We start from the raw sequence: 279,406 nt of genomic DNA on the forward strand, positions 1-279,406 counted from the left end.
GGTCATGGCACACAGGGCTGAGTCATCCTTTGCCTGCAGGTTTGTTTTTTAATATATAAAATAAAATAAAAAAATTGGCATCAACTGGTCTAGGAGGCTATGAAGCTCTGGGCCGACAGGCCAGAGGGCCCCTGGACGGCCCGGACACCCCCCGGGCATGCGCTCCCAGACCTGCCGTTTCACCCTCTCAGGCGGGCCGTGACCTCCGAGAGGAGGAAACGGAGACGGGTCGCGAGCAGCACCACGGGTGGTGCGGGGCTGTGGGCCACTAACTCGGAATGCGTACCGGCCGGAGGTGACAGCACTGGTGTCCAGGTGGCGAGCGGCACCGCACACGGCAGCTTTCACTCAGTGCCTTTTTATTGCCATTGGGTTTGTGACCGTTGTTGATAGAGCGATCATTTAGGAGCAACGGGTGGACTAAAAACCGTGGCTGGGAGGCTCTTGGAAGAGAGGGGCCGGGAGCTTCAGAACCTGACGAAGGTGGCATCGATCTGCCGCACGGTGGGGAGGGCCAGCATGATCTTCCGCCGGTACTGGGGGTCCTTCTGCAGGGGGTTCCGCTCCAGGTACACCGTCTCCAGGCTCTTGGCGCCCTTGAGCTCGTCCAGGTCACTCCAGCAGTCCAGGAGGTTGTCGTTCATCTGGGGGAACACGCGCACATCGGAGAAGCCTTAGGGTGCTACAGCCCCGCACCGCGCCCCCCTTCAGAAAACGACAGCCCTGCCCCGCCCCCTTCAGGTCACACCAACCCGGCCCCCCAGCCTCCCAACGTGGGCCACGAGGCCCCCACTCAAAAGAGGGGTGACCAGCACCTCACAGGGCCTTCCATCCATCACGGCACATCCTGGCCGGGCCGCGTCCCATATGGGATGAACCTGGACACGGTGCCACGACAGGGGCAAATCCATGTTCAGTTCAGCAGAGGGGAGACGGAGCAATCCTACCCCACCCCACCCCACCCTGTCTCCAGGCAAAGTGCTGCAGCCGGTTCGGCTGTATTTCCTACAAACCATCCTCGGCCATTGTCCCCAAGGCCTGACTATGCGCTCTGATGACAACATGGACAACAGACCAGAGGTCGCTCGCCGGACACTCAGGGCACGAGGGGCCTTGATGGCGTGCACCCCCGGGACACCCACCGCCCGCCTCTGTGGCAGAAATGCTGCACCACGGCTGATCCCGTCCAGGATGCACCACGTCAGGAGGACGGGCTCAGAGCAGGTCAGGAGGCCCCTTCCCGGCTCTGCTGAGGCCCGCGGGGCTGGGGTTGGTGGGTGGGGAGACCTCTCACTTTTCAAACCACCATCAAGGTGAGGGCACGTAGAGCCTCTGGGTTGGAGCACCCGTCACCCAGCTTGGTCCACACCTGTCGCGTGGATGTCGTGGCCCTTCTGCTGGGGCTCCAAGAGACCAGTCTTCAGTTTCCAAAGAATACGGCAGACGGCCAAGTGAACACAAACTAGAGAACTGCCTCTGTGAACGTGAGACGTGTCCTGGATGGCCGGAGTGAAGGGCGAGGGCAGGAGGCTCAGGCGGCACCCGTGGGGACATCACCGTCATGGCTCCCGGCTGTGCTGCGCCAGCAAACGCTCAGTAACCGGCTCCCAGGAAAGCTGAAGAGCCCTGACGTGTCGTGTCTGCCAGCTTCTGTGGCTGACCTCATGCTGACCGTAGCACTGGGAAGAGAGGTGCATGGCAGAGGCTCCAGTGTGTCGCCGCCCGTGAGCTGACAGCTGACAGGGCTGGGTGTGCAGGGTGGGCGGGGAAGCTGCCCTGAGTGCATGCCCCGCACCTGCTGCCCTCACCCCCTGGCTCCGGCCACACCCAGTTCTAGAAATCACGCTTCAAGAGACACCAGGCCCGGGGCCCGCCATGCACATGGTGGTGGGAAGGGCAGACCTGTTCCCTCAGAACCTGCGAGGGCAGAAGCGGGGTGGCCGAGGTCACACGGCAGCAGCCCCACTCAGAGAAGGTATGACATCTGTCCATGTGTGGGAGGTGAAGAAGCCGAGGCCCTTGACCGTCCCATCCACTGCCACTTGGTGGGGACACTGCAGAGGGTTCGAGCACTGACCAGGCACTGGATTAAGTCTCTTGAGAGAAGGGCCCAGTTTTGCCCCAGCACCAGGGTCTCCAGGGAGGGAGAGGATGACGGCCAAGCTGCAGAGCGGCTGTGTGGTGGGGGTCTTCGGGGGGGGAAGGTGAGAGCAGCCTGGAGGTGGGAGTGATGACCAAGAGACCGCAAGCCACCTCCAGGTCCAGGGCTACGTTCACAAACGGTGACTGAAAACCTAGGCTTGGTTTCTTAGGACGACTTCCTTGAATACAGATCACATTTTCCTATTGTACACCTAGTGATTTTGAATTGAACGCTGGACATCGGGGCTAAGACGGTGTAGAGACAGCCACAGGCTCGGTTCCACACTTCTTCAGGGCAGGTCTCCAGGAGGTCAGGCCCCTCTGACCTGGTGGGAAGCAAGCTCCGAGCGCAGCCTCCTCTGGACACACCGCTGCAGCCTGCTTCTAGGCTTTATTAGGGGGGACTGGAGGGCGTCGTAGCTGAGCCTGTGGCACTTACCCCTAAGGCCTGACCCGTTTGGTGTCTAGCTGGATGTCAAGGGTGCTGGTGAGACCCCCACCTGGGCAGGGCTGGAGCTCCATCGTCCCCCAGCTCTGCTCTCCTCCGGCAGAGCTAGTGGGTGAGCTGCGAGAGGGGTGGTCTCGTGCCCAGACTGCCCACCGCTCAGCCACAGCCTGGCAGGCGACCCCCACGTGGGCTTCCGGGGCCCTCCTCTGCACAGCTATGCCTTCTCTCCAACACCTTGTCCTGAAGAGTCCAGCTGCCATGAACTTTGACCTCTGCTTCTTCAGCTCCACAGAACTGCAGTGTTCCGCTTAGGAAGCTGGTCCTAGGCAGAGCAGGGCAGCCCGGGGCTCACTGTGCCATCCCCGTCCTCAGGGCCTGTGGCCTGCTGCTGCCTGCTGTGCGCTGCCCGCACGGAGCAGCCTCGGGCCTTGGGGTCGGTTCATGGTGGGAGGGCTACTCTGGCACCACTCCACTGTCACAGCCAGGCTTGTCTTTAATAACTCACTGCACATTATGAATCTCCCACAGAGATTCTCCTAGATTCTCCCAGAGGGTATACAATGCAGGGCTTCTCAGGCTCGCCTATTTAAGGAACGCTATTTTCACAGAACTTCACGTGGGCCTAGTGTGCCACGTGCTTTGGGAAAGCCAGATTTCCAAAACCCAGAGGCCGGCCTTGTGGAGGGCCCGAAGCCTGCTTCTGAGCCCGGAGTCACGGGGACCCGGAACTCAGAGCAGGACTCAAGGTGCCTCCACCGCAAAGGGAGAAGAGCTGTCCCAGGATAAAGCCTTAAGCAGTACTCTGTTAAGCGTTAGTCTACGACCCTCGTCTTGTACAACATGAGCTGCCCATGTGGCCAACGCAAAGTGTGCAAAATCAGAACCAGAGGGAAGCAATATCCCCCGTGGCAGTGGCTGCAGCTGCTCGGTTACCAGAAAGAGGCCGCTGCAGTGGAGAGTCACAAAAAAGACACGCATGCCTTAAGCACTTTTACCTTGCAACGTGCAAACAGTACATTCATTTAATAAAAGTAGCAATGTTACATCGCTTAGGAGAAGTAAGGTCTTTTTGCAGCAGAATCTACTTAGAAACCGTCTCCCACTCCGCTGGCGGCTGACGCTCCAGCAGGGCCGCCATCTCCTCCTCGTCTTTCTCAACAGAGTCATTTGTGGCTGACACACACTGTGTGCTTCCTGTGTCACACGTCACGGCATTTCCACTGCCACCGTCCTGTTAGTCCCCGGTGGTGCGCTTACTGTCTTTATAAACCCCAGGTCTTATAGTTGAGGGTATTCCACAGTACAGCCAGCCACAGGGCAGTTTCCTCTAGGATTTAGTGAATGTGGACCTGGGAGTTTACTCACCACCAATGGCACATTGTAAAGGATGTCTTTGACACAGGTAACTTTCAGAGATTCTTTTCTTTTTTAAATACATTTATTTATTTTTGGCTGCGTTGGGTCTTCGTTGCTGCGCTGGGGCTTTCTCTAGTTGTGGCGAGCAGGGGCTACTCTTTGTTGTGGTGTGCGGGCTTCTCATTGCGGTGGCTTCTCTTGTTGTGGAGCATGGGCTCTAGGTGCATGGGCTTCAAGTAGTTGTGGCGCGTGGGCTCAGTAGTTGTGGCTCATGGGCTCTAGATCTAGCATAGGCTCAGTAGTTGTGGCGCATGGGCTTAGGTGCTCCGTGGCATGTGGCATCTTCCCGGACCAGGGCTTGAACCCGTGTCCCCTGCATTGGCTGGCAGATTCTTAACCACTGTGCCACTGGGGAAGTCCCCGGAGATTCTTATCTTTGTATTTTTCCAAAATGGAACTCAAAACCATTCACCTGTATTGTCTCCACAGAAATTCCAGGATCTCTGGAAGCCTCATTGAGGGAAAAAAAAAAAAAAGGCCTTTATGTCTCTTTTTTCAAGTTCTGCACAACTGAGATGTAAAGGAGCAAGGTGTGATGTGGAGTGTGACCTTCCAGGTACGCCCATCTTCTTAAAGAGTCTCCCAGAAGGTGCAATTTTTAGTTTTTTCCATCTAGAATGTTTCCCACTTCCTCCTCTCATTTTTTTTCTGTTATATGAAGTCGACCTTTAAAGACACCCAGCTACTTGTCGTGTAGAAGGACCCTTGTTCTGGATTCAGCCGCCTGCTTCCCGTGGTGTCACCTAGCTCGTTCTCCCGGACCCTCTACTTCCTGACAACTGGAAGTTAGGTCTACATGCTTGGTTACATCACACTAAACATTCCTGGTGAGCACACTTCATACATGAAGCACATCGGGGGACACAAGGCATGAGGCTGTCCCACTACCGGGGATAAGTCTGATCCTGTGGACACACTGGTGGTGCCCAGATGACTCTGGGGAACGCGTCTCCCCTCTGCAATCAGCAAACTCTCGGCGGGGCGACACTTGGCACATGTGCGTACACCCTGCTCGCCCACGGTTTTAGAGTCTGGTGATGATCCTGCCTGAATCCCAGACTGGAATTCTGCTACAGAACATCACCCTGGCTGACATTCCCCAGCAGACTATCTCGTGGTTTTCAAGACCCAAACTTCATAGGATGTATGCATTTCCCATCACAATGGTTTTTGGTGGCTAATGTTTATATAGAAAATTTACATTTACTTCCCCTCAAATTCAATAACATTTTAAACAAAACTGAGGTGTGGGAGAATTCCCAAGATACATTTCTCACACAACAGAATCACTTCAACAGAGGGGACGCGTGCCTTGTATGTTGCTGGCATCAAAGAAGGTGTCTGTTACTTCACACAAAGCTGGGGTTCAGGAGAAAGCAAGGGGGAGCCCCTAGGAGACAAGCCAGTCTTTTCATCACCCCGTCACGGGGGTGGAATCCTGTTTTCTGCTGCATTCTGTCGGCTGGAAGTGAGTCACTAAGGTCAACACACACTCACGGGGAGGGGTTACACACGGCGTGAATATCAGCACCTTGCGGGGGGTGGGGGCACACCTAGTGCTGTCTCCCTGCTGGGCGCCCTGGGTGCTGGCCTAGCCCCAGCCTCCATCTCTGGACCCCTCTTCTGGTTGTGCGGTTTCTCTGTGTGGTTCCCTGGCCTCTTCGGAGCCAAATCCCTTCGCTCCAATGCAACCGGCTTACCACTAGCCACACCTGCCTCCGGGGGTGGGCTGTACACCAGACCCCCGGCTCACGGTGGCTCGCTCGGCTCCCCCAGCCTCTCAAAGGCTGGTTCCGGTCTTCCCAGACTTGCTGGCATCACGTGCTGACAACGCCCAAGACTCAGTGCTACCGCTAAGGGGCAAGGGACATGCTCACAGCAGGCCACCTGTACTCTAGGGAAACCGGGACGATCTTTTAAGATGAGGAAAGGAAAGCACACAGGACACAAGCAGGGTCAGTAGGATGGCTAGACAAGGAAGAAGCACGCCTTAGACGCAGCACGAATCTTGGATCAGACTGAGCGCATCCGGACGACGCTCACTTTGCAGACGGCAGTCACCGGGTGGAGCGTGTGGTGGCGCCTGTAGGAGCCACCAGGCAACAAACGTGCTTCGGGAGGACACCCGTGTGGAACCCTGACACTGAGGACTTCAGCTTGGGGGTCATCCTGCCACCCCCTCAGAGGAGTCTCAAGACATCTTATGCCCTGTTTCTCTTCCTCTGGGCTCGGTGGCACTGCTCCCGAGACAACACTGTCACCATGAGGCAAACACAAGGCACATTCTGGGACGACTGACAGCAGAAGCCCATGCGACACCTCCTTCCGCGGTGCCGGTACACCCCTGTGCTGGGTGCACTGGACCCTTGGCTGGGTCTGGAAGCCCTTCAGTCATGTGGCAATCCTCGGGTCTAACCGTACACTGTGCAGGGCTCCTCACACTTTCACGTGAACCGCAATCACCCAGAATCTTCTAAAATGCCCATTTTGGTTTGGTCTACATCTGGGGCGTGGCGGGGCCCGAGATCCCGCGTGGGTGCCAAAGTCCTACAGCCCTGCCCACAGTCCCATTCCACGTCACAGCCTCCAGGGCTGGAGTAAACGGTATTTCACTCGGCAGGACCAGTGCAGCTGAAGTGTCATCAACCCCTTGTGTATTAAACTTACCCAGAATTCCTGCAGCTCTGTTAGATGGCTGATATTTTCAATCTTTTTGATTCTATTTGACGCAATGTCCAACATCGTGAGTTTGTTCTAAAATAAGGAAATAAAATTTTTCCTGGATTACCTCAGATCAACAACGAGCGCGCGACCATGCACACAGCGTTGGGCGCTGAGCTTAGAGCCATGAGGCGAGCTGCCCTCTCAGGACGGGAGTGCGCTAGCAGGGGGACAGCACTGCCCACCTCCTGCAGCCTCCCCGCCCACCCCCAGACCAGGCCGAAGACACAGAATCCTCACGACTGCCTCACTGCGCTCTCACCATTGGGGTCTGGAACTAGTTCCTTCAGATTCCAAGCCCCAGGCTCCCAGATCCTGGCCCACAAGGACCCCAGCGACGCGCCTGGTCCCGGTAAGGGCAGCTAACACGAGGCCGGGGCTCTGAAGAGGGGTAACAGTATCTATTTAGTGCTCAACCCAAGGAAACATGCAATTCCAGCTGATCCTTAGAACAGCGTGTCCTTCTTCTTTTAGGGCTGAGGAACCTGGGGCTTGGCGGGGGTGAAGGGGCCCTCCTTCCAGCACAGGAGGAAGGGCGGAGAGGAACGCCTGGGCACTGAGGGACAGCGGGTGGCCACTGGCCTGGAATTTACAGCTGATGGGAGAGAAGAAAGAGGGGGCTCAGCCCCACTGGGGACAGTGTCCGGGGCTCGTCCACTGCGGGGCAGGCATCGCACTGTCTCGTGGAGACAACGCTGTGCTCGACCCTCTATTCCAGAAATGTCCAGCAGACGCCTACTTCCCAGCACACATCAGCTAAGCCCGAGGAATTTTTTTTTAAAGTTCACAGAGTTTCAAGATTTCACACAATAAGATTGTAGTGAAAACGAAGCCTTTAAAAGCTTGCACTGCTTCCTGAAGTATGTTTAACCACACCAATTGGCAAGTTTTTCTAAAATCAAAAGGGAAACATTACAAGTTGGTTGACAGCCCCCGACAGTACATTCTCTTCCTCTCTGCTCGTTTCTGATTGCGGGTTGCCTTCTTACATTTTCTACTGTGTTCCTGGGATTCTGACTCCAAATACCAAGTTTTAAGGGAAAGTTAAAAAAAAACTCTCAATAAAATAAAAACAAAGCCCACAAACACACACACGAGGGGGCAGCCAGAAGCCCTGCCAACCCAGAAGCGCTCCGGCCCTGGCCTCTGACTCCTTGAGGGCCGGGCACAGTGTCCTGCACTGTCTGGGCACAGACGTGGGTGACGAGCCCTTCCACTGGCTTCTGTTGGGCTCCTGGTGTCCGCTCAGATAGCTGGGTGACTACAGGGGGCTAGGAGGCACCTGCCTGCGGGGCTCGGCGACCTTCAGAGCAAACAGGGACTCAGGAGAACTCTGCAGAAGGGGGCCACCGTGGGCAGCAGGGCGGGGCCAGGGCAGGCCCGCTGCCCCCTGCTCTGCGGTGCTGGGCGGCGTGGGATGTGTCAGCGCAGGAACCGGCCAAGCTAAAGCATGTGCGGCCCGCGGCAGGATGTGACCCTTGTGCAGCCCTAGCACAAGAGCTCAGCACCAGGGGCGCCCGGCTGCCAGAACTGGCCCCAAACGTCCAGCAACAAGGATTCCGTCATGCGCTCAATACTACCTCGTGTTTTCCTGGGGAGCTGGACAGTGTTTTGAAAGCTCATTCAAAAGCAAACCAGTAAGAATTGCTTTAAAAAAAAAAAGGAAGGGGACAGGGTGGGGAGAGCACACACAGGAGAGATTATCCCGCTAGACCCACAGGAAGACGACCCAGCACACAGAGGGGCAAACAGAGGCAGCAGTGGGGGAGGACTCAGCCGTGGTGTCAAGACGGTGGATCTGCCATTTGGGAAAAGGATACTTACTGCCTGATCTCACACCACAAAGGTAAATGTCAGACAAATTAAGAGATAAAGCTTAGAAGAAAGTATAGGTGAACAAAGATCTCAGAGGAAAGCCTGTCTCATTTGATTACAAGAATCTTACAATGATTACCTTTAAAGCCACAACTGCTATTTTTCTGTTTTGTTGCAGAGGCCCCAGAAGGGTGCGGTGCTGACCCCAGACCGAGGCGCAGCGCTCCTACTGGGACAGTCCTAAGCTCTTGCCCCGTCCTGTGCGCCTGGGACCCCGCTGCTCTTTTGGGCCATACCGCTGCCACGCCCTCTCCTGCGTGGACCCTCCGCTGACCGTGGGGACCGGCGGGGGAGGCCAAGGAGCAGAGGGGGCACCGCCCGGCTCCAATCGCACGGCCTCCGCACGGCCGCACCTCTCAGCTTAGCCTCAGGGTCCCATTCTGCACCGGCCGACTGTGCACCCAGTTTACACACCAGCTCTGTAAACTCTCAGCTTGATTGGAAGGCAGGCAAAGGCGACCAGACTCACAGTAGGCAAATTCTAGCTTTTCTAAAATTTTGTACGTAGATGTCGGTGAAATGAAATTCAGAACGTGGATTTCCCCTGAAAACATTACTAATGGTGGCTAGGCCCAGGGGCTGAGGCGCAAAGCCCAAAGGAGACTTGACGAAGATTGAAACGCTGTGTTTACAACAACAGAAGTGACCAATCTGGTTACACTTGCTGGCAAGTCAACAAAACAGGAAAAAAAAACCCAGTAAAATTGAAAGAGTAAAAGTATTTTATTTGTCTTGAATACTGCACTGAGGAAAAGCAGGTTTGCCTGCAGGCAGCTGAGGGGCGCAGGGGCTTCCTGGGGGCTCAGGGCCAGCGCTACCCCTCCCTGCCCAGCGCCCCTAAGGCTGTCCTGCGCTGGGCGGGCAGGGCTGCTGAGGGGCGGGCGGGAGGGAGCGAGACTGTGCAGGATCTGGGCCGGGGGGGCGCTGCTGGCCCCGCAGGCTGGGTAGTGGGGCCCGGAGCGGGAAGAGGGGGTGGCTGCTGCGCCCACTAGCCCTCCGTGGGACAGGGACACCTAGGAGCAGCCGGGGTTTACTTTTTTCTTAACTTTAATTTATTTTTGGCCGTGCCCCGCGGCATGTGGGATCTTAGTTCCCCGAGCAGGGACTGAACCTGTGTCCCCTGCACAGGAAGCGCAGAGTCCTAACCACTGGACGGCCGGGGGAGTCCCTGGGGTTTACTTTTCAAAAATCTTCCCCAACGCCTACAGGGCCATGCAGTGAATCTATCCCCGCGACACACAGCTCAGCTCAGTGCCCGCTCAGGGCTGAGCAGATACCGCCTGCGTCTGTGTTTCCCAGCGTGAGGAGGGATGGAAAGGTCACTAGGACAGACCTCCAGAGGCAGCGAGTCCCCTCGAGAGCCACCCGGAGGCTGGTGTGTGCTGCCTGCCCGTCGGGCACCCCATGACCCCACTGCCCCACAGGCGGCCGGCGGGCTTACGTTGTTGTCCAGGCCCTCGATGACCTCGATGCCGTTGTGGCTGAGATAGAGCTCCCGTAGGTTCACCAGGCTCTGCAGGCCCTCGATCTTGGTCAGCCGGTTGCCCTGCAAGAGGGAGAGTCAGAGCAGCAAGGACGCGCGAAGCTGCGTGGCTTGTGGGAAGTGGGGTTGCTTACCGTGGGTGCCTGATGGCGGGGCATCCGGATACAGCTGCAAGAATGGGACTCACACACACAGAAAAGGAAGACCGAAATCTTGGGTCTGCTGTACTGGGCTAAAGCTCACACGCGGGGTTAAAGGCTTGTATGCAAAGCACTCACTTTTCATCTACTTGGGGAAGGTCTACCTCAATTAATTTAGTAATTCAAAAATGTCAGAATCACAGAATATTTTAAAATAAAATCAGTTCTCATTTCTTTCAGCATCTACTATAACTCAAATTAAAGCCTAACGCCCTCTTCTTAAAGAAGTCTGTGGAACGTCTGCTTTCCAAAAGGCACCTGTGGTTTTAGGGGACCTGCCACGCTGAGGTCCTGTCCTCAGAGCACCCCGCCACATCCTGCCTCAAGGGCCTGGTGCCACTTGCCTGCTTCTGACAAAAAGGAACAGGAGCTGAGGCGCAGCCACGTGCTTCCCAACCCCCGAGCCAGGCCGCATGCCCTCCGCATGGACGCGGGAGGGCCGCTCCCACCGTGGAGCCCAGCACTGTAGGTTTTGGAACGAGCTCCACCTTCTGAAGAGACCCTCTGGCTAAAAACCAGCTCGAAATTTTACTAGGAAAAGGAGCGTGATGCTTAGAGAATGAAACTGTGGTCCAGCATGCGTCACGCACGACTAAGGTCAGTGAAGTATAATGTCTCAGTCGCTCCCTGCCAGTGAAACAGAGAGCCCATCAATGCCCGGGCCCTGGGCCTGCAGGACGGGGGCGGCAGGGGCGGGGGGGTAGGGCGGTCAGTACCTGCATGCTGAGGACTGTCAGGTTGGTGAGTGCGTCCAGGTTCTGAAGCTTAGTGATCTTGTTTTTCCCCAAAAACAAACTCTCCAGGCTGGTTAACGTGTCAATATTTTCAATTGCCTGTGAAAATCAGGACAGGGCAGCGCTTAGCTACCCGGGGAAGAGAAAGGTCTCTGGGCAAGGAGAGAGAGCCTCCCGGGGCGTCGGGCAGGTGCTTCTCCACTCTGGAAAATTTCCCATACAACCTCACGTGAAAGTGCAACATGAGAACACAGAAAAGGTGGGGGTGGGAGCGAGGCGTCAAGCCCCCCTTACTTGGGCTCACTCCCAGACCTCGAGTTTCCACAGAGCCCTGGAGCTCTCGGGACTTCTCAGGTCCCTCCAGTCCTAAAATTCCGAGTTGCCACATTATTACGTGACTCTATGTAGGATTTGTTAAAATGCATTCCACAAGAGACAGAAGCTGGGAGCTCTGGCCTTGGGATGCCCTACGGGATTCCTAGAGCAGGTGCCCCCATTCCCTGACTCTCTGCCCCTCTTCCTGTTTCTGCCACCTGCTTCCTTGCTTCTCCTTGCTCCATGCCGGTGCTCCGCCATTCAGCTGGAGATGGATCTCCCGCAGCGCCTCGGGTAGCAGCCGGTTTAATCAACGCCCACTGACCAGGCCTCAGGCCGCCGCCTCCTCTGAGTTCACTGCTCTCCCAGAACAGGTTAGCTACTGGCTTCTTCAGCACTAAATGACCAGACTATGTGCACGGGAACACAGTGGGGCCTCAAGCGAGTGCAGACTGAGCATCTTGTCTGGCCCTTCACAGCAAGATGTGGCTGGGGGCAGTCTACGAGGATGAGGATTCAGAGGGAAGGCATCCTTAACTGCTATGGCCTGCATCAATTTGTGACGAGCCACCTTTCTCTTGGAAGATTCCATAGAGAAATACTCGATAAAATGCTGACATCTGGGCCACTGTCTAGTTTTAAGTGTGCTGCTTTGCTATTTTCAGCCGTATCACCACCATCATCATGAGAGGCCCTTTGCCAGAACCACTCTCTTTGCTTTGCATCCTGTCCAGCTCATGAGGGCCAACCTGGGATGACCGTGTGCTACGAGCTTCCAAAAGTTGGACAGAGGGTCACTTGCGACACGGAGGGAGGGGAAGAAGTGCTCCGAAATCCCTGCCCCCAGCCGCTCAGCAGGGGAGGACAGGCCAGCCGAGTACCAGGCTGCGTGCTCCTTCCTACGGCCCTGGTGTGGGGCGAGGCACCGGCAAGCCAGCCCTCTGCTGCCTTGGGACACTTTCACTCTGCAGTACATTCAAAAGCAAAGTGTTTGGGGCTGATCAGTTCACCTCGGGCAGAACCTAATGGAATGGTTTGGTAAGAATTATGTCATGGTTTGAACGGGGAGCAAGTGAACTCTACGTGCAGAAGAAAGGCTAGACCGCTGCACCTGGGCACACACTCTTATTAATACTGACCTCCAGTCAGCACCTTTTCTTATGAAACATACAGCCGACCGCACACCCTGCACCCACACCGTCCAGGCCACGCAGCCGCCACGCTCGCACCTACCCGGATGCGGTTGGACCCCAGCTCCAGCATCTGCAGTTGACGTAAGCTGCTTATGTTCTCGATTTTATTGATTTTATTGTTGACCAAGAAGAGCTTTTTCAGTCGTGTCAACTTATCAATTCCTTCAATGTTTCTCAGTAGATTAAAAGAAATATCTAGAATCCTGGGAACAGGCAAAACATTTATTTTTTAACGAGCGTAGGTCACACAGAACTCAGAATGTAATTAACTTAGAGGCAGCATCCCGACCTGGGGGACCGTGCCTCACCCGGGGGCGGGCACAGAATCTGTGGCTGCCCAAGAAGGCCCGGGAGAGCTGGGAGGCAGCCTACAGGTTCCCGATGCCTCTGGGCTCACAGGATGGTGTTGAGGGCAGAGACCATGTCCTCCCTGAAGAGACCAGCCAAAAGGCTCCACAGGTTTAATTTGCAGGCTGGGACTGTGGGCAAGCCAACGCACCCCTGGAGCCAGGTGCAGGGCAGGACCCTGGGGCAGAAGTGGCCTCCCTGGGCCTGAGAGCTGGGGCCCAGGGCTGGTTCTGGGGAGGCTGGACGGGCCCCTCCGTTGTCTCCCTGGGTCTCACGACTCACTCCAGCTCTGTCAGTCCCTCCAGGTTCTCAATCTTCTTGATTTGGTTGTCGTAAAGATCCAGCTCTCGAAGACTCTGTAGCTCCTCTAGATTCTCAATGCACTTAATTAAATTTTGACGGAGGCAGAGAGTCTAGGGGACAGAAAGAGGGCAGCTGACGTAGGCAACAGGGAGGCCAGGAGAAAGTGCCTGCTGTTACAGGACAGGTCTTCCGGGTGGGAGGATGTGGTTTTCCTTCCCGTTTTCTAGAAAGCTGCTGACCTTGGAAAGGATGGGCAGACACCCAAGGGAGGCTGGAGGCAAGCCCCATACCGAGCAGACCTACTTAGTGAGGGAGGCAGCGGGCAGCGGGGGTGCTGTGTCCCAGCAGAGGGAACCCTCAGTGGCTCAATTCTGAAAAACAGATTGGACTGAAGCGAGTTAAGGACTGCACAGGCTGGGGTGTGTGTGGCTGCAGGCGGGCTTCGACCTGAGGCACTGCAGGCGGCCACATGCCCGAGCCACCGCTTGAACCTGGGGCGAGCCACCCAGCCTGCCGTCTGCCCTAGCAACCCTGCCAGGCTCAGGAGGAAAGGTGCCCAACGGCAGCTCCTGGTGCGGCCTGGCACCTTTGCAAGGACTGTCACTTGCACAGAACTGACTCTGTTCTGGGTTTATCTATGTCCTTCGGGCGGGACAGACTCTGGAGTGTCACCTCCCCTGCAAGGACGGAATTCCTCACCTTCACTTTCTTCAGCACCTCGAAGCCTTGGATTTTTCCAATGCGGTAATGATTCAAATCAACGTCCTGAAACAAGACAAGACCTCGCTCAGCTGCAGGCAAGCGCCTGAAGACATGCTTCCGGGAATCGAAGCCACGAGGAGGCCGGGCAGTGGGTGGATGCGAGGGTGAGGGGAGAATGGGAGAAGCGCTACACGGAGTCTGCGCAGACAGGGGGCGGGGACTCAGAGGCGAGCTGCAAAACGCTCCTCGGTTCAGCTACCACGGGTAGCGGCTTGATGTAAAACTGACCCTCCAAGCGGGTGGGATGCGAAACCTACTCTCACCCCTTTGCCCCCTTAGCACAGATCACAAGCCCATGCTTTGAGTCCCGTGTCCCCACCGAAGGCCGGCTGTGGGCTCAGGGGAGGCCCCACGGGCCGCCTAGACACAGCGGCTGGCTCCGCCCCTCCCAGGTCATTAATGCGCGGTGCTTCTCAGAGGCTGGGGATGGCAGGACCCCACCACATACAATGTAATCACCTGACCCATATAATCTGAGCCAAAGGCGTTTCATTTGGTTAAACAGAAATGGCAGGTCCATCACTGGTATTAAAAACAGTAAGAACACAGGGTCTCTGAGCCGACGGAGACAGGCTCAGACAACTCCTTCCAGGGAAATCACTCGCTAAGCTGGCACGCTCGTAAGATACCCTGACGGTCAGAGCGCTCTGTCACCGTGCCCCCCGAGGTTGGGTTGAGCAGGCAGCATTACCTCTGCATTTCTGTCCAGGTTAATGGTTTCCATATCCACAGGCAGCTCTTGTCCTTCTGAAACAACAAGAAGAAGAAAAGCCCATTCAGAGACCCCCGTCTCCAGGAGGGCGCAGACCCGGCGTCCGCGGAGAGCTGGGTCGGGCTGCCTGGGGCACAGAGCCAACTCGAAAGCAGAGGAGAAACCAGCAGGCAACACCCAGAGGGCATGGATGACGCAGCAGAGCTAACATCTGTCTGACAATGGTCACCCTTCAAGATCCTCAGTTTCCTGAACTCAGCAAACGCCTCCAAACTTCCATCTGTGCCGCACAACTTCCCAGGGAGGGAAATGCAGTCTGACGCTGTTGTCAGAAAAGCCGGGGGAGGGGGAACGGTGACCAAGCCTCAAGTGACCCCAGCCAGGGGCCAGGAAGCTGCCCACCGCCACCTCCTGGTGATGCCCGAAGCTGCGTAGCTGGTGGCAGCCTGCCTCCCGGTCTTTCCCTTCTTGTCTGTGACAAGAAAGCAGGTCATTTGAATATAGATCACGCTGTGGGCACATCAGATGTTCTAGGATGTGCCTTCTACTGCTTTGGAAAGTGGCCCAGCATCTACAAACACGTCTGTCTGCAAAGAGCGAAACAAAACGCTCAGCTCAACAGACAAGATTGAAGAGCCTCGCTGAGCAATTTCCATGCCCCTCTTGCCGGGCAGGACGAGGAGCCAGTCCACCCTGGAGAGCGGGCCTCCCGTCCGGGGGCCTGAGGAGGGCGGCTACGGCTCCCGCGCTGGGCTCTGGGCCTACTGCAGCACATCGTCTAAAAGGGTTAAATGCTCTCCCCAGCCTGCACGCATTAGGATCTGAATGAGGCCACACACTGTAACTAGAGGGCATTTCTATAAAGTCCCCGTTTGTTCTTGCAATTTGTTGTTGAAGAAACTGGGCCACCTGCCTTGGAGAGGCTCCTCCTCGGTGGCAGTGGCTCCTCCACGGTGACTGCTATCTGGCCTGTGCCCCCAGGGACCGCTGGTCACCACTACCGTTCAGCCTGCTTCCTTCAGCTGCCTCTCCCCGATGGCAACACTGCATATGCTCCTGCGGCTGAGCAGGCTCACAGCCCCAGCCTCATGCCCCCAGCGCCCCCCAGCACGGGGCAGCTCGCAGGCTGGACTGGAGGCCTCGGAGAGGCACGCCCGATGCAGGCCCAGCCTGACAAAGACGTCCTGGCGCCACACTGGCTGAATTCACCGCGCCGCCTTTTCCATAACCACCGACAATGGCTAGTTAAAAAAACATGTCGGGCTTCCCTGGTGGCGCAGTGGTTGAGAGCCTGCCTGCCGATGCAGGGGACACGGGTTCGTGCCCCGGTCCGGGAGGATCCCACATGCCGCGGAGCGGCTGGGCCCGTGAGCCATGGCCGTTGAGCCTGCACGTCCGGAGCCTGTGCTCCACAACAGGAGAGGCCACAACAGTGAGAGGCCCGCTTACCGCAAAAAAACAAACAAAAAAACATGTCATTTACTCTAGTTCAGCCATAGCTTTACAAGATGTCAACCAACCCAAAAATTAAATAAAAGGAGCTGGGCAAAACCAAGAGATATGCCCAAACGATCCCCCTACAAAAGACAGCACAGCCAACGGCCTGAATTCAGGAAGCTGCAACGAAAGACGCGCGCGACAACAAAGGCAGGGTGTCCAGGACACATGGTCACAAGGCTTAAAGGGTTCTGTTTGTAATACATCCAGCACAGGGCAGTGCTCAAAATGGCAGCTTAACCTTTGAAACAAAGTTACCAGCCATCTTTCCAAACCTATCCTGTATGTTTTAAGTTTTAAAACAACTTATAGAAAATAAGTGAATGGTACCAGTTGTCACGTTTGAATTTGTTTTACTTGAACTTAAGATCTAAGTAAGTACAGGTAGGAGCAAGTCCTGGTTTCTCTAAGGACCTATAAAAATGCACCTTCCTAGAGGACTTCTAACCAGCTAGTAGCCTGGAAGAAAGAACACCAGATCTAGACAAGTCGGGGTCCAGTCCAGGGGCTCCACTTTGTAGCCATGTACCCTTGGGCGAGTCACAGTGAGCCTGTGCTCACGAGCCAGGGGAGAGCCCATGACAGGGCTCTGTCAACATGTCAGGCATTCAGATGTGAGGGCAGGTGACACTCCCACCGCTTGGCCTTCCTGTGACTGAGTCAGCAACGAGAGCTTTCACCCATCACTCCCGTGTACGTATTCCACCCACATCACTTCCAGAATATCGACTCTGAAGTTCCAAAGTAATGTGACTGGTACTTTTGTGGTAATCTCCTTTTGCCTTAAAATTAGGTTGCCATAGTTACCAACCATCTTCACTGGCACAGAGCATGATGTTATTTTAAAAATTCGTTTTGTTTTAATTACCATAACGGTAATGCATGACTATTAAAACTTTAAATACCCATACACTGTGTATAAATCTAGAAAATGCAGAAGGTACAAGACCCTCTCAAACCTGCTGTTTAGAAAGACTGCCCCCCGGCCCCCCCGGGCCAAAAACAGTTTGACGTGTTTTCTCTCTTAAGTAAAACTACATACTATTATTCTATTATTATCATTTTAAAAATAAAGATAGGATTTTAACACGCATCCCATTTGTAAAGAATTTGCTCTTTTCACCTAATAATATATCTTGGACATCTTTATGTCTGTTTCTATGGTTTCTCTCACTCCTCTGAATGTAAACTGATTTTCTAAGCAAGCAAAGAAAACAAACAAAAAAGGCTCAGCTCATAGTTCGGGAGGGTGAAAACCCACCATCACAGGCGGAGCACTTACTTTCTCACCTCTAAATTCATTTCGTTGTTGTTAATCACTAAACCGACTTAGAAGTTGATCCTCAGGCCTAGAAGTTTGGTGGACAGAACTCAAAAATGACTAAGAGAGAATCAGTTTATGTCCACGGTAGGAAAAGAGAGCACGCTCGTTAGCCGAACTGTTTATTTCAAATCGTACTTTCTGCACAGGTGGTTAATAAAACAATCTTCTGGTTCTGTTTCAGATGACACATTAGTATCAATATCATTAGTATTTGCCTTCAATGGAATTAGGAAAAAGTTCATCCTGCCTGCAAGTGCCGTAAGTGTGTAGCTGGCTCAGGGAGCACCTCAGAGGGCGCCCTACTCCCAGCGCCTACTCCCACCGCCCCTGGCCACCCACCGAGGGCCTCCAGAGTCAGCCAGACAAACACCCGGGCGCCACCCGGGGGCCCATCGCATGCCACAGAGCCCCATCCTCCTCCCGCTTAATGAGTTTAAGGTTCTTAACTCGGCCTGGTACCTTCTGGGTCCTCTTCCCCCCGCTCCTCTCCATCCTTCAGGCTGTGCGCACTGAGCTCGGCCACCATTCCGCTGCTCTGCTTCTTCCCTTCTTCATCGCCCGACTCTTCCGATTCCACCCGCCTGTCAACTGAACCCACACACATCCATAAGAACTCACACCCATGTTAGGGGGCCCTTTGAGGAACATATAACAGATTGACATCCAGTTGGAAGTCAAAAAGACTTCAATCAAAAATGTTTGTTGAACTCAGTTCAACAAACATTTGAGTGTTTTCCATGGATGTCCTGGGTACCACCTGAGGCATCCAGTGGAAGGGGGAACTGTGGCAGATGGGAATGGGGCACAGCAGGGAGGCCACAGGGGTACAAAGGTGAGTGACATACTATTCCTGCCCTCAAGGAACTCATGAAGAATTACCAGGTGTTCTGGAAGGCCTGCGTGGTTTGTGATTAAACGCCCTAGCGGTAACACACAGAGAAGCACCTCCTGTCTGGCTCCCTTTTGGCCTGGATGTCCACGTAGAGGGGACCATGTGACCCTCCCGCCACATACCTTCATCCATGCTCCACTATCCATTTGGCCAAGAAAACCAGCCCAGTTCACAGGCCCACGTTCTGAAAGAAATCAAGACTAACTCAAATCAGACTGTGGGCAGCGGGGAGCTCTAGAAAAAGGAGAAGACAGCCAGTAGTGCTAAATGCCCCACAAAGTCACTGATGCTGAATGTCAGGGCACCGTGACACCAGCGCAGTTTTGAAAGGCTGGTAAATAAATATTTTTTGAATTAGCAAATCAGGCAGTGATTAAATGTGGCAGACTGGTAAAAATTCTTTGGCAAGACTGTCAAATAATTTCCCTTTTTCCTAACTTTTTTTGCAACCTCTTTTGGAAATCTGTGGAAGACCTGGAGCACTGATGGATTACTTGGAATCATCAACCACACTGAAAGCATTCTCTTTTCTCCCACTACAGCTTATTTACAAAGGGGTATGCTCTTTGAGGGGAAGGCAGCTACTTCACCTTTGTATCTCCTGCTGGGCTTAGCAAAGCCGCACCCAGGAAAGGACTGCTGGATAAGTCCTGATGAAATCCACCTCTAAAACCTCCAAACCCATTCCTTCTTCCCTGCCCTGGCAACTGCCTTGGATCAGCTACTCATTACCTGTGGCCTCGGCTCCTGCCTGGCCTAACTGGTCTCTCGGTGGCTTGTCTGGCTGTTTAATCTATTCTCCATTGCTAGAGAATCTGATCTTATTCTAAAATCCAAATCTGATCTTTGACTCCAAAAATTTCTGGAATGCCATTGACTCTTCCTGAGTTTGCATCCTGTCTCTACAGACGCAGCTTTGGCATGTGATTTTCTTTTCTAAGCCTCAGTCTCCTCACCTGTAGAAGGAGCTAGTATAGTACCTGCACCTCAGAGTTGCTGTCAGGCACAAAAACATGTGCATGACATGTACGCAGACATGTAATAAATCAGTTGTTACCAGGCACAGGTGGTCAAGGCTAAGGGACAGCAAGTTCTACTGGGCAATGGTCTGGTGCAGCGGAGCCCAGGGTGGGAGGGGCTTAGCTAATGAAGGGCAGCCAAAGTGAAACAGGGGCATGGGACAGCAGATCAGCACATAAGGTGACTATGTGGCACCGGGGACTATGGACTGGCTCAAGGTATCAGCAGTGGGCATGGGAGAGGTATCAAAGATTTGGAGATATTAAGGAAGCAGGGGCAGCAGAGCTTGTTGATTCATTGGATGGGTGGGAGCCGGAGAGAAGGAATTGCCTGGGTTTCCTACTTGCCATTTACCAAGACACAGAAACAGCTAAAGAGGAAGTGGGAATAGGTGGGAGGGTGGGAAGAAGGGGGATAAGAAGAGGCGTTTCCCTGCGTAAAAAGACCTAATGGTCTGAAAGTCCAAGACCCTTCATGTGCTTCTCCCCCCCACCAAGGCCCTCCACGACCTTCCCTGCCAGCCTCACCGGCACTCTCCCTCGTTCGGTACGACTGCACCACTCTTGGCTTAACTCTCCTCCAAAGGTCACATTCCTTCACACCCCCCTGCCTTCGTGTGGCTTCCTTCACCTGAAACGACCTCAGCCCATCTCCAACCCGGCTGATTTATAGTTGTCTTGCACGATTCAGCTCAGAGCTGGCTTTGGTTGCGCAGCCATCACTCACAAACATGCCTGCTCTTCTTTCGCCTCCCCCGCTTCCCTAGCACTTGACACTGGAGACTGTGGCTGCTCTTCCGGAGCGCTCATGAGGCCAGCGGATCGAACAGTACAGGAGCACTCGAAGACAGGACTGGCTCTCCGATTGCGGTAAGCGTGTGTATGTAACTATATGCACACGTAACATGCATATACTTCTTTTCAACAAAGCGGAAGAGTTTGATTTAGTCTTTTTGGAACTATGATCGCTTTGAAAACAGGAAACCGTCGATTTTGTAACTCAGCTCTTGGCTCCTGGTCACCCCTTCCCCACGACCCATTCACTTTCGGGAGGACCCTTCTCCACCCCCGCCACGTTCACCAATGACCCGACTCGGGCGAGTCCCAGGGAGCCCCGCGCCTTGCTTCCTCGTCAGCTGCCCCGGGACTGGGGACTCGCGAGGCTGGCTGAGGAACTCGGTGCGAGGCTCCCACCAGCTGGCGGACGCCAGGGCTGTGGGACCACCGCGCCCTCAGTCCCCACCCACGCGCCCGGCTCGCCCCGCCGCTGGCCCTGACCCTAGGTTTGGCATCTCCCGGGCCGCCCGCGCCTTCCCGGCCGCTACCGCCTCAGCACGGGGTCCCGGGTCCAGGGCCACCCCCGCCCTGCCGGCTGGCAGATGTCAGGGGGTGCGCGCGGCGGGGTCCGAGCCGCGGCCGCAGGCGGGCGGCCCCGTTTCTCCCGGGCAAGGCCGGTACGGGTCGCCGCCCCCCGCCCGCTGGGCCCTTCGGTCGCCACCCCGCGGGGCCGCTCACCCTCCATCATCTCCTGCGACTGTTGCTGTCCCGCGCCGCGCTCCTCCGCCATGTTGGCTACTCTTCCCCTTTCCGGTATCTATCGCCTCAGGCCCCTCAGCCAATGAGGGTTCCCAGCTCAGAGCTTTCCCAGCCAATGGAATCACATACGCTTGCGCGGCCCCAGAGCCTCATGGGAGTTGTAGTCCTTCCGCGAGGCCGAGCCCGCCCTCAGCCCCCGCGCCGCCAGCCACAACACCCGGCGGACAGGTAATTAGCGCACGGGAGGCTTTGAAGGCGAGGAGCGGGTTGAGGGCAGGGATAGTCGGGGCCGCACGCACGGAGCCGAGCCTGCAGGAGAGCGGAGAGGAGTCTGGGAGCCGCTCTGGGCTCGTGGGCTGGTAGCCAGACACGGCGGGGCGGGTCCCTGCGTGGGGCTGCAAAGTGCGGGCCAATCGAGCGCATCCCCGGCCCCTCCGGGCCTCAGCGTCTGCGTCTGCACAATGTGCCGACATTGTTCCGGCGTCGCCGCGCGGACTGAGCCCGTGTGAAGGGGCCACTTCCAGTCAACGCTTAGCGCAGGGAGCCCGCGCTCGTTTCGGGCCCGGGGCCTGTCCGCTACCGGGTCCGCCCGAAGTGCCGGGAGAGCCGCTCGGGGCCCGGGACGCCGACCCGGCCACTGAGGGCGCCGCAGCCCCCGTTGGCCCCCGGCTCCGCGGGCATCGTGGGCCGTGAGGGAGCAGCCCTGCGCTCCCCGCCTTCAGGTCGAGGTCTCCGAGGGGCGAGCTCCGCGCTGCTCACCCTTCCTGAGACCAGAGAAAACGGCGTCCGCGGACCGTGCTGGTGGAGGCCCTGTCTCTTTTGGCTCCTCCGAGGCGCCTTAGACAGACTCCGGTGCGTCCCTAGCAACCGTTAGCGCGGGCGTCTCCTCCCGGGCTTGCTGCGTCCCCGCCCACAGGCGCTAGCGGTTGGCCCGTGAGTACTGTCAGTCGGCATCGGTCGCTCTGCCATTGGTCGGTGGGGCTAGAGGCGCGGATGGGCTCCCTCCCGGCGGGTGTTGGGAGGTCGGCGCGTGACTCTCTGCGGCCTCAGGTGAGCTACCCGCACAGGGGGAGCCGGACCGCGACCCCGCGCCGCCCGCGTGCCCTCCGTGCGGCGCGGCCGGGTGGTGGTCCGCTTGCCGCCCTGCGGCCGTTTGCCCCCGGCCGCGGCCGCGCCCGTTTCTCTGCGCGCCTCGGGGTCTTGGCCTCGGCCTGGACCCACCTGGCGCTCCGTCCTCGACCCTAGAGCGGCTGTGTGTGCCTTGTCCCCCTACTGGAAGGGGGCCAGGAGGAGGCAGACCGCGTCTCGCTCTCGGCTCACGGTGCCCGGCACGTAGGAGCTTCTCAGTAGACGTTTGTGGGGGGAGCCATGGGCTGTAGCGCCATGTCCATGCTTCCTGACGTCCCCACTACACACCTGGGCTTTATCTTTAACCTCGTCACCAGTGTTTCTTTTCCTAGACAAGGGCCGTGGCCTTGGGATGCGGTTTTGATGACTTTTATCCCCTTACCTTCCACATCTCGCCCAGTAATCCTATATCAATTCTATGTCTAATTTCTCTTGTGGCTTCCCCTCTCCGTCTTTCTGGTGTTGCTTTAAGTTAAGACCTCATAATTTTTTGCCTGACTGTAACTCCCCCCTCCTCCCCCACTGGTCAGGTTACTTACAAGCATAGACCTCTAAATAAGATCCATACTGCTTGGGCCGGCATAGGAGGCCCTGGGAATCCCAACCAGCTTCTCCAGGCCCATCTCCACCGACTCTCCTGTGCGCTGAACTCCTCCCCAAGGGCTCTGTGGGAATCGTTCACTTACTGTGGTTCTGCCTGGGAGGCTTCTTTACTCTACCTTGCTGGGCTCAGCCCTGCTGGTGCCTCCTCCAGGATGCCTTTGAGGACCTTTCAGGTCTGAGAGGTGCCCTTTGCTTACACCCTCCCTCACAGCAGCCATCATCCTGGATACTCTGTAGGATTCCTTGATGCAAGAAACAGAGAGATAGTCTCAAAACGGGTCTGACGGTGAGTGAAGTTATTGGCCCCCAAGCCTAAAGTCCAGAGAAAGGCATGTTTTATGGTAGGTTCATCCAGTGGTTCGAAATGACATCTTGCCATTTTCAGCTCTGCTTGCCACCGTGTTAGCTTCATCCTGAGGCTGGTTCTGCTCTCGGTTGTATAGCAGTGGTGGGAGCATTTGGAGCTATTTGCTTCCTAGCGTTTGTTCTAGTGGGAGAAAGTCGGTGGCCTCCAGAAGTTCACCCATAAGAGCAAGGAGTACTATTCCAGAAGCTCCCTGCAAACCTCTTCTTCTGTTTGGTGGGGGGTGGGGAGTGTCACTTACACCTTCTGGAATCAAAACTAGCAACGGGAGTAGGATTGCTCTGAAGCACCATCAGGTGCTCTCTGGGTCCAGCTTCCCACATCTTCTGCTCAGAGTGGCTACAAAACAAAACAAAATAATATCCTCCCCCCCGAAAAAAAAAGGAAACACACACACACAGCAAAAAAACAACACCTATTCTAAAAACCTAGTCCTGGATTAGGCCTGAGTCAAAACTGAACTTGTAAAAAAGGAAGAGATCTAAGGCTGTGTGAAGCTAGGGTCTGTGCTCTCAGGGGCCAGCCTGGGGCTGTGGCCTGAATGTGCTGTGCAATGCTGAACTAGCTCGGCAGACTGCGAACAGCACAGGAGGCACCAAGGGAAAACGGATTGTCTTTTCTGTGTCCACTTCTTAATTTATCAACTTTAGACACTATTTACTTCCCCCCAGGAAGGACAAAACATTTTGTTCCCTCCTCCTCTCTCCACATTTCCTTCCTTCCTCTCCCTGTTTCTTGTCAGTTTTATTATACAAAGTAAGCTTTTGTAATATTTACAATGTATTCTGAAGAGTTTTATTACTTTCTTTTACAAAGTAAAGTTTTATAGCACTTACTGTGTAGTCTGAAGTCGTAATCAAGTCTTCTGGGCTTTGTCTATAGGCTGGTTATAGAAGTGGAAAACTGAAATATGATCATGTTGTTGTTAGTTATTGCAGAATAATTAGTGCATTGAGATGCTTAAAGAAGGGAATATCAACCTGTGACATTTAAATGTTGCTACTTGAAGGAGAGCAACACATTCTAATAAGTTTATTATTTTGCTTCTTTCTTGCTTCCTACTCACCATTTGGTTCATAGCCAGCTATTGCTTTTTAGGGTCCTGTGCAGGATATAAACATGTACATGTAAAACATCTCAATTTTCCAGTATATACTAGTTGATTCATTTGCAATATTAGCCACAAATCAAAACAGTAAAATGAACGTGTTTAAACTCACCACCCAAATTAGGAACTGGGAGACCCTGTGCCATTGTGCCCTCCCTCATTGCAGCTTGCTGCTGGACCCTCATAGGACATCTCCTGCCTGAAGTTTGGGTTTGTCACGTAACTGTGTACCCCTAAACAATATATTTAGATGAGGGGGGTATGATAGAAAGGGAATCCTATTGCCGATAGTCTTTCATAACTTGGTTTTTTTCACTTACATTGCTAACAGTTATCCTTGTGTGTATAGAATTTGTTTTCACTGCTATAATTCATAGCATGAATATACCAGAATTTTAAATCTATTTTCTAATTGCTAAATGTTTAGGTTTTTTCTTTTCTTTTTTCTTTTGCTGTTATGAACCATACAGCCCTGAACGTTCTTGAGTGTGACTTGCTACCTATGTGTAAGAATATCTATAGAATATAAATCTAAGAGTGGAAAGTACTGTCAGAGGAGAATGTTTGACTTAAATTGTTTTCTAAAGAGATTATATTAATTTGTTAGCCTTCCCATTGATCCACATCTTTATCAACATTTGGTATTAAAATTTTTAGGTTCTTAATTTTTGCTGATTTAGTAGGTGTAAAATTGTCATGATTATGCTAGTAAAGTTAAGCTTCTTATCATAGGTTTATAGGATTTTCTCTTGTGAAATTCTTGTTTCTATCTATTGCCCATTTTTCTTTTTCTTTTCCTTTTTTAAAATTGAAATATAGTTGGCATACAGTATTGGTTTCAGGTGTACAACATAGTGGTTTGACATTTATATACTTTAGGAAATGATCTCCACAATAAGTTTAGTAACCATCTGTCATCATACAAAATTATTACAATACTGTTGACTATATTCCCTACATTACATCCCTGTGACTTACTTATTGTATAACTGGGAGTTTGTACCTCTTAATCTCCCTCACCTATTTCACTAATCCCCCCAGCTACCTCCCTTCTGGCCGCCACCAGGTTTTTTCTCTGTACTTATGAGTCTTTCTGTTTTGTTTCTACATTTGTTTTGTTTTTTGTTTTTTAGAGCCACATATAAGTGAAATCATATGGTATTTGTCTTTCTCTGACTTATTTTGCTTAGCGTAATAACATCTAGATCTTTCCATGTTGTTGCAAATGGCAAGATTTCATTCTTTTTTTGACTGAGTAATATTCGATCATATGTGTATATATATATATATATATGTATGTCTATATAATTTTGTATCCTGTAACCTTACTGAATTCACTTGTTAGTTTTAATAGTTTTTTGGTGGGATCTTTAAGGTTTTTAATATATAGTGTCATGTCATCTGCAAATAGTGACAGTTTTAATTCTTCCGTTCCAGTTTGAATACTTTTTGTTTCTTTTTCTTGTCTGATTGCTTAGGCTTGGACTTCTAATACTATGTTGAATAAAAGTGGTGAGAGTAGGCATCCTTGTCTTCTTCCCAATCTTAGATGAAAAGCTTTCAACTTTTCACCATTGAGTATGACATTAGGTGTGGTTTTGTCATATATGACCTTTATTATGTTGAGGTATATTCCCAGTATACCCACTTTGTTAAAATTTTTTGTCATAAATGGAAATTGGATTTTGTCAAATGTTTTTTCTGCATCTATTAAGATGATTGTAGGATTTTTATCTTTTGTCTTGTTAATGTAGTGTATCATGTTGGTTGATCTGCAGGTACTGAACCACCCTTGCATCTCTGGGATAAATCTCACCTGCTCATGGTGTATGATCCTTTCAATGTATTGTTGAATTCAGTTTGCTGGTATTTTGTTGAGGATTTTTGCATCTGTGTTTGTCAGGGATATTGGCCTGTGGTTGTTTTTGTAGTGTCTTTGTCTGGTTTTGGTATCAGGGTAATGCTGGCCTTGTAGAATGAATTTGGGAGTGATTCTTGCTTTTCAATTTTTTGGAGTAGTTTGAAGAAGATAGGTATTGACTCTTCTTGGTAGAATTCACCTGTGAAGCCATCTGGTCCTGGTGTTTTGTTTGTTGGGAGTGTTCTGATTACTGATGCAGTTTCACTACCAGTAATCAGTCTGTACAGATTTCTATTTCTTCCTGATTCAGTCACTTGGAACATTGTATGTTTCTAGGAATTTATCCCTTTCTTCTAGATTGTCCAATTTGTTGGTGTATAATTTTTTATAGTAATCTCTTATGGTCCCTTTGTATTTCTGTGGTGTCAGTTGTAACTCCTGTTTCATTTCTGAGTTTATTTATCTGTACCCTCTCTTTTTTTTTTCCTTGATGAATCTGGCTAAAGGTTTATAAGTTTTGTTTAATCTTTTGAAAGAACCAGCTCTTAGTTTCATTGATCTTGTTAATTTTTTATCTCTGTTTCCACTCTGATCTTTATTATTTCTTTCCTTCTACTAACTTTGGGCTTTGTTCTTCTTATTCTGTTTCCTTTAGGTGTAATGTTAGATTGTTTATTTAAGATTTTTCTTGTTTGTTGAGGTAAACGTGAATTACTATAATCTTCCCTCTTGGAACTGCTTTTGCTGTGTCCCATAGATTTTGGCTCATTGTGTTTCTGTTTTCATTTGTCTTGAGGTTTTTTTTTTTCCTTTCATTTCCTCTTTGATTCCTTTATTGATCCATCGGTTGTTAAGTAGGCTGTTTAGCCTCCACATGTTTGTGTTTTTCCATTTTTTTTCTTGTAATTCATTTTTCATTTCATGATGTTGTGGTCAGAAAAGATGCTTGATATGATTTCAGTCTTCTTAAATTTACTGAGGTTGTTTGTGGCCTTTCATGTGATCTATCCTGGAGAATGTTCCATGTGCACTTGAAAAGAATGCGTATTGTGCTGTTTTTGGATGAAGTGTTCTCCATATGTCTATTAAGTCAGTCTGATCTAATGTGTCATTTAAGGCCAGAGTTTCCTTACTGATTTTCTGTCTGGATGATCTGTCCATTGATGTGACTGGGGGTGTTAAAGTCCTCTGCTGTTATTATGTTACCGCCTATTTATCTCCCTTTATGTCTGTTAATATTTGCTTTATGTATTTAGGTACTCCTAGGTTGGGTGTATATATATTTACAAGTGTTATATCCTCCTGTTGGATTGAGTCACTTTATCATTTTGTAATGCCCTTCTTTGCCTCTTGTTACAGTCTTTGTTTTAAAGTTTATCTTATCTGATATAAGTATTTCTACCCTAGCTTTCTTTTATTTCCATTTGCATGAAATACCTTTTTCTTGCTCCTTCACTTCTGTCTGTGAGTGTCTTTAGATCTGGAGTGAGTCTCTTGTAGGCAGCATATATATGGATCTTGTTTTTTCATTCATTCAGCCACTTTATGTGTTTTGATTGGAGCATTTGGTCCATTTACATTTAAAATAATTATTCATAGGTATGTACTTATTGCCATTTTGTTAATTGTTTTCTGATTGTTTTTGTAGTGCTTCTCTGTTTCTTTTCTCTTCTCTTGCTCTCTTACCTTGTGATTTTTGTGACTACCTTTAGTGTTACGTTTCAATTTCTTTCTTTCTGTTTATGTATTATAGGGTGTTTTGTTTGTGATTGTCATGAGATTCATATATAACAACCTATGTGTATATGTGATTATTTTAAGTTGATAGTTGCTTAAGTTCAAGTGCATTCTAAAAGCCCTACATTTTATTCCCTCCCCATACCACATTTTATGTTACTGATGTCATATTTCACATCTTTTATTTTGTGTATCCCTTAACTACTTATAGGTATAGGTGATTTTACTACTTCTGTCTTTCAGCCTTTCTACTAGCTTTATAAGTGGTTGATCCACTGCCTTTTCTATGTTTGCCTTTACCACTGGGATTTTTTTTCTTTCACAGTTTAAAAATGTCTAGTTGTGACCTTTTCTCTTCTGTTTAGGGAAGTCCCTGTAACATTTCTGTAAGGCTGGTTTAGTGGTGCTGAACTTGCTTAGCTTTTGCTTGTCTGTAAAACTCCTTATCTCTCCTTCAAATCTGAATGTTAGCCTTGCCAAGTAGAGTATTCTCGGTTGTAGGTTTTTTCCTTTCATCACTTTGAATATATGGTGCTGCTCCCTTCTGGCCTGCAGAATTTCTGCTGAAAAGTCACCTGATGGTCTTCTGGGAATTCCTTTGTATGTAACCAATGGTTTTTCTCTTGCTGCTTTTAAGATTTTCTATTTATCTTTAACTTTTGACATTTTAATTACAGTGTGTCTTTTAATTACAGTGTGTACCTCTTTGTGTTCATCTTTTTTGGGGCTTTCTATGCTTCCTGGACCTGGATGTCTGTTTCCTTCCCCAGGTTGAAGAATTTTTCTGCTATTATTTTTTCAAATAAGTTCTCTGCCCTTTCTCTCTCCCTTCTCTTTCTGGAACCCCTCTAATTTGAATGTTAGTATGCTTGTAGTTGTTCCAGAGGTCCCTGAAACTATTTTCATTTTTATTAATTCTTTTTTATTTTTCTGTTCAGCTTGGGTGATTTCTACTACTCTGTCTTCCAGATTGCTGATCTGTTCCTCTGTCATCTAATCTACTGTTGATTCCTTCTAGTGTATTTTTTCATTTATTGTATTCTTTAGTTCTGATTGGTTCTTCTGTATATTTTCTAACTCTTTGTTGAACCTCTCACTGTGCTCATCCATTCTCCTCCTGAATCCTGTGGGCATCTTTATGATCATTACCTTGGAGTCTTTTATCAGGTGGATTACTCATATCCATTTAGTCCTTTCTCTGAGGTTTTTCATTTGGAATATATTCCTCTGTCTCTTCATTTTGCTAATCTTTATTTCTTTGTTTTAGGTAGGTTGTTTATGTCTCCCAGCCTTGGAGAAGTGGCCTTATGTGAGAGGTGTCCTGTGGGACTCAGCAGCACACTCCCCTCTGGCCACCAGAGCCAGCTGCTTCAGGGGTGCTCCCTGTGTGGGCTGCGTGCGCCCTTCTTTTGTGGTGGGGCCCACTGCTGTGGGTGTGCTGCTGTGTGGAACTGGGCCCCAGCCCAGCTGCTTGTGAGGCCCAGCCACGTGAAGTGGCTGTGGGCACACTGGTGGGATGGACAGAGCACCTGGTGCTACTAGGCTAGAGGGAGGATTCCAAAATTGTACCCACCAGCCCTGGTGTCAGCACTGTGGAACACAATCACAGAAATGGCTGCAGCCAGTGTCCCAGTCCCCAGGGTGAGCCGCAGCTGCCCCTGCCTTTCCAGGAGGCTCTCTAAGATCAACAAGTGGGTTGACCCAGGCTCCTTTGAAACCACTGCCTCTGTGCTGGATTTCAGAGTGTGTGAGAGTCTGTGCACAACCTTTAAGAGCAAAATCTCTGTTTCCTACAACCTTCCAGTTCTACTGAACTTAAGCTCTACTGGTTTTAAAAAAAAATAATTTCTGGGCTTCCCTGGTGGCGCAGTGGTTGGGAGTCCGCCTGCCGATGCAGGGGACACGGGTTCCTGCCCCGGTCCGGGAAGATCCCACATGCCATGGAGCGGCTGGGCCCGTGAGCCATGGCTGCTGGGCCTGCGCGTCCGGAGCCTGTGCTCCGCGACGGGAGAGGCCACAACAGTGAGAGGCCTGCGTACCGCAAAAAAAAAAAAAAAAAAAATTAATTTCTGAAAAGCTGGTTTGATTCTTTCAATATCTTCCTAGTTATTTTGAGAAACTCTTGTTTGCTCACTTTTGTGAGCAAAAGACTCCATCTTTTATATTTTTAAACACATTTGCAGTTATTTCAACCATTTAGTCTTCTTGTGTAAATGACTTTGTTGTTTGATTTTTCTGCAGACTTTCACTCATGGTATTTTGTTTTCTTATCTGTTTAATTGAAAGAGAGCATATTTGGTTAATCTTAATCTTTGGAAAATCTCAGGCCTCTCTTTAGGATGCTTTGTTTCTGAGAGGATTGCTTTTGCCAGGATCTTGGGGGTGCTACTGAATTAGGGCCACACTGCCCCGCTTCAAGGGTCCCTGGCTTCTTTCAGGAGTCTAAGGGTAACTCTCTTGTCTCTTGAGGTGACTCACTCTCCCAGTTCTGGTTTCATCTCATGTGTATTGTTTTTACCTTTTGGAAGTTTCTCCTACTTTCAGGTAGCTCACAGATGCCATGGCAACCATATTCTTGGTGAGACCTAGTTGTTCTAAAATGCAAGGGCCACAAAGAGTTATCCAGTCCACTATATTCTTAGTCTTATTTTTTTTCTAGAACTTTTGTCTTTTGTTCTTTAATTCATCTGGAACTAATTTTTGCACATGGAAAGTCATAGGGATGCAATTTTGCCCCAAACTAATTATTCTAATTCCATTTAAAACTAGCAGATCACAGTTATTAAGCACTTACAGTATGCCAGCCCCAACTTAGGTCTCTGAATCCTCACAAGAGTATTATGAGGTGTGGATTATTGTTAATCACATTTTACACATGAGGAAACTGGCACCGGAAGGTCAGGTGCCTGTCCAGGGCTTCGCCGAGCTGGGGAACATGCTGGCGGTGTCCTACTGCTCTTCACTGTGCGCCAGTGTCCCTTCGGTCTGTTTCTGAAATTGACTTTGTTCTATTGGCTATTTTTGTTCCTCTACCTGCAATGACCTTTGTTTATGTAGCTCTGTGGCGTGTTTTGATGTCATGATCCTTCCACACAGGTCTTAGTGGGACCTCCAGTTTTCCCTCTGTCTAGGGGGCCCCCCATACCACCGAGGTCAGCGTGCAGCCCAGGTGGGCATTGCCAGGCCCTAATGTTAACATCTGAGGGACCTGGGGCATGAGCGTACCAGAGACCCCACATTGCTGTCAGTGTATGCAAAATGATAGATCAGCCCACAAACTGTTCACTGTGAAAGGCACTGCCCTCCTACCCTGACGAATCTTTATGATGACTTTGAAGCCAGGGTGGGATGCGTGGGTTGGGCTTCCTTAGGTTTCTTTGCTGTAATGTGGTGGCATGGGAAGGGACAGCTGCCAGGTCCATCCTGTGTTGGGAGGCCTGCTGTTGAAGCTTGGCCTCCCTCTGCCTTCTTATCGTTGGAGCAGGGCTGCTCCTCGGCCTGTCCTTGGGTCGGTGGGTGCTGTAATATGGGAGGACTGATGAGGGGAAGAGGCCGGTGCAGGTCTGGAGAGTGGGCTCCAGGCCCTCTGGCCGGGAGCTCTGGGTTCCGCATGCCCAGAAGGTAATCCAGAAGTGGGGTGTAGGCTCTAGGGGCACGTCGCCCTGGCCCTGGCCTCCTCCTTCATCAAGGCCCCTGGCCTGGGCCTCCTGGCGGTGGATCTGTACTGTAGTGCAAAGTGTCCTTCACGGCTCCTTCCCGCTCTGTTCTGGTTTTCCCCCCTTTCCTTCTCTCTTTCTCATCCCTTCCTATGCACTTCTCTCCGTCCGACTATCCTTGCTTCGTAGGCTCTGACCCAGGATGGCTCTTGGGCGCCTGTGAGTCTTTTGGGGCTGAGCTGAGCTCAGCCTTGTGAAGAATTAGTTGGCTAAGCTGCCTTTGTTCTTGCCTTGCAGACGCTGATCCGTTCACTTCATTTTCCGGTGGACGATGGTCCCGCTGGCCCACCAGCTCCCGATGGAGGACAGCGGCTCCATGGCCTCAGAAGAGGACCGCCGGGGCCAGGGCGAGAGCCTCTCCCTGGCAGCGCCGCCAGAGAGCCCTGCCGCGCAGACCGCCTCCGAGCCCAGCAAGTCCTGGTCCTTGGCCCACAGACAGCCGAGCAGAAGGAACAGGCTGTCGAAGCTCTGCCAGAGCAGGATGGCGCTGTCCGGTAAGCAGCCCTTCTTATTGCCAGTGGCGTCCGCCTTGCGTGTGAAGGTGGGGGCCACACTTGGCTCCACTCAGAGGCTCTGCTCCTGCAGAGAAAAGGCCTTCGTTTCAGGCGATGCCGGCAGGACCCTCTCCTGCCACGTTTGTTCTGCTGTGATTCTTGTGCAGGAAACTCCTTTTCAGGCGGCGGTTGGAATTGGCCTGTGGTCCAGGGTCGGGGTTTCTCGCTCCGGGGTGTGTGAGACGGCCGGGCTGGGCCGGGTGGGCTGCGCGAGCCAGACTCAGTTTTATTCACTGGGTTTGGCGCATGCTGGCTGACCGCGCCCAGGCTCCTGCTTTCCTCCCGGATGCAGGCAGGTTAGACGGGCTTGCGGGCAGCAGTGCCCGGGGTTGGCCGAGAAGTGGGAGGTGCCACTGCCCCCCCTTCCTTATTTCTCTGCATCAGCTGGTGCCTGCGGGGCCCAGACCCAGCCAGGAGGAAGGCGCTGCTCTGCCTCGGTGGCTTATCGTCGGAGGGTGTACCTGGGCATCGGCAGGTGCTTGTTGGGGGTGGGAGGCCCGGACCGCGGGGAAGCCTGTTAGGACGACGGGGAGGTGGCTGGAGCTGGGGGAAAGGGCTGCAGGGGAAGCGGGGCGTCTGGTCTCCGGGAGAGGGCAGGAGGATCTGGAGGGGCCAGCTGTGCTCAGGAGGTAGATGCTGTGGCGGTGGCCTCGCTGGTCTGTGAGGCGGGCAGGTGCCCCGGGAGTGAGGGCTCCAGCCGGGGGCGCTGGCCGGGGAGGGGTGGGAGGAAGAGGCAGAGCTGGCGCCTCAGTGCTTGTCCTGAGGCCCGAAGGTGTTTGGATTGAGCTTGGCACTGGCTGCCTGGGAAGAGGAGGCCCGGGACAGATGACCATGTAGTTTCTAGCCTCAAAGGATGGTCAGGGTGGGCCCGCTGACTGGGAAAGCCAGGCGTCCTCTCTGAGGGCCCAGAGCGGAGAGCAGGAAAGAGTCCTGTTCGCTTGTTTGCTTTCTGAGCTGCTGGAAGGATGGAGTTGATATTCACTGAGCTGGGAAAGGGGGGAGCCGGCAGCTGGAGCCCAAGGGCCATCAGCACACGTCTATGTGAAGTGTATATAAAGCCACCAGGGATGGTTGGAGGTTCTGAGGCTGAGCCTGGGGTCCTGCAGTGTTGAGAGGTGAGAAGGTGGAGGGCAGAGTGTGCCCTGCTGAGGGCAGGCAGTTTGGGAGGAGGGGAGCGGCCCTCCCGGCCCAGCACTGCTGAGGTGTGGGGAGAGGGGGGTGAGGCCTGGGAGTTGACCGCTGGGACTTGGGAGCCGCTGGCGATGTTGCCGAGAACTGACTTTCTGGAGCTGCGGTGGGGAGTGAGCCTGTGGGTGAAGGAGGAGGGAGACCCAGCACGGGTGGTGAGACAGCAGGGAGCTCTGGGGTCTGGGAGACTCCACAGGGACGGGTGAGGGGTAGCAGCTGGAGGGACTGTGGGTCTTGGACCGATGGACATGGGAGCATGCCCCTGGGAGGGGCGGGTGGGAAGGGACTTCAGAGGGTTGTTTGCACAGTGTTGAGGTCCTTTGTGCTTCTGTGTGGTGGTTGTCTAGGTGGCCCCTGGGGAACGTTCAGATGCACAACCCTGCAGGTCAATTTCATCCTTGGACCCTTTTGCAGGAGCTAGAGGTGGGGACTGTGTGTTTTGTGTGTTTCAGCCACGCAAGGTTTAAAGTGTCCCTTCCTTTGCTTTCCAGAGGACAGATGGAGCTCCTACTGTCTGTCGTCATTGGCTGCCCAAAATATTTGCACAAGCAAATCGCACTGGCTGGCTGCGCCTGTGCAGGCGGACCTGGCAGGGTCCCTGGGCAGCACGTCCTGTTGCTCCCTGCTGCAGGGCTTGTCCTCAGGGTGGTCCACACCTCCACTCCCGGCCCCTGTGTGCAACCCCAGCAAGGCCGTGTTCACCGTGGACGCCAAGACCACAGAGGTATGTGCTTCGGTTTGCGACCCAGCCGTGAGTTTGGGGTCTGTGCCTTCAACCTATAACCTCAAACAGAGGCACTTGAGTGTTTTGGGTGCAATGAGAAAAGGGGCTGGTTCTACCTACATAGTAGCAAAAGAGAGAGGACTTTGGAAACCTACCTCCGTGTTAATCAGTTGAAACATTGAATCCTCTCATCAAGGCAGAGATTCAAGGAAAGGGAAGCAGCACGTTACCTATTCATGCTTTTGCTCAAGCACTGGCTCAACTAAAATAGGCCTGGATATTCAGTGTTTGAATTAAATGCATTTGCATCATGCACGTTTGTGTGCAAAGAACTGAGACTGTCAGGCGGGCAGGCCGTGGGGCGTGCATCCCCGTCTCTCCCGCCTGGTCTTCACGACGTGGTGTGTGCATCTCGGCGGGTGAAGGGTGGGTCGTTTCAGTCTCAGTGCCGTTGCTGCACTGGCCGGTGGTCATTCTTGTTTCCATGCGGTTGAGACGCCGGATGACCCGGGGCGGCTCTGCTGGGAGCTCGACGGCCGCGGGACGTGGCGGGAAGGACAGGTCACTGGGCTGTCCCCGCACCACCTCCTCGCTGCCTTCCCCTCGGCTGTCCGGGAGCCAGAGGAGCTGCTGGTGACGCGGGTGCCCTCCTCTCTGCGACCTCAGATCCTGGTGGCCAGCGACAGAGCCTGCCGGCTCCTGGGGTACAGCAGCCACGACCTGATTGGCCAGAAGCTCACACAGTTCTTCCTGAAGCCGGATTCCGATGTGGCGCGGGCCCTCAGTGAGGAGCACGTGGAGGCCGACGGCCACGCTGCTGTCGTGTTCGGCACGGTGGTGAGTGTGGGCCTCTCGACTGCCGGTGGTCACTGCCGGCGCCGTCCTGCCCTCAACCTTGGCATGGGGAGCACCTGGGGCGGCGGGGGGAGGCCGTGTGGGAACAGAGACGGTACTGCTGCTGGCCTGGCGCGTCCCCGGTACTCCTGCGTCGGGAGGAGCCTTGACCGCCTTGCAAGCCTGCAGGGCCCACACCAAGTTCCCGAGGAGTCGCACGGTTCTGTTGTCTCCCATCCACATCTCCACGCCCTGCTTGTTTGGTGGTCTTGGAGGGGCTGGCATGGCTGCAGGGTTTCCCTGGAGCTTTGAGCCTTCCTGTGTGTGTCCAAGCTGGACATTGATGGGCTGACCTGCATGTTAGATGCTGAGCCCTGAGCCTCAGGCACCAAAACAAGTTAGATAGGACCAACTACATCCAGAAAATTACCCGTCCACGAGATGACTACCTAGAAGAAAATTCAGACGTTCAGCATGTATTGGTGTCTGTTCTTTAAGAAATTATAGACACCGCTCTTTCCCCTGCTTTGTTACCATGAGGCTGAGGATGGAAAAAACCTACTCTTCGATAGATCATTCATTCACTCAGAGACTGTAAGGTTAGGTGTCAGAAGCCTTGTTTGTACTTTAGTTTATTTCCAAAACGTGAGGCAGGTGAGCAGCGGCCAGGAACGCCCACGTGCCAGGTTCTGGCCGGGTCTGAGCCCCTCTGCCCCCAGGTGGACATCGTGAGCCGCAGTGGGGAGCAGATCCCGGTGTCCGTGTGGATGCAGAGGGTGAAGCAGGAGCACAGCCTCTGCTGCGTGGTCGTGCTGGAGCCCGTGGAGAGGGTCTCGGCCTGGGTGGCTTTCCAGAGCAACGTGAGTCTGTTTCTCAGCTGCGTGTCGCCTCCCCACCGGGGCCTTCGGGCAGAAAGAGGACATGGGGTTCTGGGGGGTTGGCCCCCGGTAGCCCCCTGACAACCTGTGTGGAACCCAGTCTCCCTGTGGCCCCGTCCCCTCACCTGTAAAATTGGGATATAATCCTGACACTCACAGGATTGTTCCAGCACTTCAATAAAGCGATAACACGTACATCTGTCGAGTGGTGGCTGAGGTGCAGACGGCCCTCAGGGGCGAGCGTGGGTGTGGTTGCAGTATGGGCTTCTGCGGGTGCCTGGAGAGATGCGTGTTTCGGTCCGCCCGGCAGAAGGAGGAAGACGGCGTTCTTTGTGCCGCTGCGCTTTGTGGGGGTCGGGTTGTGGGGGAGAGGTAGCACCGATAGCCTTGCCTTCAACTTGAAGACACAGAAGTTCGGTGAGGTTTAAAGCTGACGCGCAAGAAACTTTGATTACAGGGTTTAAAATGCTGGCTTTTCCTCCAAGGGAACCGTGACGTCCTGTGATGGTCTCTTTGCCCACCTGCATGGATTCACATCTGGGGAGGAAGTGGTCGGGCAGCGCATCACAGACCTTATCCCTTCTGTGCAGCTCCCTCCACCTGGCGAGCACATCCCCAAGGTAGGACCCCCGACCACCTGCGCTGCCTGGCCGTGGCTGGGGCCCTGTGGCCGCTGGAGTCTCTATCTGATGAGCATCAAGTTCTTAGACCCAAACCCCTGGCCTGCAGATGGAGGCCGGGCTTCCCGAGAGTAGGAGTGGCCCGTGCATGGACACGACGGGACGGGTTCCATTTAGAGGTGTCTGGGCTCTGCAGTCTTGACGCAGGCTCAGAGCCTCCGTGGCTCCCTGACTGACTGCTCCTGCCCCTCGGCCCTCTCCCTGGAGCTCCTGCTGGGGTCTCTTTATTGAGAGGTCTGGGGGCTGAGAGGAGCAGGGGGAATTGGCAGGTGGCAGGTCTCCCCCCAAGGCAGGACTGCAGGTCAGATAGAGGCGGGTCAGTTGGCAGCTTTGGGGGCAGTGGAGCTTTGAGGCTGAAGGTTCTCTTTTCGTCTGGGTCCTCCCAGTTCCAGGTGCTCCGTTTACCAACTAGCACGCAGCCCTCACTCAAGCAATCACGTTGCTGGGAATTCACCTGATGTCACATCCCAGTGACCGGCAGGGTCAGCCGGATGGTCGATTTGGGGCTGAAGTCGGCTCTGCTGCTGCAAGAAATAGCAGATTCTTTCGGGACACCTGTAGGCACTCCCTGGCTGTCCCACTGGCCTTAGGCTAAGAGCTGAGCCCTCTGAAGTGGTGCTTTGCTATTTTTAGGCTTTCCAGCTCAATTGGAAACCTCTCCCCCGTACCTTATTCTCTTTACGTCCTTTATTCTGTTCTAAAGCAGTGGGACCGCTTGGACCCCAAAGCTCTGGAGCATCAGTTGGTGCGACCACTTTCGGGGACTATTTGGCAGCCTCTTATGCTTAACTGAACGTAAGCAAACGTCTGCCCACCCCAGGCACGTGGCCACAAGAGGTGTGTGCCAGGACGGCAAGCGCCCTCCCAGCAGCCCCACACTGGAGCCGCCTGACACCCCCAGCAGCAAGTGGAGACAGACACCCTGCCCCCTCTTTCCTCAGGGCTCCCTGGGGCCTGGGGTCTGGCCTGCACCCTTACCACGGGGAGCCTGGGGTCTTGAGTTCTGCCCCTGGTCAGGGTGCTGTGCTGATGCAGTGGGAGCTCCCCGCCATTCAGGCCTCGGGCCTCTGCAGGTCTTGTGTCTTGCGGGTGGACCCTGAGAAGGGGGCAGGCGGTATGGAGTGAGGGGTAGACATGAGGCCTGGGCCAGCTTGCCGTCTTGGGACCAGGAAGGGAGCTGACTCAGAAAGCCTCTGGTTAGAGGCTGCACCGTCAAGATTGGCTTGGGAGACCGGATACGCCCGAGTATTTGAGCAGAGAAACGTGATGCGAGGACTTGGTTGCGTGGGTGACAGAGGAGCTAAGGAGGCGGAGGGTGGGGGGGTGGGCAAGCCGCCCAGAGGTCAGCAACTACGGGAAGCCACTGCCCCCCAGGCTGGAGGACAGAGGGCGGGGCTGAGGGGCTGAGGCCGCCTACAGAGGTGGGCGCTGGGGGGCACCAGTGGTCCAGGGTGGACAGCAGGGAGGAACTTGCTGGTGTTGCTCCCGCAGGGCTGGCGCCTTGCTTGATGGACCCTGTGTGCTCTGCGCTCGGGGCCCCCGGCCTGGCCGCAGCTCCCGGTCAGGGCTCTGCGTTCCCTGGGGCAGAGAGGGGTGCTGCGGGGAGATAGTGGAAGGAAGAGCAGTGTGGAGAGTTAGGTGTTTGGGGGGCGCCCGCCAATGGGCGTGGGTGGATGTACATCTAAAGCAGCAAAGGCTCAAGGCTCGGGCCATAGGAGGTGCTGTGGTCAGCTCGGTGGTGTGTCTTTCTTTCAGAATCTCAGGATTCAGAGGTCTGTTGGAAGAGCCAAGGATGGCACCACCTTCCCTCTGAGCTTAAAGCTGAACTCTGAACCCGGCAGCGAGGAGGCGGCAGACGGCGAGGCGGCCCCTGACTGGGGCTACTCGGCCTCCATCTGGGTGTTTTCCACCATCAGTGGGCTCGTCACCCTCCTGCCGGGCGGGACCATCTACGGCATCAACCACAGCTTTGCTCTGATGCTGTTTGGTTATGGAAAGGATGAGCTCCTGGGCAAGGTGTTTCTCCCCCGCCCCGCCTTGGGGAAGCCGGCCTTGGCCTGTCCTAGGCCTGTGCTTCTGCATCCTCGAGCCCAGCTCGCCAGCTCTCCCCGCGGGAACTCGGGCCCAGAGAGGGAGGCCTCTGCTCACGGCCCTGTTCCCCCGCCTGCGCCCATTTATCTGGACCCCACAGGGAATACTTGATGACCCCGCCTGGGCTACCCCCAAAGCCTTTGGGTGCCATGTGCCCCCCCAGGAGAGGGAAGGGGCTCTCTCACTCCAAAGCCTGTCCCAAGCAAGATCGGGTCTGAGTTATTGGATGAGGGTGTGTGTCACAGCTGTGCGGATTCGCTCCACACCCACGGGCTGGGGCTTGTCCACACCTCCTCTGACCATCCTGGGGTCCGTTGTGAGTCAGGGTGGGAGGAAGGTGTTTCTAGAACCTTTTTCCTTGGATTGGGCTGGGCTCAGAGGGCAGGCGAGCATCTCAGGCTTCCTCGGAGCGGCTTTCCTTGGCTGGCCTCAGCAGTCCTCCAGGGCTTCTGAGGAGGGGGCGTGGGCCCCCACTCGACTGGGGGGTGGCTCATGGAGGAAGGAGAGGCTGCTGCGTGATGTGTCGCTCTTGACACCTGAATGACACCCCTGCCCCTGGCCACAGGCCCTGCACCTGGCTGGACTGGCTCCTAGACGTGGGTGCAGGCCCGGCGTTCCCCACAGCCTTCCACTGAGCGCCTTGTTCCCCACAGGCAGCCGTCCCCTCTTGTCACTCTTTCTGGAGCCAACCCTGCACCCCGTCCAGCCAGCCAGAGCTTTAACTTCTTTTGAGGCTCCCAAAACAGGTCCCTTTCTGTTTTTTAATAGAAATACTAAGAAGCAAGTAAAATAAATTTTAGTTAAATTAAGTCAAACTTAGTTCAATTGAAGTTAATGAAAACGCAGTTAGAATAACTCTTGGACAAGGGCTCCCCACAGGAACATTGGGGGCGCCAGGTCCTTCCAGGGAGTGTGTGGACGCGGTCTCGTCAGGGTGTGCTAAGAGAAAGGGAAGCAAGTTTTGATTTCCATGTTGAGCGTCCAGGGCTTCGGGTCTGCCAGAAGGAGTTTGACCAGGGTCTCTCCTAACCTTGTCCAGAGACTTGCTGACGCTGTCTTCATCCTCTGCCCAGACGGGACGGGGGGATGGTTCAGTGGGTCAGTGAGGATTCTCGCCAGGTTCTGAAATGTCCTTTTGTTTTCTAGAACATCACTTTCCTAATTCCTGGTTTCTACCACTACATGGACCTTGCCTGTGACAGTTCCTTTCTGCTGCCAGACGTGGCCAACTGCCTGGACGCTGGCAGCCACAGTGGGCCTGGGGAGACCACTAGGGATGCCCAGCACACAGCCGAGGGTGAGAGCTCGCCGCCTCCTCCCAGGTGCACCTGTGGCCACCCAGTCCCCGCCCCTGGCCTCCGTGGGTGATGGGATGGCCGTCATGGGGACCCTGTTTGTGTGGGTTTGATGTTTTTCTCTGTCTCTTGTGGGCCTTCCGTGTTCCCAGGGGATGGGACACTTGTGTGCGGGTCTCACAGATGTGTTAGCGCGAGAGGTCCCCAGGTGAGTCACTGCATGCCTGCGTCCGCAACACCGGCCACTAGTTGGTGGTCTTGTGTGAGTGATGTAGCTTTATGTAAGTGGCTGAAGACCGGATTGATGCAGCATATCAGATGAATCCCTGAGTAAACAGTCCTGGCGGGATTTGTTTATTTCTAGTACTTTCAACATTTAATATGATTCCAACAAGTGGCCCAAGCCCCCCCCACGTGATGTTGCAGGCGCTGTGTGTGAGAGGGCGGCGCGTGGCTCCCGCTCTGGCTTTGGAGCTCCGGGAAGCAGGGGACCAACAGCCTCTGGGGCGCCCGCCTTCCCCAAGCAGGTTCAAGGAGGAGCTGCCCCGGCCCTGCCTCGGGGGCCGTCCCCGCTCCGCACCCGTGGGGCGTTGTCACGTGCGGGCGCGTCCATGGGAGGACGTGGTGTTTGAGTAGACGTGTGAGTGGGTTTCATGTGGCCACCGAGGGGGACGCGGCTGCGTGGCATCCAACTGGGACGTGGACCTTTATTGTCAGACGGTGTCCAGGTTTTAAAAGATGCTTTGTTAGGCTACTGACTCTCTTCGACCACTTTTCTTTTATCTGTCTATTTATTTATTTTTGACTGTGTTGGGTCTTCGTTGCTGCGCGCAGGCTTTCTCTAGTTGCGGCGGGCGGGGGCTACTCTTCGTTGTGGTGCGCGGGCTTCTCATTGCGGTGGCTTCTCTTGTTGCGGAGCATGGGCTCTAGGCATGCGGGCTTCAGTAGTTGTGGCTCACGGGCTCTAGAGCGCAGGCTCAGGAGTTGTGGCACATGGGCTTAGTGGCTTCACGGCATGTGGGATCTTCCCGGGCCAGAGATCGAACCTGCACTGGCAGGCAGATTCTTAACCCCCGTGCCGCCAGGGAAGTCTGTGACCACTTTTCTTAACATGGGGTTTCCTTCATTGTACCCGGGTTTTTGTGTCTGCAAAGACTCCTTTTTTTCAAGTTTTTTTCTGTAGCACTGATGCATTCCCTTTCCTCTTTTTCCAGATTTCCAAATTCTTCCTGGTGTGTGTGTGTGTGTGTAGTTCATCTTCTTTGTAGAAAATGGGGGGTGGGGTCATAGAAACTCTGTCCCCGTCATTGTCTCCAGGATGCACTCGTGGGTGTGTTTCTGGGTGCGTGGGGACGCGGGCTCTTGTTTGTGGTGCCAACCTGCCTGCGCCTGTCAGCCAGGGGCCGGGAGTAAACTTTCTAAGAGCCTCCCCCATGCAGGCTGCTGTGTGGCAAGGACAGTCTCGCTCCTCTGACCCCAGTAACCTGTGATGTCCCGGGCCCTGGTGTAGGCAGAGGCAGGCGGAGGCAGGTGGCACACGAGCCGTAGGAGGTGACCAGCGCTCAAAGGAAAGGCACAGCAGGGGAGGGTGTGCCGTCTTGGGGTCTGTGAGCCGGAATGAGGCAGGGGCGGCCTTCTGGGAAAGTGAGCAGCGCCGGGCGTGATGAGGTGGCCAGAGGGCCAGGCCCCAAGGCCCTGGGGAGGGAAGCAGGGCCCGGCTGCCAGGCCTTTGGTTTTTACCCGGCGTCAGAGCAGAGCCCTCGGGGGCTGTCGGCAGATGAGGGGCAGGTTCGACTCCGGGGTCGGTAGGTGCGGGGCCCAGGGCGGAGCAGGGAGAGCCCAGGGAGGCTATGGGCCTGGACCTGGTGCCCGTGGGGCAGTGAGGGGCGGTCAGATCCGAGACCTGCTGTGGACGTGGGGCTGGCGGTGTGTCTGAGGTCAGGTTAGGCCCCCTTGCCCCCTGCTCACGAGTCACACAGGCCGAGGAGGTGGATTTCAGCAGGATGAGCCAGTGAATGGAAAACACTCTTTTTTTTTTTGCTGTTGCTGCCAGATCTAAGGGTGAACACCGAGACCCCAAAGCCAGTGGAGAGCCAGGCTGCCTCACCCAGGGCCCAGGTTCCTGTGGACGCCGGGGGCCACCTAGCCTTCTCCCTCCCGGCGCTGCCCACTCTGGGGTAAGTCCTCTGGGGGAGGGGCGGGTGCGCGAGGGGCAGGGGGGAGGCACCCTGGGGAAGTGTTCAGTCCTTGGGAATGATGGAGGTGACACCTGCTGCTGCCCCTCGCGATGGCAGTGCTTCTGTGTCACCCAGCCAGGTCCCCGCGGGCTCCGTGAGACAGGCCCCAGTTTATGGATAAGAAGGCGTTCAGGGAGGTTCCGGGGAGCTGATTCCAGCGTAACTTTCTCATTCTGAAAATAATTTGAATCTGTCTGCTATACATTTTTAAATAACAAAGTTATTCTATTTAGAGGAGATGAGGTACGATGTGGAAAATTTAGGAAAGTAGAAAGTAGAAATAGAAAGTAGAAATAGAACATCCACTTGCTCAGTTACCACAGTCCTGTTGTGCATAGCATTTTGGTTTGTTTTCAGTAAGTTTCTCTTTTTAAAACAAGTCTCTTTGAAGCATAGCATAGTCATGCGCCAGCCTCTCTGGACCTTCTCCTCTCACCCTGGGAGGCCCTGCTCCCACGCCACTCGGCGTCCCTCACTGCCCTGGGGTCAGGACGCAGGTCGGAGGTGCCTGTTCTTGAACTTCACCGAATGCACTCCCTTATCTCCGGCATCTTTTGTTCACCATTGTGTGAGATTTATTCACTCACACATACACGCTGTTTTCTAGTCTTCTTGAAATTATGTTTTAAATATATACTACATGAATGTGTATGTTTTTCTAAGTACAGAAGAATAATGGTGAAGAGTAAAAGTCCCCGTGACTCTGTCCCAGGTCCCCCAGAGAGAACCTCTGCCGTCAGTGACCTTGCAGGACCCCTTTCCCCATGTGCTTAGATGGAAGTGTGTGTTACACAGGCACAGGCAGGCTGCCATGCACACATTGTCCTAAATGTGTGCACGTGCCTGGACACGCAGTGTGTGTGTCTCGGAGACCTTTCTCTGCCGCGCTGCCTCAGAGCCGCCACCTCACAGGTGGCACCATGGTTTGTGAACACGGCTCCTGTCATCTGCTTCAACTTCCTGGCCTTTTCCTATTTAACTTTTGGTGGCTGGAGCAGCGTGACTGCGGGCTCTCCTTGCTGTGTGTGTGCGTGTGTGCACGCACACACACACACACGGTGAGGAGGGAGGGTTCTGTGCTGCCTGGGGGCGCGTGGTGGGGCCTGGGCCCAGGGGCACCCGCTGGTGTGGGCGCCAGGTGCCTGGCCCGCGTCAGGGCAGGTGTGTCTTAGCGGTGGCTCACGTGCTGAGCGAACCTCAATGCGGTGCGTGGGCTTGATTTTCTGGGACGCGGGTGGGCAACGAGGAGCTTCAACTAGATGGGCCGTTCCTGCATTTCCTCTTCGCTGGACGTTTCTGGTCTCGCGGTTCTAAGTGTTTGATCTGCATCCTTCACAGGCCAGTTACCGTCTTCCTCCTTCCTTCACTCATCGCCTCACCTGCTGACACCGCAGAGGCCGTGTGGCTCCCCGGAGACGGGCCCAGGGCTGGCCTCTTGGCCCGGGTAGATGGTGGTGGTAGATAGAGGTGGCGTAGCGGCGACGGGTCATTCTTGCCTGGTCTCTGCAGGCCCTCGCCCCCTCAGCTGTCCCTGAGAACTCCACTCACAGCAGCCTCCTCTGTGGGGCCCATCCTTAAGTGACGTCTTTCCTCTCCCCGCCTCTTTATGAGCCCCTGGTGTAACATTTACAGATCGCCACACGCCTCCCCAGCCAGGCCGGGCACTGCCACTTTCTGTTGGCCTTGGTGCCTGCGGCCGACCTTGGGCTGACACGGGGCCGGCGCTCAGCACCGCCGGCCGAGTGGGTGCTGGCGGCGGGGCCGGCAGAGGGGAGCCTGGACGCAGATTGCCAGGTGGGCCGTGGCGGCCTCTTCCTCAGTGGTCCGCCCGTGCTGAGTGCGCTGGGGGCTTTGTGCTCCAGCTCTCAGGACCCTGGGGGCACGGCACTTCCAGCCTGCTGCCCCTCGTGCCCTGCCCTCTCTCAGCTGTGAGATCCGATGGTGTTTGTAGCCGTTGTGGTTTACCGCGTGCAGTGTCCAATGCCTCTCCTTTCTTCCCACACCTCCACCTTGCGGGCAGGAAGAGGCTGGCTGCACGGCTGTCGGGGTCCCACTCACCGCAAAGTGAGATTGCTGACCACAGCCTTGAGCAGAGGGTCCTAGGCACTCAGTGGCATTCTTGGATAAATCATTGCTAAGTGTGGATTTATCTGGAGAATATGTGAGTTGGTTCTTCATTTTTAAATTTAGTTATAAAAGTCTTTTTTTTCTGTCATAAGTTTATGGCGTTAAATGCATGGTGTGGGTCTCTAATCAAGGGGGAGCCCCTGTGATCTCTTTTTTATTGACTCTTCTGTGGCTCCTCAGTGACTATGTCATCCGTATAACAATCCACAGGGTGGACAGCATCCCAGAAGGAAGCCCACCAGCCCATGGCCAACAGCCGTCACCCCAGGACCAGCAAAATATCCCAGAGGGAAGCCCGCCAGCCCAGGAACAGTCACTGCCCGAGGGCCAGCGAAACATGCCAGGGGGATGCCCGTCAGCCCCTGGCCGTCGGTCGTCGCCAGAGGACCAGCAGAGCACTGTCTTAGAGAAAGAGCGGCTGGCAACAGCAGAGAGCCTCAGGCAGGACCTTCTGGGAGGAAACAGGTCTGACCCAGTGGACACAAAACCATGTGCTTCACATGGAGATTCTGAAACACCAGTGCCGAGTACAGATGGGACCAGTGGTGCTGGAAGGGGTGGCCTATATCAGGAGACACAGCTGGGACAGAGGGGCTCGAGTGGTACCAGCGATTCAAACCACGGGGCTGATGCCACCAAGGCCAGGCCGCACGCTGCGGGTCAGCTGGCAGGGCAGGGCCTCCCGGTGCGCGGCCCTGGATTCGAGGGAGAGTGGAGCACTCAGCGGGGAAGCCCGGACTCGGCCCCCAGCCCCTTGGGGACGGTGCAGCCCTTGCTCTCGACGCTTTCTTTGGATGAGCCGTGGCTGGGGACATGCTTGATTAAGGAGCAGCTGTCTGCACCAAGCTTTGCGGGGCCTTGGGGTGTCTCTTGCGCCGAGCTGGTCCCCACAGAGCAGCCCCCGCCCTCCACCCCTGCGTCATTGTGTGACCTGGGAGGCACAGACCCGCACGGCGGCCGCTCGGGCAGCTCCTCGGCCCGCTACACCCTTGCCACTGACCTGCCCGGTACCGTGGAGGCCCGGGAGGCTGGCGAGAATTCGTTTTCCTGGAACCTCAAGGAACTCGTTTTCAGCGAATGGACAGACCGAACTTCTTCGAACTGTTCCTGTGCTACGTCTGAGCTCGGGGGGACCCGCTCCCCTTCGCTGGGGGTCTCTGATGTGGACATGAGTGGTTTACGCAGGCAGAGGTCAGAAGTCCTGGACAGCCGGGAGCTGTTACTGCTGACCGGCGCCTACTTCAATCTGGGTGAAGGCCGGCGGTTCCACGAGAGCTGTCTGGGGCTGGATGGAGCAGAACCATCGCAGACTGGCTTGGTGTCCTCCGAACACTATGACCTGGGTGGCCGAGAGAGCCTGGACCGCGTCCCTCCTGTGTCGGGAGCCGGCCCCATGGATGCGTCCCTGTTAGAGGCACCCAGGCTGAGCCTCCAGGTCACCTCCACGCCTGTGAGAGCAGACGGCTCTGCGCCGCTTGGGGCCGCCGACCTGCAGCACGAGATCCAGGAGGGCACCTATGCGGGGAGCTGTTACCACCGAGACGGCTCACAGCTGAGTACGTGCAGGTGGGGGGCGGGGAGGGCCCTGTCCCCCGTTGCCCTGCTGCCCCGAGAGCATGGTGCAGCGGGGTCAGGGGGGCTTCCTGATCCTGGCCTCTGATGGGGCTTCATCCCCGGAATCGTTTTGGCAGGAATGAGGTGTTATATTAAATAAAGAACCGAGGTTAGAGTTTACCTCTTCAAAGTGAGGATTACAGGTGCGTGTGCCGGGGAGGGGGCAGCCCGGGGGCCCAGGCCCTCCGTGCGGTGCAGCAGGGGGTGGGCTCCCGGGTGCCACACCAGGAGGCAGGTGTGGCTGAGGGGCTGGTGGTGGTTTTCCATGTGCTGTTGGGGTTCAGGCTGCTCTGGTCTCAGAATCTCCATTCTGGGGGTGTGGCCGTCATACCTCTTCACTTGTCCCTTTTTCTTTTCCTAATTTCCTAACGGTGCCATATTTCAGCCAGTTGTTTCCTCATTGCTGATTTCGTAGTGTTGGTTACCAGGGTTTTTTCCCAAACTTAAAAGAGTTACATAAGTAATATGTGTTATTTGCAGAAATATTAGAAAATATAAACAAAAAGAAGAAAATAAAATCACCTGTAAACCTCCCTGATAGCTACCTTTGATTTGCTGTATTCCCAGGAGGCTGTGTCAACGCACACATGTGCCACGGCAGTGTGCACGGTGATGTGTACAGTTAGGCGGCACGTGTGTGTACGTGTGGCTCCCGAGCCAGACTCCTGTGGAGGGTGTTGGGGGCAGGTTTTCCAGGCTCGTCCAAATCGGTGGCTGGTGGCGGGTCTCTCCTGAGTCCCCTGGCCTCCGGCTGCCCCCGAAGACATGCTGGGCTGCTGACGCCGCGCCGGCGGGAGGTGATGCGGCCGCCAGCCTCAGCTTTGCCCTTCTCCGGGCTCGGTGCCCTCCGCCCCTGCCCCAGGCGCTGTCTGTTGGCTTTATCTCGTTCTGGGGGACTTGACACTGCTGTGGTGACAGCAGCGGGGGTGTTTGGTCTCCCCTTCCGTCCTCAGGTGTGCAGTTTGAAGTGAAGCGGGTGGAGCTCCAGGGCTCATCCACCCTGTTCTGCTGCTGGCTGGTGAAGGACCTCCTGCACGGCCACCTGGACTCGGCCCAGCAGACCCGCCTGCTCCTGCCCGGCTCCGCCCACTCCACCTGCGAGCTGTCTGGAGCCAGCCTGGGGGAGGTTGGTGACTGAAGTCATCTCCTGCCTTCCGCCCGCCTCTCCCAATCAGCATCTCTCTCTCTCTCTCTCTCTCTCTCTCTCTCTCTCTCTCTCTCTCTCTGTCCTCTGGGATGGGAAGAGGGTCTGTGTAGGATCTGTCTTCTGACATTCTGTGTATCAAGCCACATGTGGGATTTCAAATCTGTGTGTCTCCATGTGCACAGTGGGGTCCAGGTGTGTGCCAGTCTGGACAGACATGTCGAGGCCCTTGGCATACCCCGTGGAGAGTGGGTCTCGGGCCGGGGACCCCGTGGGCCTGGGAAGAGCGGGGAGGAGCAGCACAGGGCGTGGGTGCCGCTGTCGCCGCTCGGCCTGCCGCTGCCCGGCTCCTTCAGTGCGTTGCGTGTGGTCCCTCGGACGTGCCTTTGCGTTCGCAGGTGCTCGCAAGCAAACCCTGGATTGAGGAGCCCCCCGAGGCTGTGGAGCTGGAGGGGCTGGCGGCCTGCGAGGGCGCGTACTCCCGCAAGTACAGCACGCTCAGCCCCATCGGCAGTGGGGCCTTCGGCTTCGTGTGGACGGCGGTGGACCAGGAAGCCAATAAGGAGGTACTGGGCTCCTGCAGGGCTGGGGTCTGCGTGCTGAGGGGCCGGCTGCCCGGCCGCACACCTCATCCTGTAATGTGCCTTAGAGCCACCGCCCCTCCGTCCCAAGTCCCGTTGTGATTAGATTTGTAGTTGCCTGGGCGTTTCGTGATTCGGGGGAGCTGGCATGGTCGCCGTACTGCCTGTCCCGGCGAACCCCGCAGACTGCCCAGGTGTCCCCGGGCCCGGCCTGCCGATTCCTGGGAGGGCCAGTGTGGGACCCCCTTCACCACGGCGGCTTCTAGTCACTTCTGGAATGTACCAAAGCTCCGTGCTTGGGTTGGTACCTCAAGGATCTGTATCAAAGTCTTGTTGGTTTTAGTGATCTTTCAGTGGATCCTTTGGATTTTCTTCCTCTGCCGGCAATGGCAGTCCTGTCTCTTTCCTCTATTACTTACATCTCATCGCCTCTTTTCCTTCCTGCTGTCACCTTGGCTAGGAGCCGCAGAGCCATGTGGAGTAACAGGTATGCTTCCTGACCTTGGGGTGGTCCTCTGTCAATTCCAATGGCTCCTTTTATTTTTTGATGGATACCTTTTGTTTGAGAATACTTCATTTTATTTTCAGTTCACTAAATTTTTTTTTAAAGAATGAGCGTTGTGTTCTATCAAATGTCTTTTCAGCATCTATTGCGATGATTGTATCTTTGTTTCCTTTATTAATATATAAGTAACAACAGTCAACTTCCATTCGTAGACTCACTCCTCAGTTGTGTTATAACATTCTTTTAATGCGTTGCTGAATTTGGCTTGCTAATATTTTTATTTGGGATTTTTTCACTTACATTCATACGTAAGTGTTTTTTCTTTTTTCTCTGTCAGTTTTGTGGGGCCTGCAGAGCTGGGGACACCAGTGGTCACCAGCACTTGTGACGTCACGTCTGCAGGGGTTTCTGTGGCGAGTCTCGTCCCCTTGGCTGTCCTTGTCTTCACTCTCTTCTCTTTGCTAGACTTGCCAAAGAATTGCCTATTTTCTAATCAAATATTTGCTTTGTTTTCTTTAAATTTCTTTTCTTGTACTTTCTACGAGTTAATTTTGCTATTTTTCTAGCTTATTAGATTGAATGTGTGTTTTTTAAGCTGTTACTTAATAATCAAAGCTTGTGCAGTGTTGAGTTGTCTGAGTGCACCCGGCCACCTTCTAGAGGTTTAAACACGTGCTGCTCTGGGTGTCACGTGTTTCTAAGCAGTCTCGTTCTTCAGTTTCTGTTGTCATCTTTAATTTATTTGGGGCAGATCTTCTCACTCTCGGTTTGGATCAGGAATCCGAAAGGCTCTGCGGGTTTCTTTAGACCTTTATACCTAAGGAAGAAGAAAGGAGCCCCAGAGTTCTTCTCTTGGTTTAAAACGAAGCCACATGCGTAATTTTGCCTTTCAGAAAACAGGGATGTCAATTTAAATGTTATTAGGCCAACACATTATTAAGTAAAAGCGGCCAATCAGAAAGTATACTTTGAAGGGTTTGGGTCCAGTTCTCAGGACAGAGTGCAGATCAATTTGCAGGGTGTTTCCATCTTAACAATATCAATTCTTCTGATCCACAAACATGGGACGTCTGTCCATTTACTCAGATCTTTAATTTCTTTCAACAATGTTTTTTAAATTTTATTTCATTTACTTTATTTTAAAAAAAGTTTTATTTTGTATTGGAGTATAGTTGATTAACAATGTTGTGTTCACTTCTCAACAATGTCTTATAGTTTTCAGTGTACAAGCCTTGTCCTGCTTTTGTTAAACCTCCAGTGTTTTTATATCCAGTTTCTTCTCTTTCCTGTGTTCATGTTTCATTTGCTGAAATATATTTGTTACTAATTTTTCTAGGAAGGATGTATGGCTGTTCCACTCGGAATCCTTACATGTATTAGGGTGTGTTTTTTCCCTCATATTTTAGTGGAGATGTGCCTTTTTCCTCTCAGAACGTTTTAGACACACAATGGTGTCTATTGTCATCTACCATTACTTTGAAGTGAATTTTGCTGCCAGCAACTTGATTTTTATCCTTTCTGTTTTTGTTTTTTTTTTTAATCTTCAGAATTCAGAAAGTTCACGAGGACGTATTTCTGTGTGTGTGTGTATGTGTGTGTGTGTATTGTGTGTGTATTGTGTGTGTATTGTGTGTGTGTGTGTGTGTGTTCTTTATTCTTGCTTGACACTTGGTAAGACTTCAATCTAGATGTTTAGAGCTTTCTTTACCATAAGAGGATTCTCTTCTCTTGTTCCGTTATTCTTCCCCCTGAAGCTCATGTTAGGTGTGTGTGGAGGCCCTGGAGGCCGCCTTCTTTCTTGTCTCCCTGAACCTGCAGCTGGACGGGCAGCAGGCAGCTCCCTGCAAACACGCGAACTCGAGCTCTGCCGTCTGCACCGCTCCGGCCCCGCCTGACTCCATCATCCTTCCCGTGCCCAGTAACCTGGATCCTCGGGCCATCAGCCTTGCTTCCACCCTCATCTTCTTGCTTTCCCTTGCGTCTCTCGTCTGACCTGTTAAATCGTGGTGACCCTCCCCTCGAAGCATCTTCAGAGTTTGTCTACTTGTCACCACGCACGTGCTGGCACCCAAGCCACCACCTTTTTTCTCCAGATTATTGTGGGGTGATTGGATATTGCAGAAGCTCCTAAGTGGTCTCCCTGCTTCTGCCTTGGCCCTGTGTGCCGTCACTGCCCCTCGTGCCGCCTGCTCACCACGCGCAGAACCTTCCCCCATCTTCCCTCTGCCTGCAGTGCCCTCCCCCGGCCCCTCTAGAAGCCGCTGCCTCAGGAAGCCCTCCCCGGCCCCGCCACCCGGCACTTCCCGGTTCAGCTGCCCTCGCTTTTCCTGACCCGCGGCGCATCTTGTGTATCGTCTGCTTCCCGGCAGACACTGATCTCCGTGAGGGCAGGGCTGTCTGTCGTCTGGTTTGGGGTCTCCTGCTGAAGTGCAGAGCAGGCCTGGCCCACGGTCACTGCTCACCACATGCCCAGCCCCCACCTAGGAGCAGGTGTTTTGTTGAGGAGCAGGGATGTCATTCATTGACCTAGAGTGTTGGTTTTTTTTACTAACGGTGTCTTTTTCTTCTATTCCACACTCCAATTGACTATGATTAGTTGACTAACACCGTTTTTTCTGTATTTATCTTGTGTCCATCTGTCTTGCTGAACTCTCTGATTAGTTCTCAGGATCAACATGAATGACAGTTTTTGTTCATTTTTTCTAGTTCTCAGGCCTCTTGTTTCATTTTCTCAGCCAGGACATCCAATACTCGGTTGAGAAATTGGGGTGGCATGCGGTGCTCTGGGGAGCACCTGTCTTTCTGCAGCTCCGCCTGTGGCTCCACCGTCACCCCCGTCCGCCCACTTTCTAGGTCGGGCTGGTCCAGTCAGCACTCGCGCCGGAGGGTTGTTGTTCGGTTTCTTCTTTCACGTCCCTGGGGCTCAGTGGGGGTCGGGGTGGGGATAGGGTGAAGGTAGAGCAGCAGGCTCGACGGGCTGCTAGAGGCATGGCGGGGATGGCTGCAGTCACCTCCTCTCTGTTTTCCTCGCAGGTGGTGGTGAAGTTTATTCAGAAGGAGAAGGTTTTGGAGGATTGTTGGATTGAGGATCCCAAACTTGGGAAAGTCACTTTAGAGATTGCCATCCTGTCCAGGGTGGAGCATGCCAACATCGTCAAGGTAGAGAGCTGTTGTCACATCCGTTCTCGAGTTCGTTGTCTTGAAGGTTCCCCGGCAGGACCACACCCAGCTTGTGTCTCTCCAGGTGCTGGATGTATTTGAAAACCAAGGGTTCTTTCAGCTGGTGATGGAGAAGCACGGCTCCGGCCTGGACCTCTTTGCATTCATCGACCGCCATCCCAGCATCGATGAGCCCCTGGCGAGCTACATCTTCCGACAGGTGAGAGCGGGCCAGAGCCACCCGGGGCGAGTGTGGGCTTAGCTGCCTGGGCCCAGGGCTGCAGGGGTCAGTGATACACACTCCGTTCTCGCTGTGAGCTGGATCTGGCCTTCGGTTTTCGGATTTTACTGAGTAGGATATGTATTTTGAGAAGAGAATTCTATGGATGAAGCAGAGAGAGTAAGGTGGGGAAGGAAGAATGAGGCCAGGTACTATCCTGGAATGACAGCAGACGTGGGTTGATGATTCAGGTTTACTTAGATCCCTACAATATCCGAAGCAATCTCAAAAATGGACCAGCAAAGCTCCCAGACTGGGTTTTGAGATTGTGCATTTGATCTGAATCCTTGTTCACCAATGGGAAATCATTGCTCATTTGTATGTAGAGATCATTCTAGTGCCAGCACCATGAGGCTGTTGGGATTAAATCAGAGAGTGCCTCTAAGGCCCTTGTGCAGCACACACACGAGTCCTGCACATAGGAAGTGCTTAATAAACGTAGCTGTCCAGTTAATTAGTCCACAGAGGTTGCGGTTCTGGCAACCTCATTTTACAGTGAGTATTTGTCTTGATCTCCTTTGTGTCTGTCTGTGTCCTGATGTTAGTCCACTCGTTAGTTTTTGGAACGGAAGCGTGACCAGGGAAGTGGAAAGGTGTCCTATGACAGAGAGAAGTTGGGTGGTAGTGCGGGGAGGGGGAGACCGCAATTCTTGTTTTAGTTTTAATATCGTGGTAGTTCCATTCCAGACGATTCCTAGCTCCCTGGAAAAGATGGAGAGATACCTGGGAGGGGGCTGTGACCAATTCACAGATTTGCTCTTCGTTTCCTGGAGCTGACTTGATTTCTAATGACAGCTTCCATGAATTGACATTTCTTCCTCAAAGCTATAAGCCCCCAGAAGTTACTGGATTTGTGAAATTAAATTTCTGAGGCACCTACTTGTAAGTTTCGGTCATCATCGTTCTGCCCGAATGTCACCTCTCCCCCCTTGATACTTCGGAAGGTTATTTACGCATCTACTTTACTTCATGCCAAAGATTTGTTTCTGAAATCTTCATGGCAAACAGAGCGTCAGTATGACATAACATGAGGAGTCACTTACCAATGGCTGCTACCTAACCGTTGTTAATTTGGGGCTACTGATACAGGTAATTCTAGCGTTCAATACTTTTTAACTTCTGCAAGAAGTATCTATAGCCCCTTTGTAAGTCTATATACATAAGTGTTGTTATATGTAAACATGGATTCACAGCTCTACAGAACTATATTATTACATATAAACGTATGTGTGTACAGCGCCAGGTATTAGCGTGTTCCTTCTCCGCCCCGGATCTGTGGGTCTGCTTGCTGAACTGCTCCCCTGAGCAGCTGGGATGTTGCGGGGGGGCTGCAGGAAGAGCAGCTGCTCCCGTTCAGGTTCTTCACCCCTTTGTAGTTAATAAACCTTGATGAAGCCTTCCATGTTCAGATTAACGTGTGCTTTCTGTTTCCCAACTGGAGCCTGATATGTACACGTGCGTGTGTGTATGTATATGTATGTACATATACATGTAAAAGTGTATGTATATATATATGTGAATGTATAAGTATAGACACGCACGTGTATGTCTGCACACTTGCGTATGTGTGTACATGTGCGCGTGCATGCTTCTTTATATAAATGTGCAGGTATGTATGTGTTTGCATGCATGTGTATGTAAATATACATTCATTCATTTAAAGTTAATTAATTCAGCTTAGTTTGTCTGCCATGAACTATTGCTTCTGACTCAGGATATTCATCTGTAAATATAAAGTTGTCTCTAATGATGTAAACGACTGACTACATCCGTGAAATCACTGTGTTTTTTATTTATTTATTTATTTAAAATTTTTGGCTGCGTTGGGTCTTCGTTGCTGAGCGCAGGCTTCCTCTAGTTGCGGCGAGCGGGGGCTGCTCTTTGTTGCAGTGTGTGGACTTCTCATTGCGGTGGCTTCTCATTGCAGAGCATGGGCTCTAGGCGCGTGGGCTTCAGGAGTTGTGGCACGTGGGCTGAGTAGCTGTGGCGCACGGGCTTAGTTGCTCTGCGGCATGTGGCATCTTCCCGGACCAGGGCTCGAACCCATGTCCCCTGCATTGGCAGGCGGATTCTTAACCATTGCACCACCAGGGAAGTCCCGAAATCACTATGTTGATTGGCACAGTTGGTGTCCAAATTATGAATGGGGTCAGAAATTGTACTAATCTTACTTAAACTTAACTGAGGTGCTACTTTTGTTGATCTCTGTCACCAAATGTGCAGTGCAGGCAGACAGCAGTATATTCTAGTAACTTTACCCTTTCACGGAGGAGACTAATGTACTTGGCTTGTTGGAATGAAGCCCATTTCCTGGGGAGTTACTTTAAATTCGCATGGTTGAGACTTCCACACATGTTGGGGAACATATGGCTGACACTCAGTGCTGCTCTTTGAGGAGCTGCCAGAGCCTTGAAGTAGGAGTTTGGAGACTTGGCTTCTGTCCCCAACTCTGCTCCTGAATTGCCATGTGAACTCTGGGCAGAACACTGTCCCTCACTGTGAACCAAAGGTGGTGGAGTCAGGCCTTCTATAGGGCCACCTCCCATGCAACCAGCCCACACTCATTAAGGTGCCCACCATGTGTCTTTGTAGCTTCTGCCGTGGTCTGTCTGTCTTTCCTCCCAAAATGGTCGTTCTATATCTGCTGAGGAGGTTTCATTGGTAGCACACAGACAGAGAACTTAAAACTCACATATTTATCTGGGGGAGGGAGGAATGGGGGTGTCAGTGAAAGAATACAAAGTTTCAGGTTTGCAGGATGGGTAAGCCCTAGAGGTCTGCTGTACGGCATGGTCCCTATAGCTAACGATGCTGCATGGTATACTTTAAAATTTGCCAAGGGGGTAGACCGTGTCTTAGGTGTCCTTATCACAAAATAATAATAGTAATAAATAATGAAATTAAAGAAAAGAATCCTAGATCTGCGTTGCTGCCTTGTGGGCATGATGTGTGCCAGCCACACTGAGTATGCTGCCTGGAGCTGCTTTTCCTCCACACGGCTCAGCCGTGTGCAATCTGCAGCCTCCAGAGTTTTTCCTGTCACCAGTTTGTGATGAGTTAGAGAACTCTTTTGTTCTTTTTCTTTTCTTTTTTTCTTCTTAATCCTTAATTTAAATTCATGTTCTACTTGAATTGCCTTTTAAAAAGTCCCCTGTGGCCTCCTGATTTCAGCTGGTGTCAGCAGTGGGATACCTGCGCTCCAAGAGCATCATTCATCGGGACATCAAGGACGAGAACATTGTGATCGCTGAGGATTTTACAATCAAGCTCATAGACTTTGGCTCGGCTGCCTACCTGGAGAGGGGCAAGCTGTTCTATACCTTCTGTGGGACAATTGAGTACTGCGCGCCCGAAGTCCTCATGGGAAACCCGTACGTATCATGGGAGCTGCAGCCTGTTGTCACACCTGCCATCAGACCTGCGGTTGGTGGGGTTTTAGGGGGAAAAATGGTTTCAGTTTGTGCCTCTTTGACGAGGGTGTTGAGTGATAAAGTATGTTTGGGAAATAAGCGGGCAGGCAGGCAGGAAAAGTAAGGTGGGTCAGGGAAGCTGGGGGATGGAGACAGAGATTCAGTATATTATTTCCTCAACTTTTATGTTTGGAGTTTCATATAATTAAAAGTTAAGAGAGGGCTTCCCTGGTGGTGCAGTGGTTAGGAATATGCCTGCCAATGCAGGGGACACACGGGTTCAAGCCCTGGTCTGGGAAGATCCCACATGCCACGGAACAACTAAGCATGTGCGCCACAACTACTGAACCTGTGCTCTAGAGCCCACGAGCCACAACTACTGAAGCTCACGTGCCTAGAGCCCGTGCTCTGCAAAAGTGAAGCCACCGCAATGAGAAGCCCATGCACCCCAATGAAGAGTAGCCCCAACTCAATGCAACTAGAGAAAGCCCGCGTGCAGCAATGAAGACCCAATGCAGCCAAAGATAAATAAATAAAAAAAGAAAAGAAAAGAAAAAAAAGTTAAGAGAAAGATAAAAAGAGTCCCAAAACTTGGGACTCTTCAAATTAATGAAGAGGATTTTTTTTTTAGTTGGTTTATTTATTTTGATGACAGAACTAGTAATCTAGTCCAATAATATATTGCTGGGCTGGCCATGTAAGAAATCAAGCAACAGAAAAAGTACTAATGCAGAGGGTCCAGGCTGAAGCTGGGTCCACTCCTGGCCAGAGGTGCTGTCACTGACTGGCCCAGCATGCGTCAGCTCGGGGTGCGCCAAGCCTCCTGTGCTGGCTGAGAGGAGCAGCAGGGGTGCAGGCCGCGTTTACATCTCTGCACCCCAGAAACCTGTGAGCTGGAGGGGCCCGGCCTGGGCAGGGCCTGGTCTCAGGGAACTCGGGAGAGGAAAGGACACCGATGTAGCTCAGGTGCTCGTGGGCTTGCATGGAAACGGTGCTCAGTGTTTCCCCTGCGTATACATGGATTTCTGTCTTGTCCACATGTAAACGAAGTGTGTCTGTACACATGTGAAATGAAATCCAGTCAGATCCGGACCACAGGTATTATCCTGTACCACCTACACGTACTTTGGAGCAGTGTGGTTAGGACATGTCTCTCCAGGAGGGCTTGTGGTTAGAGGGACAGACGCCAGAGCGTCGCAGGGTCCTTCACTGCCCGGTTCTACATCCCGTCCTCAGGGACCCCGCTTCCTCGCTCTTGTTTTCATGTCCTTCTACTCCAGGGGCAGCAGATCCGGCCCCCACCTGTTTTCATAACGACAGTCCTGTCGGCTCACGTAGTGTCTGTGGCTGCTTCTGTGCTGCCCTGGTGGACAGAGGCCACGTGGCCCCAGCCTGAAATACTTGCTGTTTGGCGCTTTATAGCAAAAGTTTGCTGACCCCTTTTCTAGTCTATTGGATTTTTCTCTTTAGCCTCCAAAATTCTTAAAATCTCTTTTTCCAAAACATAAATGGCACAAAACAAAAACTGCCAAATCTGATTTTCTGGCTGTAGCATTGTCTCATCCCCTCACTTCCCTGAGGTCTGTCCTTGTGGCCCCTCCCCTCCTGGCCCCTCTTCTCGCCTGGGGCCCGGCCCCCCGCCCCTACTGCCCACTGGTTTCCCGACTCCTGATGTCCCCAGGCTCTCTGTGGCTCCCTGGAAGGCAGAGGGCTCCGTCCTGGGCCCTCTTCTCACCAGTTCCTCTCAGCCACCTTGTCAACATTCCCGTTCTGCTGCAAAGACGCTGCTGCCCAAGTCTCTTGGGGCCAGACTGTCCCCCCGCCCGAGCTCCAGACCCGAGGGACCAACCGCAGTGGGCAGCATGGGGGCTGGTATGTGGGGGCCATCAGCCTGGCTCCCGTGCCCGCCCAGCAGCGGCCTCACCTCTTCTACGTGGAACCAAGGTGATATGTATTTTGCTGGTTTGCTGTGAGGATGAGGGTTAGACCATGTGTACATGCCTTGCAGAGCACCAGCATCTCACAAGTGCCCAGGAAATGGTGGCTGGGATGAGGGTGTTTGTAACCACAGGCAATAACAAAGAGCACCCCAGGGAGCTGCCTCCCTGAAGCCTGCTCCTCCAGCCGGCCGGCTGCCTGCACTCCCTCTGTCCATGCCCTTCTCACTCTCCTCTATCTGTCCTGCACCGCTGCCTTGCCTCATCCTTAAGGATGCTCACCCGTGCCAGTCTCGCCTCAAGAATCCTTCACATCTTTCTGAAGCTGCCTGTGGCTCCCCAGGGCCCCTAGTGAGCCGAGCTCCTGCGGGCCTGGCACTCTGCCTGCGCTCCCGGGCCTTCTCTCCACCTCCTCCAGGAAGCCCCCGGGGAGGCACTCTGCTCTGCCCCCATGCCACCTCCTGACTGTCTCTCAGCTGCCGAGTGGGGCTTTGCTTTTCCTCTCCCTCCGCAGCATGTGGCCAGCACCCGGCTGGGGGCGGACGTGCCGGCGCTGAGGACGTGGTCGAGGAGTGTGGCGCGTCTCCCTGGAAGCCGCTCTCGGGTGACTTGTGCAGGTGCCAGGCTCACGTGCGGGGCCGGCCCAGCGCCCTGAGTGCTTTCTCTCCTTCCTGCAGTTACAAGGGGCCAGAGCTGGAGATGTGGTCGATGGGCGTCGCACTGTACACGCTGATCTTCGAGGAGAACCCCTTCTGCGAGCTGGAGGAGGCCTTGGAGGCCGCGATAAACCCCCCATACCTGGTGTCGGAAGGTGAGCTCGCGCAGTGGCGGGCGGACGGGCGCCGGCGTTGCACAGGCTTCCCGTCTGCGAGAGCAGCGCACCCGGGTCCGTGCCGATAGCCCAGTTCTCTCTCTAATCTGTTCTTCTCGGACTTTGATCTGAACGTAAGGACGATTTGAATATGACTTTGAAACATCACAACTTTATTTTTAGGAGAGTTTCCCTTTGGACCATAGGGCCCTCTTCTGAAGGATGCGCACACACTAGCTGTCTCTGAGCATGGCCGTGGCAGTGACTGTAAGGTCACCTGTCGGGGAGGGCAGAGGATGGACTTGGCCCCCCGGCCGCTCATGTGGATCCTGGGGGTTTCTGTCCCACCTCGAGCTCCCGTGAGCTGGCTCCCCCAGGGCCATGAGTGGCGGTTTGCGTCTGCAGTGAGGACCTCCGGGCGGTATGCCGGGAGTGGGACCCTCACGGCCCATACCTGGAGGTGCTCCTGGGAGCTGGACCACGGGTTCTGAGGTCTCTCAGACATTAGTGACATAGTGACATTCTGTGGTGCCAGAGTAATCATTCATCGTTACAGGCAGTGAGGAGGTAAGTGTCCTCATGAATCAAGTCTGTGCCTTGGGTTCTTTGCTTAGGTTAGAAGCCTGTGTCTCAGCCCACAGGACACCGCAGACTGGGGGCTTAAAGCACAGACATTTATTTCTCAGCCTGGAGGCTGAGAGCCCGAGATCAAGGTGCTGGCAGATGCGGTTCCTGGTTCCCACCTGTTCCTGGCTTGCAGACGGCTGCCTTTTCCTGTGTCCCCACGTGGCAGAGAGAGGGAGAGAGCCGGCCCTCTCGTGTCTCTCCTGATAAGAGCACTGATGCTGTGCGGGGGCCCCTCCTCATGACCTCGTCTAGCCCTCGTCACCTCCCAAAGGCCCCACCTCCTAATATCACACTGTGAATCTGGGTAGGGGGGTGCACAGTTCAGTCCAGAGCAGCCTAGAAGAAGATCTGTAGAGCTTTGCTAACGCTCTGGATTCTGTGGTACCACGGCTCTTGCAGCTCTGCCTATGGGGGCTGCTCCGCAGGCTCTCTCACTAGGCTCTCAGGATACTCACTTGGGCAGTGAGGCTTGGAGTGGCCCTGGCTGAGGTGACACTAAAAGGAAATGGGACCCAGATCCAGACTCAAGGCTGGGGGCTCTTCTCAGAGCTCGTGCTGCCTTCCTGTGGGGACTGAGCTGGGGCTCTGCTGCTGGCCACCTCCCCCCTCCGTCCTGTCACGTGATCCCTGTGTCCACAGCTCTGCACCCCCAGAGTCCCTCAGATCAGGCCCAGGTTAGGAGCTGCCACACTTGGTGTGGTGAGCAAGGTGGGATCTCGAGCTCCACGCTTTCCTTTCAGAGGCAACAAACATCTCCCACAGCCCCTCCTGAAGCATAGCTGGGACCCCACATTCCAGAACCCCCGGAGTGTTAGTTAGAAGTGGGGATCCAGAGCCACCTCCTGTCCCATCAGACCCAGGACCTGCAGTTGTGAAATGCACTCCACCTGCCCCCAGCCTGGGTCCTCCGTCGGTCTTCTGGCCACACGCCTTTCTGTCCCCAGATCTCATGAACCTCATGTCTGGGCTGCTACAACCTGTCCCCGAGCAGCGCACCACCTTGGAGAAGCTGGTGACAGACCCCTGGGTGACGCAGCCTGTGAACCTGGCTGACTACACCTGGGAAGAGGTGTGTCGACTAAACAAGCCAGGTGAGAGGCGAGGCCCATGCCCCTCGGGGCTGAGGCGGTTCCCAGGCTGCTTCCGGGGTCTTGGGGGAGGGCGAGGTTCCTTCCTCTGTGCTGCCCTGGACATGAACGTCAGGGCCCAGAGCTGGCTTGTCGCCTGTGAAACAGACTCCAGAGGTCCCTGAACACCCCCAGGGGCTTTGGAAGGTGGGTGCGTGCCCACGGGAGCCTCTGACAAGGAGGAACCCGCAGACGGGATTGAGGGCTGCGCCAGAGAGTTTGCGAAGTGTAGCTGGCAGTGGTCTGAGCGGGCCGAAAGGGAGGATAAGGCCCAGACGAGGAGCGCGATGGTTTGGGGGACCCTGGGGGCCCACAGCTGGGAGCGGCAGCCCCGTGTGTCTGGTCCCCGCTGCTCAGAGTGGGCAGACATTGTCTGTGGCTCTGGACGTAGAATCCCCGCGGCACCACAGCAGGGTCCAGGGAGTCTAGAACATTGCCAGTTGGGTTCTGAAGGGTTCCCCTGATGTCTTTTGCTCCTAAGAATTTCTCCAAAGAGAAGCAAAGTATTTTAGAATCTTGCTGTTGGCAGTTGACACAGTATCTTTTTCTTTCTTTAGAGAGCGGAGTTCTGTCCACGGGCAGTCTGGAGCTGGAGAGCAGGAGCCCAAGTGCAGTGGCTCGGGCCCCGGAGCTGCGCAGGGCTTCATGTGTGCGGGCAGGCCCCTAACCGCCGGGGAACCCAGCTCTCTGCTGCTCTCCTTCACTCAGGAAGTCATGTTATATTCAGGCCCCGTCCATTCAGAGGAAGAAAGTTCTCAAGAATTAGGCCCAGTGCACCGTCTAAAACCTCATATGCAAGCTTGATGAATGTTAGAACAAAAGCCAGGGATACTATATTGTTTTAGGGTTATAAAATAGACTTGGAATTCATTTTTTTCATGGCCTTGAAAAAACATTCTAGTGTTCAATTGAGTTTTGTACTATTTTTTACTATTAAAAGGCTTCTAATTTGTGAAATTCCAAAAGGCACACAAAAGGTTTTTAACCCTCTTTCTACTTTTGTATATGTGCCTGTGTTTCTGCTTCCTGACTTGGTATATGCTCCTCTGATATGTGGAATGTGTAGAATCTATTCACCAAATGACCAGACTATTTCATTAATTTATTTCCTTGAACGTTTTCCAAATTAAAGCAACTTTGTTAGTAAGCAATTACCCTGACTTGGACCATGTGAATTCTTCTACAGTGCTGGTATGGGAAGTATTTCATTTCTTTATTTTTCCATTTGTGCATCTCCACTTGCCACAGCTGGAGAGAGGTTCAGCCTTGGTCAGTTTGGGGGGTCCCTCCTATGGGTGAGCCCAGGGCTCTGCAGCTTGCTTGGTCTAAGGAGACTAGAGGGTGTGGTGTTTCAGGCATTGCCCTTCTCCTTGTGCACAAGCTCACCAGGGCCGGCCCACCATCTGTCTGTGCTCCGCTGTCCACCCACGACACCCTCCCAGCACTCCCCAGCCAGTCCAGGCTCCCTCCGTGACTGTGTGGGGGGGGTTTCAGCCCCGACTGTCCCTCTCCCATCCCTGTTCAGGCCCCAGTGCAGCTCTCACACACTCAGAAGGCCCTTCCCCTCTAGGCTCCAGTCCATCCCCCTCTGAAACAGAGTCAGCTAGCTCGGGCACAGGAAATCCAGCCTCTATTTTGCATCTGTGTTAGAGGGGAGGGAGTGGTTGGTGTCAGAGAGAAACCTTTCATTTTTCCCCTGCTCAAATAGGAAGAAAACAAAACCGAAACCAAGACCCCCCCCCCCGCCGCCCCCTGCTACCCCAACCCATGCCTTTTTCCCACGTTATCACTTTGCGCAGGTGCCAAGGCTCCTGTCCCGAGCTCTTGGGAAGGTGCTCAGGGGCCAGCCTGCCTCTAGTATGCTAGTGTTCATTTAGGAAGCATGCAACTGTCGTGATATTTTCGGAGGCTCCGATGACAGTTAATTTGATTCTCAACTACTGGGATGCAGGATATTGCCTTCCCCTTCCTTTAGGAAGTGCTGCCTGAGTCTCCGTGATGTCTCAAGAGACTGACGAGGGACCTTCCTCCATCCGTCAGGGACAGTAAAGGCAGGGCTTTTAGAAGTGAATTTTTAAAGTGTGTAGTACGTTAATGACATTTACTCTTCAGAATCAAATGAGTCTCGTGATGTTCAAAGAACTCTTCAAGAGTGGGGAAAAAAACACAAATGTTCTCCTATGTAGTTTTTATGATGCTTATAACACAAAAGAAGTTACAGAATGTTTCTACAGACAGGTGTGCAATGGGCCGAGAATGCAAAGTTCTAGGTCTCCAAGAACTGTTACTTCTCTATAAGAAAAAATAATTAAAACTCATCTGATTTGATGGCAGCAGAGACACTCTGAGAGTGCTCTCTGCAGAAAGAGTCCAGATAGAAAAGTTTACAGCCTCCCTCTTCTTTGGCATAATCCTTCTGTAGAAAGATTTTTAGCATCCAGTCTGGTGCCTGGCCCAGAGCTCTATAAATTGTATCCATGCAAGAATCGAGTCCTTTTTCTCAGTTCGGAAACAAGTAGATAAAACAAGAAGAAATGCTTATACACTAAGGCTTGGGCTTACAATTGGTGGAATTTAGGCAGCTGAGAAAGCACACCTTCTTTTTCTTTTTCACCACTATCCCCTTTTGAAAGATGGTTAGTGTCTATATTTGAACTGTTACAGGCCTATGTCCGAAATTTAAGAATGAATGCAAATTAGGCTGAAACATCACTGGATTTCATCCCAAGAGGAAACCAGACCTCTAAGCTGGGAGGACACCCCCCCTTTTTTTAAACTGTAAAGACTTCTGGAGTTCCATTGGATACTTTAAACCTCTAGAATATGTGTGTGTGTGTGTGTGAGGGGGGTGTTTATCAAGAATTATAATTGGAGCTCACAAGAAGTAAGGGTGCTTGTCAAATAAGGATTGGTTGGGGCCTGAAATGGTTGCACGGTTATAAAGGGAGACCTTGAGACCAGAAGGTTGCCGCTGTCAGGTGCTGTTCTGAATAGGCTGGGGGTGTCCCTGGGTCTGGAACAGTTCAAAGCTCACGTTCTCAGCGGTGCAGAGAGTGGCTGAGACCAGGTCCTCCATGGCCGCCAGACTCCATTTTGCATGCCTGAACCGATCGCTCCACTACCATTTCAACTTGTCACTAATATTCATATTGAATGCAGATTCCACACCAAATAACTATATCTGGGACCGGCTCCCTTTTACTCAGACCGCCCGGTCTCTACCTCAACGTGAACCTGCCTTGGGAAAGACCCTGCTTTCTCCGGGGAGGTTACTGCTGGACCGCGAGGCGGTGGCCGGTTTGAGCGAGGTTATGGTTTCCTCTCACCTCCACGCTTAAGAGGAATTTTAAGGTAATGAGAAGCGAACGTATGGGGAAGGAGCTGTTCATTTGTTGCGCTAGCCGAGAGCTCTAGAAAGCGGAAATCCGGGGAGCGGAGGCACCAAGCAGAGAAGGCGCGCTCTCCGCGCCCAAGGTGGCGGCGGGCGGCGCTAGGCCCCAGAAACCGGCCCAGCACCGGACACCTGCGGACAAGGGCTGGGCGGAACTGCTTCCCGCGCCTTCCCGCTGCCGAGGGGGAGGGCGGAAGCGGCGGACCCGGAGGGCGGAAGCGGCGGACCCGGGAGACGGCTGCTTCCGGCGTCAGCGGCGCTGCTGTTGCGTTCGCGCGATGGCTGCGTTGGGTCGGCAGGTGAGGGGGAACCGCGAGCAGGGGCTCCTGGCGGGTCGTAGAGGCCGGCGCACGCCGACCTGGTGCCGCACCCTGATCTGCGGTGCTCTCCGCTCCGTCAGTGCGGCTTTATCCCACTTTCACCCCGCCGGCGCTGGGCCGACCCCGCGAGTGGACCCCAGACAGGGCGAGAGCGGGAGGCGGGAGCAGCGAGCGGGTGGACTTGCCTGGCTGGCGGGGGCGCGGCGGCCGAGGGCGCTGGGGAAGCTTTGGGACGGGCCGTGAAGGGCGGTTGAGTGCCTGGGGATGTGGGCCTCGTTCGTTACGCGCCAGCCTGAACCCTGGAGAGTTCTGAAGTCAACGGGAGTAGTTTGCTTGCAGGCTACCAGGATTTCTTTTGTGGAATGAATTTAAGTACGTGAATCTGGAGACTCATGTGAGGTCCAGATTTTTCAGGTGTGGGTACCAACTTGGACCCCCAGAGTTGGCACGGAAATTACTTTAAGTTACAGACATTTGAGATTTAGCAGCTACAGAAAGAAGCCTTCTTGGGGCGGCCCTTATCACGCTAAAAGCAGAACTTTCTGGGAGCGAGGGCGCCACAGATCCTTTCTCCTGGGGAGCTTTACGGCCATGAAGGAAAAAAGAAAGGGAAAACGACGTGTATCTACATAAACATTATCACAGACTTCCTGGGCTCCCATTTGCTCGCCTAGGAGCCCACCACCCATTTGCTCAAGTTAGCCCCCAACTCTAGCCATTTAGGGAACCAGCGCTTGTGAGCCACCATATGCATATAAATTGTTTTTTTCTGCCTGCTAATCTTTCAGTTAAATTTGCAGGCCCCCCAGGCACTGAAAAGGTGGAGGAAACCCGCCCCCCCATACTTTACCTGGTGGCGTTGAGATAGTTCTCCCCTGTCCCCCCTTGTCTGTGTCTCCTCAGTTATAGCAGCAACAGCTCATCTCTGTGCTTCGGCAGTTCTCTGTTCTCTGTACGTGAACGTCTTTCTCTGTAGGCTTTTTAAGTTCAGGTATGACTTTGCGGATTGCTTATAAAAACTTCTGTTTGTGTAGGACCAAGGCACTAAATACCCTGCCTCAGAAATCCCGAGGTGTCTGTTATGTGGGAGTGGTGAGGAATTAATTCCCTTTGGGGGCTGTGTCTTACAGGTCTTGGATTGGCACCGCCTGATCCCCCTCACCTGGTCCCTTATTGCTAGGCAGACTACTCGGCTTGGAGAACAGAAGAGGACGGCTGCTTTTTTGCTGCATAAACTGACAACGGTCTCCAGCGGGGGGGGCCTCGGGGAGTCACCCTCTGTTGAACCCCAGAAGTACACGCAAGAACCAGAGCACAGGACGGGGCTGACTCAGTGCCTCCTGGAGAAGCAGAGGACGGCTGTGGAGCGAGAGAAGGTCGTCAGTTCCCTCCTGGACATGGGTTTCACTGATGTCCATGTTAACGAACTGCTCAGTATACAGCCAGGCACCCACCCTCAGCAGTTGCTGGATATCATTTCAGAATTAATACTCCTGGGTCTGAGTCCAGAGCCTGTGTGTGTGGCCTTAAAGAAAAGTCCCCAGTTACTGAAACTGCCTGTCATGCACGTGAAGAAGCGCTCCAGTTACCTGCGAAAGCTGGGGCTTGGAGAAGGTATGAGAAGGTGTAGATTTTATATAGAGAGCTGAGGAGTCAGAGATGGGGAACGAATAGCCTGGTGAGGTAGATTTGGGGAGGTTTCTGGGGGAAAGGCCTTTGAGAGGAATGTGTGATTTGGCTTGGAGGTGAGGAAGCAGAATGAGCTCCGCAGAGGGCATTGCAGGAGGGAGGGGGGACTGAGTGACCGACCCAGGCTCGTGTCTGGCGTGTTCACTAGGGGCTCTGGCATCTAGAACGGTGCTGGGCACGTGGTGTTGGTTTATGTGCAGGTATGTTGCCCTTTGATGCTCAAGCTGACTTGGGGTGGGCTTAGTGCTCTGTGTCTGTGTGATGGGAAGCCAGAGAGACAAAGTTCCCTGTAGAGGCTTGGATTCCAGTCAGGTGTCTCGATTTACTGTGGAATGTGAGATCTGCCCAGATTCCTGGGACACTGGTGGAGTGAAGGCAAAAAGAGCCACCATCCCCACCCCCACAGGATTCGTGCCCCGGGAGCCCTAGAAGTTCACTGGATCTCCTTACGGGCCTTCTGGGGGGCGGGGGGTGGCATGAGCAACTCCTAGGACCCCTGCCCGCTTTGACCAGAGGAATGCCACTCTTCTGTTTATTCTTGCCTCTTGCTGGTAAAATATTGTCGGGTGGGGGAGGGGGAGAAAAGGTTTGGGAATTCAGATTTCAGAGGATCTTTACGGTCTCCTTCTCTAGAAAATGAGCAAAAGATAGTGGTGTGGGGCTTCCCTGGTGGCGCAGTGGTTGAGAGTCCGCCTGCCGATGCAGGGGACACGGGTTCGTGCCCCGGTCCGGGAGGATCCCACATGCCGCGGAGCGGCTGGGCCCGTGAGCCATAGCCGCTGAGCCTGCGTGTCCGGAGCCTGTGCTCCTCGGGAGAGGCCACAACAGTGAGAGGCCCGCGTACCGCAAAAAACAAAACAAAACAAAACAAACAAACAAACAAACAGATAGTGGTGTGTGTTTCTCTTAACAGATTACCTATCGCAGTATAATCTAAAAAGCTAATCTTAGCACCTTACATGCAGCGGTTATATCAATAAATTAACAAGCTCAGCTCAGCGTGGCCTTAAGCTTCAAAGATGAAGACTAAATTCCTGAAATTCATTCCTGACACGTTTTATCAAGACACTGACTGACTCACCTGTTAGGAAGATTTTAATTAACAGTTTAAATAAGTTGTTCTAAGTTTCTAGGTACTAAATTTTACTCAGTTACCTGTAGGAAGACCATATGCCCTAATTTGCCTGGGAGAGTCTCAGTTTATACCAGTTATCCTAATGCAGTTACTAATAGGGACTCTTTCACTGAGAAGCACCTTAGTGTGGATAAAATATATGGTCACCCACTAACCAGGAGATCACCAGTCTCTGGTTGTGCGTCATGATTCTTGTGGTTATTACATTAACTATTATAGCGGAACGCCCTTTCATTGAGTTCAGGCTCCTAGGTCTTAAGAATGTTGGTTGTGAATATTTCAAGGGCTATTTTATCATAGAAGGAAACATGAACCCAAAGCCCTGACATGGGGGAAGCTACTATCCCATCTTACTGTCTGAGCTTTCCAGTAAATCCCTGTGAAAGGCTTTTCTAGGTGAGAAGGGCAAGAGGAGACCTAGAATATGAAGTAGGTGCCTTTCAGCTGTGAGGCCAGAAAGAGGCCTCTTGATACCAGGAGGGAGGGTTGGCGAGTCTGAGAAGTGAGAGGGAGTCAGTGGGGAGATGTCTCATTCTGGCCCATCCCATTTCCACGACGCTTCTGGGAAGACGTTATCTGAAGCTGGCACTCCTTCTGTGGAGGAGAGCATCCTTGTTTGTTTTTTAAATGCTGGCTTGTATTGGGTGTGGTTGGCCACTTGGGCTTCTGGAATATCCTAAAATTATGTACTTGCCCTTTTTTACATTCTTCAGGGAAATTAAAGCGGGTGCTTTACTGTTGCCCTGAAATTTTCACCATGCGTCAGCGGGACATTGAGAGCATCGTCGGGGTTCTCAAGGAGAAGTGCCTTTTCACGGTAAAGCAAGTCACCGAGATTTTGCACAGATGCCCCTGTGTTCTTCGGGAGGACCCTGGTGAACTGGAATACAAATTCCAGGTGAGAATTCCTGGTGGCGTGATTAGTAACAGCAAGTTTTCGAGTGTAGTCAGGGTTAGCTGACTCGCGGGGGCGAGTGGATGAGGTGAAAGGCCTAGACCCTCTTTGCTTGCACCAGCCAAAGAGAGTTCGGTTTTCGTTCTTCACTTCTTTACTACAGGTAAAAAAACCTCTTTTGCAACTTTTCTGCCATTAATAACGGATGACCCAGGCCTATTCTTAGAATCCTAATGAGGCCTCTGCTTAAAATACTTAATTTAAAAATAGCTAGAACCTTCCTATCTTTAGAACCTATTTTGCATGTTGATCTTAGAAACATAATTGTGAAGGGTGTCCTAATTTTTTGGTAACAATTATGATGGCTTAGGTCAAATCCTAGATGTTTTCTGAATTTTTTGCCTATTTTTTCCATACTCATAGTTTTCCTTACCCCATGAAGAAAAATAGAACTTAATTTCTCCCTCCTGCCCTTTATTTTCTGCTGCATTTTTCTCGATATGAATTTGAAAATGCTTTGAAAGCCATCACGCAGGTGTCGGGATCGTAGTGTTCTGCCATCGCTAGTGAGGCAGGTCTCTCCCAGTGCTTTTGGACAGTTCAGTTCACTGTGCCTTAGGAGCCTACAAAGCTTTCTGCAGCTGCGCTTCCTAACCATGCTGTGTCTCCAGTATGCCTATTTCAGGATGGGGATTAAACATGTGGACGTGGTGAAGACCGACTTCCTGCAGTACTCCATGACCAAGACCAAGGAGAGGCACGTGTTCCTGGAGCGCCTGGGCCGGTACCAGACCCCCGACAAGAAGGGGCAGACGCTGGTCCCCAACCCTTTACTCAAGGACATCCTCAGGGTTTCAGAAGCTGAGTTTCTGGCCAAGACAGCCTGTTCTTCTGCTGAGGAGTTTGGGGTTTTTAAGGAACTCTTGGCCCGGGAGGAGGAGGAGTCTGAGGGCCGAATGGCTGATGCCGGAAGCCCGGAGGAGGCGGGGCCGTGACGGTCGGACTGGAGTGCAGAGAAGCCCAGACGGATCGGAGGGTACTGTAGTTTCCTCAAGGCTTTTGGGAACTTCACTTGGATCTTCTCAGGTTATTTTTCATTCTCAAACTGGTCTTTTGATAAAAAATTAATTGGAAACCACCTGAGAAGTAGACTAAGAAGCGGATGCATTGGTTTGATCTGCCACCAGGTTCGGGGGGGGCCCTGTTCCATCCTGAGTCAAAGGCTGACTTTGAGCCTCTAAATCGTGGGGGGGCCTCGACGCATCGACGTTCGGTCTTACTTTTTCTCTCCCATCTGTGTTGGTGACAGTCCCGTGACAGTGGGGGATGTTTCTTCTGGTTCAGGAGTCATTTTACATCCTCCTCGTGACAAAGACAGAGTTCTGAGAAGACAGCGAGCTTTTAGGTTATCACAGCACTTTATTTTATGAAAACAAGGAGCAGCTTTTCCACAAAAATACTCAGGTTTTCAGTTCAAAAATAGCTTATGGTTTTGTAATTGCAGTCATTGTACAGCAGAGTAAAAGGAAGTTGATTAGTGATGTATGGTTTTGTTCTGCACAGCTTCTTAACGCCAGCAATGCGGGGAGGGCGCTTTTTGCATCTTTGTGAAGAGCGGGCCCTGACTCTGACCACCGGCGGAGTTTGCTTTCACGCCAGCTCAGGCCCAGGGGGTTGCGTCCAGGCCTGACGTCTCTGGCGTCCGTGGAGTTCTGACCTGGAGCCAGGGCCACAGGTCTGGGCTTGGTTTCGTTTCAGGGAGCTCTCCGTGACACCAGAGGTGGCGGAAGGCCCCTTGGGGAGGCCGGTGGGTCTGAGGAGTGACTTGAAGAGTTGGGGTTGGGGAATGGGCTTGGATGTAAGCCAGGGGTCATCTCTGAGGTAGAGGTGCAGCCCTGATGGCGTGAGCTCTGCGAGGGGTGGGAAGATGGGATTCCTAGAAGGTTCTGGAGGTTCCTTTCTTGGGGGGAGCTGGCACAGGACTGATGCTGCAGAAGACATTTTTGGTGATGTGCCCAAAACTCAGGTCTTTACAGCGTTTTAACAGCTACACACGAGACTGCTGGTGCTTGGCCTCGCTTTTCTTGCAGAGACCACGTAAGTCCTGTCAGGTGGCAGTTCTCACCTGGGGGTGATCTTGACAACAGGGAACACCTAGCAACATCTGGGGACATTTCCCATCTGGTTGTTAGGACCAGGAGGGTGTGCAGTTGGGGTCTACTGGGGTCTAGTAGGTCGAGGCCAGGGCTGCTTCTAAACATCCTACAGTCACAGGACAGGCCCACGACAGGGTGAGCCAGCCCAAAGATAGCAGTGCCAAGGCTCAGACACTGCTCTAAGGCCCCATTTAGCAAAACGCGACCGTGTTGATTCGTGAGGACTTAAGATTTTAAATGGGCTTACATTTGTTTCTCTTTTATTTAAAAGTAAAGTAAATAGCTGATTTTTAAAGAGAGTTCCTTTCTCCTCTGTACTGGGATTCTCTTGGTAGATTTGAGCTGTGTTGTATTGTGGGTAGATTTGAGCTGCATTTACTGAGGTGTAGATGCTTTTGCTTTCTCCAGGCTCATATTCGAGCATGACTGCAAAGAGAAAGACATTTTTTTGCAAAAGAACAGTAGCTCAGTGAGTCCCTCCACACGTGAGTCCGACATCGGTGGCAGTTGTTGGCCAGTGGCAGGAGTTCCAGCCCAGGGAAGGTGCTGGAGGTTGGCTGACACCGGGTGGAGCCCTTGCCTGTTGGTGTGGCTGGTGGGTGAGCAGCAGGGTACCGCATAGCTTTTCTCATTTGCACCCACGTCAGTCCTTGTGCAAGGGGAAAAGGGAGGTTTTGTCTTTACTGTCTTTCTTAGCCATGGGCAGAATGATTTGAAAGTAAAGAGATTTCATTTTTCATTTACTCTTGTGTTTTGTGGTCTCCGGGTGGCCGGCACGATCCCTGGAACCTAGGGTGTTGCTCTTGTGCCCTCCAGTCGGGACTAACAGAGTATTAAATCTAAGCTTGATTACGTGGTTAGTTGATCCAAGTTTTGATTAGCACAAGGCTAACTCGGCAACTCAGGATCGCTCCTTTCTTCCCGACACAGAAATGTGCATGCCCCTGGCAATTTTTTGATTCCATTTTTGCTAATTTTTGGGGTGGACCTTGAGTATCTCCAAGGAAGACGTTAGAGTTTTAAGAAGGAGCCATGTGGAAAAAAGCAGTGGCTCACTTGTAATGTTTCAAGGATGAATTATAATTCCTTTAGCATCAGGAAGTCTTTTACTAGATGTTTAACTTATAAAACATCAAAATGGGTTAATCATAAGAAAACACAGCACCAAGCTCAGGATTCAGTAGACTGTTTCTTGTAGAAACAAGGGCTTCTAAGCTAAAGACTGGAACACGTTACATTTGCCTCGTGGCTGAGGGGCTTGAGGTTATTGACATGGCAGTAGAGGGTTTTGTCTTCTTTCCAGTGATATCACTTGATCTTGCTGTTTGCTCGTGACGCCGTAGCCTACACAGATGCACAGTGACAGGTCCCAGTGCCAGAGCACAGGTCAGCAGTACGTGTTTACGTATGTGGTTTTCTCTCGATTCTCCCAGTGTCAGAGCCCCTGGACTGCACTCAGCCGTCTTCTCCAGGTGGGCCTTGGAGACTGGGGACCTTCTGGAGTACAGTAGAGACTTCTCGAAATGACTATTCCTCCTTGCTGAAAATGACAGAATGCATAATACACAGACATATGCACACAAAACTTTAATAAAAATAAAAAGCCTAAAATATAACTCTGTAAAAAAAACTTTTTTATAAAAGATGAAAGGAAGAGCCCCTTTCTGTGGCTGTGATGCCGACTCAGGGCAGAGTCAGTGGAAGATGCACGGGGGCTTGAGTTCCAGTTTGGGTCAGCTGCTAAAATGTTCAGCACACTAGAGGTGGGGTTGGCTTGTTTGGTTTTCAGCTCATTTGCAGGGAGAAGCAAGCGCTGCTTAGAAGCGTGCTAGAGAGCAGGGGTGGCAGGATGACGCGGCGATCTGTGTGTGAAGGAGGAGCGTGTGGAACACGGTGCTTACTACCTGAGAGCCCCACACAGCGTTATTTGAGTCCTGGACTAAGAGAAACCCTAACCAGCATCGCATTCAGGCTTGTGGGAGGAGCCCTCGCTGTACTTGGTAGAGGTGCTGCCTTGGCTTTCCAAGTGGGGTCTGAAACCCTTGAGGTTTCCATGAAACCCTTGAGGTCTTTGGTGCCTTGGTGGGACTTGTCATCCAGGGGAGAGGCCAAAGCCTATGACCTCGAAGACCAGGGGTTAACCCAGTGTGGTGCATGGGCCAACTCGGCCCTGCCTGTTTTTGTAAATAAAGTTTTATTGGAACCCAGCCACGCCTGGTCAGTCACACGTCTGTTGGCTGCATTTGTGCTACCACTGCAGAGCTGAGTCATTGCCACAGAGACCATAGGGTCCTCAAAGCCAGGAATACCGTCTGACCTTTGCAGAAAAGGTTGTAGGTAAAAAGTGTTTAAACTCCGTCTTAGTGTTATCATTTTCTCTCTCAGAGTCAGCTGGTCCATATGATGGAGCGTAGCCTGCGAACGGTCAGCATAAATAATCTGCTGGCGGAGGAGAGCCGGGCCAAGTGCTTCCAGTGTGGCCTCACCTCTGCCCCTTCCTCCCAGCCCCACCATCTCTGCTTTGGAAGCTGTTGAGAGCAGTTCCTCAGTTTTGTTGCTAGCTCTCAAAGGGAGAACTCTGTCTCTGACTTCGGAATCTGAGAACTGGTTTCTGAAGGTTGCAAAAGCATTCCTGGTGGACAGCCTTGCCATCCAGGGCTAACGTGTGTGCCGTGGGTGCGCATTCACCGTGGCGCAGACTGCTTCCTAGAAGACTGCAGCCTGGGCTATGTCAGATGTGGGTTCTGTCCCGGAGGTCTCCCTGGTCGTGGCTGGGCAAGGAGGTGGCTGGTGCTTGCCTGGCCTGGCCGTCTGTCTTCCAGAGGCCAGAGGAGAGAAGCCACTCAGGGCACCGACTCCAGCCAGGACCTTGTTTTCAATCCAATTTTAGACCTCGTCTTCCTGGGCTTTAGAAACTCGTGAGGTTGATGGAGCGTTAACAAGAGCATCCTGATCCTTAGAAGAGAAAACAGACCGGGGCGTGAGGAGGATGGTGGTGGTACCCATTCCTCTTTACAGCGGCGGCTCCCAGGTTGCTACCCCCGGAGTACCTGAAGAGCTTGCCACGTCAGAACTGTGAAGTTTGTTCCCTGTGACATGGCAGTGGGTGCTGGGGGGCAGGCTCGTGGAGGACTGACTATACCCCCCAGTGGTGGGGACATGTGGGCAGCACTGCAGCTTCAATTTGAAATCTGCAGGCTGCAACCCTCTTCATTTGGTGCCACCTTGGATCTTTTCTCTGAAGGCATATGGGCTGTCCCTGGTCTCTCTTGACTGAAATGAATTCTTGCACTTTGCTCTTTGTGTGTGTGTGTGTGTGTGTGTGTGTGTGTGAATGTTTCCTGCTTATTTGTGTTTTCTCCATTGTCTGAAGAATGGGTATCCTAAAAGCCAGTATTTGATAATTTAACAGTTGAGGGTTTCTGATGTGTTTTTATAGAAATGGATTCATTGAATGAGTTTAAAAATATATATATTGGGCTTCCCTGGCGGCGCAGTGGTTGAGAGTCCGCCTGCCGACGCAGGGGACACGGGATCGTGCCCCGGTCCGGGAGGATCCCACATGCCGTGGAGTGGCTGGGCCCATGAGCCATGGCCGCTGAGCCTGCACGTCCGGAGCCTGTGCTCCACAACAGGAGAGGCCACAGCGGTGAGAGGCCCGCGTACCTCAAAAAAAAAAAAAAAAAAAAAAAATATATATATATATATATATATAAAATCTTTCAGATGACTTATTGCAATATAAAAGTTTCACACCCCAGTTATATCTGTGGGTGGTGAATTGCTTGCAAGCCTTGGAGTGCATGTTTTGGGTACGTGGTGGGGGGGGGGAGTGATGCCTTTGAGTAGGTGGGACCTGAATGCAGAGACTTTTGATGGGAACTGAACGCCTGAGGTCACACGTTCTCGCTCACGTGCCGCTGCCCAGCCCGTGGGTCCCAGCCTCTGCTTTCCCTGCTTGGTTGGTGAACATTCTGCTTTAGTGTCAGCCTATACCTGCGAAGCTCTTTTGCTTCTGGTTGTTTATAAAGGTCTCTGAGTAACATTTCTTCTTCATCTCCTCAGCCATATAAAAAAATGTAGCCTGTTTGTGAAGCTGCTTGGTACCCAGGAGTCTCACTCCTCTCCTACACCACCAGGAAGATGGGCTTCTAGGCTCCTTTATGGAGCTTGAGTGGTGAGCTGTCCTGGGTCAGCCAGAATACCTCTTTCATTCCCAGTGCGTCATGTTGATAAGAAATTGTGTTGGGCTGTGGATGGGTCTCTGTGGCTTAGCCTAGTATCTTCCAAATTATCGTGAAGGTTTCCACAGAGTGTGCGTGTGAGGGGGTAGGAGTCACATGGGGCTGACTTGCCACAGAGGTCGGGAAATGCTGGATTAAACAAGAACAGCGTTAGAAAGTTTCTTTCATTTCAGGGTTTCTGAATGCTCAGGAGGCCTGTGTTCATTGGCACTCTCCCAGTGAGAGAGTCTCAGGACTTACCCAAAGTTACGTGACCAAGGCCGCACACCCTTTCTCAGTGGACTGCCATTTACAGGGTCTGGAAAGCACTCCTAGAATTCCTCTGCCTTCTGGCATCCCAGGCCCCTCCCACTGTCCCCCCTCACCTGCCCTCCCAGCAGCCCCTGTCAGTCCCACCTCCCTCTGGGTGCAGGTGGTCTTCGGCCTCTCTAAGAGCTCACCCGCCCCCTCCATTGCCATTGCTGATGACTGGGGAAGGGGTTTCTCTGCCCATTGAGATAGAGTGGGATTCGATGTATCAGACCAAGTTTATGTCTATTGGGAGGCCTTCCTTAGGTATTATTTTTCTCACCCATTTTAACCCCCTTAGGAAGTTCTGAAACCTTCTGGTCTGAGTTTATGACACAGAGCACACACTGAGCTTTCTTCTCAGGGCTCCACAAGGAGACAGCAGCCCTCCTGAGGGCCGAGTGCTGGGGCGATGTCCCTCAGACTTCCCAGCAGCTCTGCTGGCTGTGGGAACGTACCTTAAGATTTCTTCAGTGTAGGACTGTTACTTTGTTTCCTGAAATAATTAGAGAAATGTGGTTTATTAAAAAGAAACCTGTGTCCCTGTAACTCTGCAGCTTCCTTGGCCCAGGCTGCCTGCTGTGATCCTGCCTTGTCTGTAGGTCACATGTGTTCCAGTTTGGGGAGTGTGGTAGTGAGACACTGACACAGAGATGAACGTTTGAGTCTGTGTGTGCCCACCTGGCTTGGGGTGGGAGTCGTGGAGTGATGAGGAAGGCTACCTGGCTGGGTGTGATTCATGGAGAGTGAGAGGGAGTGTGGAGGATGGGTGATGGGAGACAGGTGATGCGCTTGGGTAAGGCAGTAGGGTGGGTTTTTCCTTGACTCAGAAACGCAAGACCCAGTGCATGTGGTGACTGGTCTATGGAGAATGTGACTGAGGTTTGGACTCTGCTGTCTGTACTCAGGCAGTGCATTATATAATAATTCTGTGACTACCTTGAACCCTTTGGGGAAAGAACCTGGGTGAGAGTAAATAAAAAGTAAATAGAGATTTACTGTATTTATATAATTGGACCTGTCAGTAACACTTCCCAATACTAGTGCCAGATACTGTGTGAACGTGCATAACCAGAGTGACCCCCCCCCCGCAGCACCACCACTCAGCCTCCCTCCAGCACCTGCCCTGTGACCTTCCCAGCACCCACCATTGTAACCTCCCCAGCACCCACTCTGTGACCCCTACCAGCATCCACCATGCCCAGCTATACCCATCTGTGTGCGCTCACATGTACACATATGGGCACACAGTTCCTTAGCATAGCCGGGCTGCACATCCTGGCAACCTGGCTCAGCCGTGGGCCTGTGGCATCCCACAGCCCCAGTCACGACGGCCACCCTGGCCCTGTTACCCTGTGGCCACCTGCAGGGCACAGCACGGGCCTCCTCCCTGGGACGCACCTGTCTGGGGTCCTGGCGCGCGTGCTCTCACAGCTCTCTTTGAAACAGGTGTCTGGATGCACTTTGTAGACTCTTTTATACCTGCGTCACAAGAAAGCTCAGTGAAGCCGGAAACTGAGCAGAGTGTTGCCCAGCCCCTTCACCTAGGCTACACAAACCTACAGGTAGCTGTACAGGTGTCTGAGGAAAGGCTATTATTCTCCTGATAAAACTTTACCTCCTGTGGATGTATTAAAATGTCCAACATAAAAATCATGTAATTGAAAACAATGACTTTATCAAGGTATGATTTATGTAAAATAAGATACACTCATTTTAAGTGTACATTATGATGAGTGTTGACAAAGTGATATATAGTAAGAGATAAAGTGTGCTGGGACTTCCCTGGTGGTTCAGTGGTTTAGAATCCGTCTTGCAACGCAGGGGACTCCGGTTCCGTCCCTGGTCGGGGAACTAAGATCCCACATGCCGCAGGGCAGCTGAGCCCGTGCTCTGCAACTACAGAGCCCATGCATTCTGGAGCCCACGCGCCACGACTGGTGAGCCCGCGTGCCGCAAGTAATGAATGAGCCCATGCACCACAACTGGAAAAAAGCCTATGCACTGCAATGAAGAGCCCGCGCGCCACAATGAAAGATCCCCAGTGCCCCAACTAAGACCCAATGCAGCCAAAAAATAAATAAATATTTTTTTAAAAATGTGCTATTTCAAAGACATGTCTTGCTTGAGACAGGCTACTTGGCTCCGAAGCCTTGAGACAATGTGACTGCACTCTTATGGGCAGTTGATGGAGACGTTTGAGAAGCCTTGGAGATGCAGGCATTAGACACGGGCGGTGTGGGACAGGAGACCTGGCTCCTAGCCCTGCCTCCCACTTATTAACTAGTGTACTCTGAGCACGTCTCTGGAACTGAAGCCTCTGTTTCACATGAGATGGGATTGCTTATACTGCCTCTGTCACATGTTTGTAGAGAATAACGAATGAGAAAGTGTTTGACTCTTGGTAAAGCTTTTTAAACATCGGAGCTGTTTGAAAGAGATCCAGGGAGTTCAATGGGTAAAACTCATGAGCTTAGTCTAGGAGAGTCCTTAGGGTCTAAAGCCTTAGCTAAGACTTCCATTGCCAGCCATCAGGCAGTAAGAGGATCTGGAATTAACTTCCACATGTGAACAACTGGTCAAGATCCAGGAAGTAAGTCTTTTCAGATGTTAGAAAAATGACAGTGCAAAACGGTAACCCAGAGAGAAGGGGAGCAAGATGAGCTCTGGGATGGTCCTGGAATTCAGCCTGGAGGCACTTTTCGGACTGTGTTGTGGGTTAGGGAGACTCCAAGCAGTGGTTACACTGAGTGGGCAAAACAGAGATTGGAGTTGGGGAGGCAGAGGAAGCTAAAATTTGTGGGTCAGAGTACGGAGAGGAGGGAGCTATGCAGAGGAAGAGCTCCAGAAATCTGGAGGGGGCGGTCCCCTTGAAAATTAAGCTGTGTGTGCATAGGGTGAATAAAGATGGGCAACAAGGAACTACTGAGGAGCTGGACAGTTCCCAGAGCCAGAGTGGGGAGATCTTGATTAATAGGCTGTTCCAGAGAAATAGAAACCCCAGAAAGGAGAAAGGCCTTGCCTTAAAAGTGGGGCATAATTAACCCCAGAATAAAGCCTATGCTAAAGCCACCCTAAAACAGGCCTCAAAAGGATCCATCTAAACTGCCTTGCAAAAAACCAAAAACCAAAAGTAAAACAAAGGAACAGGACAAGGATGCTCACTCTCACCACTTCTGTTCAACGTAGTACTGGAAATCCTAGGCACAGCAGTCAGATGAGAAGAAGAAGTCAAAGGTTTCTAAACTGGGAGGGAGGAGGTAGAACTGTCACTATTTGCAGATGGCGCGACACTAGAGAACACTGAAGTCGCCACACACAAACTGTTAGGGCTAGTAAATACAGCAAGGTAGCAGGATGCAAGATTAATACACAGAAGTCTGTTGCACTTCTTTACACTAATAATGAAACATCAGAAAGAAAGTAAAAAAAAAAAAATCCTGCTTAAAATCACGTTTTTAGAAAGCTCTAGGAATAAACTTAACCAAGGAGGTGAAATACCTACATGCTGAAAACTAAAACATTGATAAAGGGAACTGAAGATGATTCAAAGACATGGAAAGATATCCCGTGCTCTTGGATTGGAAGAATTAATATTATTAAAATGGCTATACTATCCAAAGCAATCTACAGATTTAATGCAATCCTTATCAACACAGCTATGACATTTGTCACAGAACTAGAACAAATAGTCTTGAAGTTTATATGGAAACACAAAAGACCACAGATTGCCAAGCAATCCTGAGAAAAATGAACAAAGCTGGAGGTATAACCCTTCCAGACTTCAAACTGTACTACAAAACTATGGTAATCGAAACAGTGTAGTATTGGCACAAAACCAGACATACAGATCAATGGAACAGAATAGAGAGCCCAGAAATAAACCCATACACCTATGGTCAGTTAGTCTATGAAAAAGGAGGCAAGAATATACAATGGTGAAAAGACAGTCTCTTTAACAAGTGGTGTTGGGGAAGCTGGACAGTTACATGTAAATCATTGAAATTAGAACATTCCCTCACACCACATACAAAAACAAACTCAGAAAGGTCTAAAGACCTAAACTTAAGATGTGACACCATAAAACCCGTAGAAGAGGACATAGGCAAAACGATCTTTCACATAAATTGTAGCGGTATTTTCTTAGATCAGTTTCCCAAGGCAAAAGAAATAAAAGCAAAAATAAACAAATGGGACCTAGTCAAACTTAAAACCTTTTGCACAGCAAAGGAAACTCAACGAAACAAAAAGACAACCTACGGAATGGGAGAAAATATTTGCAAACAATGTGACCAACAAGAGCTTAATTTCCAAAACATACAAACAGCTCATACAGCTCAACAACAAAAAGACAAACAACCCAATCTAAAAATGGGCAGAAGACATAAATAAACATTTTCCCAAAGAGGACATACGGATGGCTAACAGGCACATGAAAACATGCTCAACATCACTAATTATTAGAGAAATGCAAATCAGAATCACAATGAGGTATCACCTCACACCAATCAGAATTGCTATCATCAAAACGTCTACAAATAATAAATGCTGGAGAGGGTTTGGAAAAAAGGGAACCTTCATACACTGTTGGTGGGAATGTAAATTGGTGCAGCCACTTTGGAGAACAGTATGGAGGTTCCTTAAAAATACTAAAAATAGAGTTACCATGTGATCTAGCTATCCCACTCCTGCGTATATATCCAGAAAAAAGGAAAACATAATTCAAAAAGATACATGCACCCCAATGTTCATAGCAGCACTATTTATAACAGCCAAGACTTGGAAACAACCCAAGTGCCCATCGACAGACGATTGGCTTAAGAGGTTGTGGTACATATATACAATGGAATATTACTCAGCCATAAAAAAGAATGAAATATTCCCATTTGCAGCAACATGGATGGACCTAGGGAATATTATGCTTAGTGAAGTGTGAGAGAAAGACAAATACTATATGATATCATTTATATGTGGAATCTAAAAAATAATACAAATGGATCTATATACCAAACAGAAACAGACACACAGACATAGAAAACTTACGGTTACCAAAGGGGAGAGGTGGCAGGGGGAGGGATAAATTAGGAGTATGGGATTAACAGATACAAACTACTATACATAAAATAGTTAAGCAACAGGGATTTACTGTATAGCGCAGGAAATTATACCCAATATCTTGTAATAGCCTGTAGTGGAATATAATCTGCAAAACAAAAAACCAAACCAAAAAACCCAGAAAACTGAATCACTATGCTGTGCACGTGAAACTAATGCAATATTGTAAATCAACTTTACTTCAATAAAAAAGTTAAAAACAAAAATAAAACAAAAACATTCTTGAAAAGAATGCCAAAAAAAAATTTCCAACAGTCTGTACCATAAAGTTTATAATGTCTAACATCCCAACAAAAAAATTACAAGAGTATCAGTCATACAAAGAATCAAGAAAATGTGACCCATCAACAGGAAAAAAAATTGAACAGAAAAACACCCAGAAATGAGAGCAATGACTGAAATAGCAGACATCTGTTATAAATTTGCTGTACACGTTCAGTGATGTAAAGGAAAATATAAACATAATGAGAGAAGTGGAGGCTCAAAGAAAGAACTAGATGGAACTTCTGGAGATGATAAAACACAGTATCTGGGACTCCCCTGGTGGCACGTGGTTAAGAATCCGCCTGCCAATGCAGGGGACACAGGTTCAATCCCTGGTCTGGGAAGGTCCCACATGCTGTGGAGTAGCTAAGCCCGTGTGCCACAACTACTGAGCCTGCGCTCTAGAGCCCACGAGCCACAACTACTGAAGTCTGCACACCTAGAGCCCGTGCTCCGCGACAAGAGAAGCCACCACAGTGAGAAGCCCGTGCACCGCAACAAAGAGTAGCCCCGCTCGCCGCAGCTAGAGATAGCCTGTGCGCAACAACAAAGACCCAACACAGCCAAAGCAAAACAAAACAAACAAAAAATCACAATATCTGAAATGAAAATTTTGCTGAATGGGATTAATGGTAGGTTAGACACTGCAGAAGAAAAGATCAGTGAAATTGAAGGCATGGCAGTAGAATCTATCCAAAACAAAGTAAAGAGAAAAAGGAGTGAAAAAAAGGAAAAGAGCCTCAGTGACCTGTGGGACAGTATCAGTCTAATACATGCTTAATTGGAGTCCCAGAAGAAGGAGAGAAATGGATGCATAGAAAAAGTGTTTGAAGAAGTAATGGCTAAAATTTTCCAAATTTGATGAAAGCTAAAACCACAGAGGTGAAGCTTAACAAACTCCAGAGAGTAAAAACACATGTACGTAACCTACCAAAGCACATCATAATTAAATTTCCAAAAAAAACAGTAATAAAGAGAAAACGTAAAAGCAAGCCACAGGTGATGGGGACCACGTTACATATAGAGGAACAAGAATAAGAGTGACTGAAGTTTTCCCATCTGAAACTGCAAGCCAAAAGACAAAGGAATGACCTCTTTGAAGTGCTGAAATTTGAAAAAAACACAATTATCAACCAAAACTTCTGTGTTCAGCAAATGTGTCTTTTGAAAATGAAGGTGAAATAAAAGCCTTTTCAGACAAACAGAAGCTAAGAGAATTCACCACCAGCAGACCTGCCCTATAGGAAATGTTCCAGTGAGCTCTTTAGGCCAAAGGTAAATGGTACCAGATGGAATCTTAGACCTGCATGAAGGCATGAAGAGCGCTGGAAACGGTAGACGTGTAAGTCACTACAAAAGACTTTATACTCCCAAAATTTTTTAAAAAGATGATTGTTGAGAGCAAAAGTAACACACTGTGTGGTTCATGGCATATGTGGAAGTAAAACGTCTGGCAGTGACAGGGGAAGTAGAAGCTTGCTGTTGCGTGTCTTCCATGATACTGAAGTTGTGTTGTAATTCAAGGTATATTGTGATCAGTTGAAGATGCATATTTTAAATCCCAGAGCAGCCACTAAAGAAAATAAACCAAAGAAGTGTATCAGTGAGCCAACAGTACAGGTAAAATAGAACCCTAAAAAATAATCCAGAAGTAGGCAGGGAAAGAGAAAGTAACAAAGATAAGATGGGACAGATGGAAAACAATATGTTAGATTTAAACCCAGTCACTTCAGTCATTTTGTTAACATGTAAATGGTCTAAACACTCCAAGAGAAACCAGAGATGTCAGACTGGCTGTATGGCAAGACCCTCGCAAATGCTAAATACAAGGAAGTCCCTTTCAGATACAGTAGGTGGAAAGCACTGGGTGGAAAGCTATGGGCAAGTGCAGGGCTCTCCCAGTCAGGTACTTGGTGGTCGCCCCAGGCACCGGTGTAACTAACACAGCCGGAAGACGCAGGTGCAAGGGGTCCGGAGTGCCATTCCACAAGGTCCAAGTTCAGGGGCCTGTAAACCTGGGTTCCCAAGTCCCAGTGCAGCTCAGTGCCTCTGGTGTATCCCTGCTGCGTGTCACGCTGGCTTCATGTCCAGGCTCATGTGTAGCCTTCTGTCTTGCCTTCCTACATCCCATCCCAGTGATCTTTAAACACGTCAGGTGTCACTTCAGCTCAGTGTCCTTCAGTAGCTCCCCACTTCACAGAGGACACATGCAGGTCCTTCCAAGGGTCTCCAAGGCCCACACTCCACGCCCCCTCGCTCACTCGGCTTCAGCCCTGCTGGCCTTGCTGCTCCTTAGACGGGCAGGCAGGCTCCTGATTTCAGGGCCTTGGCAACAGGTACACTCTGACTGGGCCATTCTTCCCTCAGATATCTCCGCCCGCCCATGTCTGGTCATGTCACCTTCTCCATGAGGCTTCCCCTGACACCCTGCCGAATGCTGCTGCCACCCCCTCCTGCCCCCCGGGCCTGGCTCTCCTGGCCCTGTGTATTCCTTTCTTCCATCCTCCTTTAGCGCTTGCCACCATTTAAAACACTGCAGGACAAACTCGTGCTTCTTGTGTACTGTGTCTCCCTCAGCTAGAACATCGGGACTCCCAGGGCAAGACTTTGGCCCGTTCGGCTCGCTGATGTGTGCCGAGTGTTCCGAACCATGCCTGGCACACGGGAGGTGATCGTCCGTATTTGTGGACAAAGCAGGTTGTAAGTATGACCCACGGAGTCAGAGTGTTAGCAAGAAAGGTCCGAAGAGGTGGGCTCGGCAGACTCCCTCCTCAGCCCGTCTTACAGATGGGGAAACTGAGGCATGAGTGCCTTGCCCAGGGCCGTGTCAGGAACTCACGGCAGAACCACGACTCGAGGTCTCCTGTGCTGAGGAGTGGCACTTCCTGGAGTCTCCGCGTGCCCTGCCATCCAGGGAAGGGAGGCTGATGCCACTCCAGGGCGTGGGGAAGCAAGGCCCGAGGGCAGGAGCAGGGGATCCCGCTTCTAGACCTCATGTGGCTCTGCTCCCAGCTGCACAGCCTTAGGCAAGGTTTTCAGCCCTTTTGCTTCAGTTTCCTAATTTGTCGCATGGAGGGGGTGGGTGGTCAAAGCAAGCCCTTTCCGTGCTGTGACTACTAGACCTCAGGGGCCTGTGAGGACAGGGTGGAAGCATTTCAGGGTCAGGAACATGCTACAGACATGGTGAAGGCGGAGGAGAGGGACTTACACGTGGTGACAGACGCCTCTTTCCCAGACCGGAAAGGACTTTGTCTCCGAGAACAGCCGTGTGCAGGGCTGGGGCACCTTTCTACAGGCTGCTGGCACAGAGGAAAAGGGCCGTCGCTTACAAGGAGCTCAAGGCCACGGTTGCCCTCTTCCTGCAGCCACTGTAGGTCCGGGGTTCTGCCCCTGCCACTTCCTGGCCTGGGGGCCCTGTCCCCGGGGCTGCTCAGCGACTGTGGGTGCTGCTCTGAGTTGGGGTCCTGGGAGCCTGCAGGCTGGTTTCCCTCAGGGCTGGTCGGAGTCTCTGGGTCTGGCAGGCCTCAGGGCTGTGTGGCTGGCGTGGGAACTTCTGTCCATGAGCCTCTCGTCCTCAGCCCAGAAGTCTGAGGCAGGCCCGTGGCCCTTTTCCCTCCCACTGCCTTGTTTGGTCCCCAGGCGAGAAAAGCCCCCTCCTCCCTCCTCTCCCTGTGGAGCGGCTGTCGCTGTGTCCCTGTGACTGTCCCAGACCCCCCAGTTATCTGGGCAGCACCTTTCACCCTGGCGCTTTGGGGCAGTGGGAGGCCTGGCGGCTCACTGCCTGCCAGCCTCCCTACCTGGACGCTTGGAGGTCTGGGGCACCGTAGCCAGGCCCCTGTCCTGGCATCTCATGGCTGGAGGTCCTTGTGGCGAACCCACCCTGGGGCCAGCGGTCCCATCAGAGCCTGCCGTCACAAGCATCTAGAGGCCAGGCCCCAGCCCCAGTGACCCCAGCAGGCAAGGGGAGCGGCCCCAAACTTACCAAGCTCACAGTGTCTGCCTTTGAACCCCGGGGTGCAGTCACAGCTGTGGGCATCCTCACCAGGCACACAGGTGCCTCCGTTCTGACAGGGGTTGTCTGAGCAGTTCCCAGGGGCATCTGTGAACAGCCACAAGCAGTTAGTCTCAGGGCCCCACAGGAAGGCCTGATAGCATTCCCAGGTTGCCGTCCCCAACACCAGTGGGCCCTAGGGGTGGTCAGAGAGCAGAGGTGAGAAGACTGGCCTCAGTGTGCTCAGCCCTGACCCCATTACCTCGAGGGAGAGAGGGAGGGCTCTCGGTGCTGAGCCGCCGCCTCGGCTCACAGCTTAGATCATGGCTGCGGTCTGGTCGTCTTTGGGAGAGACTCCCCGCTCTGCCCTGGCCTGTGCCCCCTGCCCCACGTTTCTGCTGACTTTGCCCCGCCGCACAGGGTTTCTTCTACTCGGAACACAGAGGCCAACCCTTGAGAGCCCTCCTCATCCTCCAGTGCCTGTCCCCGAGCCACCTGTGTGTCGCCAGGTCCCAGCCCCAGGCAGCCTGTGTGCAGCACCCTGTGCTGGTGTCTGTGCCCCTTGGGCCGCTGTCTGCCGTCCGCACGCTGGAGCTAGAGGCAGGGTGGTCAGTGGCGCTGCCTGGGAGGGGCAGACCTGTCCCTCCCCCCTTAGAGTCCACTGTCCTTTTTTTTTTTTTTTTTTTTAAAGCTTTGCAAGATAGCTGTTTTCATTTTTAACTCTTAAAAAACTAAGAAACACAAAAGAATAAGAATCGTGCATATGCCGCCACTTCCAATAACCCCTCCACGTCTGATCCAGCCCTTCCCCCTTCCCCCCTTCTCGGCAGCCGCCTCATGGGGGGAGGTTTATTAACATTTTGCCAATCTTGTTTAATCTATTTCCAGCTTACCATCTGCCTTTCTTTCTCTAGTTGGAGAATTTCAAAGCAGTTCACAGAAACCATTTCACCTGTAAATATGTCAGCAAGTATCTAATACACAAAGACTTAAGGAGTTTTCACGTAAGCACATACTATTATTACAGAATTAACAGTAGTTCCTTAGTATCACAAGAAGCCAGAGTCCGCGTTCACATCTCCCTGATCATCTTAAAAATGTTACTTGCAGTTGGTCCCATCTAATTCAGATTCATAAAGATTCGCATTGCCTTAGTTTGATGGATCTCGAGTCTCTTTTCATCTATAAATTTAGCCTTCTTCCCCTCTGTATTTATTGAAGAAATGAGGTCATCTGTCCCGTGGAATTCCCATCCTCTGGGTCTGACTTACGGCATTAACTTGCCCCCTCCCCATGTTTCCTGTTAACTGGTAGTAAGAGAAAGGGGCTTAATAGGATTCAGGTTCACATGGTCTTTGCTTTGCTTTGGCTTCACAACAGGTGGCTGTGTGCCCTTTGGCTACACCAGGAGACATATGATGTCTCCGCATCTGGCTTTCATGACGTGAGCATCGATCACTGGTTCAGTGTTGGCAGCCTGATTAATCCAGAGTAAAGTTCTCCTAGGCTCTGCACCTGATGGCTTGAGAAGTCATATAGATCCCTGATCTCTCACTAGGGTCATGTCTAATGTGATCTGTCACTTCTCTGCCTCCACTAGCTGGGGAGTCCCCTCTGAAGACCTGCTTTCCTTCACCCACCCCTTGGTCACCCTAAAATACAGCCCATACAGGCAAGGCCAGGTAAATGCTCCATTCTTTTCCTTTATTTGTACACTTGCAGAGTGAGTTGGTCCCCCAGCAAGCTCTAAAGTTGACCAATACGTTGTTCTTTCTTTTTTACCATTGTTATGACCTTGTGGACTTGTATATATTTGATGGGTTTCAGTCTGTTGCTGTCATTAGCTTTCTTCATGCTCAGATTATCCCATCTTTGGCCAGTGGGAGCCCCTTCAGGTTGGCTCCTGTGCCCTTTAGACACAATCCTAGTTGTTTTTGAAAGCCTGCTTGCTTTTTTACAAGTATGTCCTAGGATTTTTTTAAAATTTTTTTTAGGCTGTACCATGCAGTTTGTGGAATCTTAGTTCCCCAACCAGGGATTGAACCCGGGCCTTTGGCAGTGAAAGGGCGGAGTTCTAACCACTGGACTCCCAGGGAATTCCCATGTCCTGGGCTTATTTTGTCCATGTTCTGCTTCAGCCTTGGAATCAGCCATTTCTCTGAAGACCCCAGTCTATATATTTATTTATTTAAAAAATATTTATTTATTTATTTGGCTGCCCTGGGTCTTAGTTGCGGCACGCGGGATCTTCATTGCTGTGTGCAGGATCTTTAGTTGTGGCATGCAGGATCTTTTTTTAGTTGTGGCATGTGGGATCTAGTTCCCTGAACAGAGATCGAACCTGGGCCCCCTGCATTGGGAGCATAGAGTCCTAACCACTGGACCACCAGGGAACTCCCCCCCGGTTCCTTTTAGTGGAGAATGGTATCTAGAGTCCACAGTCTGGCTGATCAAGGGGCTCACTGTTACTGTGGTGTCAGTGCTCCAGGTCTTTTCAGGAGACAGAACTAGGAAATTAGATTTAAAAAATAAAAATGAACAAATTATGAGTTCATTCCAATGTTTCCAGTTCAAATGAACAGAATTAAATAAAATCAGGGGTTTTACTTCTTTGATTTTTATATTGTATCACTTCATGCTGAAAATCTTTGTGGCATTAACATAATTATTTTCTTTATCCCACACTGTACATGTAATAGTTTGGAAATGACATTAAGATCACTGAGTACAGCTTAAAATTTCTTGGCAATTCTTTTAATCCTTAGATTATATCCCACTAGATGTCAATAGTCAGAATGCTGTTTTATTTATTTATTTTGGCTGCGCCAGGTCTTAGTTGCGGCACGTGGGATCTTTAGTTGCTGCACGTGGACTTCTTAGTTGCGGCATGCAGACTTCTTAGCTTCGGCATGCAGACTTCTTAGCTGCGGCATGCATGTGGGATCTAATTCCCCAACCAGGGATCGAACCTGGGCCCCCTGCATTGGGAGCGTGGAGTCTTACCCACTGGACCACCAGGGAAGTCCCTAGAATGCTGTTTTAGAAATCACTTGAAGTGATGCTTTTTTTTCCTGTGCGGTTATGCCATCAGCATGGTTAATAATTTTATTTCAGTTTGTTTTCAAATTTTAGGCATTGCTTTCTTTTTTGGTGTCATTTAAAAAAACATTTTCTTATTTCTAAAGTCACATCTATAAAGGTACATTTAGAGATACCTATCCTCCCTCTCCATTCCCCTTACTTCTTCATTCTTGTTCTTTGCTTAATTATAGAGTTAATCATTTTTATTAGTTTTATGTATTTTTAAATATAAGAAAATAGGTATGTACATTCATATTTCCCTTCCCCACTTTCCTACACAAAAGAGATACCAAAAACACTGTTCTGCACATTACGTTTTGGAAACAGCTTTATTGAGATATACTTTATATACAATTCAGCCATTTGAAGTGTATAGATTTTTAGCATATCCACAGATATGTGCATCCATCCCCATGGTCAATTTTAGAATGTTCTTATCACCTCAGAAAGAAACCCAGTACCCTTTAGCTCTCACCCCATATACCTCCACCCCCCACCCCCAGTCCGAAGCAACCATTGATCTACTTTCTATCACTATAGGTTTCCCTATTCTGGACTTTCACATGAATGGAATCAGATTATGTGTTCTTTATGACTGGCTTCTCTCACTCAGCATAATGTTTTCAAGGTTCATCTATGTTGTAGCATTTATCAGTACTTTATTCCTTTTTATGGTCCAATAATTTTGAATATAACACATTTGTTCATCCATTCATCAGTTGTTTCCACCTTTCGGCAATTGTGAATCGTGCTGCGGTGGCCATCTGTGTAAGTCCTTGCGTGGACATACGTTGTCGTTTCTCTTGGGTGTGTAGCTAGGAGTGGAATTGCTGGGTCACATGGTAACTCCACGTTTAATTCTTTGAGGAACTGAAGCAGCTGCACGACTCTGCATTCCCACCAGCAGTGTTGGAGGGCTCCAGTTTCTCCACCTCCTCATCGGTGCTTGTGGGTATCCTGACTTTTTCATTCTAGCCATCCTGGTGTATGTGAAGAGGCATCTCACTGTGGTTTTGATTAGCATTTCCCTGATGACTAGTGATACCAAACATCTTCTCATGGGCTTGTTGCCATTTGTATATCTTCCTTGGAGAAATGTCTATTCAGATCCTTTGCTTCTTTTTTTTTTTTTCTTTTTTTTTTTTGCGGTACGTGGGCCTCTCACTGCTGTGGCCTCTCCGGTTGCAGAGCACAGGCTCCGGACGCGCAGGCTCAGCGGCCATGGCCCATGGGCCCAGCCGCTCCGCGGCATGTGGGATCTTCCCGGACCGGGGCACGAACCCGTGTCCCCTGCATTGGCAGGCGGACTCCCAACCACTGTGCCACCAGGGAAGCCCTGCTTATTTCTTAATTGGGTTATTTGTCTTCCTCTTATTCAGCTTTAAGAGTTCTTTATATATTTTAGATTCAGATTCCTTTTCAAGTATATAATTTGCAAATATTTTCTCCCATTTTATGGGTTGTCTTTTCACTTCCTTGATGATGTCTTTTGAAGCACAGAAAGTTTTAAATTTTGATGAAGTCCAACTTAACCTTTTTTTTTCTTTTGTTGCTCTTGCTTTTGGTGCCACATCTAAAAATCCTTTGGGACTTCCTTGGGGGTCCAGTGGTTAAGAATCTGCCTTCCAGGGGACGTGGATCGATCCCTGGTTGGGACACTAAGATCTCACATGCTGTGGGGCAGTTAAGCCCATGCACCACAACTACTGAGCCCATGGTCTCTCGAGCCTGTGTGCCACAACTAGAGAGAAGCCTGTGTGCCACAACTAGAGAGAAGCCTGTGTGCCACAACTAGAGAGAAGCCTGTGTGCCACAACTAGAGAGAAGCCTGTGTGCCACAACTAGAGAGAAGCCTGTGTGCCACAACGAAAGATCCTGCATGCCACAGCTACGACCTGATGCAGCCAAAAATAAGTAAATAAATAAATATTTTTTAAAAATCCTTTGTCAAATCCAAGGTAATACAGATTTACCCATGTTTTCTTCTAAGAATTTTATAGTTTTAGCTCTTACATTTAGGTCTTTGATCCATTTTTAATTAATTTTGTGTATGGTGTGAGGTAGGGGGTCCAACTTCATTCTTTTGTATGTGGGTATCCAGCTGTGCCAGCACCATTTGCTGAAAAGACTCTTCTTTCCTCCACTGAATGGTCTTGGCACCCCTGTTGAAATCAGTTGACCACAGATGTATAGGTTTATTTCTGGACTCTTAATTCTATTCCACTGATTTATAAGTCTATCCTCGTGCCAGTATCTGGCACTGACTTGATTACCATTGCTTTGTACTAAGTTTTGACAAACGGGTATGTGAGTCTTCCTACTTTTTTAGGATGTTTTTTGCTATTCCGGGTCCCTTCCAATTCCATATGGATTTTAGACACTGTACATAACAATTGTCCAGAGACATTTTATGGTAACCTTACAGAACATGGAAGTGTGCAGGGGTGTTTAGAACCTGTGAGCCCACGTCAGCAATTACTCTCTGTACTTGGGACACCAGCCTGCAGAGACTGTGACTGACATTTGTGCCATGCTCGGGCAGCTGGGACCCGAAGCCTAGAGTTATATGCAGCAGTGGGGGTTTTACCGGGGCACCACTCTCTGTAGCCTCGTTTTACAAAGTCTCCACTGAATCCTGAGTTTATCGTGACAGACAGACACACACACACACAAACACACTCGCGAGTAAATAAAAACAAAGAGAAGGCTGTTTTGAACGAAGGTGGGGGACAAGGATGGGGCTGCACCCTGGGGCGGGGGCAATGGGCTCCTCCTATATGAAGTATAAATTACAGAGTAGAGAGGTTTAAGTTCTGCCCCCACTTGTATGGGTGTCAAGGGGATAAAGCCAGCAGAGTCCAAAAGCCCTCCTGGGGTGAGAAATTGGGGGAAACAGGAAGAATTTGACCAGCTTCTGCATTCACTCCGAGTTCCCAGGATGGCAGGAATCTTGGGAATCCTCCAGGAGCATCTCCTGGGTGCTTGAAGGAGCGGCCCTGACCTGGAGAGTTGCTTGGCGAGCAAATGCCAAATCAGGAGCATTATCTGTGTGCTTGGGGGTGCCTGGGGCTTTCTGGGGATCGTCCTTTCCTTAGACTTTTCTTTCCCTAGAAAGAAAAGTCTAAGAACTACCAGAGAGAAGGAGCAGATTATTCTAGAAGGAAACAAGAACAAGATTGACACCCAGTGACAGCACAGTTGATGACAGTGGACAAATGTTTGAAGAACTGAATGGGAGAGGAACTTTGAACCTCGAATTTTATACCTAGCTAAATTGTCCTTCAAATGTGAGGGCTAATAAGTGTATTTTCAGGCATATAGGGCCTCAGAAGTTTGGCCATGTAAAGTTCCAACAAGTACTTTGTGGACCTTGGCAAGCTGATTGTAAACGTTTACAGAAATACAAAGTCAAGAACAGCCAAGACACTGACGGGCAGCGAGAGGACTGGCCCTGTGGGACTGTGAGCCTTACCAAAGAGGCAGCCTCTAAAGTGGTCAGGCTCGGCCTGAGGAAGCCAGGCAGCGGCATGGAGGAGGGGGGCCACGACGAGGTGCTGACCACGCCAGTTCTCGAGGGACACAAATCAGATCATTACAGTGCTCTTCACACCCGTCCTGCTGGCAGGATGGCGAAACCTGACAAGATCAGATTCTGGAGAGACTGTGGGTCAACTCACTGTGCCTCTCGACTGCTGCTGGAGGAGTCCAGACTGATACCCCACTTAGAAGACAACTCGCAGTCTCTCGTCACTTGGGCATTCACACATCCCGAGCCTGCACACGTGCCGGGAGATGTGTACAGGAGCACAGAGCAGCACTGCCGGCAACGGCAGACACGGCCCACGTGCCCTCAGAGCGAGTTCACCGATGGACTAGCTGCTGGACAGTGAAGGTGAACGAGCACAGGGTGCTGGGCACAAACGCGGGTCTGGGGGCGGCACACAGCCAGATGCTGCCCGGTGAGGAAAGCCTGAGGCTGTTCCGACACCCACATGGGCGGTGAACTCACTCCTACCATCCAGCCTCTGATGGAGCAGACGGATGGCAGCATGAACTCAAGCTCGTGGTTCACTGGGAGGACAACAGCAAGACACAGGTTACTGCTGTGTTCTGGTTCATGGGTGGGTTCCAGGTCGGAAGGCTGTTAGTTTAGCAAAAGCTAACCAACCAGACTCACTAAGTAAAAGGGAGCCAGCCTGGCCCGATCGTGAGAATGTGACAGGAGCCAAAGACCGCGACTAATTTTGTGCACCTGGGGGCCATTAGTGGTGTTTTGTCCTGTTGTCACCTAAAATCATCTCACGCTCTCTCAAGGCTTCGTCCCTCACGGTTGCAAACACTGCAGATGGCAGTGGCATCCGGGGCCAGCCTGGTGCCACCTCGAACCTCTCCTTAAGAAGGGACCCAGGAGGGGCCGCTCACATCCCTCTAATTTCTGAGTTTTGTGAAATGAAACATCTGGTATTTAAAAGGGCTGACATAGCGCACACCATCAGATAAAATGTTTGTTTCTTCACTTACAGAACACCAGCGACACGAGTGTCTTCACTGACCACACCTTAGCCGGTGGCTTCGTTCTCTGACCGCGTCCGACCCGCAAACTGCCCCCCCCCCCGTGCTCACCAAGGCCTCGCACAGTGAGGGGTGCTGGGCTGTGGGGCCGTGGAGCCACCGCTGGCAAACACACCCCGTGGTGCAGGTGCCTGGATGTGTCCAGGTGTCCTTGGGTGCGCTGGGGGCCTGCAGGTGAGGCCGCATCCTGGGCGCTTGACTCTCCCTTTACCGAGTACTCTGCCTTCTCTGGGGACTGGCTGATGGGTGAGCCCAGTCTGAGCCTGTGGTGTAGCTCAGGAGAAAGGGCCACTGGCTCCTAGAACTGTCCCCAGAGGGACAAGGCCCCGAGGGTTAGAACGGGAGGAAAGATAGAGCAAGGGTCTGAGTTTGAGGAAGGAAGGTGGCCTCTTGGAGCTGCCCAGCTGTGGCCCTCACCGGCGGACAGTTCAGGCCCTGCTTGCCGAGCCTGGGTAGCGGCAGCCTCCCAGGCGGTCCTCCAGCTGGAGCCGCCCAGCGGCTGCCCCCCCACTCATTGCTGCCATCCTGCTCCCTGTACATCTCTGGGAGAGGCAGGGAGGGCTCTGCTGCTCGCAGAGGGAGAGGAGGGGCCGTCTGCAGGGGGCAGCGGTGGGCCAGTCTCTCCAGGGAGGACCCTGAATGTCTGGGTGGCTGCAGCCCCCAGGCCCGTTCTGGTCTGCCTGTGTGATGTGGTTTGGTCCCCCCTTCCCAGGGCGGGGCGCTCGGCTGCCCCTCGGGCAGGGCCTGTGCCTCAGCCCTCCTCACTGGGGTCCTTCAGGCCCCTGAGGGTGGTCAGCCCTGAAATCCACTCCTGCTGACTTACTTTCCACGCCCTTGTCACCACTGCGTCCGGGGAGCTGGAGGGCCAGGCTGACCTGCTCGGGGACCTCCTCCGCGTTCTCCAGCTGCACCAGAGCCGTGGGTTCTAGGAGAGATCAGGATGCCACAGCGCGCTGACCATGAAGCCTGCTGCCTCGCGCCCAGGACTGTCCCTGGGCTGCCTTCTTGAGCGGCTTCTCTCCCTGGAGCCCAGGGCCTCCGACCCCATCGGGGTCCCCCGCTGGGGACGGTGCGGGGCACTGGAGGTGGTCTTGAAGCCCAGGTTTCAGGGACCTCGACCCTCATCCCACTGGGAGGCCTGGCACTCACGTGATCTCACGGTGACCCGTCTGCCAGGCGAGCTGCGGAAGCTGGCGCTCACTCGTCCTCTGCCGTCCACGAGCTCCGAGAACCTGTGGGAGAGTCAGCGCGGGTCAGCAGGCGGGTTCTGGGCCCGGGCTCTCAGGGGCGGCGGCTGAGGCGGGCACCTGGGGGCCTGGGTCGGCGTTGCGGGGGCGCCGGGGTCGTTGAGCAGACGCAGCTCCGGCAGGCGCGCGGGGGCCGGTCGGGTTCTGAGCGCCCGCGGGGGGAGTCCTTCCCGGTGCCAGCGTCTGTCGGCGCCGTCCCTTGCGGCTGCGGGCGGGGTGGAGGACGGGGTGGCCGCGCGGGCTGGTCTGGGGCTCCCTGTGCCCCCGTCCTGCCCCGCTGCTCCGAGGTGAGAGCCGAAGGGGCGCGTACCCCCATCCCACCCCGAGCCCCGCTCCCCGCCCGATGGGGAGCTGCAGATGCGGCCTGGGAGTGGTCCAGGTGCCGGTCCCCGCCCCCCACCCTGGCCCAGGCTCTCCGCCTGCAGGTGGGGCCGGGCCTCGGACCCCGTCCAGACTCACCTCATCTGAGGCCCACGCCCTGCACACCCCGAGAGAGAGGGCATGGCTCCTCCGTGGGTCCTTGTCACCTAACCGTGGCCTTCAGCAGCCTCCACCCCCAGGGCTGGGTACCCGCCTCACCTGCGAGACCCCCCGCCCCCCACCGGCTCACAGAGGGGCCCCGACCTGCCCTGTCTGCCTGGCGGGCGCGCTTGGGGCTGAGCTGGGTCTGAATGTCACAGGGCAAGTGCGCCCCATGCCCTGAGGGCAGGTCGGTGGGTTGGGAGAGGAGGGAGCCCGGGCTGCCGCCCACCTCCCCGCAGCACCATCCAGACCGGCCGTCCTCTTGTGAGCTGTGACGTGTAAGTGGGGTCGGGTAGGACCCCCGCGGGACCCAGCGGGCCTCCTGTGCTCCTGGGAGCAGACCCGTGTCCTCACCGTGGCCTTGAGCCTCCGCGTTCCTCAGCTGCCCCCACCCTCCGTCCGCCCACTCTGCCCTTCCTTCTTGCCTCTCCCAGCCCACCCCTTGCTGAGGCTGTCCTGCCCCTCCTTCCCATGCTGCGGTCCAGCAGCGCCTCACGGCTCAGGCCTGGCTGCCAGGCTGCCACCCAGGGCCGCCTCCACGCTGCCACTGCCCACTCTCGGCGCTTGTTTTCAGGGTGATGCCCTGTATTTACCGCTCAGCCATCTGGGGTCCACTCGGGCGGACGGCACAAGGTGAGCAGTGAGACGCTTAGTCTTCTGAACTGTCAGCTCACTGACCCAGCACCAGCCGCCCAGGAACTCCTCCCCCAATTTTCATGCATGCAATTCTGTGTCAACACAGCCCTGTTCTCGGCTGCCTGTCTGTCCCTGGGACAGCGTGGCCTGGGCCAGAGGAAGGTCCTGAGGTACAGCAGGAGAGCTGTCTCCCGGACAAGGTGTCGCACTTACAGGTGATGATGTACAGGTGAGCGGGCTCGCTGTGCAGCTGGTCGCCCCCGGCGCTCTGCACGGCCGTCACTGACAGCTGGTACCGCCGTCCAGGCCTCAGGTCCCGCACTGTGTAGGACACCAGCCTCCCATTGGGGACGTAGCGGCTCTTGCTGCTCTGGCTAGTGGTCACGTTGATGACGTAGGCCTCCAGTGAGGTGCCCGGAGTGGGGGCATCCCAGACTACGTGGGCGGAGGTGGCCGTGACTCGGGCGGCGGTCAGGTTGGCTGGCGGCAGAGGCCCTAGGCGAGCACGGAGCAGGGGAGGGAAGTGAACGGGGGTTGACGGGGTCTTCTGCCCAGGACACGGTTTAAAGATCTGACACGGATTGCTGAAGCTCCATTTGAAGCCAGCTTGGGTGGTTACAGACCACTTCGTGGTCCTAAAGGATGGTGTGGAGGGGCGTTTGCAGCTGCTCAGGGCCTGCAGCAGCTCCCCCTCCTGCCCCAAGAGGCACCCCCAGAATGCCACCCGCTGGCCCCCGGTGAGGCCCCCTGCCTGGTCAGCCCATCAGGGTGCCCTCCCAGTGGCACTTTCCATCCCTCGAGCCTGGCCATGCACGCCTTCTCCTGGGATGTAGATAGGGGAGGGGGCTAGACAGGCAGAGGGTGGGCCAGGGCCCCAGCACTGAGGGTCAGAGCAAGGACTTGAGCCTGTGCTGTCCACCTGCACCACCGGGCGAGGCCCTGCTCACCAAGCCCCTGCCCCTTTCCCCACCCCTGTCCACTGTGCCCCCTGTGCCCGGACAGCCCGCGTGTTGGGGAGGGAGGGGCAGTGAGGGCCGGGTGTCCTCCCCGTGACAGCGTGGCGCTCACTGGGGCAGACAGCGTGGCGCTCACTCTGGGGCAACTTGCTGCTTGCCCCTCCTGTCCTTGCTTGGTGACCCTGGTCCCGCAGGAGCCCGGCAGCGTGCGAGCAGCCACGCGGAGGGCTGCCTACGAAGGTCGTCCCCCGCAGGAGGGCCACCCAGCCCCCTGCAGCCGCCATCCCGGGCGCCTCTGGGCACGCCTGGTACACGTGGCCAGGGCCAGGTTTCTGGTGCTGCGGTCACTTTGGAGAGGACTGAGGGCCCGGGGGGAGGCGAGAGCTTCCAGAAGCCCCCGTGCGAGCCGAGCCCTCGCCATCCTACTTACGGGTCCACACGTGCAGCGGCGCCGAGGCCAGGCTCTCGGTGGGGTGCTCCTGCCCCCCAGGCCCGCTGAGGGCAGTCACCCAGATGGTGTATCTCCTTCCTGGAAGCAGGGCCCTGTGGAGAGGGGAGGCCAGGGAGAGAGGAACGGGACGGCTGTGCCGCCAGACTGAGGCTCGTCCGCGCGGGTGTGACGGGGGCCAGGGTCGTCCCAGTGCTGGTGGCCAGGCAGCCTCCATGAAGGCCAGATCTGTGGCCTGAGACCTGAGTGCTCTGGGGGTAGGAAGCTACTCCCTGGTCTGTCTGTCTAGTATTGGAGTGGCTGGGAAGGTCACAGGCCTGCCGGGGTGGCTGGTGTTAAGACAGGAGAGGCCGGAATAGGGCAATTGGAGGAAAAGGGTTAACAGGCCCCCACCCGCCCGCGAGGCTGGCCCTGGGCTGGGCGCGCCGGGAGGGTCCCCAGCCCCCTCGTGGAGCAGATGGCCTCGCTGCCCCTAGACGTTTGTGCCCAGTGAGGCTCCTGCGGAGTGCCGCTTCCTCCTGGGAGTCTGGAACCTTCACCAGGCACAGGTGCCCGCGACCACTCCCAGGAAAAGCCCCAGGCGCTGTGTCTCCGACGGGCTCCCCGGGAGACAGCACCTCACGGTCTCGTCACGGCTGGTGGTGCGGAGCTAAGCGTGTCATGTGAGGGGAGGGGGCTCTGGAAGCTCACGCCTGGTCCCCGACTTGTCCCTGCGCCCCTTCCTTTTACTGATATTCTTTGTATCCTTTCTCTGTCCTGAATCCAGCTGTGAGCACGGCCTCTGCTGAGTCCTGGGGGCCCCCTAGTGAACGTGGGCGTGGTCTTGGGGACCCTGACGTAGCCACAAAATGCCCACCTTGGGCTCCATTTGTGTTTCTGTCCTGCCACTCTTGGGAAGTGGGCAGGATGTAAATCAAGGAGAGTCACAGGAATACTTAAAAGACAAAGAAAGTGGAGTGTTGTCTCCAGCACTGGCAGCTGTCTGCTTAGACAGAAAGGACAGACATGCACAGGAAAAGTGGTTGTGAGAAGTCTGCAAACCAGAAACGTACCAAAATGTGGGTGGTTCAGGGGATGTGGCGGACAGAGCGCCCCGCCTGGCCTGGCCTCACCTTCCAGAGCCCCTCCCCCTGGCCGTGGCCTGTGGCTGCTCTGGGCTGGACGCTGTGGGCTGTTCCCGCTGAGCCCGCCCAGACTGCTGCGCGGGGATCTGGTGGCTATGTCCTGGAGCGGAGCCGACTTTACTCCCCAGCCTGGGGACCCCTGCCCGGGAGGCTGCCAGCACTCTTCCTTCCTCACCCTTGCCCTCCAGCACTGCCTGCCCTCCTGGCCAGGGGCTGGAAACCTCTCTGGTTGACGAGCAGCCCCCAGGGGTCCCTGAGCTGGGGCGCCTAGGCCGTGAAGTCTGAGGCTTCCCTGCAGGGTTGCTAAAGGGTTTATTTCAGTCACCGGCCATTCTGAATGACTGATGTTCATTTGAATTTTATTTTTGTAGTTTTGTTTGTATGTAATTTGTAATAATTAAGCCTAAGAAGTTTATATGCCTAGTTTAAGGTTCGAACATATTACTGAACAAGATAAAAATGTCAGGCGACCCAGGGGTGCCACGGTTTCTCCCTCTCAGAGGCATCTGCGTGACTCAGGCTGGAAGAACTCTGGGCTGGCCTCTGGGTGGCCAGTGTCTCACTGGCCTCCGTGCAGGAGGTCTGTCCTCAGATTTTTAGAGTGTCTCTGCTTTTGGGGGCACTTTGAAACACCTGTCTGGTGGCCCCATGAGGAGGCGAGGCAGGAGTGAGACCCAGGATCGACCAAGCGCCCCTGCTCCCCCAGGGGCTGGGCAGGTGGGGAGCACAGGGTGGCGGTAAGAGCGAGGCTGGGAGCCGGGGTGGGGCAAGGCCGCCGCACTCTCACCTGAATGTGAACTTGTCAACACCCTTGTCCACGTCGGTGGACTCGTCCTCCTGGGCCTTGGGGTGGCGGATGGACACGCGGACGCTGCTGACGGTGGCGTGGCGGATCTTGTGCAGAGCCCATCGCACCGAGATGGCGCTGGCAGTCACGTTGGTGACCTCAAGGCCCTCGACGGGGCGGGGTCCTGGGGACAATGGGGGCACAGCCGTGTGGCACCTCCTCACCCCTGGGTAGGGCAGGGCCAGGACAAGAGAGGAGGCTCGGGAAGGGCACTGGGAGGGGGTCACGGAGAGGTGGCCTCACGGTGAGCCATCCAGCCTGGGGAGCTGAACATGTCCCCCAGCCCAGTGCGGAGTCGGGGTGGGTGGACACGCCCCAGGCCCCTGCCTTGGGGGGGCTTCAAAGGGGCTGCTGTGGACACTGCTCTGGGCGGTCTTGGCCCCTTCAGACTGCCAAGGGCGAGGTGGGCCCTTCCTGACCCTCTGGCTGGCTGTCTTGGTGGCACCGACAGCGACTACCTGCACTGTCTGGGTGGTCCAGGGGCCTGACGGGGGAGAAGCAAGGAAGGGTCCTTGGCGACCTCAGGGAAGGGGCCGAACCCCAGCCAAGGGAGCTGAGAGGGGCGCCCGAAGCTCCCAGGGTGCAGCGCCCCATTCTGCGCGCAGTGGTACCCCTCCCACCCTGTCTTCCTTCCAGAGGCCTTTCCCCGGCAGACCCCACCTTGAGCAGCGCAAAAGCACTTCTTCCTGAAGCCAGGCTGAGGGTGGCCTACTCCTCCCCCAGGCCCCTGAGGGCTCGCTCCTCTGCCACGTGCCCGGGCCCGCCCTGCTGGCCCGGTGTGTCCTCGGCACCGCTCGCTGGCCTCCCCCAGGACGTGCTGTCCTGAGTCCTCGTCTCGCCCTGCACTGGCCCTCAATGTCCTCGGTGTCAGCGTCTGCTCGGGCTGGCAGCTGATGCCAGGATGCCTGCCTCCCTCCTCCCGGGGCACCTGAGAAGGTGCTCCCCCGCCCGTCCTCCGAGGGTCTGCACCCAGCCGCCTGCCTGTGTCCACCTGCCCCGGGCCTCACTCGGAGCCCGTCAGCCACCCCACGGGGCTCTCGACGCGCCCAGTGGTCACATCACTTCCCAGTTCTCGCTCCAGCCTCCACCCTCCAGCCTCCACCCTCCAGTCTCCAGCCTCCAGCCTCCACCCTCCACCCTCCAGCCTCCACCCTCCACCCTCCAGCCTCCAGCCTCCAGCCTCCAGCCTCCAGCCTCCAGCCTCCACCCTCCAGCCTCCAGCCTCCACCCTCCAGCCTCCACCCTCCAGCCTCCAGCCTCCACCCTCCACCCTCCAGCCTCCACCCTCCAGCCTCCACCCTCCACCCTCCAGCCTCCAGCCTCCACCCTCCAGCCTCCACCCTCCAGCCTCCAGCCTCCACCCTCCAGCCTCCACCCTCCAGCCTCCAGCCTCCAGCCTCCACCCTCCAGCCTCCACCCTCCACCCTCCAGCCTCCACCCTCCAGCCTCCAGCCTCCACCCTCCAGCCTCCAGCCTCCAGCCTCCAGCCTCCACCCTCCAGCCTCCACCCTCCAGCCTCCAGCCTCCACCCTCCACCCTCCAGCCTCCACCCTCCAGCCTCCACCCTCCAGCCTCCAGCCTCCAGCCTCCAGCCTCCAGCCTCCAGCCTCCACCCTCCACCCTCCAGCCTCCACCCTCCAGCCTCCAGCCTCCACCCTCCACCCTCCAGCCTCCAGCCTCCACTCTCCACCCTCCACCCTCCAGCCTCCAGCCTCCACCCTCCAGCCTCCAGCCTCCAGCCTCCACTCTCCACCCTCCACCCTCCAGCCTCCAGCCTCCACCCTCCAGCCTCCAGCCTCCACCCTCCAGCTTCCACCCTCCAGCCTCCAGCCTCCAGCCTCCACCCTCCAGCCTCCAGCCTCCAGCCTCCAGCCTCCACCCTCCAGCCTCCACCCTCCAGCCTCCACCCTCCAGCCTCCACCCTCCACCCTCCAGCCTCCACCCTCCAGCCTCCACCCTCCAGCCTCCAGCTTCCACCCTCCACCCTCCAGCCTCCACCCTCCAGCTTCCACCCTCCACCCTCCAGCCTCCAGCCTCCAGCTTCCACCCTCCAGCCTCCAGCCTCCAGCCTCCAGCTTCCACCCTCCACCCTCCAGCCTCCAGCCTCCAGCCGCCAGCCTCCAGCTTCCACCCTCCAGCCTCCAGCCTCCAGCCGCCAGCCTCCAGCCTCCAGTCTCCAGCCTCCAGCCTCCACCCTCCAGCCTCCAGCCTCCAGCCTCCACCCTCCAGCCTCCAGCCTCCAGCCTCCACCCTCCAGCCTCCAGCCTCCACCCTCCAGCCTCCAGCCTCCAGCCGCCCCTTCCCCAGTCTCTCGACCCCCTGGGCCAGCGCCCACCATCCCACCATCATGGGTGTGTTCTGGGATTCTCCCCCCTCCCCTGTTGATCCCAGGAGCAGACAAGCCAGCTGGGGCCCCAAGCCTCTCTGGACGCCCTTACACACAACTTCCATTCAGGGCAGCTCCCCCAGAGGTCCCTCCTTGCGGTCCCATGCTGCCCCTTCTCTTGACCTGCAGCAAGGAGGCTCCATCCTCACCCCCGGGATACCTGGCCGCCTCCCCTCGGCCCCGCCCCAGTATGGGCTGGCACATCAGCCCAGGACCTTCTCAGGGGGCCCCCGCTGCACTTCCCCAGTCTTGCTCCCTAACCCCCATCGCCGTCTCTGTCCCGCAGCTGTTCCTCTGCTCTGTGAGAAGGTTCCCTCTCTGCCCTGCCTGGCAGCGCTGGCGCCAGTGTCGGGGATTGGCTGGCTGGCCCCCAGCCGGCTCCGGGGCGTGCGGCCCGTGGGGCCCTTGGGGGGGCGGGCAGGTCCGCAGACACTCACGCGTGCGGGTGAGAAGCACCACGGGCCTGCTGATGTCATTCTTGTTGTTGGCATTGCGCTTGACCGAGAAGACGGAGATGTTGTAAGCCCTGCCGGCCGCCAGGGCCCGGAGCTGGTGCGAGAAGCGGCCCCGGTCCACGAAGTCCGTGCGGCGGTAGGAGCCGTCGGAAGAGGCGTAGGTGACTGCGTAGCCGTCGAGCATCTGCCGGGCGGCTGGGCCTTCGGGTGGGTGCCAGGAGATGGAGACCCCGCTCTCCTCCACTCGCTCCACCTTGAGGGCCGTTGGTGGGAAGAGCTCTTCAGGGTTTCAGTCAAGAACAAGGGAAGGGGGGTGGTCAGCTGTCAGCCGTGGAAGCCCCGGCCCCCAGGCAGGTGTCTGGCCCATTGGGTCTCGGGCCTGGCTACCCCGGGGCGCAGGTGGGCCACTGCTGGTGGGAGCCCGCCTTGGGCTCCTGGAGGGTCTCCCGTGTGCGCGCATGTGTGACTGCGCTGATGCCGCCCGTCGGCCTGTTTGCTCCTCCCGGCTTCCCGGGCAGAGCCTGGGAGAGCAGCCGCCTGGACACTCGGCCCTGGGGCCGTTTGGCCCTTTGGCCCGTCCCACGGGGTGTCTGCAGCCCTGGGGAGGAGGGGAGTCGGCCCCCGACGTCGGCACCCTGGCCGCCTCACCTTTGGCACAGTCCTTGCCCGTGTAGCCCGCTTTACAGGTGCAGCTGTGGGACCCGTTGCTGGCCAGGCAGTAGCCGCGGCCCCCACAGGGGCTGGAGAAGCAGGGGTCGCTCACTGCGAGGGGGGGGGCAGCCGTGAGTGCGTGCACGTCGCCAGGCCCCCTCCAGCTGGGCCTTGGTCCTGACCCAGGGCCGTTCCTGCGCTGATGTAGTTGTGGGGTGGAGGTGGGTGGTATCACGGCCGCACTTTGGGGAGGTGGATACGGGGGGTGCGGGCACTCTCGTAGGGGGAGGGCAGGGCTTGCCGGGGCCCCGTGGAGAGGCCAGGCAGGGAAGGCCTCTGACTCTGAACCAGGCCATGCTGCCCCGGCCCGAGCCAAGGTGCTCTGGCAGGTGGTGACTTGGGGCGACCACTCCCGGGGGGCAGCAGGCAGCTGAGAGCACTGGCCCCTCCCTGGCCTCCCTCTGCACTGGGGTTGGGGTGCAGGTGTGGCCCCAAGCTCACAGGCCAGAGCCTGCAGTGCCCTCCGCCACCCCAGGCCTGTGCAGTGGGGCTCTCTGGCCACAGGCGGTCGCACTGTGGCTCTGGAGCCCAGAAGCCCATCCACGCTATATTAGGTCTGAGTGGTGCCAGCCACGCCCAGCTTAGGGGTTGGGGACACTCGAACAGCGCAGGTCGGGCCACGCCCCACCCCGGGGATAGGCCTGTTTTGGGAGGGGGACACACATCAGCAAGTTGAGAGAAGTACTGCCCAGACAGTCCCAGAGACGGGAAAGTGCTCCAAAGGAGAAAACTGGTGCTGGGGAGACGGGTGATAGGGTGGGGGCCCCTGCAGGTCTGTGGTCAGGGAAGCCCTCGTCCAGGAGGGACATTCCAGCCGGGACCTGGTCCCCAAGGAGCCCCTGCTCAGGCTGATCAGGGAGAGTATCCCGATGTGAGGAACCGTGAGTTCCTGGCCCCCTGGGCGGCCCTGAGCTTGGCCGGTGCAGCGACAGCAGGGCCTCTGGCTGGACATGGAGTTGCGGGGGACGTGAGATCGCCGGGGAGGGTAAGTACAGGAGGCAGGGGCGGGCAGAGGAAAGGACCCCGGAGGAGGGAAGGGCGGCTGGGCCCCACCTGTCTCGCAGTGGTAGCCGAAGAAGCCCTCTGGGCAGACACACAGGTAGGCCCCGCCACCGTTCTCACACCGGCCTCCGTGCTGGCAGGGCCTGGAGTCGCAGGCGTCCACCTCTGGAGAACACCCAGAGAGTCGGCCAGGGCGGCAGGGGGGTGTCTGGGGGAGGGAGGAGAGGACAGCGGGAAGAAGGGAAGGGGAGGCAGGAGGGAGGCCGGGCGGGGGCGCAGGGCTGCGGGGCAAGCCCGTCGGGCAGAAGGGGCTGGCGACGGGCCCCTCTCCTTGGCGGGCACCCGGCCCTCCCCTCCTCCTCCCCCCTGGGGCCCCTCCCCCAGGGGTCCTGTCCAGCAGGGCCACGGGGACTGCCCCCATCCCCCTGCTCTCTGAGCGGCCCAGGGTCTACGTTTGTTGACAAGAGGTTTTCCCGGAGTGTCAGGGGCCTAGCGAGTGTGGTTGAGGACCTGGCGCATGGGGATCCCCCAAGCGCAGCCCCTACCTGTCTCGCAGTGGACTCCAACGAAGCCTGGGGGGCACTGGCAGACAAAGGCCCCCGGGAGGTCCCTGCAGGAGCCTCCGTTTCTGCAGGGCTGCGTCAGGCACTCGTCTGTCTCTGCAGAGACGGGACATGTGACGGCATGACCCCACGCCCCCGGGGTCTCCTGTACACCGAGACTTCAGCCTCGCCGCTGCCCTCCACTCTGCCCACAGAGCCTGCCCCCAGGCCGCTCCGGCCTTCACCGCCCAGGCTTCGCAGGGGGCCCGACTGGACATCCTGGGCCTGCCCCGCCATGCCGGGGCGGTGTCTCTGTCTCGGGGCTCAGAGGACCCCATAGGCGTGCGGGGAGCAGGGCTTGCTCAGCGGTGCACCCGGCAGGCCTCCCCTCCCTCCTCTGGCGCAGAGCACTGGGGTGTGACCTGCCCCCCTGCCCCCAGGCCAGAGGCTGCAGGAGGCTAGCTTTTCTCAGCTGAGCTCTCAGTCCCCCTGGGGAGGCAGAAGCAGAGATATTTATAAACTGCTGTCCTTCTGGACATCAGAGCTGGCAGGGACCTGAGAGAGCAGGCAGTGCCCAACCAGAGACCAGCCCAGGGAGAGGGGCAGCTGGAGCAAGGTGACCACAGCCAGGGGACGCCAGCGCCCCAGGCCCACGGCCGGGGTGCCGGAGCTGCCGGCCCGCAGTGAGGGCCGGGACCTGTCTTACCCAGCTCGCAGCGGGCTCCTTCATGCCCTGGGCTGCAGACACACAGGTACCCAGCGACGCGGTCCTGGCAGGAGCCCCCATGCAGGCACGGCTGGGATCGGCACTCGTCAATTTCTGGGAGAGGAGAGCCCGGGTGCCAGGTGCCAGGAGAGACCCCAAGAATAAAGCAGTGTTGCTGTTGTTAGAGGGGGTGACTCGAAGCCAGATTAAGATGGCCACAGGTCCGCTCTGGTGTGAGGGTCTGGACAGAGGTCTACGGCCTCCCCCAGGTGCTTGGAGAGGGCAGAATCTGGGCAGGGCTGCCTCGGAGCAAGGGACACTGTGGACCTGGGAACTCGGGCCGGGCCGGCGTCTGGGAAGTGCCTGGGGCTGCCCTCAATGGCCCTCGGGGGACAGGCCCAATCTTGCCAATTCATTAGATAACAATCACGTATGGAACCAATACATTTGGGGGTGAGTCCTTCATTTTAAAATACCGCAGCCTTTTTAAACATCTCGAGTTGTGCTCCTGAATTAAAAGTGTTCAATTTAGAAGAGCTTACTTTTAATGCTTAACGTGTAAATAAGTAAATAAATGGTAAGGACATAATGACACCTGGGGGCCGGCACCCAACCTGGGAGCTAGAACGCTGGCCGGCTCATCTGGTCACGTGCAATTCCCAACTCCTTGTGATCCGAATTTCTGTGCTTATCTCTTCTGTGCCTCCTTAAATTAGTTTAAAAATTTTTATGAATACCTTAGACAATGTATGGTTTTGATTTTGCTATTTATGAACTTTATTAATAGGACACTGTGGTATATGCACTCTTTTCTCACTCAACATTAATGTCTCCACATTGTTGTGGGTTGCCATTTTTACTGCTGTATAATATTCCTCAGCGTGATTATACCATACTTTATCCTTTCTTGTTTAGTAGGAATTTGGGTTGGATTTAGACTTCTTGCTATTGCAAAAAAAAAAAAAAAAGCTGTGTCTTTCACATCTCCTGGTGTAGATGTGAGTTTTCCCTAGACTTATACCTAGAAGTAGAACTGCTAGGACACAGTTTATATGATGGTCAACTTGACAGGCAAATTACTAAGTTGTCTTCAGAGTGCTTCTACCAATCTACACTTCCTCCAGCAGTTCATAAGAAGTCTTGTTGCTCTACATCCTCACCAATATTTGGGCTTTTTAGACTTCTGAGGTTTTGCCAACTGAACGTATCTCAGTGTACTTTTTTTTTGCGGTACGCGGGCCTCTCACTGTTGCGGCCTCTCCCGTCGCAGAGCACAGGCTCTGGACGCGCAGGCTCAGTGGCCATGGCTTACGGGCCTAGCCGCTCCGCGGCATGTGGGATCCTCCTGGACCGGGGCACGAACCCGTGTCCCCTGCATCGGCAGGCGGACTCTCAACCACTGCGCCACCAGGAAAGCGCCTCTCAGTGTACTTTTGATTTGCATTTTGCTGATCACTAATGAAGAGAATGTTTCTTTTCATTGGCTTTATGTACCTCCTCTTCCACGAAATGCCTACTTATGTGTTTTACCTATTTTCCTATTGGGTTGATTATATATATATATGTTATATATATAATATATAAATATATATATATAATATATATAATCTTCTCCCAGTTTGTAGCTTATATTTGATTTTCTTAAGGTCAATGAATTTAAATTCCTAAATTTTAGCTAGTCTAGTTGTCCATTTTTTCCTTTTATAGTTAGTGCTTTCTGTGGCTTAAGGAATCTTTCCCTACCCCAAGGCCAAAAAGATATTTACCTACATTTTCTATACAAAATCATATACTTAAAAAAAACCCATTTAAGTCCTTAATCCATCTGGAATTAATTGTTGTGTATGGTGAGAAGTGGGGAAACAGTGTAATATTTTCCCGAGTACATAACCATTTTATTCCAGTTGTCATGAAGATTTTCTCATATGCTTTCTTTCAGAAGTTTATAGTTTTATCTTTTACATTTATGTCTATAATTCATTTCACACATATAAAAATTATCATTTTTGATGCTATTGTACATAATATTGTTTCACTTCATTTTCCAAGTCTTCACAGCTAGAATATGAAAATATAATTGGTTCTGTGTATTGACCCTGTATCCTGTGATCTAGCTGAATTCACTTATTAGTTCTATAGCTTCTTTTGCAGGATCTCTTAGAATTTTCTATGTGCACGATTGTGTCATCTTTACTCCTTCCTGCCCAGTAGACATGCTTTTTCCCCTTTTCTTGTCTATGGCACTGTCTAGGACCTCCAAGACAACGTTGGAAGGAACTGGTGAAAGGGGCACCTTTGCCTTATTACTGACTATAGCAGGAAGTCTTTCACCATTAAGTATTTTGTTCGCTGTTGACTTTTTCATGGATGCCCTTTATCAAGTTGAAGAACTTTTTTTCTACTCAGTTTATTAAGAGTTTTCAAAATAATAGTTGAATTTTGTCAAATGATTTTTCTGCATCTATTGAGATGATCATATGGTTTCCTCCTTTATCTCCTAATATGGTGAATTACATTTATTGATTTTCAAATGTTAAACCAACCTGTGCTCTTGAGATGGATCCCTCTTGGTCAGGTTGTATTATCCTTTGGATGTAGTACTGGGTTTGATTTTAGTAATATTTTATTAGGATTTTTGTGCTTTGCTCATGAGGAATATTAGTCTGTAATTTCATTTGTGTAATGTCTCTGGTTTTGGTATAAAGGCAATACTGGTCTCATAAAATGAGTTGAGAAGTGTTCCTTCCTCCTACATTTTCTGAAAGAGCTCCGTATATAGTATTATTCCTTTCTTAAATGTTTGCTAGAACTCGGTGAGGCAGTCTGGTCTTGCCATTTTCTTTGCAGGAGAGTTTTAAATTACAACTTAAATTTATTTCATAGCTATGGGGCTATTCACATTTTCTATTTATTCTTGTGTCAGTTGTGGTTATTTGTGTCTTTCAAGGTAGTATTCATCATTTTCTCTAAGTTGTGAGATATATTGGCTTAAAGTTGCTCACAATATCTCCCTGTCCTTTAAATGCTGGTACGATCTTTACTGATGTCTCCTCTTTCATTCTGATATTGTTAATTTTTCTTTTCTTTGTTTTCCTTGATGAGTCTAGCTAGAGGTTTAATTATTTTTATTGACCTTTACAAGGAATCAGCTTTTGGTTTCATTGGTTTTCTCTGCACATGTCTTTTTATAATTATATTTTATAATTGTTTGTTACTGATAAATAAAAATGCAATGAATTTTGTTATAATACCTATATCTACTAAACACGTTACATTTCCTACCACTTTTAGAAGTTTTCCTGTAAAGACAACAATATCAGCTGCAAGTACTGACATTTTTACTTCTGCTCCTTTAGCATTTTCATGACTTTAATTTCTTTTTCTTACTTTATTGCATGGCCTAGTACTCCCAGTGTAATACTGATTAGACTTGGTGATAATGGGCATCCTTGTCTTGTTCTGAATTTTAAGGGGAACGTTTGTCTACTTAGGATACTGTGTATTCTGGGTTTGAGGAGAGGTATAGTAAAACTGCCTCGGAAGCTAACTTCCTTCCTCCTGTTGGCAGCTCAGCATGTCTGCGTCAGTTCAACAGAAGCACATCTTTTGAATTCCAGATCCTCCCCTGTATAACAAGGGTCAGGAACACATCGTTCCACAGCTCTCTTGATGTAGTCTGTACCCCTTCTTCTATAAATATGTGGAGTGTAACTGTTGTGCTTCAGGTGGCGTGTCCAGCCTACCTGTGCCTGGCCTAAGCACACCTCTCTGTGGGGTAATGAACACGTGGGGGCTATGGGGGCTCTGCTATTTCTCTCTTCTAAGTTTTCCTTCCAATAAGATTCTATATTATTTTACACCACATGGTACTAGAAGGGTGTGTGTATCATGTTATTTTTATCTGGATGAGGGAGTACTTTTTTATTCCTTGTTTGGTAAGAATTTGTTTCATGAATAGGCATGTATTCTATCAAATGATTATTATGCATTCTTTGAGATTCTTACATGATTTTTCTCCTTCAGTTGGTTTACTGTAGATTTTTCTAATATCAAACTATTTTCGCAATAACCCGACTTGATAATGCTGTATATAGTCTTTATAGACGGTCAAATTCCTGCATCTGTTTAATGGACCCCTAATTTTACTTTCTCCAACTGTCCATATCTAGTGTTGGTTTAAGGTTGTCCTGGCCTCACAGAGTGGGTTGGCACATACTCTTTTCTACTCCCTGGAAGAGCCTGTATCACGCTGCAACAATCTGTTTCTCGGCAGTTTGGTGGAATTTACCCATAGCATTGTTTGGGCCTGGTGTTCCCTTGTGAGAAAACTTCTTCGCATCCTCAGCTCCCCGATAGGTTAAAAGGTATGATCTTATGGGTTCTCCGGTGTTTCCTTGATGTTACAGTGAGACTGATGGTATTTTCTAACTGTCTACATCCTAACTGAATGGATCACCTCAGTATGTTAAAAATACCGTTTTATCATCTCACTGCTGATGTCCGCTGTTGAGAAGCCCGGCGCCGATCGGATTCTTGTTCCTTTTTTCTCTCTGGATGTTTTAAAGATTCTTTTTTTCTCTGATTTTCTTAACTTTTATTATAATGTGTCTAACGTCTCCCTTTTCTCCTGTTTGATGTCCCGCAGGCCCTTTCAGCCTCTGGTCATTCACCAGTAATTCTGGGAATTACTCCACAGCTGCTCCAACGTTTCCTCCTCATTCTTGGATTCCTGTCACTTCAACGTCAGCACTCCTACCCTCCTCAGCGCCTGCGTTTTCTTTTGATTTATGAGTGTTGCCCTGCTTCTCTCTCGTACAGCCCCGCACGCCGATCTGTCCACTCATTAACTTAAGTCTTCGTCTGTATCCATTTGTAAGTTGTGTGTTACTTCAACTATTATAGTTTTTAAATCTTCTTATTTCTGCTTTCTTTTAAAAGATTATATATTGATCCATTTTTTTTATGGCCAGTACCATGTTTCCTTTTGTATGTTTGTCATGCTTATTTTATATTCTTATTTATCTTCTATACTTCTACCCCCAATAGTATATGTTGTCTGGACTTTACTGTTGTTTCGGAGGTGGCCGTACTTGTTGGGTGTCTTGATATCTTGGCTTATCAGTGCACGTTCCCTGGTGGTACCCACTCCTCATCTGATGGCATGTTGAGGAGAAGTGGCACTGGGCCAGGGGTGGCCTCCTAGACAGTAACCACCAGCCCTGGGGGGCTTGGAAGGACAGGAGTGAAGGAAGATGCTTGAGGCCAGGTGGTCTCCACCTGTTTTCTGGAACTCTTCACCTGATAGGGCCGCCCAGGTCCGACTGGGCCTTGCAGGGCATTTGGGAGATAGAAATGTGTTATGTGCCCCTCCCATCTCTGGGTGCTGTCACTGTCCCTAAGCTACTTTGTTTGAAAACCTTTCTTTCATGAAAAATGTGTTACCATCGCACAGATTTTCTGATGAACAGAGTCTGGGATGCTTTGAATTAATGCCACATGCCTGCGGTGGTGTCCACGGCGCCCCTGTCTCCAGGGACGTGGGTCGGGGGGCCTCGCCTGCAGGCTGTGCACCTGGCGCACTGTAGGGCCCTGGAGGCAACGCTGTCTAGAGCAACAGCCCTCAAAGCGCTATGCGGGCTCGTGGGCACCTTGTTCAAACGCAGGGTCTGATTCCACAGGTCTGGGTGGGGCTGGGAGCGGGAGGTGAGTCCTGAACCCTGATCTGCCTCTTCAGGGCTCTGCCTTTGGGCCACCTCTTGGCCTCAGCTGCTTCCTCTGCAGAGTGGGCGTGTGGGTGCTGGACCCCATGCTCTGGGATGCTCTGAGGACAGGGAAGCCCTTAGACAAGGGTACAGAGTGGAGCTGGCACTGGTCATCACCACCATCACCACAGGGTTTTGGCCTCACTTTGCACAGAGGATACCAAAGGGAGGAGGCGCAGGCCAGGGTCAGAACTGCAGCCCCTGTGCTCTTCCACTCGGCCCGGGGGGGGGGGTAGGGCTTGGCGCTGTGCACCCACCCACCCACCCCAGAGGGCCCCCAGGTCACCGTGGCACTGGGGAGGCTCACTCCAGACGCCCTGCGGCTGGCAGACGCGGATGTGGTTGGAGGTGCTCGGGCTGTAGCCTCGGTCACACGAGTAGAGGGCCACCGAGCCCAGCCGGGTGCCGTTGAAGCGCAGGGTGGCATGTGTCACCTCCTCGGGCGGGCCGCAGTCCACCTCTGCAAGGACACAGCAGCCCTGTCCTGCCCCGTGGGGTGCCTGCCGGCCCTTCCTGCTGCTCTGCCCTTGGCTCCGCCGGGCTGCACGGCCCGGGGCCCTCGCTCCCCACACAGCCCATCCCGGGGCGAAAGCGCTGTGCCTTCCAGAATGGGCTTCTCAGAGGTCTCCTTTCCTTCTTTCCCATCCCTCCCCTCGGCCCCCTGCTGGGCCCTGCTCTGCCCTTCAAGGAGCGGAGGACCCCCGGCCCTCTCACCTGCCTGGCACCGGCGTCCGGTGTACCCTGCTTGACAGTGGCAGGAGAAGTCTGTCCCCAGGGCCTCGCAGGTACCCCCATTCATGCACGGGCTCCGGAAGCAGGGAGAGGGGGCTGCAAGGGTGCACAGAGGATACCAAAGGGAGGAGGCGCAGGCCAGGCTCAGAACTGCAGCCCCTGTGCTCTTCCACTCGGCCCGGTGGGGGGGGCCACCACCGAGTCCTCCCCAAAGGCCTCGGGGCTGCAGGAGAGCGTCCCGTCTCTCGCCCCAGCTCCGCCTCCCACGCCTCCGTGGTCGGGCCATCCCTGCCCACCGGGCCTGTCTTCTTGTCTGCGCCCTGGCCCGCTGGCCTCCGCCCCCCTTACCTATCTCGCAGTGCCTTCCCGAGAAGCCTGGGGGACAGTCACACTTGTATTTGCCGATGTAGTGGAAACAGGTGCCGCCGTTGTGACAGGGGCCAGAGGCGCATGAGTCTGGCTTCCCTGGAAGCAGGAGGCACCCATCGGGCGGGGTCGGAGGTCACGCGTCCACCACCCCTGCCCCTTCCCTGATCCCTCGACATCCCAGAGCTGGGGCCTTGGCGGGGATGCTCCTGACAAGCAGACGCACGGTGGCAGGGTCGGGGGTCCTGGGTCGGGGCCTGGCTCCTCCCCACTCTCTACAAGCTGATCCCCACTGGCTGGGGCCGCACCGATCTCGCAGTGCCTTCCGGTGAAGCGGTAGGGGCAGTCGCAGCGGTACTCGCCGCCCGCTTCCTTGCATGTGCCGCCGTTCCTGCAGGGCCCCGAGCTGCACAGGCGCGGCCGGGCTGGAGGAGGGACAGACAGAGACAGAGAGGCGGGTAAAGCAGGGCCAGCTTCCCGGCCCCGCAGTGCCCATGACGCCCCGCGCGAGCCTTCTTCGTCCTCAGGCACCGCTGGGCCCCATGCGCCCAGGCCTGCCTCTCGGCGGAGCCCGAGGCCCAGCTGCAGCCGGGGCCGAGCCAGCCACGTGCAGCCCCTCAGCCTCGGGGGCCCTCTGCCCGCCCGCCTGCCCTCTCTTCCCTGCCTCAGGCTCCGCTGGAGAGCCAGGAGAGCCGGCCCCGCAGCACGGCCAGTGCTGCGCCCGCCTTCCTGCCCGGTGGGGAGCTGGCATCCACAGACCGGGCTGGGAGCCCTGCTGTGGCTCCGTTCTGATTTTCCTGTTTTCTGTACCTTTACTGGGGGCACCTCCTTGGACTTGCGGGGCCCCGGCCGCCCGCCCGGGCTGGAGGAGCCGCACCTTCACAGCCCAGCCAGGAGTTTAGGCGCTTGGCCTCCTCGACGCTCGGAGGGGGGGACGTGAGGCAGCAGGGGGCCTGCCCCCAAGGCTCAGGGGGCCGCTTCTCCCCCCGCACCCTGTGGGGCCTCCCAGGCTGCCAGTCCAAGTTCCGGCCACCCCACCCCGTGTCCCTCCGTGTCCGCTCTCCGGGATGCCTTTGCCGAGGGTGACGGACCTCAGTGGTACTTGCAGAGGACGAGGCCTACTCTCCGGAAAGCCCTCCTCCTGCTACAGGGGCGGGGAGGCCGCAGGGGCTCCGTGGTCAGAGTGCCGGGGAGCTGCCCTCAGGGCCACTGTGGGAGCGGCGGAGGCTTGCAGGTAAAGGTCCAGGCTTCAGCTCTCTGGACGAGTGAGGGCAGTGGGAAGGCTGCAGGACTGGATGTGGGCCGGGTGCCGAGCCCAGGAGAATAGGCCGGGCAACACGGGGTCAGGGGGCCGGCACCCTGGGCTCTGACCAAGGGGACGCCTGGGTCACTGAAAAGAGTTCCGAGCGTTGCTTCGAACTGCGTGGAAGAGACGGCCCTGGGTGGGTGCTGACGAGGACAGTGGCGCCTGCTGTGTGTTTACAGAAGAGTACTCACGCTCTTAACTGGCTAAATGTTGTAAAATGTTGACACTCTCCAACTGCACTCAATTTAACAAAGTCCTAACGAATTTTTTAAAAATCAGTGATTCTAAAATCCACTTGGAAAAACACTGAGCAGGAAAGGAAGCGCGTCGTGAGGAAAGCGCTGTGATGAGCGAGAGGCGCAGGGGCAGCCGGGGTGGCGGGCCCCCCCAGCCCCCCGCCCCCTCGAGTGCCGCCGCGCCCCACCTTTCTCACAGTGCCGGCCGTGGAAGCCCCGCGGGCACTCGCACGTGTAGGAGTCATCGTGGGCATCACAGGAGCCTCCGTTGAAGCAGGGGTCTGAGTCGCAGGGGGACGGCAGCGCTGCGGGGACAGAGGGCGATCACCCTGAGGTCCTGGCTGGAACCGAGGCCAAGGTCTTGATTCTTCACGCTGGGCTCTAAGGTCCGCCCTGGAATTCCTTGTATTTCTGATTCTTCCAGAGTTCATCCTCACTCTTACGTGAGCTGGGACTGAGCTGTGGTCCACGAGGGTCTTGGTATCGTCACCACCAGCACCACCATCACGTGTAGTCACTCCCTACCTAAGTCACTGGTCATCCGCGCACTAACAGACACGTGGGGTGAACCTGTTTCTCCGCAGGTGCTCGTCAGGTGCACGTTAACGTTCTAGCACCTAAGCCCCGGGCTCAGGCAGGTGCGGCGTGGCACGTGCGCACGGCCAGGCCGTCCACCCCCAGGTCCCCTCGAGGCCCCCCTCCTGCTGCGCCCACTGCCCTCTCACCCACCCCCCACCCCGGCTTCTGGGCCGGACCCCGGCCTCGCAGGCTGGTGCCCGCACCACCCCCCCCCCCACTCACAGTGGCTGACGTTGTGGTCGGTGTGGCAGACGCACAGGTAGCTCCCGCCGTACTCCATGCAGTGGCCGCCGTCGGGGCACTGCGTGTTCACGTTGCAGGGCATGGCCGTGACCTCTGCAGGGAAGGGGAGAGCCCGTCTCACGTCCCCGCGTGTCTCCCTGGAGATCGTGTGTCCTTGAGAAGGACCGAGCTGCCCGGGTGACCAGGTTCGGGCACCCTTGTGGCCTCCCCACCCCACCCCCCGGGGCCCACCATGCGGGTCCGGGCCCAGGCCCAAGCCACCACTTACACGGTGGTTGTGGGGATTCTCAGGGTCCAGGCAGGAAGGGCGCCCCCATCCCAGCCCTGGGCACCTACCAAATTCGCAGAGGAGCCCAAAGAAGCCCGGAGGGCACTGGCAGAGGGTGGTGTTAGCCCCCAGGCACCTGCCACCATTACGGCACTCACAGTTGTTGGGGGTTCCTGCCACGGAGGGAGGGAGGGAGGAGCCTCCAATGTCGGGGTGCCCTGTCCTGACCACCGTCCCGTAAACCCCGCCGTGTAGCCCGTCTCCCCGCTCCCCACAGCCTCCCTCATGGGGGTTTGCGTGCACACCCCACGGGGCCCCGGCAGCCCGGCCCACACGCACTCTCCCTGCAGTCAAGGCCCATGAAGCCTTCGGGGCATTCACACACGTAGCCCTGCTCCGCATCCACACAGGTGCCCCCGTTCTGGCAGGGGGCCGAGAGGCAGGCGTCGGGCACCGGGTGGCTTCCTGCAAGAAAGACGGAGGTCACCCGAGGCCGCGCAGAGAGCACGGCGAGGATGGGGCCTCGGGCCGGAGAGGAGGTGTCTTAACCTCTGTCCTTAGTGCCGAGCGCCCGGAAACTGACCTCTAGCGGCCCCTCAGTCCCCGAGCCCTTTCTCTGGAGCAGAATGAGAAGCCAGAGTGAGGAGGGAGCCCCACGGTGTGCACCAAAGGGCCCAGCTGAGGCCAGAGCCTCCAAACATTTCCCATCCAGCATCTCTGTTCGTTAAAGATTTGGGATTTTTAACTTTATCTTTCTGCTGCCGATTTCTAGTTTAATTTTGCTGTGGTCAGCGAACACAGTCCTTTTCAATTTATTGAGCCTTATTTTATGGCCGACAGGATGGTCTGTCATAGTGAAGGCTCCGTGAGCCCTGGAAGGAACGTGCGTGTCCGTGACTGTCAGTCGGGCCGGGTCGGCTGGCAGCGCTGCCCAGTCCCTGCGTCCTTGCTGGTCCCCATGCTTGTATGCTCTGCGCCACCGAGATAGGAGTTCCGCCGAAACCCCCGCCTATGACTGGGGATCTGTCTCCCCTTGTAGCTCTGCCAGCTGTTGCTTTGGGTATTTCGATTTGCGTTACTAGGTGTTGCATAGTTAGAGTTATTGTGTCTTCCTGATGAACTGGCCCGTGGTCATTATAAAAGGTCCCCATTTCTGGCTGCTCTCCTACTCGAAAGTTTAATCTGAATGATATGAATAGAGCCACTCCAGCTTCTCCTGATTCGTGTTTGCCTTTTTAGTCTTTTTGTTTCTAAATGTTCAATTTCCTCATGTTTTTTTCAGAATTTATCTTTGAAATTAATATACAGTAAAATGACTTGTGTTTGAGGGACACGCCTAAGAATTTTATCACATGTATAGCTGTGTGTATATGGATACAGGACAGGATACGGGACATTCCGTCATCCCAAAGACCTCTTTGTTTTCTCTCTGCAGGGTCACAGACCCCCTCCATCCTGAACCCCTAGAGCTACTGATCTGTTCATCACTGCAGTTTTGTCCTTTCAAGGATGCCAGAGAAGTGGAACCAAACAGCCTGTACTCTTTTGAGACTGGCTTCTTTCACTCAGCGCCACGCCTCCAGGACCGTCTCAGGTGTTATAAGCATCAGTAATTAGTCCGTTTTATGACCGAGTTGTGTCCCACGTCGACAGGTACCGCAGTTCATGTGTCCGTTCACCCTGGGAAGGATGTTTGGGTTCCCGGTTTCTGGTGGCTATAGACATGCTACAGACATTCCTGTACAGAGTTCTGTGTGACGTAAGTTTTCATTTGTTTAGGGTTAATACCTAGGAGTGCGATTGCTGGGTCATATTATAAGTGTATGTTTAACTTTATAAAAAGAGCTATCAAACTATTTCAGAGTGGCCAAACTGTTCGGCATTCCCACCAAAAATAGGTGAGAGTTCCCGTTGTTCTGTACCCTCACCAGGTCAGTGTCTTTTATTTTAGCAATTATCATAGGCTTGCAGTGGCATCTCATTGTGGCTTTAATTTGCGTTTCACCAATAGTTAATGACAACAGCAGATTTGTTCATCTGTTTATTTGCCTTCTGTGTATCCTTTTTGGTTAAGTGTCCGAGTCTTTTTTTTTTTACTTATTTATTTATTTAGGCTGCCCCGGGTCTTAGTTGAGGCATGCAGGATCTTTAGTTGTGGCATGTGGACTTCTTAGCTGCGGCATGCATGTGGGATCTAGTTCCCTGACCAGGGATCGAACCCGGGCCCCCTGCATTGGGAGCGCTGAGTCCTAACCACTGCACCACCTGGGAAGTCCCTCTCCCAGTCTTTAGCTTGTCTTTTCATTCTCTTAACCATGTCTTTCACAGAGGAAAAGTTTTCAGTTTTGATGAAGTCCAATTTATCTATTTTTTTTTTTATAGAGCATGCTTTTGTGGTCTTGTCTTAGCACTCTTTGCTTAACCGTGAGTCACAAAGATTTTTCTATCTAAAAATCTTTAGTTTTCTTCTAAAAACGTTATAGTTTTCTGTTTTCTGTTCAGGTCTATGATTCATTTTGAGTTAATCTTTGTATAAGAGGTGTTTAGGTTGAAGCAGCGCTGCCCAGTCCCTGCGTCCTTGCTGGTCCCCATGCTTGTATGCATCCTTTTTCTGCTGAATCTCTCTTATACCTTTTCAAAAAATAATACCCATATTTGTGTGGGTCTGTTTCTGGATCCTCTTTCCTGTTCTGTTGATTGGTGTGTCAGTCCCTTTGCCAATACCACATAATCTTGATCACTGTAGCTTTATAATAAGTCTTAATACCGGGTAGTGTGATTCCTTAAAATGCATTCTTCTTTTTTGAAATTGTTTTGGCTACCTTAATTCCTTTGCCTTTCCATATAAATTACAGAATCAGCTTGTGTGCAGCTACCAAAAACCCTGCTGAGATTTTGATTGGAATCATGTTAAATCTACAGGTCAGTCTGGGGAGAGCCGACATATTTGCTATGTTAAGTCTTCTAATCCATGAACATAGTGTCTCTCTATGTACCGAGAGCTTCTTTGATTTCTTTCATCACCATTTTGTAGTTTTCAGTATTTAAATACTGAAAATGCTTTATTACATTTATACCTAAGTCTTTCAATAAATGGTATCATTTTTAAGTTTTTTATCCATCATTTTATGGTTTAAAAATTAACTGTAAATGTAATACATATGAACGATTGCAAAAAAAATTATAAAAAATGTCAAGGAAAATAGAATCAATACTCCCCGGGGAGAATGGGGGCACTCATTCTGCCACAGCCTTTCCAATTCCCGATTCCATCAACTATCAAAATTCTTACCAATCTAATGGGCAAAACCTGAAATTAGATTTTTATTTAATTTGTAGTTTCTTGATTATTGAGACTGAGCTTCTTTTCACTTGTTTATGGTGTTTGTTTCTCTCTGTGTGACTTTCCTGCTTACATTCTTTGCCATTGTTTCCGCTGAGTTGTTTGTCTTTTGCTTATCAGATTACACACGCCCAACTTGAGGGAGCCCAGGAGCTCAGAAAGAACAAGATGGGGCTGCCGCCCCAGACCCCCTCCACGCCCTCCGCAGCACATCTCGTCCTCTGGCATGAAATCTGGGCTTAGTGGCCCCATTCTGCTACTTACTTCCTGTGACCGCACGCCTGTGTGGGGTCACGTGGCTGGAGGACAGAGAAAGGGAAAACCAGCAGGAGTTTGCCCACACTTGTGAAGCCCAGAATTCCCCCGGCGGGAGCGGAAGGCTCCGCCCACTGCTGCCTCTGTGGGTCCTGCTTCTCTGTCAGCGCTGATGCCGACTTCTGGTTTCGGGGTTGCTCTGAGACCAGGAGGCGGGGTCGGGGGGACACCAGAGGAAAATGATGAGGACTCGCCCCTGTGCTTCTCCCCACCCCGCCCGCTGCTACGTCAGGGTCCTCAGAGCCGCTCCCAGCACTCAGTCCAGGACTGGTCGCTGCACGCAGTGTGAGACCCATCCCACTACTTTAAAATGATCTGTGTCTTCCTATTGGCAGCAGGTTTCTTGTAGAAAGTATATGGTTGGGTCTTGCTTTTCAATTCGATTTGACAATCTCTGTCTTTTGTGTTTTTAACCATTTTTACATTTAAATGTAATTGCCAATATGACTGGATTAAGCCCATCACCTTGCTATTGTTTCTTATTTGTCCCACTTCTTCTTTGTTCCTTTTTCCTGGGTGAACAAAACATTTGTTTATGTGAAATCGTAAGGTGAGAAAGCATATGTAAAATTTCATAAATGCCACTAAAAAGTTATTTAAACTTTAACTACTAGGCTTCATTTATTCTTAAAGATATAAAGTTGTGTTTTCATTTTGAGTTAGAAAAATATATTCCTTTTTCTTCTCAATGACTGTAGATTTTTCAAATTTTCCTGCACACTTTTATTTTTATTTATTAACTAGAGGTAGCTAGTAATATAACTCATTTGCTCAGTTAACATTACATATTTATTTAAGGATTAAATCCTCTGAATCCTGAATTCCTTTCCACTGCTAAAATCTGGTATTTTGTAATTGTACCTTTGAATATTCAGTGGTAGTTACAGCCAGCTTTCTTTATCTTCATTTTTCTTCTTTTCATACCTTCTGTATTGAGTATTTTTAGGATTCCATTTCATCTCCATGATCGGTTTATTGGCTATAACTCATTATTATTATTTTTTTACTTGCTGCTCTAGGGTTTACAAGGTATACCTTTAACTTATCACAGTCGACCTTCAAACAGTATTATACCACTTCGTATATAATGTCAGGACCTTACGATATTATACTTCCACTTCTCCCTTTCTATCCCTTATGCCAGAAGTTGATAAGCAAAGGCTCAAAGACCAAATCTTGCCTGCCACCCATTTAAAAAAATAAAGTATCATTGGAACATGGCCATCCATGTCCATTCACTTATGCACAGTCTGTGGCTCACTGCTTTTGCCTTACGTTGGTAGAGCTGAATAGCTGTGACCACATGGCTCACAAAGCCAAAAAAAATACTACTATCTGGCCCTTTAAAAAAATATTACTATCTGGCCCTTTAAAAAAATATTACTATCTGGCCCTTTAAAAAATACTACTATCTATCTGGCCCTTTAAAAAAATACTACTATCTGGCCCTTTAAAAGCTTGCACAGGCTGCTTTAAGCTATTGGTGTCATACATTTTATTTCTATGTATATTGTAAACCCCAAATATGTTGCTATTTCTTTGTTTTAAAAATATCTTTAAAAAGATTAACAAGTAAGAAGAAAAGTCTTTTATTTTTACCCATATATTTACCATTTCTAGAACTCTTCATTCCTTTGTGTAGATCCAGATTTTCATCAGGGACCATTTTTCTTCCGTCGAAAAGACATTTCTTGTAATGCATATATGCTGGTGGTGAATTCTCTGTTTTTGCTGTCTGAAAAATCTTTATTTCACCTGAATTTCTGGAAGAGTTTTGCTGGGTGTATAGCACGAGGTTGACAGCTTATTTCTTCCATGCTTTAGGGGTGTCGTCCCAGTGTCTTCCGACCGGCCTTGTCTCTGATGAGGCTGTTGTCATTCTTGTTTCTCTGTGCAGTCTGTCTTTTCTCTCTGGCTACTTTTAAGATTTTCTCTGTCACTGGTTTTCAGCAATTTGACTATGATGTGGCTTCATGTTTTTCTTGGAGGTTTGGTTTTCATTTTCATCAGACTTAGAAAGTGTTTGGCTGTTGTTTCTTCACATACTTTCTCTGCACCCCTTCAGCCCCCTCCCTCATTTCCGGCACTCCAAGTACACACCTGCCAGACTGCAAGGTGTCTGTGCACAGGCCCCTGAGGAGGTGCTGTCCTTTTATCTTATTGTCTCTGGGCTGCATGTTGAATTGCTTCCACTTCTCTCTTCAAGGTCATTGATCTTTCCTTCTTTGGTGTCTTAACCTGCTGTTAACACCATCCAGTGTATTTTTAAAATTCAGATATTATAGTTTTCATCTCTAGAAGCTTCTTTTCTTATATCTCCTACTTCTCATTATGTCTTTTTCCCTCAACAGTCTTGAACACATGGTGTGTGTTCATGATGGACAACTGAACATTTGTACTTGCTGGTTCTGTCATCTCTGGCCCCTGTTTCTACTGGTCTATTTGACTCCTGGCTGTGGGTCATGTACTCTCAATCCTTTGTGCGCCTATAGTAACTTCTGGTTGGGTATCTTGGGGTTCTGGACTCTGTTATTATTCCTTTAAAGGTGGAGGATTTTACCCTGCCATAGAGTGAAATTACTTGGGCTCAGTTTGATCCTTTCGAACTTTCTTTTAAGATTTCTTGGGGCAGATCACGTTAGCCGTTAGCTTAGCATTTACTTATCCCCACTACTAAGGTGATAGCACTGGGGACTCTACTCAGCATTGGCCCTGGCTACGAAGAGCTCACTCCACTCCAGCTGGTGGGGAGGCGGGTCTGAGTTCCAGGAATTGTCTGACTCACCACTCCCAGTGGTTCTTCCCCACCCCAGTAGATTTCACCCAACCCACACTCAAGGGGTCCTCCTGCAGATCTCCAGAGCCGATCTCGTGCTCTCTCCCCTTCCCCGCTTCCCGGGAATCTCAGTAGCTCTGTCCTTGCTGGTATTATTCCCCCAGATTCCAGCCACTGAATTTGAATCTCTGTCTCCTTGACCCAGAGACTCAGAGGAACTGCTGGAGTCTGGATCCCTCCCCGGCCCCACCCCGGCATGGCAGCCTGGAAACGGCTCCGAGGCAGCCTTGGGGCAATTGTAGGGCTCACCCCATTTCATTCCCTTCTCTCAGGGATGACAGCCCTCTACTTTCTGTTGTCCAATGGCTGAAAACAGTTGTTTCATATATTTTGTCTGGTTTTCTCATTGTTGACAGTGAGAGGGAAGTTCCCAGGGCAGTTAATCCTTGTTGGCCACGAGCAGAAGGCTAGATACCCCTTTTTATAATCTCCAACGTTTGGCCAGCTTCCCGCTGTATGTGCAACGTGGCTAATGAGCTTGTACTGGGGTAGACAAGTCAGTCGTTTCCTATCGTTTGCTTTCGTTTGCATTATTCTTCGTACAAAACATGGTTTCTTTGCAAAGTCTTTTGAAATCACTTCTCTGTTTTCTGACGTGAGTTTAGTTAAATACGCTGATACTTAAATCGCAATCTAGGCAATCGTGTGACACATCACGGTGATTTCAGGCAACAGGTAAGGCTGCCAGCCTCTTGCCCTCTGCACCGTGAAGCCTCACCGTCGCCTCAGGACACAGCCCGCCCTGCGTGTGGCCATCCCACCAAAGACCAACGGAGGGCACAGCGTCCATCCGCGTCTTACTCATCGGTAGAACCTAATTTCCTTCTTAGGCTTTGAGACTCGAAGCAAATCCGATGAGTTTGTCTTGAGCGCCCCTCCACCGGGGAGATGCAAGCACCGCTGTTGTCGGCTCGGGGACCAAAGCCGTGGGAGGTAAGGCGACGTCAGGTGCGAAAGCCCCGAATTTACTGTGTGGGTCTTTTAACTGAACTACCGAGTCCTAACCGGCATTTAAAACAGTATGCAGTAGGACAGGAGCTAGCAGCCTCCATCACTTGTAGGAGAGATCAGCTTTCTTTCCGACGCCCACGGCTTGTTCCCTAGCAAGGCGAGGGGTCTGGGGTAGGAAGGAGGGACATTAAACAGCCAAGAATCTATCTCCTGAGTCGGGAGAGGGGCCTTGGGAGTGTGCTCATCCATACCTGCATTTTCCAGATGGAGACCAGGCCCAGAGAGGGGAACAGATTCGCTCAGCCTTACCCAGCATGTGGACAGCAGAGCTCAGACCAGACCTCCCCACCCCCGAGAGGGAAAGGGGGCAGCTGACTGCTCTCACTGGTGGGGGGCTTCAGGCACGTGGCCGTTACCTGTCTCGCAGCGAGGTCCCTCGAAGGGCTCTGAACAAAGGCAGGTGAAATTCCCCACCAGGTCGACACATGACCCTCCGTTCAGGCAGGGGTCAGAGCCGCACTCGTCCACATCTGGGGGCGGCAGAGGTGGGTGCTCGGCTGTGTGCCAGCCTTTGAGCACCTGGCACCCTGCGCCCCTGCTCCCACCCGAGGGCACACTCACCCGTCTCGCAGGCTGCACCCGTGTAGCCGGCTGCGCACACGCACACTGCAGAGCCGCCCTCCGCCTGGCACCAGCCGCCGTTCTCACACTCTTTGGCATCGCACGGAGACTGTGCTACAAGCACAAAGGGGTGGAAGGCCATTGGATCCCCAGCTGTGGTGGCCCCAGGGGCTCCCACTGAGCCCCATTGCTGACATCTCGGGCTGCAGCACGGGTGGATCTGGCCGTCTCTGGAGGGCATAGGGCCCTGGGGGACCAGGGCAGTCCCAACCCACCGGCACTGAAAGCTTGTCTGAATGGGGTTTATTTCAGCAGACCTGGGGAGGAGGGAGGGTGTGCCTGTGCCTGGCGGGGGACATGGGGGTGAATGGGACCCAGCTCCCACCCTCCTGGGCAGTGCCCCTGCTAAGATGACTGTGACAGAGCTGTCATCACAGGACAGGTCTCTGGGGCTGAGAGATTCCTCCCAGCTGGGCTGGGGGCACGGCCTGTGACGGAGCCCTGAGGGGGCGCAGGAGGGGCCTGAGTGGTCCGGGGCTGAGGGTCCAAGGTGGGCGAGGAGACACTTCTTGCTGCAAGGACAGCCCTGCAAAGGCCCTCGGCCCCCAGTCAGGTGGAAGTGAGCAGGTGGGACCCGCCTTTGTTGGAGCTCTGGCCTGCCCCTCACCCAGGATGCTGGCCTCACCTGGTGGCTGCTGGCAGCAGGTGGGGGGACACTGCCTTCCCCCAGCTATGTCGCCTGTCCTGCTGACAGCTCATTCCAAAAAGGACTCAATACAGGAACCAGACGGGATCCCCAGAGTGGGTGACCCACCCTGGAGTCAGGGTGGGGGGCAGTGGGAGGAAGGAGGCCTGAACCCTGGGAGGTGTGGCGGTGCTTTGGTGGCTGACGGCACACGGTGACCCCCGTCTCTGGGACCCTGACTCCACCAGAGAGCAGGGCTGGGCACGGGTGGGGGAGGGGAGACTCAGGCCGAGCGGTACCCACGTCCCTGCTGGACTCTGCCCAGCATCCCTGCTGTCATGGGCTCTGGGGGCCGAGGTGGGTCCTGAGACCAGAGAGCCTCATGGGGGACTGGGGGCTGGTACCCATGGGTGTTACCGTGGTGGCCATGAGGAGGCCAAGGCTCAGGGCTCCTGGCTCTGGCCCCAAGCCCTCCCAGGGTCCCACCCGGCCCAGACATGTGTATACACACCAGAGTTAAGGACTTTAAAACATTCCCTGTGGCCATAAGTCTCCATTAGAAATGGTTTTTCTAGATTGAGACATTGGTGCGGTGGTTACTTGTACACACTCGATTTAACTATGTGTTATATGTTTTTCTAAATAACAGTTACATATCAGTAAGCGTATGTAGGGGACAGTGTGTCTGGCTGAGCCGGATGGGGATCAAGGGTCATTGTGCTTTGATTTTAAGGGGCTCCGTTTGTTGGGCTCCCCTAGCGGCTTTCCACAGTGGCACGGGGGTGGGAGTGGGGCGTCCACCTTCCTTTACCAGGTGGGTGAAGGGCCCAGGGTGAGGGGGCCCCAAAGAGGTGCTGCATGAAGGGCAGGGAGTAGAGGTCTGATCAGAAAGCACTGCTTCCAAAGAGCCGCGCTCAGAAGCGGGGTGGCAGACGGGCGTGTGGGCTGCAGTTTGGAAGCAACAAGGGGGTCTTCAGAAAGACCCCAACCCACATCTAGGCCGTAAGACCCCCGGGATGGAGAGAAACAGCCTGCACTCCTGCCGGGAGCAGCTGGGGTTCAGGGTTTCAGGGGTGCAGGCCTACGGTGAGACGGGTCTGGAACCAGGCCCTGCCCTGTCCCAAGGCCTCACCCTTGGCTGTGTGCTGTGGTCAGCGCTCCTGTCACGCCCACGGGGCGGGGCCTCTCCTCTGGAGTCTGGGCTCCGGCGCCCCCTGCCCCCGGGCCTCCCTGGGGCCGGGCCCCCTGCGGCACACTGACCTGATGCCCCCACCAGGCTAGCCGCCACTCCCTGGTCAGGCAGGACCATCCCCACGGCCCTGCAGCCCCTGGTTCCTCTCACCTGTCTCACAGGTGGGTCCCCCGAAGCCCGCCGGGCACTGGCAGATGAAGCTGTTGACGCCGTGCGTGCAGGTCCCGCCGTTCTGACACGGGTGGGAAGCACACTCGTTCACATCTGGAAAATGGGGCAGCCGGGTACTCAGTGGAGGCGCCGCTGGGGAGGGCCTGCCGTGGCCTGGGGCGGCGCGGCTGCAGAGCCCGCCCACGTGCTCACTATCACGGAGCCGCTGTGTCTGGCTCCCCCGGCGCCTCCTGGACGCCACCCACACCACGGGCACAGAGGCCCCAGGCCTCGGGCTCTTGGGGCCGTTGGCTGTGCTGCTGGGTTCCTCCAGGTGGGCGGTCCCAGCAGAAACTCACCCAGGTGGCACCTCCTCCCCGTGAAGCCCGAGAGGCAGGAGCAGGTGTAGGAGGGGTTGCCCGTGACGCAGTCGTCAATGCACTTGCCGCCGTTGAGGCAGGGGCGCAGGGTCAGGCACACGGAGGCTGCGGACACAGGGAGGGCAGGGCCGTCAGCCTAGCCCGGGGGCCCTTCTCGGGGGAGGCGCTGCGAGGTCCGCTGCTGCTGGGTCTCCGTTATCTCGAGGACAGGCCTCCCGCAGGGCTCAGCTCATGGGGCCCACCCTCCGCAGAGACAAGGCCACCGAAACCTGCCATGAATGAGCACACCTGGGCAGGTGCGGGGGCATCCCAGGGTTTCAGACCTCCTGTTACTAGGAGGGCCTTGGGAAGAGCTGGCTGGTGTCCAGGAGGGAGGGAGAGAGGGGCACTCCCAGAAGGGCCCTCGGGCCCCGAGCACCACCAAGGCTGTGGGTGCCTTTGAGGACCGTCCCTGCCCCTACCGGTCCACTCACCGAGCCACACCGGCACTCAGGCCGCGTAGTCCGGCTGCCCTGCAGCGGGTGGCGGCTGACTGCCTGAGCCCGTGTCAGGACCAGCCCTCTCATAAGGTAGACTGCCAGGTGTGGGCGCCCCGCCTCTCAGGCGTGAACCCACTCTCCCTCCCCGGTGCCTCCAGACTGATGCGCACGGGCTCCATCTCCAGGGCTTGCGGCGTGGGGCGGGGACACGAGGGGGCCGGTCCCCCTGCAACCCCACGGGACTGTGCCCCTCAGGGCCTCTGTGCGCGAGAGCTTTGAGGGCCCAGCAGGGCCTCCTCCATATGCTCCCCGCAGAGGCCTGGGGCGGGGGAGAAGCACCGCCACATGGGAACGGCGTCCCCGAGGGACTGACTGGACCCTCCTCTGAGGACCCCAGTCCGCAGGCTCACAGCCGGCAGCCTCTGTGGGGAGCATGGACCTACCCATACCTGCATGCACACCTGCACGCACACCTGCACCCATACTCTACCCCTCAACCACAACCCAAGCCCCTGGCCGCTGGCAAGCGCCAGACCTCTGTGCTGCCCACGCAAAGGTGTGGTGACTGAGTAGCGTCCCCTGCCCCGAGCCACCGCGGCTCCGAGCCTGGGCGGGTGTTGCCACTCTGGGGGAGGGGGGCGAAATCAGTGGCCCCTGGGCTCCTGGCCCTGTGGGCCGCCCCCTCGTTCACACTGGTGAGTGGGTGGGCTCAGGCTCCCCGGGCCTCTCTCACCAGGGCCCATATCCAGTCCTCGGCGTGGTACACACCTGCCCTCCCCGCCTCCCCCCCCCCAGGGTGCACGCCTGCTCCCCTGGCAGGTCTGGGTGGGCTTCCTTGCACTGGGTTCATCCCTGGGACGGTGTTCAGGAGAAGCAGCCCCTCTTGGTCCCCATGGGGGTGGGAGGCGATCTCCGGGGGAGGTCCCAGCACAGGCCTCACTGGCTCCAGGCTTGGCCGGGGGAGTGGCGCGGCTGAACCCGTCACTTGACACCCTCCCCCCTCCGTTTATAAGCGGGGGTTTCAGGAGGGTCTGTGACCCAGAGCCACACAGCAGGAGAGCCGGGAGCACATCCTTCTGTGGCCAGTCCCGCTGTTTCCACAGGCCTCGCGCTCGCCCCCGGGGTGGACCCTGCTCCCGTCTGCTCTGTGCTGTGTGCCTGAAGGACCCCGGGCGTCAGGGAGCTCCCTCCTGTCAGGTAGATGTCCAGGTTGTCACACAAGCACCAAGTCCCACCAAGAAGCAAGGCAGCAAAATGGGTGGAAAGAGGGCCTGCCTCCCAGGTGGTCCTGAGGACGTGGGAGGCCACGCAGGGATGCCCAGGATTCCCTGGGTGGGGATGTGACCCCAGCTCCCCCCCTTTACACCCCTTCACACTTCAAACCGTGGTCTCCAGCAAACCCCTTCCCCTCAGCAGAGGCAGGAAGGCCTCCCAGGGGGAGACTGAGGCTCAGGGGTGAGCCCGGGGAAGAGGAGCCGAGGTGGGCGGGGCCGTGCGCCCCCAAGAGGCCCGGGGCTCCCCCTCCCCCCCCGCCATCCCGCCTCCCTAATCCATGCCCCTCCGCCACCCCAGCGACTCTCTCTGTCCTCTTACTTGTATGGCCGCAGCCCCCCACGCGCACCTGGGCATCATCGATTCTGAACGCCCAGCGCCCGGGCACGCCCACGTTGGTGGTGGTCTCCACCTCCACCACGTCCGCGGTGCGTGAGCCGGGGATGCTGAAGTAGCGCCGCCCATCACCCGCATTGAAGCCGGCCTGGGGGCGGGTGGGAGAGAGTGGGGGCAGGTGCGGGCTGGGTCCGCAGGTCTCCCTAACGCTCCTGAGACCCGCCTGCCGCGGGGGCGGCCTCGTGAGCTGCGGAGCGCTGAAGATTCAGGGGCATCTTCACCAGCCCGCCGTGCGGTCCCCGCCTCCCAGCCACGCCCCACCCTAACCAGCAGCTCCTCCAGCTGCTGACCTGGTTGGGCCCTGGCAGCCCTCCCCGCACCCCTTCCCGCCCACTCCTGGGCTCCTGGGCCTCCCCTAGGACCCAGGGCCAGTGTGACCTCAGGAGAAAGCAGAGAGCCTAGAGCGGGGGGAGGGGCACTCCCAGGCCCTGGGGGCTCGCACTTGACCACCCTCCGCACCTGGGATTTTCTGCTGGCCACTGTCCCTCAGGCCACAGTGCACACAGAACTCTGTCCCAGCTGCAGCTGGCCCTGTCGGGCCGGCCGTGTGGGTCGGGACAAAGGTGCTTTGGCCCGAGAGTGTTTCTGTGGTTCTGGGCCGGGAGAGGCCTCTGCACAGCATTGGGCGGGGAGGGGGGGGGTCCACCTGCCTCACCAGCTCGGGACAGTCCCAGCCGTGGGAAGCAGGGCCCCTACCTGGGCCGCGATGCCCCCCAGACCAGCGGCGTCGCCCCCGCTGCTGGCGTGCGTGCCTGTGGTCCACGTGATGGACTCGTAGTTGAAGATGGTGAAGGAGAGCTTGCCGTCGGTGATGAGCACGGTCTGGAACGTGTTGACCTGCCAAGGAGGGGCCTGAGCGAAGCCTGCGCCCCTGTCTCCACCCAAAGACCCCGCCCCGCCCACATTGCAGTCGCCCACTGGTCCCTCCTCTGTTTCCCCAGCGAGATGGTCAGCCACAGGGAGGCCCCGATGACCTCGACCTCCATCCTCCGCTGTGTCCCCAACGCCTGCCCCCCCCCCTCCCCAGTATTATCTGATGCCTGGAGAGCGAGTGAAGCCCACTGAGGGGCTGTGGAGGCCACGGACGCCAGGAGCAGACAGTTTCCCCTGTGGGTCTGGGGGCACAGAGGGTTCGTGACCACCTGGCCAAATCCACAAAATCATCTCATGTGAGATGAACAAAAAAGTAAAAGGAGAAAAAGGGGAAAGATAAAAAGGGGAAAGAAGGAAAGGCAGTTTTCAATCGCTAAGTCTTTCGGTTTTCATGGAGAATCCTCCGTGGGCAGTGTGTACATAAGAGGTGCTATTTCAGAATGGGCAAAGGGTGAGGTTGTTTAAGAAACGATCGTGGGACAAATAGGAAGCTCTGAAAAACAATTAAATCGGAGCTTTATCTCTCTTATGAAAATAAATCCCGAATCGAGTAAGGTTGTAAATGAGGCTGTCGTTGGCCTAGAGGAAAACATAGGCGACTATGTAGAACGTCTAGGGAAGGACTTTCAAGCCTGACATTTGTTAAAACTGCAGAAACCACAAAGGAGATTTATACATTTGACTACAAGAACTTCCGGATATAAAAAAGTGTCATGAGATCAAGCTGAATGGCAAAGAGTGAAGGGAAAAGTGTGTTTATAACACACACGGCAGAGAAACTGGTGATGTCTTTAATTCAAGTAGAACTTCCACGGATCAATAAGAAAAAGGACAGAAAGATGACAGACAAATTGGCAAAGGGTGTGAACAGAAACATCACGATAGAATACAACTGGCCAAGATTTCCCATTACTAGAAATCAGAGATGCGTAAAGCTGAAAAAACCAGGGCCATTCCTTTCACGCCTGTGGAGCGGTGCATTTGGCCGGGGTGCAGGGCTACAGGCGCTTCTGAATGTGGCTTGTGCAACTATGAGTGGGCACAGTTTTGAGGGGAAATCAGACTTGCGCAGGCAGCAACCTCCCTTCTAGCAACTCATGCCGGGATGATTTCACAAACACTGGGGGCGATGCAGCGCCCTCGGGGCACCCCGTGATGGAGGCAGCAGGCCCACCGGAGTGCAAGTGCCACCGCGCCGGGCTGGCACGCAGGCATCGCACATGGGGGCGTCCCACGGTGAAAGATGACAGCAGGGGAACCGAGCAGTCTCCTGCAGGAAGGCAAGCTCAGGTGCCGGGACTCAGGACGAGGAGGGCGTGAGGGCTGGAAGGCCCGAGCAGTGGGAAGGTGTGAGGAGGGCCGGACCGCGGCTGGTCAGCAAGGCTAGCGGAGGGGCTTCGCGAGCTATGAGGCCCAGACGTTTGAGGAGGACGAGGACGTGCCCGAAGCTTAACCACCACTTTCTGTTGATTGACCTGCCCCTGCAGGTGCCCCCAGGGGAGGGCTTCCCCATCTCCCAGCTCCCAGCCTGGTTTCCACCCCAAACTCAGAATCCCGGTTCCCCGTCTCATAAGGTAATCATTTTGGAACTGACATCTCCGGGTTTGAAAAGAGGAGGACGTTAAGGTTTCCTCTGTCTGCTCAGGAGGGGCCCTGGGCGCCTCCTTCCTACCAGACGGAGAGGTAATAGGTAAAATGACTCTGCAGAGGTGAAATTATAACATAAAAAATGACGTAGAAGAACATATAAGAATGAGGAAAGTGCCCACAATACTGTTGAGTGAAAGAAACACTCACAAAACAGCACGTTCCAGGTGGTTCTATTTATTTTTTAACGTGTGGGTTGATTCACAATGGGACATGTTGAACAGGAGTTATCTCCTGCTGGTGGGGCTGTAGATTCTTTTTCTCTACTTTTTGTTAAAAAGACATTTTTCTTACAAATTGGCGATAAGAAAAAACAAACAAAACATACAAAATGTTAGTGGGCTACGTGTGAACAAAAGTTCAGTTGAGAAATTTCTTTGTAGTAATGTTTACAGAAAAAGCCCATCTTTCCTGATTTGCTGTCATACTCCTGCTAAAACCCCCAGCAGTGATGGTTACTCTCACAAGGTACCTGACAAGCAGCTTGCTTCTTTTTGGCCTCTTGGGGGCTGCAGGGTTCATCACCACCTGCACGTCCCTCCCCGCCCCGTCCCCACCTGAGCTGCCGCGGCTGGGGACTCCGGGCTCTGCTCAGCATATCTAGGACCGAGCCCGTCTACCACCTGTCCCCACCCCTCCCACCCTGTGCCTGCGATGGGAGACCGGGCACCACCCTCGGGGCTTCTCTCTCCTCCTCAGCCCAGTGTGGTCACACCCACCCTAACTGCTGTGCTGAGCCCTCCATTCCCTCCAGCTCCAAACCTCCCCCATGTGGCCGAGCCAGGCCCCCAGGCTTGCACAGCATCAGGGAGAGCCCACGTCCTGCTGGCGTGGCGTCCCTGTTACGTGGTCGCTGGTGTCCCCCCTGTTAAGAGTGTGCCCCACGGGAGAGTCATGTCCTGTGCTCTCTGTCTGGGGCCGCCTCCCCAGAGCCCAGAACACTGCCTGCCCCAGACGTGCCCCTAAAGGAATGTGTATTAAATGTGTGGGCATACCGTCCTGAAAGGCCGCCCGCTCCCCAGTGCTTTTCTCTAGAGAGCCGCCCTCTGTCCCATGCGGTTGTGACCCAGCACCCATCGCGGGCCTGGCCGCAGGAGGTGCCGGTCACGCGTCTGCTGCTGGAAGCGCTATGCCGCCCTCACTGGGAATCCGCCCACCACACTGACCACGCTGGGTAAAGTGGTCAGTTATTCTGGACTTGGCGCTGTGGCCGTTTGGCGTCATCAAGGAATAATGTATTAAACGGAATAAACTTCCCATTTAACCCTTTGAGTACTGAACCGTTCCAAACGGAAACCTTCTAACACAGACCATCTGCGTCCCCCGAGTGAGTGAAGGACGGTGTTGGGGCACTTGGCGTTTCCCTGGACGCGGGTGGTTTCCAGGAGGCCCAGGCTCCATCCCCCCTCCAGCCTGGCCCTGTGACCTTGGACGAGTGGCTTCCGCCCCTGAGCCCAGCTGTCCCCTCTGGGCACGAAGCCCAGGGATTGTGTCTGGCCCACTCAGCAAGCAGGGGGCCCTGGAGGGAGACCCTGGGCCCCAGATGGATGTCCTCCCTTCCCCAGGACAGAACACTCACGGGGGAAGAGGAGCTGCCTCCGAAGAAGGTGACGCGGTACCAAGTGGCTATGAACACCCAGGTGGCGGAGAAGCCTGGGAGCTCGGGGAAGTAGCGCCTGACGTCATCTGTGGCCCTGCGCAGCGTGGCTGCGTCGGTGGCCTCCCGGTAGTACACATCGCCTGCACGCCGGTTGTCCACGTCCGCCCAGAAGGCCGCCACCACGCAGCGGTCCTTGGCGATGGGGAAGGCCACTGGGGTGAACTGAGAAACCTCCTTCAGGAAGGAGACGATCCCGTTGTTGTTCACCTGTCGGGGCAGAAAGCCAGAGAGGGGCCAGATGGGGGCCTCCCCAGCCTCACCCCCTGGGCACCCTCTGAGGCTGAGCCAGCCTTGGGCAGGGTATTTTCAGGATGGCCTGACAGTTCCTGGTCCCTGATTTGGGATCCCCGGGCCTGCTCCAACCCCTCCTGGACAGGCCGTGGCTCAGGGCACAGGCTCTGACCTGTTTGCTGTACACGGTGCCCTGCACAGTGCCTGGCCTGGGGCTGCCAGCGTGGGGTGGGGATCTCCCAGTGTGGGCCCTGGCTTTGGGCGGTAGGGGGCTCAGACCTGCCCAGTGGCCCCAGCTCCTCGGTCCGACTCCCATCAGGGGCCGCAGGAGAGCAGGGCAGTCCCAGCCTCTGAGCCAGGTCTGGAAGGGTGAGGAGGAGGTGTGCTTGCCAAGCAGGGGTGGGGATGGGCTGGGACCACTGTGGACAGGGGAGGCCGGGAGGGCCTCGATGGCCAGGTGGGGCACCTGTGCTCAGGACTCCAGGTAGTGGAGCCCCAGAAGGCCCCTGAGCACAGGAGGTGGAGCGGCATCTTTGTGGTCAGACACAACTGGTTCTAGCGTTGACCCTGCCACTCTCCAGCTATGCAGCCACCAGGCCCGTTAGGCTTTGCCTCTCTGTGCTCTGGCTTTCCACCTGTAGGATGGAGCAAACACTCATTCTGGCCTCACGGGGTGCTGGGCAGGGCTGAGTGGACTAATGATCCCAGAGTCAGCTCTAGACCATCACGATTTATCCTGCGAAGACTGTGGTCAGCCCGTGCTGTTAGAAATGACCCTTCAGGTGAGGGCAGGCTCTGTAATCTACACCAAACAAAAAGGCGGATAAATACACCTCTCTTCTTCTTTTTTTATAAGATTATTTATTTAATTTTTGGCTGCACTGGGTCTTCGCTGCTGCGTGCGGGCTTTCTCTAGTTGCTGAGAGCAGGGGCTACTCTTCGTTGCGGTGCACGGGCTTCTCATTGCAGTTGCTCCTCTTGTTGCAGAGCACGAGCTCTAGGCATGCGGGCTTCAGTAGTTGTGACACATGGGCTTCAGTAGTTGTGGCACGCGGGCTCAGTAGTTATGGCTCGCGGGCTCTAGAGCGCAGGCTCAGTAGTTGTGGTGCAGGGGCTTAGTTGCTCTGCGGCATGTGGGATCTTCCCGGGCCAGGGCTCAAACCCGTGCCCCCTGCATTGGCAGGTGGATTCTTAACCACTGCGCCACCAGGGAAGCCCAACAGACCTCTCAAAGGCACCAAAGAGTGAACAAGGGAGCATATTTCAATTCCAAATCTTGGACAAGAAGAGACTGGAGGTGAGCCCAGTACTCAAAGCTCCTTTCCCCCTGAGTGAGTGCATCTGCAGATGTAGAAGCGACAGCTGTACGACAGACCTATACTTCTTGTAGCCTCATGGAGGGAAAGAGATAAATGCCAAAACTCGGGGCTGGCTCAAGGTGAGGAACCTGATAACCCCCACATTGAGCTGGGACCTCCAAGGCCTGCCTCATAATCAGGGTGAACCCAAAGTAAGTGGTCCTTATGCAGATGTACACTCCACCTTCCCTTCAGCAGGGCCATCCAGGCACTTTGAGCCTGGAACTTAGATTAAGGTGGTTCCTGACAGGGAGCACCCCTAGGTTCCAGGCAGGAGTAAAGAAAAACCCTCCCTGGAGCAAGATGTACCATCTTAGGCCTCAAGTTATTCCTGTAAACATTTGTTCAAATACAAATTCCAGGACACAGTCAAAGATAACCAGACACACAAGGAAGTGAGACACTGCTAACAGGAATAAGCAGAAATAAGAGAAACATCAGATATTGGAATGATCAGACACAGACTATAAAATAACTAAGTTTACTATGTTCAAAGAAATAAAATGCAAGCTTTAAAATTTCATCAAGAGAATACCCAAAATAATCTTGAAAAAGAAGAACAACATTGGAGGACTTATACTTTCTGATTTCATATCTTATCCCAAAGCTACAGTAATCAAAACAGTGTGGCACTGGCACAAAGACAGACAGATAGATCAATGGAATAGAACAGAGAGCCCAGAAAGAAACCCTTGCATATATGGTCAGATGATTTTTAAACAGGGTGCTAAGACCATTCAATGGAGAAAGGACAGTCTTTTCAACAAATGGTGTTGGCAAAACTGGATATCCACATGTGAAAGAATAAAGTCAGACCCTTACCTAACACCATTTACAAAAATTAACTGAAATGGATCAAGGGCCTAAATATAAGAGTTAAAAACATAAAACTCATAGGAAAACATAGGGCAAAATCTTCACAACACTGGCTTTGGCAATGACACCAAAGGCACAGGCAACGAAAGAAAATATAGACGAACTGGAGTTCATCCAAATGAAAACCTTTTGTGCATCAAAAGACACCTTCAGCAGAGTAAAAAGGTCATCCACACATGGGAGAAAATATTTGCAAATCATATGTTTAATAAGGGATTAATAGCCAGAATATATAGTAAACTCCTACAACTCAACAACAACAAAAAGCCAAACAACCTGATTAAAGAAATGGGAAAAGGCCTTGAATAAACGTTTTTCCAAAGAAGACATACAAATGACCAAGCCAATGAAAATATGCTCAATGCCACTAATCATTAGAAATGCAAATCAAAGCCACAGTGAGCCACCATGTTACACCCATTAGGATGGCTACTATTTTTTTTAAAAAGCCAGAAAATTACAAGCATTGGTGAGGATGTAGCAAAACTGGAACCCATGTGCACTGTTGGTGGGAATGTAAAATGGTGCAGCCACCATGGAAAACAGTAGGCAGGCAGTTTCTCAAAAAAAACTACAAATAGAATTACCACATGATCCAGTAATTCTACTTCTGGGTATATATCTGTACTAGTCTGATAGAGCTGCCATAACAAAACGCCACAGACTGAGTGGTTTAAACAACAGAAATATATTTACCCACAGTTCTGGAGGCTAGAAGTCCAATATCAAGGAGCCACTAGGGTTGCTTTCTAGTGAGGCCTCTCTTCCTGGTGTGTAGATGGCTGCCTTCTTGCTCTGTCCTCACAGGGCCTTTCCTCTGTGTGCACACGAGGAAGGAGAGAGCTTTCTGGAGTCTCTTCATCTTCTTATTGGATTAGGGTCCCACCCCTGTGACCTCATTTAACCTCAATTACCTCCTTAAAGATCCTATCTCCAAATACAATCACATCTGGGGTTAGGACTTCAGCATATAAATTTTGAGGGGACACAATTTAATCCACAACAATACCAAAAAGAATTAAATGCAGGGTCTTGAAAAGATATTTGTATACCCATGTTCATAGCAGCATTATTCACAACAGCTGAAAGGTGGAAATAACCAAAGTTCCATCAAGGCATGAATGAATAAGCAAAATATGATGTATGTATATAATGGAATATTATTTAAAAAGGAAGGGAATTCTGACACACGCTACAACATGGACGAACCTTGAAGACGTTATGCAAAGTGAAACAGCCAGTCACAAAAGGACACATGCTGTGTGATTTCACTTATATGAGGTACCTGGAGTAGTCAAAAATCATAAAGACAGAAAGTAGAATGGTGGTTGCCAAGGGGAAGGGGAATGGGTGAAGTATTGTTTAATGGATATAGACTTTCAGTTTTGCAAGATGAAAAGAGTTCTGGAGATGTATGGTGGTGATGGCTACACAACATGAATGTCCTTAATGACACTGAATTTACACGTAAACATGGTTAAGATGGTCAATTTTATATTATGTATATTTTCCACAATACAAAATTTTATTAAAAAATCATCAGGGGGGCTTCCCTGGTGGCGCAGTGGTTGAGAGTCCGCCTGCCGATGCAGGGGACATGGGTTCGTGCCCTGGTCCGGGAGGATCCCACATGCCGCGGAGCGGCTGGGCCCGTGAGCCATGGCCGCTGGGCCTGCGTGTCCGGAGCCTGTGCTCCACAATGGGAGAGGCCACAGCAGTGAGAGGCCTGCGTACCACACACACACACACAAAAAAAAAATCATCAGGATTGGAAATTATTTTTTAAAACCCATTTAACAGAACTAAGTAGAAATTCTAGCACTAAAACCAAATAACAGAAATTAAGAGAATTTCTGTTTAAAGTAGACATTTAAGAGCAGGTCTGATGGAACTAAAGAAAGAGTGAGTTAACTGGAACTAGAAGACAGCTCAGAAGGAAAGATCTACAATTTAGAACAGAGACAAAAAGGTGGAAAATCAAGAAAAGATCAGGAATATGGGAAGCAGTAAGATGGCCAAATGTATGATATGGAGCAACAGAAGGCAAAGAGATACAAATGCAATAGTTGGGAAATTTCCAGAACTGATGAAAGACATCAGATTGTATATTCAATAATCCCCGTGATTCTCTACCTGGAAAAAACAAAAACAAAGCTATAGAAAATAAATGCTGGAAATGCAGAAAGTCAATGACAAGGAGGCAATCTATCTTAAAAGGAGAAAACAGATAAATTACCATTAAAGGCATTACAGGTAAACTGACTGCTGACTTCTCATAAGCAACAATGGGAGCCAGAGAAACAGTGGAATTATATATTCAATATGCTGACAGATATATAAACTGCCAACATAAAAGTTTTATACTGAGATAGAATATCCATTACTGCTGAAGGCCAAATAGAGATAATCCATACAAACAAACAAACAATAAATAAATAAATACCAGACCCCTACTAAAAGAAATTCTAATGGGAATGGGACTGGTATGGTCTTATAGCTGACCCACACTAAAAGAAATTCAAGTAAAAGGAAATTTAAAGTCAGAGATGCAAAAAGGAGAAAAGGACGAAGAAGCTGTTATGAGGCCACCATCACCCTGATACCAAAACCAGACAAAGGTACTACATAAAAAGAAAATTACAGACCAACATCACTGATGAATACAGATGCAAAAATCCTCAACAAAATACTAGCAAACAGAATCCAACAATACATTAAAAGGATCATACACCATGATCAAGTGGGATTTATCCCAGAGATGCAAGGATTCTTCAATATACGCAAATCAATCAATGTGAAACACCATATTAACAAACTGAAGAATAAAAACCATATGATCATCTCAATAGATGCAGAAAAAGCTTTTGACAAAATTCAACACCCATTTATGATAAAAACTCTCCAGAAAGTGGGCATAGAGGGAACCTACTTCAACATAATAAAGGCCATATACGACAAACCCACAGCAAACATCATTCTCAATGGTGAAAAACTGAAAGCATTTCCTCTAAGATCAGGAACAAGACAAGGATGTCCACTCTCACCACTATTATTCAACATAGTTTTGGAAGTCCTAGCCACGGCAATCAGAGAAGAAAAAGAAATAAAAGGAATACAAATCAGAAAAGAAGTAAAACTGTCACTGTTTGCAGATGACATGATACTATACATAGAGAATCCTAAAGATGCCACCAGAAAACTACTAGAGCTAATCAATGAATTTGGTAAAGTTGCAGGATACGAAATTAATGCACAGAAATCTCTTGCTTTCCTATATACTAATGATGAAAAATCTGAAAGAGAAATTAAGGAAGCACTCCCATTTACCACTGCAACAAAAAGAATAAAATACCTAGGAATAAACCTACCTAGGGAGACAAAAGACCTGTATGCAGAAAACTGTAAGACACTGATGAAAGAAATTAAAGATGATACCAACAGATGGAGAGATATACCATGTTCTTGGATTGGAAGAATCAATATTGTGAAAATGACCAAAGCAATCTACAGATTCAATGCAATCCCTATGAAATTACCAGTGGCATTTTTTACAGAACTAGAACAAATCATCTTAAAATTTGTATGGAGATACAAAAGACCCTGAATAGCCAAAGCAGTCTTGAGGGAAAAAAAACGGACCTGAAGGGATCAGACTCCCTGACTTCAGACTATACTACAAAGCTACGGTAATCAAGACAATATGGTACTGGCACAAAAACAGAAATATAGATCAATGGAACAGGATAGAAAGCCCAGAGATAAACCCATGCACCTATGGTTAACTAATCTATGACAAAGGAGGCAAGGATATACAATGGAGAAAAGACAGTCTCTTCAATAAGTGATGCTGGGAAAACTGGACAGCTACATGTAAAAGAATGAAATTAGAACACTCCCTAACACCATACACAAAAATAAACTCAAAATGGATTAGACACCTAAATGTAAGACCAGGCACTATAAAACTCTTAGAGGAAAACATAGGAAGAACACTGTTTAACATAAATCACAGCAAGATATTTTTTGATCCACCTCATAGAGTAATGGAAATAAAAACAAAAATAAACAAATGGGACCTAATGAAACTTCAAAGCTTTTGCACAGCAAAGGAAACCATAAACAAGACGAAAAGACAACTCTCAGAATGGGAGAAAATATTTGCAAATGAATCATTGGCCAAAGGATTAATCTCCAAAATATACAAACAGCTCATACAACTCAATATTAAAAAAACAAACACCCCAATCCAAAAATGGGCAGAAGACCTAAAGACATTTTTCCAAAGAAGACATACAGATGGTCAAGAAGCACATGAAAGGCTGCTCAACATCACTAATTATTAGAGAAATGCAAATCAAAACTACAGTGAGGTATCACCTCACACCAGTTAGAATGGGCATCATCAGAAAATCTACAAACAACAAATGCTGGAGAGGGTGCGGAGAAAAGGGAACCCTCTTGCACTGTTGGCGGGAATGTAAATTGATACAGCCACTATGGAGAACAGTATGGAGGTTCCTTAAAAAACTAAAAATAGAACTACCATAGGACCCAGCAATCCCACTACTGGGCATATACCCAGAGAAAACCATAATTCAAAAAGACACATGCACCCCAATGTTCATTGCAGCACTATTTACAATAGCCAGGTCATGGAAGCAACCTAAATGCCCATCGACAGACAAATGGATAAAGAAGATGTGGTCCATATATACAATGGAATATTACTCAACCATAAAAAGGAATGAAATTGGGTCATTTGTAGAGACATGGATGCATCTAGAGACTGTCATACAGAGTGAAGTAAGTCAGAAAGGGAAAAACAAATATCGTATGTTAAGGCATATATGTGGAACCTAGAAAATGGTGCAAAAGATCCAGTTTTCAGGGCAGAAATTGAGACACAGACGTAGAGAACAAACGTATGGACACCAAGGGGGTAAGCGGCGGGGTGTGGTGGTGGTGGTGTGATGAAGTGGGAGATTGGGATTGACATGTATACACTGATGGGTATAAAATGGATGACTAATAAGAAAATAAATAAATAAACATTTTTTTAAAAAAGGAAAAAAGGACAAAGACGTTGTTATGGGCTGAATGTTTGTGCCCCCTCCCCTCAATTCATACGTTGAAACCTACTCCTCAGTGTGATGGTATTTGGAAGTGGAGCCTTTGGGAGGTGATTAGCTCATGAGGGCGGAGCCCTCATGAATGAGTTTAGTGACCTTAAAAATGGGACTGCAGGGAGCTCCCTTGCTTCTTCTGACATGTGAGAACGCAGCGAGAAGATGGCCATCTATGAATCAGGGAGTGGTTCTTCACCGTATACTCTAGGTCTGCTGACCCGTTGATCTTGGACTTCCCAGGCTTCAGAACTGTGAGAAATAAGCATCTTTTTCTATTGTTCCTGTTTAAACCAGCTGGTCTATGGCATTTTTGTTACAGCAACCCAAGCAGACTAAAGCAGAAAGTTTGAGAATAAATCTACATGAACATTGACCACGTAAATAATGCTTTGTGGAACTGTGCTTAAAAATATAGAGAATTAAAATCCACGACAATAACAGCCTGTGAGTCGGGAGAGTATAGATCATGTTAGCGTGATTCAAGGTCATGTATTTTCCAAGAGAAGGACAACGGCGTTAATAAGCTTATTAGTGACCACTGCTAATTAAAAGCACACATCGTACTGTCTAGGATAATCACTGAAAGAACAGAAATAGTGTAGATAGTCCTAACTGATGGGGGCATAAGATGGCATGATTAAAATATTTGACATAAAAGATGGCAAGAAAGGAGAAAAAAAGGAAATATAAAGCAGTGGAACAAAGAGCACAAGAAGATAGACTGAAACACAAGTACATCAATAATTCATTAAATGGATATGATGTTCCAGTTAAAATATATACTATAAATTAATCAATAAATAAAACGTTAAAATACTGTATATAATACCATTCAAATGCTAAGCAGAGGAAACCCGGTATAGTTATATTGTTTTCAGGGAAACTAGACCATAAGGTAGTAAGTATTGTTAGAGATAAATAGGGTTACTTCATAATAATAAAGAAAGATATAACAATTTTGTATTTTTATATACCTAATAAGAAAGCCTCAACATATATAGATGAAAAACTGACAAAAGAAAATAGGTCAATTCGTGTGATGAATTGGGAGATTGGGATTGACATATATACACTAATATGTATAAAATGGATAACTAATAACCTGCTGTATAAAAAAATAAATACAATAAAATTCACAGAAAAAGAAAATAGGTCAATTCATAATCATGGTGGGACATTTCAACACATCTTTGCTAGTAAAATATACACTAGGCAGACAAAAATAATCTGTCAGAATATAGAAAATTTGAACAACGTAAATAATAATTGACCTAATATATAACACAAATATAACATTAAAATTTACCATATACTGACCACATAGCAAGTGTCAACAAATTTCAAATGACTGCAAAAAGTATAGAGTTTGTTCTCTGGCCACAGTGCAATTACACTGAAAATCATAACCCCCAAAAGGTAGAAAATTCCTATGTATATGGAAATTAAGAAATATAAATAACTTTGGACAGAAAGATAACAAAAGTGTTATTTAGCAACAATATGTGAAGGTATGGTGAAAGCAGAACTTAGAAGCAAATTTATGGCCACATTTTACCACCACATTATTAAAGGTCTATTTATAGCAGTTCCTTTTACCCAAGAAAAAATTACAAGGCAGAATAAAAGGTAGGAGACACAGTTTGAAGAGACACAGCAAATATCAGAACCAGACATGACGGGAGGTTGGAATTATCAGACTGGGAATTTAAAACAACTCTCAGTAATACGCTAAGAGATCTAATGATAAAGTAGACGGCATGCAAGAACAGATGGGCAATGTAATCAGAGAGATGGAAACCCTATGAAACAACAAAAAGAAATGTTAGATATAAAAAGCACTGTAAAAGAAGTAAAGAATGACTCTGATGGGCTTATTAGTAGACTGGCTACAGCTGAGGAAAGAATCTCTGACCTTGAGGATATTTCAATAGAAACCTTCAAAACTGAAAAGCAAAGAGAATAAAGACTGAAAGAAAAAGAAACACAGAATAAATTATCCAAGGACTGCTGGACAACTATAAAAGGAGAAACATACGTGTAGTGAGAATTCCAGAAGGAGAAGAAAGAAGAGAAAGGAAGAGAAGAAATATTTGAAACAGTAATAACTGAGAATTTCCTCAAATTTCCACAAACCACAGATCTAGGAAGCTCAGAGAACACCAAGAAGGAGAGGTGCTCAAATCCCCTAGGCATATCATTTTCAAATCATGGAAAAATCAAAGATAAAGAAAAAATCTTGAAAGAAGCCAGAGGGAAAAAACACCTTACCTATAGAGGAGCAAAGATAAGAATTATACCTGACTATTCCTCAGAAACAGTGCAAGCAAGAAGAGAGTGGAATGAAATATTTAAAATGTTGAGAGAAAAAACCCACCAACCTAGAATTCTGTACCCTGCAAAATTATCCTCAGTGAAGATAATCCTTAGTGAAGGAGAAATAAAGGCTTTCTCAGACAAACAAAAATTGAGGAAATTTATTGCCAGTAGACATGCTTTTCAAGGTATGTTAAAAGAAGTTCTTTAGAGAGAAGGAAAATGATATAGATGAGAAATCTGGATCTTCATTAAGAAAGGAAGAGCATAAAAGAAGGAATAAAGTAATAAAGGTAAAATAAAACTTTTATTTTTCTTATTCCTAACTGATCTAACAGATAACAGTTTGTCCAAAATAATAATACCAACAATGTTTTCAATCATATCATATATGCATATGTATGTACACACACATATATATGATATATATATTATAAAACTATAAGACATTGATGAAAGAAACTGAAGGTGACACAAATGGAAAGATATACTGTGCTTATGAATTGGAAGGATTAATATTGTTAAAATGACTATACAACCTAAGGGAATCTACAGATTCAATGCAATCCCTATCAAAATACCAATGGCATTTTTCCACAGAACTAGATCACATAATTCTAAAATTTGTATGGAAACACATAAGACTGTGAATAACCAAAACAATCTTGAGAAAGAAGAACAAAGCTAGAGGTATCACACTCCCTGATTTCAAATTATACTACAAAGCTTTAGTAATCAAATAGTATGGCACTGGCACAAAAACAGACACATAGGTCAATGGAACAGAACGGAGACACCATAAATAAATTTGCTTACATATGGTCAGTTAATATACAACAGAGGAGGAAAGAATATACTATGGGGAGAAAGACAGCTTCTTCAAGAAATGGTGTTAGGAAAACTGGACAGATATATGCAAAAGAATCAAACTGGACTACTTTCTCACACCATATAAAATAATAAACTCAAAATGAACTACAGACTTAAATGGAGGGGAGAGATAAACTGGGAGATTGGGATTGATATATACATGCTACTATATATAAAATAGGTAACTAATAAGGACCTACTGCATAGCACAGGGAACTCTACTCAGTACTCTGTAATGACCTATACGGGAAAAGAATCTAAAAAAGAGTGGATATATGTATATGTATAGCTGATTCACTTTGCTGTATCCCTGAAACTAACACAACATTGTAAATCAACTATACTCCAATAAAAATTATATAAAAAAGACTTAAATATAAGACCTGAGGGACTTCCCTGGTGGCACAGTGGTTAAGAATCCGCCTGCCAGGGCTTCCCTGGTGGCACAGTGGTTGAGAGTCCGCCTGCTGATGCAGGGGATACGGGTTCGTGCCCCGGTCCGGGAAGATCCCACATGCTGTGGAGCGGCTGGGCCCGTGAGCCATGGCCGCTGAGCCTGCACGTCTGGAGCCTGTGCTCCGCAACGGGAGAGGCCACAACAGTGAGAGGCCCGCGTACTGCAAAAAAAAAAAAAAGAATCCGCCTGCCAGTGCAGGGGACATGGGTCCGAGCCCTGGTCTGGGAAGATGCCACAAGCCAGGGAGCAACTAAGCCCGTGTGCCACAACTACTGAGCCTGTACTCTGGAGCTCCTGAGCCACAACTACTGAGCCTGCATGCCACAACTACTGAAGCCCGAGCTCCTAGAGCCCATGCTCCACAACAAGAGAAGCCACCGCAATGAGAAGCCCTCGCACTGCAACGGAGAGTAGCCCCCGCTCGCTGCAACTAGAGAAAGCCCACGTGCAGCAACGAAGACCCAACACAGCCAAAAAAAAAAAAAAAAAAAAGACCTGAAACCATAAAACTCCTAGAAGAAAACACAGGCGGTACACTTTTTGACATCAGCCTTAGAAATTTTTTTCTTTGGATCTGTCTTCTCAGGCAAGGGAAACAAAAGCAAAAATAAACAAATGGGACTTGAACTAAAAAGCTTTTGCACAGCAAAAGAAACTATCAACAGAGTGAAAAGGCAGCTTACAAAATGGGAGAAGGTATTTGCAAATTATATATCCAACAAGGGGTTAGTATCCTAAATATACAAAGATCTCACACAACTCAACATTAAAAAAACTCAAACAAACAAAAAAGATTAAAAATGGGCAGAGAACCTGAATAGATTTTTTTCCAAAGAAGACATACAGATGGCCAACAGACACATGAAAAGATGTTCAACTTCACATCATCAAAGAAACTCAAATTAAAACCACAATGAGGTATCACCTCACACGCATCGGAATGGCTATTGTCAAAAACACAAATAAAAAATGTTGGTGAGGGTGTGGAGAAAAGGGAACCCTTGTGCACTGTTGGTGGGAGTGTAAATTGGTGCAGCTACTATGGAGAACAGTATGGAGGTTCCTCAAAAAATTAAAAATAGAATTACCAGCAATTCCACTTCTGGATATTTTCCCAAAATAAACAAAAACACTAATTTGAAAAGATATATACACCCCTATGTTCACAGCTGCAGTATTTACAATAGGCAAGATATGGAAGCAAACTTAGTGTCCATTGATAGATGAATGGATAAAGAAGAAGTGGGATATAGATGTATATGTACGTGTGGTGTGTGTGTGTCTGTATATATACATATATATATATATAAAATGGAATATTACTCAGCCATAAAAAAGAATGAAATCTTGCCACTTGTGACAACATGGAGGGACCTAGAGGGTATTATGCTAAGTGAAGTAAGTCAGAGAAAGACAAATACTGTATGATTTTACTTATATGTGGAATCTAAAAAACAAGCAAATGAACAAACATAACAAATCAGAAACAGACTTGTAGGGAACAAACAGGTGGTTGCCAGAGGGGAGGAGGGGTGGGACAGTGAGTGGAACAGGTGAGGGAGACTCAGAGGAGGTACAAACTTCAGTTGCAAAATAATGCGTCACAGGGATGAAATGTACAGCATGGGGCACATAGCCAATAATATCGTAATAACTTGGTGTGGTGACAGATGGGAACTAGGTCAATCATAATTCAACTCAAAAAAACCAAAAGCCAGAAAAGAGTGGAAGACAAAAGTAGGAACAAAGAGCAAAGGTGACAAATAGAAAACAGTCACAAGTGTTGTAGATATTAATCCAACCATATCAGTAATCACTCTGAACATCAATCGTCTAAATGCACCAATGAAAAGACAGAGATTGTCAGAGTGGATCAAAAAACAAGACCCACCTATAAGCTGCCTACAAGAAACTCACTTGAAATATAAAGACGCATATAGATGAAAGGTAAATGGATGGGGGAAAATATATCATGCTGGCACTAATCAAAAGAAAGCAAGAGTTGCTATATTAATTTCTAACAGAGCCGACTTCAAACCAAGGATATTATCAAGGATAAAGAAGGTCATTTCATAACGATAAAGGGATCAGTTCTCCAAGATGTCAAGACAATCCTTAGTGTGTATACACCTAACACAGCATTGAACTACATGAGGCAACAGCTGACAGAACTACAGGCAGAAATGGACAAGTCCACCGTTACAGTTGGAGACTTCAGTAGTCCTCTACCAGAAAGGACATAACCCAACGCAACACCACCATCAAACAGCTAGATATAATCGAAATACCACCTCACCCAACAACAGCCGAAAACACATTCTTCTCAAGCTCACAAGGAACGCTCACCAAGACAGACCACATTCTGGGCCATAGAACGCACCTTAAGAAATTAAAAAGCATAGAAATCATACAATATTTGCTCTCAGACCACACTAGAAATCAGCATGGGGTATATAGTCAATAATATTGTAATGACTTGGTGTGGCGACAGACGGTAACTAGGTGACAGATGGTAACTAGTGAAGATAACTGGAAAATCCCCAATTACATAGTGGTTACACAACACACTTCTAAATAACACATGGGCCAAAGAGGAATGTCAAGAGAAATTTAAAAATATTTGAACTAAATGAAAATTAAAGCACAACTTATCCAAAATTGTGGATGCAGTGAAAGCACTGCCTAGAGGGAAATTGATAGCACTGAATGCATATATTAGAAAAGAAGAAAAATCTAAAATCAATAATCTAAGTTTCCACCGTAGGAAACTAGTAAAGAAGAGCAGAGTAAATGCAAAGTAAGTGGAATAAAAGAAATAATAAGAATTCAAGAAAAAAATTTAATGAAATTGAAAATAGGTAATCAATAAAAAAATCAACAAAACAAAAGCTGGCTCTTTGAAAAGATCAATAAAATTGACAGCCAGGCTATCTATGACAAAAAGAGGACACAAATTACTGACATCAGAAATGTAAAAGGGAACATCAGTACAGATACCGTGGTCGTTAAAAGGATAATAAAGAGATAATATGAAAAAAATCTATGACCATAAATTTGATAACCTAGATAAAATGGACTGATTCCTTGAAAAACACAATATGCCAAAACTCACACAAGAAGGAATAGAGAATCTGAATAGGCCTGTATCTATTAAAGAAACTGAGTCAATAATTAATAATCTTCCAAAACAGAAAGCACCAGGCCAGACAGGTTCACTGGTGAATTCCACCACACTTAAGAAGAAGTTATACCAATTCTCTACAATCTCTTTCAGAGGATAGAAGCAGAGGGAATACTTCCTAACTCATTCTATGAGGCCAGCATCACCCTAATACCAAAACCAGACAAAGACATTACAAGAAAAGAAAACTACAGACCAATAGTGCTCATGAACATAGATACAAAAATCCTCAACAAATTATTAGCAAATCAAATCCAACAACGTATAAAAAGAATTGTATACCACAACCAAGTGGGATTTATCTCAGCTATGCAAGCCTGGCTCAACATTCAACAACCAATTGATGTAATCCATCACATCAAGAGGCTAAAAAAGAAAAATCACATGATCACGTCAACAGATGCATAAAAAGCATTTGACAAAATCCAACGCCCATTCATGATAAAGACTTTCAGTAATCTAGGAATAGAGGGGGATATAGAATATCTACAAAAAACCTACGGGTAGTTATGAAGAACCCAGGGGCAGGATGGGAATAAAGACGCAGACCTACTAGAGAATGGACTTAAGGACACGGGGAGGGGAAAGGGTAAGCTGGGACAAAGCGAGAGAGAGGCATGGACATATATACACGACCAAACGTAAGGTAGATAGCTAGTGGGAAGCAGCTGCATAGCACAGGGAGATCAGCTCGGTGCTTTGTGACCGCCTGGAGGGGTGGGATAGGGAGGGAGACACAAGAGGGAAGAGATATGGGAACATATGTATATGCATAGCTGATTCACTTTGTTATAAAGCAGAAATTAACACACCATTGTAAAGCAATTATACTCCAATAAAGATGTGAAAAAAAAAACCAACACCTACAGGTAACATCATACTTAATGGTGAGAAACTAGATGCTTTCCCACTAAGATGAGGTAGAAGGCAAGGATGTCCCTCTCACCACCGTCTTCAGCATTTGTTCTAGCTAATGCAGTAAGAAAAGGAGATAAAAACCTCTGCTCTGTGAAAGATAATATCAAGAGAATGAGAAGAAAGGCCACAGACCTGGGGAAAATGTTTGCAAATATGATAAAGACTGTTATTCAAAGTATACAAAGAGCTTTTAACACTCAGGATAAGAAAACAACCAACCTTGTCAAAAACTGGGCCAAAGGCCTTAACAGACACCTCACCAAAGAAGATACGCAGACGGCAAATAAGCATATGAAAAGATGCTCCACATCATAGGTTATCAGGGAAAATGCAAATTTAAACAATAATGGGATAGCACTATACACCCATTAGCATTGCCAAATCTGGAACACTGACAGCACCAAATACTGGTGAAGATGTGGAGCAACAGGAACTCTCACCCACTGCTGGTGGGGCTGCATACGGTGCAGCCACTGTGGAAGACAGTTTTCTAAACATAGTCTTACCATAAGACCCAGCAGTTGTGCTCCTTAGTATTTAGCCAAAGGAGTTGAAAACTTATGTCCACACAAATTCCTGCACACAGGTATTTAGAGGAGCTTCATTCATAATTGCCAAAACGTGGAAGCAACTGAGAAGTCCTTTAGTAGGTGAGTGGATATGTAAACTGTGGTACATCCAGACAGTGGAATATTACTCAGTGCTAAAAAGAAATGAGCTATCAAGCCATGAAAAAATATAGATGAAACTTACATGCATATTAAATGAAAAAAGTCCATCTAAAAAGGCCACATACTATATGATTCCAACTATATAATATTCTAGAAAAGGTAAAACTATGGAGACAGTAAAAAGATCGGTAGTTTGCTAGGGTTTGGGGGAGGGATGAACAGGTGGAGCACGGAGATGATACCACAGTGATGGGTACATGTCACTAAACATTTGTCCAGACCTACCGAACGTACCACACCAAGAGTGAACCTCAATGTAAACTGTGGACTTTGGGGGATGATGATGTCGTGTAAATGTAGGTTCGTCAATTGTGACAAACGTACCTTCCGGTGGAGGAGGATGAGTAACGGGGAGGCTGTGCGTGAGTCAGAGTGGGAAGATACGGGACCTCTCTGTACCTTCCTCTCAATTTTGCTGCGAACTTAAAACTGTTGTTAAAAAATAGTCTTTAGAAAAAGACAACCCAATAAAAAAAGTGCAAAGGACTTGAATAGGTACTTCTCCAAAGAAGATATACAAATGGCCAACAACCACATGAAAAGACGCTCAGCATCACTGTCAGGGAGATGAAAATCAAAACCACAGTGAGATAACACTTCATACCCACTAGGATGGCCATCGTGGAAAAAGTAGATAATAACAAATGTTTGTGAGGATGTGAAGAAACGGGAACGCTCCTACACTGTTGGGGGAACGCAAAACGTGTGGCCACTCTGGAAAACAGTGTCAGCTCCTCACATGGTTAAATATAGAACAACTATATGCACCAGCAATTCCATGCCTAGATATATATCCACACACACCCAAGAGAACTGAAAACATGTCCACACAAAAGGATGTATCGCACACAGATGTCCATAACAATATAATTCATAACAGCCAAAGGGAGGAAGCAGTCCTCATTTGCGTCGACTAAGGAGTGGATACATTATAAAAATAAATGGAATATTTTTGGCAAATAAAAGAAATGATGTACTGACACAGGCCACAACACGAGTGAACTTTGAGAACATCATCTTAAATGAAAGAAGCCAGTCACAAAGCTCTGTGCGACTCCACTTACATGAGACATGCAGAACAGGCAAATCCATAGAAACAAAGTAGTTTAGTGATTGCCTAGGTCAGGGGTGTGCTGGGAAAAGCTGGAGGATGGTCACTCAGGGGCGAAGGGTTTCCTTTGGGGTGAGGAAAAGGTTCCAGGGGTGATTGTGGTGATGGATGTAGTTCTGTAAACATGTGAAAAGCCATTGAATTGTAAGAGGGTGAACTGCACAGTATGTGAATTATACCTCAGTGATGAAGGCGGAAGAGAAAGAAAGGAGAGAAATGCAAAGGAAAAAAAAGGAAGGAAGGAAGGCAGGAGGAAGGTGGCAGGTAGGCGCTCCTGACCTTGGGCCTCGGGGAGCAGGGAGGGCCCAGGAGTGCAGGGGTGCGGGAAAGAGGGGCTAAAGGCTAAAGAGGGGGCTGGCCTCTGCTCTGCCCGCGGCCCCTCCACTCTCCTGCGCTCCCAGAGGAAGAGAAGATGCCCAAATTCGACTCCTGGCGTTCAGACGGGTTTGCAGTGGGGACGGGAAGCTTCAGGGGCCCTGTGGGTGGATCTGGGCCACGTGGCCTCTGTGTCTGAACGAGTGATCGCTGCCTGCGCGTCCGTCCGGGAGGTGGCTGGGCTCTCCTTCCAGGGGCCCTGCACGTGGAGAGGGCAGGGCAGCACAGACCCCGCCCGCAGGCCCCGCAGCAGAAAGGACTTGGCGTCGGGAGCCAAGCGGAGCCGGAGCCGGAGCCGGAGCCGGAGGCCTGTCCTTGCCCAGCAGCGCCCCCTGCCCGAGGCAGGGCCCACTGCACCCTCTTTACAAATTGGGGCCCTGCCCGCTCCCCGGGAGAGCTCGTAGGAGATGTGTGTGATCTGCGGGGCCTGTGACTCTCTGCTCAATATCCCCACTGGGGCGCGCGGACTTGAACTTGAGCACTAGCAAGGGAAGGGCCCAGCTGGGTGGGTGGCCAAAGGGAGAGGTCCCTGTGCCACGAGCCGTCTCGGTTTTACGTGAAACAACAGCAGCTGCCCTCGGGGGGGGGGGGGGCTCAGCTAACGCCCCGGCACCCGGAGCGCAGCCCTGGCCTAGCGGGACCTCGGGTCCCAGAGGGGCCCTAAGAGCCTGCCTGGTTCGCCGATGGCCCAGCTAAGCTGGGCCCCATGGTGTCCACTGGGGGGCAGCGGCTGTCCGGCTCCAGCGCCCACTCCAGAAGTGGCGCCGGGTCAGTCTGCACGTGGGCAGAACTGGAAGCACCGGCTCCCCCCCGCACCCCCGGCCGCGGAAGGAGCTCTGAGGGACGTCCAGGTTTGTACTGACCTGCGGGGGCTGCTAAGGGTCTGCTGGAGGGTCAGCAGACTGCCGGCTGAAGGGCCAGATGGTAAACACTTTTCACGCCGTGGACCATATACGGGCTCCTCGCATATGCCTCTTTGCCCCTTCTGTTTTTGTTTTCACAGCCCTTTAAAAACACAAATCACACTCGCAGCTCCCAGGTCACACAGACGAGGCTGGGCGGGGCTCCGTGGGCCGCGCTTTGCGGGAACCCACATGCGCCCACGCCTTTGCTCCGAGCCCTCACGGCCACGATGCGCAGAGGTTCACAACCGGACCCTCCGCAGAAAGAGCCGGCGCTGCCACCAGACGGAGCCCAGCCCGGCCAACTAAGGGTGCCCATCTTTGGGAACAGACTGCAACTGATGGCTGCATGGTCCGCGTCCCTCGGGCAGGTGCCCAGGGTGGGGCTGTTCTCTGATGGGACTGACGGGGATGCCCCTGTGTCCCTCCTCGTACCAGAGATGGCAATGCAGCCACCACCGTGACCCAGCCAAAGAAAGGGCTCTGCGTTAGGGGCTCAAAATCCACTGCCACACTCCAGGCCTGTGTCCACAGAAGTCGGCCTCGTGAGCCACCTCTGACCCCTCCCAGGCCCTCCAGGGGGGTCTCACTGCTGTTGACACTTTGCCGTCACGGTGCTGCCCTTCCAGCCTCATCGGCCCACTCTGGCCACGGCACTGCCACCGTCGACTCCCTGGACCATTTGTGTGTGGCAGCGGTGGGCTGGGGTCTCAAAGGCCCCCGCAGTGCTTAGAGTCAGGTGTGCGACAAGCGTTCCGTGTTCCCCATCCTCTGAGGGCACCTGGTGTCACGAGCCCTGGACCAGCCTCCTCGAAATCATCCCGAAAGGCTTCTGCCCCTGCGGCCTTGCCTGCCCAGGTCCTCGCACCCTGGCCGGGCTGTTTGCTCACCAAACGTGGCCCCAGGAGGGGTTCAGCTCCCCTTGGCTGGCCTCTGGGTGGTGGCCAGGACTAAGGGGGGTGTGGGTACCGGGTCACACAGCCCTCCTTTGAAGACAGGGACCTGCCCGGACCGTTCCTGGCACCGTGAGGCATCCCTCTCCCTGACAGCAGCCCTGCCTAGCCTGGTAGGTGTGCCCCCAGGGGCAGCCACCATACAGGGGCTGCAGGATTCGAATTTCACTTTCTGTCGGATGGCAGAGTTCCAGGTCCTGGAGACACGGTCACTTGGTTGAGGACACTGCGCGTTGTCATCTGCGGTGGTCCATGGGGGCCCCTGTGGGGGATGTAACAGTGTCTGTACATGTTACACAAATGCCTGTTGCTTTTGCACCTGAGCCCTCCTGGTGAAAGGTCTGGGTGTGAGCAGAGGGTGGCTAGGGGAGGAGGTGATTAACGGGGCCAGGACGGGCACACTGGCTTTGTGGCTGAGGAGTATTCAACCCGCACCTGGGCAGGACCACCTCAGCCCCCGGGGGAGCCGGGGGTAGGTGACTGCTTTGTGCCCCTAGATCCAGCGCCTGGCAAAGCCCTCACAGCCCACCTGAGTCAGGCAGCAGTGCAGCTGCCCACCTGACCTGCGCTGGGTTTGCATCCCTGTCTGCGAGCTATGAAAGTGGAAAAACGACGGGACGCTCGGGTCACAAACTGCTCTGCTGTGCCTGCCGCCCAGGTGTGGGCCCCGCCCGCCCTGCAGGTAAATTCACGACGGCACACCCTTGTTTGTCTCATGACACGAATTCATACTGGGCCTCGGGTTCTGTTGTGTGTGATGACTGAGACTACAAATGGTCAGAGACACGGCCCTTAGGCCTTAACCAAACCGGTGGGACAGGCAATCCGAATCAAGCTGAACAGATCCTAAACTGAGAGGCCTGCGTCCCCTCAGGTCACACGTCTGCATGTGGGGAGAGGGATCACAGGATGTCTCTCCATGGCGGGGCAGGGGCTCAACCCTCGCAGTCTGCCTGTGACTGGGGGATTCCCAGCATACCAGATTTTCAGTGTAGAACTGGGAAGGTTTGCGCAAAAGCAGGGTGAGTTTGTCACCCTAATGGGAGTTGCTTTCTGGGCCAGTTTACGGCCTCTGTAATCACTGGTGATGGCATCCAAGATCAGCAGGGCGGTCCGCAGGCGTTCGTGCGTCAGGATGGACGGTGGCCTGGCCTTGGACCACTCCTGGCCTCTCTGGGATCCTGCACAGCCGGCTGCACCTGGGACCTGGGGCTGAACCCCATCTTGCTGCCTGGAGTCCTGTGGGCAGCAAATCACCCAGATTTGGTCCTGGCCTCTGCTGGTCCGATTAATCAGGGTGGCTGATGGAATGGCAGACTCGTGTGAAAATTGGAGCTTGGCCCAGAACAGGTGGGGCGGGGAGGTGGGCCGTGGGGGAGGCCTCTGTGCGCTTTGCTCGTCCGCTCCCTGCTTGGGCCGGGTCTTGGGGTTGTGTTTGCAGAGACTGGCTTCGAGGGACAAAGTGTCCTCTCCCTTGCGGGCAAAGGCAGGCCCGCCATAGGAGAGATGGCTTCCCCGAGCCCAGGGCTTCCTGGCTATGACACAAACCCACAGTCTGGGTTCCATCTGCCTGGGCCCCTCCGTGTGGCCTCATGATACCACGAGGAAAGCCAGGGACACCAAGGCAAACCACATGGTGTGCCTCTCCCTGCACCACGAGTCCTAACGGCCTTTGTTCCCGACCCGGGAGCCTCGGGCCTCGGCCAGCTTCTGAGAAGCAGTGACAGGCTGACCGCTGGTGTGTAAGGAGGGTACCATCAAATCCCAGACCTCAACAGTTTTACGTTGATCACCTTGAAGTTGTATATAAAATGGATCTTTTCCCCTAGAAAAACACAACTTACCAAATGTGAAAAGAAACAGAAAATCTATTTTTTTATATTCATAAGGAAATTCAATTAGTGTTCACAATTTTCCCACCAAGAAAACTCTAGGTCCAGATGGCAGCACCAGTGAGTTCTACCAAACATCCAAGGAATAAGTCCAGAGATACACGAACTCTTCTAGACAGAAGAACTCATTTTCTGAGGCTAGCATAACCCTGACACTAAAATGTAACACGGATGGGCTAACAGCCCAATCTCACATATAAAACTGCCCAAATCTTAACGCATTGTTAGCAAACTGAATCCAGCAATCTATGAACTGGGTAAATAATTAATCATTACCAACTTGGATTTCTGTTAGGAATACAAGCGTGGCTTTACATTAGAAATCCAATTAATTTAAGTGACCAATTTAACAGATTAAAGGTGAGAATCATATAATCATCTTTATAGGTAGAGAGATGGTATTTACTAAGAGCCAACATCCACATGTGATAAAAATTCCCTGAATATGAGAATAGGAATAGGAGGGGACATTCTAATCCGAAAAAGGGCATCTTGAAAACAAACAGGAGAAAGCATCACATTTAATCGTGAAACATGGAACACTTTCTTTCTGAGTCCTGCTAACACGCAATGTATCCAACCAGCACAGCAAGGCAAAAAATGAATCAAAATGCGAAATGATTAGAAAGGGAGAGACGCAACTATCGTCAGGTGCAAATGCTACGAACGTGAACTTGGGAAAATCCAAGAGAATCCAGATGATGCAGTAGAATTAGTAAGAGGCTTGGCCTGGTTGTTACACATAAAATTAGAAACGGTAAGAACTCAATTGTGATTCCACATTAACAGCAGTAAGTACTTAGAAAAGAAACGAAGAAAAGACACCATTTACAACAGTATAGAGAATAGCAAGTCCTTAAGAATAAATCTAACAAAAGATGTTAGATTTATTAGAGAATGTCAGAGACAATCTAAATAAACACAGGAACGTGCTCTGTTCCTGGGCCACGTGAGTCAACCCAGGTAAAGGTATCAGTTCTCGCATCAGTCTTCATACTCCACGCAATCCCAGTAAAAGTCCCGGCAGACGTGTGTCTGTGTGTGTGTGTAACCTGATAAGCCAACTGTAAATTTTATATGAAAAGGCAAAGCCAAGAAGGACCAAGACTTCCTGGAGAGGAAAAGATGGAAGGACTTGCTGGTCCAGGATGGATGCTGTAGTGGACACTGGGCTCTCACATGGAACAGTGATCGGACAGGTGGGCAGGAGGAGGGCCGGGAGACGGCCCAGGCACACACTCGGTGGGGGGTGGGGGGCGGGCTGGGGGGCCTACCTCGTGCCCAGCTCCACATGCGCAGGCACGGAGGTGTGAGCGACCAAGCTGCACAGCAGAGACGCTGTTGTGGGGGGCCATGGAGAACATATTCAAGACTTGGAGGTGATTTTTAAAATAAGGCACAGGACGTCCCCGGCGGTCCAGTGGTGAAGAATCCACTTTCCAACGCAGGGGACGCAGGTTCCATCCCCGGTCAGGGAACTAAGATCCCACATGCCGTGGGCAACTGAGCCCGCGTGCCACAACTAGGGAGCCCGCGCACCGCAGCGTAAGATCCCACGTGCCACAACTAAGACCCAACACGGCCAAATAAATAAATAAAATGTTTCTTTAAAAAAAGGCACAGGGGCTTCCCTGGTGGCGCAGTGGTTGAGAGTCCACCTGCCGATGCAGGGGACACAGGTTCGTGTCCCGGTCCGGGAAGATCCCACATGCTGCGGAGCGGCTGGGCCCGTGAGCCATGGCCGCTGAGCCTGCGCGTCCGGAGCCTGTGCTCCGCAGCGGGAGAGGCCACAACAGTGAGAGGCCTGCGTACCGCAAAAAAAAAAAAAAAAAAAAGACACAAAAAACCTCTGACCATAAAAATAAAGACGGGTACATTTACTGCATTAAACTCAAGAGTACCTATTCACCCAAAGGCGCACCGAAGAGCGTGAAGTAAAGTGCAGAGAAAAGGAAAAGATGTTCGCAACACTTGTGACCTGGTGTATGTACACAACTCCCATAAAGTAACAAGAAAAAAGGGAACTCAGTAGAAAAGAGGAAAGACTTAACAGGGGGCTTACAAATGAGGCAATCCAACGGTAAGCGAACAAGATGTGCTCAGCCTCATGAACAAAACAGAGCAGCAGCACCTCGTATTCACGCCCGTCCACAACCACCGGGCTGGCGTGTCCTGCAGTGGGAACACCCGTGGCCTCTGTACTTCACGAGCTGGCGGCGGGTGCCGCCCATGCCCAACAGCCCCACCCCTAGGGCCCACCACCCTCCACGCCAGCGCCCACGTGCACCAGGACGCACGTTCCAGAATGTTCCCAGACAGCACAGTAACAATGGTCTAAAAGTAGGAACAGCTCCAAATGTCCACCACAGTGAAACAAACAACTTGAAGACGATCTATGTAATTGAACCACGGTGATAATGGACAAAACATGGATGGAAGAACCTGAATAACTTGGAGGGAAGGAGGCAGGTGCAGGCAGCCTTGTCAGGGCTGCACGGTGTGGGCTGATGCAGGTGGAGCGGCAACCACAGGCCTTAACTTGGGGCCGCCGTCCCTCGGGGCTGGCATCACATCTGCTCTTTCGCTGCACACTTGCTTTGGGTCCCCTTTTCTGCCCGTGTTTAGGAAAACATAGTCAAGGGTGAGGAGTCACAGTTGGATGGGGGGGGGGCGCCGCAGGCTGGAGTGAGGGTCCCTAGGGCCGTGGCCACCTGCCAGGTGGGACCATCTGCCCCGCCCTCCCTGCATCCTGCACCCCCGTCTGTCTTCCTCGGCTGGCCTGGGCCCCGTGGTTCCCCCACAGGCGCTCTGCCCAGTTTCCTTCCTGCCTTTGAAGTCCGGTGCTCAGGTGTGTGCGGTGTGTGCAGAGGCCTCCGGCCTGCTCGCCAGCGCTCGGCCGGCGGGCTCCCCTCTCCGCCCCCACCGGATGGCTGCCGCCCTCTCCACGGGGCGGGGCCAGGGTAGAGCAGGGCCGGGGCCACCTGGGCAGGGGCGTGCCTAGACTGTCTTCCTCCAGGGGAGACCGTCTGAACCTCCGGTGGGGCGGGCGGGGCTGGCGGCGCGGGAGCGGCACGGCACCCCTCCCCCCCACCGGGGTCCCTCTCCTTCTTCAGGGCCAGCGAATGCTACTCCCACAGAATATCAATCTATTATTATTTTTCTCCTTGCAACAGCACTCTGTAGAACGGGCAACACGTCGGGAAAACAGGAGAAAGGACTCGACCCCGACCCCCTGCCGGGCACCAGCGTGCTCTTCAGCCACTGACCTACCGGAAACCTGACGTGGGCCAGCCGTCGGCTGGGTCCGGGCCCTGCAATGTGCCGCCCCGCGCCCGCTGCCCCTCAGGACCTGAGGCCAGCCAGGTGGGCCTGGGCTGGCCCCCTGGGGAGGCCCCGAGGCCACAGCAGCAGGAAGGGGGCCTGCGGGGCGTGGAGGAAGCCTCCCCTTGACCTGGGGGTGCGTGTGGCCCGCAGAGAGAAAGGCACCCAGGCCTTTCTCACAGGAGGGGCCGGCCCTCCCTCCGCTGAGTCAGGAGAAAGCGCAGAGAGATGGCCTGGTGGCATTTCCGACTTGGATAAAACTGGGAGAGAGCGGAAATGTCCTGGAGAGTCTCTCAGAGGCCACTTGCCGCCGAAAGCGTGTGACGTGTGTCTGGCTGGTCCCTGAACTGGGCAGCTTGGGGCTGGCTGGTGCCACCCTCGCTGGGCGAGGGGCTGCTCTGGGCCAGGCGGGCAAGCCTGGAGGGGAGCTGGGGACCCCACGGTCACAGTACCCCAGCTCTGCAAACATCAGATCCGAAAGGGCGGGGCCTTGGTTCCTGCTTTGACGTTTCTGCCAGAAATAAAACAATAAAGTTCTGAGGCCTTTTATAAGCTTGTTTTGAAAAATGTAGGCATGTCTTTTATTTCCTGGCAGCTTTCTGGGGAACCAGGATTCCTTCCACAAGCACAGCTCGGGGCTGGGGTCCTGCTCGCAGGGCGGCTGTGGGCAGCGCCCTGGGCCCCCGGGCAAGGTGGGGCCCTGGACACCCAGACCTGGCAAGGAGGGGAGGCTGGCCCTCTCTGAGCACCCGGGGTGCCAGGTGGCCTCGCCTGGCTGCAGGAGGGCCACAGAGGATGGGGGGAAGGGGCACTGCTGGGCAGCCAGGGTGTAGCCTGCGGGTGGGGCAGTGGGCTGGCTTCAGCGCCCAGCTGGGGAGGAGGGATTCCCCGCAGCGCTGGGGCGACGGCCCTTCCCCCTCCCAGGCTGGGCCCTCTGCTACCTCCCTACCGTGCCCCCTGCCGTCAGCTGTCCAGGGCCTCCCCGTGGCCACCCTCTCGTCTCCTGCTGGGCCTTGTGGTCCTGCCTATGGTCCAGAGCCCAGGCCCTTGAGCCCCACCCCACTCCAACAGGGGCTGCCTCTCCAGTGGGCGGGGGGTCCAGGCACCTGCCCCTCCCGTGTCCTGTCCCTCCAGCTGTCCTCACGGCCCTTCCCTTCCTTCCCTGTGTAGATTAGATGGCAGCTCCTGCCTCACCTCTGGCACACCTGGGCCAGGTGCCCCCCTAGGACCAGATCCCAAGTCCCCAGAGGCCCCTGGACATGCCCTGTGCCTGGGCACCCACGCCCCCCTCCCCTGGGCCCAGCACAGCCTGACCTTGCTGCCCTGAGCTCTGAGGCCACGTCGGGTCCACTGTCACCCTGCAGCCACCGCCCCTGGCTGCCACCTCCAAGTGCAGGGACGGTGTGCCTCTGCTCCCACACCTAGACCTCTCACCCTGCCAGTCTCACTCTGGGGACGGTGGCCACTCCCCCGGGACACCAGCCCTACCCCAGGCCCCATCCGCAGCAAGCCTCCAGAGCTGCCTGTGCCCGACAGACCCTCTGCCCAGAGCAGGTAGCGGGAAATATTCGCGCAGGACGTGTGTGAGGGCCCGAGGGGGCTGTGTCTGGCCCTCGGCCAGCCGCCTGGACCCGCCTGGAGGACAGCGTGGTCCTGGGACCTGTACCCAGACACAGTGCCCACTCCTCCCACCCTGGACTCAGCCCCCAGCACTCAGACTTCTGCCCGAGCCGAGTCCTCGGGCTGGGGAGCCGGGTAACGCTTCGCACACAGCAGGCGTTCAGTGAAGGACTCGCCCCAGTGTGTAAACGGCCAGTTTATGGCTGCTGAGGCTCTGAGGCTGGACCCCCTGTGGGGAGGTATGGGGGTGGGGGGAGTGGGGGGAGGGAACGAGCTGGGCAGCCCCCTCCAGCCGCCTGGTTTCAGAGCCATGGGCGCAGTGTCCACTGGGGCCCAGGCTCCCGCAGCTTGTTTTGTCCCTGGGCCTGCCCACTGTCCCCACCCCATCGTCGACTGGACCACAGGTACCCTGTGTGGCCTGGAAGCTGCTGGCGGGCCGGATGCTGTGCCCTCCAGGCTGACTCAGGTCAACTGAGGAGGCCCCCTTCCCCCAGCAGAGGAGGGTGTAAATAAGGACGCCCTCTGGGCAGCAGGGGGACGTAGGGAGATAGCCCTGAAAAGCACATTCCTTGGGACCCAGCCAGCCCCCCTGGAGGAACTTATTATGAGGAACGGAAAAACAAAAGACCTGCCTGAAGAAAGATGTGTGTAGGATGGATGTGCACTGGAGCATCCCCGGAGACACTGAAGCCACCCACACAGTCCACAGGTTGTGACTGCAAGAATTATGGTATAGCCATAGGATGGAATATTATACTGCCACCAAAAAGCACACTTTTCACAGCAAGTTTAAGGCACTGGAAAATGCTCACGGTATAATATTGAACGAAATATGCAAAATGGAAATTTGTATGAAATGGCAGCCCCAAATGCGCTTGAAAACACATCGGGAAGGATGTCGCCAAAATGTTTAGAGCGCTTGTTTTGGGAAGATGGAATTATGGGCGTGTTATCCCAACAGTCAGAGGATGAAAGCCGACGTTTACAGACCTGCTTCTACAAGCTAGCTCTCTTGCAGAGGCTGGGAGAGCACCGTGAACAAAAGAGACAGAATTTTAGGACTAAAAGTAAAACTCTGCTGCTGGTGCATATGTCCGCTCCTTGACTCAGAGCTACGGCTCCACCAAGGTTTCCGGATGGATGTGTGACTAAATGAATTAGCAAATAAGTCAATGGTGAGTGAGTGGTGGGCTGTCCTGGAGGCACGCTGTGGCGAGCTGGTCACTTCTAGCTTCACACAGCCCCTGAGAGCTGAGGAGGGGGACACCTGAGTCCTTCCCAGCCGGCCAGGCTGGCTTCCCAGTGAGGGTGGCCGGGTGTGTGCCCGGGGCTCCGGGTGTTCCTGCCAGAAGGCATTCCCTAGAGGTTACGTTATGTTTTGACAGAATGTCAAACTTACAGAAAAATTGCAAGGCACTCCTCATACTTTTGATCCACATTTACCAAATTCTAGGATTCTGCCCCATTTGCTTCATCATGCTCTCTCTCCTTCTACATAGATGTTTCCTGAACCACTTGAGAGTACCTTGCAGAAGTGATGACCCTTTACCCACTGAGCCCCCTACTGTGTATTCCCCTGAGCAAGGACATTCTCTACCGAGAACACACGGTTGTCTGGAGCAGGACACTCAGCACTGAGGCAGCGTGGTCAGTACCACTTTCTCCCTCGTTTATACATTTAATCATGTATCTACACTCGCATCGGCGTGAACTCGCTGGCTCCCCTTTCCTTAAGGGACTGAAATCTGTCACTACCATTAAAGTAATGCTTCACTGGTCCCGAGAGCCCCTTTCGGGTGTGGCCTCTGTGTCCTTCCGCCACATCCCCATCTTTCTTTGATCACTCTATTACTTTCTGGCACAAGCTTTTCCAAGCTCATTTTCTTCTTTTCCTGCTGTGGCTGTATAATCTCCAGAGAGCCCCAGCTCCTTTTAGTGATGACTGGTGTCTGGGAACCAGGACCTGAGCCCGAGGACTGCTCACGGCCACTGAGGTGTCGCTGCTTGCATTTCCCCCAGTGGGCAGACGCACCTACACACCTACGTCCACATCCGCCATCACGACGTCCAAATACAGTCAAACACACGTGGGTGCCAGGACCGTGTACTGATGTGCCTCGCGGGGCACACGCCCCGTGCAGGGTAAACAACCGAGGTGGGGTCAGAAGCGACACACGGGGAGCGCAGGTACCAGGCTGGGGGAATGGGGCCCGTTCAGGGGAGGAGACCTGCCTGTCCTGGGAGGGGCTCCGAGCTGGCAGCAAGCACAGTGGCTGAGGGTGACCTGTTCTGTATTGGCTGGAGTAGAGGGAGCTGGGGGGCTGGCGGGGGACGGGGGCACAGGTACACGGGGCACAGGTACACAGGGCCCAGCCCCAAGGCCAGGGGCGCTGGCGGGGGACGGGGGGCACAGGTACACGGGGCACAGGTACACGGGGCCCAGCCCCAGGGCCGCTGGCGGGGGACGGGGGGCACAGGTACACGGGGCACAGGTACACAGGGCCCAGCCCCAAGGCCAGGGGCGCTGGCGGGGGACGGGGGGCACAGGTACACGGGGCACAGGTACACGGGGCCCAGCCCCATGGCCAGTGGCGCTGGCGGGGGACGGGGGGCACAGGTACACGGGGCCCAGCCCCAGGGCCAGGGGGGCTGGCGGGAGACGGGGGGGCACAGGTACACGGGGCCCAGCCCCAGGGCCAGCGGGGCTGGCGGGGGACGGGGTGGGCACAGGTACACGGGGCCCAGCCCCAACGCCAGGGGTCTGGCGGGGGATGGGGGGGCACAGGTACACAGGGCCCAGCCCCAGGGCCAGGGGGGGCTGGCGGGGGACGGGGGGGGGCACAGGTACACGGGGCCCAGCCCCAAGGCCAGGGGGGCTGGGTAAGGGCAGGAGAGAAAGGCAAGGTCTCACTCGCACTGGGCAAGGCTCCCTCGGCCGCCCCACGGACAGGCTGGAGGGGCAGGGCCAGGAGCCGGAGGCCCACGAGGAGGGGCCGCACGCGCCCAGGCCAGCGGGGTGGCTGCTCTGGGAAGTGGGAGCATTTCCAAGGCAGGGCTGCAGGCCCAGCTGCCTGCTCTGACCAAGTGGGAACGAGGCGGGGTCTCAGGGGAGCTCCCAGGATGGCCGAGGAAGCAGGACTTCTGTCTGGGCCGCACTACGGCTGGGGTGGAATAGCAAGGAGGCAGCGGGACGCAGGAGTCCTGAGGGCCCTGGGCCTGCATCTGAGGCCCACTTTCCTCTCTGGGCCGGGGAGGACTGCACTGCCCGCCCTCCGTCGGGCTGCCAGGAGGTCCAGGCCGAGGGGCCAGCCTGGATCTCGCCCCGGCACTCTCCCCCCACGTGGGGCTGCCAGGCCACCCAGGACCCTCCCTCGACCCCTGCCCACCTCCAGCTCTGAGCCCCTTGCCTGTGCCCCGCTCCTCCCCAGGTACCAGCAGGAAGGGAGGGTGGGGAGGGGCCTGCCCAGGACCCTGTCTGCCCCCTGGAGGCTGTGGCCTCTCCTCCCAGCCAGGGGGCTCATGCGTTTCTGCGGGGGCTTCCTCAGGTCAGAAAAGCCGAGCTCCACTGCCAGGCCTGCCTCCATCTCACTGGTTTTGTCCTGTGGGTCAGGGTGGGTTTTCCAGATGGCTCGGAGCTGGTGGCCAGCCAGCTGACTGTCTTGGTTGGAAAGGTGCCACGGGCTGCACAGGTGGGGAAGCCGGGGTTCTCGGAGGAACCGACCAGCCACCGGTCCCGGGCCGCCTGTGGACCTCCCCTGGGCAGGCAGTCTGGGAGAGGCTGGGCGGGGACTATGCCCCCGGTGGGGATGCCAGCGGATGAGCAGACACCAGGTGTGGAGCCAGCCTTGCCTGGGACACTAGAGAGAGGGGCTGCTGGCCAGGGCTCAGGTCAAATCAACTGTCAACACGTCTTCCCCCAGGCTCAGAGGTGCCACTGCCCGCCCCGGGCCCACACCCTTCCCGTTTCCCACTCGGGGCTCTCCGTGACTGGCCCCAAGGTGCTCCAAAAGACCAGAACAAGGAAGAGTCCCCAAGATTCAGAGGTCAAGGGTGTCACAGCACTGTGCGTGAGGGGCCAGCAGGGGAAGGATGGAAGGCACACCAAGGCGGGTACCACCCTGTGCATCACCCCCAGCAGCCCAGCCTTGGAGACACAGCCGGCAGACCCCGCACCCATGTCTCGGCCACTGCACCCTCGTAACAGACGTGTGGACCCTCTCAGCGTGCCCAGCACCTTCGCAGACACTGCCCACCTGGCACTCCTTCCCCGATGAAGGAGCAGAAGTGCTCCCTGAGGTTGCCAGTTGGGGCTCCTGATGCCAAATAAACCAAGATCTTCCTCTGCAGCCCCCAGGCCCCACCCTTGGCGGGGGCTGCACCTGGGGGCTTCTGGGGGGAAACGGGGGCTCCTCACCACCGCTAGCCAGCCTCACGGCCTCTCAGTCCCCATGGCCGCCCCGAGCGGACGCTGCACCTCGGCCGGGCCTGCAGGCCACAGCACAGCTGCCATCTCTACCTGTGAACTTGTCCAGCTTTTTTCCCTGCAAGAAAGTTCCCTTTCAGCTGCCGCGCTCCATGCCCACCAGCAGGGCCGGCCTGGTTTGTGTTCAGAAGGGACTCTCAACGATTTTCAGAGCCTTACAAGTCACCACATATGGCTGCTACGGCGTGAGAAAGAAGCAAAACGACGGGGCTTTCTAGAAGGAAGGCCACCGTGCACGCGGCAGGACCGAGTCCTTGCCAGGGTCGATTCTGATCAGAAAGCACTGATCTTCACGCAGGGTCACGGCGAGGCCTCCATTCACTCACCCGTGTGTCCATTCACTCCACAAGCCTGCTCTTTGCCAGGCATCGGGCCGGTGTGTCCAGCCCTGGAGGGTCCTCACTCGGCCGGATGCAGGCACCTGGGCTCAGGGCTGGCTGACGCCGCGCCCGGCTGGACGAGGGTCAGAGACAGGGCCATGCAGAGAAGCATCGTCTCAGCTGCGCGGGCTGGGATGCACCGGTCTGACCCACTTGCTTCGGAATAAATGCCTTCTCTTCTCTAACTGGCCTCATTTCTGACCCTCTGCCCTGCTCCCTCCTCGACCACAGAGCCCTGGCCATTATTTCAGGCAAGGTGTCCGGGGCCCTCAAGGTTTCCACTGTCTTTCCTACTGAGTGAAGAGAGGTGAAGTGGGCTCCCTAAGTCACCATGGGCAGGTGTTTGTCAGACGATAGCTTTTTTCAGGAAAGAGCTCTTATGGAGACACAGGTTTTGCGAGGAACCACGTGCTGGTTTCAGATGAAACCGTTTGTTTTGCTAGCACATCTCTCCACTTTAGAACCGCGTCTCCCAGTGGCTTTGGCAGGGGTAGATGTTTTCGGTGAGGCTGTGTCTGGTGAGCCGTTTTAACAATATTTTCACCTGTGACTTGGGGTGAGGAGGTTGAGCCTGGCCCGAATGCTCAAGGAGCATTTGGACAGAGGCTCTGTTAAGGCGGTGCCAACATGAATTTTCCCCCTTCTAGGATGTATGGGCCTCCCTGGCTCCCGAAGACCCTGAGCACAGCTCTGCCCCCAGCCCCATACTTCCGGAAGTCAGTCCTGCCCCTCTGTCCAAGTCCTGGCCCGGAGGAACTTGCACTGGGTGGCACCTACAGAGAGAACGGCTGCCCCTCCCACCTCTGGCGATGGAAGGGCTGTGGTGGGAGGGTAGCTAGTGATACTGGCAGCCGCGCGCTGGGGTTGAGTGGAGAGAGGCAGTGTTGATGGGGGAGGTGACAGGGCTGATGGGGGAGCTGGCAGTGCAGGCAGTGGTGCTGATGGGCGGTGGAGGGGGGAGGTGGAGCTGGTGCTGGAAGTGACAGAGGGCGGGGCGATGGTGTTGGAGGTACAGGGTGCCGGCACTTTTCTAGCTGGGATTCAGAGGACAGCACACGGTGCCCCCCAGTAAATGCTCGATGCAGCAATGAGGCGTGACATTGCATTTCCTCAGTGGCCCCGGGTCCCCCCCGGGGGGGGGGGTTCTGCTGTCCTTCAGCCTGAACTGTCCCCGCTCTCCTGAGCTCCCTCTGGGAGTCCTGTTTGAAGGTCTGGGCCTGAGTGGCCAGCCCCCAGGCTCAGGAGGAGAGGGAGAGGGAAAGGGCGGCTCAGAGAGGACCAGCTTGCTGAGTCTCGCACAGCACCCCTGAAAGTCTGGGCGCGTCCCAGCCTCCAGCAAGTGGGCCTCAGGTGTTAACTGGGGGCGGGGCCCGTGTGGCCCTGGGAGGGGCTGAGAGCTCGGCAGGCCAAGTGAGGAACTGAAGGGGCCAGGAGCCCCACTCGGGAAACTGAGGACCCAGGAAGCAGCCGCCTGCTGTTACACTGCTGTCTGTGAAGGAACCGGGACGGGGCGGGACGGGGCAGGCCTCCCCTCACCCCGCTGCGCTGGGCCCAGCAGGGGCACAAGGCTTAGTGCCCGCAGCCCAAGCCCCAGGCGGTCCGACAGGGGCAGGGGCCAGGGCCGGGCGCGCCCCGCTCCACTCGCCAAGGTGGCCGGGCCGCAGCTCGGGCCCCCAACCCCGCCCGCCGCTCCCGCGGGCCGCTGTCCGGCCTTGGCCGCCGGAGGGAGGAAGCGCTGTCCTCATTCCACCTCTGGCCGCCACGGTGCCAAGTTGCTGGCGGCGGCGGCGGGACTCGGGGCGGCGGGCAGCGGCCGGGGCGCAGCACCCCCCTGGCGCCCCCCGCGGGCTCGGGTTACTCACGTAGAGACCGGAGTGCTCGGCGCCGAAGAACGGAAAGGGCACGGAGAGCGGCCGCAGCCCGGAGCCGCCGTCGTCCTGCTTGGGGGTGACGGCGTCGCCGCGCTCCGCGCCGAACGGGTAGAAGTCGGCTAGGGCCACAGCGCCGCGCACGCCGCGCGCCCCGAGCCCCAGGGCCGCGGCCAAGAGCAGCGCCCAGGTGGCGCCGCGCGGCATCGCCGGGGGTCGGCGGGCGGGGACGGAGCGAGGGACACAGCGGGACGGAACGGGGACAGAGAAGGACGGAGCGGGGGACACAGCGAAGACACAGCGGGGACGGACAGGCGACGAGGAGGGGCCGCAGGGGGACGCAGCGGGGCTTGCGGTCACCGCGGGGCAGGAGCGAGGCCGCGGTCGGGAGTGGCCCGCAGGGCCGGCCGGCCGGGCGTGCGGGGAGCGCGGCCGCGCCGTTGGTGGACTTCGGAGTCCCGCTGCCGGTCGCTGCCGCTCGGCCGGGCCGCGCTCCGGTCGCCTCTCGCGGAGGAAGGCGCCGGGCGGGACCGCGTTCGGAGCCGGACCCGCCCCTACGGCCGCGATTTAAATATCCAACCGGGCGGTCACTCGGGCCTGGGCGGGGCCGGGCCGGGCCATGCAAATTAGGCGGCTCTTAAAGCGCCAAGCGGGGCGGGAGTCTCAGCCCACGGCCCCGAGCCCCCCGGAGGTGGCCTGGCCAGCAAGGAGAGGGCTTTGCGGGCGTGCCCTGCGGCCAGGGCCATCCTCCTCCTCTTCCGTGGGTCCCCAGCCGCCCGTGTGGGGCCGGCCCAGAGGAGGTGCCTTGTCCACAAAGCAGCTCCAGGACAGACCCTCAGGCCTGCGTGAGTTGTTGGGCCTGGGGGCAGGCCTCCTGGGTGTCCTTTCAGGCCCCTGTACCCCAGGGGACCAGGTCACCCTCCTGCCAGCGTGTCGTCGGCCGGGGGCCACCCTGGTGGAGCAGTGCTCGGATGAACCCTTCTGGAAGTGGCCAGAGGCCAGCCTCATGCTGCCCACCCAGCTCTGAGGCTTGCCATCTGGTTGTATGTGAGGAGGACTCTGGCCTGGGCTACTTCAGGGCATTAAGCAGTTTCTGCCCTGCATGGCCACATCAGGAGAAATGCGGGGGGAGATGATTTGGGGGCCTAAGGAAACCTCACAGCAAGAGAAGTCTGGGGCCAACTCCCGGTAAAACAGCCTTCCGTCGGGGAGGCTGGTCCACGCCGGCCTGGGGGCAAGTGGACAGATGCCCTGTGGGTGGGAGCAGGCCCTCGAGTGCCCACAACTCAGATTCTGTGTCTCCAGCCTGTGGCCTTTGCAGCCCTTCTCTTGCCGCAGGAACTTGCTCTCAGAGTCAGACTCTGTTTGTCCTCCACAGGGGGCCAGCATCTGGCCACCTCTGGTCCCTAGGCCCAGAGCAGGGCCCGACCCCCGGGGGCTCTCCACCCTCTCTGCTCTTGGGTGCTGGTGGGGGCTGATTCGTGAGGACAAGCCAAGCCTGGCACCCCGCTGGCTCAGATGCTGAGTGGGGAGGTGGGGGGAAGCCCTGAGCCAGGCTGCAGCATGGTGGTCAAATCATGGCCAGGGTCGGAGGAGGGGTGTGGCAGCCTCACCCTCCTTGGACAGGGAGGGTCCGTGAACCTCACTGGCAAAATCCCGGTGGGGTCAGGACACAGCCTCCAACAGTGCAGCCCGGAGGGCAGAGCTGCCAGCAGGCTGGTCACCTTGGTGGGAGCCCAGGAGGACGTGCTTTTCCATCTGTGGGTTTTCTGTGGGAACCTGACAGCCCTCTGCCGTCTGTGCCGTGGGTTTGGGGCCCAGGGGAAAGCCCTCTCCTGTTTGTTTCCTCAGGGGGGAGGGCAGGTGGCCCCTCCCTGACAGGGAGAAGGGGCAGAACTTCCCAGCTTGCACCAAACCACGGCGGGGGGTGGGGGTGGGTGGGTGGGGGGGAAGGTGGGGACAGTGGGTTGTCCAGGCTGACCTCTGACCCCCTCCTAGACTGGCCCACCCCCTGCAGGGGGTGGGAGGGGGCACACGCCCCATCCTCCCCCCAGCTGCACTTTCCTTCTCTGAGTAGGCCGCCTAGGCCGAGGAGGTCCCTCCGGTGCACTGTTGACCTTCTCCTGAGCACATGCCTCAGGGGACCCTAGTAAAGGCTCTCTTCTGGGTCCACCTGGGGGCCTGTAGGGGGCAGGGCTGCCCCAGGGGCCCGGGGCACACAGTGGTGCTCGGCAGGCAGACCTTGGGTTGCGACCCCCAGCGAGGCTGTGCATTTCCAGGCACAGGCCTGCTGACCCTCCACGGCCCTCACCCTGGGCCATTTGCAGTCCCATTTGGGAGACTGGGGGTTAACAGGAGGCACCACCATGCTGGGTATTACATTCAAACACACACACACACACACACACACACACAGCTCCACAGGCGAAAAAGAGAAAAAAAAATTTTTTTTCCAGGTGCTAAAAATATTATCAGGAAATACTTTTCAGCAATGTGCTGTTTCAGGTTCCCCTCCAGACTCAAGGGTGCCTTTGTCTTGGCCACAGAAAGTCCACATTTATCAAAACCAAAATCGTTTTATCAAGCAGGCTCGTGTTCTGCGGCCAGGAAACCCGAGACTCCCCAACAGGCCTGTGACATTTTAATTTAGGGCCTGAGTGTGTATGCAGTTTAGATGGGGAGCCCCGGAGCCGACCTCGGGAAGCCCCAGGACCCCGTGCCGGCCAAGGTGGGGAGCGTTTCCCCCACCGAACCTGGCCTGGCCGGCTGGTCCCTGCAGGGCTGGGACGGGGGCTCCAGCAGGGCTGCTGGTGGTGGAGGCTGCCTGGCTGCACCCCCCTCCCACTCTCTCCTTCCCACCCGCCCCGAGCACCTGGGGCTTCCACGTAGGTGAAACCCCAGGGAGACCCCTACCTGCTCCGGGAATGAGGTCAGGAGGTCACAGGGCCTGGAGGGGCAGGCAGGATCTGGCTCTTGTGGAGGCCCACCCGGCGTGGTCACTACACTGTGAGGATGGATGGGGCCTTGGTGCAGCTGGTTCACTGCGGCAGAGATGGGGGGCCCTGGTTCAGGGTACACAGCAGTGCACACGTGGGTGCGGGCGGCCATAAGGCTCTCACACGGAAGCCACACGCTTGCCATTGGAAATGTTTAAGAAAACAGCAGTTTATCTCCATCAGAAAAATCCTTTCTCCTAAGTATACAACTTTATGTTGAACAAGTAAAAACAGCGTCTCCTACACTGATTGAACTTTCATTGAAATATAAAAAATCTTGCGTCTCCCGGGAGCAGTCTGGGCAAGGAGGGTCCAGAAATCACCAGCAAGAACATTGATCAAATAGCGCGTGGCCCTCATTTCAATGTTGAGAAATCTTTCCGACCCCTTTTGCATCTGGGGTGTATTCCTCTTTCATCTGTGCACATTTACTAGGCACCTCCTCTGTGCTGGGAGATTCAGTCCCAAAGGTGTGACGCTGAGACACCAGTGGTCACCAAAGAGAGGCAAGTGTTGACACTTTCCAAGTGTCAATCTCCAGATTCTGGGTCCTTCCTCCCCACCCCCCAACCCTCAGGCCCTTCCTCCACAAGGGAGCTGCCCACTGGGTCGTGGGGTCGCCGGGTCGAGGAGGAAGGGAAGGGACTTGCCTACTAAATGCCAGGCCTTGAGCATCAGAGCTGTGTGTGTCTCACGGCCCTACCCTTCCTGTCTGTACCAGGCTCTCCAATGGTGGGGGCAGCCGCTGGGTTGCTATGCGTTCCAATGGGCCGCTGCAAGCTGGTGAATACCTGGGTGCGAGCACCACCACTAACGCCTCCTTCGCCCGGAGCAGCGTTGTTAATGGGTCACCATGCTCTTCCCCTCTGAGTCTGGGCTGAACTTCAGAATCCTTCTCAACACAGCCACCAATAATCAGGCAGAGCTGACAGGCAGAATGAAACCTATTTTTTGTGCAGTTCACAACATATGGCAACTTCGTTGCTAGGTTCAGTCAGAAAGGAAGGCCTGACAGGACAGCCTATTTTAAGTGCGGGATCGTGATTGGAATGGGTGGGCTCCAGGAGCTTTGGCCCTTCTCACCCCCATGAGTCCTGGAGGGAGGAGGTGTTTGGGGGTGGTGGCTAGCACCTGCGGACGCAGGAATTTCCTGGGCTGGCTGGTGCCCCGCAGATGTTGTAAACACGTCACTTACAAAACAAAAGAGGCCATTTGGAGAGGAAACAAATCACTCTGACCAGTGTTCATGGGGGGGAAAAGAGAGAAAATGCTAACAGGTGAACCAGGCATCGGCCTAAGATGGCTGCCTCGGTCTCCGTGGCAACCAGGGCTGGATTCCCCCAGGAATTTTCCCAGAGTTTATAGGCTGGGAAAGTGGGTGGTTCTCTAACAACTTTAACGTTTACATCCTGATGCCTCTCACGGGCAGTGAGTCACGGGGCGGGGAGAACGGGGGGTGGGGTGGGGGGTTGGGGGGGACTGTACTCTGAGTCACTTGCAGCCACCTGCCACCGTGACGGCCCTGCAGTTCCTGGATACGGAGGTCTTGCCGCCTCTGTGCGCAGGGATGTGGTAGCTGGGCCCTGCGGGACATTATGTTTTTGGCTTCAGTTGGTGGAAATGTTTTCCACGTGTTTCCCCATGTTTACAGAGCTGAGGGCACGGAATGCAGCCCGTGGCTGCGGAAGCTGGCCTGCTGGGGCCTGGCCGCCGGGGTCTGGCCGGGTCAGCACATCCACATCGGTGCCAGGGCCGATGCCGGCCGCGGGAGGCTCCGTGCAGCCGGGGAGGGGCGCGTCGGAGAGCAGCGGCCCCGGAGCTCGGGCCACGCCAGCCGGAGGCGGGGGTCCCAAGGGCTGGGGGAGCTCTGTGGTCAGGGGATCAGAGGGTGCCCACTGACTCGCGGCACGGGTGGTGGCTTCCCTGGCCCGGTGCCCCTCGAGCTCGGCCCCCCGGCTGAGCAGCACGAGGCGTCGCTTCCCCAGCAGCGGTTCTGCTGCCGGGCCGGTCAGGGCAGCGGCAGCCGGGCCACCCAGGGGTCGGGAGCCGGACTCACTCCTTGGCCTGGAAGGCCTGGCCGAGGCGGGCTCGTCGCCGCTGCTGCACTTCCTGGTCCCGCGGCTCCTTCAGGCTGGCCACCTGGGGACAGGGCAGGAGCTCAGGCGGGCGGGCGGGCCCCGTGGCTGAGCTCCGTGACTGGAAGGGCTGGGAGGCCGCGGTCCACGGCTCCCAAGGGGGCGGTGTGCGTGGAGGGAAACCCCGGCAGACAGACTCACCAGAGGCCAGATGGGGCGTGCAGGGCCCCACCTCTGATCAGGGTCCCCCCCCCCCCGTGGGCTCTTAGGGACCCGGGTGACCACCACTCACAGTGGGTGGACCTCCTTCCACTCAGCCATGAACACACTCAGAATAATGAGGAAATAATGCTCCTGGGCTTATAAATGGAGCAAACGTGGCTTGGAGGGTCAGGGACACCAACTCAGGGTGGCAGTGGGCCGTCACTTTATGTCTCTGCGTCTCAGTTCCCTCCTCTGTTCCCTCATCGAGCAGCGCCCCCGAGGCAGAGAGCTGGGAGCCCGCGGGGCAGCCCCGGCTGGCATGTCTGTGTATGTGTGCGCGCACGTGTGTGTCTGTGTGGGCGTGTCTGTGCACATGCATGCGTGGGGGGGTGTGGTCAGCACAGGCACACACTCAAGGCTCTGTGCTGCTTTGTTACTGCCCCGCCCCCCCGTGCGCTGCTGCCCGCGTCCCTGACTCCGCAGGACAGCGCAGCGGCCACCGCCGCGAGGACTGCCACGCGCCAGGCACCATCTGGACTTTTCACACTCAGCAGCCACCGGCTGAGGGACTGTCCTCACCCCTCTTTATGGGGGGCGATGGCGGCACGGAGAGGGTGGTGACCCGCCCAGAATGCCCCTCCGCCCCTCAGTGAGGCGTGGGAGTGACGGAGGGCAGTGTGGGGTCCCGTGGGGATGGCCTGGAGCCCACCGGGCAGTAGCGCTGCCGGAGGACCTCGGGCTGGGGCCAGGTGGGCGCAGGGACCCTCCCCTCCCTCTGCACCCCCGCCGGGCGCTGGGTCCCCGCCCACCTGCTTCTCCAGCACCTTCACCCGCTGCCGGTGGTGGGTCCTCTCTCGGGACGCCAGGGCCTGTGCAGCCTGTACATGGGCCCCGTGCAGCCGCTCGGCCTCCACCACCAGGTCTCGCTGGTGCTGGGCGGCCAGCTCCTGGAGCCGCTGGGCATAGGAGAGACCCCAGGCACCTCACTGTGGCCTGCCCACCCAGGGCTGCGCAGAGTCCAGGGACAGGCGCGTCCAGCCCTCCCCTGGGGACCCCCAGTTGGCCCGGCTGCCCTCTGCTGGAGCCCGGGGCCTGGCCAGGACCGGAAGGTGAGCGGAGGGTTTCGTAAACACATTCGGCCCCCGGGCCTTGTCTGCTCCGGAGCCCCACCCACAGGCCGGCAAGGTGAGCCTTACATCTGTTTTAATGGCATCCTAGTTTCCACTTGGCTGGACCGGGGGTCCCAGAGGCATCGCAGGCTCATTCTTGCCCCCACCTCCCTTGCCAATTCCTTGTCTGGCGATAGAGGGTCTGTCCAGTGGTGAAAGGGGAGATACCCCAGAACACACGGGAGCAGCCCCTGGACCTGCCTGTAGGCCTGCCTGGCCCTGTGTTTCCCACACTCCCCCCCCTTCTGGTCCATGCACTGGCTCACGGTCCCCTGATGGTCCCCCCACTCCCACGGGGCCCATGGAGCCCTGAGACCTGAGGTGTCGCCCTGGTGGACCCCTTTGTTGTCTGGGGCTGCGTCTCAGCACCTGTTCTGTGTAGGAGTGGTCCAGCCTGCCCTTCCCATCTGGGCGTGTGCATATGTGTGTCCAAGCACGAGACAGAAGCACTGGGACCCACACCCACCCGGACACCCCCAGCCCCAGGCCCCGGCCCACTCCCAAGACTGGGGTGCATGGAGCCCAGCTGGTTTTGCCTCAGGGCCCTGTCCGCTTCCTGGTGCAGGCAGGTATGGTCCAGCGGCTCCTTCTCGGCCCCCGCCCTCACGTTGTCCCCTTCCCTCCTCAGCTCGGTCTACAAGAGCAGAACCTGCCACAGTCTCTGGCGGGGGTGTGAGCTCAGGCCAGCCTTTTCCCTGGAGAGCACGTGAGGTGCCCCCGGGAGGGGCTCTGGATCCCCTGAGAGCTGGCTGGGTCGGGGGAGGGTGCTCCCTGGCCAGGATGCCCAGTGGCCTGGGCCATCCAGCATGTGGGGCTGCTATGAGAGTGAGGGGGGACCACCAGTCACGTTGCTGTCCTGCTTTGGACCAGCTGCATCTCCTGGTACCTCCAGGCCCTTGCAGCGCCGCTCCCAGCCTCAGGGAGCCTCTGCGCGCTGCATCCTGGCGCCCCTGCACCTCAGCGCCTGCAGCCGGCTCACAGGCCCCAACCTCTCCCTGACCAGGTCCCAGCCAGCCTGTGTCCTCTGTGTCCCTGTCCCCACAGCCCGTCTTCCTTGGAACGGCCCGCTGCTTGAGTACAGCCCCCTCCTGGCCCCCATCCTCACCACGCAGGCATAGGACGGGGGGGAAGAACTGGGGATGAATGTTGGGTGACCAATGAAACAAACACTTTTGGTGGGAAGGTTTGGGGGCTCCTTTTTGCCCCCTTGTGGATGGTCCCTTTGGAGGCAGGAACTGACACTCAGGGCAGGCCTGGCCCGTCAGCCACTGGGGCAGGATGGGAATCTGGGCCCCAGACCAGACCTGTCCACTTCCCCAGCTCTGGGCCGGGCGGGACACTGGTCAGCCCCAGCCGCTGGAGGCCCAGGCCTGTCCTCTTGCCCTCAGGCTGGACAGGGCCTGGTCTCTCGGGGTGCCCTGGGACATGGCAGATCGGTCTCGAGCGCAACGTGACGGGGGCAGTGTCCAGCGTGTTACAGAAGGAGGGAACCCTTTCTTCTTCAGGACTGAGGAAAACAAAGGGTGCCCCTCCACTGAGAAAGGAAGTCCTGTTTCTTTAAAAATCCAGTTACACTCCTGGGCGTGCATGTTAAAAAGAGAAGAGAAAAGTGAAATCCAAAGTAAATAAACGGCCGCATCCGGGTTTCCCCTCCTGAGACACCAATAAAGGGTTTATGGGTTTTCGGGCCCCTCACAGCTGACCTCCTGGAACTCATTAGCTGTTCCTCCCCTCCCCCATCTGGGCTCCAGGGACCCACGGTTGGCTCTGCTGCCCGGGGCAGTGCCATCTTGGCCTCCCAGCCCCCAGGCCCCCTACCCCGAGCGGCCACGGGAGCCCTTGGCTTCCCCAGCTTGGCACTGGGCCTGCCCTTCAGGAGAAGCTGCAGGGTCCTGGTGACCATGCCCGGCTGGACAACCCTTCTTTGTGAGAGGGCAGGTGGCCTTGTGTGGACAAGCTGGCCGCTGGCTCTCAGTGACCTGATCTGCTGGCCTCTGTGCCTCCGTCCTGACCCCAGTTCTGTCCCCAGGGTCCCTGCCTTCCATGGCCACCCCACTGACCCGGCCACTTTCCTCTGGAAAACCGTCCTGTCCCCGAGCCCACCTGAGCTGGACAGTGTGCACATGGTGGCCAGGGCCTGCCCAGGACACGTGTCCCCATGTGCTTGGGGACACGTGACCCGGGTGGCGGCTCTCCTGGAGGCTCCAGGCCTGGCAGCTCCTCGCCGGGCGGGACCTTGCTGTCCTCCCTCGGGGTCCGTTGGTCAGTCTTCTCCGGAGCCTGCCCTCCGCGCTGGGGTGCCGCCGTCACCCCCTGTGGGGACCCCACTGTTCCTAGCTCTGCACTTTGCTCCTGACACAGTGAAACACTCTCTTTCCTGCCCCTGCTGTGGCCGGTGGCCTCTGCCTCTTCTCTGGCCCTGAGCCTGTCCTTTTCACCCCTTGCTGGTGTCCACACGCCCCGCCCCCCCGACATCTTTGCCCTCCAAGTCTGAGAGCCCTGGGCACTGTCACCTCACCACTCGTCCCAGCGGCCACGACTGTGTGCTGGCGAGGCCAAGCCTGGCCCCTGTGGTGCCCAGGCCCTCCTGCCCTGGGCTGCACGGCCCAGACAAACCCCGCCCCCGCACAGAGCCATTCTGCGCAGGACCTGGCAGGCAGATGGCACAGTGACAAGCTCAGGGATCCACTGGGCCTGAGGCGGCCCCTGCAAAGTCCATGGGCTGAGCCATGTAACACGGACCCTCCACCTCCCTCTGAGAAGCCCTGGCCGGACACTGCCGCCTGGACCTACCGTGAGGGACGAAGCTTCCCTTCTCGGCCCAGTTCCCTTTACACAGCTGAGCCCAGGCTGGCAGGGTCTACCCACACCTCCGCCCAGGGCCAGTGTTGCGGTGCAAGGGACAGCAGCTGTACCCGGTCATCCGTGCCACGCCGGGAGGGCTGTGTCCCGGGAGTCCAGCTCCCGGCCCCAGGGGACAGGCAGCGAGACCTCTGCCCAGGTGTGCTCACACAGCCTCCGGCCACCACCTGTCAGGCCGCCCGGGCAGCAGGACCTAACCATGCCCTCGCCCCAGAGAGGCCTTGGGAAGGCTGCCCTGCTCTGGGGTCCAGGACTGAGCCCCTAGCTCTCCCCACTGCCAGGACTCCTGCTTCCCCCACCCCCCCGCTCAGGTGGGGACACTGAGCCTGAAGGGATGGGTGCCTCGGGTGCCTGGTCACCAGCCCAGCGCAGGCTTTCCACCTACTGCCCGATGGTTTGTCTTCCCTCTGGACTCCCTGTCCTGCCCACCCCTGGGGGTGTTGAGAGGGCATCAGAATCCCAGGCCCAAAGCCCAGCCTCGCACTCCGCCGGGGTCAGCTGGATGGGTCGTGCCTGTTCCTACGGGGCAGAGGCAGGACATCGAGGTCAAGGGAGCTGCCTCTCAGGCCACGTGACCTGGGAGGTCCCTGCACACAGCAGGCCTGCCGGGTGGGTCCACAGAGCCATAGCTGGGGTTGGGGCCTGGGTGGCATTCTGCCTGGTTCCAAGAACGTCATTTCCTTTCACTAGCCTCAGTTTCCCCATCAGTTAACCTGGGCCCCAGGAAGATGCTCTGGTGACCCCAACCCCTGATTTCAACCCAAATACCTCCACTTTGGCCCGTTTCATACGTGGAGATGGTCCATTCACGCCTGGGGACAGTTCAGCTGTCAGAATCACTGACCAGTGGGCCCCTGGGCCTCCCTGCCTTTCGCATCCTTTCTGCCCGTCTCTGGGCCGGCCCGTGCCCTGTCCTGTCCTGCATTCATTCAGCCTCTTTGGTTGGTTCTCTGTCTTGCACCCCAGCCCGTGTTGGGTCTGCAAGGGTGACGAGACAGGGCTTCCGGCACTCTTCCTGGTCTCTGTTGTGCGGGCCTACACCTACCCTCCCATTGCTCCCATCTGCAGGGCACCCCCTGAGCCTTGGCTATCTCCACCACGGACAGGGGAATCTGGGCTCCAGAGGCGGGCAGTGTGCCAATGCCACACAGCTCCAGGCAGGACTGGCGCTCAAACACTGGGAACAACGCCGCTTGTGTGTGTGTGTGTGTGTGTGTGTGTGTGCGTGTGTGTGTGTGTGTGTGCGTGTGTGTGTTTGCCATGACCTGTGGTCCTCCCCCGAGGACAGCAGAGGTAGAGTTGGGGTAACATCACCAGAGGGCTGTGGAGGTCCACACGGTGACCTGCCAATGCCAGGCTGACCCTGAGCTTGGAGTCGGGTGGACAGGCCCAGGGCGGGCATACTCCCCACTGGCAGCTTGGGACACAGAAGCCCATCCAAGCCCGTGCCTCCCCAGCCCCCCAGCCCCTGCCTGGACGCCCGCGAGGCCCTCCCCATACCCCCGCCTCCCCACCCCCAACTCTCCAGGGACCACCCTTCCACCCCACCCCCCTCTTCCGGGGACCATCCACCGGATCCGGGTACCTGGGCCCGGTGCACCGCGAGCTCCCCCTGCAGGCGGGCCGCCCGGGGCGCAGCGCGGCTGCTCCTCCCGCAGGACACGCCTCTCCGCGCGCTGCGCCCGCCGCCGCTGCCGCCAGAGCACGTGGGCCGGGCAGGGGCCGGGCAGAGGCCGCGCGTAGGCAGGTCACTCCGGCCTGAGGCTGAGCCCCCGGCTCGGCTGATTATTTTTCCCGGAGCTGTGTGTCCACAGTCCACCTTCTGTCGTAGGGGCGCCCGCAGTGGAACAGGAAACCAGGGAGAGGCCTTGGGGCTCTGACTCCCTGCGTGCCCCTCCCGCCTCGGTTTCCCCTCTGTCAGCTGGGGATTGGACGCGTCTGGGTGACTCCAGGCCTGACACCTGCCTCCAGCGTCTCCCTGGACTCCCCTTCACACGGAGGGAGCGATTCCTAAAGGGAAGGCAGGGCCCTGTCCCCCCGGGGCCCCTAACCTGCTGCAGGGCCTCCCGCACCTGCGCTCCAGGGGGGCGACCTTCTCCTCTAGCAGCGCCCCCTCTGGGCCAGGCCCTGCCTGTGCCTTCTGCCCTCGTCCAGGGCCTGGTGCCGCGTGTCCAGTGCTTCTGGAAGAGGGAGGCACAGGCCGCCTGGAAGCACGGCCCGGGGTGTGCTGCAGGTGAGGCTGTGGCACCTGGCGTCTGACCAGATCACGTGCAGTGGCTGGGAAGCAAAGACGCAAGAACAGGTTGAGTGCCGTGTGCACGGATCGGGCAGTTTCCGATGTAACCACGGGCGGGGTGGGAGGGGTCCTAGAAGCAGGCCTTGTTGGCCCGGCGGCGTGGGCAAAGGCGGGTTCTCCGCTGTGGTCAGAGTGGCTCAGAAGACACATCTGTTTTCCCTGCCCTGCTTCCAGCCCTTGGAAGAAAGACCGCGACAGTCCCCCCAAGTCCTCCCAAGCTCCCGGGGCGGGTGGGGCTCAGCCCCCACGCCCTCCACCTGCAGCCTTCTTCCCCTGTGCCCACCTCGTACCCCCGTGACTCAGGCCTCCCCACCCCTGCTGCCCGAGCCCGGAGTGCTGCCGGCCGCCCCCCTCTTCCGCTGCGCCGCCCCCTCCCTGTCACCCCTCCTCTCTGAGCCTTCACGAGGACGGCGCCTGTGGTGTCCCCGGGCTGGAGCTGGTGCACGGTGGGGCCTGGGGATTCTCAGGAGCACACGGATGCCGTCCTGCCCGCGAGTGTCTGGTGGGCAGGAGGTGGTGGTGACCTTTGGTACAGAGCACTCTGGAAAATCAGGAGCCGCGTCCAGCCCATTGCGGGGGCTGAGCGGGGGGCGGAGGAAGGCAAGTTGGGGGCCCCGGGATTGTCCATACGGAGCCTGCGGCGGCTTGGGCTCAAGGAGCCAAGAAGTGGAAGAAGGCGCCACGGAATGGAGAGGTAGCCCGAGGGCTGCGTGGTGGGTGAGGGGCAGGCAGTGCCCCGAGGGCTCCCAGGCTTGGACTGCGTGCGGGGTGTCCGGAGCCCACTTGCTGGGATGGGAAGGTGGGTGTGGGAACACGTTGAGGGGTCTCCCGGGGGTCACTGCGCCGGGGGCAGTGTCACAGGACCAAGTGGCTATGGAGGCCCTGGCACCGAAGGCCAGGGAGTGGGGGGAGGAGGGGTCCAGGCCAAGTGGACTTCGGAGCAGAGAAAAGAGGAGACTGGGCCCAGGGAGGACCAGAGAGCTGGCGGAGATCGGAGGGAGAGGTCGGGCCCCTGTGCGGAAAGCTCCAGGGGCTCGGGTAGACATGGACCCAAAAAGCACCCTTTGGAAGGGACCAAAGTTGCTGGTGATCTCTGTGTCTGTGTGGGTCCCGGGAGGTTGCGGTGCTGACGGTCTGGGGAGAGGGGGAGGGGCAGCCCTTCCAGAATCCTGGCTGGGGGAGGGGAGATGGGGCCAGCAGAGAGAGGAGGGGGTGTGGGTTGTGGCGGGCAAAGAGGTGCTTGTTTAGGAAGAGGGAGACTGGGTCTAGAGCCAGAGCAGGAACGCCTGAAGGCACAGGGACCCCCGAGGGCCCACCCAGGCTCAGCCCTCAAGTTTCTGGGTCTCGGCCAGCAAACACGTGCCATTCACAAGGACCCAGCAGTTGTGTCCCGGGAGCCGTGTGTCTAAGGGGGCTTTGCATCCATCTCCCACTCCGTTTTCACTGAATACAAGAGGAGGACTGGCTCAGAAGAAAAGGGGGAGCAACCGGGCACCCCCGTCCCAGGCTGGGTGAGGGCGGGACAGGTGTCGTGACCCTGTAGGAACTTTTTTGGGTCTGTCAGTTTAGAAAGTTAAAGGAAAGGGAGGGCAATGCTTGTACCTAAAATTGAGGTTTCACCCTTCTTTACAATTTTGGAAATTACAGTTTTCTGTTTGTACACATTTTCCCGTAGAAAAGCAGAAGTTTCCTTCAAATATGGCTTAAATATTTCATGGTATTTTAAAGAGGCTCCAGACCACTCGTGTGAAGCATTATGCTCCTCTTGTAGTGACTCAACGTTTATGGAATTCAAATGAACCATAATAATTGAACGGGGCACCCTTTATGAACATCTCCCTTTGCCCCACTGAGTCAGTCTCATTGCTGGCTTGCTTTGGTTCTGAGCCCTGATCCTGAATGGGGGGCGGCTGGCCGTGCACGCGTCACAAGCCTGTGCTCAGCGCGGGGGTTCAGCTGCAGGAGCGCACGAGGCTTGACCGCCGGCTTCTGTGGTTCCACCCCGGGCCTGGGGAAGGAGGCAGGGCTCGGCGCGTGCCCTTGGGCCAGCCCCCAGCCTTGGTTTCCCCCTCTGCGGATGGGTGTGATGCGATCTCACAGCGTTTTCGTCGGGAGCATGAGAAGGACGGGAGAAGAACTGTGAGGACCACCCCTCCCCCCGCCCCCCTGTATGGGGGCTGCTGTAAAGTGGGGGTCTGTAGAGGCTAGAAATGCCTCAGGCACCAGCACAGCAGGCGGAGGCAACGTTCCGCACCCTGCCTGTTGCACAAGAGCAGAGCCTGCCGCCAACCCCAGCGCATCCTTCGGAGTTCAGGTCCCCAGCCTTTTCATCCACTGGCCACAATGGATCGATTTGTTCATCGGCTGGCAAGTGTCCAGTGTGGGTGAGCGCTGGGCAGCAGTGCACGGCCACCTGGCCCTGCCCTCTGGGAGCCTCGCAAGCCCTCTGGCCGGTCACAGGACAGAGCTAGCGCTGGGAAGTGCTCCAATATAAGGGGACCCAAGCGCCTTACTTTACACAGTGGGCCTCAGTAGCCCAGACAGGAGGCTGGGATCTGGTGCCGGTTAGGGACAGCTGGAAACTTCTGGACTCTGCCCTGTCCTGCTTGCCTCTTCGTCCACCCTTGTGCCAACCCCTGCTGCTTTGACCACGCTACTGTTACAGTCAGTATTACGATACTATTTCAAAAATTTCTTAGAAAATCTCAAACATCTATTCTTCCCTGTAAACTCTGCAATCAGCTTGTCCAGTTTCCCTCCAAACATACCACAAACAAATAGACAAAACCGAACCAAGAAAGCAAACAACTGACAACCAAGAAACAACCGACAAACCAGGAACATAAGCAAAGATCCACCCAGAAGCTGATCAAAACATTATAACTGCCCCAAAGGCAGCCCCCTCTCCAGTAAGACGAGACACAGCCGCAAGAAGAGGCGCAGCATTTATTCTTCTAAACAACCTTTGAATTAAAGAAGAAATAAAAGCGGAAACTCCTAGAGGATTGGTAAGAAAGGAAAAGAATTCATGTTAAAAACCTTTGGGGGGCTTCCCTGATGGTGCAGTGGTTAAGAATCCACCTGCCAATGCAGGGGACACGGGTTTGAGCCCTGGTCTGGGAAGATCCCACATGCCGCGGAGCAACTAAGCCCGTGCGCCACAACTACTGAGCCTGCGCACTAGAGCCCGCGAGCCACAACTACTGAAGCCCACACACCAAGAGCCCGTGCTCTGCAACAAGAGAAGCCACCACAGTGAGAAGCCCGTGCACCGCAACGAAGAGTAGCCTCCGCTCCTCGCAACTAGAGAAAAGCCCGCGCAGCAACGAAGACCCAATGCAGCCAAAAGTAAATAAAGCAACAACAACAACAACGTATGGGGGCACATACCAAACCACAACGAGGGAAAACACAATAACATTGAATGCTTTTACTATTGAAAGAGTAAAGCCCAGACATAAATACAGCACCGTGCAACTGAAGAAATCAGAAATATTACAACAACAAAGAGTGTGTCAATAGGGATAAAAGCTGAAACGAATAAACCACATGAAAGGAGAAAAGAGATAAAAGTTGATTCTTTGAAAAGACCAATAAAACAGATGAACTGTTGGCAACTTAAAGAGAGACAAATAAAAATCTCCAACATCAGGGACAGAAACAGATCTAACTATAGATATAAATAAGATCTAACTACAGGTGTAAAAATGAAAAATGGCTGCCAAACATAAGAGCGAGTTCCTGGCAGCGCACTTGAACATGAGATGGGTGACTTCCAAATGTCCAAAACTGACCCCAGAAGAGATAGAAAAACTCAGAGACAGCGAGGGAAAAGCTGGGAGAGGAAATGAAAATGTGTTACTTAAGCTGACAGGAGGGGCAGGGCATTTGCAGGTGAGTTCAATGTAACCTTTCAAGAAGGTTTAACTCCGAGGCTATTTAGATGATCCCAGGTAGTAGAAAGAGATGGAAAGCTCACCAATTCCTTTTATGAAGATAAAATACTCTTAACACACAAAAAATCTGACAAGTATGGTGCCCTAACGGAGCACAGACATTCTTGGACAAGTATCAGGAATGCGCTCCAGCCACAGCGCGCCCAGAAGGCCGAGCGGCTCCCCACTTCGCCTCTAGAACCTGGACTGAAGCTGGATTTGGGCCCTGGGGGTGAGCTCTCTGGAGAGGAGGGGAGGGTGTGCGAGGGACTGTGAGGTGCTGGTGGACGCCGTGAGCCCCTCTGAGCCATCGAGGCTGTGACCTGGCGCTGGTCCGAGGACAGCCTCGGGCGGTCTCTCCCAGTGGGCGGGCGCCAGGCCCCCCTCCGCGCCTCGCCTGCCGCTGGCTCAGGCCCCTGCCAGCTGCCTGCAGGCCCCCCGGGGGCTGTGTTCGCGCGTGTCCTAACCTTGGGGCTCGGTTCTGCATTGTTGATCTATTGAATTCCCAGGGTAGCCCTGGAAACAGGGAGGGATTTGCTCTCAAACAAGAATCTTACTGTTTGCATAGCACAGCCTACCATTTAATTAGAAAAATATGTTTTTAATTAACTTTCTCTTGACAAACACATTGGCTTATGTGAAACGAGGGAAAAATCCAGTCCATGAGAGTGAAAGATGTTGTCAAATGCAAGCCTCGCTCTAGCTCACGCTGGCCGCCTGGCAGCCTGGCCTGGACGTGGTGCAGGCAGTGGGCGGCAGGCGGTGTGGCCACGTATCCTGAGCCCACAGCGGGCTGGAAACGCTGCAGCCTGGGTTGGCTGTGAGTGGAGAGTGCCCGGGGCCTCCGGTGACTGAGGTGTGTCTGAACCCCCTCCCGGGCGCCCACTGCAATGACCAACAGGTTACAAAAATTGGGAAAGACTTCCCTCAGCTGGAGACCAGGGACTTTGAGGGTTCCCAAAAGATGGAGAGCACATGGAGGCAAGTGGCCTAAAAATAGGATAATTGCGAATTGCCAGAATTCTTAGAAAAATTGGACAAACGATGGATAGATTCTAGCACACACAGTTTGCTCAACACTTGATCAACCAGAAGAACGAACAGGGGTAGAGAATACGTGAACAACTTCCAGCAGAGCCGTCTGCGCCCCGTGTGGAGACCCCACGTGGGCACCTCAGAGGCCGGGGCTGGAGGGGGCAGTGGGGGTGTGGAGGGAAGGCCTCCAGGGACCAGGGTCACGGTGGGGGAGGCACCAGGAAGGCCCCCACTCCCCTGGCAGGCAAGTGCCAGGGGGAGGAGCCTGAGGACAACCCCGCAGCTCTGCCCTGAGGTCGGGGCCGTCACCCTCCCTGTTCCTGGAACAGAAAAGTTCTGGAGGGGCCTCAGTGCTGTCTCTGCCGTTGCTCCCCACGTCTCCCCTTGGGCTCTTCCTCTCTGCCTTTCCTTGGGGTGTGAAACATCTGGCCAGAGACGCGTGAAGCCCCTGATGGGTTCCTCTGCAGCCCCAACTGGGAATGAGACCGGACTCCCTTCTCAAAAGGAGGAAAAGAATCACTACGTGAGCCGCTCGCGGTCAACTGTGATTCAGGAGAGCAGTCGGTCCACGGAATCTGATCGGAGGGTCTTGAATCAAAAAGAGAACAGAGTTATTGCAGGAAAGGGGAATCGTGTCAGAAAACGGTAACTGATGTTCTCGAGAAGGTGAGCCCAGCAGGGAGCCGGAGGGCGAGCCATCTGCGGTGAAAACACCAGCGCCAGCCCGGGGCCGTGGGGCGGCAGGGAGAGAAGGCAGAGTGGCTAAGACCACGGAGACCCTAAGTCCTCCCAGACTTGGTGGGAGACGCGATGAGAAGGTGAAGTTCGAGGTCAGCGAGGGGGGCAGGCCCAGAGTGCAGGGTGGGAGGCTGAGAGTTGCAGGGAGGGGGGGTGGGAAGAGACGGTTTCGAAGTGGAAAGAACTCCTATAAACTGAAGGTAGGTTTGATCCTGCACGCGGAGCGGGCTCCCCACGCGCAGGGCAAACATTTCAAAGATCAACGGGCCCTCTGGCTCCCACTCTGGAAGGAGCAGCTCCAATAACCTAAAACACCCTCACATTTCTTGACACCGTCTGACACTGAGGTCAGAGGGCAAACAAGGCGCCTGAAATCTAAGGAAAAACAGGCCCCGCTCAGAAGAGGTGGGACGTGAGCCTGACTCAGGGAGCCATCTGTGCTCATGAAGAGCTCAGCTGACGTGTCTAACAGAACCCAACTGTGAAGGGCAGCGTTCTGAGATGGCCCGTGACCTTTGGCCGGTGTTGTCCCACGAGTTCGTCAGGTTATTGGCGAAGGGATTTGCAGCTGTAATTAAGGCTCTGCCCATTGGCTTCGAGTTCACCCAAGGGGAGGGCACCCAGGTGGGCGGGCCTAGTCCATTACAGGGCCATAGGCCGGTGCGGGGGGTGGGGGCAAGCGGCGGGCAGCCTATGAGAAGGTGTCCAAAGGACAGCTGGGAAACGGGACCTAGTCCCGCGGCTTCGAGGAGACGCTTCCCGGAGCCTCAGGAGGGTGGACCCAGCCTCCCAAGTATGGGAGCCCGGAGGGAGCCCAGCCCCGCAGGCAGGCAGGCAGGCCAGCGGGACTTCTGGCCAAGGACAGGGGCTCACACGTGGAGTGAAGTCAGCCGTCCATGGCAACTCGCAGCTGGGCCGTCAGAGAGGAGGATGCCGGTGGGAACTGCTGTGAGCACAAAGCCCCTGTCTCGGCAGACGTGGGCAGGGGGTGGGGTGGGGTTCAGACTCAGGGACCAGCTCTTCAGGGACCCCACCTGGGCGCTGAGGAGAAAGAAACGGGTGGGGCAGGGCTGGAGGAGGGGAGCCCTCAGAGCAGAGCAGAGCCAGGGCACAGGTGCAGAACCCCTGCTGCTGGGGGTGGCCGTGGGAGGTCCTTGAGCTCAGGTGACACACACATTCTCTTCACACTTAACACCGAATATTAGGGGAAAACACTTCAACTGTTGTAACACCCCCCCTCCCCCAAGCAGTGACCAAGAGACCAGACAACGGATGACACCAGGATGCAGACACTGGAGGGAAGGGGCGGGCAGATGACCCCACAGTGAAAGGACAAAAAGGAAGTCGTGAGGAGTCGTTAAAGGGGCAGGTGTCTCGTCAGCGATGGAAGAAAAGCAGAGCATAAGTTATCACAAAACTTGTAAGTGGGGCAAATTCTCCTGCAAAAGGGAAAGACTCTAAGGTAGGATTGTAACCAAAGCCAGGCTGATGCAACGATGGCCGAAAACCTACAGAGCAAAGTGCAGAGGCCAGGGTCAGGAGATGGTGGGGACACTGCCAGCGTCGGGCAGAGCAGAATTCAAGACAAATAGCACGGAGCAGGGCACAGAGGCCTCCAGACCAGTAAGCAAACGTTAGAGAGAGCGTGTCAGAGAGATCTAGAAATTACAGACCCTTAGAGATAAAAGGAGACATTGCCCCAAAAAACTGTCTTGGGAAAATTCCACACATGATTCTTAGCTTCGATAAATCCAGGAGACAGAATCAAGGTGGAATATTTGAATGATGTGAAGCTTGGTTTAATAGGTATATTTCAAAACGTGTAACTTGCAAACAGGAAGCACTGTTTTCAAATGCGCATGGAACAAATACATGTGGACATACGTGTAAAATGAAACAGCCTGGCCCCGCCTCCCCTGCTTCCTCAGACCCCACACTTCCTGGGTATCTCCCAAGCCCCCAGCCAGGCACCTGGGCGCTGGGACTGAGCCCTCCGAGCCTCTCTCCAGCAGCTTCAGTCACTGGGGCCTTTGAAACAGAAATCCCCTCTCAGCTCACAAATGTTTTCCAGACTGAGCTCCTTCTCTGCTCTCTGCCCATCGCCTGCAGGAGGCTCCTCCTCAGAGGCTCCTGGTCTAGCGGGCACCTGGGACCCGGGCACCTGGGACCCAGGCCCCTGCCACCAGGCTCCAGGCCGAGCCCCACATGGAGCGAGTCAGCACAGGCTTGGCGTCCGCACCTGCCCTCTGAGGGGAGGCCTGCCTGCCGGCTGCCCCTGGGGCCCTACAGGCCTCGCCCTGCTCACTGCTATGCTGACATGCAAGGCCATCTCTCCAGGTCCCTCCTCGCAAGGCACTGGGAGGGGGTGGCCTGGACCCGAGCCCGTGTCCTCCTCAGCCCCTCCACTCTGCCATCTCCGTCAGCCTCGTCTTTTCAGCATGGGGCCGGGGGACCCGATTCCCTGACACCTGGGGGTGGCCGCCTCTGGGGCCTGTACCCCCCGAGCCAGGTGTGCTGTTCTTGGTGCTCTGAGGTCCTCAAGCAGCCGCAGCGGCCCAGACCCGGCTGAGCCCTGGCCCTGGCCCTGTCCTGCCGAGGGATCTTAGCACAGCCCAGGGTTCCTTGGACTTGTGGGCCTGGGTGGGGTGCAGTGAGGGGGGTCCGGGCCAGCCCCCGTCCGCCCAGGCCTGGCCCCCACCCCAGGCCCAGATCCTCACCTGAAAACTTCACCCCGGTGGCCGCCTTCACACCCCAAAGGCCAGCACGTGGCATATTTACCCAAGTCCACCCTGTGCAACCTCCTTCCATGTCTGAGTGTCATAGAAGAAAATGCGGTCCCGCGGCGGCATAAATATGACCCCACACACCTGGAGAGCTCCAAGGCTAGGCCAGCGCCACCCTATGCCTGCCGCCGAAAGCACAGACCTGGGAGGCCGGGGGTCTGCCCCCGACTCGGCCCCTCGCCGACTGTGCCACCGGGGCCAGGTGGCTCCCTGCTCAGGACTCATTGTCTGCAAATCTGTGAAATAAGGGCTGGGACCACTGCAAAGACGGCTCCACCAGGGTGGCCCAGACGAGCTCTGTGGGGGCCCGACGCCCAGGGGCCGCCTGCCCCAGCCCAGCACAGCCAGTGCCACTGCCCGCGGGGACATGGAACCCGCCCTCTCCCAGAAGCCTTCCTCCCCACCCCGCCCCCTGCCCCGGGGTGTGAGGTGCGCCCACCTGGAGCCTCGCTCCTCCGCGCCTCGGGGACACCTCCTCCTGCAGGGCCCATGCAGCCTGTGCGCCGCTCAGCTCACCCTCCGCCTGGCGCCGGCCTGTGGGGAAAGCGGGGCAGCTCACCTGGCTCCCAGGGTCTGTGGGGCTGCCTCTCGGGGATGGCCCCTCGCATTGCACAGGCTGGGAAACTGAGGCTTTGGTTTATTTAAGTGACCGGCACCTAGATGGTAGGGGCTGGAGAGGCCCCCCTCTGAAAATTCCCTGCCCTTCCTGTCCTGCCTCAAAGTCAAGGTCCCCGGGGGCAGGTCTGGGGTGCCAGCTCCCTCTGCCTGGACTCCAGGCCCCTCCCCACCCTTCCTTCTCTCCTGCTGGCTTTGCTCCCGGACATCCCTCCCTTGGACTCCGTGCCAGGCCCGGGCCTGCCTCCTGGGCAGACCCAGGAGTGGGGGAAGGGGGGCAGAAAGGAGGTGGGGTGACCAGCAGGGCAGGGGGCCTCCCTCTGAGGAGCTGACGTGGGCCGAGGACCCGGGGGGGGGAAGAGGGCTCCTGGCGGAAGGCACAGCCAGTGCGGATGCCCAGAGGTGAGACTGCAGGAGGCCGGCGTGGAGGAGTAGCTGGGGGCCAGGTCGGGGCGGGCCTTGGAGGTCCCTGGACTTTACTGCCTTGTGACGGGGAAGCCACGGCTGAGAAAGACCCCCCAGCTGCCAGGTGCTGGGACGCCTCGGGGTAGGGGGCGCGCTGGTTCCGGGGTCTGGCCCCGTGGCCCGAGCCCGAGCAGCTCCCGGGACAGACCCTCGTGGTGCCAGGAGGTGGGCTCTGGGGGACCTTGTAGTGGCGACCAGGGCAGGGTGGAGAAGGGCGGTCACCTTCCTCCGCCTCGGCCAGGCCCTCTGCAGCTGCCCGCGTGGCTCCGGGCTCGGGCGCGCTCATGCTCGGCCTCGCTCAGCCGGATGCTTAGGCTCCCCGCCTGGCAGCGCCAGGCATCCTGGGCAGGAGAACCAAGGTCAGGGGGCAGCTGGTGGGCGGGGGCGGGTGGAGGGCCAAGTACCGGGCTAGAGGGTGGGGTGGGGCAGCTCATGGCTGCTCGGGTGGGACAGGGCGGTGGGCGGCTGGGCTGGCCTGCGGGTGCGGGGAGGGGAGCACCGAGGGCTGGAGTGGCGGCTGGGGTCCCGTGTCCAGCTGTGTGGGACGGACACAGCGGAGCAGCAGGGCCTGCAGGGGCACGGGAGCTGGCCTGTAGGTGGGGTCAGGGTGACCTGCAGGGACGGCCCCCCGCCGGGATCTGGGCCTGTGTGGGGCTGGAGCCTGTCCCCGGGGCTGGCACTGGTCGGGCAGGGAGGGGGTGGGGTGGGGGTGGAAGGGGAGCAGGTGTCCGTGGAGGACCCCGTCACTGTCAGTCTGTCTTTTCCCACCCTCGCCCCTTCGAGTCTGGCGAATCTGGCGGGGGCAGCTCATGGACTGCCCTGCGGGATCCCCGGGGCAGCAGGGTGGGGTCACTGGGGCACTCTAGGGGGGCCCTGGCCAGCTCCTGGGTTGGTTCTTCAGAGGACGGGCACTGCTGCCTGGTCTGAGGACGGAGGGCAGCCCTGGACAGTGGGGCAGCTGGCTTTCGAGGGCTGCTGGTATTTATTTGTATCTATCCCTCAGGGGCCTGCCAGGGTCTCAGTGGATCCAGGACGGACAGACAGAAGGACAGCAGACCGAGTGAGCAGCCGCTCCCCGCCCCCATTCCCGCTCCCGCCGGGCATCCCGCAGCTTCTGCGCCAAGTCCCTCAGGGCGTCCCTCACCGAGGCCACGGCCCCCTCTGTGCTGCAGTCTCCCGGGGCAGGTGAGGGCCATCGGAGCGGCGAGCGGGACCGGCCGGGGGTGCTGGCACTCTGCCGCCCAGGGGAACCCTGGGTGCCCTCTGAGCCTGCAGGACAGTGACGACTGAGAGAGCATGGTGGGGATGCGGTGACAGACACGCAGGTGCCCCGTCCCCCTTTCTCTCTGCCGTCCCCGGCCATGGGGAGCCTGGGGAGAGGCACAGGACTCAGGCCCCCGCTTCTCTCCTGCTGGCTCTGCTCCCAGACATCCCTCCTTTGGATTCCTAACCCTAACCCTAACCCGAGGGTCATGAGCCCTGGGGGGCGGGGGTGATGCCCCAGGAGGGTGACACAGCTGGGACAGGAGCCTGCTTGAAGCCACAGACGACACTGACCTTTGGCAGGGGAGCCGGGCCGCTTGGGGGAGGCCACGGGGCTCTGTCCCCGGAGCCTCAGGCCCAGGCGGAGTGTGGACCACAGCCGGCCCAGCTGGGCCTCCGCCTCCCTCCTGGCACCCTCGGCCTGGGCCACCTCCTGCTGCAGGCTGCCGAGCCGCTGGCAGGCCCCGTCCAGGCGAGCCTGGAGGCCATCGGCCGTGCCGCTGGCCTGCTGCAGCTTCCTGATGACGCTGTGCAGCTCGGCCCAGAGGGCCCGCTCGGTGCCCCGGCTCTCGCAGAGGCGCTCCTCCAGCTGCTTCTCCTGGGCCGCGGCCCTGGCTTCCGCCTCCACCAGGGTGTGCTGCAGCCTCAGGACCTGGGGGAGGGACTCGGGGCTCCAGACCCACCTGCTGTCTGAAGACTCCCCAGCCCGCTTGGCCTTAGCCCCTGCTCGGCATGTCACAGCTAGGGGGCTCTGGACCTGCTTCCCACCCCCTGTCTGACTACGGGGACACCTGAGCCCAGGTGGGGAGGGACACCCCAGAACCACGGAGCAGGTCCTGGCAGGCAGCAGAGCTCACTGGCAGCCTCACAGCCCTGGCCAGACGGGGCGATGGCCCCAGGCTGTGCCCTCCTTGGCCTGCGTGGGGCAAGCCCCAGGCAGACCCTGCTCGCGGCCTGACTCGTGCCCCCATCCCCTGGGATGGTCCCTCCGTGGACTCAGGCAAGGTGCCCTTTGAATACTCATGAGTGAATGGGGGATAAACGGAGACGCCACAGCCCCTCAGGAAGTGCCCAGGCTGGGGTGGAGACAGCCAGTCCCCCAGCTTGAGGCCCCGCGCCTGCCAGATGGGAAGCCCTGGGCGCTGCTGGGCTCCTACCTCCCTCTGTGAGCCCTCTCTGGCTGCCTGTGCCTCGGCCGCCAGCCTCTGCAGCTCCAGCGTCCCCTGCTGCACACCCTGTGCGCCCCGGACCTGCATCCGGCGCAGCTCCTGGCTCTTCCTCTGGTTCTCGGCCTCCAGTGACATCACCTGGGTGTGTGGGGTCGACACTGATGGGGTCGCCTGGGCCTCTGTGCCAGGCCTCCCTGACCCCTGCCTCTGCTCACATGGCCTGGGAGAGAGCCTCCCTCCCGGGCAGCAGACTGCACTCAGGGAGGCTAAGGCGAAGTCCAATTCCAGCCTGGGGTCTGCGCCGTGTCCCCCGCAAGACCAGGCCCTTGGAGCTGACTCTCTCTGCCACTCCACACCCTCTCCTGGTGTCTCGTCTCTGGAGCCAGGACACTCTGTGGAGCCCAGAGATGTGAAAAATGCTGGTGCAGAGGCCACTCGAGTGAGGAAGGGTGCCTGTGCCCGTCCCTACAGTAGACAGTTCACCAACCAATTTGTCTGCAGAAGTCTGGCAAAACTGGGTGTGCACACTTTGAAGGGCAGTCTAGGGCCCTCCTGGGTGGGCTTGAGACCAAGGTGGTCAGTGTTAAGTGGCCCTGACCTCGGACGCCAAGGCTAAAGGATGAAGCAGTACCCATCTGTTCACCCTGAGCCCTGAGGCGGCCGTGACGGGAAAAACCCAGGCCACTCGGGGCCACGGGAGCTGCCCACCCCGTCCCCCCGACAGCCAGCATCAGCCACCGGACGCCTGATGTGCTGGGAGAGCCCCCCCACCGGTCCCTCTGTGGAGTGGAGTCCCCTCCGCGTGGCGCCCTGGCTGCACTCCTGGGCCTCAGAGTCCATGGGCGTCCGAATGATTGTTTTAAGCCAATAGGTTTGGGGCTTGTCCATGTGCCCCACAGGCAGACCCAACCCAGACCCCGTGAGTCCGAGCAGGGCCCTTCTGCTGTGGCTCCAAGTCTGGGGAGTGGGGGGGGGGACACTCCTGGAGGGGTGTGGGCTCCAGGGAGGCCCCTCACCTGTCTGCGTAGCTCCTGGAGCTGCCGGCGGGCGTCTGCCCGTGCCTGCTCTGCCCCCTGCAGAAGGGCCCGCAGCTTGCCGGCCTCCTTCTGAGCCGCTGCCCGGGCCTCCTCCAGGACCAGCACCTTCTGCGCCTTCTCCTCCTTGGAATGCTGAAAGCTGAGCGGAGGGTCACAACCTTGGGCCGGGGAGCTCCCTGGGGGCTCCGGCATCCCCCGAGGTGACGGTCCTGGCCACCCGGCAGGCCGCCCGCCTCACTCCAGCCAGACACTCCCCACATCCGATTCGAGTGTGCCGAAGCCCAGCCTCCTGGGGCACGCCTCTGTCTGGGTCCGACTGCCCAGCTGGCCGGGCCCCTCGCTGTGTCTCAGCCCCTCTCCCCACTCCCCTCCCTCTAGCCACGCTCCTAGAGACCCAGTGTCCAGCATCCGCCGGCACCTCTGCTGCTCCCCAGGGAGGGCCGCAGCTCCGGCCAGGCTGTCCTGCCTCTGGTAGGCATCCTGGAGCCACTGACCAGGTCCTTGGCCTCCCTCTGCTCCCCAGCCCTGGGCGTCTCCTTCTGGCCACCTGGGGCCTGTCTTTCCTGCTGAACGGAACTTCCTGAGGGCGAGGACAGGCCTGGTGGCGTCCCAGCCTCCACCTCCTGGGCCAGCACCGTAGACCCTTTGGACAGGCAGCTGGCACCCTGGGTCCGCTTGGTCTGTCCACTTCACCATCATCTGGCCCAGCTCAACAGGACCAGGGCTGCTCTGTGGGGCGGCTGCCCTACCTGGCCTTCTCCTGCTCGACTCTGCGGATGGTGGCCCGCAGCTCGGTGTTGGAATCCCGCAGCATGTCCTTCTCTCGGGCCTCATCCTCCAGTGCCCGGCGGGCGTCCAGGGCCTCCCTGTGCAGCCTCTCCCGGCTCTCCTCGCTGCCCTGCAGCTCCTGGCGCAGGGCCGCCAGCCCCTCCTGGGCCTTGTCCAGCTGTGCCCGCAGCCTCTCGGCCTGGGGAGGAGTGTGTGTCTCTAGGGGCCAGCTGGGGGCCACGGGCCAGGGTCAGCTGTGGCCTCTGGCTCTGCTCTGGCAGCGCCAGTGCCCACCCCCCCACACCCCGGCCCCGGGTCGTCAAGTGCTCGAAGGAGAAGCAGGCAGCCTGGCTTTGCCCACGCCGCTGAGGCTGCAGGACGGCTCACAGGGGCCCATCCCAGAGCCCTGGCAGGAGACACCCTGGCCCTTCCTGACCCTGGTGCTGCCCTGCGCTCCCTCCCTGGACCCTGGGGACGTTGGTCACCGGTCAGCAAGGCCTGTGTGGGACACAGCTCGGCCCACACGTCTGCACTGTCCCCACCTGTGTCCCTCGGGCCGGCTCCTCCCCTTCAATAAGGGTGTGGCCCCCGGGCCACCGGCCACCCTGGTGTGGAGAGCAGCCTCAGCACCCAGGCTCCTGAGCTCTGCACGGCCGCGGGCACGTCCACTGCCTCGGGCCTGGGCTCCCTCTCCGTAAGGGAGGGAGTGGGGAGGCCAGGTCTCTGGGCGACGGCGCCCTCAGCATCCTCTGGCCGCAGCAGGGCCGCTCGGTCTGGGCTGTCGCTGTCACAGGAGCACGGTTCAAGGTGCCCGCCACAGAATCGAGGGCCTCCTAAACCCCAGGGGTGAGGGCAGCAGAGGCCCCAGGGTGGGAAGGCTGTGGAGCCAGTGGGGACCTCAGGGCCCAGCAGCCCGGACCCTGGCCTCTGGCCACTCCGCACCTCTGTGAGCTGACCCGAGGAGGGGGAGAGGCTGCAGGTGTGTCCTCGTCCCCTGCCAGACCTGCTCCGGGCCCAGAGGGGGACTCCCACCGCGCTGGAGCCGGGACCTGTGTCATCCCCTGCTCCGGGGCCCTCCTCACCCCCTGGCTTCCGGGCAGGGCTTGCGGGCTCCGTGGTTTTGTGGGGCTGAGAGCCCAGCTGAAGCGTCAGTGGCGGTCAGGGTTCCTAAGCGCCCTGGGTTCCTAAGCTGCCTCAGGGCCCCCGGGGCTCACCCTCTGGTGGGAGGTGCTGGAGGGAGTGCAGACCCCGGAAAGGGGCAGCCCGGCCCGACGCACAGGCTCTGGGGCTCGCCGGGATCCCTGGTCTCCCCACCGACCACCGGTGCACTCTGGAGAAGGCGTGCCCCAGAGGAGGAGGTGGGGGAAGCCACAGAAACGGAGCCTTGTCCAGGCGCTGGTTTGCCAGAGCGAGCCCCACTTTGCTGGCTGTTTCAGCGGGACACTGTCCAGGCCCCCGGCCGGCCTGGCTCCCGCGTCCGCCGGCTGTTATTGTTGTTCTGTTTTTGGGAAGGGCCCCCCTCCGCTCCCCTCCTGCCCCCCACATGTGGGAGCCACAACTGCACGGAGCATTTTCCGCCGAGCTCAGCAGAAATCCACCCCGAAGGTCAAGGACCAGCAAAAGGGCCTATCCATCATAAAAGAAGCTGTTTTCATTTCCCAGGGCCGAGGAGATGAAAACAAGCAAAACAAACGCGGGGGAGGGAGTCCCCCGCCCCCCCGCCCCACCCCCACCCACCTCATGAGAACAACCACCCCTTTTACAGGAATTTTACAGCCAAATCTCTTAATGTGATTATAATAATTATTTCTTTACTAGAAATTGTATAAACAGACTCTTTTGAAATCTCCTGCAGGGAGGTGACCCGAGGGCTCTGCACGGGGGAGGGGCTGCTGAGGGGCCCTGGCCTGTGTGTGTGTGTTCACGCGTGTGCATGCATGTGCAAGCACACACGTGTGTATGCACACAGCATGCGTGAGTGTGTGGTGTGTGCATCTGCACACACCTATGTGCAGACGTGCGTGCCCACGTGTCCGTTCGCACGCATGTGTGCTGCTCATACATGTGAGGACTCTGGGAGTCACGTGTGCTGCTTGTTGCACATATGTGGTGCCCATATGTGTTTGCCTGTATGAGTGCTGTGTCCACGCATGAGTGCATGTGTGTGCACTGCCTCTCTGTGTGTGCACGCGTGTGCATGGGGGTGTGGTCTCCATGTGCACAGGCGGTGTATGTATTGCGTGTGATACACGCACACACGCACGCACGCGCGTGTGGACCTCAGGCACGGCTGTGAGAGGCCTGGACGTTCCTCCAGTTTAAAGGCTGTGAAAGTGTTACGGTTTCCATGGCGACTCTGGGCCAGCCTGGCGCCTGGGAGGGTCCTCTGGGCTCCCTCCCCCTGCCATTGTTCCCCTTGCCCCCCTCACCCGCCTCAGCCTCCATCCACCCCGTCCCCATTCTGGGGCCCCTCTCCTTTCTGGGGGTGGCCGATCGGGGAACCTGAACTTCCCACGAGGCATTGCTTTCTCCCTTCACCCACCAGCACAAACGTGCCCCCACCTCCCCGGCTCCTCCCCCTGCCGCCCCCAGTTTTAAAATCTCATTCTGCTTCCCCGTGTGGTCGCTGACCGGGCCTGACTTCGAAATCTGTTGAAAGGAGACCTTTCTCTTTGGGGGCCAAAGTAAACAGGCTGTCATGTTCAATCACGCTCTCGTCCTCTCCTGGCCCGGCTCGGGGGGCTGGGGGAGGGCCCGGCCCCTCTGCTCACTCTGCTGGCCGCTCCCCCGCCCGCCTGCCAGCCTTGGCGCCCGGCCGGGGAGTGCATGAGGTCGCTGGGCCCCGGGGCCCCTCCCCCAGCCCCAATCCCTGTGCCCGCCTGCCCGCCCCCTCCCAGCGTCCCCACGTCCTGTCAAATTCCCTTCAGAAACACCTCCCCAGCCTGCCTGCCGAGCTCCGCTCGCCCGGGCCCAGACTGGCCCCACCCCGGGACACCTCACAAGGCTCTGGGGGCCCCGCACCAGCCTCTGGGCCCTGGTGGGGCCCGCGCGTGGCTGCCCCGGGACACCCCACTCACTCTGCGTGTCTCCCCCCGCCCAGGGCGGCCTCGCCCCCCCAGGGCCTGGTCCCGCGGCGTCCAGGCCTCACGCTGTGTGCGGGCTGCACCCGCTCAGCAGCATCTCGCCCGGGGTCTCCCCACGGCTTGTTGGAAGGTGGGTCCCGGATGCGGGTCCCCTCCTACCCCTCAGGTCACACCTGCCTCGCAGGGGCCCCCCTTCCCACCCTGCCTCACCTCTCTCCTGGCGCTGCTCCGCTGGGCCGCCATCTCCCGGAGCCTCTCGCCCAGAGCCCTGGCCTCCCTCTGATGGGCCGAGACGGCGTCCTCAAAGTGGGCCTGCAGGGCCTTCAGGTCTGCGGTCGTGGCGCTGATGGTGGCCTGGGGGGAGCAGCAAGCCGGCCGCAGCGTCAAGTGTGCCTGGCGGGAGGCTCAGGCCCCCACGGGCAGCCCCACGCTGTGCTGGGCCAGGCGGGCAGCCCACTTGGGCCACGTAAGGTGGGCCTGGGGCTCTGGATGACCACGGCCAGTGCCGCCAGTGCCGGTTCCTGAGGGTCCCAGTGGTGAGGGGGGCAGTGTAGAGGTCCCGGTGTCGGGGGCGGTGGGGGGAGCTTCCCATGGGAAGGGCTGACCCTGCCTCCTGAACTTTCAAGCAGGCGGGTGGGATTGGGGGACGCTCCCAGGCTCTAAGTGTGAGAGTACCCGCGACACGCCTGGGAGGGGTCAGGGGTCGTCCCTATTTGGATCCGCGGCTACGCTCCGAACTTGGATATCCATGCGGGCGGGACTCAGCTTGGCCTGAATCTGCTTTCCTGTGGCCAGAGCGCCAAGACGCTCCTCTAGTGCTAACAGAGGGCCACTGGAGCAGGGGGTCCTCTGGGCCACAGGCTTGGCCATGGCGGTGCTAGAACCCCTCCTGTCCATGAATGAGGGCACCACCTGCTTACCCTGAGCCCGAGACCCAGCCTAGCTTCCTGGCCAGGACATACCCCCGCCACCCGCCCGGGGTGGTCTGGGTCCCCAGGGGGCAGTTTCCTCGGCAGGGCGAGGGACGGAGCTGGCTCTGTGCTCCAGGGGGGCCTGGTGCCCTGCTGCCCCCGACTGGGTCTCTGGGAGACACCCTTCCCCCGCCCCTTCCCAATTCACAGGCCACTGCCTGAGGGATCTGGCAAGCTGGGGCTCTATCAGGCCAAGCTTCCTGCCCTCGGGGAAGGAACCTCGCTGGTGCCGCCTCTGTTCCCGGCGCCTGCTGTCCCTCTCCACTGAGAAGCGTCACCTTGGACGGCCAGGTCTGGCTGTGCCCCCAGGACAGCCCTAGCGAGGCTGCAGTGAGCGCTTGGTGTGGCCAGGGACCGCAGGGCGAAGCCGGGAGCCCCTGCACCGACGGGGGCCTTGCTCGTAGGTCACCCACAACTGCTGTTCCGTGGCTGGCATTTCTCCCCACCCTCCCCTCTCAGTGGGTTTTAATTTCCGTTTTCCAAGCCGAGGTGGCAAAAGAACCCTTAATGAGCTCCCGGAAGAGCCCAGCTGGCGGGCAGGCCCCCCCACCCCCATCCAGTGGGAGACTCAGAGCCAGCTCTAGGGAAGACTCCCAGAGAGGCCCCTCTGCGAGCCGGGGCCTCCGCTCCCGGGCCTTGGGGTCTTTCCTGGCCCGAGGGAGCAGCTAGGGGGTGGTCCGGGAAAGGAGGTCCCAGTCCCATGGGGCTCCCACATCCCTCGCGGCTGTGCCCATGGTAGGACAGAGCAGGGTGGGGGCTCCAGGGAGAGAGGCTCTTAGGCAACACTTTCCCGGGTGCCAGGAGCTGCCGGGGACTGCTCTGCTAGTGACCCGGGGGTCCAGGTCACTGCATCAGGAGGGGGTGAAGAAACACCCTGGCAGCCAACTCCTAATTGCAACACTCCTTCCCTTGCCCAGCGCCCCTCCCCCCCGGCCCGCTAGGTCGGAGCAAACGGCCTGGGCTCCCCAGGCCTGCCATCTGGGCATCCTGCCCTCGTCCAGGGCCCCTTGCGGCCACTGAGCACGGCCCCGCTTGTGGGGTCAGAGGGTCGCCACCCAGCCCTGCAGCCTGCGTTCCACCCACTCACTTGTTCATGGACTCACTGAGCCATTAATGCAACACCAGGGGAGCATCTAACCCCGCACCCTCGGGGCTGGGGAAACACCAGGGACCGGGGTGAAAAATGAAGGTGAGCAGGCTGGAAGAACGAAGGCGGGGGCAGAGGAGACATGGCGCTGGCCCAGCTGAGCCGACTGTGTGCGGCTGGAGTCCTGAGTGCAGGGTCTGGCCTTGCCCTCGACCACCCCCGCTACCTGCGGGGGGACTGCGTCCCCCGACCTCACCGTGAGCCATCCCCCCGGCCCCCTCCTCCCGTGAGCGGCAGGGCCCTGGCCTCTGCGTCACCCACCCAGGGCCTGGCACCACTCCGTAAACAGGCCGAGGCTACCCTGCCGGCGACTGCAGCGGTGCCCAGCCCCGCCCGTGGGGTGGGGCACAGGGCCCCAGTGTGGCCACCCCTGCTCCCCGGAGTCTTACTGGCTGTTGCCTGCCCTCCTGAAGAGGAGTCAGGGGCCCCAGGTGACCCCAGCTGGCTGCCCACAGTGGCCTCCATGCACGTGTGGGCCTCTGCCCACTGGCCCAGGGTGGGCGGCTACCTGCTGGGGTCTCTTCTGGCCCCTCGGCGGATGCCTCCCTCCAGCTCTGCTGGGGATTCTCTATGGGGTCCTTTCTGGTGAGTGTTTGCCTCAGTTACAACGCTGGCCTACCCGCTGGGTTTCTCCTTTGGGAGGGGCCTCTCCAGAAAGTCAGCCCCAAGAGGCCCTGGGAACCTCCTACAGCTATGCTGTGCCACAGGCAGCTGAGGTCAGACAGGGAAGGCCAGGAGCTGGGGGGCTGGCGGGCATAAGCCTGGGTCTGCCCCCTCTGTTGCTGGTGCCAGGCCCTCCCCTCTCTGGCTTCTGCCCAGTGGCACAAGGGTGACTGGCCTGCTGGTCCCCACCCCTGTCCCACCCCATCGCCTTTGCTTCCCGCAGAGACACTGTCCCCTCCCAGCAGGGGATCTGGAGATCCCTGGGGGAAACGGAGGCTCTGGTGGGTTGGGTGGAGGGGATGCATCCTTGGGACCAGGCAGGGAGGGGGTGCCTCTGGGGTCTGCCGCCCCCGCTGGGCTGTGCAGGCGGCCAGGCCAGGTGTCTCGCTCCGGCTGGGGTGCGGGCTCACCTCGGCTCGCTCCTGCCGGCCCCGGGCCTCGTGCTGCACCAGCTCCAGCTCCCACGCGGCCCTGGACAGCTCCTCCCTCAGCTGGCTGATCTCCGCTTCTCTCAGAGACAGGGCCTGGGCGACAGGGGCGGGGTGCTCGTGAGAGGGCTGGGGGCCTCTGAGGAGAGGCTCAGCAGAAGTCTGGGTGCCACGGCCCTGCCAGGATGCAGGCTCTGGGAGGAGGAGCCCCTCAGAGGCAGCTGCATCCCGAGGTGGTGGGTCCAGCCTGCCAGCCTGCGCTCAGGCAGCTCCCCTACCCCACCCAGGGTGCCTTTCCCCTCCCACCTGCATCTGCCCAATACCTGCTCTCTCCCAGCGCAGGTCAGGGGGCTTCACGGGCCACCTCCTCCCTGGAGCCCTCCACCCGCTCCAGGCACAGAGCAGGAACCGCTAATCGTTCCTAACCTCCCCACGTGCTCTGCGTCGCTGAGGGTGAGGGGTGCACGTGAGTCCCCGGAGATGCTGCATTTCGCCCACCAGCCCCGAGGGGAGAGGGACCCCTGCTCTGTCATCAGGCTGTGGCGTCACTGAGGGTGAGGGGTGCGCGTGAGCCCCCGGAGATGCTGCATTTCGCCCACCAGCCCCGAGGGGGGAGGGACCCCTGCTCGGTCATCAGGCTGTGGCGTCACTGAGGGTGAGGGGTGCGCGTGAGCCCCCGGAGATGCTGCATTTCGCCCACCAGCCCCGAGGGGGGAGGGACCCCTGCTCGGTCATCAGGCTGTGGGGTGGTAGAGATTTGGCAATGCCCGTCAGTCACAAATGCACATCCTCTCCCTGCCAGGCCCACTGGGGAGGGCAGCCTGGAGACAGGCATGATCTATGCTCGGGGTCTCCGATGAGTATTTATAATGGCAACAAGACTCCCACCGAAGGGAGGCCAACAGAACGAAGGGGGATCCCTGCACACGTCAGGGCGTCATGCAGCTGTGGAAAAGAACCAGCGAGCTCTGAGCACAGTGTGGAAAGCCCCCAGATCTGTTGGTCCTGAGAAGAGAAAGGTCCAGAACATTGTGTGTCCCCTTCGTCCTTGTGCTACAGAGGCGGGTGTAGGAGTGTGTATTGCCACTTGCTGGCCTGTGCACGGCAGTCTCTGGGAGGAGGTTTGTAACAAAGAGTGTGTCTGCTTTTTGCCCTGGGTGCTGGGGGAGCCTCTAAACCCCCGAAATTTCACAGGTGAGGGTTGTCTGTTATTTGCGGACCCTGGGGCCACACCTGAGCTTGTGCTAACAAGGTGGTCAGAACCCTGGGGCAGTGAGCCACTGAGATCGGCCTGACCACCCAGCCTCTGGGAGGGGGCTGGACCCTGCGTTTAGTCCATCACACCCACACAAGGAAACCCCAATAAAACCCTGGAGCTTACCGGCTGGTAAACACCCTAATGTGCTAGTGGGTGACCTGCCCTGACTCTGCAGAGAGAGAGCCCGTCCCTGTGTCTCTCCACTTGTCTCGTCCTGGCCTGTGTCCTTTACAATAAAACTAATGGCAAGTGTAGTACTTCCTGGAGTTCTGTGAGTCACCCTGGTGAACGGCTGAATCCGGGGCTCTGCCCTCCCTGGACATTCGTACGATGCTTTTCCTCTACCACAGCCTCCTGACCCTCCTTCAAGCCCCACCCTCGACACACCGTCCTTACTTTCAGGAATCAGGAGAGCGGAGTGGCCAAGGACATGGTCCCCACTGCCCAGCAGGTGTACCGTGCCACCCTGGGTAAGTTATTCAACGTCTGTGAATCTCTGTTTCCCTCCAGTCAAAGGGGCCGATAAGAGCGTGAACCCCTCAGCATTGTGAGAGTCAAACTAGAGATGCAGAGTCTGACAACAAACCTTGGTTATTCCTGCTACTGTAACTCTTCTCCCACAATCTGTAGCTTGTACCAACACCTGAGAGTCCTGTCACAGTGTGACAACCCACATGAATGTGTTTACTTGTCTGTCCCATTCACTCAACCGTGCACGCTTCAGGGTGGCGCGGGATACTGGAACTGTCTGGACTCAGAGGGTGGCTTTTACCTGCCCAGTGTCTGAATTCCAACAGCCTGTGGGATGGGAGGCGGGTCGGGTGGGTGGCTGATGGATGGACACACTGATAGCTGGCTGGCTGGTGATCAGGTGCATGGAGGGATAATCAGACACATGGATAATCAGTGGATATGGATGGGCAGCTGAGTGTGTGGACAGAGGGAAGGGTCTTTAAGTGAATGGATGGATGACTGGTTGAGTGAGTGGTTGAATAGATGGATGGTCAGGTGAGTGGATGGATAGTTGGATGGATGTTTAAGCAAGTTGATGGATAGATTTATGGTCAGGTGCGTGAATGGCCAATTGGGTATGTTAATAGATGGCTATGTATGTGGGTAGACAGCTGGGTGTGTGAATAAAGGACAGATATTCAAGTGAACGGATGGATGATGGACAGGGGAGTGGAGGGACAGTGAATTGCACGGATGTATAAATGGGCAGGTAGTTTAATGGGCAGATGGATGAGTGGTTGGATGGGTAGATGGATGGGTGGATTGGTGGATAGATGGGTGGATGGATAGATGGATGGATGGATGGACAGGTGGATGGATGAATGGTTATGTGGCTGGATGGACAGATGGTTGGATGGGTGCATGGTTGGATGGATGGATGGATGGACGGATGGATGGATAGATGGATGGATGGATGGATGGATGGGTGGATGGGTGGATGGTAGGTGGGTGGATGTCTGTCCACCAGGACTGCTGTGGAAGATCAAAGCTGCAATAACAGTGGTGTGGAAAGGTTGCCCCGCACAGCCCTCTTGCTGGGTCGGAGAAGGCAAGTGATCAGACACGAGAGCTCCCCACTGCCTCGTGGTCCGCCCGTCACCTGCTGCATCTCATGTTCCAGCTGAAGGAGACTCTCATCCCGCTCATGCTTCAGGCTCTGAATTTCCTCCTGCAGAGCCTCCCTCTTGGCTGCACTTTTTGCCACCAGCTCCTTCTCCTGTTCCAGCCTGCGTGCTGCCACTTCCTTCTCCTCTGTCAGAGACAGACTCAGGGTCTCCTGGGCCGAGGAAAAGGGACAGGCCATGAAGACTCACAGGTCAGGACTCGTGAGACCAGCAGGTGCCTGTGTTCCTGAGTGAGACTGGGTTCATGGGACGTCAGGGCAGGACAGGTGCCCAGGGACCGTCCGGTCCAGCCAGCCTTACGCCGACACCTCACACGCAGTGACACGCGCTGCGAAGGGCTCTCTGGGCCCCAGCAGCTACCACCCCCCACTCAGGTCACAGCTCAGAAACTTTTCCTGAGCCTCCACAGAGCACCAGGCACCCTGACATGCAAAGTGTGTAATGACGTGTCACTCGAGGCCTTCTGGGACTGTGACCAGTGGGATGTCTCAGAGGGGGACAGAGCTCCGTCCAGCTATGGGTCCTCAGACTGCGGCCAGGTCAGCCGACGCCCGTGGGTGCCTATTCTGTGAGGGACAGGGCCCCGGCCACCCATGCACACTGTCAAGGGCCCTCTGGCCCAGCCTCAGCGTGGCCTGGGCACCCCTGCCACCCAGATGGTCTCCTGGGCCCCTCCCCAAGTGCCTGCCGTCCCTGGGGACGCGGTAGACTCCCGGGAAGCGGCTGGGCAGCTGGGGGCTGGTCCCAGGGAGGCAGACCTTCTCCCTCTGGAGCCGGGCTAGGTCCTCGAGGTGGGCCAGCGCCTGGCTCTCCAGGGCCAGCTGCGTGTCCTGCTCCTGCTGTACCACCTGCTGCAAGAGCCGCCCCACGTCCCTCTGCAGCTTCTTCTCCTGGACCTCCCAGGTGCACTTCAGCTGCTCCATTTGCACTGTGAAGGGACAGGCGCATCCGACACCCGCCGCGGGGCCCTCTGTCACCCCCACCTCATCCCCCGGAACACCCTGCGGCCCTGTGAGCCCCTGTGGAGTGGCAGTCCCCGGCTCTGAGGATACGGCCCAAGCCAGCGGGACAGAGCCCCCCAGGTGCCACTGCAGGCACGTGTCCTGATCCCAGCCCACGCTGGGCAGCCTGCACGCTGCAGGGTGGGCTGAGCAGGGACGGGCGCACAGGGGGTGGGGCTGGGGGCTGCCACGCTGACCCTGTGGCCACAGCCCGTTCTGAGCCTCGGGCCAGCGCTGGCAGCAGTGCCCACCCACCACAGAGAATAGCGGCACAAGTCACTCAGACACACGAGCTCTGGGCTGCGTTTGGGCCCCTTTGGGGGCTGGGGAGTGGGAGCAGAGCATCAGGGGACGAGCTCATCTAAAGGGTCCGTCTGGGGCTGGTCTGGGGACAGGAGCCGAGGGGGCCTGTCTGCGGAGCACCTTGCAGGGCCTGCCGGGCCAGCCTCGCACTCTGGGCCTCTCCCTCCAGCTGCTCCTGCCGTGACTGCAGCTGTGACGCCAGCTGTTGGGCCTCAAAGAGGCTGTTCTCCAGGGAGTCCCTCTCGGCCCTGCAGAGAGTCACCAAACAACAGGCGAGTCACTCACTGGCGTGACTGGCGGAGGATCCTGCCAACGAGGGACAGCGTGGAGCCCATTTGCTAGGACGGTGCCCGTCAAGGCTGGGATGGTAAATCAGAAGGCAAACAGGGGACAGCTCATTCATCTTAAATCTAAGAACAAATTGGACCCTGCGTAAAAAATGTTCCAGGTGGACTCAAAAGCTAAAATGCAAAAACAATACAAACAGACAACAACTAAGCGACTCAGAGCTGTAAAAACAGAAAAAATCCAGAAGCGTATTTTATAATCTTAAGCAAGACATAAAAGCCACAAGACAAAAATAAGGAGGCCAACAGATCTGAATACACTTAAAGAGAGGGAGACGGAAACTTCTGTGCAGAAAAGATTCCACAAACCAAGTCAAAAGACAAGGGACAGGGCTTCCCTGGTGGCGCAGTGGTTGGGAGTCCGCCTGCCGATGCAGGGGACACGGGTTCGTGCCCCGGTCCGGGAGGATCCCACATGCCACGGAGCGGCTGGGCCCGTGAGCCATGGCCGCTGAGCCTGCGCGTCCGGAGCCTGTGCTCCGCAGCGGGAGAGGCCACAACAGTGAGAGGCCCGCGTACCGCAAAAAAAAAAAACAAAAAAAACAAGGGACAGACTTGGAGAAAATATTTGCACTAAATATGCAAAGGGTGAATGTCCGTCACATACAAGGAGCTCCTGCCAATCAGTGACAAAGCGTCTGATCCTACAGAACAATAACAGTGACCGTTATTCACAAAGAAAACACAAATGGGGAATAAACATAAGAAACTCACTAGTCCTCAAGGGGGTTCAAATCACAACTATGATGGTTAATCGATTACATGTCACATTAGCAAAAGCTTAAAATATAGATCATATCTAGTGTTGGCAGGGTGTGAGGGTGACTTCCTCTGGCCGGGGGAGGGGGGCGCTGGGAAATTTCAGAACGTAAAGCGTGCATGTCTTTGGGCCACAGCAATCCCACTTCCAGGCGTCGGTTCTTCAGAAAATACACGTGAACCGATGGCGCAGCGCAGCGACGTTCCCTGTGGCTCCACACGGGGCGCCAATGACACTCAGCTTCGATGCCATGAAACGCTGGGACGTTCCAGAAACTACGGGGCGTCTCGTCAGCTGTAAGACGACGAGGACATTCTCTTAAAGAGTCCCTCTGAGAAGCAGCCTCCAGGGCGGAACTCACGCAGCACGATTCCCCCGCACGAAGAAGCTGCTTCTGCGTCTGGGCACAGACAGCCCTTCAGAGAGTGCCTGGGGTGAACAAGGTGACTCACAGCGGCGCCCGCTCCTGGGGAGGGTGATGACACGGACTGCATCTCTGACAGCAAATCCATCAGTCACCAGCCAGCCAACGAGCGTGTGCTCGGTCCAGTGCTGGGTGACGTACGGTGAAAAAACCAACCAACTAACCAACGAGGACACACCACCAACACTCAACACAGACACCCACATGAAGACACAGACAGCCGATGCGCAGCCCCAAACGGCTTGGTGGGTCAGGGAGGGCCACGGGCCATGGGGGACCTTGCTCAGCCCGTCCCGGCCCCGCCACAGTCTCCCTCGGGCCCCCTGCACACCTCTGCCGCCAGTGTCAGAGTGGGGTGCTGTCAGCACCTTCCGGGGGGCCCTGCTGTCTGCAGAGCCCAGGAACCTCACTCCTCTTATATATCCCGTCCCCCCTCCAGTCCCCACCCTCTTAAGCACCCCACATGTTCCCCACTCTCCACGTCTGGACGGCTCTCCCCAGCTTTCTGTGCCCACCCGGGCCCCTCTGAGGGGAGTGACCTGTGCCGGTCCCGGACACTCTAACGATGTGTCCAGTCTGTCCCTCCACCAGAGCCCGGGAGCATCTCACTTCCTGGAAGGAAGCCCGGCACCACCAGCAAGGGTGCGTGGGGTACAGGTGGGGACCCCTGTCCATCTCGCTGGAGCCTGAGAACTAAAAGAGGTCCGCGGCACTGCAGCCTTGTCAGGGCCTGGGACTGGGGGCCGGAGGACCTTGAAACCTGGGCTCCTCGGTCATCAGGAGAAGCAAGCCATGTCCCGTGCCGCCCTGTCACCAGAAGCTCAGACTGGTCCCTGCGAAGTGCTGTTTAGTGGGTGTGGGACTCCATCTGGGAGCTGCAGGGCCTCCATGCACAGAGGCCCTGGGCCCAGTGCTGAGGCTGGGGGAGGGTCCCCTGACCAGGGCCCGTGATCTGGGCGGCAAATGCTGGCAGGAGGAAAGAGGCACCCTCCCCTGTCCTCTGAGCACTGGTGGGGCCTGGGACGGGGCCAGGAGTGGGGTCTTGGGACCCCTGCTGCCAGCCACCAGGAGGAGACTTCATCGGGCTTCCTGCTCCAACCTGTGGCCACGCTTTCTTTGGGAGGAGAGGTCTTCTGTGAAGAAGTTCGAGGACCTGGGCCTCTAAGTTTCCTCATGGCCCCCAGTTCTGGAATTTCGGGAGGAACTCTTTCTACAAAAATACTTCGATGTTCCTGAGGAGGGTACAAGGTGCAGAAAGCCACCAGCTTTTGGATGTCCTTAGAGGCCACAGGCCAGCTCAGCTCACCAGGCAACAGCTGGCAGGGCATCCTGTTCTCGCCTACAGTGTCTGTTCCAGGTGTCCTGGAAGTGGCCCCGATGGTCTTCGGGGTTCACCCCCACCCCCAGCCTCGTGGTCCCCTGGGGCTGCCACCACCCTGGCTCCAGGGGTAGTCATGGGGCCCCAGCCTGCATGTCGGAGCCCTGCGACGCCCAGGATCTCCTCAAGGATGTCAAGCGGCTCAAGATGGCTGTGGGCAGTGGCTCTCAGGCCTCGTGGGGAGAAGGGCGCTCTGTGTCTGCTGGAGGAGGAGCTGGGCGTGGCCGCTGGCCATCTTGCCAGCTCTCACCCCGAGCCTGCCCGGGAATGAAGTCTCCTTAGAGTTGAGCCACGCTGATGGCGGAAAGGCAGGCTGTTGAGGGCACCACAGGAGCGCCTGGATCCAGCCTTGCCTGAAGCCGTGTGTACCCTGAACTGCTCAGATCCATGAGCAGGACGTTCCACACCTTTTCTTCTGCTGGTCTGAGGTGGGCCAGTGCAACCATCTCTCTCAGGAAAACTGTTCTAGGAAGGCTCTCGCTGCATTCACCTCTTCTAGGTGCTCTCTGACCCCACGGGCACTGTGTTTGCCCCTCCCTTACAGACTCTCTCCCATGTAGACATACCTGCCCTGCCTTACAGTTGCTGAGTGACTGCCCATCCCTGCCACACCACAGGCTCCCTGAGGTCAAGGCCACATGACCCCAGGTACCTGAGGTCAGCTGCCTCCTCAGCTGTGAGCTGGCCCTGCCTCTCCAGGGCCTGCTGCTTGGCCAGCAGCTGGGCCCGCTCTTCAGACAAAGCCTCCTTCTCCTGCAGGGCCTTCTGGAGCGTGTCCATGCGGGCCTCCTGGTCTTGCAGGCTCTGGGCCAGCTGCTCCTTCAGGACCTGTTTCTTGCATGTGACCTAGGGGAGGGGGAGGGGAAAGTCCAGCAGAGAGAGTGGAAGTGTGAGGAGGGGCCTCTCCAGGGAAAAGAAGGACTTCAGAAAAAGTGGTTTCATGCAGAACTGCATGGAGGAAAGAGTGGAGGAGGAGGGTGGCTATGAGACATATTGGACCCCTGGTGCATGTGTGTTTTCACAGCAGAGGGACCTCCACTCCTGTCACCATGATGGAGAAATTATTGAACTGAGAAACCCCAGGCGGGACCCAGCTGCCAATCTAAATGGTAACCTCTGTTGGGCCACAAGTTTCTGGGGTCAGGAGACATGGCACAGAAGTGCAAAGAAGGTGACAGAGGAACAGATTGTTGCAGACTAACACCTCCACCAAGAACATCACAAAGATCTAGACAAAACCTATCACAGGAATCTGTGTAAGGCCTCAGAGAGCTGTCAAGGCAGCTGGGACTGAAGGAGCCAAGATCTTGGAGGAAAGGGAAGCAGAGGGGTGAGACCACCACTCAGTATCTCTTCTCTCCTCAGAGCATGTGCTGATTTAGAAGTCTGGGCTGAGCAATTGAGAAGCCAAGGAGGCGAGTTTACAGATATCAAAGCGGAAGGGTCCTGATAAACATCCCAGGTTTCTAGTTGGATTCACAGGAGGGCTTCATCCTAGCAGTGGTGGTGAGTCAGAATAGACTCTCCCTCAAAGAAGTGAAGCTCAGGTTTGAATCACCTCGATCATAGATTATGGTGATCATCTACCTTCACTGCCTGCCAGGATCAAAAGTAAATCCTCCTCCTCAGAAGAAGAGCAGCATCAAGATCCTCAAGTTATTTCTATAATTTTTTTTTTTTTTGCGGTACGCGGGCCTCTCACCGTTGTGGCCTCTCCCGCGGAGCGCAGGCTCAGCGGCCATGGCTCACGGGCCCAGCCGCTCCGCGGCATGTGGGATCTTCCCGGACCGGGGCACGAACCCGTGTTCCCTGCATCGGCAGGCGGACTCTCAACCACTGCACCACCAGGGAAGCCCTATTTCTATAATTTTTATGTATGATACTTGGCATTTAATCAACATGACCGGGCATATCAGAGACAGAATCATATGGCACAAAATCACATGCAAGAACATAAAATAGACACACTGCCTCCCTGTCCCCCTGGCTATCAGATGTTGGAGTTATCAAACACAGACTTTAAAATAATTGTGATTAACATGTTCAAGAAGATGAATGGTGAAATGTAGAATTTCACAACAGAACTGGACACTTAATATCAATAATATAATTTGAAAATACAATAACCAAAATTAATAGATGGGTTCAATGGCAGGTTAGATAGGATAGAAGACTAATAATCTGGAAGACAGACAAAAGAATGTACTAGATTGAATCATGAGGAGAAAAAAGGACGGAAAATATAGATAAGAGTGTAATAGATGTATAGGACAAGGCAAAAAGATCCAACATATGTGTAATTAGAGTTGCAGAGGGAGAGGAGAGAGAATATTTGAAGAGATATTGGACAAGAATTTCCCAAATCTAATAAAATACATCAAGCCACCAATTTAAAATGAGCCACAATCTTCCAAAAGGATAAAAACAAAGAAAATGTCACCTAGATATATCTTAGTAAAGTTTCTGTGAAAAGATTTTGAAAAAGAATATGTATTGGGTTGGCCAAAATGTTTGTTTGGGTTTTTCTGTAAGGTTACGGAATGTATATATACCCAATATATATATGTATAACTGAATCACTATGCTGTACACCAGAAACTAACACAATGTTGTAAATCAACTATACTTCAATTAAAAAATGTTAATAACATTTCAGAACAAAATTTTTAAAAAGTTTCTGAATACCAAAGGTAGAGAAAAAAATCTTTAAAAATCAGAGGAGAAAAACCACACATTACCTATAAAAGAGCTGCAGGAAGACTGGTGTTTGACTTCCAAAGGGCAACAGTGAAAGTCAGAGGACAATGGAATGAATTCATCAAAATGCTGAATGAAAATAATGGCTATTCTAGTATTCTATACCTAGTGAAAATATTCTTCATCAATAAACAACACAACTTTCTGCTTCTGCTAATGGTGAAGTAGGTTGTTGGAGACCAACCTTCCCGCCACAGCAGCTAGAAAAGCTGTACAGCACACCTCCGACAGATCTGTGCGAAGGACTTAGAGATACCAAGGCAGCCAAGACCCAAGGAGGTCCAATTACTGAGAGAAACGTGTTCAGGTGACCCTAATATTCTACCACAGATTTCCCCTTGAGGGATCTGTCATCTCCTAAGAGGCTCTGCGAGAGCCTCAGGAGCCACGGATGAAACCTTAGCTAAAGGGTTGGGAGGTGTCCTATGGCTTCAGCAGGCTTGTAAGACTGAAGAGACAGGATCTGGAGTTCAGAGCTACCAGAGCAGCCATAGCACAGGAGGCTAAGACATCAGAGAGGAGGTAAGTCTGAGATGCTGTACATTTAAAAAAATGGTACTTCCTTTTTATAACTCACAACAGTATAGGGCCAAGGGATTATGAATATGAACAGAAAGTGCAGTGGAGCATCTGGAATATCAGGCAGAACTTTCGGCAATCTCAGAATTGAGACAAAAACACCCGGAGTTCAGGGTGGGGGCCCTAGTTAGGAGCACAGGAGAGCCGTATTATACCGTGAGGTCAACACCCTGAGGTAGCTCACTCTTCAAAAAAGACTGAAACCAGTTACAAAACAGCTAAATCCAAGACTGGATAAAGGTGATCTGCTCTGACTCTGATATCCTAAAATGAAAAGCAAATTCCCTTTGGAAGAAGTTTATATCACCCAGAGCCTCAAATTAGCTCTACAAAACCTCAAAATCTGTCACTCAATAAAAAATTATTAAGCACCAGGAGATAAGGCCAAAGGACTGAAAACTAAGAGATAAAAGACAATAGAAATAGACCCAATTTGGGGGTCCAGATGTTGGAGTTATCAGACAAAGACCTGAAAAATATTATAATCAATGTGTTCAAGAACATACCCAAGAAGATGGAGAATTTCACTAGATAGCTGAAGTGTGTGTGTGTGTGTGTGTGTGTGTGTGTGTGTGTGGTTGAAGTGACCATTTGAAGCAGAAATATTAATAATGTATTATAGAGTTTATAACAACATATGTATAAATAAAATATATGGCAACAAGCCCTAAGGATGGGAGGGATAAAGGGAATATATTGTTGTCATGATTTTACATTGTTTGTGAAATAGTATAATGTTATTTTAATATAGACTGTGCATACCATAATTTTAAAGTAATCACTAAAATAATAACAAGAAGAAGTATAGCTAAAAAAATTAATAGAGAACATAAAATGGAATACTAAATAAATATGCAAGTAACCCAAAAGAAATCTGGAAAGGCAAAATGTAAAAATTTACAAAAAAATGAGATAAATAGAAAACAAACGCCTAGATGGTGAACTTGAACCAAGCATATCAACAGTTACCTTACATGTAAATGATGTAAACACTCCAGTTGAAAGGTAGAGATTGTCAGAGTAAATACAGAAGCAAGACCCGACACACTTCAAATATACAGACATAGAGAAATGAAGGTTAATGTATGGAAAGGATATAACATGGAAACAGTAAGTAAAGAAAGTTGGTGTGGCTATATCAATATCAGGAAAATTAGATATCAAGAAAACAAATGTTACCAAAGATAAGAGGGGACATTTTATAAAGATAAAAAGTCAGTTCAGCATGAAGACATAAAATACTAGTTCGTATGCTCCTAAAAATAGGAATTCAAAATATATGAAGCAAAAGTAGACAGAACTAAAGGTAGAAGTAGACAATTCCACAATCATAGAGATTTAAATGTCATTAATAGAACAAGTAGACAAAAAAAAATCAAACAAATAAAGCAAACAAACAAATAAACCCCATAAGGACACAGAAGACTTAAACAACAGTATCAAGCAACTTGACTTAATTGATATTTATAGGCACTACACTCAACAATGGCATAATACACATTCTTTTTACATGAACATGGAATGTTCAACAAAATAGCTAATATGCTGGGCCATAAAGCATGCTTCAATACATTTAAATCTGTTCAAATAATATGGAGTATATTTTCTGACCTTATTGGAATTACATTAGATGTTGATAATAATTAGATACTTAGGAAATTCCCAAATTTGGAAATTAGGTAATATATGTCTAAATAATCCATGGGTCAAAGAAGAAATCACACAGAGAATGAGAAAATAGTTTGAACTGAATGATAATAAAAACACAACAGGCAAAATTATTAGAATGCAGAAGAAACAGCCACAAGACCAAGTAGGAAATCTGAATAGCCCTATATCTAATAAATAATTAAATTTTTATCAAAACTTTTCTCACAAAGAAAACTCCAGACTTAAATGACTTCACTAGTGAATTCTACCAACATTTAAGGAAGAAACAGAAATTTTAAAACACTTTCAGGAAATAGAAGAGGAGGGAACACTTCCCAACTTATTTTGTGAGGCCAGCATAACCCACATTCCAAATCTGACAAAAACATTATGAGAAAAAAAATTATAGACTAATGTTCCTCATGAATATGGATGTAAAAATCCTTAACAAAACATTATGAAATTGTTTATCTCAGGTATGCAAGGTTGTTTTAACATTAAAAAATAAACCAATATAATTAGCTGTATTAACAGGATAAGAATGATGGCATGATCATCCTATCCTATCATTCAGGGAACACATTTAACAGAATTCAAAACCCATTCATAATTTTAAAAAAAAATCTCAGCATGCTAGGAATAAAAGAGAGCTTCCTCAATCTGATAAGAGGCACCTATGAAAAGCCTATAGATAACATCACACTTCATGGTGAAATATTGAATTCTTTCCTCGTAGTTGAGTTTGGTAGGAGGATGGCCACTCTCACTACTTCTTTTCAATTTTGTTCTGTAGGTCTTTAGCCAGTGAATTAAGAGCAGATGAGATAAAAGTCACTGAGATCAGAAAGGAAGTAAAACTGTTGTTATTCACAGATGACATGATTATGTACATGTAAAACGCTGGTGCTTATCAATGAATTTGTCAAGGTTGCATGATTGAAAGTTAATCTATGGGACTGTATTTCTATGTACTAGTAATGGACATAGGAAAATGAAATTAAAACGGCAAGGCACAATATCAAAACTAGGAATTAATTTAATCAAAGACGTGCAAGACCTCTACACTGAAAACTACAAAACACAGCTGAGAGGAATTAAGTAAAGAAAAAAATGGAGAGATATACCATGTTCATGGATGGACAACTAGATACAGTTAAGATGTCCAGTCTTCTCAAATTGATCTATAAATTCAACACAATCCCAATCAAGGTTCTACCAGGCTTTTTTGGGTATAGAAATTGACAATCTAATTCTCAAATGTATATGAATATGCAAAGGTTTGAGAACAGCCAAACAATCTTGAAAAGAAGGATAAGATGGGAATACTCACATTACTTAATTTCAAGACATTAAAAAGCTACAGGAATGAAGACAGTGCAGTTTTGGTGAAAGGATGAACAAATAGATCAGTTTGCACAGATCAACAATATGATCTGGGCACATATATGCACATGTATGATCGATTTATTTTCAACAAGTTGCCAAGATAATTCAAGGAGGAAAGGAAAGTCTTTTCAAAAATTGGTGCTGGAACAACTGGATATTAGTATGAAAAATAATGGACTTCGGTTCCTACTTCATACCACACACCTGTGGTTCTCACACCTTAATGTGCATCAGAATCACTGGGAGGGATAATTAAAATCCAGATTTCTGGGCCCCACCCACAGAGTTTCAGATTCAGTAGGTTTTGGGAGGGCAGTTGAGAATTTGCATTTTAAACAAGTTCTCAAGTGATACTAATGCTGCTGGTCTGAGGAACACAGTTTGAGAACCACTGCTGTACAGAAAAATCAACTTGAAATGGATCATAGACCTAAGAGCTAGATGAAAACAGAGCAGGATATTGTCTCGTCCTTGGGCTAGGCAAAAATTTTTCAGACAGTCCCTAGAAAACACTAACCATAACTTTTTAAAAAACTTGGTAAACTGAATCTTGCCAAAGTTAAACTTTTCTGTCCATCAAAAATACCATTAAGAAAATGTATAGGCGAGTCACAGAAATGTGAGTACATCTGTCTGGCAAAGTACTTTTATCCAAGATATATAAACTCCTATATATCCATAACCAAAATATGAAAACCCAATAAAAATAGGCAATAGACTTGAATAGTTACCTGACAAAATAAGGTATGTGAATATTTAGTAAGCACATGAAAATATGCTTGATGCCATTTGTTATCAGAAAATGCCAATTAAAACCACAATGGCGGGCTTCCCTGGTGGCGCAGTGGTTGAGAGTCCGCCTGCTGATGCAGGGGACACGGGTTCGTGCCCCGGTCCGGGAAGATCCCACATGCCGCCGAGCGGCTGGGCCCGTAAGCCATGGCCGCTGAGCCTGCGCGTCCGGAGCCTGTGCTCTGCAACGAGAGAGGTCACAACAGTGAGAGGCCCGCATACCGCAAAAAAAAAAAAAAACCCACAATGGCGTATAACTTCACACACACAGAATAGCTAATAAATAAAGACGGACGATGCCAAATGTTGACGAGGCAGAGGAGCGGCTGGAAGCCTCCCACGCTGCTGGTGAGTAAAATGATACAACCACTTTGGAAGACTGCTTGCCGGTTCCTTATAAAGTTCAACACACACCTACCCAGTGACTCCACAATTGCACTCCTATGTATTTACTCAAGAGAAATGAGGATATCCATACGTGACTTGACCATGAATGCTCATCGCAGTCTTGTCCACTCCCAAAATGGAAAAAACCCAGAAGTCCAGCAGCGGGTGAATGGATAAGCAAGCGTGGTTTATCCGTATGATGGAATATTACTATGCAGTCAAAAGGAAGGAGCTCTTGATACACCTAAGAACGGGGATGACTCTCAAAGACGTCGTGTTGAGGGAGAGAAGCCGGGCTCAAAAGAGTCTATGCCCCATGGCTCCATTTACAGCAAGGTCTAAAACAGGTCAGGGCAGAGGCCACCTGGGTGGCCGTGACAGGAGGGAGCCTGCTGGGCTGGTGGAGACACTTTGCATCCTGATTGTGGTGGTGGCTACACAGGTGCTTACAACTGTCAAAAACTGTGCACTGGCTTACTGAGTGTAGTCACCCTTTGACTAAAAAAAGAGGAAAAGATGACCCCAAAAAGGCTAGGACAGAGTCTGAGAAACAGAAAGAGGCTGGACTGAGTCCCAAAGGTGACAGACCATGAAGTCTGAATGCCACTGGGGGCCGGAGACGCTGCAGAGACAGGGTTTCCATGTGGACCGACAAGGCTGATGTCAGGAGAAAGCAAAGGTGCTGCAGCGTCTCCTCCCAGGGAGTCTGACCTCCTCCATGGAAGATCCACGTCAGCAGATTTGGGAATGGACGCAGGAATGTATGAGCGAGTGAGTGGTGGGGCAGCTCTTTTGTGTGGATGTGGTCCAGGAAGGAGAGAAACAAGACAACGGAGGAGCAGTGCAGCCTTCCCCCCGAGTGTGTGAGCACCAATGGGCCCGAGGCCTTCGACCCTCTGACCAGGGGAGAACCCAGCCCCCGGATGTTGGGGACAGGCCTGATGTAAAGGTCCTTCTTTGTGTGTTCCTCCCCCGTTCCCCGCCTCCCAGCCCTGGAGACGGTTTCGAATCAGCCACGTCAGGCAGCATTGCAGTTAGAAAGTGCTGGTGCTGACATACATCCTGAACCAGCGCGACTTCCAAAGGTGCCGTGTGCCCGGCTACCCCAGAGGCAGCGGTGGCCCTGCTGGGTGGGGCTGGGGGCCTGGGGCCCTGCGGACCCCTCATCTGGCCCACCTGCTCCAGCTGCCGCCAGAGGGGCAGGGAGGGGTCCATGTGCAGGCCCTGCCCCCACACCCTCAGACCCCAAGTCCAGGAGGGGAGAAAGTGGGGAGAGGATGGGTGAAGGGAGGGCCCTGAGCTCGCGGGAGCAGGGCGGGGGCAGGAACTTACAGCCACGCTGCGGAAGCGAGGCTCAGGCAGGGTCTGTCCCCCTGGGCCCTCGTCTCACCTGCAGGACCAGGTGGCTCAGGGAGCCTTTGTCCCGAGCCAGCCCCGCCATCAGGGCAGCCATGTCAGCCAGGGAGTGTCTCTGCTCCACTCCCTCCGCCTTGAGCTGGCACACGAGCAGTTCCAGGTTGGTTTTGCTGGACTCGGCCTGCGGGGGGCGGGAGGGTAGAGGGCACCCCAGCGGGGAAGCCAGGGAGGGACTTTCAGGTTCATGGGCAGAGCTTCCCCTGGGCAGAGCTGTTAGCACCGGGGAGGGAGTGAGCGCCGTATCACAGAGGTGTGTGAGCCGGCGCTCTGGGTGGGGCGTGGTGGAAGGGGGCCCACGGTGGTGAGGCCTCTGGGGCAGACGGTGGTCCCTGGGTACAAGGCTGAAGCCAGGAGAGGTGACAGGGTGACCGAGGGAGGGGGCACCCTGAGAGAAGGTGTGCCCAGTGCTCAGGGAAGGTGGGCTGGTGCCCACTGGCCAGGGACCCAGGAGGCCACCGCTGAGTTTGGGGGCTCTGGGAATGGCCTGAGGGCCCAGGCAGCAGGGAGAGAGGAGTGGAAGTCGTACCTGGGCCAGGGCCCTGCGCAGAACCTCCCCCTCACTCTCCAGGACATCCCTCTGCAGCCGCACTGTGTCCAGCACCTCCTGGGCCGACACCAGCTCCTTCTTGAGCCCCGAGACCTTCTCCTCCAGCTGCTCCAGGCGCCCTTGACTGAGACCCGGAAACCAGAGGGCAGAGGGCGCTAGGTCACCTCAGGGCGAGATGGGGGCCCGGCAGGCGGGGCAGCTCCCTCCAAGCCCAGGGGCCCCAGAGGAGCGCGGCTCGCCCTGCAGGCCAGGAACCGCTGGGCCCTTTCTGGATGGGGGTGGCACTGTCAGCGAGGCCTGGCCCACACGCCTGGGTGAGCAGCGCGGCACACACGCTGGGGCACCCCTCTCGGCTGGGCCCTCTCGGCTGGGCCCAGGGTGGTGGATTTGCCCCGGGGGTGGCGCTGGGCCGGACTTGGGGTGGGTGTCTGGGTGGGAGTGGGGGCCGGCCGCCGTGGGCGGGGCCTGCTGTCTCGCTAGGCACCCCGACCCCTGAGACGAGGCTGGTGCAGAACAGGTCGCATCAACAGCGAGGACGCCGGGGCCCCGAGGGGACGGGACAGCCCGCTGGTGGCGGCGCGGCGCCCCTGCCCTCCAGCTCCCTCCGGCCCTGCTTCACCAGCTCCGCCTTCTGCCCCGCCCCGCGCAGGAGGCTTCTCTGCAGCCCCGCGCGCCTGGCCTCCAGACTCTGCCGCTCCTTGTCGGAAACATCCACCGTCCCCTCAGCTCCTCCACACCCCCTCCAGAGCTGCCTCCTCTCTGGGAGCAGGGGAGGAGAAGCCTTGGGGTCCCGGGCGTGCAGCGGGGAGGGGAGCCCAGGGACCCTCTCTGGGCGCATTCGAGCCTCGGCCGAGTACCGGGAGGGTAGACGGGGCGCGGGGGGCCGTAGAGGCCACTCGGGGCCGGGGCTCAGGGACAAGTGAGGAGGGACGAGAAGACCCAGCGGCTCGGCCCCTGGCTGCCCTGTCCCCTGGGGCGGCCACCTGCGGGCTTGCCTGTCTCCTGGTGGCCCTGTGGGGGTCCCTAAAGCCCTGGAGGGCCTTGCGCCCGGGGTGTCCCTGCCCTTGGCCTCCGCACCTGCAGAACCCAGCGGGGAGGAGGGGCGCCTGCCCGACGGGAACCCCACAGCTCCAGGTCTGCTTGCGCTGCTGACCTCCCCTGACGGCCGAGCCTTGTCAAAGCTGTGCTCGCTGCTGACCGCCCCCCCCCCCCCGCCCTGGCCAGGTCCTCTCTGCCGGTCACCCACCAGACAGAGTTGCAGTCTCAGCAGCTCTCCCCCGGCCGTGCTCTGTAGCACCGAGGCCTGAGGCCCCATTTCCCAAATGTCCCTGGGATTCAGCCCCTCCTTCCCCGGTGCTGAGGGGCCACTCCAGCCTGCCCCGCTCCCCCCGCCCCAGGACGCTGTGGCCAGACCAGCCCTGCCAAAGCCACGGCTGTGAGGGCGGCGCCCCCGCGGCCCCCCGTGACCTCTGCTTCTTGGCGTGGTGAGGGGGCCCCGCCTGCCTTGCTCTGCACCCCACTCCTGCTCCTGTCTCCCCCTGGCAAAGCACTTCCCGCCCCCTGGGGGCCCCCGCTGGCTCCTCCGCTCCCGGACCCCTGTGCCAGGCTGAACCCGCCTGCTCCCATCTCTTTGCCCATCTCCCGTGCGTTTCTCCAGAGCGGGACCGGGATGAATTTTTTCTTTGGACCTCCTGTCTCAGAACCGAGTGCGCTGTCAGGACACCCGGAGAAGGGGCGGCCCCGAGGGACCTGCAGTCCCAACCCCCCGGGGTGAGCGAGGGGAAGCACAGGAGGTGGTCCTGTCTGCCCCTGTGTCGCTCCCTCTTGCAGGAAGCCTTCCTGGGCCGCCAGCCCACTCCCCGTCCCATCTCCCGGCTCGGGCAGTGTGTGGATTTGGGAAGGCCCACCGAGCCTCTCACTCAGGACTATAAATCCTGGGGAATTCTCTTTCCAGGTCTTCACCCCCACCGGCCCCAGGGCAGTAAGACGTGCACAGAAGAATCCAGACAGCCTCACGGCCGACTGCACCACGGAACAGCAGATCCGCAGGACACGCCAGGAGGGCACGCAGGGCCACCCCAGTTGATGGGGCGGGAGTTGGGGTTTTATGGACCACCTGTGAAGGCTGGGTAAGACCCCCGGAGGAGTCCTGGCTGCCAGCGGGGAGGTGGGAGAGAGCACAGCGTGCTCCCAGGAGGGGAGTGTGGAAATGGGCCGGGCAGCCGGGAGCCTGGGATGCAGGCCAAGGGGCAGGCACGTGCTCAGCCTGGGCTTTGGGAGGGTGAGTCCTGGGGAGACACAGCCCAGACGGGCCCAGACGAGGGAAGAGGGGCTGGGCTCAGTGCAGGCAGGGGCTGGGGGGTGAAGGGGCGAGGAGGCAGCCTTCGGGCCAGGAGTACTTCCTGTCCGGGAGATGGCCCTCACTTCTCCTGCGGGGGGCATCGTGGAGAAGGTGAGCCCAGCCCGCCAGCCTCACCTTCCCCGGAGCTCGCTGGACTCCCGGCAGCGCTGCGCCCCCAGCTTGCCCAGGAGGACCTGGCGCTCCCGGGCCTGCTCCTGCCTCAGCTCCTGCAGGAGCCTCCGCGAGGCCCGCAGCTCCCGCTGGCTCTCGGACAGCTGCTTGTGGAGCCCGGTGGCCGCTGCCTCGGAGGACTCCAGCTGCCGGCGCAGCTCCTGCCCACGAGTGGGAGTGTGGCGTGAGCCCCGTGGCCTGGCCAGGCCTTCAACCACAGAAGCCAGTGGGGCTCCCGACTGCCCGAGAAAGGATGCACTTCAGACCGGAGACCCTGCCCGGGGTGTGGGGTTCAGGGGCAGGCGCCTGGTGGGCTTTGTGGCTTTGCTCCGGTGGGGACGGGGCACAGCGTTGCCTCTGTGGCCGCCCACCTGCTCCCGCTGCCGCCGCCTCTCAATGACCACCTGCACAGCCCACAGCACAGGGTCCAGGGCGGCCGGGGAGCAGCCCTGTGGGGGGAACGCAGCCCGTGGGGGGCTCCTTGGTTGGCCCTGCGCCTCCTGGCCTTCGGTGCTGCCGCTCCAGGCTGGCTCCGGACACCCCACGTCTGCCTGCGCCACCTTCAGGGTGCAGGGAGGAAGTGGGGGAGGGGAGAGAGCGCAGGGCTGAGGTCGGATGGGTCCTTCCAGAGCATCTCCCGGGGCTGCTCGAAGCACCAGGACCCTGCAGCCCCTCCGCTGCTCCACGCGGGAAGGACCTGGGACGGGCCCGCACCTTTGTGATGCTGTCCAAGGTGAGCTGCAGGGATTCCGCCTCAGCCCTCAAGTCTCCCGGGGCCCGCCGGCCTCCACTGCGATGGGACTCCTGCTGGCGGGGGGAGGCTGCTCAGCGGGGCCCGGATTCCCCCACCACGAGCCGCCCCTCTCCCAGTGCCACGCACCAGCTCCTGAACCTCCGTTCTGAGGGAGGAGATGGTTTCCTCCTTGTCCGCGTTCTGCTCTGTGAGCTTCCTCACCAGCAACGTCTGCTCCCAGAGTCTGGAGAGAAGTCGGGGTGGGGTCGTCAGTGCAGAGAACAGAGGCCGGGACACCGGCGGGCCCTGGAACCCCCCGGCCCCGTCGGCCACCTCCTGGGGTGCGGCCTGCCTGCTGGCTTCGGCCGCCTCTGCCTGCGTGGACCTTAGTCCCGCTCCAGTCAGACACCTCTCTTCTGCTCTAGAACCTGCAGTGGCTCCCGCTGTCTCAGGGTAGAGCGCAGAGCCCGAGTGCAGCACTCAAGGCCCCCGCTCTGACCCTGACTCAGCTCTCTAGCCCCACAGCGTGGCTTCCCAAGGCCCTGCTCTGTCTTTGGGGTGTGGCAGGTGCCGTGCTCACCTCTGGGCTTTTGTCCCGGCTGGTCCCTCTGCCTGGAGCTCCTCTGCCACCGTAAGTCTAATGGTCTTTCCTTCCCGGGACCGCCTTCTTCTCAAAGACCCCTGGCTGCCCCCCAGTGCCCGGGCCTCCCTTCCCGTGGGCCCAGAGCCCTCGGCTCAGGCCCCGGGCACTGAACCCTCGGGCTGTGCTGGACCGCCCGTACCCCCGGGCCCGCCGTGGCTCTCCTCCGGGGCCGGCTCCGGTGTGTTGGACTCACTGACCCCGAGGGCGCTTGTGACCACATGAGCCCCAGGTCCCGTGGAACAGAGGCCCGTGGCAGCGTTAGGAGCTGCCTCCTGTTTCCTGCAGAAGCTGTCCTCACGAGACCTTCGAGCGCCACACGTGAGTTCCGTGTCCAGAACCTCCCACGATAACTGGGGGTGGACCCCGGCCCCTCTGGGGGCCCTCAAAACAGGCGCCCAGCCCTGAAAGGATAGGCCTTTTAGGCCTGAAAATTCCACTTCTGGAAGCAGCCATGGGGAAACGGTCCGAGTACACCCAGGGCAGTGTTCACAGAGACGCGCCCAGTCGCAGGGCGCTAGCTCTGCCTCCAGGGGATGGTGGGTAAGGAGGTCTGGGCCCGCCTGCCTTTGCCACGAGGTGGCGATTATGAGCCGTGGGCGGCCTCAGGGCAAGTGCCCCGGTGTCAGGGTGTGGGGTGAAATCAGGAGTTACAACTGCACGTGAGTGAAGTCCCAGACCCGCGGCCGCTGGGCAGATGGGTGGGCGCGGCGACCGTCCCCGCCCCCCACCCCTGACCTCCTGCACCCACCTGGCCTGGAGTGCCACCTTCTCGGCGTCCCAGCGACCCCGCACATTGTCCTGCAGCTGCGGCTCCAGGCCGCTGGCTGTGTGGCTGGCCGTCAGCCGCAGGTTGGAGCCGAGGTTCAGGCAGGCCGTGTGCAGGCGCTGGGCCGTCCTGGCCACGTCCACTCGCATGTCAGCGAGGCCCCTGGGAGACAAGGGCGGCACTCCGCTGAGCCTCGGGGCTGCCTGTGGCTTGGCCTGGAGGCTCCACGCTGGGTGGCAGAGGTAGGGTCTGGTGACAGGCCTGCGGCAGACCCCTCCCGTGCCGTCCTCAGGGGAGGCCCCGCCGGGTGGTATCTCGGAGGGGCAGGGGTGAGCGGGGGATGGGCCAGGCCGGACAGGACAGGCTGTCCACCTTGAGCAGCACTTCCACCCTCTGAGCCTCAGGGGCCCAGGGTGGACCGTTGGAGGTTCTCGGCAAGGGCCGGGGGGGAAGCCAGAGTCCCTGCGGGTGGATCCGGCCCCTGACGCTGCATCTCCCTAGCCTGCCTCTCTTCTCTCCCCTGCACCCTTGCCTGCCTCACTCTGTCCATCCGTCCATCTTCTCCACTGCCCACCTCTGCTGCTGTCTCCACCACTCCCATCGGGCCACCCGTGGGAGGAGTGTGGTGGGCCCGATGCCTGGGCATCAGGTGCCCTTCTCCCCGACCCTGATGGAGCCCACGCCTGGCTCTGGGTGGGCAGGGTGGCTGGCACGCACCTCTCGGTGGCTGCACGCAGCTCAGCCAGGTGTCCACGGAGGGCTGTGACCTGTCTCTGCAGGAGGAGGACATCCTGGTGTCCCACCGTGCGAGTACACTGGGTCTGAAAGCAAGAGGCTTGCGTCCACTGCAGGCGGAGGCCAGGCGCTGAGGGGTGAGGGGAGCCCTGCGGCCCCATTCACCCGCCCCACAATCTGGTCCTCCGGCTCCAGGCGGGCGGAGTGCAGACCCTCATCGCTACCCTCCTGCATGTGGCACCTACCCCACTGGCTTACCTTACTGAGCAATGCAACTCGCCCCCGTCCCCGGGAGGCAGTGCTTTGCTCCCCTCCCCAAAGGACCTGGGGAGGTGACCACTCCCAGGTCCAGAACCAGGCCCCACTCAGCCTGGTTTCCCTGATGGGGCTGTGGGCAGCACTCAGCTCCCGCCCTCCAGCTGGGGGGTTGGGAGCACGACACAAGGAAAAAGGCCTTGCCTTCTCCAGGACCTAGAGAGCAGTGCTTACTCTCGGAGGGCCCCTAGGATGTCGGGAGTGGGGCCTGGCCCTTCAAGGTGGCAGGGAGGCAGAAGCCTCTGCCAGTAGGAGCCCATGCAGTGGTAGGGGTGGGGGAGCCACCCTGAGAACAGGCGGAGTGAACAAGGTTGTAAGGTGCAGTGAGAGCCCACCGCTGGGCTGTGAACGGGGAGGGGACGGGGTGGAGAGTTGGGGGCAGGAGTGGGATGGGGTCATGTGCGGTCAGCGGCGCCAGCCTCGCAGGGAACTAAGCTGAAGCCCAGAAGGTCCTGAGTCCCCCCACCACCTTCCCAGCCCCTGCACTGGGCTGTGTCCTGAACACTGACCTCCAGGGACCCCCGGGGGGCTCACCACCACACCCAGTGCTTTCCAGGGCTCCCAGGGCCCCTCCTGCCTGTTACAGCCCCACCCGAGGCTTTTCAATGTTGCTTCAAACAAAGCACTTTCACATCCTGCCGGTCCTCCAGCCCAGGACCCACACGCTCACCTGCTACTTCATGAAGCCTTTGCCGATCGCCCTCCCCTGAGCCCCCATCTGAGGTGCCCCCCATCGAGCCCAGAAACACCCTGCTGTGTACCTTGTGTAGGGAACGCCCTTTGCGCCTAGTGCCAGAGCCTTGTGTATACTTGCACCCCACCCCCCAACTGTGACCATCAAAGAGCAGGGATTAGACATCCCTCCTGCTGACACGAAAAGCGGACTCCTGTCCCTTCTGCCCACTGAGACAGTGGAATACTTGAGATTCCACACTTTACAACTTCTTGAATGCAAGGCTGGGCGGCCGGTATGGTAAGGGACACGCAAGCCAGGAACCAGTAAACTCAGGGACTCGAGGGGGACTTGCCAAACAGTAACTTGAATACGCTTCCTTGACCACAGGGGCTCTGGGGACAGAGAGGAAAGCTTAAGGTCCACCCAAGGGGGAGTCTGCTCACATGTGGAGTGATCCCCCAAGCTGCACTCCAGGTAAGGTGTGCTAGAGATGGGCGAATCAGCACACACGTGTGCACGCACACACACGCACACGCGCACGTACACAGCTGCTTGCAGGGTGCTATAACGAGGTGCCGTGGACGGTGAACAAGCGCACACACACACACACACACGCACACACACACCTGCCTGCAGGGCGCTGTAAAGAGGTGCAGTGTCCCCCACAATTCACATGTTGAAACCTAATCCCCAACATGATGGTATTTGGAGGTGGGGCTTTCCAGTTCCACCTTCAGGATTGGTGTTAGTGTCCTTATAAAAGAGGCCCCACGAGGGTCCAGTCCCTTCTGCCATGTGAGCTTACAGCCAGGAGGTATCGTTCTGTGACCAGGAAGCGCTCTTCACCAGCCGAAGGGCCTGGCGCTTTGATCTTGGACGTCTAGGCTCCAGAGCTGTGAGAAGTAAATGTCTGTGGACAAGCCCCCAGGCTGGGGTATTTCTGCTACAGTGGCCTGGAGGGGCCAAGACAGTAAGGAAAAAATCTCCCTGTGGTTTTGGAACCACAAGTTAGCCTTGGTGCAGTTTTCAGCCTGGATTCACAAAACCTGGGTGGTTTAAAAAAAATAATAAAGCTGAAAATTTACTTCAATGTGGCCCAAAGGTTGTCAGAGCCCCTAAGAACCTGTCCTAAGCAAATGACAGTCCTTTCTGGAGCATACCACATTCATTCCAGGTTTCAAAGAATTTTGAGTCCCAAGGATAACACGCAGCTCTTAGATAAAATTTTTTTAAAAAAAACCACCAAAGACACAAGGAAACACAGCACCATGACCAAGACCTAGCAGAAACAATAGACTCACACCTTGAAGAAGTTCAGACATTAGAACGTCAGATGCAGACTACAAAATAATTGCTTCCTAATATCATCAACGAACACACAGGAGGCTTGAAAATACCAGTTAAGAGTAAGATAGCTGGAAAATATACAGAATACGCGTCAGAATTTCTAAAGATGAGAAACACAACGTTTAGAATTCAAGCCTAACAGGCAGGTTTAAGGGAGGTTGGACACCAGAAGAGAAAACTGATGACCAGGAGGGTAGATTCGAAAAAATTATCTACCACATAGACCAGGGGGGTAGAAGGAAGGAAAGTCTGGGAGGTTAAGAAGCGTGGGAGGGAGCACGGGGATGGGTAAGGTCCACGGGGCGGGAGAGGACAGGGGAGAGCGGGACGTGGGTGACACTGAAGGAGGTGACGGCTGCTTGCCAAGGACAAGGGAAGCGCGGCATCCTGATGAGTCCTCAGCAGGATAAACACAAAGAAACCTGCGCATCTGCGGCGGGAAGCTGGCAGGAAGCTGGCAGGATGCAGTCACAGAGAGCGGCAGCTCACAGCGGCCACGGCAAGAGGACGACGCCCTCCGTGGCGGGCCAGCAGACAGAGGACGGAAGAGCCGCCGGCCGGCGGCCAAGGGGGAATAAAGACCCTCGATAAACCAGTGCCAAACTGGACCCGAGGCCCATCTCCAGGGCATTTGTTTCCCTAGTGGCCAAGGTGAGGGCGTGATGTGTCTCCCACGTCTCCCCAACCCCACGTGGGAGCCCGGCCATCGACGACCACCCTGTGATGACAAACGCATATTCCCTCTTGGCGTTCCGTCCCCGTGCCTGGGTGGCTGCAGCAGGAGGGGCCGCTAGGCTTCTGACCGGAACAGCTGTCCAGCAGGAGGAGCTCTGTCCACACAGTGGGGTTGGGCCTCTCACCCCGCCCGATCCGTGTGGGAAGTGCCGAGACGGCCCCTCTGAGATGGGCTTGTCCGAGGGACACCTGTGCAGGGTCAGCCTGAGGCCCAGGCACCCAGGGACCTGCTCGGCCTCTGCTCCTGCCACGTCTGGGGAGAAATCCTGCCCATGGGGCCCGCGGCAGACGCTGGGAGGTCCATGGGGACATCCAGGGACGATCGGAGCAGAGGTTGCAAGCCCAGCGGGGATATGGACAGGCAGAGGCGTGGGGTGACCCGTCTCAAATATGTCCCCTACCTCAAGCTGGACGTCCTGCCCCAGTGACCAGCCCGGGATGGTCAACACAGTATCTCCCCCCAGCAAGGCTGAGGCCTGGAGCCCCGTGCCCTGACCCCGTGCCCCAGGGCTGTGGGTTTCAGAAGAGGCTGCGTGGGCCCTGCTGGGTTGGCCAGGGAGTAGGGGGCTGTGGTGCGGCCCAGGCTCCTGAGCCTGACCCCGAGTCGGGCCTGTGGAGACTCTTCTCTCTAGAGAAGCTCGGCCACACCAGAGCCAGGGCTCGGCCCTCACTCTACTTTCCAAGCCCAGCCAGGCGTCCTTCTCTCAAAGCGGGGGTCTTCCCACGCAGTGTCCCCCACCCTGCAGACTAATGTGGCCAAGCCGAGTGGGGGACATGGTGTGGCGGGAGGCCAGGGGCCTTGCCCCCAGGAGGGGCCATAGCAGAAGCCAGCTCGCCGTTTCCCTGTTCCTGCCCCCCACCCCGACCCCGGCCACGGGCACCAGACCAGGCATGCCCCTGCCCACGGGCGAGAGCTGGGGAGCACCTCTCTCTGGGTCCAGCGCTGCCTCTCCCGCAGCTCCAGCTTAGCCCGCAGGCGGAGCATGCTGCGCGTCGAACCCGCCAGCTCCTCGACCAGTCTGTCGTTGGCCTTCTTCATGTGTCCTAGCTGCTCCCGCAGGAGGGTGTTCACCTGGGAGAGGCCGGTGCTCCTGTACGGGCAGGGACGGAGCGGCGTGGCCATGGGCGGGTGGCCTCTCCCTACAGACGTGCTCAGACAGCCGGGCCCCGAACCTCCTGGGCCCAGACGACCCCAGCTCGACTGTGCAGCGCCCAGACTGCCCCTAAGAGGCACTGGACACCTGCAACGGTCCTCAAACGGGGGCCAGCCTCTGGGTGCCACCCCGGCACGCCCCCTCCTGCCCTGACTTGCTTGCTCTCCCCACCTTCCCCCCCTCTGGGCTCCCCTGGCTCTGCCACACACCTGTGGCTGGCTCCTAACTCCAGGGTGTGGGGGTGACCCCGAGACCAGCACGAGGGTTAGGGCTTGGGAGCCTGGCCGAGGGTACCAGGGCTGGGAAGGTACCCTGCCGCGCAGGGCTGGGGCAGAGGGAGTCAGGCCTGCCCCGTGGAGGGGGCAGCCCCTCTGGGACCGTGGGGGTCTCTCTCCACCCAGGGTAGTCTGCATGTGGCTGCAGTCAGGGACCCCAAAACCTCTGGAGCCCGTACCTCCCGGCTAGCCACGCGGCCACAGGGACTTCCTCTGTTCCTGTCTGCTCTGTGGGCATCAGCCTCCTCTTGGCTTATTTACCAACACCCTCCACCCCCCTTCTCCAAAACTGGTTTTCAAAATGCTTCTCAGCACTTTTCTTCCTTATCCAGAGTCCCTGAGGATGAACCAAGGCCGGGAAGTCTTCCACAAATGGCTTAACCTTCCCCAGGTCTGGAGACAGAGCTGGCCGTGGAGTGGAGGCTCATCCCTCCCGCTGGCCGCCCTGCAGGGAACGTGGAGAGATGCCCTTCCCTTCCGGGGCCATGTCCTGGGGCTTGGGGCTACCTCCGGGGGGGCTGGGGTATGACACACACTTACCAACGGTGCACAAGTGAGCCCGATCATGAAATCAGAGCGGCTTGAAGCCAAAGGGGCCTGGGAGTCAGGGCTGGAGTGTGAAGTGGACTGGGACTGAGGGGAGAACCCTCGGGCCCCCCAGGATTGGCCAGGCCAGCCGAGGGCCAGGAGCAGCTCAGGCGGCCTTCCTGGAGTTCAGGCCAGAGCCGCGGCCTCAGCAGGCGGTGGGGGCCTGGGGTGACACACGAGGGAGCAGAGGGCCAGGGAGGCCCCATGACCTGTGGGACCTGCACTCTCGCCTGAGGCCCTGGGGGTGCTCCTCCTCCCCGCACTGCCCCTCCCCGTGCTGCCCCTCCCTGTGCTGCCCCTCCCCGTGCTCCTCCCCCTGCTGCTCCCCGTGCTGCTCCTCCCCATGCTGCCCCTCCCTGTGCTCCTCCCCCTGCTGCTCCTCCCCCTGCTGCTCCCTGTGCTGCTCCTCCCCGTGCTGCCCCTCCCTGTGCTGCTCCTCCCGTGCTGCTCCCTGTGCTGCCCCTCCCCATGCTGCTCCTCCTCGTGCTCCTCCTCGTGCTCCTCCTCCCCGTGCTGCTCCTCCCCCTGCTGCTCCCTGTGCTGTCCCTCCTCGTGCTCCTCCTCCTGTGCTCCTCCCCCTGCTGCTCTCGTGCTCCTCCTCCCCGTGCTGCTCCTCCCCCTGCTGCTCCCTGTGCTGTCCCTCCCCGTGCTCCTCCCCCTGCTGCTCCTCCCCCTGCTGCTCTTCGTGCTCCTCCTCCCCGTGCTGCTCCTCCCGTGCTGCTCTCCGTGCTGCCCCTCCCCGTGCTGCCCCTCCCTGTGCTGCTCCGCCCCGTGCTGCCCCGCCCTGGAGTCACCTGGGAAGAGGTGCCAACAGCCCCACAGCACAGTGGCGTCTGCAGTGACGGCCGAGCTCCCTGCTGCCCCACTGCCCTGCCTGCCTGGCCTCACCTCTGCTCGGCAGCCTCTAGCCGGCCGAGGGCTTCCTCCAGGTCGACGCTGTGCTTCTGCTCTGACCTCTGCAGCCGAGCCTCGGTGGCCTCCAGCCGGGCCTGCGGCTGGAGAGGGGCATTAACCCACCTGGCTGGACACTTCCAAGCCCAGCGGGCTGGGCAGCTTTGGCACAAAACCCTCCCAGGGACGGGTGAGAGGGCTCCCCTTCGGTCCGTAGTTGGGGCGGGGCCAGGCTGGGATAAGGGCTGGGGTCGAGCTGGGGTCAAGCTGGGTCTGCTAAGACGGGTCAGGCGGGCAGCCATCCGTGCCATGGTCCTGTGCCATGTGCCCACGGCTGGCGGAGTGGGGGGCCAGGCTCTTGTCCGGCCACATAAGGGGTAGGACGGCCGAGATGCAGAGCTGGCCTGGGGTCACCCCCATGGGAGTGAGTGAGCTTGGGGTCCCGCCCCTGCAGCTGCCCTCCTGCCTGTGCTCGACCCTCCGTCTGCTCCCAGCCCCTCATCCAGCGGGTGGGTGGGTACCACACCCCCAGTAAGTGGGCCTGGCAGGGAGGGGAGCCCCCCAAATTGGGTCAGGCGGCCCCCGAGCCTGCTGGAGCCTGAGCAGATGGGGACCCGGGGCTCTGAGGGGAAAAGGCAGTGCTGGGGGCCCCGACCCGAGGAGGCCGGCTGGTGGGGGCCTGAGGCAGGTATGTCAGGAGAGCTGAAGGGCACCCTTGTGGCACGACATGGGGCCTGAGTACAGGGAGGTGAGTGGCCCCCGCAGCTACCAGTGGGATTGGAGAGGAGGGGCCAGGGGTCCAGCCGAGCCGAGGGGCCTGGGCGGGGGCTGGAGTCTAGCCGGGATGGAGGCGCCCACGGAACAGTCACACGGCCCCCTGCTACCACCATCCGCCCCGCCCATCTGCTTGGGGAAACCTGGGGAGGCTGGGCCCCTCTGTGGCCCTCACAAGAGGTGCTGAGCCGCCTGCCGGAGCTGGCACAGGCCTGTGAGTTCAGAGCTCACTGACTCACGAGGTTTCCCAATCGGCCGCAGGATTTCTGCAGCTTCTATTCCCATAGGGCCTCTAGTTCCCAACATCTCCCCACCCTGTGCTAGGAAGATCCTCGCCCCGCCCCCGCCTGCGCAGGGCCCAGGGTGGGTGGGAGACATCGTGCCGGGATGAGGAGGGCCTTCCCAGTCCTGCCCGGGGGGGGGGGGGGCTGGTGATGAGAACAGGTGTGACAGTTCGGGGTGGGGGCAGGGAGCCCCTCCCTCTGTGGGGCTGGCGACGCCGCCTATCCCAGGAAGCCTTCGGAACCCTCGAGGAGACGAGGCTGACCCAGGGCCCTCGGGCGTTCGGCACTGGTCACTGGTCATGCCGGAGAAAGACCTGAGTCAGGTCTCAGTCCCCCCAATGGCAGTGTGGCCCTGGACAACTCGGACTAGCTCTGAGCCTCAGTTTTCTCATCTGGAAAGTGGAGTCATCTGCCCTGCCACGTAGACCAGGGGGACTCTGAAGACACAGGGGCTCCCAGTGTGCCACCCTGTGGGCCAGGCACCCCAGCCCAGTCCTGCCTCAGAGGCCATCATGTCTTACAGTGGCAGACATGGGACAGAGGCTCTGGCCTAGCAAGTTTCGTCACCTTTCTGCCTCGGTTTCCCCATCTGTCCACCAGGAGGCCCTCCCAGCCCCACTGGTCGTGAGCAAATGGCCTCTTGCCGCAGCCAGTCACCCTGGAGGGCCCTGCGCTGCCCAGGGCACTGAGGACAGAGGCCCAGGGGCTCCGTCCGCCCGCGGCCGTCGGGGGTGGGGGCAGGGGGCGGGGCAAGCTCCTCCCGTGGGCAGTTGCTGCCACGTGCCCACGCTGGGCTGGGGGCCGGGCCAGGGGTCAGGAATGCCCCAGCCGCCCCCAGGGCTTCTGGCAGGTGGGGCACAAGTCAGTGCTTAAGCTGGGGGGGAGTCCTGGGGGACCCCGGGGCCGGGGAGCCCCGGGCACCTGTCCTGCTCTCATCGGTCCCCTCCAGCCTCAGCTTCTCTAGCCACCGCCCAGGGTCCGGCCGTGCCATGGCTGGCCACTGTCATTCCACATCCTGAGACGCGCTGACGGATCCACCGGTCACCCCGGGCCTGGCTGCCACCCTCTGGCTGCCACGCACGCGTCCCTGCGCACGCTCACCCGCTCGCTGACTGCGTGGTACCTGCCGGCCAGCTCATCCCGCTCGGCCCCCGCCTGGGCCAGCAGCTCCTCCAGCCGGGACAGCTCCTCCTGCACGTGGGCCGAGGCGGCTGGCGGCTCCCGCAGCGCTGCAGGTGCAGCAGCAGGTCAGCCTGTGGCCAGGCCAGCCCCCAGCCCGGCTCCCTGTCCCACCGCCGGTCTGCCGATCTGCCAGGACTGACCCCGGGGACCCCGATCTGGGGCCGCACCTCAGCGGCGGGCCTCCCTTCCTCTCCTGTCGTGGACATCACGTTTCACCCTGGTACAGACCCACGCCCAGTGCGAGCCCCAAACCAGTTACAGTGGAGTGTGCGGGGTGGCCTGGACGCTGGGGATCCCACACCCCCGTCAGGCAGTGAGAACTGCTGACTCGGGGTAACCAGATCTCACCCCCAAGTAGTAAGTTGCGGTTCTAACCACACAGTGGGCTTTCTTTTTCCTTAACACATGCAGTGAGGTCCCCAGTTCCTCTAGGAGGCTGGAGAGCCCCTTATTTCAGAAAGGGGTCTCGGGACCCCTGCACGAGGGGGTCGGGGCACACTCTGGGGCCTGGCTGCCCTACTGGCTGGGTGGCCTCGGTGCAGGGACCCAGCCGTGCATGCAGCCGTGACAGACAGTGAGAGGGCACCGCGAGGGGGCCCTGGGGCTGGGGGAGCAGAGCTCTTGGGGGGAGGGGCTGCTTAGCATTCACACTTCCTGAGTGTCAACCTTTAGGATTTCATCATCTAATGAAAAATGAACATACATTAAATCAAGACTGGTGGGCACAAATGTGTGACAAACCAACGCGGGCTAGGTGGGCATGGTCCCTGTGGCCTAGTGGTGAGTGCGCCGTGGGGATGGGCTTCTGACCCCCAGGGACGATGCCGTGGGAAGGCGTGGTTCTCGCCCTAGCACAGGGGAGGATGATGGGCCGGGAGGGGCCGGCCCGGTCAGGGGACAGTGAGGGGCTTGGCTCCCTGAAGCTGGACTCTGATTGACGGCTCTGCAGCCCCCCTGGTGGCCCCCCTCACCTTGGGGCGGCTCCTCGCCCAGGCTGCCAGCCACAATCTCACGGATGCGGGCAGGCACGGGGATGGGTGAGGCCCGCCAGCCTCCCCCATGCACGGTCAGCGCCCGGTCTTCTCTGCTGGCCACGGGGCTCAGGACGGTGTCCTCCAGCCTCTGAAAAACACGCGCTCGGAGATGACTGGGGCTGGCAGGTCCCCGGACAGCTGCCACAGCCGCACGTGAACCCACTGGAGTTAGTGGGCCCTGCCACGGGGCTCCCATACGGTGGCAAAGTGCGCTGGAGAGGACTGGGCGAGGTCACCAAGGCCCGTGCCTTGGTTTCCCCACCTTTCAAGGTGGGAGGGCGCCCTGCCCATCCTGGCGCTGCTCTGAGCACAGGTGAGGAAAGAAGAGCTGGCCCGGAGAGCTCCGAGCCTAGGGCACCACCTCGTCCCACCCTTCAGTGCTGCTCCGTCTCTGCGGGGGCTGCACTGACCGTCGTGGTGGACCTCTCCGGGGACGCTGGGAGGCAGGCTCCTGCCTCTGGCCCTCCTGGAGCAGGCAGCCTCCCAGTTTTCACAGTGGGGTTGGCAGGGAGGGGTCCGAACCCCACCCAGCAGGCCCAGAGCCCCACGGCAGGAGGGGCTGACAACAGCAGAGGGACAACTGGTAGAATGTCCACCCACACACCCCCCTTTAGGACAAGGCCAGCCATGTGGGGCTTCCCCGTCCACTGGGAGGGGCACGCTGGAGGGGCACGTGTAGGCCCTGGGCCAGGGCAGGGTGGGAGCCGAGGGAGGGGCAGTGGGTGGATCGTGGGGACGGCCCTCCTTCCCAGCCGCCTAGAACAGCTGACCGTCTGTGGCAGAGGTCCAAATAGCCCCAGACGTGGGTAGGAGACCCTGGGTCTTGGGTACCCAGAGACTGGTCTTGGGGTCTTGGGCTCCAGTTGGCACTCTGCCTCGGCCCTGGGCATTCTTGGCTCCACGATGATGGCACAGCCGGGGGAGGGCCTGGGCTGCCCTCCAGAGCTCAGGGCCGGGGTGGGGCCTTTGTCGCCAGGTCTATTGTGGTGCTGACCGTGGGGGGAACTTGTGAACGCTGCAGGCCGAGGCAGCCACTTCTAAACCAGCGTGAACATCTGGACATGAGAGGACAGCGAGGCAAGATGGCCCAGCACTCAGGACAGTCCATAGCTGCCCACCGGCCCTGCTGCGTTTGCGATATGAGCTGTCAGGCAGTGAGTGAAATAGCAGAGGGTAACCAGACGCTTCCCAGGGGGAGCTGGAGATGGATGTCCCCTCCAGTGACTCTCTAGGGCGACAAACCAGGGTCCTCCCATCACCCCCGAAGGTCCCAGACTTCTCAAACTTATCACCATGTGCCCAGCCCCTCCCCACCCCTGGCTTCCCAAGACCCCCCACCCCGAGACTCCCCAGATCTCCCTCCCATCCCAGGGCCCTGGTGAGTGACCACCGCACAGCATCCTACCTGCCTGCCCTCCTCTGATCCCCCCAGCTCTCCCTGAAGACCCTCTCGAGGCCTAGACCCCTCCACCTGGCTCTGACCCTCAGGCCTGGGCCGGTAGGGATGGAGGGCTTCCTGGGTGCACCCCTGCTCCCCCCACCCCACTGCCCTGGTACAATCTCAGCCCGTCCCCTTTTCCTGATACCCCAGCCTGGTCTCTTCCGCTCACGTCTGCCTGGACACGAGGCCTGCCCCCCCGTCAGCACCAGAGTGGCCAGGGCCACCCCAAGACCCGGGCTCTTGCATGACACCTGGTGAAGCCACATTCCCATCCCAACAGGAGCTCGGTGCTGGGCAGACACTGAGCAAACTCTCGGGACTGAATTCCACTGCCCCCCACGGGGAGTGAGAACCCTGGCTCTGGTTCACCTGGACCCCAGTCCTCCTTCACCTGCGTGTAGAAATTTGAGTCCCCTGGGAGGTCTTGGGAGGCACCTTGACTACACTCCCCCTAGCCGACCCCCCTTCAGCATGACTTTGGGTGAGCAGCCTCCCTTGAGGGAAGGGGAGGAGGTGACTGCTGTCCCCTTTGGGCAGAGCCCGGAAGGGGGCGCCAAGACCACCAAGGCCCCTCCTGTCCTCCGGGGAGAACAGGCCGCGGGCAGGGGTTCAGCCGTCGTCCGCCCTGAACCCCCTTTGCACTCAGGGAAACCGAGGCCCAAGGGGGAGGCGAGAGCCACCTGAGGCCCGCGGGACTGTCAAGTCCAGGAAGGCCCCTGCCCCTCCGCCCTCCACACCACCCTCCCCGCCCCGCCCCGGGCGTCCGCGGCGCCACCCACTAACGGGAAAGCAGCAGCGGCACAAACTTGACTCATTCCTAACATTTACAGAGGGTCACTTATTAGCTGAGACATCCCAAGAGGAGCTGGGCGCGTAATGGGTTCCAGCTGCAGCTGGGTGCCTGCAATGGGCTGTGGCCCAGCTGGAGCCGAGGGAGGCAGCGGGGTCGGCACGGTGGGGGTGCGCGGAGGCCCTGGGGCTGCCCCCTCCCACCCCGCCCCACCTCCTGCCCTCCACTCCCCCCCCAGTAACGGGGGGCAGGGAGGGGCCCGGAGTGGGAGGGGCCTTCACCCAGGGCAGGTCACTGGGCCTGCACCAACCTCTGGCCTTGGGGCTTGGTTCCCTCCACGGCCGCCCAGGACCCCGCGATGCCACCTGCAGCCCTGTGGGCCAGGGGTGGCTCTGGGTCGGGTTTTCGGCCCAGCTTTGGGGGGGGGGTGCTGTCTGCCTGTGACCAGGCAGTGCACTGGGAGACTTCTAGAAGCCCCCCTCCCCCCCTCGCAGTCTCAGCTGGTCAGAGGGGACACCAGAGCTGGGCATCAGCTCCCCAAAAGACCTCAGACTCACAGTTGAGCCTGACCATGTCCCCTCCTCCTTTCTGTCCCCAGCGTCCTCCTCCCCATCAGCTCAACCAGCTTCTAAGGACCTCAGGGAGGTCACAGCCCCTGCGTGACACCCCCAGTGAGCCCTAGAGGGGGGCCTGTGTGTGCGGCCCAGTGGGGTGGCCATCCCCTCCTTCCTTGCCGCCGCCCTCGCCGTGTGGCCGTGTGGATAGGGAGGGTCTCCGCTCCAAGGACCCTGGGCTCCCCTCTGGGAGAGGTGGGCTGGGGCCCCTGCTCTGCCACTGCCGGTGCACTGCCTGACCCCAGGCATGCCACCTGCTGTCCCGAGCCGTGTGTTCTCATCTTTGAAAATGGGGCGTCCCAGGGACCCAGGGGCTGCGGCTCTGGGGACCCCGCCCTAACCCCGCAGGTTAGGACATGAGGCGGCTGGGAAGGGCGGGTGGACCTGTAAGACAGAAACGGAAACCACACGGAACAATCTCACTCTCTCCCTCACTGGTGACCACCATCGGACCCCCGAGTGGCCCCTCTGAATCCGCAGGCTGCTCAGGCACAGGTCCCCCGGGAGAGGAGCCCAGCGACTTCTGGAAGGAAGATGAGGCTGCCCCATACCCAGAGCCCAGTGAGGGAGACCCCTGGGTGGCCCGGGTGGGTCCAGATGAGCCCCGTGGCAAGGCAGGGAGGGGCGCCAGAAGCCCCGTTTAAAGTCACCCTGCGAGAGCGGGTGTCCAGCGGGGGACCTCAACTCAGCCAGCAGCGTGAGCGAGTCAGAATCCTGCGCCCCTCGGCAGAGTCGGGGGTTGCCCCCCCGCCCCGCCCCCCCAGCAGCCTGGGTCTGGGGTGGCGGAACTCCAACAGTGCCACCGTGTGGCCGCAAGGGGCGCTGCAGGAGCTGTGCCTGCCCGGCGCTCGAGGAGGGAGGCTGGGGCTCCTGGGGGCGGCGGGAAGGCAGAGGCTCCCTTGCTCGTGGAGATGTGAGAAGGGCGTCACCTCTCAAGGTTTCCCAGCACCCGTTTTATACCTGTCATCTAGGCTGGAAGGGAGGCTCAGGGTCTTGCACTCACAGGCGGCAGTGTTAGGCCTGGGCCCCCGCCCGTGGGCCCCCAGCACCTTCCCAGTGGCCCGAGATCAGGACTCCGCAGGCACGCTGGCCTTGGGTCCCCTCCCTGAAGGCAGAGGAACGGGGGGCGGCCCAACCCTCGCTTCCTCCTCCGCCTCTGCCCCTCAGACCCTCCCCAGCACTCCCGCAGGGCCCCAGGCACCCCAGGGCCAGGCTTTGGTCCTCGCCAGGCGCGGGCACAGCTTGAAGAACACATCTGAGGACAGGGCCTCCAGCCAAGTCCAGCCACCGGACGTCTGCTTGCCATCCTTCCGTGGCTTGGCCGGCTGCAGAGAGGGCCCTGGGCCTGGGTGGCTGCCTGCCAGGCTCCATTTCCTTAGGAAAAAGAGCTTCTCTGTGCCTGGGGTAACCCCTGGCCCCCACCATGCTGTATCTCAGCACCGCCCAGTTTCAGATCTCTGTGCATCCGTTTAGCACTCTGGGGCCCTGGGCGTCACCCCAGGAGCCGGGTCAGGCTTCTGTGGGTGGTAGTTTGGGCCTCAACTAACAATAAAGGGGCGATCTGGGCCAGGCATGAAAGCAGGCACTGGGGATGGGGGGACAATTTCTCGTTCATCCCTGCGTCCCCACCCCGGCACCATCAGCACTTGGCACGCAAGCAGGCTCAGACACAGGTCACTACCAGAGGGACCGAAAACCAAGTCCAAGGTATGAATCACCAGCTGAAAAATGACTCATGTCAAGGGATGACAGAAGGGCAGCATCCTGTCCGTCTTGTTTGCTACTGTGTCCTCTGTGCCCACATGGACTTCCGGGAGGAGGTGGCCGTTGAGTTGGACCTTGAAGGATAAATAAGAGTCCAGCAGCCAGAGGGGACAGAGGTCAGGCATCCAGGTGGAGAGACCAGAGGAGGAGAGGCAGCGGGGTGGGTGTCCAGTCTGTGCGGGGCTGGGGAGTAGGGTGCACGGGAGCCATGAGGCGGGAGAGGTAACTGAAGGCCTTTAACATCCCCGTGAGGATGGTGGCGCCCCGTCTTCACTTCTGAACGAGGAAGGGAGACATGTCCCATCTGATTAGCAGTGACCCTGGCTGCCGTCCACACAGGGCTTGGCCACACCCTGGCACTCTCAAACCATCCCGGCTCCTGTCCCGAGGGTGGGCCCTCACTCACCCAGGCTCTGGGGAGCCCCCCAGACCACCTGTCTCACCCTCGTACAGATGGGGACCCTGAGGCAGACAGTCAGTGGCAGGGCCAGCTCCAGAACCTGAACACCACAGTGCCGTCCTTTCTGCTCAGGGGCAGCTGCGACTTCATGACTGTGCCAGCCCTCCCGGGCCTCCCGACGGCACCTCCTCCCTCCCCCCGGTGCCCCTCCCTTCCCCCCTCCCCCTCAGACCTCCCCACTTTGGAACCTTAAGCCATAAACACCTCTACAAAACCCGTGGGTGGAGAAGGTGTGTGTGGGGGGAGAGGAGGACGCAGGACACCGAGGACCCAGGGAGCCAGCACTCCCTCTGCAGTTACTAGAACAGCCAGGTAGACTGTGAAGCTCCTACTCCCGAAGACGTCAGAGAGCCATGGAAGCAGTGGGGGAGATGGACCGACACTCAGGGAGAGGTGAGTGGCAGGGCGTCCTGGGCTGGGGTGGGTGCTCTGAGTTTGCAAGATCAGCGACAGAGCCTGGGAACGGAGCGACCCTCAAAACAGAGCCGGTTTCTCAGCTATGATCATTTTAAAAGTGGTAACAGCTTCCCAACACATCAAATACCTAGGAGCCAATGTGATAACAAAGTATGTGCAGGGCCGCTCCGTTGAGAGCTATGTTGAGTAAAATTAGCAAAAATGTACATGGAAGAATGGAAGACAGTATTGTAAAGCCGTCAGTCCTCCTCAAATTAATCTGCAGATTCAATGAAATCCCAATCCAAATCCCAGCAGGGTTCTTAGTCTGTAGAAATTAACAAACGGATTCTAAAATTCTTATGGAAGAGTCAAAAGTATGTAGGGAATCGTGAAGAAAGCTTATGCTCAGACGGAACGACACGTCACAGATCCACAGGGACGAAGACAGGGTAGCGTTGGTATAAGGACCAGCTGACCAGCGGAAGAGGCCACGGACTCTGGAAGTACGTATGCACACATGCACACGCTGACACACGTGCACAGACGCGTGCACACACTGGTGAGTGACAAAGGTGCACAGTGCAGTGGGGAGATGATGGGATGTTCAGTCTGGGGCAAGGCCCACTGGCTTTCCGTACGGAAGGAAACACGTGGTGGCCTCTACCTCACGCCATACACAGAGGTCAATTCCCAATGGATTGTAGATTTCACTGTGAAAGTAACACAATAAAGCTTTTAAGAGAAAACAGAGAAGAACCTCTTAGTGGCCTTGGAGTAGGCAAAGTGTGTTTCTTAAATAGCACACAAGCAGCAGTAACCTAAGGTGGAAAATGGACAGATTGTGCCAGGTTACAGTTATGAACCGTTCCTCAAAGCACCATTACAGGGGTGAAAAGGCCACCCACGGGAGGTATTTGCAATACACGTATTTAATAAAGGACTTGTTTCCAGATTAGGCCATCAAATCGAGATCAGTAATAAGAAGAGAAGGCATGACCCCAAGAGCAAAACGGGCACACGGTAGAGCAGACGCTTCACAAAGGAAGATGTCTGGAGGGCCAGTAAACACAAGGAAATGTGCTCAGTTTCATTAGTCATCGGGTAAATGATAATTAAAACCGTAAAGCAATACCACTGCACATTCCCCATAATGGTTGAATAGGAAAATGACAGGAAATGCCAAGTGCTGGCGAGGATGTGTAGCGGCCAGCCCCTCACACGCTGTAAATCCATACAGCTATTTTGGAAATCTGTTGGCAGTATTCACTGAAGCTGGATGTATGCGAACCTGTGACCCAGCACTCCTATGGCTGGGTGTGCACCCAACAGAAACATATACATATGGCCCCCAAAGATATGGAGCAGAATGCTCGTGGCGGTGCTGTTCATGAAACCCCTCAAACGGCCATTAGCTCTAAAATGAACACATTTTAGAAGTGCGGCATATTCACACACTGGGGTGCACAGCAAACTATAGCGACGTGCCGCATTCCGGTGAATTTCGCAAACGTGGTGTAGTACAAAGAGTGTGTGTGTTTACACACACACGTATATGGCTCCATTTCTCTAAAGTCCCCAAATGGGCAAGACTAATGTATGTTGGGGGAGGGCGCTTCTGGCGTTCTGAGAATGCTCTGCTGGGGCAGGCGCCAGCCACACGACGGGCTCAGTTAAGCTGCACACTTAGGATGTCTGCACGCTTTTGTATGCATGCAAGGGCCAGTTTCTAGAATATGGGGCTCTGCTCTCATCCCCACACTCTGTGTACAATGACTTTCCATCCATTCTCCAACCTACCACGTGTCCACCACTCCCACCCACCCACTCAACCATCTGCCACCATCTGTATGACAGTCTCTTCCCCTACCCACCCGAACGTCCCTTTATTCCTCCGTCCGCTAATCCTGAGCTCGGCAGACTCTATCTGTAGGCTAAATCCGGGCCTGCCGCTTGTTCATAAGTAAAGCTTTCTTGGAAAATAACCACATCCATTTGCTCACACACTGTCTGTGACTCCCTTCATGCTCCAGTGTCAGAGCTGAATAGTTGCTACAGAAACTTTATGATTTGCAAAGCCCAAAATATCAGTCGTCTGGCCCCTCCAGAAAGTTTGCCAGCCTCTGCTTTAATCCATGTATCTACTCATCCCATCCCCCCATCCCACCCCATCCCATCCTATCCCATCCCACCCACCCCACCTCATCCCATACCATCTTCTCTCTTGCACTAAGGACATTGCTCCAGCAATCCTTCCTTATTGCTTACGTGTCAGTTATTTTCCTCTCTATCAGACCATTCTTGTCGACACGAACTGTCATAATTTATCCTCGCCTTAAAAAGATGTATTGCCCCTACGTGTCCCACGAGGTACCCTTGTGGTCAGTGTCACCCATGACCCCTGCGCTGTTGACGCCGTGGTCCACCGTCTCCTCTGTGCTTGACCTACTAGCAGCACTTTGTGCTGTGCTGACTGTCGTCCCTCCTCCCTGGAACTCTCCCCTCGCGAGGTTTCCAGACGTGGCCCTCTCCCAGTCACTCTCACCTCCTTGGCCACCCCGTCTCGGTCCCCTTGGCCGGTTCCTTCTCGCCTCACCCATCTTTAGGTGTGGGTGTGCGCCCGCTCCTTTTCCTGGGTACAGTCTCCCCTTGGGATCTCACCCAGTGACCCACATGCCAACGGCCCCGGACGTCTAGTTCCAGCACGGAGCTCTTCCCTGGAACCAGGTCCAGGGGTCCGTTTGCCCCCCGACTGCCTCTGTGCGGACGCTCATCAGCTTTGCCACCTTACGACGCTCAGAGCAGAAGCTCTGCCTACAGGATGGTTAAGCCAGATGTAAAGAAAGACTTGAAAATCTCTGTAGGTTTGAAAACTAAGGTGTTTATACCTTTAGATAATCCAGGGATAAAATAAGAAGCCACAGTGGAAATGAGAAAACAGTTTGAACTGGGTAATAATGAAACTTATTATATCAGAATTTATGGGACGCAGCTAAAGCCTCGTTTAGGAGGAAATGCACACATTAAAGGAGAAAGTGGGAATGCGAAATGATGCCACCGCTGTGGAGAACAGTATGGAGGTTCCTCAAATTCAACATGGGATTACCGTAGGATCCAGCAATCCCACTTCCGGGTGCACACGCAAAAGAAGTGAAAGCAGGGATTTGAACAGGTATTTGCAGTACTATTAACAACAGCCAGAGGTGGAAACAACCCAACGATCCATGAACATATGAATGGATTAACAAAATGGGGCCCACCCGTACAGTGGAATATTATTCAGCCTTGGAAAGGAAGGACCTTCTGACACAGGCTACAACATGGATGACCCTTTAGGACACAATACTAAGTGAAATAAGCCAGACACGAAAAGGCAAGTATCGTATGATTCCACTCATATGAGGTCCCTAGAGGAGTCAGATTCATAGAGATAGAAAGTAGGGTGGTGGGTGCCAGGGCTGGGGGAGGGGGAGGGGAGGGGGAGGGGGAGGGGAGGGGGAGGGGGAGGGGAGGGGGAGGGGGAGGGGGAGGGGAGGGGGAGGGGGAGGGGAGGGGGAGGGGAGGGGGAGGGGGAGGGGAGGGGGAGGGGAGGAGGAGAGGGAGGGGGAGGGGAGGGGGAGGGGAGGGGGGAGGGGGAGGGGAGGGGGAGGGGAGGGGGGAGGGGGAGGGGAGGGGGAGGGGAGGGGGAGGGGAGGGGGACGGGGAGGGGGACGGGGAGGGGACGGGGAGGGGGAGGGGAGGGGGAGGGGGAGGGGAGGGGGAGGGGGAGGGGAGGGGGAGGGGGAGGGGAGGGGGAGGGGGAGGGGAGGGGGACGGGGAGGGGAGGGGGAGGGGAGGGGAGGGGGACGGGGAGGGGAGGGGGAGGGGGAGGGGAGGGGGGAGGGGAGGGGGGAGGGGAGGGGGAGGGGATGGGGAGGGGGAGGGGAGGGGGAGGGGAGGGGGAGGGGGAGGGGAGTTCGTGTTTAGCGGGGGTAGTTTCAGTTGGGGAAGATGAAGAAAGTTCTGGAGTTGGATGGTGGTTCTGGCACGACGTGAATGTACTCAATGCCATTGAGCTGTACACTTAAAACTGATGAAAACGGTAAATTTTATGTATATATAATTCACCACAATTTTTTAAGTAAAAAAATTTTTTTAAACAAAGAAGGCTGCAAATCAATGAGCTAAGCACGCATCTCAAAAAATTAGAACACCAGCCCAAAGAACTGAAAAGCAAAGGAATAAAAAGTATATAAATCAATGAAATAGAAGACAAAATACCATACAGAGGATCCACAATGACCAGTATCAGCAACGAAAAAGGAGGCGTCAGTTCGGGGTGACCAACTCATTGCACCCTGCCAGGGACTTCCTCAGATTGGGTCCTGGGTGACCCCTGGGTCTCAAGCCCCTCAACACTCAGGGGCAGGTGGTTACCTGCTTCAGAGCCTCAGACTTCAAGAAGACAGTAAGAGGATATTGGGAACAACCTTGGGCAGTAAATTTGAAAATTTATATATAATAGACAAGTTCTTAGAAAAATACCGTTAATCAAAACCTAACCCAAAAGAAAGAGTCTGAAAATTCCTGAAGCTTCTAGAGGAACTGGGCCCAGAATTATAGATCTTCCTGCCCATCGGCCTCCTCCACCGCCTCTGCGTCCAGACCCTCAGAGAATCCAGCTCTGAGGGTGGGCCCGGGCCGGGGTTGACAGGGGCAGCAGCTCCGGCTGCAGCAAGTGGGGTGTCAGGAGCTCCTCTGGGCAGGGGAACGCATTCAGGTCTGGTTCCACAGGAGCCCCCGTCCTCAAGCCACGCCTTGCGCGGACTCCTCGGTTTCCCCGTCTGTAGCTGGAGGGGCTGGAGGATGCCCCCTCCTCCCCCTCCGGACAGGCCTATCTGGGCATCTTGAGGCGCCTGCCTGCCTGCTCAGCCCTGGAGTAAATGCACCGCGATCTCCATCACCGTGATGAAGACAACAGGTGTTGGCTGGGTGGGCAGAGCGGACCTCGGCCAGGGCTCCCCGTGGCTTTCAGATGACGGTTTCCCACAGGCAGCGGGAGCTGGGGGGCAGCCACTTTTGCCAAGCACCAATGCCCACTGCCGGATGTCGGCACCATCCTGTGTTTCTCCCTCAAACCAGCCCGTAACCATAGCAACTTGCTTCGACTCTCGAGCCTCTATTTTCCTGGAACCCAAAGGGGTGGTAGAATCCTCACAGGTTGATTGGGGACCTGGTTTGGAAACTGGTGTGCAAGTGGCCCTCCCTCCCCTGACCCCCCACCGGCCCTCATGGTCACCGGCACCCAGGGCCTCGCAGAGCTGGACCTCACGGGAGCTGGACAGAGAAAGTCACCCCACCCAGGGCCATGTCGTCAGCCTTGCTGGCTGCATCACCTGATTCAAATATCCTGCGCCGGTCGTGTTCTGTCCTGTGTGGGCACCTGTGTGTGCGCGTGCACGTGTGGCGGCTCCGCCTTGTTGTTTAATCACGGGGACAACTGTCGGCAATTACTCTTCTGCGGTGACCTGTGTGTCTGCATAGGGCCACGTCACCCCCCATCACGCAGCGCACTGCTGAGAGTCTGATAACTGGGTTAATAAACAACTCTGAGTCAGCTGGTTCCCAGGGGTTCACTGGGATCCCTGAGGGGTGAATCAGGGTGGGGACTGTCTGGCTGTGATGGCCGGCGGGGGGCACTTAAGGGAGTGGGGTGGCAGGGCCGGGCACGGGCTGGGAGTAGGGAGTGAAGAGGAGGGGCGTGGGGTAATTCCCAGTCGTTATCGGTGTCGCTGTTGTTTTTGTTATGCAGGTGAGTGCTATGAAGGAAAACCGAACCAGCACTTCTGGAGCTCACAGACTAGACACTGGGCACGGACCACCCCCATGGGCGCACGCCTCTCCAGGGGAGCCTCCGCTGATTCCCACACTTGGCCCCAAGGCAGTAGTGAACTAGACCCCAGAAGGTTGGGGTGGGAGGGTCCTCCATGCCCCACCCCTAGTGTGCAGGCCGCAAGCCTGAGGCCCAGAGAGGGGGGCTGATAGCCCGAGCCCACACAGCACGGAGCAGGGAGGCTGGCCCTGGGGCTCAGGCCCCCGGCCTCCAGTTCAGTCTCTCCCCAGGCTCCTGTCCCGAGCAGAGTCTGCACCTGTGTGCACCTGTGTGTGTATGTGTGCACCTGTGTGTAAGGTGCCTGTGTGTGTGTATGTGTGCACCTGTGTGTGTATGTGTGCACCTGTGTGTAAGGTGCCTGTGTGTGGGTATGTGTGCACCTGTGTGTGTATGTGTGCACCTGTGTGTAAGGTGCCTGTGTGTGCGCGCGCGCTCATGTGGTGCTCATGCTGACCACGTGAACACGTGGAAAGTGCCCCTTGGAGCCGGGGAGGTGTGGCCTCTCTGTGCAGGGTCCTTTCCCTCCCAAGGTGCCCTTGGGGCCTGCTCCCAGGAGGGTGCCGGATCGCAGCCACACCACTGACCTGGATCACAGCGTCCAGCCCCAGCCGGGACCGCTCGGCAGAGTCCCCGTTGCCCGGCTCGCTGGAGGCGGAACTCATCGTGGGCTGGGGCACAGGACGCAAGGGAAAGCAGGGACTCTGCTGCTGGTGAGTTTCCTCCTGGGACCCTGGCCGGGCCAGGACCTCCTTCTGTGCACCGACCCCGCACCTGGGCAGCACCTGGCTCCTCTGTCCTGGGTGCCCAGCTGCCCTCTCTGGGTTGGCGGGACAGCGTGGCTGACTGAGCCCATAGGCGTTGCTGCGGCAACCATGACGCTGAGGGCTGGTTTTCCCTGGAAACAGGAGTGCAGGCCCCGTTGCCATGGGGACTAGGGAACGCTGTTGTCCAGAAGCTGTTCCCCAGGAGACCTGGAGAGGCCCTGGGTGAAGCTCTCCACCTGAGCGACCACACCCGGGCAACTGGCCTCTCACCCAGGCCCCCAGCCCTGCAGGGAAGGGCCCTCAGCCCTCCACTGAGCAGTTGCCCCAGGAGGAGTTGTGTGCTTGGTGGCCACACACCAGGTAGAGGAGGCGTGCAGACCACGGGTCCTTCCTGATTGAGAATGGTAAACTGTGACTCTTTTCCAAGCATTTGCAAAGGAACTTGAGTTCAGTAGTGCAATGCCATGTAACAGGTGAGCAGATCGAGCCTGCGGAGGGGAGGTCACCTGCCCCAGGACCAGAGCAGACCCCTGTCTTCCTCACCTGCCCTCGGATGCGCCTCTGGAACCTGACTTCCTTTTGGAGCCCGTCAGGTGACCTGCCCCGTGGCTCGTGCGCTTCATACTTCACTTCCCCTCACCTGAACATCCCCGGAACCACACAGACCACTGGCAGCAGCTGACCCGTTGGGGGTGGTGATGGGAGAGGTGAAGGGGGGACCGGGGCTGTCCCTGCAGGCCCAGAGCTCTGTGCTCCCCAGCCTGGGCCTCTGCAGTGAGTCTGGCTCCCCAGTGTTCCCTGCCCTCAGGGGATCCTCCTTCAAATCTGGACCTTTCCCAGCCAGGCTAATGCCGACAGGAACCCCTCTTGGAAACGGGCAGCCTCTGGAGGTGGGCCCTGCAGTGGGAGTGACAGCCCCTCTAATGAAAGGAGGCCAGTTCGGGGCCCTGGGGACAGGGGGTGGTCCCCAGACTCCCAGAGACCTGGGCTCTTCTGAGGCAGCTCAGGAGATAGAGGTGGCCTGCCGGGCAAGGCCAGAAGGGGCCAGCAGTGAGGGTGGACACTTAGTGGGTCAGCATACCTGTCCCCAGGGCTGCCAGGGGAGAGAATGACGGGGTCCAGGCCACTTCCTCACAGCCGAACTGTACGACGGTGGTGCCGTTGCTTAAAGGAAGCTCTCCCCGAGAAACGCGTGCCCTCTGTCTCCTCCTGGTGTCCTCAGGCTGCCCCCACCCCCTCCCCACCACCCGTGAGGATAGCCACGAGCGTGCCGTACGCAGGGACAGGACGGGCTCTTGGCCGGACACAGCCCCGCTGGGCATTCAGGCTGCCGCGGGGCTCACTGGACAGTTCTGGGGGACGGGGGACAAGGCCATCCTCTGAGCACGGCCCCTCTGGATTAGTGGTGACTTCTGGCTTCCAAAGGCACCAAGCAGAGGCCTAGGTTCTGACCGCCATGGCTGGGGCACCAGCCTGGCACCCAGGGCTGCCTCTAGCTCCTGGAGCCCTGGACCCCTGTGGGCCCCAAGGACTGAGCACCTGGGGAGCTGGGCTCGGGGGCTGGGAGAGTGCGACCCTGCCCTCTGGGGAGAGTTCCTACCTGGGGGGCTCAAAGGGGGGTTCTCGGACAGTGGGGGGATGAGAGGCTGCAGAGGTCGGTGTGACCACCCGTGAAGGTCCCTCAGACGAGTCCAAATAAGACCCGTCGGCCGGACGCGAGGGAAGTTGGTGCCCCTCTGGCGGGTGGGGTTGTCCAGCCTGTACCCCCCCCCACCTGGACACCCGCCTCGGCCTGTTCTGCCCCCTTGAACACTCGAGGCTGAGCAGAGCAGCCCTGTGCCCTCTGGGCTTACCCTCACCCACCCCAGCACCCTCTCCTCCAAGACCCCTTCTCTGGCCCCCATGCCCCCGCCCCCCTAGGCTCACACGGGCCCCCTACGCACCACCCAGGGCTTCACGGCCCGGCATCCGTGCTCGCGGCTTCTCGTCCTGGGCCATCCGTGGGCCAGAGAGCCCTCAGGGAAGGGCTCAGCCCTGGGCCTGGGCACAGCCCTCGGGGAAGGCTCTGGAATGAGAGAGGGTGTGATGGAGAAGCTCACCATATGGGGGGCCCCAGTGGGATGGGCCTGCGGGCAGGGTGGGCTCAGGGAGGACAGCGGCTGTCCTGACCCCCTCCTCATGGGCTCTGCTGGCCAGCGCCCTGGACCCAGCGCCTCCCCCTGGGGCTTGGAGAAGGTGCCCAGGGACCCCAGCAGCGAGGGCCATGCTGTGGCCTCACCCACCGGCCCCTGCCCAGCACGTGGCCACCCCTCGTCTGTGCACAGGAAGGTCCCTCACCGTCAGGCCATCGCCGCGTTTTGTCACCATTCCCTCCTTGAAGCAGGAACCTCGCTGGGTTCTCCTCAGCCCCTACTGAGTTTACAGTGACAGGTCACCCATAAACTCCCTCAGGACAGTCCGCAGTCCTGGCCGTGCCGGGCCCACGTGTGGACAGGGGGCCCCAGGGGGCTGGGTGAGGAGTGGGGAAGCTGAAACAGGGCCAGGCTGGCCTCACCTCTTTCTGTCCCTCGCTGGCCCCGGGGGCACCAGAATTTGCCACCCCTGAGCCAGACCCTCCCCAAGAGGAAGGGACCTCGAAACTCTCAGGAAAGCGTGGACTTCCCCATGCTCAGGCCACTCCGGCCTTTGGACGGCCTAACAGACGGAGCCGGGGTGGATGCTGCTGGGCCTGCTGCGGATGTGATGGGCGACCCTGACGTGTCCTCTAAAGACGGGTCACATGCAGGGCAGCCTGGGAAGAGGGTGGGAGGCCGGGAAGGAGCGGGCTCCTCTGTCCCAGCCCCGTGGCCTCCGGGCCGCAGGTCTCACTGAAATCGGCCCTGAGGTCTGGCTGGCGTTTGTGCCTGTCTCTCCTCCTCTGTGACCCTGCGCCCCGGGCCCCCTCGCCTCCCGTGCCCCCAGCAGACGTCTCTCCTGGTGGCCGGTTTGGTGGGACGGCCGGCGACAGCTCCTGAGAAGAGGGGCTCCTACTGGCCGCTGTGGCTCAGCTGACCCGGGTCCACCGCCTCTTTGGGGTGTGTGCCCTGCAGGTGCTGGACAGAAGTAGCCTGAGAATTCTGCTGTGGCACCAAAATGCATCCCTGTTCTGCCCACTGGCTGGGGTGCAGCCTCGGGCACTGCCCAGAACCGCTGACTTGTGACAAGGCTGACTGTCCCACTGCCCGCTGGCCCCAGGCTGCTGGTTGCCATCTGTGTGTCTGTGCCTCCCGGCCATCTGTCCACGCCTGAGGCCTGGCCATGAGATAGCAGCAGAGGCCCTGTAACGCGGTGCTTGGGAGGCTCACAGTTAGGGACACTGCCGGTCAACCTCTTGGGGTCACCCCAAGTGGGCCCCTGGGCACGTGTGCTGTGGGAGCGGTATCTCATCGCCTTCCCCCTCTGTCCAGCTCTGGGGGCCTCTCTCGGCATCCAGTCCACTGCCCGGAGACCACGAGGGGGCGCATCAGCCCTGGTGTTTTGGGGTGGGTGATAAGTCTCAGGATGTATCCCAGACAGGGGATAAGTCCTGGGAGGCCACCAGGAGCAGAACCCAGCCTGTATTCATCCACCGGAAGGGTTGCCCGAGACTGCTGCTGTGGGCGGGTTCTGGGGGACGGTCCTGGGGAAGGGGTGCGGGGGTGACGCATGGGCCCTGCCCCCGGCACCTGTTCTCACGGGGTGGGTACAGCAGAGCACCAAGCTCTGTATGATGGTGAAGACAGGAGCCTGGGGGAGGGTGCCTCTGCCTGGGGCACCTGGGAGGTGTGGTGCTATCGGGGCATTAAAACCCTGCCACGAAAGTCCTCATCGTCAGAGCTGAGACATAGGGGGAAATCTTCATGGCCTTGGATTTGGCAATGATTTCTTGGATATGATACCAAAAGCACAGGCTACAACAAAACAAAAATAATAGACTGGATAAATTGAAAACTTCTGTGCATCAAAGAAGCTATCGAGAGAGTGAAAAGGCAACCCTCAGAACAGGAGAAGATATTTGCAAATCATATATCTGATATCGGAATTAATGTCCAGAATATATAAAGAACTCCTACAGCTCAACAACAGCAAACTCCAAACAACTCAATTTTAAAATGGGCAAAGGCCTTGAATCAACATCTCTCTAAAGAAGACATATAAATGCCAATAAGTCCATGAAAAGATGCTCAACATCACTAATCGTTATGGAAATGCAAATCAAAACCACAGTGAGATATCACCTCACACCCATTAGGATGGCCACTATCAAAAAACCCCAGAAGGGACTTCCCTGGCGGTCCAGTGGTTAGGACTCCGAGGGCCCAGGTTCGATCCCTGGTCGGGGAACTAAGATCCCACAGGCTGTGCTGCGCGGCCAGAAAGAAACCAACCAACCAACCAACCAAACAAACAAACAAAAAGCCCCAGAAAATCACAAGTATTGGCAAGGATGTGGAGAAATCAAAATCCTTGTGCACTGTTGGTGGGAATAAAAAATGGTGCAGCCACCATAGAAAATAGTATGGTGCATCCTCAAAAAATTAAACATAGAATTACCACGTGATCCAGCAATTCCACTTCTGGGTATAAACCCAAAAGAGTTGACAGCAGGGTCTCAGAGAGACATTTGTACCCTCGTGTTCATAGCAGTGTACTTCACAACAGCCAAGTGTTCGTTGATAGGTGCAGGGATAAGCAAATGTGATCTGTGCATACAATGGAGCATTTTACTCAGCCAGAAGGGGTGCAGCACTGGCACAGGCTACAGCATGCGTGAACCTTGAAGACACTGTGCTGAGTGAAATAAGCCAGCCACGAAAAGACAAACGCTCTGTGAGCGCACTCGTATGCGGTCCTTAAAGCAGTCAAATTCATAGAGACAGAAAGCAGAATGGTGTTTACCAGGGGCTGGGGGAGGGGGATGGGGAGGGAGTGTTTAAAGGGGACCGAGTGTCAGTTTGGGAAGAAGGAGCATTCTGGAGATGGATGGTGATCTTGGTGGCACGATGTGACTTTTTTTTTTTTTTTTTGCGGTACGCGGGCCTCTCACTGTTGTGGCCTCTCCCCTTGTGGAGCACAGGCTCTGGACGCGCAGGCTCAGCGGCCATGGCTCATGGGCCCAGCCGCCCCGCGGCATGTGGGATCTTCCCGGACCGGGACACGAACCCGCGTCCCCTGCATCGGCAGGCGGACTCTCAACCACTGTGCCACCAGGGAAGCCCGTAAATATTTTTAATGTCACTGAATTTACACTTAAAAATTGTTAAGATGGTAAATTTTATGTTATGTTTTTTCGTCACAATAAAACCATATCAAAAAGAAAAACAAAAACAACTCAAATCTGCCTGCAGCACTCGGGGATCAAATTCTTCTCCCCCACCTGGCAGCTTCGATGACCCCTAGCAGCTTCTTCGGTCCGGGCTGTGCGATAGATGCCACATTCTAGGGGAGGGCGGGGGTGACTCCGGTCTGGCCATGGGCTGACTGACTGGGCCTGTGCGACAGAGCTGGGTCACCCTGCGTGACGCCAGATGACCGAGGCCCTCGGGACCCTCCTCTCCCCATAGACCCCTGCCCACCCCGTCCTGGGCTGTGGCCACCCCTGCCTTCCTTCCGCTTGGAAAGCTTCATGGCTCAGCTGTCTGCTCCCTACTTGGTGTGGGCAAGTAGGGGGTTACCTTCCCGGTGACCATGCTGGTCGGCCACATGCCTGCTTCTCTTTGGGTGGCCCGGATGTTCACAAACGCCTGGACAGCTCACCTCCTCAGGGCCACCCACCCCACAGCCCCCATGGGACAGACAGATCCTCACAACCCCTGCCTGCGCCCCCTGCCCACCAACAGCACACGTGCAACTTGCATGTTGCACAGGAACCGACCCGAGTGCCTCCCCAGGCTTCTCCATCAAGCTTGGGGTCGATTGTCCCATCACCCCCTTTCACACCTAGTTCTGCAGGTTCCCTGCGTGTTTACGTCAGAGCTGGGCACACGCTGAGAGTTGGCTCCCTGTGAGAAAAGGCAGCAGGCTGGGTGGCCGCCTCCCCAGGGGAAGCCTGCCTCCCCTCAGCCCCCGGGCCCCTCCTAGCAGGTAGCAGGCCCGCGGGGTAGTGATGGGTGGTCAGGAGGACAGCCCCTGGGCCACGGGGACCAGCAGTAGGGACAGATCCTGGCTGCCAAGGCTCACGCCCTGTAACCCGGGGGAAATACTTTCCCAGGAAATCACTGGGAATCCAGGGGCTCCAGCCCCAGGGGCATCACTGTGCACGAGTCTGAAGTCCAGTAATGGGGGACAGTGGGTGACATGGGATGCGGCCCAAGTGGGCTGGGAACCGAGGGGACAGGGCGGAGCGAGGCCACGCCGAGGCCAGAGTCTTCTCCGTCTGACGCTGGCCAACCGGGAGGCTGCTCTGGAGGGCACCCAGGGCAGGACCGCCACCTGTGTCCTTCCGGGGGCAAACCCCTCGCCACCTGGATCGTCCCTCACCTGTGCCGAGCCCTCGCGGAGGCTGCCATTGTGCTCCCAGGACTCATTTCACGAGCCTGTTCAGGTGGAACGCGTGACCCCTTTCCCGGCACCTCTGGGAACTCCTGAAATACAGGCTCCCGTGCTGCCCTGAGTTACACTGAGAGATGGAAGCAACACAGACACGCGCAGGCCAGCCCGCCCAGCGCCGCCAAGGCCGACGGGGAGCTCTTCAGATCCGCCCGCGACGCTGGGCACGTCTGGTCTTCCCCTCGCTCCCTGCTCCTCCCCGCTGGGGTCCCAGGGCTGTGGTCCTGGCGGCTGTGGCCCGAGGTACGTGGCTCCCCCGTGGTCTAATGCTACCTGGCCGGCTGGGGTGGGCGCCTGCTTCCCCTGCGCCCTGGGCCCCGTCTCTCTCGTCTCTCGCCCCACTCTCCCGGCTGGGTCCTGGCAGGTCCAGGCGGAGCTCACATCCAGCTTTCCTGAGCCTCCACCCATTGTCCAAGTGCCGGCTGCGTGCCAGCCTCTGTGCCCACCCTGGCGCACACTGAGGAGGCCCACACTGCCGCAGCCGCGTGGAGCTTACCATCTGCTGGGGGCACTTACCACCCGTCCAGGGGCTGCAGGGGAAAGGACGTGGCCTGGCTCATCAGGGCTCCGATCAGACCTGAGGTCTGGGAAAGCGCGGGAGGGCAGCGGGCAGGGGCAGAGCGTGGCGGGGAGCGTGTGCCGAGGGGCCCGGGGGCGGGCAGCAAGGAACTAGCAGGGGACCAGTGTGCCACAGGAGGGGTCAGGGCTCAGCCAGACAGGGCCTGCTGTCAGGCCAGGGTAGGAAGAGAGCCCTGTGAGCATGGAAGTCCGGAGACGGGTGACCCAGAGGCGCGCGCTGGGGTCAGAGTCCTTCCCCTTGGGTGGGCAGGCTCTGGAGGCTCAGGGCCGTGGCTGGAGGGCCCGGGGAGGAGCGGCGTGGGGCTGAGGAGGGGTGGCTATGGCTGGAGGTGTGCACGCAGGGAGGGGGGAGCAGATCCAGGACTAACTGGGCAGAAGCAGGGTGACCTCGAGATGGGAGCGGGGGGTGGGAGAACCCTCTGGGGGCAGACTGGAGACGCACGCTGAGCTTGCTGGGTACAAGGTGCCTGAGACGTCGGAGGGCAGATGGGCCTGGTCCTGGGGCCGCAGGAGCAGGGGTGTCAGCAAAGGGCGATGATGGACACGCACGGCAAGGGAGAGGAGACCACACAGGAGGGAGAGTGGACGGCCAGCCTCAGGCACTTCAGTGTCCCTGTCCGGGGGGAGGGGGCTCCAGGAGCCAAGCGAGGAGCGCTCCCCGGACACAGGGCTACCCCTGAGCCGGGGGCAGATACCTAGTGGGGCCCGTCGGGCGTGGAGCTGGGCCTTCCTCTAGGCTCAGAGCCCCTTGGCGCTTTGGGTACACAAAGTGTCACCTGGTCTCCTGGGCAAATTCAGGAGAATTGTGAGATTCTTGGGAAAGTGAAGCTGGAAGAATGCGAGAGTCATCGAATCACAGACAGTGGGGCGAAGGTGCAGACAGGGCCCCATGCCCAAGGCTCAGGGTCAGGAAGGAGGGACCCCAGCTCCTCTGCAGCAGTGCCCCCTCCCTGCAGGTCAGAGTCCCATAGAGACAGAGGGGCCGAGGCAGACGGCTGGGCAGGTGCTGGAAGGGACGGCAGGGCGAGGTTTCCCAGCCCGGCTGGGTGGTCCCAAGGAGACTTTCCCCAGCTGGTTCCAGCTCCAGGCTCAGGTGGTGACAGGCATTTTTTCTCTTCACTCTCTTTGCCTCTCAATGACATTACTCCTCAGATTCTGAGCCACAGCCCACACCCCGGGGTCCTGAGAAGGGGCCTGCAAACCCTGAGCACTTCCCTGAACCTCCTCCAGAAAGACGTGTGGCCACGGAGAGGACATGCGAGTTTCTCTGAAGGCTGTGGGACTCAGGACCAGAGTTGACACTCATACAAGGAGACAAAAAAATGCCATGATGCCCACCCCGCCACCCCCTGCCATGAGTCAAGGGAGGTTGCAGAAGATACTATCTTGGCCCAATCTGATTTGTAATGGGTACAAAGTGTCCAGGCCCACCCTGTGGTCATTTCCTTGCTGTTTGAGGTATATCAGGATGGATGGCTGTACTTAGCAGGAGTAAGAGCCACAGTGGTAGGAAAGGCCAAGGGGAAGCCTTTAAAACCACCTACTCCCATGGCCAAAATTGTCCAGCAAAACATACTGTGTGCCAGTGCAGTATCAGGGCTTAGAGCCACCTTCAAAGACTGTGACTCACCAGGATGACCTCAGCAACAGATGGGTCAAAAATGAAATGCTTAGATATAAATCCAACAAAATATATACAAAATCTGTTAGAGAAAAACTACATAACTCTGATGAACATAATCAAAGAAGATAATAATAAATGGAGAGATATTTCATCTTCATGGAAAGAAGACTCAGTATTGTCAGGATGTCAGTTCTTCCCAACTTGGTCTATAGATTCACTGCAATCCCAACCCCAGCAATTTATTTTGTGGATATCAACAAATTGATGCAATGTTTATATGGAAAGAAAAAAGACCCAGAAGGCAACACAATATTAAAGTAGAAGAACAAAGTCGGAGGCCCGACTCTATCAGACTTCAAGATTTACTATAAAGCTACAGTAATCAGGACGGCAAGAGACTAGACAAATACATCAATGGAACAGAGTAGAGAGCCCAGAAAGAGACCCATATATGTAGTCAACTGATCTTTGACAGAGGAGCAAAGGCAATACAATGGTGCCAAGCTGGTCTCTTCCACAAATGGTGCTGGAATCACTGGACAGCCACATGAAAAAAATGAGTCTAGGCACAGACTTTACACCCTTAACAAAAATGAGCTCAAAATAGATCAGACAGCAAAATGTAAAGCATAAAACTGTAAATCTCCTAGAAGGTAACATGGGAGAAAACCCAAATAACCTTGGGTATGGTATTGACTTTTTGATACAACGCCAAAGGCATGAAAAAAGCAGTGGATAAGCTGGATGTCACTGAAATTAAAAACCTTCACTCTGTGAAAGACAATAGCAAGAGAATGAGAAGACAAGCCACATAATGGGAGAAAAATTTTGCAAAACACACATCTGATAAAGGACTGTTATCTGAAATATGCAAAGAACTCTTAAAACTCAACAACAAGAAAAGAAACAACCCGACCAAAAAATGGGCCAATGGCCTTAACAGACAGCTCACCAAAGAAGATACGCGGATGGAAAATGAGCATCTGAAAAGATGCTCCACATCATAGGTCATCAGGAGAAATACGAGTTAAAATGAGGTGCCACTATACCCCTATTAGCATGGCCAAAATGCAGAACTCTGACAACACCAAATGCTGGCGAGGATGTGGAGCAACAGGGACGCTCATTCGTTGCTGGTGGGAACGCAGAACGGTGCAGCCGCTTGTGAAGACAAGGTGGTGGTTTCTTGTACAACTAAACGTACTCTCACCATATGATCTAGCAATCGCACCCCTTAGTATTTAACCAAAGCAGCTGAAAGCTTACGTCTACACAAAAGCCTGCATGCAGATGTTCACAGCAGCCTTACTCATAGCTACCAAAACCCGGAAGCGGCTGAGATGCCCTTCAGTAGGCGAGTGGATAAATAGACTGTGGTCCATCCAAGCAATGGAATATTATTCAGACTTCAAAAGAAATGAGCTATCAAGCCATGAAAACACATGGAGGAAGCTTAAATGCATATCATTAAGTGAAAGAAGCCAATCTGAAAAAGGCTACAGACTGTATGCTTCCAACTCTATGACATTCTGGAAAAGGCAGAACTATGGAGACGGCAAAAAGATCAGCGATTGCCAGGGTTTGCGGTAGGGGTAGGGATGAATGGGTGGAGCACAGGGGATTTTAGGGCAGTGAAAATACTCTGTATGATACTATAATGGTGGACACAAGTCATTATACATTTGTCCAAACCCGTAGAATGTACAGCACCCAGAGTGAATCCTGATGTAAACTCTAAACCTTAGATGATTATGACATGTCAGTGTAGGCTCATTAATTACAGCAAATATACCATGCTGGTCGGGGGTGTTGACAGTGGGGAAGACTACATACCGGTAGGGGTAGGGGGTGTATGGGAAATTTCTGACCCTTCCTCTCAATTTTGCTAAGAACCTAAACCTGCTCTAAAAATGTGTCTTAAAAAATAAAAACTCAGTGGGATTGTGGTGACTGGCAGTGGATTACATAAACTGAACCAAGTCGTACCCTGCAACCCAGGTGCTGTACTTTGTGGTTTCTTTAGTAAGACAGACAGCACAGCCTCTGGGACGTGCTAGGTGACTACTGATCTGGGAAATGCATTCTCTTCAACCCCCTTTAGAGAGGAGGATCGGAAACAGTTTGCATTCACTTGGAAGAGGCAACAACGTAAGTTCGTGATCTTGCCCCAGGTTCATCCTCGTGCTTTGTGTCACAGCATAAGCCTGATGGGCCTTTATCATTGGGACATCCTGTAGAACGTCACTCTAGTTCACCGTTTTGATTACATCCTGCAAAGAAGACCTGGGGGCATTAGCTAGCAGTTCACTGGACGCCTTGTTAGACATATTCATTCTGAAGCGCGGAGGGTAAGTGACTCGGAAGGCTGTGGGTTCCGAGTGGGGTCAGAGCCCAGCAGGTGCAGGCGCAGGTGCTGGCGGGACCCGGGGAGAGTGGGCAGCGCATGGCATCTCCGGAAACCCTAAAGTGGTCGTGGAGGTGGTGGAGCGGGACCACGTCATCTGCAGCCCCACTGCTCAGCACAGTGTCTGCCATGATGCGCAGCCCTGGCAGAGAACGAGGCCCTGCCTGCGAGACCCCCGCGGACCGTGTGCTCCGAGCTGCCCGTCGGGAGCCACCTGGTACAGGGTCCTCACCTGTGCAACGAGGCAGGAAAAAATGATGAAAAGATATGAACACTGGAAAAGAAGGAGTGAAAATGTTGTTATTCATAGACGACTTGATTGCATAGAAATTCGCAAGGAATCTACAAAGAAACTACTAGGTTTGCTTATAGAGAAGAGTTAGCTATAAATCTATATATTAAGAATCACTATTGGAAATGAAAATTTAAAAATACCATTTACAGGGCCCCCCTGGTGGCGCAGTGGTTGAGAGTCCGCCTGCCGATGCAGGGGACGTGGGCTCGTGCCCTGGTCCGGGAAGATCCCACATGTCGCAGAGCGGCTGTGCCCATGAGCCATGGCCGCTGGGCCTGCATGTCCGGAGCCTGTGCTCCGCAACGGGAGAGGCCACAACAGTGAGAGGCCCGCGTACCGGAAAAAAAAAAACAAACAAAAAAACCATTTACAGTAGCATCAAAAATACCAAACACGGGGTTTCCCTGGTGGTGCAGTGCTTAAGAGTCCTCCTGCCAACGCAGGGGACACGGGTTCAAGCCCTGGTCCAGGAAGGTCCCACATGCCGTGGAGCAACTGAGCCCACGAGCCCCAAGACATGAAGCCTGCTCACCCAGAGCCTGTGCTCCGCAACAGGAGAGGCCACCGCACTGAGAAGCCCGCGCACCACGATGAGGAGTGGCCCCCTCACCACAGCTGGGGAAAGCCCACGCGCAGCAACGAGGACCCAATGCCGCCAAAAATAAATAAATTTATATATAAAACAAAACCCCAAACACCTAGGAATACATCAGATAAAAGATGTGTAAGACCTCTACACTGAAAACTGGAAACACGGCTAAGTTTAATTTTAAAAGACCTAAATTAATGTTCATGAACAAGAATTTGTAATATTTTAATAGTTTCCATTGTCCTTAACTTGATATATAGATTTAGTGCAATTCCCACCAAAATTCCAGTAAGCTATTCTGAGGAAATAGATAAGATGACTAAAATTTATATGCAAATTCAGAAGATCTAGGATAGGAAATACAATCTTTAAAAGGGAGAATGAAACTGGAGGACGCGCACTACGTGATTTCAAAACTCTCTATAAAGCTGATGTACTTAAGACAGTGTGGTGTGGACATAAGGGCGGATAAATTGAGCAACGAACGGGAACAGAGGCAGAAGGAGGCCTGCACCTATGGTCAGCTGGCAAAGGGGCCGTGTCAACTAGATGGGAAGGAAGGGCTATTTAACAAACATGGGAAAGACTGGGTATCGGTCTGGATAAAAATGCACCTTGCCCCCTTCTCGCCTCCACGCACAAAGTCAACGTGAGGTGGGTCATAAACCTCAGCATAAAACCTGACACCACAAGGTTTCTAGAGGAAAACGTGGGAACAGGTCTTGAGGACCTCACGGCAGGCAGAGGTTTCCTAGGGAGGAGCCAAACAGCACAGACCGTAACAAAAACACACGAGCAAACAGGACTTTAAAAGTGGGATTTCAGACCCTCTGGCCTCTCAGCTCCTGTGCTGATCACAGCTACCCTGTGACAGTGTCTGGGTCCCCCTATCAGTGCCATCTCTCCCAGTGGCTGTGAGCACCACGGGCAGCGGGCCTCGGGTCTGCTCAGAGCCCCACCCCAGTGCCCAGAGCTGTGTCCAGCGCCCAGCTGGGTGAGCAACGGGGTGGAGCCAGCCAGCCCCAGCCCTCCACAAAGACACAGGGCTGCATGGGGTGTGGGTGTTCATCTCAACCAGAGGGAGAAGTGGCCTGCATCCTGGAGGTTCTTAGGACTGGAGGTTCTGCGTGAGGACCTGGAAGTGTGGACGTGGCTGTGGCCGCAGCACACGCTGCTCTGGCCTGGCCTGACCCTTCCCAGGAAGGAGAGGCGAGGGAGCCTGGCATAGGCAGAAACCAGTGAGGGGCAGGAGCGAAGGGACAGGGGTCAGGGGGAGCCAGGCAGAGGAGGGGGAGGGGCTGGGGGCTGGGGGCCGCCCTCGCTGCACATTCGAGGGCAGAGTGGCCCCAGGGCTGTGAACTCCCAGACGCTCCGCGCCTGCAGTGGCTTGCGTGCCTGTGGTGTGCCCTTGAGTCTTCAGGGCTCGAGTCCTGGCTGTTTGTCCTTGGACATCTTGGTGCCCTAGTCCCGTGACCCTGCGGGCCTTCCGTGGAGGTCGTACGTGAGGATGTGTTTTGCAGGTTCAAGGTCTGGGCCCAGGGTGTGCAGTGTCAGGGCGCCCGGCCCAGCTGACGGTCACACACCCCATCCTCCAGCCCTGGGGAGGCCCGGGCGAGGATCCGCTCCCTGAGCTCCCCGCAACAGAGGTGCAGTCAGGGAGCGGGGGGCCTTCCTGCCAGACTCCTCCGCAGCCCGGCCCCACATAGTGAGGACAGATGACCAGAGGCGTCTTTATTGAACATTCACAGGCCAGTGACCTATGGGGACGGCCGCTCGCTGGGGAGGCGCTGAGGGTCCAAACAGCCCACATCCAGGAAGCTCCACTCGGAGGGGTCGGGCCCCTGGGGGGCGGGGGCAGCTGCCCGGCCCTGCCCCTCCCCCCTTCACCCGGGCTGGGTCAGCAGCTGTCCTGTCCCCGGGGCTGTCCCCCTGGCAGAGTCTGTTTGCCCCTGGCCCCCCCACCCCAGTCACTGCGTGAGCATGGGACAAGCAGTCGGGTCACAGCTTGTTCCGGGGGCAGCGCTGCAGGGCCTCTTGCAGGGCCCCAATCACTCGGTCCACGTTCTCCCGGGAGGCGTTACAGCCCAGCAGGCCGATCCGCAGCACCTAGGGCGGGGGCGGGGCGGGCGCAGATGTCAGCCTCTGTCTGCGGCCCTGCCTGGCTGTGCCTGAGGTCAGGGCAGAGCCAGCTGGTGTCCCCTTGTGCGGGAGGAAGTGGGCGGGAGGGTCCACGCGGCCTAGGTCACTCCCCGTACAGCCCCCGGGGTTCAGAGAAGGTGCTCCCTTCCTGATGCCCTGCTGTCCCGGGTCCGCAGACGACCGCTGACCTCGGCCTGCATGTGGCACACTCAGCACAGAAGGCCCCCCTCACCTTCCCCGCCGAGGGCCCGAGGCCGCCCGTGATCTCGATGCTGAAGTGGTCCATGACGTAGCTGACAAGGTCTCTCCAGTCGTAGCCCGCAGGTGCGGCCACGGTGGTGACGGTGGGCAGACGGATCGCCTGCAGGACAGGCCGGGCTCAGCCACCTCATGCCATCACAGCCAGCTCCACCTGCCCTGGCCTGGCCAGCCCTGGCCGCAGGCTCCAAAGGGGCGGGCAGGGGTGCATGTGGGGGACGGAGAAGGGGCCCCAGGAGAGCGAGGTCACCACCGCCCCAGGAGCCACGCCTACTGGCTGGTGCTCAGGGCAGGGCTTCCAGCCTCCAGGGACCCCTCTGTGTGTCTGGCTGGCTTATCAGCTGACCCCCTACCCCCAGCCCCTCCAGGATGGTGTCTGGCTGGCGTTCTGGAGGCCGATGGGCGTCCTCCAGCTCAGGGAGCACCCATAACTACTCCAGACGGAGAGGCTCTGGGGGAGGTGGAGGCATCCAACTAAATGTCCTGAGATCCAGAGGCCGGGAAAGCGTGACAATGACGGGGACCCCAGGACCGCCCCTGCCCCCACCAGAACTGCATATCCATAAAGGGGGCTGGACAGGAGCTCGCCCTCCCCCCACTGCCATGTGATGCCCTCTGCCCCCGCCCTCCTCACCGGATCCTTCACGAAGAGCTGCAGGCCCAGCCCCTGCAGGCGCCCGTGCAGGTACTCTGAGGCCTCGCGGTGCTGCTGCCAGCTCTTCTCCAGGCCCTGGGTGGGGAGAGGGCAGTGGGGTGGGCAGGGTGGCCTGGGGGCCCTCCTCGGTGGGCAGAGAGGGAGAAACTGGCTGGCATCCACCGGCGGGGGGGGGGCAACTTTGGCCGGGGGAGGGACTCCTCTCCTGGCCTGGACCCTGAGCGCCTCGGGAGCCCCCTGGAGCCACAGGTTCAGGGCCCTGACTCTGCCCCAGGGGCCGGGCCTGGGCTATCTCAGGGAGGTGGAAATAGTCTGGGTCTGGGAGGGGGACGTGGCGGCCCAGCCGGTTGTTGGATCCTCCAGGCCCCTGGGAGGGGTGGGGACGACCTGGCCAGAGGTGGGGGGCTGGCCGGGGGCAGAAAGGCTTCTGGGCTGCGCGCTGCCTCCTGCCCTCCCAGCCGCTGAGCCCACAGTCCCCACTCCACGGGGGTCCAGCCTCTCCTGCCGGCACAGCTCACAGCCGTGGCCCAGTCCCCTGCCCCGCAAGTGTCAGCTCCCGGCCTCTCTCTCGGCTGCACAGGTGGCCACCCAGCCCATGGGACACCTCGAGTCTAGCCCAGCCCTGGACCGGTGGCGACGTGAGTGGACGCAGGGGGCAGACGTGGCTGGTGCAGCACTGCAGCCTCGCTGGAGGCAGGCCTCGGCCCAGGTCTCTCCCGGCCTCTGGACCGGCAGCTGGCAGGGCCCCTGGGGGCCGTCCTGGGGCTGTGTTTCCTGGCCTGGGCCAGACTTGGCCTCCTGGGTCCCGAGAGTGTGGACCTTGCACTGGGCCAAGGCACCACCCTGGTCGTGGTCACACCCAGCTGTCCCCACGTGGCTCCTGCCCACACCCTGGAGCGGGTAGTGGCCGAGGGCACAGCCAAGCCTCCTGACGGTGGTCTCACACCCCCCCGCCCTCTGGCTCCACTTCTTGGCCGCCCGCCCTCTCTTCCTCCCACCTGGGCCCTCTGCTCAGCCAGGCCCGCGCTGAGCACGTCACTAAGAACCTAGGGCCTGGAAGGGGGTCCACGCCTGCCCTGTCGCCGCATCTGCCCTCAGGGCTCTGTCCTCCGGGGCCTCTACCCTCAGCTGGCAGCCGGCTCACCACCCCCCGCCCCCCCCATGCCTGCCCAGAGCCTATCTCCCTCCCCACTCAGGGCTACTCTCCAGCAAGGCCCCCAGCACCTCTTCCTTCCTGCGGGCCCCTCAGCAAACCAACCAGCAGTTCTCCGAGTCTTAGCATCCCTCTCACCCCCTGCCCCCAATCAGCTTGAGGGAATCTCGGGGCGGTGGGGGCCGCCCAGCGGTTCGCCAGCCTCAGCACCTGCCGGGTCCCAGCCCCACGCCGCTCGGCTGCCCTCTGCTCACCTGCTCTGCTAGATGGGCCAGGCTCTCTCTCAGGCTGTACAAGCTGACGACGGGGGTGGTGTGATGGTATCTGGAAGACAGGAGGGCGTGGCCAGGTCACTGGGCGGGGCCAGGGCAGTGACTGTGTCTCTCCCAGCCCCAGCTGGCCCAGGCTCTCTGACGACGGGTCGGCCCCCACCCAGGGGAGCGCGGTCCAGCTTGGGGGCTACAGACCTGCAGCCAGATGTGGGGAGAGCCTGGCTCAGAGCAGGGCACTGGCCGGGCTGCGGGAAGAGGCTGACTGGGCTGGAGACCAGGCGCTGGCTCCCACCTGTGGCCCCAGTGCCCCACTGGGCCCACTGCATAGGGCGCAGTTCCTGGTGTCCTTGTCTACGTGTGTCACGTAAGGGGCCTCGGGTTAGGGTCAAAGTCACCTCACAGAGAGCCCCCCTGCCCCCCCCCCCCGAGAGATGGGTAAAGCAAGGCCCAGGATTGGGAAGATGTGTCAGGCCAGGTCCAAAGTGCCTGCAGATGCGCTGGGACTTCTGGGAGGAGAGGGCCCATGGAAAGCGGGGTGGGGACCATGACTGGGGGGCCTCGGAGGAATGGGGGGGACCCCTTTGGGGGCGTTGAAGGCCTGGCACTGGTGAATCCCGGGGCTCCAGCTGGGGTGTGAGGGCATGAGGGTGGAGGCTCCCATCCCTTAGCACTTCCCTCCCCCTACCCACCCACCCCCTTTCCAGCCCCGCCCCCTCTCTCACATCCTGGGCTTGTCGTCACAGCCCCAGAAGTTGGCCAGCCACTTGATGTCCAGGTAGAAGGAGAAGGGCTTGGTCTTCCGAGTGTAGATCTTATTTCTGGGGAGGAGAATCAGCCTGAATGCCCCCAGCCCCCCATTGCTCAGAAGTGAGCCAGATGGGTGGGGCCCCCAGGACCCCCGTGTCTGTATTCAGGCCCCTGGGGCCCAGCTGTGCCTCTGCCTCGAGGGTGTGCGCCTGTCACTCGGGCCGGGCTGATTCCCATGGAGTCACCCCAACTCATTGCTCAGGTCAGAGAAAGGGGGACCAGAGGGTCTGCTACATGGTGAGTTCAAACACGTAAGAATGGCAGAGGGGATCCTGTATGAGGAAAGTGTCCTGGGAACTTGTTGGAAAACCCGGAAAATTTGAAGAATGCACTACCCGTGGAGCCTCCAGACTGCTGTTCTAACGTACAGGCCCGGACTTGAGCTGCAACATTTCCAGGCTCCAGGCAGCCCCGTTCACTGCAGGCTGGCCCCACAATCCCAGCTGGTGGGACTCCATTCCTTAATGCCTATCCTTGTTTACTACTGCTCCTCCGAATTCAGTGGTTTTTATACACGGGCAGAATCCTTGGCTTGTCTCAGGTCTGAGGTCAAGGGCCTCTCTGTTCAGTCCTCCAGTTACCTGGCTGGTCCCTATGCTAAATGTATACCTAATGGATAAAGGCACAGAATTAGGTGACCCCTGAGATTTTCTCTAATTGTTTGATACATGGTACATTTATTGCTCACTTCCCTTATCCGTCCATTTATCTTTGTTTCAAAAATCTGAACATAGGGTCAGCATATACTTACGCTCAGTGTTTAATGGTGAAATTTAAACGTAATTAAAATAAAAATAGTACACCCGTAAGAAAGTGACAGAGAGGACACTGAGGCTGGGGGTCTAAAGATGAGGCCTCACCTTGCCTAGAAGAAGTGCAGCCTTGGGGAAGAAACTGTGAAGCTGGGGTCTGCCGGAGGGGCCTCTGGGGCAGCCTGGGAAGAGCTGCGTCCCCGGGCCAGGTAACCCCAGGCTGCCCTGGCAGCCCTCTCCTCCCCACCCGGCCCGTCCTGTTCTCTCCTTTCCTTCCCCCTGGTCTCCCCAACCCCTGCACCCCCGTGGGCTCCTCTGCTCTCGGGTCCCAGGCGATGCTGGCTGACCTTGAACCGTTAAATACAGGGGTTCTCCAACAGCTCCAGGTGGACGTGAACAGACCGGCGCCGCGGTCTGACCTCCGGACTCAGACCCAGATGCCTCGTTGACCTGCCTCCAGGCCTCTCAGACTGCGCCCACCCACAAAGACCTCCAGATCTCACCTCACATCCTCTCTGTTCCGTCACCTGGGTGCAGCTCACGGTAACGGCCTGCTGGGGCCGGTCCTCAATCCCCTCCCCCAGCTCACCCAGGCCTGGTTCAGGGTCTGGACAGCAGGGACATGGGGGGTGTTGAGGCTGCAGCGGGTGAAAGGGGCCTGTGCCTAGCCCGGGGAGCAGCTCCCGCATCTGCTCCTGGATGCTGAGCCAGGGTGGGGGCAGCAGCGGGCTGGCACTGCCCCCCATCCTTGGCTTGAGGCCAGGGACCTGCTGGAACGCTGGGCCCCGCAGCCCATACACAAGCCCCGGGTCCATGAGGAGCGCCTTCTGGAGGCCAGCCTGGCCAGGCCGCTCGGCCACACGCATGGCCCTCAGGCTGCCCCAGACACCCCGCTCCCTGGGAACCCAGAGAATGGGCTCACCTGTCCAGGGCGGGCACCTGTCCAGGCTGGGGGGAGCATTGCAGAGCACGGCCCGAGGAGCCGTCCCTTCCCTTGCTCTGTCCCTCCCTCCTCGGGGCCACCTGGCCTTGCTGCCCGTCCAGCCCTGGCTGGGGGCGGGGCACACTCACTTGGCCTTGTCGCTGAAGGAGATGAGCGAGGTGCCTGCAGGGGCGTTCAGGACCTTCTGGGAGCCCGAGTATAAGACATCGATGCCTGTGGAGGGGAGGGGCACATGTTCAGGGGCCGAGCCCCACGTGGGGGAGGGGTCACGGGGGTGCTGCCCAGCCCAGGTCCTGAGAGTCCAGCAGAAGTTGCGGGAACCTGGGACCCACCATGCAACTGGTGTCGGAAATGGGAGGGACAGTGTTGGAGGACTAGACCCTTACCCTGTGGGGTCCGACGCTATTGCAGGTGGGCTGAGCTAACGAGGGCACCCGTTAGCATCTGCCTGGTGTGGAAAACCCACACGTCTGGGGTCAAGCGCTGGGCGAGAGTGGGGGGTGGCGGAGGGTGGAGCAGCAAACGGGTTTTTGCTTCACATCTTTCAGTGCCCGTCCCCCGGGCTCCCACACAGCCTGAGGGGAGTTTCAAATTATGGGGCAGCAGCAGAGGGCGGTGGTCAAGCCCAAAGCCGGGAGGACGAAGGACCAGGATTCAGATCCAAGCCCTGCACCGTCTCTGACTCCCTGAGGGTGGGGACCCGAGGCAACTGCGTGCCCAGGTGCACGGACGGGTGGACCCGGAATGTTCTTTACGGTTCATTCCTAAAGCCTAAAACTGGGCGGACCCAAAGTTCTCCCGAGAGGAAAGGGGTGAAGTGGGGGTGTTCACACAAGCAATGAATATTCAGGAGCAGCAACACGAGCGACCTTGCTGACATTAGGTTGACGTCTGCTGACCCACAAGGTCCCGTGGAGGCCAGGGGGTGGGGGCAGTGAAGGCCAGAGGTCCTGAGCCTGGCCCTGTTGCTCCGCGGCCTGGGCCTCAGGCTGGAGCCTCCTTGCCCGGCTTCTCCCTCCACGGTGGGGGCAGCCAGCCTGGAGGCCCAGGGTGGGCATCCCGGGGACAGCACTGCCCCCCTGCTCCCATCCCCAGGGCCCCTCAGTGTGCCTGTCCTTTCAGAGCAGTGGTTTGGGGTCAGCCCAGAAGGCTCCCCCTTCAGCACTGGATCCCGCGGAGCAGAGCCCTCTGCAGAGGCAAAAGCGGACCAGGCCAAGTGGGCCGGGCAGCCGTGGACACAGCACCACCCAGAGTGGAGCCGGGCTTTCCTCCCTGAGGAGATGCTGGGCCTGGAAGGCTTCCCCGGGCTGGCCTGCAGGTGACAATGTCAGCGGTGCTCCCGGCGTGTGACAGACGTTAGGGGGGGTCTCCGCCCTGATTGGCAGGGGCCCTGGCACTGCCCCCACCCCTCTTCCAAGGCTCTGAGTGCCTTTCCAAATGCCTCCCCTGGAGGGTCCCTTCCTCCCGCCTGCCGCCCGGTCCTGGCCCAACAGCCCAGCAGAAACACGGGGTGTGGCCAGTCTATGGAGTGTGTCCTGCCCCGTGAGGAGCTGGTGGCTCTCCCACGCCTTGTGGGGACCAGCGCCTAATCCCGTGTGCAGCTGACAGACACGCAGGCCCTGGTACAGCACACCTCCCAGCCAGGGCTTCTGGCGCTTCGGGCCACCGGCGGGTGGCTGGGCGGGGGGCCCTCCCTTACCCTGCTGGTCCATGTAGATGGGGGCCCCGCCCAGGGATGCCACTGAATCCACCAGCAGCAGGCACTGGTACCTGCGGGGAGGGGCAGCAGAGGGCAGGAGGGGCTTCAGACTCTGCCCCGGGGTGGGGTTTCTGGAGGGGCCTTAAGAGCCTTTAGAAGGGCCACCGGGGAAGCAGGGGGAGCCTCCCACCTCCCACAGGGTTCCTCCTCCGGGGCTCTCAGCCCCCCGGGACCAGCTCTGTGTCTGAACCTGGGTGAGCCCCCGGCACAGCGAGCGTCACCCTGGGGGCCCCAGGTGGCCGGACCCAGGTACTCATGAGGCCAGCCAGGCAGTCTGTGTCCTGGGGGCTGGCTGGGTGCTCTGACTGCTCAGGCCCAAGGGCCGTGTGGGGTCCAGGGACCAGCCTAGCACAAGGCTGCATCTCTTCTGCTGACAGCCCACAGGGCAGAAGTCCAGAGCATGGGGAGGACAGAGTCCAGAAACAGCCTGAGCTGAAACCTCTGACTTTCCTCCACCTCCACATTTTCTTTAAAAAAGGCACAAAGAGTATTCCACGTGGACCTATGGGAGTCATAGCCCAGGTGACATCTGTGAGCTTGATTCACTGGACAGGACTCCAGGCGGCAGGTGGTCCTGGCTGGGCTGTGCCCAGTGGGCCCGAGGCCCCCATGGAGGATGGCAGCCCTGCCGGGGTGACCCTGCCTGTCGGTGGAGCTTCTCTCCTTCCATCCTGTGGTCAGCTGTCCAGAGCACAACTGCTGGTCCTAGGAGGGAATCCCTCCTGACCCCACGCAAGGCCCTGGGCAGCCCGTGCAGGGGTAGGGGAACCTGGCGGAAGGCAGTGGAGGACGGTGCTGCTTTGGGGCTCTGGGACCTCGGGGCAAGGGGGGCAGGCCCTGGCACCAAGGCTGCAGGGTCAGCTTGAGCCCTCCCTAGTCATGGGGCCAGGAGGGCAGTGGCGCTGGGGGCACACCTGACCCTGCTCTCAGATGGGAGGGTCCATCCAGCCTCGGCCCAGAGCCAGGAGGACCCCCGAAGACCTGCACCACCATCACACGGCAGAGGCTGGGGGGACCGGCCAGCAGCCCACCACACTCCCACCCTGTCCTCAGGCTGGGTCTGAGCTGTGCTTGGCTCTGCCCCCAGCACTGCCACCCTGGAACAGGCTCCCCCGAGGGACAGGCTTACCTGAGGGGACAGGCTCACCTGTGCGGACAGGCTCACCTGAGGGGACAGGCTCACCTGTGCGGACACCTGAGGGGACAGGCCCACCTGTGGGGACAGGCCCACCTGAGGGGACAGGCTCACCTGTGGCAGAGCTCCCCATAGCCATCGAGGGGCTGCAGCACGCCACTGGATGACTCCCCCTGGGTCAGGAACAGCAGCACGGGCTTGTGCTGGGCCAGGGCCTGAGAGGACAGAGGTTACAGCCATGGGCAGACGCAGTGTGGGGAAGGGGCCTCCGTCTGTCCTCCTCCCCAGGGACAGTGCAGATCTGGGCAGTGGGAGCTGGATGCCCCTCAACCCCTCCTGCCCCACCAGCTGACTGGCCCCCTCCCCGGGCCGGCGCACCCCCCATACCTCCTCCACCTCCCGCAGCGTGAAGTGGCCTCCAGGGTCCTTGATCATGGGGTGTACACGGGCTCCTGGGGGCAGAGTGAGTGGTGAGCAGTCCCCGCACGCTGAGGGGAGCCAGTGCTGGGGACAGAGGCCGGGCTGAGCAGGTGGGTCCTGTGAGGGCCGCCCATGCCTGCCCCCAGCCGCTGCTGGAGGGGGAAGGTGGAGTGTGCTCGGTGAATCCAGGTTCCGGGGTGCCGTTGATGAGAGCGGGTCCCTCAGCTCCACTGTCCCCTCCCCAGCCCACCTTCCCTGAGCCCAGCCAGGCCAGGGCACCCTGGTCCTTTGCAGCCCTCTCCACATGGGAAGTAGAGAAGCATCTGTGCAAGGCTGAGCAGATGGGTGCTTCCCAGCAGAGGGTAGCTTCAGAGGGGCCATGCATTTGATGGATGACTGGGTGAAGGATTGAGTGGGTGCGGGAGCAGGCTTTGCCCCCTCTGGGGCCTTGGGGCTCCAGGGAGGCAGGCCCTTGTCCTGCTCTGTCTCTTGAAGCCCTGCACCCCCGTGCACAGCAGGCCCCCAGTGTCATATGCAGGAGGCAGGGAGGCCCTAGGACCATCCCAGCCTCAGGGGCCTGAGGTGTGTGGTGGAGGCAGGGGAGGTGCTTGCCCAGGCCAGGAGGGTGGCCGAGGTCCGCTCAGGGTCCTGGACCCTGCCTGACCCGGGCTCCCCTTGAAAACCGGCATGTGCACTGGAGGGGCCCCGGTGAGGGGTCAGGATGCCCTCGGGCTGTCGGGGGTTGTCCATTAACCTGGACCGAGTGTGGCCACGTGTGGAGCTCACCAGGCAGGGGTTCCGTGATGTTTCCAAACCCGCGGTAAATCATTAAACCCAATGCACCCTAGGGCTTTCGACTTCTGTCTCTTCCTTTAGTAAATTTTACTCTGGAAGTGGAAACCCTGTCCATACCTCTGTATTTTGCAGCTCTAGAAACAGAGCTGTTTCTGAGATTTTGAGGGGGGGATGTCAGCTTCTGAAACCTTGTCTTGTGACAGAGTGGAGGTGGCCCCTGGGGACCTCAGACAGCTGCGGGGATGCTCTGGGTTCGTGCTGAGACCAGAGGAGTCCCTGCAGTGCCGTCCCCACCACGGGCTCCGGAAATAGCTGTTCCCCAAACTCCGGGAGACCAGGGGGATGGGGGCCCCTCGAGCATCCCGACGCCCACTTGGAGGAGACAGCAGGCTGGCAGGCAGGGGGATGCGTGAAGGGCCTCCAAGGGGGGTAAGTGCTCAGGGCCCGAGGTTGGTACCTGGAGAGGGGGGCTTCCAGGCTTCGTGCCGGAGGAGGGAGGCCTTTGGGGAAGGATGGAGAGAAGGGCCGCACCCCACGCCCGCACCGTCTCTTACCGATGCGCTCCCCGATGTCCTGGGCCCGCTGCCCCCAGATGCCGTTGACCCCGACCAGGAAGGAGTCCCCCGGCTCCAGGAGGTTGAACAGGGCGGCCTCCAGTGCGCAGTGCCCTGAGCCACTGACGGCCAGCGTGAGGGGGTTCCGGGTCTGGAACACGTACTGGATGCCTTGCTTGATCTCGTCCATGATCTGGGGGCAGTGGACATGCAGGTCACCGCCTCCCCTACTCCCACCCCGGGGAGAAGGCCACTCAGGGCACTGACCGCTGTGTCTCAGTGGCCTACCTGGAACATCTCCTTGTGCATGTGTCCTATTGTCTGCCTCCCCCCAGCCGCCATGACGCGGGGGGTCAGGTTAGAGGGGCCAGGCCCCAGCAGAAGCCGGCTGGGGAGGGACAGGGGCTTACTCAGGGCTTCTGGGGGAGCCACCAGCAGTGGGTGGGAGGCCATGGTCCTCACCCAACCTGCCGCCTTGTGCCCCAGGGCCGCACTGGCCGCGGTCAGTGCCCGGAGCATTTCCCAGCAGGCCCTGCACTGGACGACGGGCACCAGAGGACACGGGGGCGTCCAGGAGGTGAGCCTGGTCGATGGGTTTCTGCTCCACCTGCTGTCTTTTGCTGTGTGTCGTTGTTACCAGGCCGTTATCAATGCTTGTCCTGCACGTGAAGGCTTGGAAGCAGGGGTGTTGAACCCTCGGTGGGAGAGGAGGAGCCAACAAAGTCCAGTCAGTGAAAAACAGATCTTGGCAAGCTGCCCTCTGCCCTCCAGCCGCCCCTCCCTCTCCGTCCCCGAAGGATGCCCAGCCTGGTACACCTGGCTGGGCTCAGGGGGCCCCAGCGTTTTTCTTATGTGACCAGAGCGCCAACATTTCAGACTTGGCAGACCTACAGGCTGTGTTAAAACTACTCAGCCCTGCTGTGGTGGTGAGAAGGCGGTTACAAGGGTGTGGCTGTGTGCTAATAAAACTTTATTTACAAAAGAAGCAGTGGGCCAGATTTGGCCCAGGGCCACAGTTTGCTGATTCTGGCTTAGCTCCCGGAAAGACTCACTTTAGAAAATATATGCTCCACGTGTATAAACACACATATGTACACACTGAGGACATGTCCATTCTTGATCCTTTTGGAGTATTTCCTCTGCCCATCTACACCTGAGGGCCCCGATGATTGGTCTCCACACACGTAACTAAGGGGTGCTCACTGGGGAGCCTCTGCAACTTCTGAGTCAGCACGTGGGTCGAATAAATGCGACCAAGACTCCCTGCAGGAGGAGCCAGGCCCAGCCCAGGGTGGCAGCCCAGCAGAGCCGCTGGCGTCCTGGGACATCGAAGGAGCCCTGCGTTGTGGGTGACCAGGCCAGGGAGGCACTGGACCGGATGCTCTCTGAGTAGCTCTTGCTTCTGACAGCTCTCAAGGGGCTGGGTTGGAGCTTGCCAGGACTTCCCGTTCTGTGTTTAGGGATCTGACGCCTGGGCCTCAGTAACCAGGGAGGCGTCCAGGCTTGCACGGAGCCTCCATGGTCGACAAGTGACTGCACGCGACCTTCCCCCATGGGGACTTGCCCCTCAGCTCAGCAGAGCCCTGCATTCAGCACTCGTTGCTTGGGTTGGGTTCGTCTGGCATCCTGGGGTGGCAGGGACTCCACAAGCTTTAGCCAGGATGGACGGGCATGGCCTGAGCACCTGGAGACCCTCACAGCCCTGCTGGGTCAGGGCGCCCTGTCCATCTGGGAGGAACAGGCAAAGGGGACAGGCCCCGAGTGGTGGGCAGAAAGAAACTCAGGGAAGGGGGGCCAGACATGTCCCTGTTGGCCCAGGGCAGGCCTGCCACGCCACCGCTAGCCTGGCCCTGTCCTGCACAGGGAGGCCCAGCGGGCGCCCCCTCCCTCGCTCCTTCCTTCCCTTCTTTCCCCAATGCCCCGACATCTTCCTTACCAAGCGATCCCTCTGGGCCAGGACCCAGTCTGGCAGCTCCAACTGATGCAGTGTCAGCAAGAGGAGAAGCAGAAGCCCCTACCGGCGGCCGGCGGGTGGGGCAGAGGACCTGGGGTCTGCGACAGCCTCCTGGGAGCTGAGAGGAGATGCCTGAAGGGCCTGAGAGCCTGGAGGAGGGGACAACCCCGGGGGGCTGCTGGGCAAAGTCCGTGGGGGCTTCGGAGCTGGGCCTTGGAGAAGGGAGAGGCGGGCCCACCCCAGGGTGGGAGGGGTGGTGAGGGCCTGCTAGGCAGAAGGAGCTGCAGGGAGCTGGGCACAAAGGTGGAGGCCTGTGTGAGGGGGGCCTGTGCAGACCCCTGCTGGGGCCAGCAGCCTCAGGTCTGGCCCGGCCATGGTGGCTGGGGCCCGGTACTGGCCTGGTAACACCTGTGCGGCACTGGGCCTCTGGAGTCACAGGTGTGTCAGCCCTGCCCAGCCCTGGTGCTGACCTGCCACAGCTGAGGAACCTTCTCCTGCTGGAGGGGGTGCCAGCCCCACAGCTGTGCCCACCCTGGGGGTCCCCTGCCTGCTGGCAGCGGGGGGACCACCCGGTCCGCAGGAAAGGCCCCTCGACTCTGCTCCTGCCCTGGCCATCTTGTCTGCAGCCACACGGTCCCTGGGCTCCTTCCCTCAGTCCCTGAGCCCAGAGTCCTGCTCGGCCCGCCCTCCGCCCACCTGAGAGCTGCACCACCTGGACCAGTGCATCATCGGGGCCTCCCACCAGGTACACTGCTGCCTTCGCTCCAGTCTAACAAATGTCTCTGTGCCTTTGCACGTGCTGTTCCCTCTGCCTGGAAGGCTTGTCCCTTTCTTTGCTCAGCTCCTCTGGCTCTTTTCTCAGAGCTGTGGCCAAACCTCCCGTCCGGGGAGCCATCCTGTCTGGAGTTCCTCAGATGTCCTTCCGTCACGCCACAGGCTGCATGGGCCGCCCTGTCTGTGTAGGCCTCGGGCAGGACCCCACTTCGTGCAGCTCTGAGGGGTGCCCAGCGTGGCACGTCGGGGCAGGAGAAGCCTGGGCCCGGGGTTGGCTGACCCGGCCTGGCCGGTGGACGGGTGGGGGCAGCCCAGGGAAACGAGGGAGGTGTGTGTTCTTTGTTCCAAAATAGGAAGATGTCCTGTGTCAACGTAACCGGGAGGGGAGTGTTGCAATCCAGAGAGGCGTCTCCTCAGTCCGAGAGCAGATTGGGAGCCGCGAGCCATTGACGCCAGCGAGCAGCGCGGCAGGTAACCGACCTCTGTCTCCCGGAGCCCTGGAGACAAGGGCCACCCGGCCAGGTGGGCTAGGCAGTTCCTGGTCTGGAGGCCAAGGTCAGCACAGTGCCGCCCGGAAGCTGCGTCTTGTAGCTCCGGAAGGACCAGCCGGCTCACCCGGGGCCACCCTGCGGGGCCTTGACCCAACAGCCGTGGGGGCCTGGGAATGAAGCGCAGCTTCATTCGCAGCTCCTGGGAATGAAGGCAGCTCCTGGTGCCTGCCCGCGGCGGGCTTCCTGGGTCCAGCTGCCCGTAGACCCAGGGGTGTCTTAGTCTCCCAGTCAGTGGTGGAACCCATAGGCTGATGCCTGCCACACACTGAGCCTGGTTTTGAAATTTCACTTCTGGTTTCCCACAGTTGACGTGAAAAGCACAAACGACTGCTTTTGTCTGAGGGTCTGCAACCTGCCGCACCCCAGAGGCGCGTCGTGAAGGCAGGCGGTGCCCTCTGTCCCCTTGGCCCTCCGGGCAGACAGTGACCTTGTGTGCCGGTACCGACGGGCTTCTCGTCCTATTTACCAGCTGGGAGTCTCCACGGATGCTCTGTTTCAAACCTACGGCTAAAGCCAGCCTGTCCTGACATCCTGGGCCAGAGGAGGCCGTCAGAGGCCCACCGCTCACATTTTCACAGACAGCCCGCCAGGTCCCAGACGGCCTGAAACCCGCAGCCTCAGCCAGAGCGGCAGGACCCCCAGGGCTGCCTGGTGGGAAATGCAGCTTTGCCTCAGGGTGTCCGGCCCAAGGCGCCACGGCCAGGTCACCACCTGAGTGGTAGGGGTGGGTCTCTGCTGGGAGAAGGTCAGTGGGAGCCTGTCCCAGCGAGCAGCCCCTGCTGTGGCATCACGTGCCTGGGTATTTGTTTAGTTGTGCCCTGGCAGGTCCTACAAGGGCCAGGCTCTGGACACCATCGATTAACTGCTGTTCCCCCACCCACCCCCGGTCCAGCATGATGCTGCTTCCCTGTGGTCAGGGCGCCCTGGGTGAGGACACCAGGTCGTGGGGTGGAAGCCTGCACCTGTGGCGAGGGGCCAGGAGCCCAGCAGAGGGCACCACCCAGCTCTGCCTCGGAGAATCAGGACTGAGCAGTCTCAGGGCGCTGCCACAGGTATGGCTCACGTGCTTCAGCTCCACTACGATGAGGGTGGACAGGCGACTTGCGGCAGCAAGTCACCCCCGTTCTCCAGGCACTGAGCAGGCAGACGAGCCCCCGGCCACGTGGTGACGAATGACACGTCGACCACAAAAGCAGAGCACCCTCGCAGAAAAACCAAGCGTTCCTGGGGCTCTCGAGGTGCCTGCTCTGTGTGCTGTGATTCTCAGGGCCTCATGGGGGGCTCGGCCCCTTTCCCATATGGGTCCCTGTGTCATTCATAATGTGACAGTTGTGACAAACCAGAGAGGATCCCGGAGGCTCGCGCCTGCCCCGTGAGGTGGGAGCTTTGGCCAGGCTGCATCCCACGTGCCCTCCGGCTCCCATGGCCAGTGCCCCAGAGGGACAGCTGGGTACCAGCCTGCTGAGTTTACTAAGAGGTAAAGAGATACTTTTGAGTATTTCCCACTGACGTTTGGACTTAAAACATTGCTTTTTGAAAATTAATTTATTTGTTATTTATTTATATATATTTTTAAAACATTGCTCTTAACACAGCAGAACCGGGGTCTAGGATCGCCCAGGGTGCCCCACCCTCTCACACTCCAAAACCCAGGAAGTAGCTATTTGTATGTCCCACCTACAGAGCTAAGGAGATGACACACACTGGCCTCGCAAACATCACAGAAGTCAATCCAGGCTTTGCTGTCAGTCGGAGGATACATTTAGCATCAACTTTAACGTCAGTTTAAAATCCAACATGAGATGAGGGTCGTCGAAACCCGGGGCACGAGAGTTTGCGGGAAAGTTTGGCGAGACTCAGGCCGGACTGGACGCGCATGCCTGGAGCTTCCTCCCGGGAATCGCCGCGGTGCAGGCACTGAACCCTCTCTGACTGTTTTCCTATTAACGGGAAGCTGCAGTTTAGCTGCAAGGTAAGGTGAAAGGTCGCCCCGCCCTTCGTGTTTGGGATCCTAGGGACCCGTTCTGTTCTCTTGTCAGGGACTGCACGGCCTGTCCTGTCTGGCTGGTCCTGCGGAGGCCGTGAATACAGGTCCCCGGTGGGGAGGGAGCTGGCCCAGGGCCCGCAGCTGGATGGGCTGGACCAGCACCTTTGCTGGCAGCGCCCCTGACCCGGGCCCTGGGCTCGTCTGAGCCCCGCCCCCCGCTGCTGCCCCCGTTGCCCACACCCGCATCTCTCTGTGCCTCCAGGGCTGCACAAGGGCTGAGGGCACTCTGCCCGCCGAGGTCTGGGAAGCAAAGGGGTGTCTAGCACCCCAGACTCTCCCATCCAGGCTCTGATCTCCCCAAAGCGCTGCCCACTCCCCTGCCGAACCCTCCAAGCTGAGGACGGGCGCATAGGGATACCTCTGAGGGTGGCCTCCCGGGAGTCTGGGCAGGACCCCTGAACTCTGGAAGGTCTCAGAAGTCAGAAGTTCTGTGATTCTGGGGGAGCCGCCTCTAGCACTTCGTTGCCCCCACCTGTCGGCAGGCCCATGCCTGGCTGGCGTGTTTTCCTCAGTGTTGGGGGCGGCGGGGGGCCGGGGCGGCGGCCAGCACTGCCCTCCTGGAGTCCACTCTGGGTTCCCAGAAGAGAGAAGTCCCCTGACCCCACCCTCGGGACTCTGGGAGCCCCACGCAGGGGCTATAAGCAGACTCTGCGTCGGGCCCAGAGACGAGGGCCTGGCCTCCTTCCTGGAGGCGGCAGCAGCGGGCAGGGCGTCTGGAATGGCCTCCACTGTGTGGCCTGAGCAGCTGCTCACCCCACCTGGACCACAAATCGGGGAGGCGCTGGCATCACGGGCCACGGTGAGCAGGGAGACCGGGGCTGCCTGGCACACAGGTGCCAGGTGCTGCAGGGCCATTGGGCCGGATCACGTTCCTCTGGGCCTCAGGAGTCAGAATCTCAGGGATTTTTTTAAGGCCTCCACCAAGCTGAGCGCTCCCCCCATGCCGGGATAGCCTCACTCTCTTCTCTGAGGCGACCGTGGAATCCAAGCCAGAAGGCGGGTTGTCTGCGAGGACTTGATGCGCAGGGCAGGACTGCATGCGGCTCTGCAGGGTCAGCCCCGCCTCCACGTGTCTTCGCTGCAGCCCGCCTTCCCAACACTGGTGCCAGGGGAACAGGCCCCTTCCACGTAGATCTCAGTGCTCTCAGGTGTTGTGGGTTGCACTGCGCCCCCCAAACTGTATGTTCTGGTCCTGACCCCTGGTACCCGTGAATGTGACCTTATGATAGGTCTCTGCAGATGTGATCCAGGTAAGACAAGGTCATCCTGGGCACAGCAGGCCCCCATCCCATGACGGGTGTCCTTACAAGGAGAGGGATATTTGTACACAGATACAGACACACAACAGAGGCCATGAGGTCGGAGGGACGCAGCCACAAGCCGAGGGACGCCAAGGATCGCCAGCCACCAGCAGAAGCTGGAGGGGCAGGAAGAAGCCTCCTTCGGACGCTTCAGAGGACTGCGGCCCTGCCCACACCTTGACTTTGGACGCCTGGCCTCCAGAACCAGCAGAGAGCACATTTCAGCTTGCGGGGATGTGTCACAGCAGTCCTAGGAAGCTAATACAGCAGGGGACCCCTGACGCTGGGGCTTTACCTTTGGGTTTTGCTGTCAACGGCTGTTAAGTGTCGAGAGCTAGGGCACTGCTGGCCGCCGCGCTCCAGCCTCCCGCTGCCCGTCGGCGCCAGCCCCGTGCTCCAATCCCCATACCCCCTGGTCCCACTGCCTGGCACAGCTCCTCTGAGGGCTCGTTGGCGTCTCTTTCACAAGCCCTCACTCTTCTCTCCAATCTCACACCCCCAAGATTTCTGAAACTCTGATTCAGCAAACACAAAAGTGGAAGGTGTTCTCTGGCTACACAAGCACTCGGCTGATGACAGGGATGCCGTCCCTGTGGCCGCTCAGCCCTCCCGGTGGGCTGCCAGCCCTGCCCCACCTCCGAAACTCACCCAGCTCTTACGGAAAGAGATGAGAAACAGCCCACGTCCCCTGGGACTCTCGTGCCCACGGCCCTCCATGTCTGACCCTCACTGAGAGCTTCCTAAACGTCCATTGCCCTAAACGCAGTTACTTCTGGGGGCCGGGTGAACGCTGTTGGAGGAGGTTGGGAGACCTGAGTGGACCCGCTTCTTCCTGGGGCCTGGCCCTCATCAATCACTTAACGTCCCCGACTGGGATTGCCTCTTCGGCAGGAGGTATAGGCGCCCACCCTCACTGGCATCCCAGGGGTTTATGAGCATCAAAAGACAGTACGTGAGAAGACACTTTGCAAACTCTTGCCCTGAATCACCTTGGCCTGATGCTATGGAGAACCTGGGGGACTTTGCTATTCTCAGGAATTTTCCCAGGAAAAAGAATTCAATGCCTACCTGACATTCAGCTTTTAAGTTGAATTTGAAAAGATAAAAGTATTATATGCTCACCATAAATAATTTTTTAAAAGACAAAAGAAATTTAAAACAAATCAAATGCTTGGAAACCCTCTATGGACACCAGGCCCCTTTTACACTCTATGTTCATCTTGCCGGGTTTTTGTCTGCATCACTGAAATCATTTAATATACGCTGATATTTCAGTGGCGTTAACACCGGAGCCTTCATGGGTCCCTGAGGGAAGGATACAGAACAGGTCAGAGCCGATGCTGCCTTTCACTCCTGAGACAGTCGGGATGCTCAGAGTTTGTCCGCCTTTCCCGTTCCAAGTTTTTCTTAATGAACAGGAAAAGAAATGATTTCTTAAGCCATTTCATAGACCTTCAAGAGGCAGAGAGCTGATACTCTCATTTGTTAGTGTGTCGGGTGAGCAGGTCTGTCTGATCCAGCTGCAGCTAAAATCATTTACCTTGGCGTTTCTAGAGCAACATCTTTTCAGTGTCTCTCCCTGACATCCCGGGAGCTGCTTTCCACCTGCTGTGGAGAAAAGGGTTAACAGGCAGGCCTGCCCGCCTGAGAGGCTGGCCCTGGGCTGGGAGCTCCCAGGAGGGTCCCCAGCCCCCTCGTGGAGGAGAGGGCCTCGCTGCCCCTAAACGTTTGTGCTGGGAGTCTGGAACCTTCACCAGGCACAGGTGCCCGCGACCACTCCCAGGAAAAGCCCCAGGCGCTGTGTCTCTGACGGGCTCCCCGGGGAGACAGCACCTCACAGGTCTTCACGGCTGGTGGTGCGGAGCTAAGCGTGTCATGTGAGGGGAGGGGGCTCTGGAAGCTCACGCCTGGTCCCCGACTTGTCCCTGCGCCCCTTCCTTTTACTGATGTTGCTTTGTATCCTTTCTCTGTCCTGAATCCAGCTGTGAGCACGGCCTCTGCTGAGTCCTGGGGGCCCCCTAGCGAACCTGGGGGTGGTCCTGGGGACGCAAATATGCACAATTGACTTTTTAAAGCTCAGGGAGTTGAGTGTTTTACCACTGGCAGTGCTGTAATTAGATCCATGTTTCTGTCCTCTGTTCGGCAAACTTCAGCCTCATTTCTTTCCTGTACTGAGAGACGTTCTGACGTTGTGCTTCATTAATTCATGTTTTTGTTTGTTCACCGTCATTGGCCGAGTCTACTCTGAGTCAGCCGTATGAGAATAAATGATTGTGCATAAGATGACAAGAAAACCCGCGGGCTTACGGTTCCCACATGCTGGCCCAGGGGAGGGACAGACGCAGCTGCAGGCTGTGGCCTCCGAGAAACCCAGGCGGCAGCAGGGAGCATGTCCAAGGTGGGGACAGGCGGGCAGGAAGCTCTGAATCTGACAGGGGAGAAAGGTTGACCGGGGCCATGAGGGTGGGAGGCACAAAGGGCCAGCCCCAGGGAGCCAGCAGCGTCAGCAGCAGAGGAAGGCACATTTGGGGTCTCTCCTGAAAGCCCCGCAGAACCACAGACTCTTCCTGAGCAATGACGGATCCAGCAAGGAAGGTGCTTTGAGAGCTGGCCAGGAGAGGGGGCGCCTCCCCTGGTGACCTCCTGTGTGTCTGGATTGCAGAGGGTCCCAAATGGGAGTGAGTATCTGAATCCCCAGATTTCTGCTCAGCAGGACTTGGGTGGTCCCGGGAATCTGCATTTCTGGCCAGAGATCCTCAGCAGGGAGCCCGAGGTGGCCAGGATTCCCAGGGGATCTACAGGACAGGGAGGCTCAGAGGGTGTGGGTCTGGGGTCAGAGGTCACCTGACTCCAAAAGCCTGTGCTTGGGCCCTGGGAGCCTCCAGCCTGGGGATGGGACAGAGGAGGTAAGGGGACCACGTGCTGGCCCCCCGGAGAACAGCAACAACCAGCGGCCAGCCTGAGACCCCACAGGATGCTTCACATTCTCCTTCCTCAAAACGCAGCTTTCTTGCTCTTCCTGATGGCAAAGTGACACAGGCTGGTTGTTCCAGGCGGGCACAGGGGGACTGCAGGAAGGTCTAAAGAGGACGGTGCCCCTTACCCAAGATCCCACCCAGGGCAAGGGCAGGTCTGCTGGCTGGCGAGAGCGCCAACCCTGCAGAGGGTCTGGGCTGTGCACATCGGCCCCAGGAGGTGGCTAGGCACTCACCTGCCTGCGCGGCTGTGCTCTGAGCAGTGCGACAGTGACCCCTGCGGAGTCTGCGGGGACGTGCAGAGGCAGAGATGGGTGAACCGCGGGAAGGACGCGGTGGTGGAACCTCACAGGGGACAGTCACAAATTTAAAATGTCTTCAGTATGAGTCATGACAGAAACACTCGAAGCAGACACAGATGTAGAGCTCATAGAACCTGGTTCCCACCAGCAGCCCAGGCCCACTAGCCGTCTACATCTTGTCGACCTCATTTCTTTGATCTGGTCCCCCAGCCCCCCACGTTCACTTGTCTAATTTTCCCTGTTTCAAAGCAAATCCCAGACCTTGTGGTGTTTTACCTGAATCTTCCAGTGTGCATCTAAATAAATGGACATTTTCTTACAGTCCCTCATGCTTAACACAACTAAATCAGATTGCTTAATATCGTCTAATGGCCCGTCCAGAGACGAACTTTCCCGATTGTCCAAAATATGACCTTTCAAAGGTGGTTGGTTAGGGTTGGGATTCAGACTGGGTCCCGGCGCCGTGTGCTGCTGGGTGCAAGTCTCCGTTAATGGATGACCGTCTTTCTTGCACCGGTGGAAATAGGCCTCAGCAGGAAGATTGTCTAAAGTCAAATCCTGGCTCAGGAGGTCAGGGTGGGGCCCGAGACTCTGCATTTACAACAAGCCCCCATGTCATGGAAAGCTCTGGGTCTCAAGGGCTTTGCTGGCTGCCCACAGCCCCTGGCCACCCGGCCGGCCTCCTCTTCCTGCATCTCTGTCACCCCTCAGCACCCCGGGGCACAGACATCCTGTTCCAGGAGCCTCTGAGAGGGGAGGGATGAAGGGACAGGGCAGGAGGGTCACCTTTCCCCAGGGTCTGAGGTTTGACCACATGGGGCCCAAGGCCGCACCTGATTTCCTGGTGGGAAGGGTGAGACTACCCTGAGAAGGGTCATCCCAGGTCAGGAGATGTCCCCTTCCTCAGGACAGACCCCTCCCCTCAGGTTCCTTTCCCAAGACCCCAGCTCAGACCTTCACCCAGTCTTGCTGGAAACCCTGGGGTCCAGCTCCCAGCCTGGATGCCCCCCTTGCCTCTGCCCTGCTCTGGTAGGGGCTCTGAGAATGTCAGCACGTCCTTCTGTGCTGCCCCTGCCCCCAGACCCGGTATGTGCGGGAGGGCGGGTGACTGAGGTCGCGGGCCTCCTGCTGACCTCTCCCCCTGCCCCTGCCCCCCAGGAAGCTGGTGCAAGGCATCCAGGCTCCTGAGAATCCAGACATGGCCCAGGAGGCTACAGACAAGGCTGGGGGAGGCGTCGGGGAGGCCCAGGAGGCTACAGACAAGGCTGGGGGAGGCGTCGGGGAGGCCCAGGAGGCTACAGACAAGGCTGGGGGAGGCGTCGGGGAGACACCAGGAGGCTACAGACAAGGCTGGGGGAGGCGTCGGGGAGGCCCAGGAGGCTACAGACAAGGCTGGGGGAGGCGTCGGGGAGACACCAGGAGGCTACAGACAAGGCTGGGGGAGGCGTCGGGGAGACACCAGGAGGCTACAGACAAGGCTGGGGGAGGCGTCGGGGAGGCCCAGGAGGCTACAGACAAGGCTGGGGGAGGCGTCGGGGAGACACCAGGAGGCTACAGACAAGGCTGGGGGAGGCGTCGGGGAGGCCCAGGAGGCTACAGACAAGGCTGGGGGAGGCGTCGGGGAGACACCAGGACCCCGAGAGGACGCTTGTCCTCACTGTCCCTCCAGAAGCAAAGGTGGTGGGAGGTCCTGAAGGGGACTGGGGCCCCTCCTCTGCCAGTTCCTCCTGGGAAGGGTTGAAACCAAAAGCCCAGGGGGTGGTGGGATTCCCGTGTGTTCCAGAAGCCCAGGGTGTGGGGAGAGGGCTCCTGGTTTGCCCGTCCTCACTTCACAGCACTTGACTCAGCCAAGCCTGGCGCCCCTCAGGGAAGGTAGGCTGTTTAAATTCCCTGTTTATGAATTAGGACACCGAGGCTCGGAGCAGGGGCCGACTTCCGCAAGGGCAGCTCCATTACAGTGGGGAGGAGCGCGGGGAGAGGGGAGGGGACCAAGCCGGCCTGGGGGAGGAGGGGCCTGGACCTGTGTCCACCCAGACCGCGGCCACCGTGAGCACACGCTGATGGGCGTCAGGGGTGAGCTGGGCTCCCGGCTTTCAGCCCTGGGTGTGAGTGTGGAAAGAGCAAACGCTGGGTCATTCCGAGGGGTGCTTGTCGTCAGGGCCTCAGCCCGGATCTCCCTGGGAGGTGGCAGGCACCCCCCAGCTCAGCCAGGGCCGTGGTCCTCCTGGGGGGCGGCGGTCCCAGGCAGGCAGGACCTGGTGTGGCAGCTCACGTGAAGACTCGCCCACCAGGAGCGCTCTGCTAACCTCCCTGTCATTTCCAGACGCATTCCGCGTCCTCCCTCTCTCCCCACTGCTCCCAGCACGTGGCTCAGACCACGAGGCCACCGGCATCTTGCTCCGTGTTGACCCGTCCGAGGGAGCTCGCTCTTCTCCGTCAGGGCCTGCACAGGCCTCGCCTTGGTCTTGGGATCCCCTGGTGCACTGCCGCCTCCGTTTCACCCATTTTTCCCCAGAGATTGCACCTTGGGCGGGAGGCGTTCAGGCGCCCAACTCAAAGCCCGTGGCCGCTTAGTGAGGAGACCTGAATGCACCGGAGAAATCGAGGCTTGGGGTGGCCGGCCAGAGGGACCACAGCCCCATGCTCATTCCTGATGAAAGCTTAGCCAATAGCAGCGTCATCGGGGCGTGGGGTGGCCTCCAGCTTCCCTCTCCTCTGCTCCTGAATAGCGGATGAGAAAGAAATGATCCCCAAACTGCTTCCTCCCAGGTCAGCCTCTCTTCTGACAAGATCTAAGACAAGATTTCACTTCAGCCACTTTTGCTGCCCAGTTTGTCCCTGCGATGCCATCTTCTGGATTAAAGCCTCTGTGAGCTGCGTTTTCTTGGGCTGAAGCCCCGCTGCGGGGCTTCTTCTGCTCCTGAGAGCCCCACATCCAGCCAGTCCTGCAGAGGAGTTCTACTCGCGGGCTTGTCTGCACAGAAGAGGTCCCAGATGATTGATGGATTCTTCAGAAAAATAACAAGCCCATCATCATATGGAGGGAAACACAAATTCGGGGGAAAAAAACACAGACAGGAAGCTACCAACACCAAAAAGTGTGGAGGTGAATGACCTCTGAGTACAAAAATTCTGGGTTTGGGAACTTAACCTAAGGGGTCGGCAGAAGTGCCTAATTAGCGGAAGGGGCTCCAGGCAGCCTGTGTGAAGCAGGTGATGGACACGACCAGTAACAGAAGGTCGTCTGGACGAGCCGTGGGATGTTCCAGCGCTGACTGCTGCAGTCGTGGAGCCTGATAGAGGGAAATGGTATGAGATGATATAAATCACATTTTAGCGGGACAGAAGCCGATGCCTCTGCAGATGGAGCCGCCAAAACAGTGGTTCTCAGCCCAGCTGCACACGTGGGTCAAACCTATGAGCCTTAAAAACAGCCTGGGCCAGACGCCTCCACTGATTCAGTCAGTTCCGGGAGGCTCAGGCATGCTTCCCGGGGATTCTAAGTGCAACAGTGGATGGGATCCACAGCTTTAGAGGGGACAGTGAGAATTCACTATGGCTGGTTTGAGGAGAAAGGGGTGTACTGAGGGGTGCTGGTCACCATTCCTGACCATCGGGACCTTCTCGGGTTTCCAGGAATGACCCAAAGCCATCTGACTGACCTGGGCCACCAGGAAGGGCCACCAGCCACAGCAGCCCTCTGCCTTCAAAACCCCTGTGAGCTCACGGGGTTGGCAGAGCCTATATCGCAGCAAGGGCTACACAGCCTCTGCAGGGCAGGAAAGCACACGTGGTGAATGAGCCAAAGCGCAGTGCCCACACGTTCATCTATTTTGATATCTCGGCATAAAAGATAGAGTGACACGTGGCACCAGGTCAGACGAAGACCCCGAGGATCTCAGGGTCTCAGCCCTGGCACCTGTGAATGTCATCTTATCAAGTAAAGTGTTTGCAGGTATGTTTACATGAAGGATCCTGAGATGGGGACATTTTTGTGGAGTATCCAGATGTCTCTAGACGCCATCACAAGAGCCCTTATAAGAGAGGGACAGAAGGAGATTAGACACACAGAGAAGGCAGACAGTGTGACAATGGAAGCGGGGAGTTAAAGACGCTGAGATACTGACTCTGAAGATGGAGGGAGGGGCCACGAGCCAAGGAGTGTGGGAGAGGCCAGGACAGATTCTCCCCTGGAGGCTCCCGAGGGACCCTGCTGACGCCAACACGCTGATTTCGGCGAAGTGAAACTGATCCGGACTTGTGGCCTCCAGAACCAGGAGAGAATGAATTTGGGTCGTCCTGAGCCACGTTTGTGGTGCGTTGTTACAGCAGCCACAGGAAACTCATACACGTGGCCCAAATGACAGATACAAACACACACACACAGTCACAACAAGGTGGGAGCTGAAAGGGCCTGGACCCCACACTCCTCCATATGCCCCAATCAGCCAGGACCCTCCCCTGGAATCCCCTGCTTCCTGACTCCTGGGTGAGTGGGGGAGGGAGTCACCCCAGTAGAGGCCACCCACAATTTTCTGAGTCATCAGGGCTCTTTTTTATAACCTCATACTTTCTTGTAGTTTTTAAAAAATTGGTTATTTATTTCTCAAAACATTTCAAAGTTAGTACCTTCTTTTATAAACACTCAAATGTACCTGAACCATTGATTTAATATTTAGAGGTATTTCAATGTTATGGGTATAGGTACACAATCTTTTATGTGCGTTAGAAACATTTTCTCCTAGGTTGGACCTTTTTTTTTTTTTTTTTCATTTAACTCTGTCTCTGGTTGATTTTGTCACATTCAAGTTCTAGATTTTGATGTGGCCCCATCTGTCAGGTTTCTGGACTCCTTATGCTCTGGAAATGTCTACCACAGCCCAAGGAAGAGAAAACTAGGATTTGTATTTTTTGTGGGACAAAAGTAACCAGAAGTCTTAATTTTTCTTTTAGATTTTGACTCCATTTGGAATTTTGTGTGTATGTAAAATGAGGGAAGACACCTTATTTTTTCCTTCCCCAAATAGATCTTTAATCAACAAACACAGTTCAGAAAATAGACTGATTTTCCCTGTTGGTTTGAAATGCCATCTTTATCACGAGCTAAATTCATGTATGTCTGTTTTGTGTCATTTATCTTTTTGTCAATTCCTTTGCCAGTATTGAGCTATTATCATTATTATAGCTTTAAGGTTGATTTCCCATAAGGTAGATAAATTTCCCTGAGTATTTTTTCTTTTACTTGTGTTAATATTTTCTTGCTATCCACTCTTATTGGTTTTGCCTAGATTAACTTGAGAACCAACTTACCTTCCTAAAGTACTCTCTTATGATTTTTATAGAAATTACATTAAATTTATAATACTCAGTCTTTCCTTCCAGGAAAGTATACTATCTCTCAATTATTCATATAAATTCTATGTCTTCAATAACCTTCTATAGTTTTTTTTAATAAAGAACTTGTCCGTTTATTGTTTAATTTATTCCTAGGTACTTATATGTTTTTGTTGCTGTTGTGATTGGAATCTGTCTTCCATTACATATTTACATTTTTAAATATTTTGAAAGGTTTCAAAATCCATGGACCCACCACTAGATTTAACAAATGTTAACATTTTCCTCCTTTTGCTTCAAATCCTGTTTTTTAAAACAATAAAGTGTACTGATACCTACAGTAATAAAGACAGTGTGGTACTGGAAAAAAAAAAAGACCAGTTGATCAATGCAACAGAACAGTGACTAAAAATGGACCCAAAACGTACGGCCAACGGTTTCTGTCAAAGGTCCCACTGTGGCTGACCAGAGAAAGGAAGGCTCTCCAGTGAGTGGTGCTCCAAAAATCAGAGCTGCATCATAGACCTAAAGGTAAAAGTGAAAACAACAAAAGTGTTAGAATAAACCACACGAAAACAGGAGGAAATCTTTGCAGCCTTGTAAGCAAAGATTTCTCAGGACACAAGAAAGCACTAACCAAGCACACAAAAAAAGATAAATGGAACTTCATAAAAATTAAACACTTCTGCTCATCGAAACCATCATCAAGAAAATAAATAGGCAAATCACAAACTGGTAGAAAATATTCACAGCGCATATGGTTGACAAATGAGTTGTATCCAGAATATGTAAAGAAGCCTGCAATTTAATAATAAAGAGAAAAATATCCAACTTTATTTTAATGCAAAGACTTGAACAAACACTTACACACACACACACACACAAATACAAGTGGTCAATAAACACATTAAAAAGTTCTTAACATCATTAGCCATCAAGGAACTATCAAGGAAAATAAGATGGCTAAAATTTAAAGAGGCTGACAATACCAAATGTTGGCAAGACTGGGGCAAGTGGAACCTCTCACACTACTGACGGGAGTGGAAATTTTTACTGCAGTTTCTTGGAAAGTTAAATATATATATATTTTTTCTATGACTCAGCAGTTCCTCTTCAGTTTCAAGAGAAACTAAAAATACATATCCCCCAAAAGCCTTGTACAAGAGTGTTCAAGCTTATTTGATGACAGTCAGAGACTAGAAACAACCCAGATGCTCAGCAGCAGGAGAATGGCAAGCAAACGGCGGCATAGCTGCGAGCTGGACCACCACTCAGCGGCGAAGAGAGACTGCCGGTGTGTTAACAGCATGGGTGAAGCTCAGAAATGTTGTGCTGGAAGAGTTCAGACTCAGAAGAGTACAATTCCATTCACTGAGATTCTAGAGCTGGCAAAGGAACCCCTGATACTAGAAATCAGGTCTGAGATTGCTTCTGGGGTGGGGAATGGACTGGGAAGGGACACGTGAGAACTTTCTGGAGTGATGGAAAGGTGCCTGGCTTGCTGGGTATTTGTCAAAACTGATTAAGTGGCACACATCTGAGCATTGCACTGTGCGTAAAGTACACCTCGATAAAGACTAAAGCCAAGAATGTCTCACAGACGCAACTGAAGTTTCTTATGTACCCTTCCCTAACCCTATTCTCCTTCCTCCCTCCCCAGAGAAACTCAGCTCCAAGGTCTTTAACATTAAAATTGTGCCTCCAAAATTTTACTATACTTGTGTGGATTCATAAACCATAAGTAAAAATGTCTTATGTGGTCAAATGCACATGGTAAACACTGGCTGTTTGCCCCTTTTATCCAGGGTTATGTTTTGAGGGTTTAATCCATGCAGCTATACATAGATCTGGTCCATTCATCCTAACTGCTGTAGCACTTTTTACATGAGCACATCACACTATTTATCCACTCTTCCACTGGTGGACTTTCAGGGGGGTTCTAATTTGGGGGTGTTGAGCAATACTGTGACGACTGCCCTTGTGTGTGTCTCCTCTGGACTTGTGCTGGAGTAACATCCTGAGTGCCATCGCTCACCTTCCTAGCCCTGGTCCCTGAGCGGGGTGGGGGTGGGGTTTACTGGATGGCCGGCAGCCTGGCCGCCTGGGGCTGTGCAGGCTGAGTGCTCGTAGATCTGAAGGCCGTGGGTGCTATGTCATCACTGTCGTAATCGTGATTTTGGGTTGAGCACCTTTTCAAGTGTTCGCTGTGTCTGCTGGGTATTTGGGTTCCTCCCTATGAGTCCTTCTTGCCATTGTGTTCTTCCACGTTTACTGCTGGAATTTTTCCTGGTTATTTTGCCATTTGGCCAGCTTACTAAATTCCTTGTTTGTTCTCTTAGATTTCCCAAGTAGTGACAATATTTCATCTGAAAAGTGTAACTCTTTCTTCTTTCCACACTTAGATCTAGCATTTGTTTTCTCCTGCCTTCACATGGAGTAGAAGCATCATAAAATACTGAACTTGAACAGCAATAGCATCCATCCTTGCAGAGGACAGGCTCCGGACGCGCAGGCTCAGCAGCCATGGCTCACGGGCCCAGCTGCTCCACGGCATGTGGGATCTTCCCGGACCGGGGCACGAACCCGTGTCCCCTGCATCGGCAGGCGGACTCCCAACCACTGCGCCACCAGGGAAGCCCATCCTTGGTTGTTTTTAACCCTGATGGAACTACGTTGAGTTATTCATTCCAATATTTATTTGTTTCTTTGTTTATTCAGTCATTCATCAAGTATTTCTTGGCCTGTATTTTTTGGGCCAGGCACTGTTCTTGATTCTGGGGGCACAACTATGAACAAGGCAAACAAGATCCTTCCTCCCTGGAAGAAGAGAGGAAGTAAACAAGAAAAAAAATAAAACAATTTAAGGGACATGTAAATATTACAATGAAAATAGAGTGGGGTACCATGTTTGAGAGTGATGGAGACTGTGTTTGATGTTAGGCTTTGATCTCTCTCTTTTAGAAGTTAGGAAGATTCATGCTATTACTAGTTTAAGAATTTGTATCAGGAATCGTTGTTGAATTTTATCAAATGTGTTTTTTGCATTGATCAATATAACATGGTTTTTCCTGTTCTACCCTATTAATGTGATTAATTTAATTATAAGATTTCTAATGTTGAACCATCCTTTCATTCTTGGAACAAATTCTACATGGTCAAGACATGTCATTCTTGAACTGTGCTCTTCAATCCCACTTAGGATGTTTGCATGTATATTAGAAAGTGATATTAGTCTTTAGTTTCTCTTTTGTGCTATTGTTGATGTTGGTCTCAGGACTACGTTACCTTCAGAGGACAAATCAGGGATCGTGACATATTTTTTCTGCCTTGGATCACTTTAGATAACAGATATTATGTTCCTGGATGAGTTGGGAGAACTTGCCCATGCAACAATCCGGGCCTAACCCACGAGCATGTGTGAGGGAAGTCAAATCATTTACTGCGTCTCCCATTTTTCCCCTGTGTTACTGGACCATTCAGGTTTTCTCTCTCCCTGTGTCTTAGTCTGCTCAGGTTGCTAACACAGAACACTATAGACTGGGGGCTTAGAAACAACAGGAACTTATTTCTCATAGTCCTGGAGGCTGGAAGTCCAAAACCAAAGAGCTAGCAGATTTGGTGTCTGGTAAGGTCTGCTTCCTGGTTCACAGACATCCAACTTCTCCCTGTGCCCTCACACAGTGGAAGGTAGGAGGGAGGTCCCTGGGGTCTCTCTTACAAAGGCACTAACCCCATTTGTGAGGGCTCCACCCTCATGACTTAATCACTTGCCCAAGCCCCCACCTCCTAACACCATTACATCAGGGATTAGGATTTCAACACATGAATTTGGGGGGACATAAACATTCAGTCTATAGCACCTTGTGAGAAAATCTTGATAATTAATATTTTCTTAGAAAGTTATCAATTTTATTTATATTTTCACTTTTTATATAAACATTGCATTTTAAATATCTTTTCTGTAGTTATATCCTCTCCTCATTTTCAAAGAACCAATCCTTTTTTTTTTTAAGTCTAATTGTTGTTTATTTTCTATTTCATAATTTCAGGTTTTCCTTAGCTTCTTTCTTCTACTATCTGTTGAATTTTGTTGTTGTTACTCATAATCTAAATTCTGAAGTTGGACTTCCCTGGTGGCGCAGTGGTTAAGAATCTGCCTGCCAATGCAGGGGACATGG

General features: G+C 55.7%; 6 protein-coding genes across 12 annotated transcripts; 2 read left to right on the forward strand and 4 right to left on the reverse strand.

Moving 5' to 3' along the window:
* Nucleotides 1-342: 342 nt before the first annotated feature.
* On the reverse strand, nucleotides 343-21,019 carry PPP1R7 (protein phosphatase 1 regulatory subunit 7). Of its 6 annotated transcripts, none has more exons than XM_022568191.3 (10): nucleotides 20,900-21,019; nucleotides 17,921-18,061; nucleotides 14,632-14,687; nucleotides 13,878-13,943; nucleotides 13,158-13,288; nucleotides 12,568-12,730; nucleotides 11,002-11,118; nucleotides 10,044-10,148; nucleotides 6,674-6,760; nucleotides 343-644 (listed from the first exon to the last, which is right to left on the reverse strand). In XM_022568191.3, the coding sequence occupies exons 1-10, from the start codon at nucleotides 20,949-20,951 to the stop codon at nucleotides 468-470; spliced, it is 1,095 nt and encodes a 364-aa protein (XP_022423899.2). In that variant the 5' UTR covers nucleotides 20,952-21,019; the 3' UTR covers nucleotides 343-467. The 6 variants fall into 6 exon arrangements, with proteins under 6 accessions (XP_022423899.2, XP_022423900.2, XP_022423902.1 ...); XM_022568192.3 differs by having other exon boundaries at nucleotides 17,933-18,061; nucleotides 20,900-21,018; XM_022568194.3 differs by lacking the exon at nucleotides 20,900-21,019 and adding an exon at nucleotides 18,488-18,529.
* A 196-nt stretch (nucleotides 21,020-21,215) lies between these two features.
* On the forward strand, nucleotides 21,216-61,768 carry PASK (PAS domain containing serine/threonine kinase). 2 transcript variants are annotated; one of them, XM_022568187.3, is made up of 18 exons: nucleotides 21,217-21,970; nucleotides 31,675-31,931; nucleotides 33,671-33,903; nucleotides 34,570-34,740; nucleotides 35,457-35,597; nucleotides 36,101-36,235; nucleotides 38,051-38,311; nucleotides 39,533-39,683; nucleotides 41,735-41,858; nucleotides 44,256-45,601; nucleotides 46,613-46,785; nucleotides 47,202-47,369; nucleotides 50,923-51,048; nucleotides 51,134-51,268; nucleotides 54,500-54,699; nucleotides 57,353-57,486; nucleotides 59,058-59,204; nucleotides 59,798-61,768. In XM_022568187.3, exons 2-18 carry the CDS (start codon nucleotides 31,709-31,711, stop codon nucleotides 59,905-59,907), a joined length of 3,978 nt encoding a protein of 1,325 aa, XP_022423895.2. In that variant the 5' UTR covers nucleotides 21,217-21,970; nucleotides 31,675-31,708; the 3' UTR covers nucleotides 59,908-61,768. The 2 variants fall into 2 exon arrangements, 1 of the variants encoding a protein (XP_022423895.2); XR_016394002.1 differs by lacking the exon at nucleotides 59,798-61,768 and having other exon boundaries at nucleotides 21,216-21,970; nucleotides 57,353-58,053; nucleotides 59,058-59,163.
* A 964-nt stretch (nucleotides 61,769-62,732) lies between these two features.
* MTERF4 (mitochondrial transcription termination factor 4) lies at nucleotides 62,733-69,565 on the forward strand. Its single transcript, XM_022568186.3, has 4 exons — nucleotides 62,733-62,930; nucleotides 64,082-64,565; nucleotides 66,489-66,673; nucleotides 67,342-69,565. The coding sequence occupies exons 1-4, from the start codon at nucleotides 62,910-62,912 to the stop codon at nucleotides 67,663-67,665; spliced, it is 1,014 nt and encodes a 337-aa protein (XP_022423894.2). The 5' UTR covers nucleotides 62,733-62,909; the 3' UTR covers nucleotides 67,666-69,565.
* Nucleotides 67,736-161,750, reverse strand: SNED1 (sushi, nidogen and EGF like domains 1). Its single transcript, XM_022568184.3, has 32 exons — nucleotides 161,216-161,750; nucleotides 128,175-128,462; nucleotides 124,772-124,912; nucleotides 124,001-124,163; nucleotides 121,908-122,033; nucleotides 121,549-121,662; nucleotides 119,522-119,635; nucleotides 119,317-119,430; nucleotides 111,795-111,920; nucleotides 111,524-111,628; nucleotides 111,167-111,280; nucleotides 110,554-110,670; nucleotides 109,132-109,248; nucleotides 108,806-108,922; nucleotides 108,440-108,553; nucleotides 108,012-108,185; nucleotides 101,964-102,077; nucleotides 101,261-101,374; nucleotides 100,767-100,880; nucleotides 99,651-99,764; nucleotides 98,985-99,281; nucleotides 96,102-96,285; nucleotides 94,173-94,285; nucleotides 93,000-93,281; nucleotides 91,689-91,833; nucleotides 91,531-91,613; nucleotides 91,205-91,306; nucleotides 82,720-82,836; nucleotides 81,946-82,033; nucleotides 74,760-74,840; nucleotides 73,817-73,854; nucleotides 67,736-71,781 (listed from the first exon to the last, which is right to left on the reverse strand). Exons 1-31 carry the CDS (start codon nucleotides 161,426-161,428, stop codon nucleotides 73,818-73,820), a joined length of 4,242 nt encoding a protein of 1,413 aa, XP_022423892.2. The 5' UTR covers nucleotides 161,429-161,750; the 3' UTR covers nucleotides 67,736-71,781; nucleotide 73,817.
* A 2,495-nt stretch (nucleotides 161,751-164,245) lies between these two features.
* Nucleotides 164,246-236,188, reverse strand: CROCC2 (ciliary rootlet coiled-coil, rootletin family member 2). Its single transcript, XM_089916069.1, is given in 42 exon segments — nucleotides 164,246-165,796; nucleotides 165,798-165,870; nucleotides 166,274-166,356; nucleotides 167,306-167,478; nucleotides 168,164-168,299; nucleotides 170,957-171,046; nucleotides 172,113-172,349; nucleotides 172,524-172,636; nucleotides 172,639-172,959; nucleotides 177,467-177,643; nucleotides 179,436-179,572; nucleotides 181,719-181,848; nucleotides 182,617-182,639; nucleotides 182,641-182,736; nucleotides 183,483-183,663; nucleotides 183,952-184,309; nucleotides 184,815-184,964; nucleotides 185,843-186,002; nucleotides 186,613-186,830; nucleotides 189,925-190,068; nucleotides 192,906-193,019; nucleotides 195,794-195,970; nucleotides 196,577-196,746; nucleotides 197,243-197,370; nucleotides 200,684-200,877; nucleotides 208,642-208,767; nucleotides 208,973-209,119; nucleotides 209,525-209,669; nucleotides 210,045-210,048; nucleotides 210,137-210,622; nucleotides 211,562-211,698; nucleotides 212,022-212,218; nucleotides 212,429-212,617; nucleotides 212,772-212,864; nucleotides 212,938-213,034; nucleotides 214,182-214,361; nucleotides 214,917-215,020; nucleotides 218,933-219,098; nucleotides 220,913-221,019; nucleotides 223,075-223,202; nucleotides 224,127-224,277; nucleotides 236,111-236,188. Coding segments are annotated over 42 exon segments (6,495 nt in total). The 3' UTR covers nucleotides 164,246-165,619.
* A 14,114-nt stretch (nucleotides 236,189-250,302) lies between these two features.
* Nucleotides 250,303-260,517, reverse strand: AGXT (alanine--glyoxylate aminotransferase). Its single transcript, XM_030760430.2, has 11 exons — nucleotides 260,279-260,517; nucleotides 259,991-260,183; nucleotides 258,609-258,673; nucleotides 258,336-258,436; nucleotides 257,027-257,097; nucleotides 255,456-255,540; nucleotides 253,548-253,643; nucleotides 252,808-252,877; nucleotides 251,380-251,475; nucleotides 250,720-250,848; nucleotides 250,303-250,454 (listed from the first exon to the last, which is right to left on the reverse strand). Exons 1-11 carry the CDS (start codon nucleotides 260,507-260,509, stop codon nucleotides 250,347-250,349), a joined length of 1,245 nt encoding a protein of 414 aa, XP_030616290.1. The 5' UTR covers nucleotides 260,510-260,517; the 3' UTR covers nucleotides 250,303-250,346.
* Nucleotides 260,518-279,406: the final 18,889 nt, after the last annotated feature.

The sequence above is a fragment of the Delphinapterus leucas genome, chromosome 8 (genome assembly GCF_059928025.1).
Source record: "Delphinapterus leucas isolate spDelLeu-1000000601 "Yukka" chromosome 8, BTC_Dleu_Yukka2, whole genome shotgun sequence".
NCBI lineage: Eukaryota > Metazoa > Chordata > Mammalia > Artiodactyla > Monodontidae > Delphinapterus > Delphinapterus leucas.

Excerpts from the sequence above, each read along its gene's own strand:
- PPP1R7 (XM_022568191.3), bottom strand. The coding sequence starts at position 20,951 with ATGGCGGAGGAGCGCGGCGCGGGACAGCAACAGTCGCAGGAGATGATG. Across the intron at positions 13,944-14,631 it reads ACCTGGACAGAAATGCAGAG|GACGTTGATTTGAATCATTA; the intron begins GTAATGCTGCCT and ends GTCTTGTTTCAG. Across the intron at positions 10,149-11,001 it reads TGACAGTCCTCAGCATGCAG|GGCAACCGGCTGACCAAGAT; the intron begins GTACTGACCGCC and ends TCCCTCTTGCAG.
- PASK (XM_022568187.3), top strand. The coding sequence starts at position 31,709 with ATGGTCCCGCTGGCCCACCAGCTCCCGATGGAGGACAGCGGCTCCATG. Across the intron at positions 34,741-35,456 it reads CTGTCGTGTTCGGCACGGTG|GTGGACATCGTGAGCCGCAG; the intron begins GTGAGTGTGGGC and ends CTCTGCCCCCAG. Across the intron at positions 51,049-51,133 it reads AGCATGCCAACATCGTCAAG|GTGCTGGATGTATTTGAAAA; the intron begins GTAGAGAGCTGT and ends GTGTCTCTCCAG.
- MTERF4 (XM_022568186.3), top strand. The coding sequence starts at position 62,910 with ATGGCTGCGTTGGGTCGGCAG. Across the intron at positions 64,566-66,488 it reads AAAGCTGGGGCTTGGAGAAG|GGAAATTAAAGCGGGTGCTT; the intron begins GTATGAGAAGGT and ends TACATTCTTCAG. Across the intron at positions 66,674-67,341 it reads AACTGGAATACAAATTCCAG|TATGCCTATTTCAGGATGGG; the intron begins GTGAGAATTCCT and ends CTGTGTCTCCAG.
- SNED1 (XM_022568184.3), bottom strand. The coding sequence starts at position 161,428 with ATGCCGCGCGGCGCCACCTGGGCGCTGCTCTTGGCCGCGGCCCTGGGG. Across the intron at positions 108,923-109,131 it reads CGGAAGGCACTGCGAGATCG|GGAAGCCAGACTCATGCGCC; the intron begins GTGCGGCCCCAG and ends TCCTGCTTCCAG. Across the intron at positions 73,855-74,759 it reads CGCGCCAGGACCCCAGACAG|GAAACAAAGTAACAGTCCTA; the intron begins GTGCGTCCCAGG and ends TAATTATTTCAG.
- AGXT (XM_030760430.2), bottom strand. The coding sequence starts at position 260,509 with ATGCTCCGGGCACTGACCGCGGCCAGTGCGGCCCTGGGGCACAAGGCG. Across the intron at positions 260,184-260,278 it reads TGCACAAGGAGATGTTCCAG|ATCATGGACGAGATCAAGCA; the intron begins GTAGGCCACTGA and ends CACTGCCCCCAG. Across the intron at positions 253,644-255,455 it reads TCCTTCAGCGACAAGGCCAA|AAATAAGATCTACACTCGGA; the intron begins GTGAGTGTGCCC and ends TCTCCTCCCCAG.